At 40.5% G+C, this 288,358-nt stretch overlaps 4 protein-coding genes across 11 annotated transcripts; 2 read left to right on the top strand and 2 right to left on the bottom strand.

Annotated features, from left to right (window-relative positions):
• Positions 1–57,776: 57,776 nt before the first annotated feature.
• Positions 57,777–59,648, top strand: LOC308269777 (kelch repeat and BTB domain-containing protein 2; the record flags this gene model as incomplete). The annotated part of the gene is made up of 1 exon (XM_080705184.1): positions 57,777–59,648. One exon carries the CDS (start codon positions 57,777–57,779, stop codon positions 59,646–59,648), a length of 1,872 nt encoding a protein of 623 aa, XP_080561310.1.
• Positions 59,649–63,881: 4,233 nt separating this feature from the next.
• Positions 63,882–86,016, bottom strand: ZCRB1 (zinc finger CCHC-type and RNA binding motif containing 1; the record flags this gene model as incomplete). The annotated part of the gene is given in 8 exon segments (XM_080705113.1): positions 63,882–64,013; positions 65,703–65,778; positions 65,876–65,988; positions 77,138–77,245; positions 77,834–77,871; positions 77,874–77,944; positions 83,060–83,088; positions 85,933–86,016. Coding segments are annotated over 8 exon segments (651 nt in total).
• A 2,661-nt stretch (positions 86,017–88,677) lies between these two features.
• PPHLN1 (periphilin 1) lies at positions 88,678–219,647 on the top strand (the record flags this gene model as incomplete). 8 transcript variants are annotated; one of them, XM_080706291.1, is made up of 10 exons in its annotated part: positions 88,678–88,717; positions 101,625–101,716; positions 115,010–115,174; positions 118,612–118,673; positions 149,599–149,810; positions 158,591–158,647; positions 160,956–161,035; positions 165,150–165,269; positions 170,244–170,384; positions 219,453–219,647. In XM_080706291.1, 10 exons carry the CDS (start codon positions 88,678–88,680, stop codon positions 219,645–219,647), a joined length of 1,164 nt encoding a protein of 387 aa, XP_080562417.1. The 8 variants fall into 8 exon arrangements, with proteins under 8 accessions (XP_080562417.1, XP_080562418.1, XP_080562421.1 ...); XM_080706292.1 differs by lacking the exon at positions 158,591–158,647; XM_080706295.1 differs by lacking the exon at positions 115,010–115,174 and having other exon boundaries at positions 88,690–88,717.
• Positions 219,648–232,503: 12,856 nt separating this feature from the next.
• PRICKLE1 (prickle planar cell polarity protein 1) lies at positions 232,504–256,592 on the bottom strand (the record flags this gene model as incomplete). The annotated part of the gene is made up of 7 exons (XM_080705953.1): positions 232,504–233,363; positions 235,682–236,545; positions 237,549–237,735; positions 249,706–249,909; positions 251,129–251,266; positions 252,118–252,231; positions 256,461–256,592. The coding sequence occupies 7 exons, from the start codon at positions 256,590–256,592 to the stop codon at positions 232,504–232,506; spliced, it is 2,499 nt and encodes an 832-aa protein (XP_080562079.1).
• Positions 256,593–288,358: the final 31,766 nt, after the last annotated feature.

The following is a 288,358-nucleotide window of genomic DNA, read 5'->3' as shown; positions in this document are numbered from 1 at the left end:
AATTGTGGAGGCCCTCATAAGTAACTGTAATCCTCCTGTCTCAGCCTCCAAAGTATGAGGATTATAAGTGTGTACCACCACAACTGGCTTCAGCATGCTAATTTTACCTTCGTAAGGTTCAGACTTTCCATCCAATAAACCACCTTCTTTATTTAACTGTTGTTTAAATGGCATGAGGAACACTGAATTCAGGTGGCAACTAATTTCCCAATTCTATAGAATCAGTCAGGTCTGGTGGCATATGCTTATAATTCCAGTCCTGGGAAACTGAACCAAGAGGATCTCAGGTTCAAGGCCAGCCTCAGCAACTTAGCAAAACTTTATTCAAAAAAAATTTTTAGCCCAGTGTGGTGGCACATGCTTGAAATCCCCATGGTTGGGAGGCAGAGACAGGAGGATCATGCAGGTTCGAAGCCAGCCGCACTGGTTTAAAAGACTCTGTTTCCAAACAAAAATATAAAAATAGGTCTGGGAGTGTAACCCAGAGGTAGAAGGGCTTCCAGGAACCCCAGTACCACCAAAAAATTTTTAATTAATTAATTAATACAACCTTTGTTTTGGTCTCATGGAAGCATACCATCCCTGGAAATCAAGACTTCCAGTTATGTAGAGTTCAATGTTGTGAGGCTAAAAAGCAAAACCTCTGCAAATAGATATTAAGAGCTAGGCGTGCTGGTACACACTCATAATCCCAGCATTTGGGAGGATCACGGTTTGAGGACAGCCTCAGCTACTACTTGCAACTCAGTGAGACCCTGTTTCAAAATAAAGAATAAAAAATAGGGCTGAGGGTGTAGCTTGGGGGTAGAATTTTCCTGGGTTCCATCCCCAGTACCATAAAAAAAAAAAAGAACTTCCGGGAAGATGGTGACCGAGAAAAGCAGCGTTTACGAGTCCTGCTAACACTCGATATCTGTTGCCACAAAATCAGCACTTTTCATAGACAGAAAACACTATCAGCAGAGAGATAAAAAATGTAAACACAAGGGACAGAGAAAAAGAAGTCTAGAAGAACAACCAGGGACGAGAATAAAAACCAGCCCGGTTTGCTGCGGCAGAGCCACGCTGGCGCCACCATCCCTCACAGCACTAGGCTCCAGAGAAGAAAGGTAAATAAGGAGCTGAAGTGAACAGCTGCAAATCATTCAGATGTAATTCAGCAGTTCTTCCAGCGCAAATAACGTCTAAAACTCCCAGTGGACAAGATAATCACGCCTTCCAGGGACTGAGAATGGAGCTCAAAACCAGAAAAGAAATACGCCAGCCTCATGGCCGAGGGCATGGCAACGGCTCCATATTACCAGCAGCAAAAGCGAGTTCACCAGGCCTGGGAAAGGTCCTGATCCGCGCACACAATAACCATAAGCGAAATTGTGGCCCCCTACAGGAGAAATCCCAGCACTGCATGCCCAGGGACTTGCACAGCTTTGATAATCTTCTGGGTCTGAAATTTTACAGACCAACCCAGTGAAGAAGTAGTGGTAACAGAGATACCACACCCTAGTTGCAGCTCCCTGTGGGAAAACGCCCAGCCCGGCAGCCCCACGGTCTCGTGCAGCCTCGATTAACTCCCTGGGTCTGAGACTTTATGATACAACCCAGTATAGGAGTAGTGTTGGCTGAGAGTACCACAAACTCCAGATTCAGAGCACCCTAAGTGAAGTCGTGGTGACTGGGGGAAGAACCCAGAGAAGGCACAAACTTGTGAAATCATGGGAAAGAGGAACAACAATAGAGCAATAAATTCCCACAACCCCATAATATCAGAACCTGATAACACAGAAATTCAGAGATTTCCAAAAGACCAAATCAGGAATATAATTGGAGAAATCATACAGGACTTTTTAAAAGAATTTAGAGAAAGCCTAAAAGAAGTAATGGATGCAATCATTGAAGTAAAGGCATCAATTCAAACTATAAACAATCAATTAGACCACATGGAGAATTGAATCTCGCTCCTAGAAGATGATCACTCCAAAATCGAATGCATAATTTATAATTTAGAAAAAAATCAGACAGCAGGAATCTGACATTGAAGAAACATGGGCCCATTTTAAGAGAGCTAACCTAAGAATAATTGGAATAGAGGAGGGAAAAGAAGGTGAAACCAAAGGGATCAATAATATCTTCAAAGAAATAATAGCAGAAAATTTTCCAAACATAGAGCAAGAGGTCAATACACACGTCCAGGAAACTTATAGAACTCCCTTTAGACAGGATCAGAGAAAAGGTTTCCCATGCCACATAATTGTCAAAATGACCAATGTAGAAGCCAAGCAGAGACTCTTAAAGGCAAACAAAAACAAAAGGCCAAGTGACATTCAGAGGCAAACCAATTAGAATCACTTCAGACTTCCCAAACCAAATCATGAGAGCCAGAAGGGCTTGAAGTAACATATTCCAAACTCTGAAAGAAAACAACTATCAGCCAATAATTTCCTACCTAGCAAAACTATCTATCAAATTAGATGGGGAAATAAGACAAACAGAAACTCAAGAAATTTATGTCTTCAAAACCAGTGCTAGAGAAAATACCCAAAGAGATTAACTACAAAGAAGAAATAGGTAATGCACACCTGAACCAGAGAAATAAGATTTTCCATCAAGCAGACAACTAAGCAAAAAATAAACAGTATTTAAAACAGAAATAAAATCTTAACATGTTAGGAATTAAAAGTTATCTCTCAATAATCACACTGAATGTAAATGGCCTCAATTTCCCAATAAGAAGACATAAAATGGCAAAATGGATTAAAAACCAGAATCCATCCATCTGCTGCTTACAAGAAACATACTTTACAATAAAGATAGTAACAAATTCAAGGTAAAGGGCTGGAGCAAGGTAATTCATGTTAAGTAGCTATCCTAACAAATGTGAAGTAGTATTTCACTATAGTTTTTATTTGTATTTCCTTAATAATTAGTTATATTATGATAATGATGAGTGATATTCATATGTTTATTGGTCATATAAAAATCTTTGGAGATTCATTACCTATTTTAGTCTTTTACCTATTTCTAAATTATATTGTTTGCTTTTATTGTTGCTAATTTTTAGGATTTCTATTTGGAATATTAATATACTTTCAGATATAGCATTTGGAAATATTTTATCCGATTCTATCAGTAACTTTTAATTCTGTTTGCATTGTCTTTGGATGTACTTTTTTTTATTTTTTATGAAGTTTGTTCATTTATTCTTTTGTTGCCTGTGCCTTTGGAATCATATCTAAGAAATCACTGTCAATTTCAATGTTGTGAAGTTTTATGACACAGGTTTTCTTCTAAAAGTTTATAGTCTTAAGATTTACATTTAGGTCTTTTATCTATTTTGAGTTAATATTTGTATATGGTGTTAGGTAAGGGTACAATTTTATGCCTTTTCATGTAATTGTTATTTTTCAAAAATAGAGAAAAGATTATTATTTCCTTCACCAAATATTCTTGGAAACCTTGTCAAAAATAATTTGACCATATATGGGAGAATTTAATTCTAGGCTTTTTATTTTACTCTACTGGTTTATATGCCTTATAGCAGTACTACACTGTTTCGATTATTGTTAGTTTATAAGGTTTGAAATCAGAAATTGTACATCTTCTAGCTGTGTTCTTTTTTGAGATTGTTTTGGGTGTTTAGAGTTCATATTTTATGTTAGGATAGATTTTTTCTGAAAATAAATAATAAGTAAATGTATAAAAAATAAAGTAAAATAAAAAAAGTTGGAATTGAACACCCCCCAAAAAATTAATGTAATCACTTTGGAAACAGTATAGAAGATCCTCAGAAGAAGGAAAACAAACTTACCATATGACCCAGCAATACCACCTCTGGGTATCTACCAAAAAAAGTGAAAACCAAAATACCAAACTAATGCATGAACAACCATGTTCATAGATGCACAATTCACCATTGCCAAACTGTGGACGCAGCCAAGATGTCCTTCAACTGATGAGTGGATTACAAAACTCTGGGATGTGTACACAGTGGAATTTGCCCAGCCATAAAGGAGAACAAAATTATGGCATTTGCAGTGAAATGTCACAAAAAATAAGAAATCAGATGCTTTCCCTAATGTGTGAAACTAGGGAGAAATGGTAACAAGAGGAACTCTAGATGAAGAAGAGATCCTATAGAGGAGCAATTAAAGTGACCTATCTGAAGGGATGGGAGGGGGGAGGAGGGAAATTCTTTAAAGCAAATGATGTACTTAACATATCAAAGTTAGCTGGGCGTGGTGGCACAAGCTTGTAATCCCCTGCGCTTGGGAGGCGGAGACAGGAGGATCACTCAGGGTTCGAAGCCAGCCACCTGGCTTAAAAGACCCTGTTTCCAAATAAAAAGTATAAAAATAGGTCTGAGAGTGTAGCCCGGAGGTAGAAGGGTTTCCAGGAACCCCAGTACCACACACACACACACACAAAAAAAAAAAAAAAAAAAAAAAATCAAAGTTAACCAGGAAACCAAGCATGGGAAGGAGGGAAGGAAAGGGTAGGGGTTAGGGATTGGGTGGCTGATTGGGTAATGTGTGCATGTATATCTCTAGGGTTTTTTTTTTTATCCTATTAAGAAGTATGACTACAATGCACCAATAAAAATTATTTTAAAAAATAGAAGAGTTACTCCTTTTTCCAACTCTTGGTTTCTGAATTTATTTTGGCTATGAAAAAGATATCCTATATATTGGCTTCATGTTCATAATATACACTGCTTCTTGTAAGACAGCATCACATGTTTTCATGATGTCTCCAACTCAACTGGCTTCAGGAAGCTATTCCACTGTGTTGCTAGGCCAGGTGCTTCTGAGAGATGGAGAATATGGCATGACTGGTGAATTTCATGGGCAGGAGCCCATTGCTACACTTCTTTTGATGTGAAATGAGTTAATCAGAAGCAATGTTGTACAGAATACAATGAAAATGAATAAGGCATGTTGTGAGTCCATGAATAGTGTGCCAGTAGAAACATAAGTAGGGAAAGCAAATCCATATCCAGAATATGTGTCCATTGTACTGAAAAGATCTCTATCCCCTTCCATAATGGAAGTATTCCAATGTCATTGTTCCTCCAAGGAAGGTGCCAAATAGAAGACCCAGTGTTGTGTATGCTATTGGGCTGTTAAGCACTTGCAATAGCAATGTCACAAGGCTACAAGGTCAGCTTTGATGAGAAGGTCATATTGCTGAGCCCATGCAGAGCCTCTATTCCTGAACAACATGACCACTCAGTACGTGGTCCATTGAGAAAGAAATAAGGTATCTGGGGAAAATGACTAACATTAGAAGAGTCAGCCAACCTGGTGGCACATGTCCACAATCCCAGCACTTGGGAGGCTAAGACAGGAGAATCACAGGTTCAAGGTCAGCCTCAGCAACTTAGCTAGACTTAGCAACTTAGTGAGATCCTGTTTCAAATAATAATAAAATAGGGCTGGCAGAGTAGCTCAGAGGTAGAATGCCCTTGGGTTCAATCTTGAGTACCGCTCCCCCAAAAGAGTCACTGAATTGTTGAAAGTTCCCTCTTCAGATGATGCTCTTTGGTGAATAGTTGCTCAGAATACATGCATGTTCTGTTGCTCATTCTGAAAGCCCCACGCACATACCACTTCCTTGCATCTTTTGGTATTAATTTTCTAATCTTGTCCTTTCTGAGTTCCTGACAATATAGCTCAAATATTAACAACTACCCTTGAGTCAATGCAGATCCATATTTCTTAGCATGTTTCAATCCAGACAAAATTGGAAATCAAATTTTAAGTTACCCGGGCATGGTGGCATATGCTTGTAATTCCAGTACTGGGGAGGCTGAGACAGAAGCATCCGGGTTCTCTGGCAGCCTCAGCTACTTAGTGAGGCCCTCTGCAACTTAGTGAGACCCGGTTTTAAAATAAAGAATAAAAAATAGGGCAGGGAGTGTAGCTCAGAGGTAGAATGCCTTTGGGTTCAATCCTCAGCACTACACACACACACACACACACACACACACACACACACACACACACACAAATTACTCTAAGTAATGTCCTTAGGAGAATTTCCCTCTGCTACTACCCTCAGAGCCACCTCTGACTGGGACTATAATAATGTAGCCCATTTACCTCTGGTTGCTGCCAGCAGAGCCTGTAGAACTATTTGTACACCGGGCCTCGGATTTCCCCTCCTCAATCAGTCAGTCATGAAGCTCCTTATTAAGACAATAGATGTAGGTTGAGGGAGAGGAAGAGTCCTTGTTAATGAACTTTTCATGCAATTATTTGTCTTCCATTTTTATTATATTTTATTATATTTTATATCTCTTCTTTTCTTTTTAGGGTACCGGGGATTTAACTCAAGGGCATTATACCTCTGAACTATACCCCCAGCTCTTTTTATTTTTTATTTTGAAACAGAGGCTCACTAGTTGATGAGGGCCTCCTCAAAACTGTGATCCTTCTACTTCAGCCTTCCAAGTGTGCATGACCAGGGATTACAAGTGTGCATCACCAGGCCCAGCTCTGAATTTAACTTGTTTGTTCCTGCCTGCCTTTCTTCCTTTCTTTTCTTTCCTTTTCTTTTCTTTTTTTCTTGATACCAGGGATCAAAGCCAGGGTGTTGCACATACAAAACAAGCATTTTACTACTGAGCTATATCTCAGCCCTCAGATCTGCATTTTAGCTGGGCCGCGGTGGCATTCACTTATAATCTCAGTACTTGGGAAGCTGAGATAGGAGGAGCACAGATTGGAGGTCAGCCTAAGCAACTTACAAAAGGCCTTTAGCAACTTAGTGAGATCCTGTTTCAAAATAAAAATAATAAAATAGGGCTGAGGATGTATCCCAGAGATAGAATGCACCTCCATTACTGCCAAAAACCAAAAAGTCTGCATTTTTATTTTTTTTCACACTACTGAGGATTAAACTCAGGAGCATTCTATCTCTGAGCTACATCCCCATCCCTATTTTATTTTTTTATTTTGAAACAGGGTCAGACTAAGTTGCAGATGGCCTCATAAGTTGCTGAGACTGGCCACGAACCTGTGATCCTCCTGTCTCAGCCTTCCAGGTACTGGGGTTACAAATGTGTGCCACCACGCCTGGCTAAAAAAATTGCTTCTTTAGATGTTAAAGAAGTCTGAGGAAAACAACTCTGTGGATAGCCCACAATCAAGTAACTCAATGGTGTTGCAGTTCCTATCTTTTTAAAACACAGCATTTTAATAAACTATACTTATAAAGATTTCATTCCTAGTCATATACTGATTTTATAAGCTCTCAGTTAAAAATAATACTGTAACTATACTTAGGACCCCAAGTAAGGTCAAATATATTTTAAACATTCTTAAAGAAACATCTTTGACCCAGATATGTCTACAGTAACATATCTGAAAAATTTGTAAGTACCTAAAATTTCTCTGCTAATAAATAGCACAAACACAGCTGCAATAGCAAATTTCTCAGTAGGGAAAATATTTCTGAGACATAATCTTGGAAAGTGATATTTAAGTAGAAATTTCAATCTGTTGTCATAAGTATCTTCATAAGAAAATGATGAACTAATAATCAGTTTTTTTTGTTTTTGTTTTTGTTTTGAGGTACTGGGGATTGAACCCAGAAACATTCTTCTTCTGTGAAAGGACAAAGTTTGACCACACCAGAGACCACCTTGTAGCCAAGAGATTTATTGGAGGAGCTGGTATGAAAGGAAGAAAGAGAGACAGACAGACAGACAGATAGACAGAGGGGGAGAGAGAGAAAGAAGAATCCAGGAGAGAGAGAGAGCACGTGCTGGGATCAGTGTTAAGTAGGGGGTTGGAGTTACGGATTGGGGGCTAATAGCCTAGGAGAAGTGCCCTTTGAACTAATTGGCTAGAGTCCTATGGGAGGGGGTCGTGTGGCCAGGTAATTGGCTCGGGGTCAGTGGGGAATAGACCTTTCACTGATTGGCCAAGGGCACCAGGAGGGGGCAGGTCTCCCAGGTAAGTGACCAGCTGCAGCCAGAGGTGGGGGGGGTAAGCTTAATTGGTCAGACCAGGGCCTTTCAGGAAACTTAGCTTATGGGGGGGGTTCTGAAGTAAGAACATTCATCTAACACTCTGAGCTACACCCAAAGCCCTATTTTTTTATTTTTTATACAAAAACAGCTGCAACTTTTTTCTTTTTGCAATTACATAGTATTAAGTTAGCAGAACAACAATTATTTTGCATAAGCTGCATCAGAGACAACTGAAGATGAAAAAACTACCATCCCCATAGATAAATAATTTGTGCTGTGTGCCAACAAGAACCTGCTTTAAATTTCTATGCCAGCTGGACGTGGTGGCACACACTTGTAATCCCCACGCTTGGGAGGCAGAGATAGGAGGATCGCACTGGTTTGGAGCCAGCCTCGCTGGCTTAAGAGACCCTGTTTCAAAATTTAAAAAATATATAAAATAGGTCTGGGAGTGTAGCCCGGAGGTAGAAGGGCTTCCAGGAACCCCAGTACCACACACACACAAAAAAAATTCCATGCCAATTTAGAACCCCTACACTGTACCAGGCAAGGTTAGTGACCACTGAAAATAACACCAGGACAGGGCTATCTAAAGACACATTCAGTAGTGTGTTAAGTATACAAAAAAAGATGCTGTGTGGTTTAAAAACAAACCCTACACAGCCATACATTTAAATTTTTTCTTTAAAAGAAGTGAGTTGTGTATGGGGGTTAAATGCTTTATAGACAAGAAAAAAAAAATAAAAAGCCGGGCTAGAACCAACTTATTCACCATCATCATCTTCATCTTCCTTGCTTTCCTCCTTCTCCTTTTTCTTGCTCTTCTCGGCCTTAACAGCTCCCTGTTTTGCTGCATCAGGTTTTCCTTTAACTCGGTCGGCAGTATTCTCCTGTCAGCCTAGCAGCTTTCTTCCCATAAGGCTGCTTGTCATCTGCAACAGTATTATCCACATCTCTCCCAGTTTCTTTGCATCATCACCAATGGACAGGCCAGGGTGTTCTTTGACTTTGCGGCGATACTATGAGCAGAACAAGAAGAAGGCTGAGTGAGTCCACTTGGATGCGTTGGGATCTTGCAACTTTTTTTGTCTTCCTTTAAGAGGGATGTAGATTTTCACTTTTCTTTTACAACGGGCCTTGTCTGCCTTTGCCATATCTTCAGATTTTCTTTTCTCTTTAGCAGACACATTTTCCACCTCTCTGAACATTTAGAAAACTCTGAGAAGCCAACAAAGCATCTGGATGCTTCCTGTGCTCCTCCTGGCAAGTCTGCACAAAGAACGCATCTGAAGACGTCCTGCTTCTCAGTGTCTTCGCAGCTCCTCAGCCCCTGTTAAGTTGCTCTCCTCAGTGAGGCAGAGTCGCCCAGGACCCATCCAGCTCTCACTTGGCCCTGCTCTGCCTCAGTGGAGCTCAGTGTACAGCAGTGGTTGTGAGAGCAGGAGCCAGTAGACAGTTTTTTTATCTCAGTGCTACCATTTACATTAAATAAAATTGGACAAGTTACTTAACCTTTCTCTACCTCAGTTTCCTCACCTATAAAATGGAGATGATAATACTACTTGCCTCAGGTTGGGTGTGGTAGTGCATGCCTATTATCCTGGGAGTGTAGCTCAGAGGTAAAACACCTTTTGGTTTCAATCTCCAGAATAATAATAATAATAATAATAATAATAATAATAATAATTAATAATAATAATAATACTTGACTCAGAATTATTGTTTTGATGTGCATAAAATACTGTAGTTGGGAGCTGGGTGTGGTGTAACTCCAGTACTTGGGAGGCTGAACTAGGAGGAATGCAGATTCAAAATCAGCCTGGGCAATTTAGCAAGGCCCTCAGCAATTTAGTGAGAACCTGTTTCAAAAATAAAAAGACCATAGCCGGGTGTGGTGGTACATGCTTGTAATCCCAGCATTTGGGAGGCTGAGACCAGAGGATCACGGTTCATGGACAGCCTCAGTGACTTAGTGAGGCCCTCTGCAACTGAGTGAGACCCAGTTTCAAAATAAAGAATAAAAAATAGGGCAGGGTGTGTAGCTAGGAGGTTGAATGCCCCTGGGTTCCATCCCCAAACCCACAAAAAAAAGAACCCCCAAAAGCAAAACAAAACAAAATAAATAAAAAGACCCTGTTTCAAAATCAAGAATAAAAATCAGACTGGGTGTGTAGCTCTAAGGTAGAACACCCCTGAGTTCAATTCTCAGTACCGAAATAAATAAATAAATAAATAAGCATAAAAAACTTTTTCTCATTAAAAAATTGGGTCGAGCCGGGCGTGATGGCGCATGCTTGTAATCCCTGCGCTTGGGAGGCAGAGACAGGAGGATCGCGCAGGTTCGAAGCCAGCCGCGCGTGCTGGCTTAGGAGACCCTGTTTCCAAATAAAAATGTAAAGATAGGTCTGGGAGTGTAGCCCAGAAGTAGAAGGGCTTCCAGGAACCCCAGTACCACCAAAAAAAAAAAAAAAAAAATTGGGTCGTACCACGCATAATGGTGCATGCCTGCGATCCCAGTACTTGGGAATCCGAGACAGGATGATTGCAGGGATTGCAGGTTGAGAACAGCCTCAGCAATTTAGAAAGACACTCAGCAACCTAGTGAGAACATGCTTCAAGACAAAAAATTGTAAAAAGGGCTAGGTGTGTAGCTTGGTGGTAGAATGCCCCTGGGTTCAATATCCAATCACACACACACACACACATACACACACACAAAATGAGTTGTCTTCTCACCATTGAAGTTTTTGAAAATTAAGGTAAAATATACTTTATCTAACTTTTTGCCCATTTGTAAGTGTACAGTTCAATGGCATTAAATATATTTGCAATGCTGTATAGCCATCACCACTATCTGTGAGCACTGTGAGGTCTGGCTTTGAGTTCCGGCTGGAGGAGATAGAGAACAAAGAACTCCAGCAGTGGCAGGAAAAGTGGCCCTAACCATCCCCCTGCCCCAACCAATAAATCTACCTGTCTGGCCCCCTGTCAAGATCACCAATGGGGAAAAAACACAACTGTGTAACTATCCCTCCCTCCTACTGTCCCATAAAAAGCCTCTAGTCTGTAAGCCAGGGGCCCTGGACTCTCTTTCCTCATCAGGTGCCTCCTCCCAAATTTATCCCCAAATAAATCTGTTCTTGCTGTCGAGCTGTGCACTCCTTGTCCCGATATTTACCAACACTATCTGTACCCAACCTTTTTACCCTCTCGTCAATAACTCTGTAGCCATTAAATAATAACCATCCTCCCCAACCTTTGTAACCTTTGTATACTATTTTCTTTTCTTTCTTTTTTTTTTTTTTTTTTTTTTTTTGGTGGTACTGGGGTTCCTGGAAACCCTTCTACCTCTAGGCTATTTTTTTATTTGGAAACAGGGTCTCTTAAGCCAGCGAAGCTGGCTTTGAACCAGCGCGATCCTCCTTTCTCTGCCTCACAAACGCAGGGATTACAAGTGTGTGCCACCACGTCTGGCTGTATACTATTTTCTATATCCATTATTTTTTCTATTATAGGTACCTCATAGAAGTGGAATCATAAAATATTTGTCCTTCTATGTGTGGTTTATTTCACTGCACACAAAATTTTCTAAGTTCATCCATGTTGTAGCTCCTATCATAATTAAATTCCTTTTGAAGAAGGGAAGAGAGAATAGAAAAAGAAAAAAAAAGAGGAATAAATTTTAATTTTGATGAACCCAGTGGATGGGTTTTTCTTTAAGACTGTGGCTTTGATGTTATGTGTAAGAACTCTCTCAGCCCTGCTTGGTGGCACACACTTGTAATCCCTGGAACTCAGGAGGCTGAGGTAGGAGGATTCAAGGCCAGCCTGGGCGAATTAGAGAGATCCTGTCTCAAAATTTAAAAGATGGGGGCTGGGAGTGTAGTTCAATGATGTAGCACCTTGGGTTCAGACTGCAGAACACCCCTATGCACACACAGAATTGTCTAACTCAATGGCCTAAAGGCTTTTTGTATGTACTCTATAGTTTTCCATTTAAGTCTATGATTTTTTGTTTATTATTTATTTATTTCTGTGGTGCTGGAGATTGAACCCAGAGGTATTTACCTCCAAGCTACCCTACCAGCCTTATTTTATTTTTTATTTAGAAACAGGGTCTTGCTAAATAGCTAGGCTGGCCTTGAACCTGTGATCCTCCTGTCTTAGCCTCCCAGGTACTAGGATTACAGGCATACACCACTACACCTGGCTCTGTGATTCTTCTTCTTCTTCTTTTTTTTTTTTTAGGTCTGGGATGGAACCCAAGGGCATTCAACCTCTGAGCTATATCCCCTGCCCTATGTTTTATTCTTTATTTTTAAACAGGGTCTCACTAGGTTACAGAGGACCTCACTAAGTAGCTGAGTCTGTCCAAGAACTGTGATCCTCCAGTCTCAGCCTCCCGAATGTTGGTATTACAAGTGTGCGCCACCATGCCCGGCAAAGCCTGTGATTCTTAAGTCTATGATTCTTTTTTATATAAAGTTTCAGGTATGGATCAGGTTTATATTTTATGTGTAGATCCAACTGTAACTGCACAATTTGTTGAAAATATCAATCTTTCTCTATTAAATTGTTAACCTGGATACTTGGTGTTGGGAGGGAGGAAAGTGGGGAGGGAGGGAGGGCACCAAGTACTGTGTGAATATATGCCATTGTCAATATGACTTATATTATTATGTGAGACTATAATGCACCAATAAAATATATATATAATATATATATATATTATATATAATAAATTGTCAATTGTCAATTGGCAAACTGGGCATGGTAGCAAAAGTTTGTAATTTCAATTGGGAGGCTGAGACAGGAAGATCACAGGTTCGAAGCCAGCCTTAGCAACTTAGGCTCTCAGCAACTTAGGGAGACCCTGTTTACAAAAAAAAAAAAAAAAAAGACTGGGGGTGTAGCCCAGAGATAGTAGGCCCTTGGATTCCATCCCCAGTAACACACACATACACATACATACACATACACACACACACACACACACACACACACACACACACACACAAAATGGACCACATTTTGGAGGGGTTGTTGTTAGACTCTTATGTTCCATTGATCTGTGTGTCCATTTTTTTCAAAACCACACTGAATTGATTACTGTAGATTTATAGTAAACCTTGAGATCAGACAGTATTTCTTCCAACTTTCTCAAGATTGTTTCTGCTTTCCCAGTTCCTTTACCTTTACAAATGAACTCCAGAATCAGCTGAAGTACAAGAAATACTGCTGAGATTTTCATTGAGATTGAGGTGAACCTATAAATCAATTCTGTACGAACCTACATCTTAACATTTTTGTGTGTGTGGGGGGGGGGGCGGTAATGGGGATTGAACCCAGAGGCACTCTGCCTCTGAGCTACACCCCCAGCCCTATTTTGAAACAGTCTTACTAAGCTGAGGAGGACCTCACAATGTTGCCGAGGATGACTGTGAACCTGGGCTCTTCCTGTCACAGCCGCTCAAGTACTGGGACTCCAGGCATGCACTGCCATGCCCAGCTACATCTTGTCTGAATTTCTACAGCAAATCCTTCACTTCTAAATCAAGTACGATGTTGTCTAATCTTGGCAAACCTAATAAAGATACAGAAAATGAGTTCTCTCTGTCTCATTTGAGTTGTTTACAGACAATTTTATGTTGTAATAGACTACTTTCTGCTGCCATTTTAATGATATAAAGTTATGGTTACTTTTATTTATTGCTTTAGTTATATTATTATTATTATTATTATTATTGTTGTTGTTGTTGTTGTTGTTGTTAAATTGGTGGTATTTTTTTCTTTGATTTTTGACCTATTTAGATATGTATTTATTTATTGGTACTTAGGACTGAATTCAGGGGCACTTTACCCCTGAGCTACACCCCTAGCACTATTTAATTTTTTATTTTGAAACAGAGTCTCTCTTTGTTGATAAAGTCTCTCTACTTGCTGATGTTGTCCTTGAACCTGTGATCCTCCTATCTCAGCCTCCCAAGTATTGAGATTAAAAAGTGCACCACTACACCTGGCCATTATTTTTCTTTTGAAACAAAGTCTTGCTGTTTCAAAGATTGCTGGGAATTTCCCTAAATTGCTGGGGCTGGTATCCAACTCGTGATCCTCCTGTCTCAGCTTTCCAAGTATTGGGATTACAGGCATACACCACAATGCCTGGCTAGATATTTATTTATTTATTTATTTATTTGTTTATTTATTTATTTGTTTATTTATTTATTTGGTGGTACTGGGGTTCCTGGAAGCCCTTCTACCTCCGGGCTACACTCCCAGACCTATTTTATACTTTTTATTTGGAAACAGGGTCTCTTAAACCAGCGCGGCTGGCTTCAAACCTGTGCAATCCTCCTGTCTCCGCCTCCCAAGAGAGGGATTACAAGCGTGCACCACCACGCCTGGCTAGATATTTAGATCTCTACATGAACTTGATTGAGTCTTTCTCCCTCTCCTTCTCTCTCCCGCAACCCCTTTGTTTCTGAGGACTGAACTCAGGGCCTCATACATGCTAAGCACATATTCTTGTACTGAGCCACATCCCTAACCCCTACATTAGCTATAGCATTGGTGTAATTATTTATTGTGATAAAATAAACATAACTAAAATTTGTCACTTTAGGTTTTTTAAGGTATACAATTCAATGACACCGTTAAGTGTACATTCACATCATTGTGCTAACAGAAGCCACCATTCATCCTCAGAAACTTTTCCATATTCCTAAACTGAAACCCTATGCCCAGTGAACAATAATCCTCTACCAATAGTCAACTACCACTGCACTTCCTGTCTCTGAATTTGACTGTTGCAGGTACCTCATATAAATGGAATCACACAGTATATATGTCTTTTTCTTTTTCTTTTTCTTTCTTTTTTTTTTTTTTTGAGGTATTGGGGATGGAACACAGCGGCATTCTACCTACAAGCTACACTCCCAGCCCTATTTTTTTATTCTTTATTTTTAAACAGGGCCTCACTGAGTTGCAAAGGGCCTCACTTTGTAGTAGCTGAGGCTTTCTGCAAACCGCGATCCTCTGTTTCAGCCTCCCAAATGCTGGGATTACAAGCATGTGCCACCACGCCCCACCACAGTATGTGTCTTTTTGTGACCAGCTTATTTCACTTAACATGATGTCTTGAGGGCCATGTCTATGTTTCTTCCTCTTTAAGGCTGAATAACATTCTGTTATGTGTATATACTATTTTTAATCCATTTATCTGTCGATAAGCACTTAGGTTGCTTCTACCTTTTGGCTATTATGAATAATGCTTCTAAGAGCTGGGTGTTGTAAAACACACTGGGAATTCATTACTTGGGAGGCTGAGACAGAAGAATCGCAGGTTCAAAGCCAGCTTCAGCAGCTTAGTAAGTCTTTCAGCAACTTAGCAAGACCCTGTTTCCAGATTAAAAAATAAATAAAATAGGGCTGGGGATGTGGCTCAGAGATAGAATGACTCTGGGTTCAATTTGAAGAAGAAGAAGAAGAAGAAGAAGAAGAAGAAGAAGAAGAAGAAGAAGAAGAAGAAGAAGAAGAAGAGGGGGAGGGGGAGGGGGAAGGGGAAGGGGAAGAGGAAGAAGAAGAAGGAGGATTCTATGAACACAAGTTTATAAGTTCTTTCTGAGACCCTGCATTCTTTTGGGTGTATACCCAGAGTGGAATTGCTGGTTTTTACCCTAATTCATTATTTAACTTTTTGAGGAACTGTCATACCAATAAGCTATATAGGCTTAAAAGAATGATATAGCTATTTAATATTGCTTCTTACATGTTACTGACAGATTTACAAGAAAGAAATAAAAAATGAGTTTTAGATATTAATGGACAATATTGTAAGTGGAAGGGAGAGTCAGGAAGAATGTAGTGAGAGGAGGTTTGCTTCAAGGAGGAAATTCTGGACTTACTTGCTGCTAGAGATACAATGTGTTCACATTATTATTATTTGCATTCTAAAGTTGTAAAGTAGCTGGGCATGGTGACATACATCTGTAATCCCAGTACTTGGAAGACTGAGAAAGGAGGATTGCAGGTTCAAGGACAGCCTGATTAAGTAGTGAGACTCTTATTAGCCTAGTGAAACCTTGTTTCAAATAAAAAATAAAATAGAGCTGGGGGTATAGCTCAGAGGTAGAATGCTCCCGAGTTTAATCCCTAGAAGTCCCCCCCCCAAAAAAAAATAAGTTACCATGGGCTCATCTAGAATTAGTGATCCTCCTGTCTTAGCCTCCCAAGTACTAGGATTACGGGCATGAGCCACCATGCCTGGATATCAAAGGCATTAATTCATTTATTCATTCATTCACTTGTAGTACTGGGGATTGAGTCCTGAAGCATTCTACCTATAAGCATGGTATTGATTAATTGATTGATTGAGTTATTTATTTATATTTTAGTACTCGAAATGGAGTCCTGGGGCATTCTATCTATAAGCTAAACCCCCAACCCTATTTTTATTCTTTGAGACAGGATTTCACTGAGTTGCAAAGGGCCTCACTTAGTAGCTGAGGCTGTCTGTGAACCTGGATCCTCCTGTCTCAGCCTCCCAAATACTGGGATTACAAACATGTACCACCACACCTGGTGGCTACCTCTAAAATTTGACTCATCTCTGTCATCTTCATCGCCTTCATAATTGAACACCACAATATCTCTTCTGCCAATGTTTATACTCTATCTTGCCTTTCCAAATACTGCTATCAAGCCAGGTGTGTGGCACATGACTGTAATCCCAGTATTTGGAAGCTGAGACAGGAAGATTGCAGATTCAAGGCTAGATTCAGCAACTTAGGCAGCTCCTGTTTCAAAATAAAATAAAAAGGGTTGAGGGTATAACTTAGAGATAGAATGCCCCTGGGTTCAGCCCCCAATACTCCACCAAAACGAAAATACTGCTGTCAAATAAAAACAAACTAAAAACAAAAAAACAGAATAAGAACAAATAAGTAAATAAATACTGCTGTCAGCCGGGCGTGGTGGCGCACGCTTGTAATCCCCGCGCTTGGGAGGCAGAGACAGGAGGATCGCGCAGGTTCGAAGCCAGCCGCGCGCGCTGGCTTAGGAGACCCTGTTTCCAAATATAAAATGTAAAAAGAGGTCTGGGAGTGTAGCCCGGAGGTAGAAGGGCTTCCAGGAACCCCAGTACCACCAAATAAATAAATAAATAAATAAATAAATAAATAAATAAATACTGCTGTCATAGTCAGAAACAGTGATGCATACCTGTAACCCCAGTATATGGAAGGCAAGACAGGAAGACTGCAGGTTTGAGGGAAGTGCATGGTAACTCAGTGAGACCCTTCTCAAAAGAAAAAATTAACAGGGTAGGGTGTAGCATAGAGGTAGAATGTCCCTGGGTTCAATCCCTAGTTTCACTAAATAAATAACTAATTAAATAAAATACTGCTATTATATCGCTTTTTTGTGTTATGTGGGGGGATTGTATTGGGGTTTAAACTTAGGGGCATTCTACCTTCAAGCTATACTCCCAGGCTGGCTGGCTTTCTTTCTTTCTTTCTTTCTTTCTTTCTTTCTTTCTTTTGCTTTAAAACAGGGTCTCAATAGGTTGCTGAGGTTGGTCTTGAACCTATGATTCTCCTGTCTCAGCCTCGCAAGTACTAGGATTACAGGAGTGGGCCACCACACCGGGCTATATCACTACTTTTTAGGGTCAATCCTTCATATCTACAAGTTCTTAATCTTTGGGAAGAACTAACCACAAATAAAAAATATTCAGGAGAGATCCAGGCATGGTGGCGAAGGCTTGTAATCCTAGTACTTGGGAGGCTAAGACAGGAGGATTTCAGATTCAAGGACAGCTTCAGCAAATAGTGAGACTTTCATCAACCTAAAAAAAAACCATGTTCCACAATAAAAGTAATATGTATCTGAGGATGTAGTTCAGAGTTAGAATGCCCTGGGTTCAGTCTCTAATGCCACACACACAATTTTTTTTTTTCAGGATAGAGGCAGGTGTGGTGGCACACACCTGTAATCCCAGTACTTGGGAGGCTGAGAAAGGAGGATTGCAGGTTTGAGGCTCATCAACTTTTCAAGTCTCTCAGCAACCCAGAAAGACCCTTTTCCAAAACAAAAAGTAAAAAATTCTGGGAGTGTAGCTCAGAGGTAGAATGCTTCTGGGTTCAATTCTTAGTAACACATACACACACACACGGAAAAAAACATGCAGACTTTTTTCCTAAACAATGTAGTAAGACAACTATTTATTAGTATTTGTAATGTTGTAGATACTGTAAATTACATAGAGGTGATTTAAAGTATGCAGGAGAGAGCCGGGCGTGGTGGCACACACTTACAATCCCAGTACATGGGAGGCTAAGACAGGAAGATCAGAGGTTCACGGTCAGCCCCAGCAATTTAGTGAGACCCTGTTTCAAAATAAAGAATAAAAAGTAGGGCTAGAGATATAACTCAGAGGTAGAATGTCTGTGGGTTCAATCTCCAGTATTAAAAACAAAAACCTTTACCATATGTATAAAAGATATATATATGAAACAAATGAATTCATATTTCATATATATGAAACAAATGAATTCCTGTTTAGATTTGGTTAATATTTCCAAGATATTTCATTATATATTTCCAAATAATCCAAAATTTAAAAAAAAAATTTTTTTGAAAACCTGGTTCCAAGTTTTTTTTTTTTTTTTTTTTTTTTTTTTTTTTTTTTTTTTTTTTTTTTTTTGGTGGCGGTACTGGGGTTCCTGGAAACCCTCTACCTCCGGACCTATTTTATATTTTTATTTGGAAACAGGGTCTCTTCAGCCAGCTCAGCTGGCTTCAAACCTGCGCGATCCTCCTGTCTCTGCCTCCCAAGCTCAGGGATTACCATGCTCGGCAACATTACATTTTTAAAAGTGTTTCTCTCTTTGAATTGCCTGCTAGAAAGCTTAAGGCTAACTCTATAAATGAACTCCATTCCCTTCTTCATCTCATAATTGCATTCTTATTTCTCTTTTGCTTTATCTTTAATACTTTTTTTTTTTTTTTTGGTGGTACTGGGGTTCCTGGAAGCCCTTCTACCTCCGGGCTACACTCCCAGACCTATTTTATTTTTTGAAACAGGGTCTCCTAAGCCAGCGCGCGTGGCTAGCTTCGAACCTGTGCGATCCTCCAGTCTCTGCCTCCCAAGCGTGGGGATTACAAGCGTGCGCCACCACGCCCGGCTTTAATACTTTTTTTAACCATCACTCTGTAGTTAACATCTTTGTAAAACTTACCTTTTAGGACAACATGAGATAACAATAAACAGACAGTCTTTTCATTCTGTTGATAGCCTAAACAAAACCTATCACCTCTCTTTACTAGCAGAACACTCATTTTTCTTGAAACATCAGTGTGCCTCACATCAAATACTTTTGATTTTTTTGACCTCCAAGCTACACCCATGGCCCTATTTTTTATTCTTTATTTTGAAACAGGATCTTACTTAGTTGCGGAGGGCCTCACTACATAGCTGAGGCTGTCTGCGAACCGCGATCCTCTGGTTTCAACCTCCGGGAATGCTGGGATTACAAGCATGCGCCACCACGCCTGGGTATTTCTCAGGCTCCCTTTAAGACTGGGGCAGTTCACTGACATGATTCTTTCCAATAACATATAAATGGAAGTCTACCGTAGAGTTTCCAGGAAAGCTATTATTTTATAGACTCAAGTAGGTACACACTTTATCCATTTCACTTCTTTCTGTCTATAACTAGAACAGGATGCTTGGCATTAAAGAAGAAGTCTTGGAAGCTGGGCATGGTGGTGTACACCTGGTTTCAGGTCAGCTCCAGCATTTTAGAGAGACCCTGTTTCAAAATAGAAATGACCGGGGGTATAGCTCAGAGATAGAATGTTCTGGGCTCAATCCCCAGCATCAAAATTAATTAAATTAAATGGCCATTAGCTGATTTTTGTCCCAAGGGTTCCACACCCATCACTGAGGCCCTGCTTTGTGACAAAGGCCAATAGAGTCCCTTCTCAAAGCAGAAGTGTCTCTTTGGTTGACACTTTGTTTCATAGTTGTGAGAGAATGAACACTCTTCTCAATGGATTGTAATCAAAACACTGAGAGAAGGCAGCAGCTGGGCGGCAGCTGGTAGACAAGGAGAGGAGAGGCACCTTCAGTGGGTCAGGGCTGGTATCACAGCTGCATGAGGTTCTCAGAGCAGGATCCTGCTTGTTCCTGTGACACCATTCTCAGCATGTGGCTTTCATTGTACCAAGGTTACTTTTATTTATTTTTAAAATTTGAACCTGGGGACATTCTACCTTCAAGCTATACCCCAACTCTATTTTATTTTTTATTAGGAACTAAGTTTTGAACCCACAGTCCTCCTGTCTCAGCCTCCCAAGTACTGAGATCACAGGCGTGTGCCACTGAGCCTTGCTCCAATGTTCATTTTTAAGGTGGGGCAGGCTGGTAGGGCTTCTGTTAAAGGTAAAAAAGATGACGCCCCACCCCGAGAGCGGTCTGAATGAATGGGCTGAGAATCGGCAGAGGAGCAGTGACCAGGAGTAACATGAATCATCATCACAGCCCAAGCAGCTGGATAAACACAGCCCAAGAACAGAGACAAATGCCCAATTGCCTTAACACCTGCAAGCCCAGAGTGATCGCACCTCATAACAGTATCAGCTGGGGAAGAACTTTGTTTCTTATCCTTTTCTCTCTCCTTATGCTGCAGCCCTAGAGGGGCCAAGAGCTAAGAGTACCAAGATAAGGGAGGAGAAATAGAGAAAAGCAGCTAGTGACAGCTGCTTCCAGGTGTGGGGAGGCCTGCCTATGTAGGTTCTAACTGCAGGAAAGGAGAGCAGCTCATTCAAAATCAGTTTTTTGTTTTGTTTTGTTTTGTTTTGTACTGGGGCTGGAACCCAGGGGCATTCTACCTCCGAGTGACACCCCCCAGCCCTATTTTTTCCCCTTTATTTTGAAACAGTTACATTGACCCTGCAACTCACTGAGTTGTGGAGGGCCTCACTAAGTATCTGAAGCTGTCTGTGAACCGTGATCCTCCTGTCTCAGCCTCCCAAATGCTGGGATTACAAGCATGTGCCACCATGCCCGGCTCAAAATCAGTTTTATATTATGATTCTTACAAACTTTGGTCACAGTAATTTCCATATTCAGACTGTTTAATGACTTTAAGCAAACTGAGAACTAACTTCCCTCCTTTCTTTCCTTCTTTCTCTTCCTTCCTTCCTTCCTTCCTTCCATCTTCTCCTTCCTTTCTGTACTGGGGATTAAACCAGGGGTCTTCTACTTCCAATCTATACCCCCAGCCCTGGCCCTTTTCTGTTGGTTCTAGGGATTGAACCTAGGGGCATTCTTCCTCTGAGCTACACCCCTAGCCCTATTTTATTTGAAAACGGTGTACCTCTAAGTTGCTGAGAGCCTCACTAAATTGCTGAGAATGGCTTTGAACCTGCAATCCTCCTGTCTCCGCTTCCTAAGTCTTACAGGGATATACCATCACACCTAGCTACACCACCCTTATTTGCTGTTTATTTAGTGGTAGTGGGAATTGGCCAGGGACATTCTACATCTGAGCTACACTCCCAGCCTTATTTTATTTTTTATTTTGAAACCAGGTCTCATTAAATTGCAGAAGGTCTTATTAATTTGCTGAGATTAGCCACAAACCTGTTATCCTCCTGTCTCAGTCTCCCATTATTATTTAATTTTTGAAACAGGGTCTTCCTAGGTTGCTCAGGGGTCTCACTAAATTGCTGAAGCTGGCCTCAAACCTGTAATCCTCCTCTTTCAGCCTCCCAACTACTAGGATTATGGACATGTGTCACCATGCCTTGGATAAGAGTTGTCTGTTTTCTAAAAGAGACCTAGATTCATGGGACCAGACCTAGTGGCATATTCATGTAGTTCCAAATACTTGGGAGGCTGGGAGAGGCTGAGGCAGGAGGATTGCAAGTTCAAGACCAACTTGGGGAATTCAGTGAGACCTTGTCTCAAAATGAAAAATAAAAAGGGCCAGGTGTGGTGGCCCAAGTTTGTAATCCCAGCATTTGGGAGGCCGAGACAGAGGGATTACGGTTCGAGGCAGCCTCAGCTACTAAGTGAGGCCCTTTGCAACAGTGAGACTGTGTTTCAAAATAAAGAATAATAGCTGGGCGTGGTGGCACATGCTTGTAATCCCAGCATTTGGGAGGCTGAGACAAGAGGATTGTGGTTCGCGGACAGCCTCAGCTACTTAGTGAGACCCTGTTTCAAAACGAAAAATAAAAAATTGGGCAGGGAGTGTAGCTCGGAGGTCAAATGCCTCTGGGTTCCATCCCCAGACCTGCAAAAAAAAAAAAAATAGGGTTGGCGTGTAGCTCAGAGGTAGAAGGCCACTGGGTTCCATCCTCATTACCACAAAAATAAATTTAAAAAATTTTTTTTTTTTGGTGCTGGGGATGAAACCCAGGGGTCTTCTACCTCTGGCTACACTCCCAGACCTTTTTAAAAATGTTTTATTTGGAAATAGGGTCTCACTAAGTAGCTGAGGTTGGCTTCAAATCTGCAGGATCCTCCTGTCTCAGACTCCCACGTACTGGGATTACAAGCATGAGCCACCACACCCGGCTTAAAATTAAAAATTTTAAAAAGGGTTAGAGCCAGGCGTGGTGGCTCACGCTTGTAATCCCCACGCTTGGCAGGCGGAGACAGGAGGATCGCGCAGGTTCGAAGCCAGCCCCGCTGGTTTCAGAGACCCTGTTTCCAAATAAAAAAAATATATAAAAATAGGTCTGGGAGTGTAGCCTAGAGGTAGAAGGGTTTCCAGGAACCCCAGTACCACCAAAAAATAAAAGTTAAAAAATTAAAAAACAAAAGATAAATAAAAAAGGGTTAGAGATGTAGCTCAGTCCTAGAGAACTTCTAGTCTCTATCCCCAGTTCTGTGAAGAAAAAAAAATCCTGGGGGCCTTCTGGAATTTTCAAGGGGGCAGCAAGCTATATTCCTCACTTAATAAAAAGGTAGTGGTCAACTGCGTAAAGTTAATTCATTAATTACCACCCTTGGGTTGGGCTAATTAAATGATATGGTTATATTTTTTACATCTGTTCCATTATTTCTAGGGATTTAAAATAGATGCAGCTGGGCATGGTGGCATACACTTGTAATTCCAGTACTTAGTGGGTGAAATAGGAGGATCCAGGTCCTTGGGCAGCCTCTGCTACTTAATGAGGCCTTCTGCAATTTACTGAAACCCTGTTCCAAAATAAAGAATGAAGCTAGGCGTGGTGGTGCATGCTTGTAATCCCTGCGCTTGGGAGGCTGAGATAGGAGGATCGCACAGGTTCGAAGCCAGCCTCAGCTACTTAGGCTCTCAGCAACTTAGTGAGACCCTGTTTCCAAATAAAAAAAAATATAAAATAGGTCTGGGAGTATAGCCCAAAGGTAGAAGGCCTCTGAGTTCCACCCCCAGTACCATAAAAATAAATAAATAAATAAAAAAATCGGGGTTAGGGGTGTAGCTCGGAGGTAGAATGCCCCTGGGTTCAATCCTCAGCAGAACAAAAACAAATAAATAAATAAATAAAATAGATGCTGAGTGGGGTGGCACACACCTATAATCTCAGTACTTTGGAGGCTGAGACAGGAGGATCTCAGGTTCAAGGTTAGCCTCAGGAACTTTATAAGGCTCTTTGAAACTTAGTGAAACCCTGTTTCAAAATGAAATAGGGTTGGAGGTGTAGCTCAGAGGTAGAATACCTTTGGATTCAATCCCCAGTAACACACACACACACACACACACACACACACATACATATACACACGAAATTAATAAAAAATAATTTGAACATAGTGACACATACTTGTAATCCCAACACTTGGGAGGCTAAGACCGCAGATTCAAGGTCAGCCTCAGAAATTTAGCAAGGCCCTCTGTAACTTAGTGAGATCCTTTTTCAAAATAAAATAGGAGCCAGGTGTGGCACATGCTTGTAATCCCAGCATTTGGGAGGGTGAGACAGGAGGATCACAGTTCATGCACAGGTACTACTTAGTGAGGCCTTTTGCAACTCAGTGAGACCCTGTTTCAAAATAAAGAATAAAAAATAAGGCTGGGGGTGTAGCTTGGAGGTAGAATGCCCCTGGTTTCCATCCCCAGTGCTGCAAAATAAATAAATAAATAAATAAATAAATAAATAAATAGGGCTGGAAGTTTAGTTCAGAGGTAGAATCCCTCTTGGTGTGACCTAATACCACAGAAAATTAATAAATAAAAATTTAAAAAATAATAAATGGCTAGAAGTATAGCTTGGGGGTAGAATGCACTTGGGTTCAATCCCTAGTACCAAATAAAAAAAGAAAGAAAATGGATGGAGATGCTGGAGTGTTTACATAATCCAATCTTTTAGTCTCTGGGATTATATATTCTTTTATTCTGGTTTCTGAAACAACTTTCTATTTCTCCAATATTCTTACTCTTTTCTATTTTCACTTCTAGGCACCAGCTCATTCTACTCTTGTTTCTCCCCGCTTCAACTGCTTTCCATACAAAACATGTGCGTGTGTAACTTCAGAAAACTGTGACATCTCCAGAGCTCAACCTGTGCTGCAGTTTGTCCCTGCATTACTTCTGCCAGCTACCTTTTCTCCTTTATTTATTTATTTATTTGTTTGTTTGTTTATTTATTTATTTGGTGGTACTGGGGTTCCTGGAAGCCCTTCTACCTCCGGGCTACACTCCCAGACCTATTTTTACATTTTTATTTGGAAACAGGGTCTCCTAAGCCAGCGCGCACGGCTGGCTTCGAACCTGCACGATCCTCCTGTCTCCACCTCCCAAGCGCGGGGATTACAAGCGTGCGCCACCACGCCCGGCTCTTTTTCTGCTTTTTTAAAGTTTAAATTAAAAATTTTTTTGGTGGTATTGAAGGTCCAAACCAGGGGCATTCTACCTCTGAGCTATACTCCCAACTCAATTTTATCTTTTATTTATTTTGAAACAAGTCTCACTAAGTTGCAGAGGGCCTCACTAAGTAGCTGAAGCTGGCTGTGAACCTGCGATCCTCTTGCCTCAGTCTCCCAAGTACTGGAGTTAGTTACAAATTTATGTCACCACAGCCAGCCCCTTTTCTGGTTTTATACTCAGGCTACTGAACAGTGCTGAAGAAAACCACTCACATTCACTGCTAGCGAATTCCTACTCTCCAAAGTAAGCTGGGCTTCTAGTGCTTCCTCACAAAATATTTAGATACGTTCTCTGGTCCTTTCCCTCTTTCATTGAGTTTAGTAGCTACTGTAATTCTTTGTAACACATTTCAAGCTCCATACTCTGAACACATTCATATTTCATACAAAATACTAGATAATTTTTTGTGGTAAGGTACTCTCCTCAGTTCTATCTACAAATTTATTAATATCTCCATCCCTATCCCTTATTTCTTCTAGTGTCAGATTATCTATCTCCTGGTTGAATCTACTTTTTTGTTTTTGGTACTGAAGATTAAACCCAGGGGCATTCTACCTCCTACATACACCCTCAGCCCATTTTATTTTAATTAATTAATTAATTTATTTATTTTGTGTGTGTGATACTTCAGTGGAACCCAGGGGCTTTTCAACCTCTGTGATATACTCCAGACCTATTTTATACTTTATTTGGAAACAGGGCCTCACTAAGTTGCTGAGAGCCTCACTAAGTAGCTGAGGCTGGCTTCGAATTTGTACAATCCTCCTGTCTCAGCCTCCCAAACACTGGGATTACAAGTGTGTGCCACCATGCCTGCCTATTTTAATTATTTTGAAACAGGATCTCACTAAGTTGCAGAAGGTCTCACTAAATTGCTGAGGCTGGCCTCAAACCTGCAATCTGCCTGTCTCAGCTATCCTAGTTTTGGGATTACAGGTGTGTGCCACCATGCCCATCTGGCTAAATATTCTGTTTGCCTGTGCCTATAAATTACCAGGTCTTCTAGTAAAAAGGAAAGTCTTAGGTGGGAACTGAAATTGTGTGTGTGTGTGTGTATATATATATATATATATTTTTTTTTTTTTTTTTCAGTATTGGGGATGGAACCCGGGGACATTCTACCTCCAAGCTACACCCCCAGATTTGTTTTTTATTATTTATTTTGAAACCGGATATCACTGAGTTGCAAAGGGCCTCACTAAGTAGCTGAGGCTGTCTGGAAACTGTGATCTGCCAGTCTCAGTCTCCCAAATGCTGAGATTACAGGCATGTGCCACCACACCCAGCTATGAAAATGTGTATTTTTAGCATATGTTGCTGCTGGTCCACAGAACACAATTGGAATGGAAAGTCTGTTTATTAGCATCCTCTTATCTCTTTTCACTCTCTCAATTATCATTTATTCTAGCTTTCTTTTCTTTTCTTTTTTTTATTTTCAGTACTGGGGATTGAACTCAGGGGCAGTCTACCTCCAAGTTACACCTCCAGCCCTATATTTTATTCTTTATTTGAAACAGGGTCTCACAGAGTTGCAAAGGGCCTCACTAAGTAGCAGAGGCTGTCCGCGAACCACAATCCTCCTGTCTCTACCTTCCAACCTTCTAGCTTTATTTTCAAAGTCTCTTTACTTCTAAAATTATTTAAAAGGATACCCGATGATAAGACAGTGCAGGTCAGGACCAAGAATGCCCTAAATCACCTGTGAGGTCCTGAATTACTCCTCTCCTCTCCTCTCCTCTCCTCTCCTCTCCTCTCCTCTCCTCTCCTCTCCTCTCCTCTCCTCTCCTCTCCTCTCCTCTCCTCTCCTCTTCTCTTCTCTTCTCTTCTCTTCTCTTCTCCTCTTCCCTTCCCTTTCTCTCTCTCTCTCTCTCTCTCTCTCTCTCTCTCTCTCTCTCTCTCTCTCCCACATTCTCCCTTGAAGATGTATTTTCTACTTTCCTAAATAAACTTCTGTCCATGTGATAAGGTAGAAGAAATAAATTTTAGGTAGAGAGGAGATACATTGGGAAAGAAAGGAAAATACGGTTTTAAAATCTGAAATCTTCAGATTCAGATTAATACCAGAGCTTGGTTATTCTTTAAAAAGCCAGACCCAGGCTGGGCGTGGTGGCGCACACTTGTAATCCCTGCACTTGGGAGGCTGAGACAGGAGGATCGCACAGGTTCAAAGCCAGCCTCAACTGCTTAGTAAGGCTCTCAGCAACTTAGTGAGACCCTGTTTCCAAATAAAATATAAAATAGGTCTGGGAGGATAGCCCAGAGGTAGAAAGCCTCTGGGTTCCACCCCCAGTACCACCACCACACACACACACACACACACACACACACAGCCAGACCCATACATTTAAATCATAATGGGCTGGCTCAGGAAATTTCTGAGTTTCATTCATCTCGAAAAAGTTACACCGTTTGTTAAAGAGCCCTGCACACTGCTTCATGTCTCTGCTTCCTGGAATTCTTACCTAAAAGGAATTCCCACCTTTTGTTGCCCTAAAGCTTCAAAGAAAGATTCCGCCATCCCAAGTGCTCCTGGCCACCTTTTCTAATGGGCCCTATTAAAAAAAAGGCTAGATCTGGGGTAGCAGGAAGTAGCTTGTGGACTCTGAGCAGGGCTTAGCCTCTCTCTCTGCAGCTGCCCTCATGCTCTGGAGAGGGCCTGAGTTTTCCCCCAGCATGTGTCTTTGCTTTACTTGAATTAAACCTCTGCCTTTGTCTCTAACTGGCTTGTGTTGAAATTTTCACCATGGAAGCCACGAAGCCACAGAAATCATTGTGCTGACCCATGACACATGTCTCTCTCTCTTAAAAAAAAAAAAAATCAAATCAAATCAAAAGAAAAAGACGAGCCAGGCATGGTGGCACATGCTTATAATCCCCACATTCGGGAGGCTGAGACAGGAGAATCATGGTTCATGGACAGCCTCAGCTACTTAGTGAAGCCCTCTGCAACTCAGTGAGACCCTGTTTCAAATTAAATAGGGTGGGGGTGAAGGTCAGAGGTAGACTGCCCCTGGGTTCAAGCTCCAATACCCAAATAAACAAGTATCCAGGCATGCCTTAGCTAGGTATTCTGGCTCAGAGTGTCTCGCAAGATCACAATCAAAATGTCACCTGAAGCCTTTTTCAAAATTAAAAAAGTAAAAAGATCTGATGCATAGCTCTGAGGTTGAATGTCCTGGGAGGGTTCAATGCTAGTTAAAAAAAAAAAAAAAAAGAGTGATGTGGGCCTTTTTCTAGGTCAGAGTTCACAACACGGCAGCTGGCTTCATCAGAATGAGCCTAGGGGGCAAGCAAGATGGAATTGAGTCTTTTTGTAACCCAATCTTGGAAGTTCATTTTTTTCTTCTGTATTCTATTTATTAGAAGCAAGCCCCTAAATCTGGCCCACAATCAGTGGGAGGGTCCTGCACAGAAGCATGAATCCCAGGTGTCAGAGACCACTGGGATCAGCAGATGTCTTCCACACCTTCACAGCCTAGGCTCTTCAAAGAATCTGCACTTGCTTGCTCCATTCTATCAACTTTCCTTCACTTTTCAAAATTCTAGGTGTTGGCTTTCCCTTTTAGCACACACTGAAGTGGTCCTAATAGTCCAGCCCCAAAATCAGCTCTCAGTATCACCTTACCTACCTGTCATTCCCGTTCCTTGGGCCACACCTTTTTCAATATTCTTTTCCTGGCTCCTCTTTTTTATTTTTTTGTGGAACTGGGGAAGGAACCCGGGATCATTTTACCTGAGCTATACGCTGTTCCTATTAAAACAAACAAACAAACAAACAAACAAGGTCTCACTAGGTTGCTGAGAGTCTGGCTACATTGCTAGAACTGGCAAGATCCTCCTGTTTCAGCCTCCCAAGTACTGGGATTACAGGCATGCAACACCATGTCTGGCTTACACAATTTAAACAGAGATTGTTGCTTAAATTCCTGTATTTCAGCTTCTTCTTACTTTATAGACGACATTCCCATCTTTACCCATAGTTTCCATTATCACAGATTCATAATAATCCTCAAGGATCTTCTTTGGAACTCTAACACTTAAATCTCACTCCTGGCTGTCCCCTAAACATATAAAAATTGAACTAATCCTTTTTCCAAATATGTTTTTCTTCTTGTTATTCATATCATAGTTAACAATATTATGTTTGACCCAATTGCCCATGTGGGAAATCAGGATTCAACTTAGAATCATGTCTCTGTGTCACCTTCCATATCAAGTGAGACCCTAGGTCATTGTGTCATTGCTTCCATCCCTTAACGTGTGTGTGTGTGTGTGTGTGTGTGTGTGTGTGTGTGTGTTACTGAGGATGGGACCCAGAAGATTCTACTGTTTCAGGAGGCTCGGTCCCTGGAGAAGAAGAAACAGAGGCTGGAAGTAGGATAGCAGGTCTCTTTATTTACCAGTGAAGTCTCAGTGAACAAATTCTTCATCATACAGATTATATAGCCACAGTGAGACAGGGTTTGATTGGATCAATAAGAGGCAGGGGTACTGATGTGGGGACTTAGGCCAGGTTTCATTTCTGCTTCCTGAGCTAGGTTTCCTGTCTTAGCCTCCACGTGGCTGAGACTGGATGGTGCTTTTTTTGTTGGACTTACCTGCCTTATCTTGTGTTCTTAGCTGCCAGAAGAGGCCCTGCTTCATTCACTTCAAAGAGGTACCTGAGAAGAAAGATTTATTCTTCTATCTTGTCCCTAGGCCTTTAGTCAAGAATCATCTTCAAGGACATAGTTGGACTCCTACCTCATTCTCCCCTTTGAGACCTCTAGGTTGAGGTTTTATTTGGGGTCTCAGATTCTGAATTTTCTTCTTCAGTAATAATTAAATTTAGAGCTAAGCAGTTTTTGTTAATGGCTGTTCTCATTTGCTGTTGTTGATGACCTATAAGCACCAGCGCAGTGGATGTTTGGTTAGATATGATTTCTAGAACTGCCTGGAGCTTGACTGTAATGAATTGTGTTGATGGATTAGACATCTCTGAGCATGAATGACTCAGAGTCAGAATTATTATTAGAAGTACATGGCAGCTGGAGGGAAGACAGAGATCTGCTCTCTTTTGACCAGCATTTTTCTTTTATTGAGAATTTAACCAAAACATTTTAAAAGCCAGGTGTGGTGGCGTACCCTTGTAATCCTAGTACTTGTGAGGCTGAGACAGAAGGATTACGGGTTCATGGACAGCCTTAGCCACTTAATGGGGCCCTCTGCAACTTAGTGAGATCTTGTTCAAAGTAAAGAATAATAATAAAAAAAAAAGGGCTGTGGGTGTAGCTTGGAGATAGAATGCTCCTGGGTTTCATCTCTAATACCACAAAAAAGTTGTAAAAATTATTAAACACAAAAGCCAGCAAAGCAGTGAGGGTATGAGTCATGGCAAAACAGCAAGGCAGTCCTGGATGAGTCAGGGAAGGAAAGGGTAGACAGTTCTGGGAAGTAAGGAGGTGGCATCAGGGCCCATCTGCTTATCAGCCTCATTTGGTCCTTGGAAACTTGCTTGATGTAAACAAGTTTCCATTTGGTTGGGCAGTTTGTACCTGCCCAAGATGGACTGAGGTGACCTCAGAGCTGATGACTAAGAAGGCTTCCAACAGCTTATAATGGGGTTTAGCATATAAATAGGTGTCTAGTAGCGCCAGGCCCCATCCTAAGCCCAGGTAGCTGGGCCATAATATTGGATAATTTGCTGAGGTGGCCATTCATTGTTGTACCATTGCTGCTTTTATTCTATCTCAAACATGTAGTGATGCTAGTATGATGTTTTTGGGAGAAAATAATCAAATAAGGGGATGCCCCATAGATTCATCAGTGGTATTGGGGAGCAGGAAGAACCCTGAAACAATGGTGCCAAGAGAACAGGTGCTGGTTCAGTCAATAAGGAGGAAAGTATAAGCCATTTTCCCACAAAGCCAGAATCTCCCACCTGGTGCTCTCCATTGCAGGGTTGTATTCCAGGGCTGTCCCTGGAGAATGGCTCAGGCCAGGGGCAGTTCGTTCAGAGGCTGCTGAGGGATTGGTTAATATGATTATTGCAGACCCTCTGCAGAGCTGTTTGAGATTAGGATGTCAACACAAGAGCAGTCTCCAATTGGCTTTCCCTTCATGTTGTCTCAGAGCCTTGAGACACATTTTGTCCCCATTGCAGGCTATCATAATAGCCAGGCAAGTGGTTTCTGATGGGTAGTGGTGGTAGATATTTGGTAAGATTGGTGGGGCAAGATCTAGACTATGGCCACTGCTCACTCATCTGAGCCCCCAATCCCCACAGACCCAACAGTTGGTAAGATTAAGGGAATGACTCATATGCTCAACTAGACCTGCAAACAGATTTTTTTCCCCAGGAGCAGGTAATTATAAATCTCATTTTAAAAAGGTGAATAAGTTGGAGTTAGCTCCTTGGAATATGGGGTGGGATGTTGTACTGGGTAGCTGAGGTTTTAGAGCCCTTACCATCTTTACCATTGCCTTTCCTTGCTTTATGTCCTTAAGAACTTGAAAATTTACTCCCCTTACCCAATGAGAGTGAAACACAAATATTGTTTTCCTTGCGGATATATATGTCCATTTTTTTGAGCCCTTGGCCGTGTGTGTGTATGTGTGTGTGTGTGTGTGTGTGTGTGTGTGTGTGTGTGTGTTTTGTCCAGTAATAGTAGCGGCTTCTCTCTATACAAATGTTTTTGCTGAAATATGTTTGTGGGCCTGATTGATATGGGTATAGAAGGTAAAGATCGGAACTGTTCTGTCACCTCCTCAGAAGGATTGATAACAAAGGGGATTTTAAGAAACAAGAGGGTAGCTGTATGTGGTGGTGCACGCTTGTAATCCCAGTACTTGTGAGGTTGAGGGAGGGAAATTGCAGGTTTGTGGACAGCCTCAGCTATTTAGTGAGGCCCATCACAACTTTGTGAGAACCTGTTTCAAAATAGAGAATAAAAAATAGGGCTGGGGGCGTTTCTTGGAGGTAGAATGTTCCTGGGTTCCATCCTCAGTACTGAAAAAAAAAAAAAAAAAAAGGGTGATGAGAAGATCCCTCAAACTTTGGCTATGTGTATACCAGTCAGCTTTCTGGGTGTGACTGGAGCAGCACAGGGTGTCTTCCACAGGATTAGGCTGCAGAGGTTGTCAGGGTCTGTTGCATATTCCCATTGAGGTTCTGGGGTGGCACCCTTTTTTTGCAGTATCATTGATGGAAACAAGAGGTATTCTACCTCTGAGCAACATCCCCAGCCCTATTTTGTATTCTTTATTTTGAAAAAGGGCCTCACTAAGTAGCTGAGGCTGTCCTCAAGCCACGATCCTACTGTCTCTGTCTCCTAAATGCTGGGATTACAAGTGTGTGCCACCACACCTGGCTCTAGGGTGGCCCTTTTGAGGCAGCTGTGATCTGATCCATGTGGGGATGTCATGGGTCAGCATGATCACTTCTGTGGGTTCTTGACTTCCATGATGAAAAAAGTTTCAACACATACCAGTCAGAGATAAAGGCAAAAGTTTTAATTCAAGTAAAGTTACATGTTCAGAAGAATGTAGGCCATCTCAAAAGCATACGAGCGATGCAGAGAGAGAGGAGCAAGAGCTGCAAAGGCTGCTCCAGAGTTGCCCCCAAATGGCCCAGAGCTTCTCTGATCTATACTTTATTATAGGGCCCATTAGAGAGGAGGTGGCCAGGGGCACATGAGATGGTGGGCTTCTTCTTTGAAGCTTTAGGGTAACAAAAGGTGGGAATTCCTTTTACGTAAGAATCCCAGGGAACAGAGACATGAAACTGGGGTATAGGGGTCTTTAACAAAAGGTGTAACCTTTTCTGAAGATCTTCCTGGAGGTAAACAAAACTTTGACAAAAGGTAAAGCTCTATCAGGCTTAATCACTTCAGAAATTTCCTGAGCCAGTCCACTATGTTTTAAAAATATGGACTTGGCTCTTTTAAGAATAACCAAGCTCTGTTATTAATCTGAATTTGAAGATTTCAAATTTTAAAACTGTATTTTCCTTTCTTTCCCAACGTATCTCCTTTCTACCTAAATTTTATTTCTTCTATTCTACTTCAGGGGTAGTTAAAATAATAACAAAGGGTCCTTTCCACTTTGCCTTGTGGGGAGCTTGATTCCAGTCCTTAATTCAAACTAAGTCTTCAGGCTCAGAGGGATGGACTGGGGTAGTTAAACTAACTGGGGTTCTTTCTAACACCCATTTGTGCAGGTTGTGAGTGACCTTTCCCAGTGTCCTCATCAGCCTATGCACTTCTATTTCTCTTATTTCATGCAGCCTTCCTGGTAGCCCTTGGAGAATAGGAGGGGTCAAGCAAATATTGTATAGGGAGAATACCCTGTTCTCTTAGTGGTAGCACACCTAATCTTCAACAGGACTAAGTATAATGGTGTGAGATGGAGCCATGGGTTCTTGTTCTTAGCTAGTTTAGGGAAAAAAAAGCCAGAACTATACTGCTGTGAGCTTAAGCAATTTTTATTATTACAAAGGTAGAAAGAAACCCAGGCGTGGTGGTACACACTTGTAATCCCAGCATTCGGGAGGCTGAGACCAGAGGATCGCGGTTCGTGGTCAGCCTCAGCTACTTAGTGAGGCCCTCCACAACTTAGTGAGACTCCGTTTCAAATTAAAAAGAATAAAATATAGGGCAGGGAGTGTAGCTCGGAGGTTGAATCCCTGGGTTCCATCCCCAGATCCGCAAAAACAAAACAAAACAAAACAAAAAACAAAGGTAGAAAGAAGGAACAGAATAATAAAGCACCATATCAGATGGATGTAGTAGAGTGCTTTAAAAATAAGACACTTAAGTGTCTGAACATAGAACAGTTTTTATAGAGTCGTTATTTTTCATCTTGCTTGAGCAATAGTCTTTCTGTCTGCTCTTGACCCCACTAGATGTGGGCCTGCCCGTTATCTCTGGGTGCAAGCCTTTTGATATGATTATGAGGATTCACAATCTCCCATCCTGGTTAACCAAAAGCCTTTTTTATGCCCTGATGCAGGTGTGAGCCTGCCTATTATCTTCAGTGCAAGCCCAAGCCTTTGTTACAACCAAGATGTGTTACTTGGTTAACAAAGTCAGGGTCACATGGCATATGCCCTCTTTGAGGAAGGCCTTTACCATCCTCCTGTGTTCTTGGGTAGTTTTAGCCCACCTGCTAGGAGGTGCAGGAGGTATGCACCTCCTGCACAATACTTGGCTTAAACTTGTAAGGAATGGCTATGTGGTTATCAGGCAGTAGCATCCATTTCCTTGGGGTTTCAGTTGCCTTTTCTTTTCTTAGCCACTCTTGCTCTTGGGGTTCATAAGAGGGGATGTAGTCAGCTACCCAGGGCAGGAGTAGGGGTGATGGCAGGTGGCCAAGCATTATAAGGGGCTTCTGGGTGGCCCTTTTTGCTTCACTGTCATTCTTATAACTTTCTTTGCATCTTATAACTTTCTCCTCTTTGATACCCTCTACAATACATGACAGCCACCTTTTTTGGTTTCCAAAGAGCTCTGAACAGTTTAGGATTTCTTGAGGGTGTTTTAGGTAATTTTCTCTAGAATTCAGGAGTCCCTTTTCCTTGTAAAGAACTCTGTGGACATATAGTGTTTAAAAAGGCATACTTAGAGTCTATGTACATGGTAACCATTTGGTCTGCCTCTGTAACTCTAGTGTCCAGGTGAGGACAATGAACTCAGTATTTTGGGCAGATGTAGTGGCCAGGAGAGTCTCTGCCTCTAAGACTTTGTCCAAGATTACAACAGCATACCTGGCTTGCTGTTTTCCCTGTTGATTTATAAAACTGCTCCCAACCATGAATCTCTCTCTCTTCCAATCTCTCTCTCTTCCTCTCCGCCCACCTCTCCATATGGTACTGGGAGTTGAACCCAGGGACATTCTATCTCTGAGCTACACCCCCAGCCCTATTTTTTATTGTTTATTTTGAAACAGGGTCTCACTAAGTTGTAGAGGGCCTCACTAAGTAGCTGAAGCTGGCTATGAAACCTCAATCTTCCCGTCATCTAAGTGGTGGGTCTGGGTCATTTCTAAGTCAGGGTAGGGTTGATCTTTTAAGTCTAGCCTATCAAAGTAGCATATCTGTGCCATTACTTCCTCACAGTCATGAATCAACTGCTTATCACTAAGTGGCAACAGAGTGGCTGAATTTAGCATGTGTACCATCTTCAACCTTATTCGAGGATTTTCACTAAGTAACCCTGATAGGCAGGCATTGTTTAGCCAATGGTGCCCTCTAGAGTTTATGAGCAAGACTACAGAATGGAGACTCTTCCCTTGCAAACTTTGCTCCAGGGCTAACTTACAGGCTTCTTGGAAGAGAAGGGCTGTTGCTGCAAGGGCCCACAGGCACAGTGTTCATCTGGTAGCAGTGTAGTTCAGTTATTTTGAGAGATAAGCGACTGGTTGATGCCAAGACCCAATCTGCTGGACCAGAACCCTGATTGCTGCTTTCTGTTTTTCAGAGACACACAAGGGAAAGACTCTTCTAGATCTGGGAGGGGGGCAGGGCAATCAGCAGTTGCCTTTTGAGTTGCTGAAACACCTGTTGGTGCTCTTTTTCCTATATGAGAGGTCTTTATCTCCCCCCTTTGTAGATTAGTAGAGGGGTTTTGCTGTGACAGCAAGGTATGGAATTCAGATGTGATAGAACCCTACTTCTCCCAGTAGTTCTTGTAGGGCTTTCTGTTAGTGGGCACTGGGATACCTGGGACTGCCTCTTTTTGCCCTGCCTCAATCTTTCCCCTCTCTAGATGGTGAATCCCATATATTTCACTTTTTGTTGACAGACCTGGGGTTTCTTCTTAGAGACTTTACAACCATAGCACTCTAGGAGGTTGAGCAGCTGGCCTCTTCCTTTTTGCAGCCTTAAAGAGTCTCATGTTCAAGAAAAAGGTCATTAATATACTGGAAAAGAGTGCAACGCAAAGATTGGGAAGGAAAAGACTTGAAATCATTGGTCAGCGCTTCTCCAAAAATGATGGGGGAGTTTTTATTTTTTTAATTTTTTAATTTTTGGTGATACTGGGGGTGGAACCCAGAGTCTTTCTACCTCCGGGCTATACTCCCAGACCTATTTTTATATTTTATTTGGAAACAGGGTCTCACTATGTTGCTGAGAGTCTCACTAAGTAGCTGAGGCTGGCTTCAAACCTGTGCGATCCTCCTGTTTCAGCCTCCCAAGTACGGGGATTACAAGTGTGTGCCACTACGCCCAGCTAAGGTTTTTTTTTTTTTTTTTTTGGTGGTACTGGGGTTCCTGGAAGCCCTTCTACCTCTGGGCTATACTCCCAGACCTATTTTATATATTTTTGAAACAGGGTCTCTTACACCAGTGTGGCTGGCTTCGAACCTGCGTGATCCTCCTGTCTCCGCCTCCCAAGCGGGGGGGATTACAAGCATGCGCCACCACGCCTGGCTCCGGCTAAATTTTTAAATCCTTGGAGTAATCAGGTCCAACTGAACTGGTTATTGGTTCTAGTTTCTGGATCTTCCCACTCAAAAGCACATAGTTCTTGGCTCACAGAACTGATGTATGCTAAATAGGGCATTTTTCAGGTCCAGGCATGCGACCAGGTCGCAGTGACTGGGACCAAACTGAAGAGTGTGTAGGAGTTAGGTACAGTAGAATGTAGGGAGACAGTGGCCTGGTTGATAGGTCACAAGTTCTGGGTTCCTGGCTTTTTGACTGGCAAGAGAAAAATATTCCAATGGGACTGACATGGTGTGATGATACCTTGTTGTTGGAGTCTCTCTAAGTGGGGCTGGATTCCCTCCAGGGCCAGTGAGGGGAATGGGTATTGCTGTAACCACAGTGGTTGGATATCAGGGGAAAGTTCAATGACTACTAGTACCTGGAATCTGGCCATTACATGTGGTTTGTCCTCAGCCAGACTGAGGACCACTGGGCTGCTACCTCTAGGCTAATGGATCCTCCTTTCTCCCCTCAGTCTCCACTTTTCCTCTTGAAGCAAATCAACTGAGAGGTGGCACAAATAATTTCAATTTACCTTTCTCTGAGAAATGATAGTTGGTCTGAGTTTGCTGAGGATATGCTGACCCAATAGTAGTACCGGCCAGCCTGGTATATATAGAAATTGGTGAATGATTTCCCTTCCCCCTACGGTGCATCAGCAGTGGGCAAAAAAATGTTTGCTGGCAGCTTTTTCTGGTTGCTCCAATTATGTTGACATGTTGGTTGGTGAAATGAATATTGGATGGGTGACCACCAAGTATTCTGCCCCAGAGCCGACGAGAAACTGAGCTTTTGCCCCCCATGTCATTTGGAACATGGGCCCCCCAGGGCATCAGAGCCTGGTTCCTTTCAGGCATTGAACAAATTGGCCTTTCTGAATGCCAGGAGAGAAGATGGGGAGGAGCCTGATTGTCCCTCTTGGGGCCCCCTAACCTTTTTAAGGCCATTGATTTTTCTAGTGTCAAAGTTATTTATAGAATACACATTGGTTGTGTTGGAAAGAAGCTCTCTTTGAGTGGCCCTGGGCAACAGGACCAAAGGGGCCCCTATCCAGTTGGTTCTTGATTAGGCTTGCCATGGAGTGCTGAATTCCAGGGTGCTGTGATGAGGTCGCCTTTTCTTTGAATTTTCCAATCTGCTTCCCATTTCATTTCAGTGTCTCAGTTTACAGAGATCTTGTTTGCTATCGGAAGAAGTTGGGAAACATTTATTCCTGCAAATTTCTCCATTTTCTGTAGCTTGTAATGGGTGTCACTAGCACTCTGAATAATGAAGATAATGTTAACTTTTCACTGGTTTTTGGATGACTCAGGGGTCAAATGAAGTAAAAATGCAACAAGGCTCACATAGCTACACATAAAAACGTCGGGGCTCCTGTAGGGCTTTTGAAGAATCTCTCCAACCATGGCAATGTTTGTGGCCTTGGAGCTCCCCTTTGATGTCCCTAGAGGAAAGCCTCCCTGTATTCCTCCAGTTTAGTCATGTCTTCCAGATTATTTGGAACCTGGTGAGAGTCTCTTGAAAGGAGGCATTGTTGAGCATAGACTTGGGAGGTTAGGGCTTTTGCTGAGGCATTTTCTTCAGCCCAGGGTGCTGCTGATTGCAGAATATGACCACTTTGTTCAGTATTGAAAAGATTCAGAAGGAGCTGATGGAATTTCAGGCAGAAGGCTACTGAGGGAAGCAGCACAACTCAGTTGTGCTGACACTGAATCTCTATTGCTATGAAAGTAGCATCTTGACAAGAGAAAAAAAGCAGCAAAAAATTGAAAAAAGCAATGAAAACTTGAAAAGCAGCAAAAATAGAGTCAGAAGACAGAACAGAAGGGACAGCAAAGTCCCTTTGCACCTTTTTTGGGGAACAGTTGTGACTGTAGTGGGCCATGGCAGCACTATCTTGCCTAACTGTTGGCACAGCAGCCTCCAGAGACACCCCCCTGCAGCAAAAAGCCAATGACTCAATGCAAAATGAGAGGCTGCAGCTCATCAGAATTTTAAGTGGTCAACTCCTCACCCCACATTCCACAGAGATCCTACTGCCCTGACATCCAGCTAGAACCTGTGGCAGCAGTGGCTAAGGCCACCTTGTTTTCCAGAGATTCAGAGTGGTGCTCAACAACTCAAGTGAACCAGCCATCCTAGAGGAGACCGTCCAGCATGGTCACAGGAACTCTCAAGGCAAACAATAGAATTGTGGGGTCTGAGACTTTGTGGTTCACCCTGGTAAAGGTGGGGATGGAGTCTGCTGTCAGACACAGCAGAAGCACAGATTAGCAGACAGTCCCCAGGGCCAGTCAGGCAAAAAGGCTGATAGTCCTCAAGGCACTACACCTTAATAGGGCTTCTAGAGATTGCCACAGATCACCCCGTCATGATGACCAGGGAGAAATCAGACAAACCCAGTCCTCCCTGTGGAGAATGTGGCAGAAAAAATATAATTAAAATGGCTATTTCCCAAAAATGTTCTACAGATGTAATGCAATACCCATTAAACTACAAAGGTCATTTTCACAGATATAGAAAAATCAGTCCTTAAATTCATTTGGAACAACAAAAAAACTAGAATAGCCAAAGTAGTTATCAGCAACAAGAACCATGCAGGAAGCATCACAATAACCGACTTCAAACTATACTAAAAAGCCATAGTAGTAAAAACAGCATGGTATTGGCACAAAAACAGACACATAGACTAATGGAGCAGGATAGAAGACTCAGAAATAAATCCACACACTTACAGCCATTTGATTTTTGACAGGCCAGAAACACACATTGGAAAAAAGATAGCCTCTTCAATATATGGTGTTGACAAAACTGGTTAACCATATGCAGAAAAATGGAAATAAACCCCACTTTCTCACCCTGCACAAGAGTCAATTAAAGATGGATCAAAGACCTGGAAATTAAACCAGAGACCTTGCAGTTCCTTGAAGAGGGCATAGATCCAACACTTCAACACATAGGCATAGGTAAAATCTTTCTCAACAAGATCTGAAAGGCACAAGAAACTAAATGGTGGGGTTGCATAATACTGAAGAGCTTCTGGAAGAAAAGAAAACTATCAAGAACCTGAACAGAGGGACTTCCGGGAAGATGGCGACGGAGAAAAGCGGGACTTACGAGCCCCACTAACAACCAAGCTCTATTACCACAAAATCAGTGCCTTTCATAGCCAGAAAACACTATCAGCAGAGAAACAAAAAAATGTAAATACAAGGGACAGAGAAAAAGAGGGCTGGAAAAGCAAGACACCAGAAAGAAACCAGACTGCAGGGCTGCTGCCGGAGCTGCAGCGCAGAGCGGCAGGCGCCATCTTCTTTTGCAGCACCAGGCCCCAGGGAGGAGGGGGACCGAGAATGGAGCTCAGAGGAGATACGCCGGCCTCATGGCCGAGGACGCAGCAGCAGCGCCTTACTGCTGGTGGCAGCGGTGAATTCACCGGACGGCTCTAGACCAACACACTCAACAGCCCACCAGCTCCAGAGAGGAGCGGCAGACAGCAAGCCGAGGTGAGCCGCTGCGGAAAGGACAGGCGGAATACGGCAGATTTTTTGGTGCAGGAAGCATCTAAAACTCCCAGGGGCTGGGCTCAGCACACTCTGCAGGGACTCAGAGTGGAGTTTAAAACCAGAGAAGAAATATGCCAGCCTCAGGGCCGAGGGCATGATAGCGGCGCCATATTGCCACCGGTGGCAGCAGCAGCGAATTCACTGAGTCCACTACAACTCCATCAGCGCACTCAACAACAGTGAAACAAATTGCGGCCCCTAGAGAAGAAATCCCAGTACTGTACTCCTAGGGACTTGACCAAGTGGGGGAGTGGTGGTGGCAGAGATACCACACCATAGGAGAACGCCCAACCTGGTCGAACGCCCAACCTGGAGAACGCCCCCCATGGTCTAAAGCAGCCTCGACTGACTCCCTGGGTCTGAGACTCTGCGATACAACCTAGTAAAGGAGTAGTGGGGACTGAGATACCACAGACTCGAGATCCAGAGCACCTTAAGTGAAGTCATAGTGACCCAAGGGAAGAACCCAGAGAAGGCACAAACTTCCAGAATCATGGGAAAGAGGAATAACAATGGAGCAATGAATGCCCACAACCCCACAACATCAGAACCCGATAAAACAGAAATTCAGAGATTTCTAGAAGATCAAATCAGGAAAATAACTGTAGAAATAATAGAGGTGTTTCGAAAAGAATTCAGAGAGAGCCAAAAAGAGATAAAGTGTTCAATTAATGAAGTAAAGGCCTCAATTCAAAGTACAAACAACCGATTAGACCACATGGAGAATTGAATCTTGCTCTTAGAAGATGATCGATCCAAAAATGAATGCATAGTTTCTAATCTAGAAAAAAATATCCGACAGCAGGAATCTGACATCGAAGAAATATGGGCCCATTTTAAGAGAGCTAACCTAAGAATAATCAGAACAGAGGAGGGAAAAGAAAGTGAAACCAAAGGGATCAACAATCTCTTCAAGGAAGTAATAGCAGAAAATTTTCCAAAGATAGAGCAAGAGGTTGATACACAGGTCCAGGAAACTTATAGAACTCCCTTTAGACAGGACCAGAGAAGAGGATCCCCACGCCACATAATTGTCAAAATGACCAATGTGGAAGCCAAGCAGAGACTCTTAAAGGCAACAAAAACAAAGGGCCAAGTGACATTCAGAGGCAAACCAATTAGAATCACTCCAGACTTCCCAAACCAAGTCATGAGAGCCAGAAGGGCTTGGAGTAACATATTCCAAACTCTGAAAGAAAACAATTTCCAGCCAAAAATTTCCTACCCAGCAAAACTTTCTATCAAATTAGATGGGGAGATAAGCTTTCAGGACAAACAGAAACTGAAAGAATTTATGTCTTTAAAACCAGCGCTAGAGAAAATACTCAAAGAGATTAACTACAAAGAAGAATTAGGTAACACACACCAGAACCATAGAAACAAGATTTTCCATCCAACAGACAACTAAGATTGGTTATCTGTGGAGATTCATTATTTATGTTAGTCTTTTACCTATCTCTAAATTGTATTGTTTGCTTTTATTGCTAATTTTTAGGATTTCTAGTTGGAATATTAATATACCTTCAGATATAGCATTTGGAAATATTTTATCCCATTCTATCAGTAACTTTTAACTCTGTTTACATTGTCTTTGGATATACAATATTTTTTTTATTTTTTAGGGAGTTTGTTTACCCTTCTGTTGCTTGTGCCATTGAAATCATATCCAAGAAATCACTGCCAATTTCAATGTTGTGAGGTTTTATGACCCAGATTTTCTTCTAAAAGTTTATAGTCTTAATATTTATATTTAGGTCTTTTATCTATTTTGAGTTAATGTGTGTATATGGTGTTAGGCAAGGGTCCAATTTGATTCTTTTTCATGTAATTATTATTTTTCAACAATATTTAGTTAAAAGATTATTATTTCCTCCACCAAATGTTTGTGGAAACCTTGTCAAAAATATCTTGACAATATATGGAAGAATTTATCTCTATGCTTTTATTTAACTCCAATGGTTTATATATCTGCCTTTAAAACAGTACTACACTGTTTCAATTATTGTAGCTTTATACAGTTTGAAATCAGAAAATATACATCTTCTAGCTTTGTTCTTTTTCGAGATCATTTTGGGTATCTAGAGTCCATATTCCATATCAGGATAGATTTTTTCTGAAAAATAAATAAATAAATGTATGATAGTGTCACCTAAAAAAAAGAAAAAATATTCTCTGGTAAGAAAGAAAACAAAAAGAAATATTGAAATGTTATCTTTAAGTCATCAAAAGCTTGGTATCAGACAAATGAAACTGTTATGTGAGATTAGCATTGTTAATTTTGGATAAAATGCTATAATATTAGATGTCAACCACTAAGCCAAGTATGGAAAGGAGGAATAGGGAGGGAATGGGTGGGGATCGGGTAGGGGCTAATTGGGTGATGTGTGTATGTATGTCTACAAAAGTTATTTTTTAAAATCCCATTATGATGTATGAATACAGTGCACCAATAAAAAAAAATTAAAAAAAAAGAATCTCAACAGAGAGCCAACAGAATGGGAAGAAATTTTGCCAGCTACTTTTCCTTTAGAGGACCAATATCCAAAATATGCAGAGAACTCAAGAAACTCACTGTTAAGAAAACAAATAACCCATATAAAAAATGAGCAAGTGGACTAAATTGACACTTCACAAAAGAAGAAATGGCCAACAAATGTATGAAAAAAAATTCAACATCATTAGCAATCAGAGAGATGCAAATCAAAACTGCCCTGAGATTTCACCTAACCCCAATTAGAATGGCAATCATTAAAAATGCAAACAACAACAAATGCTGGTGAGGATGTGGAGAAGTGAGAACTTTATTACATTGCTGGTGAGATTGCAAACTAATGCAACCACTTTGGAAAACTGTATGCAGGATCCTCAGAAGAATGGGAATGAATTTACCATATGATCCAGCAATGCCACTTCTGAGTATCTACCCAAAAGAATGAAAACCACACTACCAGTCTAATGCATATGTATCTATGTTTATAGGTGAACAATCCACAATTGCCAAACTATGAAACCAGCCAAGATGCTCATCACCAGAAGAACAAAATTATGGGATATATACACAATGGAATTTTACTCAGCCATTAAGAACAAAATTATGTCATTTGCAGGGAATTAGAACTGGAGAATACTTATGTCAAGTGAGATTAAGCAGCCATAAAAAGTGAAACATTGGATATTCTCTCTAGTATGCAGAAGCTAAGAAGAAATTGGGACATGAGAGGGACTCCAGACAAAGAAGGAGAAATCTTAGATGAATAAAGAAGGTGACCTAACTGAGGGAGGTGGGAGGGGGAAGAGGGAAGCACCCTAATGCACATGATGTACATTCACAAACATATCAATCACTAAGCCAAACTTGAGAAGGAGGGAGGGGGGGAAATATAGGGTGGGAATTGGAGTAGGGATAAATGTGTGATATTTGCATGTATGCCTCTACCATTCTGTACTTCATAATGATATATGATTACAATATACCAATAAATAATTTTTTGAAAAAGAAGATCCTGAGGCATCTTTACTGACCTTTTGTCTAGAAGATCAGTCAAGCAGTGTGAGAGGGGTGAAGTCTCCCAGTATTATTGTTTTGGGATCTATGTGTGACCTAATATCACAATGACTTTGTTTTATGAAAATAGCTGCACCTATGTTTGGGGCATAAATGTGACTATTGTTATTTCCTCTTGCTGGACTTTCCCTTTTAACAGTAAAAATGACCTGCTTTATCTCTTCTGATAAGCTTGGGCTTGAAGTATAATTGTTTGATATCATAGTTGCTACTCTTGCTGACATGAATTACCTTGCTCCAGCCCTTTTCCTTTAGCTTGTTGCTATCTTTACTTGTAAGGTGTGTTTTTTTCAGGCAGCAGATAGATGGATTCTGGTTTTTAATCCATTTTGCCACCAAACTAATGCATGCGTATCTATGTTCATAGCCACACAATTCACAATTGCCAAACTATGGAACCAAACTAGTTGTCCATTAACAGATGAATGGATTACAAAATTATGGGATATGTACATAATGACATTTTATATTTATTTATTTATTTATTTATTTATTATTTATTATTATTTTTTGTGGGTCTGGAGATGGAACCCAGGAGCATTCAACCTCTAAGTGACAACCCCTGCCATATTTTTTATTCTTTATTTGAAACAAGGTCTCACTAAGTTGTGGAGGGCCTCACTAAGTAGCTGAGGCTGGCTGTGAAATGTGATCCTCTGGTCTCAGTCTCCTGAATACTGGGATTACAAGTGTGGGCCATCCTGCCTGCCCAACTTCACAATGGAATTTTACTCAGCCATAAAGAAGAACAAAATTACATCATTTAATGAGAAATAAATGAAACTGGAGAACATTATGCTAAGAGATTATTCAATTATAAAAAGAAATCGAATGATCTCCCTAATGTGCTGGAAGCTAGGGAGAAAAAGAGTCATAGGAAGAACTCTGGATTAAGGAGGAAAAACCATAGATGAACAAATAAGGAGGCCTAATTGGGAGTAATGGGAAGAGGGAAGAGAGAAACTCCCTAATGTACATGATGTACATTCACAAACATATCAAAGTCAATCACTAAGCCAAACATGAGAAGGAGGGAGGAGGGAATGTGTGTGTGTGGGAATTGGGGTAGGGCTAAATGAGTGATGTGTGCATGTATGCCTCTACCATCTTGTACTTTATTAAGATGTATGACTTCAGTGCACCAAAAAAAAATTAAAAAAAAAGAAATATTTTGGAAATCAGCTAGGTGTGGTGGTATATTCTTGTAATCCTAGTACTTGGGAGGCTGAGACTGGAGGATCGCAGGTTCAAGGACAGCCTCAGTAATTTAGTGAGGCTTTCAGCAACTCAGTGAGACTCTGATTTCAAATAAGAAATAAAATTGGTCTGGGGATGTGGCTCAGAGAAAGAATGCTTCTGGGTTCAGCTCCCAGTGCATAAAAAAAGGAAGAAAGGGAGAAAGGAGGGAAGGAAGGAAGGAAGGAAGGAAGGAAGGAAGGAAGGAAGGAAGGAAAAGGAAGGAAGGTAGATTTTAGAAGTCAGGTGTGATGGTATATGCTTGTAATGCAAGTACTTGGGAGGCTGAGACAGGAAGATTGCAGGTTTGAAGACAGCCTCAGCAACTTATTGAGGACCCTCAGCAGCTTAGTGGTACCTTGTTTCAAAATAAATAAAATAGGGCTGGTATAGCTCACCATGAACTATATCAGAGTATAGCACAGAGGTAGAATGTCCCTAGGTTCAATCCTCAGTGTCTATATATAAATAAATTGGAGTGCAGGGCACGGTGGCACATGCCTATAATCCCAACACATGGGAAGCTGAGATAGAAGGATCACAGCTTTGAGGCTAGCCTCAGAAATTTAGTGAGACCCTTAGCAACTTAGCAAGACCCTATTTCAAAATTTAAAAATGAAAAGGGCTGGGGGTATAGCTTGGATGTAGAGTGCCACAGGGTTCAACTCTGAATATTCCCCCAAATTTGGACTTACTATCCCACAGAAATGAATATGGAATGACAGCTCTATTAGTTGATAGAAAACAAGAAAGAAACATCTTAATATTTTCTGCAGAAGTAATTAAAACAGCATGCATGCCTCTAGGTTGGTGATTTCTCTAATTTTTGGATTTTTTTCTCAGCAAAAAGTTATAATTGTTGATACTAGCTCCAAAAAGACCTATACTTCTACAAGTTAACATTTTATATAAGCCAGGCATGGTGTTGTATGCCTGTAATCCCAGTACTTTGGAGACTGAGACAGGAGGATCACAGGTTCAAAGCCAGTCTCGGCAATTTAGTGAGGATTTTAAGCAACTTGGCGAGACCCTAATGCAAAATAAAAAGTAAATAGATCTTGGGGTGTGTCTTGGAGGTAGAATGCCTCTGGCTGGATTCAATCCCCAGTACCAGCTCCCAGAAACACACACACACACACACACACACACACACACACACACACACACACATAATTCTATATATTTAGTCTGCTTGTTTGTTTGTTTGTTTGTTTGTTTGTATACTAGGGATTGAACCCAGGGGCATTCTACCTCTGAGCTACATCTCCAGCCCCATTTTTTAAAAATTTGAAACAGGGTCTCGCAACGTTGATGAGAGTCTCACTAATGCTGAGACTGTCCTCGAATTTGTGATCCTCTTGTCTCGGCCGCCCAAACTACTGGAATTACAAGCGTGCACCACCAACCCGGGCATGGTGGTGCATGCTTGTAATCCCAGCATTTGGGAGGCTGAGATAGGAGGATTGCAGTTCAAGGACAGTCTCAGCTACTCAGTGAGATCCTTTGCAACTCAGTGAGAACAACAAATAGGAATGGGGATGTAGCTCAGAGGTAGAATGCCCTGGGTTCCATCCCAAGTACCACAAAAAAATAAAATAAAAAAAAGAGTGCATCCTGGCTTCAATTTGATTCTTTAATTCAAGTAGTATGGAGGAGGAGAGGGTGTATGCTGTTTAAATGCACATGTTTGTGTTTATTAGATGAGAACTAAGTGAAGGAATGCAAGAGCATCGTGTGTGTCCTTCTTTTTTTTTTTTGTGGGTCTGGGGATGGAACCCAGGGGCATTCAACCTCCGAGCTACACCCCCTGCCCTATTTTTTTATTATTTTTAATTTGAAACAGGGTCTCACTAAGTTGCAGAGGGCCTCATTAAGTAGCTGAGGTTGGGGTGTAGCTTGGAGGTAGAATACCTCTGGTTTCCATCCCCAGTACTGCAATAAATAAATAGATAAAACAAGCAAACAAATGGAGGCAAAGAGCTGGGCATGGTAGTGCACTCCTGTAATCCCAGAACTTGGGGGGCTGAGATAGGCTCAAGGTTGGTCTCAGCAAGTAGTGAGACTCTCATCAACCTTGTGAGATCTTGTTTCAAAATAAAATAAAATTGAGCTAGGGATGTAGCCCAGAGGTAGAATGCCCCTGGATTTAATCCCTAGTACCACAAATTATACACACACACACACACACACACACACACACACACACACACATTCTAGATAACATAGAACATAAAAAATTCAGATCAATATCTTTGTGAACAAAAATTTTAAATATTAAAGTCAGGCATGGTGATGCACACCAGAAATCCCAGTACTTGGGAAGCTGAGACCGGAGGATCGCAAGTTTGAGGACAGCCTTAGCAATGTAGTGAGACTCTCAACAACCTAGTGAGACCCTATTTCCAAACAAAAAATGAAAAGGGCTGGGGTATAGATTGGAAGTAGAATGCCCCTTGGTTCAATCCTCGGTTAATGTACATGCATGTATGTGCATACACATACATACACATACACACACACACACATGCCAAAAAATTATTATTTTTCAACTGTATAAGACAAATGTAGAATGTTTAAAGAACCTGTGTGAGTTCATCAACTAACACTGCAGGCATTAAACATTTAGGTCCCACTTTGGAATTCCTGACATTTATGATGGAGATGAAAATGAAGGTTTTAAAAGATTAATAACATTTATGAGGATTACAAGATAGTTCTTCACTTATACTGAAATTTTTTGCTTAAACTTTCACAATAAGCCAACTTAATCTTTAAACTATAATAATATCAGGGTATTAGCATCTGGCTTTCACTGAAGTTACTTGTAGTACCCTTAAGTTACTAAAAGAAAGGTAGGAAGAGCCAGGCATGGTGGCACATGCTTGAAATCCACGTACTTGGGAGCTAAGACAGAAGGATCACAGTTTAAAGCCAGCTTCAGCAATAAAGTGAGGCCCTCTGCAACTTAGTGAGACCCCATTTTCGAATAAAAAATAAAATAGGGCTAGGATATAACTCAGATGTAGAATGCCTCTGGGTTCAATCTCAGTCACACACACACACACACACACACACACACACACACACACACACACACACAGTAGAAAGGGGCTGGGATATGGCTTAGTGATATAGCTCTTTTTTCAGGTCTGGTGATGGAACGCAGGGGCATTCGATCTCTGAGATACACCCCCTGCCCTATTTTTTATTCTTTATTTGAAACATGGTCTCACAGAGTTGCCAAGGGCCTCACTAAGTAGCTGAGGCTGTCTACGAACTGCCATCCTCCGGTCTCAGGCTCCTGAATGCTGGGATTAGAAGCGTGCGCCACCACGCCCGGCTAGTGAAGGCCCTGGGTTTGATCCTTAGCATCATGAAAAAAAAAAAAAAAAAAAAAAGGAAAGAAAAGTAATAGCAAGACAAGTAAGATAAAGTGCAACCTAACTCAAGAATTTAAATAGGATGTGGTATTTGAACTGATTCTGCATTAACTTAAACAAAATCTAATATTGAGCCGGGCGTGGTGGCGCACGCTTGTAATCCCCGCGCTTGGGAGGCTGAGACAGGAGGATCGCACAGGTTCAAAGCCAGCCTCAACTACGTAGTGAGGCTCTCAGCAACTTAGTGAGACCCTGTTTCTAAGTAAAATATAAAATAGGTCTGGGAGTATAGCCCAGAGGTAGAAAGCCTCTGGGTTCCACCTCCAGTACCACACACACAAAAAAAATCTAATATTGTAGCTATGAAACACATTGGCAATTTGATTTCTCTGTTTTTTGTTTTCTTCATCTGTAAAATAAACATAATCTCTTTGGTTTTATTTCTTTTTCTTTATTCTTTTCCAATAATGGATGTTAAACCCACTCCCCCTTGCATGCTAGGCAAGCACTTTACCACAGAGCTGACACCCCCAGCTTCCTCTTTCAGTTCTTGTGAATATTAAGTTAGAAAATACATTTAGAAGGTGGGCATGGTGATGCATGCTTATAATCCCAGTATTTGAGAAGCTGAGATAGGAGGATCACATGTTCGAGGACAGCCTCAGCAAGTGCTGAAACTCTCATCAACCTAGCGAGATTCTGTTTCCAAATAAGAAATAAAATTGGTCTGGGGATGTAGCTTGAAAGTAGAATGATTGCCGGGCGTGGTGGCGCACGCTTGTAATCCCCGCGCTTGGGAGGCGGAGACAGGAGGATTGCGCAGGTTCGAAGCCAGCCGCGCGCGCTGGCTTAGGAGACCCTGTTTCCAAAATAGGTCTGGGAGTGTAGCCCGGAGGTAGAAGGGCTTCCAGGAACCCCAGTACCACCAAAAAAAAAAAAAAAAAAAAAAAAAAAAAAGAACCTAGGTTCAATCCCTAGTATCACTAAATAAATAAAATTTCTGAAAATACTCATGCACAATTAATTGAACATTCAGTAATGTACAAGCCCATCAAGCATAGAAAAACATATAAATTTAAGATGTTATACATAAGCTGGGCATGGTGGCGCATGCTTGTAATCTCAGCATTCGGGAGCCTGAGACCAGAGAATCGCAGTTCACAGACAACCTCAGCTACGTAGTGAGTTCCTCTGCAACTTAATGAGATCCTGTTTCAAAGTAAAGAATAAAAAATAGGACTGGGGGTGTAGCTCGGAGGTAGAATGTCCCTGGGTTCCATTCCCACTGCTGCAAAAATAAAGGATGTTATTATACATAATACATAAAGTAGTAATTACCATCATATATCTTATTGTTTTAAAATTTCCCCAAATATCAAGACTCCCCAGAAAGCCTTCTTCTCTGTTATTTTTACTTACTTATTTTTTTACTGGGGATTGAACTCAGGGGCATTCTACTTCAAGTTACACTACCACTTCCTTAAGAAAAAATGTTTTTCTATTTGGAAACAGCCTTGCAAAGTTGCTAAGAGCCTTGCTAAATTGCTAAGGCTGGCTTCAAACCTGCATTCCTCCCATCCTAGCCTTCCAAGTACTGGGATTACAGGCTTGTGCTACCACTTTTGGCTTGTTTTTTTGTTTTGAAGCAGAGTCTTAATAGGTTGCTGAAAGTCTCCTTTATTGATGAGACTGATCTCAAACCTGAAATCCTCCTGTCTCAGCATTCTAAGTACTGGGATTACAAGCATGTGCCACCATGCCTGGCTGCTGCAAATTATTTGTATGTTAAACCTCATTATAACATAGCTTGTTAGATTTGCATACATGTATCACATTAGTTTCTCTAAAAATCACATTTTGTTCTAAAACATCTCATTATTTATTTACTTTTTTATTTTTTACATTGGGGATTTCTTTGATTAAAATAAGGTTTTCAAGCCAGGCGTGGTAGTGTACCCTTGTAATCCCAGTACTTGTGAGGCTGAGACAGGAGGATCCTGCAGGTTTGAAGTTAGCCTCAGCTACTTAGTGAGGCTCTCAGCAACTTAGTGAGACCCTGTTTCCAAATAAAGTATAAAATAGGCCTGGGAGTGTATCCCAGAGGTAGAAGGCCTCTGATTTCCATCCCAATACCACACACACACACACACACACACGTAAAATACGGGTAATATAGTGTTGGGGTCTGCTCAAACGGCCTGACAGAACTTCCGAAGAATTAGCTACAAGTAGCGCCAAGCGCGCTGACGTCTGCACAACCGCTTGACAGAACTTCTGATGAATCAGCTACATGTAGCATCCAGCGCAGGTCTGCAGAACCACCTGAACTTCCGATGAATGAATCGGCAACTAGTAGCGCTGAGCAGATATGGAGGGCATAACTACTCTCCTTGCCCCCGCTAGCCCATTTTGGTAATCTTGAGCCTTATTGGCTTATATAATGCTTCCGTGCTCGTGAACTCCTCTTGCATTGGATATGATTGGCTACAAGTTATGTGCTTTACACATGCAAGGGTGACCTTTAGCTTGATAGGTTAGAATAGTTTCTGTTGGAAATCCCCCTTGCGGTTTTTTGCTTTAAATTGGGTTGCCTGTGAGAAACGAGATCCTGCTTGACACATCTCCCGGCTTCGTGTGGTTTTGTTTGGGGCCGTCGGCACTCAACCTTCCTACTAAGCCCCACAGCTGACGGGCTGGACCCGTCAATATGGGTAAAAAATGTTTTCTGAAAAACAAATACTATACTGTTAGGATAACACAAGTTAATACATACTGCTAGGCTTTCTACCTAATACCAGAATTTCTGTGTTTTTATGTCAGGTAAGACAAGTGATTTCTACCACACTATAGCAGCATTGCCATAATAACTTTTCATGATTTGCATAAATTATGAATCATTTATTATTAATTATATAGGACAATTTTATAAATTTTATTCTTAAAAAAAGCCATTTAGTCAGGTATGGTGGCAGTATTTGGGAGGCTGAGACAGAAGGATCACAAATTTGAGGTCAGTCTCAGCAACTTAATGAGACCCCGTTTCAAAATAAAATATTAAGCCAGCAGTGTTAGTGCATGCTTGTAATCTCAGTATGTGGGAGGCTGCAACAGGAGGATCACAGTTTCAAGGACAGCCTCAGCAAGTAGTGAGACTCTCACTAATCTAGTGAGACCCTGTTTCTATATAAAAATAAAAATGGGCTGGGGGTGTAGGTCTGAGATGAATGCCCCTGGACCCAAACCCCAGTACCACAAAACAACAACAACAAAATAAATAAATGAATAAATAAATAAACAAACAAATAAGTGGCAGCAAAAGGGATTAAAAAAAAACTTCCAAGACTCTCAGGACTTATAAGAAAAAAATGATATAGATAAGAGATGGCATAAGAAAAAAAAAAAAAAAGAGGAGAAGCCAGGCATGGTACTGCACTCCCAGCACTTGGGAGGCTAAGACATGAGGATTGCAGGTTCGAGGACAGCCTCAGAAAGTAGTGAGACTCTTATCAACCCAGCAAGATCCTCTTTCAAAATAAAAATAAAATAGGTCTGAGATGGCTCAGAGGTAGAACGTGTTTAAGTTCAATCCTCAGTACTATGAAGGAAAAAAAAAAAGAAGCAGCAAGCACCGAGCATAATCTAGCACTAATCCTAATCCATATCCAGGTATGACTTCAAATTCTAGAATTGTCTGCTGGGACTATGGTTATCTGAAGACTTAAATGGCTCCTATCACCAGGTGTGGTGGTGTGCACCTGTAACTTCAGGCTGAGACAGGAGGATCGCAGGTTCGAGGACAGCCTCAGCACGTAGTGAAACTCTAATCAGCCTACTGAGACCCTGTTTCAAAATAAAAATAATAAAGCCAGGCATGGTGGCACACGCTTCTAATCCCAGTGCTTGGGAGGCTGAGACAGGAGGATTGCACAGGTTCAAAGTCAGCCTCAGCTACTTAGTGAGGCTCTCAGCAATTTAGTGAGACCCTGTTTCCAAACAAAGTATAAAATAGGTTTGGGAGTATATCCAGAAGGTAGAAAAGCCCCTGGGTTCCACCCCCAGTACCACAAATAAAATAAATAAAATAAAATAAAATAAAATAAAAATAATATAGGGCCAGGGGTGTAATTTGGAGGTAGGGTGCCCCTGAATTCCATCCTCAACACACAACACACACACACACACACACACACACACACACACACACACAGGCTCCATATCCAAAATAAATTGTTTGCATGGCTACCCTTGGTGCTGGCTCTCTGCTGGGAGCTTAGCTAGAAAGCCTGACAAGTACCTGCCTGTTGTTGCTTTTTAGAGCATGATAGCTGGGCTCCCAAGGGAGCACATTCAGTGCTAGCATTCCCAGAGGAGGGTTTCAAAAAGCCCAGGTGGAAATCACAAACTTCTTGGTGATCTAGCCTTAAAAATCCCAGGACATAACTTCCAATGCATTCTACTGGTTAAGCAATTCACTCAAATAGAGAGGAAATGGACTTTAATCTCAATAGGAAGAATAACAAAGAATTTGCAGCTGTCCTTAATCTACCAAATATGAAAAGGTTCTAAAACTAAAATCATTATTACCAAAATTAAACACTCATTGCATGTCCTTAATCTACTGCAAATATGAAAAGGTTCTAAAACTAAAATCATTATTACCAAAATTAAACACTCATTGCATGAGTTTCACAAGATTTTTGATGAAGTCAAAGAAATTACTAGCAATATGGAAAATAGAACTGTAAGAGAATATCCAGAATATAAAATCCCAAAGACAAGCCAGGCATGGTGATGCATGCTTGTAATCCCAGTATTTAGGAGGCTGAGGTAAGAGAATCACAGGTTCCAGAACAGCCTCAGTAATTTCTTTCTTTTCTTCCTTTTTTTTCTTTCTTCCCTTTTCTTTTTTTTTCTTTTTCCTCTCTTTCTTTATTGGCACTGGCAATTGAACTCATGGGCATTCTACCTTTGAGCTACACCCCCAGTCCTATTTTATTTTCTTTTATCTTACTTTTTTGCAGTACTGGGAATGGGACCCAGGGGCATTCTACCTCCGAGCTAAGACCCCAGCCCTATTTTTTATTCTTTATTTTGAAACAGGGTCTCACTGAGTGGCAGAGGGCCTCACTAAGTAGTAGCTGAGGTTGTCTGCGAACCGTGATCCTGTCTCAGCCTCCTAAATTCTGGGATTACAAGCATGCACCACCACGCCTGGCCTATTTTATTTTTAATTTGAAAACAGGATGTCACTATGTTGATGAGAGCCTCACCACTTACTGATGCTGTCCTTGAACCTGTGATCCTCATGTTTCAGCCTCCCAAGTACTGGGATTACAAGGGTGTGCCACCATGCCTACCTACAGTGAGACTTTCATCAACCTAGCAAGATGTTGTTTCAAAATAAAAATAAAATCGGGCTGGGAGTGTAGCTCAGAGGTAAAATGCCCCTGGGTTTAATCCCTAGTGCTAAAATAACTAACTAACTAACTAACTAATCTCAAGGAGAAAAAGAGATACTTTAAAAATTACCCCTAGTCAAGGGAAGTGATATGTAGTCACAGATAGTCAGGAGCTAGCCAGACTTTAAAGGACTGTCTCAGCCAGGTGTCGTGGCACACGCTTGTAATCCCAGTACTTGGGAGGCTGAGGCAAGAAGATAGCAGGTTCAAAGCCAGCCTTAGAATCTTAGTGAGACTCTCAGCAACTTAGTGAGACCCTGTTTCCAAATAAAATATAAAATAGGTCTGGAGGTATAGCCTGGAGGTAGAAGGCCCCTGGGTTCAATTCCCAGTACCACAAAATAAATAAATAAATAAATAAATAAATAAATAAATAAAGGAAGGAAGGAAGGAAGGAAGGACTGTTTCCAGGGTCCTTTAGGGTAAATAAAGCAACAGGCTGCATTCACTTCTGGGAAGACCACTGTTTGCAACCACTGCACTGAGGATTGAACCTAGGGCTGTTCTATTTCTGAGCTACTCCCCCAGCCCTATTTTATTATCTTGAAATAGGGTCTCTCCAAGTTGCTGAGGCCAGCTGCTAACCTGTGAGTCCCCTGTTTTAGCCTCCCAAGTACTGGGATTATAGGTGTGTACCAGCATACCTAGCTTCCGAGAACTTTTGACTGTAGAAAATGGTGGATATCAGATATTTGTCATCTCAAGTAATGAGGACCCCAAAAATAAACAATTAAAAAAAAAGACGTTCCTGCCTCCAACCTCACATTGTTTCCAGTTTAGGCTACAAGCATATGCTGAGTGACTTTCGGATGCCCCAGGACACATATGCGTTCAGGGTTGACACTGGCCAAGTCATCATGTCCACCTGCACCAACCTGCAGAACAAGCAGCAAGTGATGGAGGCCCCATGCAAGCCCAAATGTGAATTCACATCTCAAAGAGACAGGGCTTTACCAAGTTTAACCTGGATGAATTTGAAGACAGAGTGGCTGAGGAACGGCTTATCTCCAAAGGCTGTGAGATGGAAATGCATCCACAATTGTGGCTCCCTGGATACCTGAGGAGCTCTGCACTGGTGGGGGCTTCCACTGTGCTGCCCTCCTTAATGACGCCCACCAACAAACCCTACTTCCTGTCCAAAATAAAAAGGGAGACCAGAGCCAGGGGTGGTGGCGCACGCTTGTAATCCCTGCGCTTGGGAGGCGGAGACAGGAGGATGGTGCAGTTTCGAAGCCAGCCATGCTGGCTTAGGAGACCCTGTTTCCAAATAAAATATAAGAAATAGGTCTGGGAGTGTAGTCCAGAGGTAGAAGGGTTTCATCCCCAGTACCACCAAAAAAAAAAAAAAAAAAAAAGAGACCAGAAAAAAGAAAAAAAAAAGATCTTTTTCTTTTCTTTTTCTGTATGTTGCTAAGAATCCAATCCAGACTTCACACATGCTAGGCAAGAACTTTACCACTGAGCCTTACATCCAGCCCTGAAATAATTTTTAATGAGTTTCTGAAAGAAATAACTGCCAACATAAAATTCTATGAGGGCTTGGTGGCACATGCCTGTAACCCTAGTACTTGGGAAGCTGAGCAGGAAGATTAAAGGTTTGTGGTCAGCTTCAGCAACTTAACAAAGCCCTCCACAACATAGTGAGACCCTGTTTCAAAATAAAAAGGGATGGGAGTGTAGCTCAGAGGTAGAATGCTCCTGGGTTCAATCCCTAGTATCTAAAAATTCTATGAGGTATAAATATATTCTTCAGGAATATTTCACATCAACAGAAGCTAAACCTGTCAGTGGCACACCCATATCAAAGAAAATACTAAAGGATATCCTCCAGGCAAAAAAACAAATGATCCTAAATAGTTCTCAGATACAAGAAATGGAAAGCAGAAAGGTAGTAAATGGCCAAGTGTGGTGGCACATGCCTGTAATCTCAGTACTTGAAAGACTGAGACAGGAAGATCAAGGGCTCAAAGCAACTTAACAAGACTCTCAGCAACTTAGACTCTGTTTACAAATAAAAAATTAATAGGACTGGAGTATAGCTCAGAGGCAGAATGTCCCTGTGTTTGATTTCCAACACCATGAAATTAATAAAGTAAAAACTAAAAAACAGCTGAGTGTGGTGGCACATACTTTTAATCTCAGTACTTGGAAGGCTAAAACAGGAGGATTGTAGGTTTGAAGCTAACCCCAGCAATTTAGTGAGGTTCTCAATGACTTAGTGAGACCCTATTTCCAAATAAAAAATAAAAGGCCCCTAAATTCCATCCCCAGTCCCACCAAAAAATAAAAAATAAAAATAAAAGAAGGCTGGGGTGTAGCTCAGACATAGAATGTCCTTGGGTTCAATCCCCTGTAGCGGGGGGGGGGACACTAAAATTATAAAATCATTGAAAAATAGGAGTAAATCTTCATGGTCTTGAATTAGGCCACTTTTTTTTTTTTAGATAGAACATCAACAGAACAAATGATAAAAGAAAATAATTGCTAATTGGGCTTCATTAAGAATACTTTTGTCCTTTAAAGGAAGGAGTAAGAAATTAAAAAGAGCCAGGTGTAGTGGTGCAAGCTTGTCAGTACTTGGGAGGCTGAGACTGGTTTGAAAACAGCCTCAGCTACTTAGTGAGGCTCTCAGCAACTTAGTGAGACCCTGTTTCCAAATCAAATATAACCTAGGTCTGGAGGTACGGGGCCTAGGGGTGAAAATATTTACAAGTTATATATCTGATAAGGAACTCATATCCAGAATATTTAAAGAGTTCTTACAACTCAAGAAGACAAATAAGGGGATAAAAACTTGAATAAGATAAATGAATTGGCTGAGGATGTAGTTCAGTGGTAGAGCTGCTTGCAAGATGTGTGGTGTATACATGCATGAAAAAAGGTTCAATGACACAAGTTATTAGGAAAATACAAATTAAAACCATAATGAAAGAAAACTTCCACTATAAAAATGTCTATGATAAAAAGACAGGGCTGGGGATGTAGCTTAGAGGCAGAGTGCTTTCTGAACATACTGGGTTCAGTCTCCAGTACTGAGGCAGGAGCCTGGTTGTGTCCTTGAAGTCGACACTTGACCAAAGTCTAGAGACTAACTGGGAGAATAAACCTCTTTCCCAGACCCCTTGGTCCCCTCCCAAGGTGGACAGAGCTGGGACTTTTTGGGTAGCTGTAACTGCCAAGATAAGTTACATAACTCACAGAGCAAGATTAAAAAAAAAAGAGAGAGAGAGAAACAATGCACAGGCTAGCTGCTTTCTTCTGCATCTTGCTTATGCTGGGTAAAAAATACCCCTCTTACTTGAGAGCTAAATTAAAAATTGTATAAAACACTGTGTAACCTATGCCTGGAGGTTCAGATCCAGAGCATTGCTCTCTGAGCCTCACAAATAAACAGACCTCCTGTATCCTGATCAAGCTTTTGAGTCTTGTTTTTTGGGGAATAAAGTCTCTTGCAATAGTTGTATTACTTTCTGAGATTGTCCTTGGACCCGATCCTCCTGACTCAGCTTCCTAAATACTAGGATTACGAGCCTGTGCCACTACTCTCAGCTCTTGGGATCTTCCTGCCTCCCTAACTGACACTGAGGCTTTTATTTATTTACTTCTAGTTAGGTAAAAAAAAAAATACTTCACTGGCTCTAAAATATTAGTAACTAATGCTAAAAATATTTTTACTCTATTGGCTATTTTAAAATTCTATTTATGGTCACTGGTTCATTTTCTATTAAGAGACTTTTTTCGGTATGTAAAAAATTCATTTATGGCCTGAGGTGGCACATGCCTGTAATCCCAGACTTTTGGAGGCTGAGACAGGAGGATTATAGGTTCGTGCCTCACCAATTTAGTGAGACCCTGTTTCAAAGTAAAAAATTAAGCGGGGGGCGGCGGCGGAGCGCGTTTTCCAGAGAATCGCTGAATATAGGATGTTACCACAAATTCTACCTCCTGTATCTTTTTCTTTTACTTATGAGCTGCACATTTGAAAATGTGAGCAGGATGCCTGCAGGCTGTTGAAAGCTCCGAAGAACCTAATTACACAGGATGACCTAGCAGTGGTCTTAAATCTGTCCCGAGAGATTCTGATTGTCAGTCTTTGCTCTGGATGCTGCAGATAACAGCAAGCCAACTTTCTCCTTTATTTCTGAAGTGTTCACTTGACCTTCATCAAGACTGATTTTTCTGATCTGTTCCTGGAGATATTGATGGAATACAGTCATGTCCAGTCAAGACGAGAAGCAGATTAATACTGAATATGCTGTGTCCTTGTTGGAACAGTTGAAACTGTTTTATGAACAGCAATTGTTTACTGACATAGTGTTAATTGTTGAGGGCACTGAATTCCCTTGTCATAAGATGGTTCTTGCAACATGTAGCTCTTATTTCAGGGCCATGTTCATGAGTGGACTCAGTGAGAGCAAGCAGACACATGTCCACCTGAGGAATGTGGATGCTGCCACCTTACAGCTAATAATAACTTACGCATACACGGGTAACTTGGCAATAAATGACAACACTGTGGAACAGCTGTATGAGACAGCTTGCTTCCTACAGGTAGAAGATGTGTTACAGCGTTGTCGAGAATACTTAATTAAAAAAATAAATGCAGAGAATTGTGTGCGATTGCTGAGTTTTGCTGATCTCTTCAGTTGTGAAGAATTAAAACAAAGTGCTAAGAGAATGGTGGAGCACAAGTTCACAGCTGTGTATCACCAGGAAGCCTTCATGCAGTTGTCACACGACCTACTGATAGACATTCTCAGTAGTGACAACTTAAATGTAGAAAAGGAAGAGACAGTTCGAGAAGCTGCGATGCTATGGCTAGAGCACAACACGGAGTCACGGTCCCAGTATTTGTCTTCAGTTCTTAGCCAGATCAGAATCGACGCACTTTCAGAAGTAACACAGAGGGCTTGGTTCCAAGGTCTGCCGCCCAATGATAAGTCTGTGGTGGTTCAAGGTCTTTACAAATCTATGCCCAAGTTTTTCAAACCAAGGCTTGGGATGACTAAGGAGGAGATGATGATTTTCATTGAAGCATCTTCAGAGAATCCATGTAGTCTTTACTCCTCTGTCTGTTACAGCCCTCAGGCAGAAAAAGTTTACAAGCTCTGCAGCCCGCCTGCTGATTTGCATAAGGTTGGGACAGTTGTAACTCCTGATAATGACATCTACATAGCAGGGGGGCAAGTTCCTCTGAAAAATACAAAAAACAATCACAGTAAAACAAGTAAACTTCAGACTGCCTTCAGAACTGTGAATTGCTTTTATTGGTTCGATGCTCAGCAAAATACCTGGTTTCCAAAGACTCCGATGCTTTTTGTCCGTGTCAAGCCATCTTTGGTTTGCTGTGAAGGCTACATCTATGCAATTGGAGGAGACAGTGTAGGTGGAGAACTTAATCGGAGGACCGTAGAAAGGTACGACACTGAGAAGGACGAGTGGACGATGGTCAGCCCTTTGCCTTGTGCTTGGCAGTGGAGTGCAGCAGTTGTGGTTCATGACTGCATCTATGTGATGACCCTGAACCTCATGTACTGTTACTTCCCAAGGTCTGACTCATGGGTAGAAATGGCCATGAGACAGACGAGCAGGTCCTTTGCATCAGCTGCAGCTTTTGGTGATAAAATTTTCTATATTGGAGGGTTGCATATTGCTACCAATTCTGGCTTAAGACTCCCCTCTGGCACTGTCGATGGGTCTTCAGTGACTGTGGAAATTTATGATGTGAATAAAAATGAGTGGAAAATGGCAGCCAACATCCCTGCTAAGAGGTACTCTGACCCCTGTGTCAGAGCTGTCGTGATCTCAAATTCTCTTTGTGTATTTATGCGAGAAACCCACTTGAATGAGCGAGCTAAATATGTTACCTACCAGTATGACCTGGAACTAGACCGGTGGTCTCTTCGGCAGCATATATCTGAACGTGTACTGTGGGATTTAGGGAGAGATTTTCGATGCACTGTCGGGAAACTTTATCCATCATGCCTTGAAGAATCTCCATGGAAACCACCAACTTACCTTTTTTCACCAGATGGGACAGAGGAGTTTGAACTGGATGGAGAGATGGTCGCACTACCACCTGTATAGTTGGGGAGTTTGGGGCGCGCACTCCTGATTCATGTGCTTTGTCATTTCCTTTGCTAAACAGGTTATGAAAGGACTAAGTATGAGTACATAAAATTATCTTTGATAAATTTTATTTTTATGCCCTACTTAATATTTGCATCAGTATAATATATATCAGTGAGTCCTACAGAAAGATATGCTTCCACGATATGAAATAGGTTATCCAATAATTGAGAAACTTATGTTTATCACAAGAGCGTTAACCATGTGTATGTACAGTGCAAGAAGTTCACTTATAAAAGTTCCCTGTTTCTTGTATGGTATATTGCAAATTGTGCTGAGTTTATTTTAGTATATGTATTTCACTCCCGTGCTTTTGTTCTGAAGTCCTGGAATAGCTTTTCCAATGTAATTAGTTGAACTGCACTTAACACTAATGTCCGTGTTGGTATAGAAATGTTCCCCAAATCCTATACTATAGCTGAAGATCTTCCATAACTTATGGTATCACACAGGGAAAGCCATGACTGCAGGCTCAGTCTAACTATACTCTTAGGTGCATGTATTCTCTTTCCACTAGCTTATACGTGTCTATCTAGAATACAAGTTGTCCATTCGGCTGCTCACGTGCCAGCTATGGACTTAAGTTGTTGGGTTTGCAGTATGAATTGCTGCCCTTCACTGTGCGGGTCTGTGTGGAGCTTTAATCAGTAAACGTCTCCACCTTCTGTATTACATTAACATTAGCTCGTGCGTATCACTACCTGCTGCTGATGTAGTTCTCCATGGTAAAGACTCAGTGGGTTAACCAGGTCATTACATCTTAACAACAAGCATTACTGTGGCGTGAGTGTGTACAGGGATCTGTTAGCTGTCAGGGTGTTTTCTTTTAACCTGATGGGTGTGTGTTGGGGGGTAGGATTAGGAAGGTGAACTGTTCAGGAATTTTCTGCACTAGCCGTGCAGAAGAGCAGATAAATAGCGCTGCTCTGGCATTAATCCCAGGAACCACTAGCAGTAGTGGGGCGCCGCCATTCTAACATGAGCACAGGTGCTTCATGACAGACATTACTAGCATGTTCAACTCCATAATGTTCTGGCACTGTATTTTGAATGACATTAATTTATTAAATAAATTGTATATATTCAAAAAAAAAAAATTAAGCGGGGTATGGTGGTGTGTGTGTTTTTAATCCCAGCATTTGGGAGGTTGAGGCAAGAGGATCTGGATTCGTGGACAGCCTCAGCTACTTAGTGAGGCCCTTCACAACCCAGTGAGACCCTGTTTCAAATTAAGAATAAAAAATAGGGCCGAAGGTATGGAGATAAAATACCCCTGGGTTCCATCCTCAGTACCTCCCAAAATAGGGCTGGGGTGTCATTCAGAGGTTGAATGCCCCTGGGTTCCATTCTCAGGACCACAAAACAACAAAAAACAAAAACAACAAAAAACAACAAACTCACTTACGGTGGAGAGTCGTGGCACAAGCTGCAATCCCAGTGCTTAGGAGGCCAAGACAGGAGAAGCACTATTTCATGCCAGCCTCAACTACTTAGGTCCTCCACAATTTAGTGAGACCCCATTAAAAAAAAAAAAAAAAAAAAAAAGCTGGGCATGGTGGCACATGCTTGTAATCCCAGTGTTTGCAAGGCTGAGACAGGAGGATTGCGGTTCAAGGACATCCTTGGATACATAGTGAGGCCCTCTGCAACTTAGTGAGACCCTGTTTCAAAAGAAAGAATAAAAAATAGGGTTGGGGATGTAGCTTAAAGGTAGAATGCCCCTGGGTTCCATCCCCAGTACCACACACACATAAAAATTAAAAAACAAACAAACAAACAAACAAAAAACAGAAGTCAGGTTGGGGGTGTAGTTCAGAGATAGAATGCCCATGTTCAATCCCCAGTACCACAAAACATAGAAACAAAACCAAAAACTGAAAGTTCATTTATATGTTTGTATTACAAACCTTTTCCCAATTTCTCTGCTTTCAAAAAAATTTTTTTGTGGGGTTGGGGGGGACAGTACTGGGTATTAAACTCAGGGCCATTCTAAGTTACACCCCACCTCTTTTTTATTTTTTGTGGTACTGGGGATGGAACCCAGGGGCCTTCTACCTCTGGGCTACATTCTCAGACCTATTTTATATTTTATTTGGAAGCAGGGTCTCTTAAGCCAGTGGAGGCTGGCTTCGAACCTGCGAAATCCTGTCTCAGCCTCCCAAACTCGGGGATTATAAGCGTGTGCCACCACACCTGGCAACTCTTTTTTATTTTGAAACAAGGTTCTGCTAAGTTGTTAAGGCTGACCTGGAACCAGCAATCCTGTTTCAAACTCCCAAGTATTGGAATTATAGGCGAGAACCAGCATGTCTGGCTTCAAACACCCCCAACCCTATACTTATTACTGGGGATTGAACCCAGAAGCATTCTACCTCTTAACTATACCCTCAGCCCTGTTTTATTCTTTATTTTGAAACAGGGACTAAATTGCTGAGACTGCCCACAAATCTGCAATCCTCTCTCAGCCTCCTAAGTACTGAGATTATAAGCCACTATGCCTGGCTTTATTATTTATTTTGCGGTACTGGGATGGGAACGGAACCTAGGGGCATTCTACCTCCGAGCTACACTCCCAGTCCTATTTTTTAATCTTTACAAAATTTTTTTGGAAACAGGGTCTTACTGAGTTGTGAAAGGTCTTGCTAAGTAGATGAGGCTGTCTGTGAACTGCGATCATCAGGTCTCTGCCTCCTGAATGCTGGGATTACAAGAGTGCGCCACCATGCCTGGCTTGGCTTTATTTTTTATTGTGAAACAGTCATGCTAAATCACTGCATGTTGGCCTCCAACCTGCAATCTTGCTGGCTCAGCCTCCAAAATACAGACATGTGCCACTATGCCCAGATGCATTCAATCCTTGGTCTAATTTTTTTGTTGAGTCTGAAAGACTCTATGCTGGTGGGGTGCTTAACACTTTCATTGTCTTTATAGTTTTCAAACTATAAATATTTTTATTGCTTTCAGTAATTAAAAAGTATTATGTGAGTGTTCTTACAAAGTATTTAAACAGTATAGAAAATATACAAACTAGAAAGTTAAAGGTTCCAGAATCGTATTTCCATTAACTTCAGAAGGTATGGGAAGATTTAGCCATAGATACAAAGAGATGTAATAAATATATGAAAATAATTTACATGGTCATAAAAACATTAAATATGGATTTTACCAAAGACTTCAACATTGCCATACTAAATAAAGATGAAGGAAGACAGAAGGGAGTCAACAGATTGAAAAATTCTCCCTTATCCTTTTATGACTTAAATGACAAATATTTTATTTGGCAGTATGTACAGATATATGAAAAGAAAGAGTAAAGAAGTTATATACTGTTGCATTTAGGGAACAGAATTTCAGTTTTACAGAGCTACTTTATATTTTATGGGTATTTGTAACTTACCCTGGTTAGGATAAAGCTAGAAGAAAATAAGATGATAAAGCACCCGTATTTAAAGACAGAATGCTCTTGAAAAGCTTATGAACATTACTGTTAACAATAAATCATTCAATTTCTCAGTCTTTATAGATTTTTTTGTTTTAAAGATTAATTTCAAAAGTTCTCATGTAAACCAATTATATATGAATAAAGCTTTTACAATGAAATTTTAGAATAAACCCTTTTAGTATCTGTCCCTTTTCCCACTGAATAACTCTAGCATTACTATGATAATATTAAATTTTCTTATTTTTATTCAAGTAGTTCTTTTCAAAATTATTACTAACAAATCTTAACTTTTTAGTACAGGTTGAAGATTCCTTATCCAAATGTTTTCAGATTTTGGAATACTTGCATAGGCAACTTGAGATGTTTTTGGGATGGGACCTAAGTCTAAACATGAGCTTCGGTTATATTTCATACATACCTTACTATACACTATTTTTAATGTTTTGCATGAAACAAAGTTTTATAATGTGGAATTGTCCACCTGAGGTATGATGTTAACACTCAAAATTTTGGATTTTAGAGCATTTTAGATTTTGGTTTTAGAGGTGCTCAACCTGTATTGTGTGCACAAGACAGAAACATGATACTTTAAAATCATTTAAAATTTCCCATTAACTATTTTATAATAAAAAACTATTTGATATTCAGTATTCTTATATTCAAATGCTAAAAGTAATCTTTAGTCCTCAAATGAACTTTATAATCCAAGAATTTTTTATTTTAAGGATATTTACATAATAAATACAATTTTAATCACTAAGTTCTTCCTCATCACTGAAATATGCACTTTTCTTTATCCTTGGACGTCTTGAATCATCTGATGTTGAGGGACCCCCCAAACTAGGTTTCCATTTGTTTTGTTCTTCTTCAATTTTGGCTTGCTGTGATGTGGTTCAGAAAACAGTAAAAACAAAAAAACAAAACAAAACAAAAAACAACAAAAACAAAACAAAAACAGTGTTTTATTTCATGCTATTTATGGTGCATTAATTCAAACATGGTAAAAACACAATACCAAAGCCATCCTCCCAGTCCATGCAGGTAATAAGATATCCCTCAGAATGTTGTCTCAATCACAAAATCAGGGCCAGGCATAGTGGTGCATGCTTGTAATCTCAGTACTTGGGAGGCTGAGACAGGAGGATCGCAGGTTTGTCGTTAGCCTTAGCTACTTATAAGGCCCTCTAGAATGACTATATTAAAATTGTTTTAAACCAGATGTGGTGGCACACTCTTGTAATCCCAGCATTTGGGAGGCTGAGACCTAAGGATCACGGTTGGCTGACAGCCTCAGGTACTTAATGAGGACCTCCATAACTTAGTGAGACCCTGTTTCAGAATAAAGAATAAAAAATAGGGCAGGGGTGTAGCTTGGAGGCTGAATGCCCCTGGGTTCCATCCCCAGACAAAGGAAAAAAAATTGTTTTAATGTTTTCCTTATAATCTAAGAAGCTGGGTGTGGTGGTACATGCTTGTAATCCCAGTATCTGGGAGACTGTCCATGGCAAGTGTTAGTTACTTAATGAGGCCCTCTACAACTTAGTGAGAATAAAAAATAGGGCTGGGTGTAGCTTGGAGGTAGAATGCCCCTGGGTAGTTCAATCCCTAGTATCACCAAAAAAAAAAAAAAAAAAAAAAAAAAAAAATTCTAGAAGGAACAAATACAAATGATAACTTGGTAACTTTTATTCCCATTTATTAGAAAAACAGTTTGTCCTTCAAATTTATGAGGTAAAGGAGAAAGAAGGAGGTTGCTATGAGGAGATGGTCAATAAAGGAAATAAGGACTATAAAACTTTTATCCAAGATCACTATAGCATAGTAGCTTTTAAAAGAATAATTAAAGCTGGGTGTGGTACATGCTTGTAACCCCAGTACTTGGGAGGCCGAGACAGGAGGATTGCAAGTCTGTAGCCAGCCTCAGCTCTCAGTGAGGTCCTTTGCAACTTAGTGAGACCCTGTTTCAAAATAAAGAATAAAAAACAGGGCTGGTGGTGTAGGTTGGAGATAGAATGCCCAGTATGCCCAGTATCACAAAGAAAAGAAAACAAGAATAATTTAGCTGGGTATGGGGGTGCATGCTTGTGATCCCAGTACTTGAGAGGATGAGACAGAAGGTTCACAGATTTGAGGACAGACTTGGCAAGTACTGAGACCTTGTTCCAAAAATAAAAATGGGGCTGCTGAGGCTGTAGCCTGGAAGTAGAATGCCCCAAGTTCAATCTCCAGTCACACACACACACACACACACACACACACACACACACAGAGAGAGAGAGAGAGAGAGAGAGAGAGAGAGAGGGGGGGGGGGAGGGAGAGAGAGAGAGAAAGAAAAGAATAATTTAGAGCTGGTGTAGTGGGACATGTTTGTAATCCCAGTACTTGGGAGACTGAGACTGGAAGACCACAGGTTTGAGGACAGCTTCAGCAAGTAGTGGATGTTCATCAACCTAGTGAGACCCTGTTTCAAAATAAAAATAAAATAGGGCTGGGGTATAGCTTGGCAGTAGAATGCCCTCAGTTCAATTCCTAGCACCACTAAAAAAATAAATAAATGAACAACTTAGTACCTGGAATGCTATGGCCTGACTGAGACTGTCAAGCGCAGGGTCTTCTCCTTCATCTTCACTTTCTTCTACTTCCTCACTAATTTATTAAAGAAAAAATATCAGCATGCAATCAACCAACAGAAAAAGACAAAAGTACTGCATTAAGACATTTTTTGAAGAGGAGATATACATACATTTCTTCTTCAGGTTCAGGAATTTTCTTTTTTTTCTTTTTTTCTTTCTTCTTTGGCGGCTCACGTTCTCCAAGCACGTTTTTAGGACAGGCGTAACTTAAATGCCCACTTTCCTTTTGTTTCATGTGAAAACAATAAAAGAAAAATGCTGAATTTGTTGTTACTACCAGAAAATTACCAGGTACATTAGGACTGAAAGGTTTTGGAATTTAAAAAAGAATATTCTATAGCCAGGCGTGGTGGCGCACGTTTGTAATCTCAGTATTTGGGAGGTTGAGACCGGAGGATCACAGTTTACGGATGGCCTCAGCTATTTAGTGAGGCCCTCTGCCACTTAGTGAGACCCTGTCCTAAAATAAAGAATAAAAAATAGGGCAGAGGGTGTAGCTCGGAGGTCGAATGCCCCTGGGTTCCATCCCTAGACCCGCAAAAAAAAAAAAAAAAAAAAAAAAAGAAAAACAAATATGTATTTTCTCATATTCTGGGAATATACAAAAGAAATTAAACTCATTAAACTCATTACTTTGAAAGGAAAAGTCTAAAGAGTCTGTGCTATTATAACTTCCAACTAGCTACTTTAATAATTAGGGAAAGCTGGGTGTGGTGGTACATGCCTGTAATTGCAGTTCTTGGGAAGCTGAGACAGAAGGATGGCAGAAGTTTGAGGCCAGCCTCATCAAGTAGTGAGACTCTCAACCTAATAAGACCCTGTTTCAAAATAAAAATAAAAAATATGGCTGGAGGTATAACTTGCAGGTAGAATGCCTCTGGGTTCAATCCTAATACTACCCCCCCCCAAAAAAAAACAACATACAGAAAGGAAGTATTTTTGCAGTTTAAGAATTAAATATTTTTCCCTCAAGCATTTTTTTTTTGGGGGGGGGCCAGGCATGGTAGCACGCTTGTAGTCCCAGTACTGGAGAGGCTGAGACAGGAGGATCGCAGGTTTGTGCTCAGTGCTCACACTGAGACCCTGTTTTAAAATAAAGGATAAGGCTGAGATGGAAGGCTTGCCGGTTCAAGGACTGCCTCAGGTAGTAGTGAGACTTTCATTAACTTACTGAGACCCTGTTTCAAAATAAAGATAAAAAAATATAGGGCTGGGGGTGTAGAATGTCCCTGAGGTCAATCCTGAGTACTGAAAAAAAAATTACTTTGCTTATTTAAATATTTATTTATTTATTGTGGTACTGGACTTTGAACCCAGAGACATTCTACCTTCAAGCTACACCTGCAGCCTGATTTTATTTCTTGGAAATAAAATTTGGAAACAGTGTTTTGCTAGATTCATGAGAGTTTCATTACTTGCTGAGGCTGTCCTCTAACTTGCATTTTTCTACCTCAGCCTTCTAAGTACTGAGATCACAAGCACTGGCCACCACACCTGGCTCCCTCAAACATTTTAAATCTAAAGTTTCAAGATACAAAACAGTTTAGCTGAATATTGTGGCACACCCCTTTAATCCCAGTATTTGGGAGGCTGAGATTGGAGGAACACAGGTTCAAAGGATAGTTTCAGCAATTTAGTGAGACCCTGTTTCAAAATAAAAAATTATATAGTGCTGGGATGTAGCTCAGAGGTAGAATGCCCTATATTCAATCTCTAGGAGGACACACACACACACACACACACACACACACACACACACTCTGCTTGGGAGGTTGAGAGAGGAGGATTGCAGGTTCAAGGATAGCCTCAGCAAGTAGAGAGACTCTCAGCCACTTAGGGAGAGCACTTCAAAAATAAAAATAAAAAATTGGACTGGGAGTATAGCTGGGAGGTAGTATGCCCCTGGGTTCCAACGCCAGTAACCCCCCCCCCTCCCACACACACTGGTCACCTACACTGGATGTAAAAAATTTAACTTATTTGATAAACTGGGGTAAGGCCTGGGGATATAGCTCAGCAGTAGAGTGTTTACCTATCATGCACAAGGTCCAGAGTTTGATCCCCAGCACTGCAAGGAGAAAAAGTAAAAAATTTTGTCTCCTTTACTTGTCTTATTAACTACTTTCATTTTACCCCTTTCATGCCTAAAGACTATACCTGCACCGTCCAATTCAAGTAGCCTCTAGTCACACGTGGCTACTAAGAATGTATGTGACTTGATATGCAATATAACAGCAAGATGCACATGCACACTGGATTTTTTTTTGGGGGGGTCTAGGGATGGAACCCAGGGGCATTTGACCTCTGAGCTACACCCCCTGCCCTATTTTTTATTCTTTATTTTGAAACAAGGTCTCACTAAGTTGCGGAGGGCTGCACTAAGTAGCTGAGGCTGTCCGCAAACCGCAATCTTCTGGTCTCAGCTTCCCGAAAGCTGGGATTACAAGTGTGCGCCACCACGCCTGGCTTCACATTGGATTTTTGAAGACATATAAAAAATGAATGTAAAAAAGTTTATTTTTTTGTGGTACTGGGGATGGAATGTGGGAGCATTCTACCTCTGAGCTATCTTCCCCAACCTTATTTTATTCTTTTATATTTTGAAACAGGGTCTGAGTTGCAGAGGGCCTCACTAAATTGCTGAGGCTGGCCTCAAATTTGTTATCATTCTGTCTTGGCTTCCCAAGTACTGGGATTACAAACCTGCACCACCACACCTGGCATGAAAATCTTAATTTTAAAAACTACTGAGCTGGGACCTAGGGCATAAGCTTGCAATCCCAGTTTTGGGGAGGTTGAGACAGGAGGATCACAGATTCGACATGGCCACATAGCAATTTAGTGAGAATATGTTACGAAAAAAAGTTTTTTAGGCTGAGTGTATTGCTCAGAGGTAGAACAACCCTAGGGTTCAATCCCCAGTACCACAAAACAAACAAACACACAAGCAAACAGTATGGGCCTGCAGATAGAGCTCAGTGGTCAAGTACTTGCCTAGCATGTGTGAGGCCCTGGGTTTAATATGCAACACTACAAGTAAATAAAATTACACACATGGCTTATATTTTAGTCCTATTTGACAGAGCTGGACTAGGCTATTACTACACTATTATTCAGAAGGAACTAGACCATTCAGTTGTATAGCACAAGAACTCTGAACTACAATCTGTACATTAGCTCACTAAAATATATTCAAGAGTATTATGTTAGCCAGGTGTAGTGGCTACTGGGGAGGCTAAGTCAGGAGAACTTCAGATGTGAGACAAGCCTTAGCAATTTAGTGAGAACTTGTTTCAAAATAAAATATAAAATGAGTACCCTTAGTGATATTTTTTATATTGGGTCGGAGAGAAATTTGGAGTTTCGCAAGTTTTTAGACATTGTTTGAGGCTAGCTTGCCTCTTTAAATTTATTTTCACAACACATTTATTAAAGTTCATGTTTACAGGCCTTAATTTGTGATTGTTAAAAATAAAATGGATGGCCGGGTGTGGTGGCGCACGCTTGTAATCCCTGCGCTTGGGAGGCGGGGACAGGAGGATCACACAGGTTCGGAGCCAGCCGCGCTGGCTTAAGAGACCCTGTTTCCAAATAAAAAATAATATAAAAATAGGTCTGGGAGTGTAGCCTGGAGATAGAAGGGCTTCCAGGAACCCCAGTACCGCCAAAAAAAAAAAAAAAAAAAAAGGATGTTAATTAGCTTCCAATGAAAACAGGATTAAAGCCTGTTTTCATTTGATTCCAATATTTCTTCCAAAGTGTTCTGTTGTAAACATACCAGCCCCCTTTGATAGCCTAAAGTTAGTTTGAGTGAGTTTAAAAAAAAAAAAAAAAAAAGTCAGTGGCCGGTTAGCTCAGTTAGTGGTGCTGATAAAATAAAATATAACATGAGGCCAGGGATGTAGTTCAGAGGTAGGTCATTGCTCTGGGTTCAATCCCTAGCACCATAGAAGAGTATTATGTTAGAATGCTATGTAGAAAAAGACTGAGCCAAGATTAGAATGATAGAAAAAATAATCATGTGCCTTAGCTACATTTTACAGAGCATCAAACAGACATGTGCTTTGTATCCTTGGAACATGGTTGAGTTCAACAAGTGTTGTTTACTATTAATGAACTGTTGAGAGAATGTGTTACGAGAAACATTTCCCAATCGTTTTGGGATAATATACTAACAAGTGTTAACATATTCTGTGTGTGTGTGTGTGTGTGTGTGTGTGTGTGTATGTGTTACTGGGAATGAAACCCAGGGGCATTTTACCTCCAAATTACACCCCTAGCCCTATTTTATTTTTATTTTGAAACAGGGTCCTGCTAAGTTAATGAGAATCCCACTATTTGCTGAGGCTGCCCTCAAACTTGTGATCCTCCTGTCTCAGCCTTCCAAGTACTGGGATTATAAACCTGTGCAACCATGCCAGGCTCAAATGTTAACATATTCCATACTATAAAAAAGTTTAATAGTGAAAAAACTTTGAGAAAGACCAGAATAAATAAAAGTAAACAGACTTTAGGGGGAGAAACTAAAGATATATAAAATATATAAAATATAACAAACCTATGGATCCCTAAACCAAGATGAACAGAGTAACAGATTTATCCAGGGATTCTGGATATGTTAATAGATATGTTTTTTTGTGTGTGTGGTACTAGGGATTGAACCCAGGAGCATTTTACTTCCAAGTTATACCTCCAGCTCTATATTTCATTTTTATTTTGAAACAGGGTCATGCTAGGTTGATGAGAGTCTCACTACTTATTGAGGCTGTCCTCCAATCCAGAGTCCTCCTGTCTCAGCTTCCCAAGCTGATTACAGGCATGCACCACCATGCCTGGTTAAATAATTTAATACTTATTATGAATATGATAAGTGAGGATGTATTTTAATCTGACCCTAACTACCTCTTCTTCTTTTTTTTTAAATCTTTTGTATTTATTTAAATATTTTTGTGGTACTGGGGATTGAAACTAGCGTATTCTACATCAGAAATACACCACCCCCCCAATCCTATTTTATTTTTTTCTCTCAATACTAGGGAATAATCCCAGGGGCATTTTACCTCTGAACTATACCCTCAGCCCTATTTTTTATTCTTTATTTTGAAACAGTCTCACTAAGTTGCAGAAGGCCTAAGTAGCTAAGACTGCCCAAAAAATAAAATCGTCCTGTCTCAGCCTCCCAAATACTGGGATTACAAGTGTGTGCCACCACTCCTAGCACCTATTTTTTATTCTTTATTTTGAAACAGGGCCTCATTAAGTATCTGAGGCTGGCCCTGAACCTGTAATCCTCCTGTCTCAGTCTCCCAAGAACTGGGATTACTAGTGTGTGCCACCAAGCCTGGCCTATTTATGTATTTTTTTGGTGGTAGGAATCAAACTCAGGACCTTATTCATGTTCTTTTGTGTGTGTGGTACTAGGGATTGAACCCAGGAGAATTCTACCTCTGAGTTACATTCCTAGCCCTATTTTATTCTTTATTTTGAAACAGGGTCTCACTAAATTGTGAAGGGCCTCACTAAATTGCTGAGGCTGGCTTTTAACCTGAGATCCTCCTGGCTCAGCCTCCCAAGTACTGGGATTAAAATTAAAAGGGGGTGTCACAATGCCCAGCATCTTTATTTATTTTTGTACTAGAGGTTGAACTCAAAGGCATTCTGCCTCTGAGTTATATCTCCAGGCCTATTTTATTAATTAAATTTGGAAACAGAGAACGCCGGGTGTGGTGGCACATGCTTGTATCCCAGCATTTGGGAGGCCGAGACAGGAGGATGATGGTTCGTGGACAGCCTCAGCTACTTAGTGAGGCCCTTTGCAACTCAGTGAGACCATGTTTCAAAATAAAGAATAAAAAATAGGGCTGGGCTGTAGCTTGGAGCTATAATGCCCCTGGGTTCCATCCCTAGTATTGCAAAGAGAGAGAGAGAGAAAAAAATTGAAAACAGAAGCCGGTGTGGTGATGCATGGAGGCTAAGACAGGAGGATTGCAGGTTTGAGGACAGCTTCAGCAAGTAGTGAGACTATCATCAACCTAGTGAGGCCCTGTTTCCAAACAAGAAATCAAATCAGAGCTGGGCATGGTGGCACACACTTGTAACCCCCAGCATTCGGGAGGCTGAGACTGGAGGATTGTGGTTCGCAAAAAGCCTAAGCTATTTAGCGAGGCACTTTGCAACTCAATGAGACCCTGTTTCAAAAACAAAAAGACTAAACAATAGGGCTGGGGGTGTAGCTCAGAGAATGCCTTTGGGTTTCATCCCCAGTTTAAAAAAAAAAAAAGTAATATGATAAAATTGGGCTGGGTGTATAGCCTGAAGGTGGAATGCCCTTGGGTTCAATCCCCAGTACCATGAAAAAAAAAAAAAAAAAAAAAAAATTGGAAATGGTCTAAGTTGCTGAGGCTGGCCCTGAACCTGTGGTCCTCCTGTCTCAGCAGCCTCCCAAGTACTGAGATCACAGGTGTGTGCCACCATGCCCAGCTACCTTATGCATGTTAAGCACTCTCTTTTAAATAAAACATAGGACTGGAACACAGCTTTGAAAACATTCACTTAAAAGGGTTTAGAATCAGGAATTGACAGAATTCGTACGTATATACGTCACTGCTTGCTCCCTCTTCCTATTCACCCACCCATCTGCATCTGTATCATTTTGGTAGAGAAGGGGAAAATGGAATTGCAGAAGGAAAAACCCCTGAGCCAGTATCTCCCATGTGAGTTAGTAATTAGGACAATGTCAGTAACCCTCTCAGCTCCCTGTTCATCCCTCCCTCCAGCCTGGGATTTGAACCCAGGGACAGTCTACCTTAAGCCACACCCCTAGTCCCTTAAAAATACCTTTTTTTTTTTTTTTAAACAAGGTCTTCCTAGGCTGCTGAAAGTAGCTAAGGCTGACCTTGCATCTGTAATCCTCCTGTCTCAGCCTCCAAAATATAAGATTACGGTATATGCTCTCATGCTCCGCAGACTCAGTTTCTTTCTTTCTTTCTTTCTTTCTTTCTTTCTTTCTTTCTTTCTTTCTTTCTTTCTTTCTTTCTTTCTTTTTTTTTTGGTGGTACTGGGGTTCCTGGAAACCCTTCTACCTCCGGGCTACACTCCCAGACCTATTTTTTAACTTTTTATGTGGAAACAGGGTCTCTTAAGCCAGCAAGGCTGGCTCCAAACCAGCGCGATCCTCCTGTCTCTGCTTCCCAAGCACGGGGATTATAAGCATTTGCCACCAGACCCAGCCTCAGTTTCTTAAGTATTGTATATAGTCATTTAAGAAACTGACAGCTATGATTCCCAGACTGAATTTCTCTTGGCACTACTGTGGGTCTTATACAAAATTGTTTTTGGGTATATCTCATCTAATCACCAAAATTACACAGTAGTAGACAGAAGTAGGTGACAGTAGTAGATTATAAGGAGTATCAGGTAAGAAAATAAAGGGATATTTCAGTTACAAAACAACAGTGCTAAAAGGAAAAAAAATTTAAAACAGAGGGTATGGTAGTGCTCTCTCTCTCTCTCTCTCTTTTTTTTCTTTATTTTGAAACAGGGTCTCACTGAGTTGCAAAGGGCCTCAGTAAGTAGCTGAGGCTGTCTGTGAAGCATGATGCTCCTGACTGACTCAGCCTTCCAAATGCTGGGATTACAAGCATGCATACTATGCCTGTTTTCTTTTTTTTTTTTTTTTTTGGTGGTACTAGAGATTGAACCTAGGGTTGGTCTACCTCTGAGCCATACCCCCTGCCATATTTTATTTATTTATTTTGGTGGTACTGGGGATGGAACCCTTCTACCTCTGGGCTATACTCCCAGACCTATTTTATATTTTATTTGGAAACAGGGTCTCTTAAACCAGCAAGGATGGCTTCGAACCTGTGCGATCCTCCTGTCTCTGCCTCCCAAAGAGTGGGGATTACAAGCGTGCGCCACCATGCCCGGCTTTTTATTTGGAAACAAGTTCTTCCTAGGTTGCTGAGGCTAGCCTCAAACCTGTGATTCTTTTGTCTCAGCCTCTAAAATATTGGGATTACAGGTGTGCGCTACTGTGCTGGCTAGGCTGGAGTATCTCTTGTGTCTGAGAGTTCAAGACCAGCCTGGGAAACATAGTGAAATTCTGTCTCAACAACAAAATTCAAAATATAGTAGCACATATAGGATGGGTCATATAATAATGTTGGTAGTGAACTTTTTATTATAAAAGCAGTTATAAAATTTTATAAAAACAGGTAATATCCCATTAATAAAATTTTATAAACATTTTTCATATTTTTGTTGGCCATTTTGTATTTCTTCCTTTGAGAAGTGCATGTTTAGTTCATTTGCCCATTTATTAATTGGGTTATTTATTTTTCTCTTGGTAAGTTTTTTTATTTTTTGGGGGGGAGGAGGGAAACTAGGGAATGAAACTGGGAACATTCTACCTCTGAGGTGCACTGCCAGTCCTTTTTATATTTTATTTTGAATCAAAGCTTTCCTAAGTTGCTGAGGCTGGCGTTAGACTTGCAATCCTCCTATCTCAGCCTCCCAAGTACTGGGATTAGAGGCACGTGCTGCCATGCTTGCCATTTCAGGTTCTTTATATATTCTGGATATCAATCCTGGGTCAGAAGAGTAGCTGGGAATGATTTTTTTTCCCATTAAGTAGGCTTTCTCTTTACAATTTTCTTTGTTATATAAAAGCCTTCTAATTTGATGCATTCCATTTATTAATTCTTGGTATTATTTCCTGTTTTTTAGGAAATAGGACACTAAGGAAGTTGTTACCTGTGTCTATATGTTGGAATGTTGACTCTTTTTCTTCCAGCATTTGCAAGGTTTCTGGTCTAATTACTGGGTCTCTGATCCATTTTGAGTTGATTTTTGTGAGAGATAAGGATCTAATTTCATTTTTCTACAGGTGGATATCTAGTTTTCCCAGCACCATCTGTAGGAAAGGCTGTCTTTGCCTAATGTGGTGGCATATACCTGTAATACCAGCATGGTACTGTCATAAAAACAGATGCATAGACTAAAGGAATAGAAGACTCAGAAAGCCAGGCGTGGTGGCACATGCATCTGTTTTTATGACAGTACCACACTGTTTTTATTACTATATCTCTGTAGTATAATTTGAAATCACATATTGTGATGCTTCCAGCATTGTTCTTATTGTTCTGAATTGTTCTTATTGTTCTGGCTATTCTGGGTCTTCCATTCTTTCACATAAATTTTAGAACTGTTTTTTTTCTACTTCTTTAAGAATGTCATTGATATTTTGATTGTAGTTATACTGCATTTGTAGATTGTTCTTGGTAATATGGCTATTTTAACAATATTAACTGTCTATGAACACGGGAGGTCTTTCATCTTCTAGTGTCTTCAATATGTTTCTTCAGTGTTCTAGTCTAGGATCGCACAGATTTGAAGCCAGCCTCAGTTATTTAGTGAGGCTCTCAGCAACTTGGTGAGACCCTGTTTCCAAATAAAATATAAAATAAGTCGGTAGAAAGCCCAAGTACCACCAAAAAAATAAAATAAAATAAAATAAATAAATAAATAAAATAAAATCATTTACAGGAAAATGGAAGGAACTTGAGAGCATTGTTAAGTAAAATAAGCCAGACTTACAAAGTCAAGGGCAATATGTTTTCTCTCATATGTGGAAGCTAGAAGAAAGGAAAGCCGGGCTTGGTGGTTCATGCTTGTAATCCCAGTACTTGAGAGGCTAGAAAAGGAGGATCACATGTTTGAAGCCAGCCTCAGCAATTTAGTGAGACCCTGTTTCCAAATAAAAAAGGTCTGGGGAGGTGTAGCTCAGAGGTAGAAAGAAAAAAGAAAGAGAGAGAGAGAGAGAGAGAGGCGGGGGGGGGGAGAGGGATAACTCTCATGCAAACAGAAAAAAGACCAGCAGAGTGGAGAAAGGGTACCAAAGGGAGGGAGGAACAGAGGGAAAAAAGGAGGTTCTAGAGAATGAAATTGATCAAATGAGCCAATTATGTTATATACATGTGCAAGTATGTCACAATGAATTCTACTACTTTGTATCATTATAATGCATTAACAAAAATTAATTAAAAATTTACAATTTCCTAAGTTCTTCCAAGATACTGAGATAAATAATTTAATGCTTTCTATAAACCAATTTCAAAGATTCAGAAACTGAAGAAAACATCACTCTATATTACCCAAACAAGATTATCCAAGGTTATCTTATTTTGTGTTACTGAGGATTGAACTCAAGGGTATTCTACCTCCAACCTATACCCATAATGCTTTTTGTGTGTGTGTGTGTGGTACTGGGGATGGAACCCAGGGGCACTGTACTTCCGAGCTACACCCCCAGCCCTATTTTTCAGTCTTTTTATTTTTGAAACAGGGTCTCACTGAGTTGTGAAGGGCCTCACTATGTAGTTGAGGCTGTCCATGAACCGTGATCCTCATCTCAGCCTCCCAAATGCTGGGATTACAAGCGTGTGTCACCATGCCCAGCTCCTATGATGCTTTTTATTTTTTGTTTTGAAACAGGGTTTCACTATGTTTCTGACAGTCACACTAAGTTGCAGAAGCTGTTCTTGAACCTGAGATCCTCTTGTCTCAGCCTAAGTACTGGAATTAGAAGTATATACCACCATACCTGGCTTACTTAGATGAGTCTACAGTTTCTAAGTAAAACAACTGTTTTTGGTAGTGGGGATAAAACCTAGGATATTCTATCTATGAGCTACACCCCCAGCCCTATTTTATTCTTTATTTTGTGGTACTGGGGATTGAATCCAGGGGCATTTTACTTATGAGCTATGCCCCACCCCTATTTTATTATTGTTTTGAAATAGGGTCTCACTACTTACTGGGGCTGTCCTTGAATCTGTGATTGCTCTGTCTTAGCCTCCCAAGTACTAGGATTACAAGTGTACATCTCCATATCTGGCCTTACTTTTACTTTGAAACAGGGTCTTGCTAAGTTGCTGAGGGCCTCCCTGTGTTGCCAACACTGGTCCTAAACCTGTGATCCTCCTGTCTCAGCCCCCCAAGTACTTGGATTACAGGCACTTTCCACCACACCCAGCTCTAAAACAAGTTTTAAAACCTGGTTTTAGCCACTCAGAAGTTTTGGTGAGCACCAATAAAAAAGGATTAAGTACTGCCGGGCGTGGTGGTGCACGCTTGAGATCCCCGCGCTTGGGAGGCGGAGATAAGAGGATCGCACAGGTTCGAAGCCAGCCGCGCTGGCTTAAGAGACCCTGTTTCCAAATACAAAGTATAAAATAGGTCTGGGAGTGTAGCCCGGAAGTAGAAGGGCTTCCAGGAACCCCGGTACCACCAAAAAAAAAAAAAAAAAAGGATTAAGTAGAAAGACTTAGAGTAAGCGGTGGAAGATTTCATGAAGTTTTAGGTGTACTCACCCCACATTCATAACACTTAGATTTGTCAAAGTAGTTTCGCCTTCGGATGAACTCAGCTGCTCTTCCATTGTCAATAGCAATGCTTGCCTTTATCACTCTACCAAATAACTACACCAGAGAAAAATGTAAATAAAGAAGGATGTATTCACTGAAACATGAATCTAGTAACTAGTTATTTGATCTCATTTCCTCAGATCTTCAATTCTATTTTATTTTTTGGTTTCTTTTATCAAATGCCCCACTTGCATGTAATAACGGCTCACCTGTCATAATTTTCTTAGATTTTGCCAATGTTTGGGAAACACAGTACAACTTTTGACATCTCTTTTCTTCAAAAGTTAAATACTGATATTCATAAGAGCTGGGCGTGGCGGCGCACGCTTGTAATCCCAGCACTTGGGAGGCTGACAGGAGGATCGCACAGGTTCGAAGCAGCCTCAGGTACTTAGTGAGGTTCTCAGCAACTTAGTGAGACCCTGTTTCCAAATAAAGTGTAAAATAGGTCTAAGAGGACAGCCCAGAGGTAGAAAAGCCCCTGGGTTCCACCCCCAGTAACACACACACACACACACACACACACACACACACACACATTGATATTCATTAGACTTGACCATCTTCTGTATCCCCACTTTTTGGCCTTAATGAACACATAGGCTTTTGGGTTAAAAACTTTAATGATAATGAATGGCTTACCTGTTTGTTGTTTATTGCTCTAGTGCAATTCTGTGCAGATCTTTATCCAAATATAAAATAAATGCAACTCCTTTACTCTTCCTTGTATCTTTGTCTTTCATTATAGTAACCCTTAAAGCATAAAGAAAGAGCCAGTTTACAATGAGGCAGTGAAGAATAAAACAGATACTATGTACATGGAAAACTTAAGCTATAAAAACAGGGTTAAATAAAAACAATTCACAAAGATAAATTAATGCATTTTAAAAACCAGTTGTCTCTTCAAAGTCATGGGCTATCAAGAAGAATCAAAAGGAGAAAGTGCTATTGACTTAATACAAGTGAGCACAGCTATGATTAGGTGTTAATCAGAAGTTGAAGGGTGAAATAAAAATGGACTTATTTTTTTTCTTTTTTTTTTTTTTTTGGTGGTACTGGGGTTCCTGGAAGCCCTTCTATCTCCGGGCTACACTCCCAGACCTATTTTTACATTTTTATTTGGAAACAGGGTCTCCTAAGCCAGCGCGCGCGGCTGGCTTCGAACCTGCGCGATCCTCCTGTCTCTGCCTCCCAAGCGCAGGGATTACAAGCGCGCGCCACCACGCCCGGTTTTTTTTTCTTTTTTTGTAGTACTGGAGTTTGAATCCAGGGGCATTCTACCTCTGAGCTCCACCCCCAACCTGATCTCTTATTCTTATTTTGAAATAGGGTCTCACCTAATTGCAGAGGGCTTCATAAGTTGAGGCTGGCCCCAATCCTGCCATCCTCCTATCTTAAGTCTCCCAAGTATTGGGATTACAGTGTGTGCCAGCGTGCCTGGCTAACAGTGGATTTTTTTTTTTTTTTTTTTTGCAGGGCTGGGGATGGAACCCAGGGGCATTCGATCTCCAAGCTACACCCTAGTCCTATTTTTTATTCTTTATTTTGAAACGGTCTCGCTAAGTTGCGGAGGGCCTCACTAAGTAGCTGAGGCTGTCCGCAAACCACAATCCTCTAGTCTCAGCCTCCTGAATGCTGGGATTATAAGTGTGTGTCACTACGCCTGGCTTAATAATGGATTCTTGAAGAGTAAGTTTCTTCTCTTTACAAACTCCCTCATCCTGCAGACAAGAACAAACAAAAAACAAACTAAAAATTGTAGCATTCTCTTCCAGACTTATTTTTCTAAAGGGTTTAGAATTGTAATTCTTAATATTCGTGTGTGTGTGTGTGTGTGTGTGTGTGTGTGTATGTGTGTGTGTTGTGTCACTGGGGATCGAATCCAGGGACGTTTTATCATCAAGCTATACCTCCATTTTGTTTTTATTTTGAAACAGGGTCTTGCTAGGTTGAGTCTCACTACTTGCTGAGGCTGTCCTTGAACCTGCAATCTTCCAGTCTCAGCCTCCCATGTACTGGGATTACAAGCATGTACCACCATGCCCAGCAGAATTTAAAAAAATTTTAGGCCAGGGATGGTGGCACACACTTGTAATTCCAGTACGTGGGAGGCTAAGACAGGAGGAATACAGGTCTGAGGCCAACCTCAGCAACTTAGACCCTGTTTCCAAACAAAAAATAAAAAAGGCTGGAGTATAGCTGAGGTCCAACACCCCTGGGTTCAATCCCTATTACTCCTTACAACGACAAAAAAACAACAACAAAAAAAAACCATCGCCCGATGTACTCTGGTGACAGAGACAGTTATGAGAGCTTAAAACTTGCTCTCTATCCTGTCCCATAAGCATCTCTAGTCCTAGAAGTCCTTGTGAACCAGGTGTCATTCAATATAGTTTAAGAACCATGTTCAATGTGGCTCTGTGAAGAAATGCCTGATTCCAAGGCAAGAGCAAGGTAGGTAGCAGATGAGTTTGGAACTTTTTCTTTTTTTTTGGTACTGGGGATTAAACCCAGGAGCATTCTACCTCAAAGCTACAACTGAGCCCTATCTTATTTTTATTTTCAAACTGTCTATCTAGGTTGATAAAAGTCTCACTACTTGCTATGGCTATCTCTGAACCTTCAATCCTCTTCTCTCGGCCTGCAAGTAACTGAGATTACAGGTATGTGCCACCATACCCAGCCTGGAACATCTTTTGCCATAAACTAAGGTAGTATTTAAAAATAAAAGAGAGAGGAAACAAAATGTTGGATCATGGCACAAGAATATAGAATCCAGCAGGAAGGAGCTCCCACCAGCCAAATCTAGGGCAATTTGAGTACCAAAATAATTAATGAATTATAAAACATAAAAAATTAGGAGTTAATTTTATATCATTAACAGAGAAGTGAGAAGAATTCTTGTTTACAGCAGACTGCCAAGGGTCAACTAGTGGATGTAGATGGAGTAATGAAGTTGGAAAATCACGATTTTACAGCAATCATGATACATATTGAATCAGACAAGAACCATCAATATGTTAAAACTTAGATAAATTTTTTTGTGTGTGTATGTGGTGCTGGGGATGGAATCCATTCTACCTTTGAGCTACATTCCCGGCCCTATTTTATTATTTTATTTGGAAACAGGGTTTCACTTCGTTGTGGAGGGACTCACTAAATTGCTGAGGCTGACCGTGAACCTGCAATCTTCCTGTTTTAGCCTCCCAAATACTGGGATTACAAATGTGACTACCATACCCAGCTTACATGATATTTTTATGTGGAGCAGGATATTTATATTGTTTAAGAGTGTTTTTCATGGAATGCTCATTAATTGCAAGGGGAAAAAAACCAATGGAGAAAACTAGACACCTTGTCTGGGTCAACAAAAAGTGTCACTTGTGAGGGACAGATGGACATTATATGCCTCCATGCATTACTCTATAAAGGTCACATCAGATGATGTTTACACAGTATACTAGCTGAGAAAATGACACAAATCTAATCATGAAGCAAACCAAAAAAAGGAAGAGAGAAAGAGATGGGGGTGGAAAAAGGAGAGCAGCTATCTTTTTTAAAAATGTTCTAAAGGAGGCTATCAGAGACAATACTAACTCTAGACTGGATTCCATACTAGAGACGGAAAAATGTTACCTAGGCCATTAGGTCAACTAACAAAACTAGAACATTGATAAAATTAGCAGTATAAATTTAAGCTGGGTGTAATGGCACATGCCCATAATCCCAGTACTTGGGAGGCAGAGATAGTAGGATCACAAGTTCAAAGCCAGCCTCAGCAACTTAAAAGACACCCTGTTTCCAAAAAAATAAAAAAATAAAATGAAATTGGGCTGGGAGTGTAGTTCAGAGGTACAATCCCCTGGGTTCAACCCCTGGCCCCACAAAACAAACAAACAAACAAACACAAACCCTGTGTGTACAAATTGACACACCAAAAGAGAATGCAAAAAAAAAAAAAAAAAAAAGCAAATGGGGAAAATGCTAACAATACTAAAACTGGATGATTTTTAAAACTTTTTTTCAGTACTGGGGATTGAACCCAGGGGCATCCTACCTACATGATACACGCTCAACTCTATTTTCCATTCTTTTTTTTTTTTTTTTTTTTTGTGGTACTGGGGATGGAACCTAGGGGCATTCTACCTCCAAGCTACATCTCCAGCCCTGTTTTTTATTCTTTTTTTTTGCGGTCTGGGGATGGAACCCAGGGGCATTTGACTTCTGAACTACACCCCCTGCCCTATTTTTTATTCTTTATTTTGAAACAGGGTCTCACCGAGTTGCAAAGGGCCTCACTAAGTAGCTGAGTTTGTCTGCGAACTGTGATCCTCCTGTCTCAGCCTCCCAAATACTGGGATTACAAGTGTGTGCCACCACGCCTTGTTTTATTCTTTATCTTGAAACAGGGTCTCACTAAGTTGTTGAAGGCCTCACTACGTAGCTGAGACTGGCTGTGAACTTGAGACCCATTGTCTCAGCCTCCCAAGTACTGGAGTGTGCCACCATGCCCGGTTATATATATATTTTTTCTTTATTATAAGGAGAAAGGCTTATTTTGGCTTACTGGATAAAGGGTACTTTGATGTTTCTTGTACTAGTTTTGCAGTTTTATAAACTTGAAATTATTTCCAAATAGTAAAAAGAGACAACGATCAAGACAAAGCTTAATAGTTTTCTAAAACCTGAATTTCAGAAAAATGCACAAGATGGCACACATGAATATATTGACATTTTATTTTACATTACATTTTACATAGTAGCATTAAAATTTTTTTTTAATGAACTTGGGGATTGAACCCAGGGGCGTTCTACTTCTGAGCTATACTCCCAGTCCATTATCTTTTTTGTTTTAGAATAGGGTCTTGCTAGGTTGCTGAGAGTATCACTATTTACTGAGACTGTTCTTGAACCTGTGATCCTCCCAAGTACGGGGATTACAAACATGTGCCACCATGTCGGCCGTCTGTCTGCCTGCCTCTCTCTCTCTCTCTCTCTCTCTCTCTCTCTCTCTCTCTCTCTCTCTCTCTCTCTTTCTCTCTCTCTCTCTTTATTCCTCTCTCTCTATTGAACCTAGGAGCATTGTACCTCTGAGCTATAACCCTAGCATTTTTTTTCTAGTTTATTTTGAGACACTGTCTTGCTAAATTGCCCAGGCTAACCAGGAACTTCCAATCTTCCTGCCTCAGCCTCCCAAGTCCCTAGGATGCACGATGGTGTCTGGATTTAATTTTTTTTTCTTTTTCTTTTTTTGCAGTAATGGGGATTTTACCCCTAGTAAAAAGGGGATATTACCCCTAGTAATACCTAGGGGTATTCTACCTCAAAGCTATACCCCTCCAGTCCAATTTTATTCTTTATTTTGAAACAAGGTCTCTCTAAGAAGGTGAGGCTGGCCCCAAACCTGTGATCTGCCTGTCTCAGCCTCCCAAGTACTGGGATTACAAATGTATGCCATCATGCCTGGCTTTTTTCCTTTTTATTTATTTATTTTTTGTGGTACTGGGGATTGAACTCAGGGGCATTCTACCTCTGAACTACCCTCCCCCAACTGTATTTTTAGTTTTGAAACTGTGTCCTGCTAGACAAGTATCCCTACTTGATGAGGCTGACCTCGAACCTGTGATCCTCCTGTCTCAGTATCCCAAGTATGATGATTAGTTTATGTGTCATCCTGCCTGGCTATTGAGGCCATTTATGATATAATATCAAGTTAAAAGAGAAAACAAAATTGCATGTATAGAATAGGACCTTAAAAACTGTCTATATGTTTATGTAAATAGAAAAACAATTGAATATATGTAAAAATTGTGAAATGAACTTTATAAAATTTTCTTTGTTATATAAAGTATCTTGTAATATACTTACTTCACAACTTTGCCATACTTGGAAAATATCTGAAATAAAAGATCACATAATAATTTATATTTTAAAATCATAAAACATTAACATTTTAGATATTATATACTGACCAAATTCTGTATTATAGTTTATGAAAAAATTAGTTATAATTTATGAAAAATTCTGTGTTATAGTTTATGTTAATTCTATAAAACAAACTCTACAAGAAATAGTTTCTAGGCAACTAGGGCAATATTCCTTGTGTGTATGTGTGTTACTGGGGATTAAATCCAGGGACAGTCTACCTTTGAGCTATATTCCCAGACTTATTTTATTCTGAAATGGGCTCCCACTAAGTTGCTGTAGGTCTTGCTAAATTGTGGAGGCTAGTCCTGTGATCCTCCTGTCTCAGCATCTCAAGTACTGGGATTATAGGAGTGTACCAACATTCTTAGCTACAATATTCTTTTGTTTCCTTTTTTTTTTTTTTTTTTTTTTTTTTTTTTTGCATTGGTGTTGCAACCCCAGGGCATTCTACCTTGGAACTACATCCTGGGCCCTTTTTCTTATTATGATTTTTTTTCCTTCCTTTTGGTGCTGGGGATAGAATCCATGAGCATTCTACCTCCAAGGTACACCCCCCAGTCCTATTTTATTTTTTATTTGAAAACAGGGTCTCACTAAGTTGCTGTGAGTCTCACTAAGTTGCTCAGGCTGCCTTTGAACCTGTGATGCTCTGTCTCAGCCGCCCAAGTACTGGGATTACAGGTGTGTGCCACCATGACTACCAGGTTAGGACAATATACGTTTTTGTTGTTCTGGGGATTAAACCCAGTGGGATTCTGCCTCTGAGGTACACCCCTAGGCCTATCTTATTTTTCAGGTACTGGGAAATGAACCCAGAAGTACTGGACTTCCCAGCTACACTCCAGCCTTATTTTTATCTTATTTTTTTGCGGGTCTGAGGATGGAACCCGGGGGCATTCGACCTCAGAGCTATACCCCCTGCCCTATTTTCTTTTATTTTGAAACCAGGTCTCACTGAGTTGCAGACGGCCTCACTAAATAGCTGAGGCTGTCCGCGAACTGTGATTCTCTGGTCTCAGCCTCCCAAATGCCGGGATTACAAGTGTGCGCCACCACACCCGGCTCAGCCTTATTTTTATTTTGAAACAGGGTCTTCCTAGGTTGATGAGAACCTCATTATTTGTTGAGGTTATCCTCAAATCTGTGATTCTCCTGTCTCAGCCTCCCAAATACTGGGATTACAAGCATGCACCACAACACCCAGCTATATTTTTTATTTTGAAACAGAGTCCCACCAAGTTGCAGATAGGCATGTGCCACCATATAGTTTTGGACACTATTCTTATTGTTATTGGAGTCACATTTATCCTTTCAGTTACTACATTTCTTTTTCTTCTTTTTTTTTTTTGGTACTTGTGATTGAACCATGGTGCATTTTATTTCTGAGCTATACTCCCACTCTATTTTATTTTTTATTTAGAATCAGGGTTTTACTAAGTTGCTGAGAGACTTACAAAGTTGCTAAGGGTGGCTTTGAAGCTGTGATTCTCCTGTCTCAGCTTGACAAGTATTGGGACCATATACACCAATATGTCCAGCCTTTTTATTTTTCATTTTGAAGCAGTATCTTGCTAAATTGCTGAGGCTGGTCTTGAATGTGCAAAGTACTAAGATTACAGGTGTATGCTACCATACTTGGCCTTAGTTCCTATATTTCTGACAATGAAATAGATACCCAGAAAAAGCAAAACAAAAACAAAGCAAAACAAACAAAAACCCACCACTGTAGCTGGGCAAGGTAGCACATGCCTGTAAGCTGCTTAGGAGACAGGAAGATAAAAAGTTCAAGGTCAACCTTAACAACTTAGCAAAACTTTTTTTTGGTATTGGGGACTGAACCCAGAGGTGATCTACCTTGGGGCACACCCCCCATGTCCCTACCCCCATTTTTGGTACTGTGGATTAAACACGAGGACATTTTACTTCTGAGCCACACCCCCTCAGCCCATTTTGTTTTTTATTTTGAAATAGAGTCTCATTAAATTGTTGAGGCTGGCCTAGAACCTGTGATCCTCCCATCTCAGCCTCTCAAGTATTGGGATTACAGGTATGTGGCACCACCTTGGAAGGGTTCTATAATTAGCTGTATAATCCAGTTGTATAATCCAATGTTGCAACACTGGATCAAGGGCCAGTAGGGTTTTCTGTATAGCCCTTTTTTTTTTTCAGTACTGGGGATGGAACCCAGGGGCATTCTACCTCCAAGCTAACCCCCAGCCCTATTTTTTATTCTTTATTTTGAAACAGGGTCTCACTGAGTTGCAAAGGGTCTCACAAAGTAGTAGCTGAGGCTGTCCTTGAACCGTGATCCTCCTGTTTCAGCCTCCTGAATGCTGGGATTACAAGCATGTGAGCCACCACTCCAGGCTTCTCTATAACACTTTTTTTTTTTTTTTTTTTTTGTGGTACTGGGGATGGAACCCAAGGGCACTCTATGTAGGAGCTACACCCCCCCAGCCCTATTTTTTTATTCTTTATTTTTAAACAGTGTCTCACTGAATTGCAAAGGGCCTCACTGAGTAGCTTGAGGCTGTCTTCAAACCTGGATCCTCCTGTCTCAGCCTCCCAAATGCTGGGATTACAAGCATGTGCCACCATGCCTGGCTTCTATAAAACACTTTCTAATGGCGTATTATTTCATTCAGAGTGAAAGCTAGAGTATTTACCATAATTGGTATACATCCTATATAGTGTCCCTAGAGTGGGATTACTTATGGTTACAAGAATTTTTCCTGGGAGAAATATTTGCTTAAGTTTCATCTGCATTTCAAATAGAGAATTCAGTAGATAAATGTATTAATATTAAAACTTACCCGGTATAAGTCATTGTTTGTCAGGGAGAAGGGCAAGTTGGATACATATACTGTGCTCTTACTTGGAGCTAAGCCACCACTCATTTCTAAAAAAAACAAACAAAATACAAAAAACAAAAAACCAACCAACCATAAGCAAAACCAAGTGTTGGCAACTAATGATCTAATTACATGCCTTTCTTACATTTTAAGAAGAGTAAGGAGTTTACTTGAGCTAACTAAGAAATTCCTTTTCTCCAGCTACCACTTAAGAGTTTTTATGGTCCTTCTTTCAAGTAGGTTCTTTAACCTTTCAGTGCTGGACTGTGTGTATATGAAGAGGGCTTTTTTTTTTTTTTTTTTTTAAAGATGAAGGCAGAAACCTTCAAATTACTTTTAACATCCCATTAAGCTAACAGCAAGAAATTGCTTTCAGATACATAGGATACCTTGCCCACCCACCTCAGAAAGAGACTAATAGCTCAGAGGAAACTTTTGCCACTGATTTTTGCTAATACTTTGGTATTTTCTTTGGTTGTATTAATGTTTTCTTTTTTTAAAAATTTGGTGGTACCATGGATTGAATCCAGGGCTTTTTACTTCTGAGCCATACCCTCAGCCCTTTTTATTTTTTAATTGTAAAATAGGGTCTGGCTATGTTGCTGAGGTTGGTCTTGAACCTGTAATCCTACTGTCTCAGTCTCCTAAGTACCGGGATTACAGGTGTGTACACCATGCCAACCTTGCTTAATATTTTCTTTGGAGTGATGTTAAAACGTTAGCCTCATATTTTGACAATGTAAAGTCCTTTCAAGTGCTTAATTTTGTGCATTATTGTCAAATTATGCAATGATGCATTTTATGAATGGTTTCAGAACCTTGAAGAGATATTGACCTGTGTATGTAAATACATGTATATATACATCAATAAATATTTACATATATAATATATAATTTTCACACCTTATTTTACAAACTCAGAAAATTATATCGGAATTAAGCCATATTAAATAAAAAATCGTGTGGTGCTAAGGTCTCACACAAGTTCAAATTTTGTATGTAAAATGCATGTGTAGCATTTGAGATAGGAGTACAAACTTTCTTGACTAGCAAAATATAGACTCTAAAGTATGCCAATTCCAATTCACTAAGTAATGGAACAACTGCTGGATGCGAGGTGTTTGGGGGGAATTATTAGAAAACTTCTGGAAGTGAACACCTAGAAGGCACTTTTCCAGTTTCTTATTTGAGTCTATTTACACGTTAGGTGTTCTGGTGAGAAACGCGAAGTCTGTTATCTTGGACTAGAAAAGGTAAAGTGAAGCCCGACGTGCTGCAATCCCAGGACTTGGGGGATTTAGAGTGGAGGGTTGCAGGTTCACAGCCGGCCTCTGCAACTTAGTGAGACCCTGTTTCAAAAAAATAATACACTGCTGGGGGTGAAGCTATTATAGGATGGGGTAGAACATCCCTGGGTTCTCTCCCGAGTCAGTACCACCAAAAAAGAATGAATAAATGAGTGAAAAGGTGGAGGAAAGGAAGGAAGGAAGGGTGGGTGGGTGGCTGACGGAGGGGCAAGTCCTCGGGCTGCGGGGTCGGGGGAAGGCCGCAGGCGAGGAGGCGTTTACCTTCGTGGGGAGGGCCCGGGAGCACGAGGAGTGCTGGCCCTCGCCTCTGCGGGGGCTCAACGCTGACTCTTCTTCGCCCCTCGCGGCGGCCTGGGCATCACCAGCCTCAGCGATCCAGCGCAGGGGCCAGGAAGGCGGCAGCCAAAGCGCCTCTGGCCCGCGGGAGGCCGGCCCCGCCGAGGGCCCGGGGCGGCGCGCTCGTGACGTCATCGCGGCGCCGGAAGTGCCTCCCGGGGTGGCGGCGGCGGCGGCGGCGGCGTTGTTCACGGGGCCTCCCGGCAGCCCAGCGGAGGTGAGCGCGTTTTACTTTTCTGAGGGGTGGATGGGACCGCGGGAGCTGGCTTCTACGCCCCCGGGGAGCGGGCGGACTTTTCCCGTGGGGAGCCCCGAGTCTTCTGCTGCTTTTGAGTCGTGCCACAGTTCCGTCCTTGCGTTGCGGGTGGAGAGACGCCGTGGATTTTGGAATAAAGGAAACTGTTGAGTCTTAGATTACAGGTTCGCTTCTCTGTAGCGCCTTACTTTTGAAAAGAGTACTACGCTACGTCACGCCAGTGACTCCATGTCGTTCTGTCAAGATGTCGGTGATTTTATCGAGTGCATTTGACATAACCAGTATAAGGCACTTTGGGAGACATTTTTAAAAAGTGTAAAACAGGCCTTTTTCTGGCGGCGGTCTCAGTTCAGTTGGAGAGACGAGGCCAACTTGGGGAGAGTTGGCTTCACAGAATAACTCATCTTGAGTTTGTTATGGACAAATATTGAACGTCTTGGCACCGTTATTCTTTCTCTAAATCTATATTGGGCACACACTGCTTTTCTCTAAGAGGTCGAAACAGGCCCCTCACTCGTACTAGAAAAATCAGAAAATAATGCAAGGTAGTTTATGTTTAACTTCTACCCACCAGCACACACAGACCAGGCCTCTAACTTCTCCCTGGGAGCCTGCGTGCCAGCAGCCTGGAACCCAGAGCCTGTCCTCGAGCCTGCACAATCCAGACTGAAGCCGATGCCTTCTAGAGACGGAAGTGCAATGCATCCAGGGCGCTGCTGAATTTTGGGAGGCCTGAATGCCTCGGCGTCCACCAAAGGACCGCTGGGACTATTTCTCTTGGCAAACTTGTGGCCATCCAAACCTATCATGCGTCACATTCCTGTTATCCTTGGTTACCGCCCAAGATGTAAGCCCCTTTGGTCTTCTATGCTATACCGTCATCCCATGCTGCTTTATGCTTCCTTTCCCTTAATGTAGACCATCACTGCTCTTCCTTTCGCATTTGACCCCGCAGCATCCCAGCTGTGCTCTCTGAAACATCTAGTCTCAGTTTAAACTCCTTTTACCTGTTCAGCCTCTTAACTGAAATTCTCCTTTATTGCACCTTAATTAATACCTGGTGTTTCCCACTAACTATTTCAGTTGAACCCTTTTTCTGACACCTACATTTAAGATTGGATGTGGCTGTAGCCATGTTGTACTGATTTGACTTCCTCAGAATAACATTTTCCTCTCCCCAAGGACTTTGGAAAGGCTCTTTTCATTTTCTGAGACCTTGATTTCCTTATCTCCTCCTACATTTTTCTGGATAACTCCTGTTCCTGCTGTCACTTTGAGAGTGTTTCCTAACTAATCATAGATATCCTTAGGTTTTTGCTCCTTCCCTCGTAACACTTATCAAATGCATCCTAATGGCTTGTTTCTTTATCTTTCCTGCTAAGCTAGGCCATGGGGGAGGGACTGTCTTGCTTGTCTTTGTAACTCCAGTGTCAAATACAGATGCTGGCGCATAATAGGTAGTCAGATAGTTCTTGAATAATTGTGGGTGCTGAAGTCAAGGCATTTAACCTTAAGGAATCTGAAAGGAACCTGGGCGATTTGCCTGTAATCCCAGTACTTGAGAGGTTGAGAGAGTAGGATCACAGGTTCGAGGCCAGCCCACAGTAACTTGGAAAACACATTTTATTTTTCATCAAGAGCTGGCTTCTACACAGTGGTCGAGTGTAGAAGGCCTAACCTGTTTGCATTCTTGATCAAGGAAAGCACGCAGAATATTCTTTATGGGCTGGATATGGTGATAATTCCCAGTACTTGGAGGCTGAGACATAGTTGTAGGTTCAAGGACAGCCTTAGCAATGTCACAAGCACATGTTCCAAAATAAAAAAGGGCAGTTGGTTGTGAGTCAGAGATAAAACACTCCTGGGCACTCCAGTCCTTCCCCCAACAAAATGCTAAAGCAATGCCTGTAATTCCAGTACTGGGAAGGCGGAAACAGAAGGATCACAGGTATGAGGCCAACATCAGCAATTTATCTAGACCTTGAGCAACTTAGCAAGACCTTGTTTCAAAAAAATGGGGGGTGGCTGGGGTATAGCAAGGAGGTAGGAGGTACCGGGGTTCCATCCCCAGTACTAAAAGATAAAATAAAGGTAGTTATTTGGTGTGGCCAGTACTGCTAAAACAAAACAAAACACACCCCCAAACACACAAAACAAAAACCGAACAATGCTGATCTAGTAGGGATTTTGCTTTCTTTTTACCACTTTAATTGGCATCAGTGCTAATTCCTACTCCTGAGACTTTAACTCATTATTTAAAAATTTATCTTTAATTTAGTTGTATGGAAATTTCAAACAAATATGCAGTTTTTAGGTCAAGGTAACCCTTGAAAGTTCCTTAATATTTCAATTCAGGATGTCAGATATATTTACCTATCTTTAGAAGAGTTAATCTCATCCTAAGATGAGTTTAAGATTTGAAAAAGACCCAGGCATAATGGTATATACTTCTACTCCCAGTACTTGGGGGCCTGAGACAGGATTGCTGGTTCAAGACTAGCCACAGCAATTTAATCAGGCTGTCTGCACTTTAGACTATTGGAAAAAAAAAAAAAAAGAAAGAAAGAAAAAGCCTGATGTGTGGGGCATGCCTATAATTCCAGTTTTGGGGAGACTGAGACAAGAGGGTCATTGCAGGTTTGAGGACAGCCTCAGCAACATAGTGAGACGTTCAGCAACCTAGGGAGACCCTGTTTTTAAAACAAAGCCCCTAACTTCAATCTCCAGCAGCACAAAGAAAAGAAAAATATTAAATATACCCCAGGTCATTTATAGGAATTTTAGAAGATAGGGCCTTTGCGGTGTTATTTATTTTGCAGTACTGGAGATTGAACTTAGTGGCACTGTTAATCATTGAATTATTTCCCTGTTTTTTTCATTCGTTCATTTATTTATTTTTTGTGTGTGGTGCTGAGAATTGAATGCAGGGTATTCTATCTTTAAGTTACACCTCCAGTCTGATTTTTTAAATTTATTTTGAAACAGGGTCTCATTAAGTTGTGGAGGGCCTCAAAAATAGCTGAGGCTGGCTGTGAACCCTGATCCTCCTGTTTCAGCCTCCCAAGTACTGGGATTACAAGCGTGTGCTAACACACCTGGCTTTTTTTTTTGTTTTCATTTTTGTTTTACTATTTTACTATTTTACTTTTTTTTTTTTTTTTTTTTTTTAGTTTTGGGACAAGGTGTCACTAAGTTGCCTAGGCTGGCCTTGACTCTTCCATTTTTTCTGCTTCAGCATCTTAGTTGCTAGATAGATAAATATTTATTTATTTGAACCATTATAATTTTAAGATTGGGATTCATTGTTACATATTTGTACATGCACATAACATGATTTGGTCAATTTAATTCCTCAAAATAGGTGGTTTTCTCTTTCTTTTTTTCTTTTTTTCTTACTGTGGGTGGAACACAGGGGCATTCTAAGGGCTGTCTGTGAACCTTAATCCTCCTTTCTCAGCCTCCCAAATGCTGGGATTACTAGTGTGCACCACCATGCCCAGCTTATTTTTGGTTTTGAAACTTCTTGAGAGGTTACTAAGAGTTTTGTTACCTTGCTAAGTCTATCTTCAAACCTGTGATCCTCCTGTCGCAGCCTCCCAAATGCTGGGATTATAAGTGTGCACCACCACACCCAGCTTTTGTTTTCTTTTTTATTTTACTATTTATTTATTTACTGGATATTGAGTCCAGGTGCATTCTACCTCTTAGCTATATCCTCAACCCTTTTTATTTTGTATCTTGAGGCACAGAGTCTTGCTAAATTGAGGCCACCTCAAATCTTCAATCCTTCTGTTTCAGCCTCCAAAATATTGGGATTATAGACATGTACCATCATGCCTGGCAAGGTGGTGTTACTTTTAAAAACTTAAAAACTTTTTAGAAGCTGAGTGTGGTGGTACACATTGTAATCTCAGTACTTGGGGGGCTGAAGCAGGATCTCAGGTTCAAGGTCTTGGGAATTTAAGTGAGACTGTTTAAAAAAAAAAAGATTGTATATCTCAGAAATAGAACCCCTTTATCCCCAGTACTACCCACCCACTCCTCCCCAATAAAGCTTTTTAAATAATTCTGATATGATGCAACCAGGGTTTAAAAAATGTCACTGCTTTTGATGCTAGAAGTAAAAGATTTTGTTGGTGCCTTTTGCTCAAAAGTGAGGTAGAATTAGTGTCTTGAGAAGGGTTGTCAAGAATCATAATCCAATAGTGCTAACAAATTTTCTAAATAATTAAAAGTTACAAACTCCTAGTGTTTAGGTTCTCTAGAATGGCTCATGTGGTGGTTGTATGACCTATTTGGCCAATAAGAAGCTCTTTACTAAAGGAGCAACAGAGGTGCACAGTCACTGCCTTTGCAGTGGTTTGGGAGGGTGGAAAGAAAGAAAAGTAAATAGGATATGCTGTTGTATAGTACTGCTGTAGTTGTCTAGTATTGCCGTAGTAGGGTTCTTTGAGGAGCACAAAGATTAACTAAATTCTTTCTGGAGAATGTAAGAAAAGGTGACATTTGATTTGAAAAAAAAATTTTTTTTTCCTATGGTATTAGGATTGAACCTAGAGGTATTCTACCTCTAAGCTACATCCCCAGTCTTTTTTATTATTTTATTTGTTTTTAGTACTGGAGATTGAACCTAGGGGCAGTCTACCTTCCAGCTACAATCTCAGACAGTTTTTACTGTTTATTTTGAAAAAAGTCTCTAAGGTCACTAAGTTGCTGAGGGCTTCACTAAGTAGTTGAGTTTGGCTGCAGATCTGCCATCCTTCTGTCTCAGCCTCCCATGTACTGGGAAACAGGGTCTCATTAGGTTGCTGAGAAACTTCCTCCATTGCTGAGGCTATCCTTGAACCTGTAATCCTTCTGTCTCATCTTTCCAAGTACTGACATTACTACTCCTTGCTGAGTTAATTTTGAAAGAGTAGAAGCATAAAGGCAGATCACTACTGTACACAGTAGGGAAGGTGTGTTGAGTAACAGTGGCATCCTTTCAGAACAAGTACAAAAAGCAGCAGGGATAAGAAAAGTATAGATATATGAGCTTTATTCAGGTAATAGGCATAGCTGGATTTAGTAAGTATTTAGATGTGAAAAGTTTTGAGTTTTATATGACGTGGCTTTCTGATTTTGGCCTGGTGGTATCATTGACAAAAATAGAAGATAAGAGTTGACGTGTATTTCTTTATTTTTTTATTTTTCTGGTGGTACTGGGGTTCCTGGAAGCCCTTCTACCTCCGGCTACACTCCCAAGGGCTACACTCCCAGACCAATTTTTATACTTTTTTTTTTTTAATGTGGAAACAGGGTCTCTTAAGCCAGCGCGGCTGGCTTCGAACCTGTGCGGTACTTCTGTCTCTGCCTCCCAAGCGCGGGGATTACAAGCATGCGCCACCATGCCCGGCGAGTTGACGGTTATTTCTGAAAAGTGTTTAAAACTGTTTTGGCATGCTGAATTTAAAAAGTTTTTAATCTTGTGGCACTGTTGATGGAACCCAGGGGCATTCTACCTCTGAGCTATACCCCCAGCCCTTAGTATTTTTTATTTGGAAACAGGGTCTCACTAAGTTGTGGAGGGACTCACAAGTTGCTGAGGCTGGCCAGGAACCTGTGATCCTCCTATCTCAGCCTCAGTACTGGGATTACAAGTGTGTGCCATCATGCCCTGCTTGGGGCATCCTCTTGAAAGGAGTTAGAATAGAGGTGGAGATGTGGAATCATTTATTTAGAGGGACTGTTTTCTTAGCATTAATAAATTCACTCTGAATACTGAGTATATAGTTTGTGCAATTGTACAAGGGGCTTAGTCAAAAAACAACAGATTCCCTTGTTCATATATTACATATTTCTAATAGTGAGGGATCAATATGCATTCAAGGTAAATTATATAGTATCTTGGATAATTAATGCTGTGAAAAAGGAGGATTAGGGAATCTGGTTGTTATGTGACGTTAAGATTTAAGAAGGTGAGCCGGGCATGGTGGCACATGCTTATACTCCCAGTCTTTAGGAGGTTGAGTAAGGAGGATCATAATTCTTGGACAACTTCAGCTACTTAGGCCTTTTGCAACTCAGTGAGACCCTGTTTCAAAATAAAGAATAAAAAATCAGGCTGGGGTATAGCTCAGAGGTAGCATCGCCTGGGTTTCATCCCATTTACCCTAGTACTGGGGAAAAAAAGGTGATAAGTCAACTATGCTGATATATGGTGATTCTGTTAGGGGACTTGCAAGTGCAGATGCCCACTCTTCATCAAGTATGAGGTTAAATTTGACTTTTATATTCACTTTGATTGGCTGTCAAAATAGTTAAATGAAAGTAAAAAGCCAAGGGAATGGGTTTGGGGAAGGAGGAAAATTATATTGAGTATATTTGTTTATTGTTTGTGGTAATGGGGATTGAACTTGGGGGGAGGTCTACCTCTGAGATACACCCCCAGGCCATTTTTTTTTTTTTTTTTTTTTTTGGTGGTACTGGGGTTCCTGGAAACCCTTCCACCTCCGGGCTACACTCCCAGACCTATTTTTATTCTTTTTTTATTTGGAAACAGGGTCTCTTAAGCTAGTGTGGCTGGCTTCTAACCTGAATGATCCTCCTGTCTCCGCCTCCCAAGCTTGGGGATTACAAGCATGTGCCACCATGCCCAGCACCCCCAGGCCTATTTTATTGTTTATTTTGAAATAAGGTTTCACTAAGTTGCAGAGGGCTTAAATTGCTGAGACTGGCCTGGAGCCTGCGATCTTCCTGTCTCAGCCTCCCAAGTACTGAGAGTATAGATGTGCACTACCACACGTGGCTGTGGAGTATTATTTAATAACAGAAGATGACTAGAACAAAATGCAGGGTTATTTCATATCTTAAGCTGTTTACCAGCTTAGATAACATGGAAAAAAAAAAAAGTATCACCTGGACTTTGAATTCAAAGCATGAGTGGTTTGACATAAGAATATTACTTGTGACTTCATTTTCTCAATTTCCTGGCCATTTTTACTTAAAATGCCAGTCCTTCCTTCCTTAAATCCTGTGTTGAAGTTACAGTAATAATAGATGGGGTTAGGTTGGTGAAATGCTCTAAGAAAAGCTTATTTGCCTCTTGGAATGAAAACCCGTGTGTGTGTGTGTGTGTGTGTGTGTGTGTGTGTGTACGCCCGCACGCCCATGTATATATTTTTGTGGTACTGGGCATGGAACCCAGAGGCATTCTACCTCTGAGCTATACCCCAGCCCTATTTTTAATTCTTTATTTTGAAACAGGATTTCACTGAGTTGTAAAGGGCCTCACTAAGTTAGCTGAGGCTATCCATGAACCACGATCTTCCTGTCTCAGCCTCTCAAATGCTTAGATTACAAATGTGCGCCATCACGCTGGTTCCATGGTGATATATTGAACAGATCTTTCTTTTTTTCTTTCCTTATTTATTTATTTGCGGGTCTGGGGATGGAAGCCAGGGGCATTCGACCTCTCAGCTACACCCCCTGCCCTGTTTTTTATTCTTTATTTTTTTGAAACAGGGTCTCACTGAGTTGCAGAGGGCCCCACTAAGTAGCTGAGGCTGTCCGTGAACCAGGATCCTTTGGTCTCAAGCCTCCTGAATGCTGGGATTACAAGCATGCACCACCATGCTGGCCAGACCTTCTTTATTGATAATGGCATAAGAGTGGGATTTTTATAATTTGTAACCAGTTATTAGCACACTTGTAAATGAAGCTTGCATTCTCTACCTTGAATTCTAATTCTATTCTCTGCCTAATTGTGATGTAGTGGGTCTTTTCATTTTTCTGTTCTATTCTTCAGTTTGTATAACCTGTTGGATCAAAATGTTAATAGGCTCTTGAGACCCCACTAATGTGTGGAGAATTAGTGATGATGTGGTAAATAGCATGATCACTTGTTAGAGGTCAGACAGTTTTGTGTAAATTATATTAATGAGTTCTGGGATGGATGAATTGGTTTCTTTTCTTTTCTTTTCTTTTCTTTTTTTTTTTCTTTCTTTTTGGTGGTACTGTGGATAGAACCCAGAGGCATTCTACCTCTGAGCTACATCCCAGTCCTATTTTTTATTCTTTATTTTGAAACAGGGTCTCATCATTAGGTTTTGGAGGGCCTCACTAAGTATCTGAGGTTGGCTGTGAATCTGTCTCAGCCTCCTGTCTCAGAGGTACTGGAGTTACAGGCGTATGCCATCACACTCAATGGATGAATAGCTTTATTAAATCTGGATAATGTTATAAACAACATACTGTTAATCAGGTTGTTGTACTTAACAGTACTTTTAAAATCTTTTGAGTTGGGTGTGGTGGTGCTAGTATTGAGGAGGTGGCGATAGGAAGGTCACAGAGTCCAGGCCAACCTCAGCAACTTAGTGAGACCCTGTTTCAAAGTGGAAAATAGAAAGGGGAGGGGTACTTGGGAAACTGAGACAGGAGGATTATAGGTTTGGTGTCAGCCTCAGTAATCTAGAGAGGCCTTCCAGGGATTAGACCCTGTTTCAAAAATTAAATAAAAATACAACTGGGGTATATTTCAGAGACAGAAAAAAATCCCCAGTACCCTCTAAAAAGAACTTTAGAAAGAAGGCTTCATTTAAAGTTAAGGCGATATGAGCATATTCTTTCCCCTTATTCCTCTATAGTACTTCTGTTATCATACTTTCCTTTGATGCTTGTTTCCTTTTCTGTTAACCTTCATTCAAGATCCAGCTTGAAGCCCATCTTCTGTACACCAATGTTCCTTTCTTTTGTACCTAATCAAAACTGTCATCTATTTTGTTTTATTAACAGTACAAAATTGCTTATAGGGTCTTATTTATATTCCTGCTTCCATAATTTTAAATTTCTAAGGATGAGAGAAATCCAGTACTTCATCATTGGGCCTCCCCAGGGTTGTTTGATTTTTTATTTATTTATTTATTTTTTTGTGTGTGTGGTATTGAGGATTAAACCCAGGGGCATTCTACCTCTGACCTATACCCACAGCCCCATTTTATTTTTTTATTTTGAAACAGTCTCTCTAGGTTGCCAAAGTTGTTCTCAAATCTGTGATACTCTTGTATCAGCCACCAAAGTACTCAATTACAGTGTAAACCACTATGCCTGGCTTCCTGTTTCATTTTTATTTTGAAACAGGGTCTTACTAAATTGCTGAGGGCCTTACTAAATTGCTGAAGCTGGCCTCCAACCTGTGATTCTTCTGTCTTAGATCCCAAGCACTGGGATTACAGGTGTGTGCCACTGCACCTGGCTTTAACTGAGTTTTAAAAATGCAATTGAGCTGGGTGTGGTGGTGCATGCTTGTAATCCCAGCATTTGGGAGGCTGAGACAGGAGGATCGCAGTTCTTGGACACCCTCAGACACTTAGTGAGGCCCTTTGCAACTCAGTGAGACCCTGTTTGAAAATAAAGAATAAAAAGTAGGGCTGAGGGTTTAGCTCAAAGGTAAAATACCCCTGGGTTCCATCCTCAGTACTGCCTCCCCCCAAAAAAAAGTATATATGCAATTGAGTATCTGGGTGTGGTGGCGCACTCTTATAATTCCAGCATTTGGGAGGCTGAGACAAGATTGCTGTTCAAGAACAGGCTCAGCTATTTAATGAGGCCCTCTGCAACTCAGCGAGACCCTGTTTCAAAATAAAGAATAGAAAGTAGGGCTGGAGGTATAGCTCGGAGGTTGAGTGGCATTAAGTACATTCACATTGATGCAACCATCTCTAGTATTTACTTCCAGAACATATTTCATCTTCCCAAAATGAGAAACTCCATACTTGGTAAACAGTAATTCCCCATCTGATGAATTTGCTGGGATTGTACACAGGGAAATTCTGCCTCCAAGCTACACCCCTGGACCTTTTTATTTTTAAACATGGTCTCACTAAGTTGCTGAGCCTGGATTTTAGGCCCTAGATATATTTATTTCCTCTCTCTCTCTCTCTCTCTCTCTCTCTCTCTCTCTCTCTCTGGTACTGGGAATTGAACTCGAACATTCTATCTCTGAGCTACACTCTCAGCTCTATTTTATTTTTTTAAATTTTGAAACAGGGTCAGCCAGGTGTGGTGCACACTTGTAATCCCAGTACTTGGGAGGCTGAGACAGGAGGATCGCAAGTTTGAGTACAGTCTTGGGAAGTAGTGAGACTCTCATCAACCTAGCAAGACCCTGTTTCAAAATAAAAATAAAATAAAAGTTGGAGGTGAAGCTTGGAGGTAGAATGCCCTTGGGTTCAAGCCCCAGGATCTCCCCCTGCCACACACACACACAAAAGGAAGAAACTTACTAATTGTAGAGGGCCTCACTAAATTTCTGAGGCTGGCTGCAAACCTGTGGTCCACTTAGTTCAAGGACTGGGATTACATACTTGCGCACACACACACCCCTGCTTTACTTTGAAACTGGACCTGGCAAAGTTATTGAGGCTGGCCTTGAATCTTCAGTCTTCCTGGTCTCAGCTGCCCAAGTATTGAAATTTGGGGCATGCCCCACCATGCCTAGCTTTTTTTTTTTTTTTTTTTTTTGTATTGGGGCTTGAACCCAGGTTCATTCTATCGCCAAGCTATACCCTCAGCCTTATTATTATTATTATTATTATTATTATTATTATTATTATTATAGTACTGGGGATGGAACTCAGGGCATTCTACCTCTGAGCTACACCCCCAGCCCTATTTTTTATTTTGAAACAGTCTCATTGAGTTGCAAAAAGGCCTCACTAAGTAGCCGAGGCTGTCTGAGAACCACGATCGTCCTGTCTCAGCCTCCTGAATGCTGGGATTACAAGCGTCTGGTGTGCCACCACTCCCAGCTCTAGCCTTACTTTTTAATTTATATTTTAAAACATGGTCTCCCTAGGTTGATGACAGTCTCACTACTTGCTGAGGCTGTCCTGACCCGGCCATTCTCCTGTTTTAGCCTCCCAACTACTGGGATTACAAGTGTGTGCCACCACCCCTGGCTTTTTTTTTTTTAACTTTCTGTGCTATTTTCTTTTACCTTTTATGAATTACAGATTGATTCTTTAAGTAATTAAAATATTTGGGGGTTTTGCCGGGTGTGGTGGCGCACGCTTGTAATCCCCACGCTTGGGAGGCAGAGACAGGAGGATCACGCAGGTTTGAAGCCAGCCACACGTGCTGGTTTAGGAGACCCTGTTTCCAAATAAAAATATAAAATAGGTCTGGGAGTGTAGCCCGGAGGTAGAAGGGCTTCCAGGAACCCCAGTACCACCAAAAAAAAAAAAAAAAAAAAAAAAAAAATTGGGGGTTTTGCAACAATAATCTTATTTTCTAAACTGCCAGGTAGAAACTTGTAACTTGATCATCGGGAATACCCTACGAACATGGTCTTGCTTCTGCAGTCTGGTAGTGAATCACAGAGGAACACCTGTGCAGCATCCAGGAACCTCTGCTTGTCCTCTATCCTGAGAATTTCGCACAAAGTGACAGAGCTGCAGACTGTGTCAGATTTAGTCCTGCCCTTCACCCAGGCCTCTTAACTCCTGGGCTCTCTCTAGTGGTACTTTTGCCTCAGGCCCGTGTGTAGCTGGGAATACAGGTGCAACCACTGTTCTCAGCTTAGTTTTTTGTTGTTTTTGTTTTTTAAGGAAAGAATAGATTTACAACAGTTTTCATGATGGGTCTCATATATCCTGTTTTTTGTTTTTCATTTTACTGTGACTTGCTCAAATGTCTCTTACAGTTTTAAGGGAAATTAATTAAAATGTTCTCCATCAAATTTCTCCATAATGAATTTAGCCGTTTTATGATTTAATGTTTGTTGCCATGACTTTTGGTTTACTTTTAAACTTGAGACCATTTTCTGCCAAATACAAAGCTAGGGATTTCTTTTGCAACAGGGTCTCCCTAAATTGCTGAGGGCCTGGCTGAATTGCTGAGGCTGGCTTCAAACTTGTGATCTTCCTCGCTCAGCTTTCAAGGTACTGGGATTTCAAGTTTGCACTGTCAAGCCTGGCCTTTTTTTTTTTTTCCTTTTCCCCCCCTTTTTTTCTTTGTTTAACTACATGAGATATTTTAAAGCCAGTGAATTTATTATTATAGCCAAAATCTTAAGCAGCTAGTCCATCTCAGAGATATGGATAAGAGAGAGATGTCTTGCCCAGCTCTCAACGGCAGGGCTGAAAATATTTGTCTTTTTTCTTTTCTTTATTGTGCTAAGGATTGAACCCAAGGGCATCTAACTCTAGAGCTACCCCCCCCAGACCTATTTTTTTTTTTTTTTTTAAATCTTGAAACAGGGTTTCACTAAGCTATGGGGCTGCTTTGGACCTGTGATTCTCCTGTCTCATACTGGGATTATATGCACATGTTACCGTGCCTTGCTTTAGTTCTAGTCTTTTACAGAAAAGTTTGCCAGCCACACTAATCTACTGTTCTCTTTCTTTCTTTCTTTCTTCTTTCTTTCTTTCCTTCCTTCTTTCTTTTTTGTTGGTACTGGGGATTGAACCCAGGGGCATTCTTTAAACTACACTTCCAGCCCTATTTTATTTTTTTATTTTGAAACAAGGTCTTCCAAAGTTGCAGAGGGCCTCACTAAGTAGCTGAGGCTGGCCATGAACCTGCAGTCCTCCTGTCTCAGTCTCCCAAGTACTGGGATTACAAACATGGGCCACCAGGCCCAGCTGACTGTATTTTCTTATCATATAGGTCCCCTGTTTTGCCATACCTGCTCTCATTTTCTCCTGTTCGCTTCATTTACTTTGTCTTTCCCTCTTCTCAGTTTCTATTTTCATCTTCTAGTAGCTATGTACCTTTGGACTCTAATGTGTCACGTTCATCCTCTACTCAGGCTGTGTCATGTCTTACAATAGGAAGTATTTCTTACTTGTATGAGAAGAATAGTTTCCTCTCTCTTTCTCAAAAAAAGAGAACCCCCCCAAACACAAAAACTTCAAAAGCAAAACAAAAAACCTGTACATAAAAAAACCTGACAGAACTTGTATTTTAATTTCAAGTTGACAAGAGTGTTTTTGCCTTAAAGCATTCAAAATAAAATCAAGAAATCAAGAGTGTCTTGTATCAGGAGTGTGGGTGGGTTTTTTTTTTTTTTATGGTACTGGGGATTGAAGCCAGGGGCATTCTATCTCTCACATCTCCAGCCCAATTTTTAAAAAAATTTAATTAATTAATTTTGTGGTTCTGGGGATTGAATCCAGGGGCATTCTACCTTCAAGCTCACCCCCAGCCCTATTTTTTATTTTATTTTATTTTTTATTTATTTATTTTTTTGGTGGTACTGGGGGTGGAACCCAGAGGCTTTCTACCTCTGGGCTATACTCCCAGACCTATTTTATATTTTATTTGGAAACAGGGTCTCACTAAGTTGCTGAGACTGGCTTCGTACCTGTGCAATCCTCCTGTCTCAGCCTCCCAAGCGCGGGTATTACAAGTGTGCACCACCACGCCCGGCTTATTCTTTATCTTTGAAACAGGGTCTCACTAAGTTGCAGAGGACCTCACTAAGTAGCTGAGGCTGGCCCCAAACCTGCGATCCTCTTGACTCAGTGTCCTAAGTACTGGGATTACAAGTGTGTGCTACCACACTTGGCTTATATTTTTCCTTTTAATGAGAATTTCAAAATTATTTGCAAGAAACATTTGCTTTAGTTACCTTTTTTCTTTTGGCCACTTAACATTGTTTTCCCTTAAAATACCTGGTAAATATTGGTGTTTGGAAGTAGTCATTTAGTTCTTCCTTAACTTCTGTATTACTTCCTCATAACATAAAAACTGTAGTCTTTTCCTTTTTTGTTTAGTTGCTGAAAGAAGAGATGAAATGTGGTCTGAGGGACGTTATGACTATGAAAGACTTCCCAGAGAACGAATACCTCCTCGGAGTCACCCCAGTGTAAGTTATTCCTCCACATGGGATAATTGAGCATCTAGGTTAATCTGATATACCAATGCTTGGCCTGTTAACATCTCCAGGTGTCAGAAATTTACTGGTCTAGTTAGAAAAGGGAATATTTTATGTAAGTAGAATAACCTGTGTTTTACATCGTTTCAATGTCTAGAACAGTTTATATTGAATTTAATTTGTGAAGAGAATGAGTTTTATGAAGGTCAGACCATCTATTAGCAAGTATTTGAGCACCTGCTTTTATTGGCTACCACTTAGTTGTCTCTATACTTAAAAATGTTTGCAAATTGAATATATGAAAATCTGGTTGGCTTTCATTTCAGAGGATATCAACTTCAGTATTGTGTTAATGGTAATGTCTCTTGTGAGGACTCCTGTGTCAGGCAGCCTCACTAGTGAGTAAGAAGTCTGGGGAATGGGAGGCCAGGCTGTCTGCTTCTGAGGCTCTGTACTGCTTTCTCTGTTGCTCTGGGGGTGGGGAGTGAGCCTTTCCCCAAGGAGCTTGGTGTTTTGCTCACTGTTCCTGGCGCTGTATCTAGTACATAACAAGAACTCAGTGTTTATTAAATGAGTGTATATAATCTCTCCCCAGAATCTTCTGTGGGGACCTAAAGTGAGTTTGGGGAAGATCAAGAAGCTTTTATATTATTTGTGGTACTGGGGGTAGAACCTGGAACTCAGGGTCCTTTTACCAGACTGTTCCCCCAGTCTTATTTTATTTTCTATTTGCAAATCTTTAATCTTCCTGTCTTAGCCTCCCAGCTACTGGGATTACAAGTGTGCACCACCATGCCTGGCTACTCAAGAAGCTTTTAACTTGAACTTCCCCTTAGTCTAATTATTTTTATTATTTTTGTATTACTGAAGATAGAACCCAGGGATATTCTATCTCCATGCTACACCCTAGCCTTGTTTTATTATTCTATTTTGATACAGAGTCTCACTAAATTGCAGAGGACCTCAGTTGCTGAAGCTTGCCACAAACCTGTTATCCTTCTGTCCCAGCCTCTCAAGCACTGGAATTAAAGGCATGGGCCACCACACCTGGCTCCCTAGTTAGATTCTAAGCATCAGGGAACTGAGGTTGTGATGGTGATATGTAGACATATTATAGATTCATTATATACCATAAAAATGTTTATATATTAGCTGCTTTATACTTACAGGAGATTGTTTAATCCTGCAGTGCACTTGAATGGATATTGTCAACTTCAGGGTTATTACTGGCCTAGATTACAGCTTTTATGTTGGGATTGCTATAAAGTGATTTAGGGTAGAAAAAAATGAAGATATTTTTGGCCTGTTAATAACATCTTCAGGTGTCAGAAATTTATTGGTCTAGGCTCAGAAAGTTAGAAAAGGGAATATTTTATGTATGTAGAATAAGCAGGATATTGCATTTATTTAGGATTTCAAGATGAGTGATGGACCCAGAGAGATAAGGATTCTGAAGTGTCTTATTTCAGGGTGGGCGGGTATAATTATTACCATATCATTCCCCCGCCCCCAGGGTAATACATAGGTGTTTCTGATAAAAAAGAAACCAAGCCAGGCATGCTGGTACACACCTGTAATTCTAGTATTTGAGAGGCTGAGACAGGAGGATCGCAGGTTTAGGGACAACCTCAGCAAATAGTGAGACCCTGTTCCTAAATGAAAATAAAATAGACTGGGGATGTAACTCAGAGATAGAATGACCCCGGGCTTGGCATGGAGGCACAGGTTTGTAATCCCAGTACTTGGGAGACTGAGACAGGAGGATCACAGACTGGAGTCTAATCTCAGTTACTTATTGCGGCTCTGCACAATTTGGTGAGATTCTATTTCAAAATAATAAAAATAGGGCTGAGGTTGTAGCTCAGAGATAGAATACCCCATGGTTCAATTCCCAGTACCACGCACACATACACACACAAAATAAATAAAGTCAAGTCAGTGTTTTTAGTTTTTTGTGGTACTGGGGATTGAACCCAGGGGCATTGTACCTCCGAGCTACATTCTCAGCCCTCTTTTTCATTCTTTAATTTGAAATAGAGTCTAAGTTATGGAGGGCCTCACTAAATAGCTGAGAACCTGAATCCTCCTGTCTCAGCCTCCTAAGTACTGGGATTATAAGCATGCTTACCATACCCAGCTTAGTTTTTGAAAACTTGATACACAGTTATTTTATGGTTTACCTGGATAAATAACCAAATGGCATAGTTATATGTATAAGAAACACAAATATGGGAAATTGGGTCTTTTTTATTAAATTTTAGCACTCCTGTTCCCTGCCAAGGCATATTTTACTAGTTATTTTAAATATAGCATTTCAAGAGATTTTTCTGTGTGGGTATGCCTCTAATTGGGCACTCATCTGCAGGAACATATGCTTTTTTACCTGAGGAGCTCAATTCAGGAGTGGGAAAGCAGAATATTGCATTGATTTAGGATTTCAAGATGAGTGGTGGGTGCCGGGCATGGTGGTGCACACTTGTAATCCCCGCGCTTGGGAGGCGGATACAGGAGGATCGCGCAGGTTTGAAGCCAGCAGCACTGGCTTAAGAGACCCTGTTTCGAAATAAAAGAAAAGTATAAAATAGGTCTGGGAGTATAGCCCGGAGGTAGAAGGGCTTCCAGGAACAGTACCACCCCATCCAAAAAAAAGATGAGTGATGGACCCAGAGAGATAAGGATTCTAAAGTGTCTGACACAAAAATGATGGAGCCAGTATACTGTGATGAGGGCTGATTAAGAACAGGAGTAAGGCTGTGAGAACAAAAGTGGGTTGAAAGAAGTGAGGGGTTGAGGGACAAGAAAGGCTCAGTGAGTTTGAAGGCCATAGTGTGGCAAAAAGATAGGCAGTTGGTATTTTACAGCATGGAGTTTCCAAGCTAGAAAATTTCTAGGTGAAGTTCAGTGTGTTCATGGGAATGAGGGTTGGTAGAAAGTATCCAAGTTGAGGTCAAGAAAACAGGCTAGATTTGGCTTTGTGATCAACTTATAGAGGCATTCGTTTTTAGCTATACATAAAAATCACCTGTAGCCGCAGTCAGGCCTGTCTCCCTCCCTCCCTCCCTCCTCCAGAGCCTAGTAGCATTCTACCACTAAACATCATTCTCAGCTCCTTAGCTTTTTAGTACTATTGTAAAGGACCCCATTGTAGATATTAAATCATCTCTGGGTGGGATCTGGACATCAGTACTGTTTAAAAGTTTAAGAGGCGATTCTTACATGCAGAGTTAAATGCACATATAGATGAAATTGAAGTCATTAATGAAGTCATCAGCAGTTGAGGCAGGGATGACAGGAGATCAGCTGTGCATGGCAGTGTACACTTATAGTCCCAGTACTTGGAAGGCCTAGACAGAAGGATTGTAGGCTGGTGGACAGCCTCAGCAACTTAGGCCCTCACCAATGTAGTGAGACACTGTTTCAAATAAAAAATAAAATATGGTTGGGGGTGGAGTTTGGAGGTAGAATGCCCCTGGGTTTAATTTGCAGTGATGTGATGACAGGTGATAGAAATCCTTAATGAATGACCATATTGTAGTAGTCTAAAACATTTTTACTTGATATTATTTGTGTATGTAAATGTGAAACAGGCTTCTACCCTTGAAAAAGAATTTCAACAGCAGTAAGCAGGTAGGGGCATAATGTTTATACCACATAGGCCATTATATAATCAGACTTAAGTGCAGTCTCAGCAACACACACACCCACATACACATCATGTTGATGTGTTCATAAGTAACCTATTCACAAGCACTTCAAACTAGTAAAAACCTAAATGTCTAACAGTGCAGTAGATAAATTAATTGTTCTGATTTTACAGCATGGGAATAAATGGACTATTGCCAGATACAACAATACAGATGAGCCTCACAAACATAATATTGAAGGAAAGAAGGCAGACACAAGAGTATATCTTATGTATTTCTTTGTATATGATGTTCCAAAGCAGGCTGAAGTAGTTAGGAAATCCTTGCTTTAAGGCAGAGGAGGTAGTGACTGGGAGATAGCACTGGAAGGGTTTTGCTGTGTTCTTTGTCTTGGTCTGGGTAGTAATTTCTCAGTATGCTTACCTTGTGAAAATTTGTACAGCAGCACATAATAAGTATTATTATTATTATTATTTTTGGTGGTACTGGGGTTCCTGGAAACCCTTCTATCTCCGGGCTACACTCCCAGACCTATTTTATACTTTTTATTTGGAAACAGGGTCTCTTAAGCCAGCATGGCTGGCTTCGAACCTGCGCGATCCTCCTGTCTTTGCCTCCCAACTGCGGGGATTACAAGCGTGCGCCACCACGCCTGGCACATAATAAATATTATTTAGTCATTTACTTATTTAGTCAACTTTTTGAGGGGACTAATGGTTAATGGGGATTAACCATTAGTTAATGGCATTCTACCTCCAAGCTACACCTCCTAATCTTTTAAAATTCTTTGGCTTACATTTAATTTGAGTTTTGGAAATTTTATACTAATTGTACAATTGGCAAATGTATGAATCATTTTAGCAACTCATGGTATTCTTTTAAATTCCTGTATATAAATATGAATGTCATGTTACCCTTTTTGTGTGTGTATGGTACTGGGGACTAAATCCAGGGGCATTCTACCTCAGAGCTCCATCTGCAGCCCTTTTTATTTAATATATTTATTTATGTATTTATTTATTTATTAATTTGTGGATCTGGGGATGGAACCCAGGAGCATCCGACCTCTGAGCTACAGCCCTGCCCTACTTTTTATTCTTTATTTTGAAACCGGGTCTCACTGAGTTGTAGAGGGCCTCACGAAGTATCTGAGGCTGTCCGTGAACCGCGATCCTCAGGTCTCAGTCTCCGGAACGCTGGGATTACAAGCGTGCGCCACCACGCCCAGCTCCTTTTTATTTTTTGATTTTGAAACAGAGTCTCATTAGGTTGCTGCGAATCTCATTGTATTGCTGAGGCTGTCCTTGAGCCTGTGATCCTCTGTCTCAGATTCCCAAGTACTGGGATTACAGGCATATGCCACCACCATGCCCGGCCTGCTATGTTACTTTTTAATTTTTTTTAAATTTTGTAATAGCGTCTCAAAAAGTTATAGAAGGTTTCGCTAATTAGCTGAGTCTGGCTTCAAACCTGTAGTCTTCCTGTCTCAGCCTTGAAACTACTGGGATTACAGTCCTATACCACCATATCTGGGTCTTCCAGCCCTTTTTACTTTGATTTTTGAAAGAGTCTTCCTAAGTTGCTGAGGCTGGCCTGGAACCTGCAGTCCTCCTATTGTAACATCCCAAATTCTGCAGTTATAACCCTGCACCATTGTGCTTGGTTTTAAGATTTTTTTTTTTTTTCCTTATTGGCTTATTCAGAAACGAGAGAGGAATTTTAAGAGGGTATAGGTTTGACAATTAGGATCAGAACATTGTAATTAATATAATTGGAGCTGAAGGCAGTTTACTTGTCTTATTTTTCTGTTCCTTTAACCAGTACATTGTTTTACATTAGAATACTAAATAAAAGACCTTTCTCTCTCTCTCTCTCTCTCTCCTTTCTTTCTTTCTTTCTTTCTTTCTTTCTTTCTTTCTTTCTTTCTTTCTTTCTTTCTTTCGTGGCACTAGGGCTTGAACCTAGGGGCATTCTGCCTCTGAGCTAAGCCTCTGCTATACCCCTAAAACTTTTTATTTTGGAAACTGGTTCTCAATTGCTCAGGCTGGCTTTGAATCCTCCTGTTTTAGCCTCCCAAGTACTGAATTACAGCCTTGTGCCACCATGTAGTTTAAATTTTTCTAGTTCTAACAGCAGTGTTGAGGTAACTACAGTAGTAAACACCAGTAGTTATTCTTGGGGTAGTGGTATAGGCTTGTAATCCCAGTCTTGGGAGGCTGAGACAGGAGAGACCAGGTTCCAGGATAGCCTCAGAAACTTTGCCAGACCCTGTTTGAAAGTAAAAACTAAAAAGGATTAGGGGTGTAGCTCAGAGATAGAATGAATGCCCCTGGGTTCAATCCACAGCACCACCAAACAAACAAGTAAGTAAGTAAGTGAGTAAATAAATACTAATAGCTATGTCAAAAGCAACAACATTTTAATTTTCTATCACATTCATTATTTAATTACATATATATATTTTCTTGGTGGTACTGAAAATTGAACCCACAGGCACTGTACCTTAGAGCTATACCCCTAGTCATTTTTGCTTTTGTTTTTAGTATTGGAAATTGAACTCATGATCATTCTATCTACAAGCTACACTTCTAGCTTTTTTATTTTATATTTTGGATAGTCTAGCTAATTACTATATGCTAGACTTCAACCTGGGATCCTCCTGTAAAAGCTCAGCACATAATTAGGTTGTATAATCAAGGAGTTATTCTTATTTTCTGAAATGCTTGAGACCAGAAGTATTTTAGCTTTCTTTTTTCAAATTTTGGTATATTTGCATATACTTAATATCTTGGAGATGGGAACCAAGTCTGTACTTGCAATTCATTTTTTTCATACTTATGTATATAACCTGCAAATGATTTTCTTTAATGTTTTTAATTTAATTCTGACAGAGACCTATCACATCTTATTTCTGAAACACTTTTATTCAAACTCTTCACATGAAATTTTAATTCTTTTTCTTCTTATTCTCCACATTTTATTTTATTTATTTTTGCAGTAATGGGGATGGAACCAGGGGCATCCTACCTTTGAGCTACACCCCCAGCTCAATTTTTTATCTTTTATTTTGAAACAGGGCCTCACTATGTAGCTGAGGCTGTCCGTGAACCTGGATCTTCCAGTCTCAGCTTCCCAAATGCTGGGATTACAAGTGTGTACCAACAAGCCTAGCTCCCCACTTTTTTTGGGGGGGGGTACTGGGCATTTACCTGCCCAGAGACATTCTACCTCTCAGCCATAGGCTCAGATTTTAAATTTTATTTTTTTTGTGATACTGTTCTCTGGGCTATACCCCCAGTCTGTTTTATTTATTTATTTATTTATTTATTTATTTATTTATTTATTTTTTGAAACAGGGCCTTGTTGCTAAGTTGCTGAGGCCATCCTTGAACCTGCAGTCTTCCTGTCTCATTCGTTTATAGCCCCCTTTTTTTTTTTTTTTTTTTGGTCAGTGTTGGGACTGATCTCAGGAACTTGCCCATTCTAGGCAAGCACTTTACCACTTAGTTACATCCCCAGTCCCACATTACCCCCATTTAAAATTTTTCTTTTCTCTCTCTCTCTCTCTCTCTCTCTCTCTCTCTCTCTCTCTCTCTCTCTCTCTCTTTTGGCACTAGGGATTGAACCCAGTGACATTCTACCCCCAAGGTACACTTCCAGCCCTTTTTATATTTTTTATTTTGAAACAAGGTCTCCCTATATTGTTGAGGCTGATCTTGAACCTGCAATCCTCTTATCTCAACCTCCTGAGTACTGAGATTACAGAATATATTTTATTTATTTATTTGTGCCAGCATATCTGGTTTTTTTGTTTGTTTTTGTTTTTGTTTTTGTTTTTGTTTTGTTTTGTTTTTGGAGACAGGATCTTATTTAATAAGTTACCCAGGTTCCTGTTTCAGCCTGCTGAGTAGCTAGGATTAGAGACATATGTCATCAGTACTGGCAAGCGTGTGTGTGTGTGTGTGTGTGTGTGTGTGTGTGTGTGTGTGTGTTACAAGAAATGGAACCCAGGGATGTTCTATCTCTGAGCTCTACCCCCAGCCCTATTTAATTTGTGTGTGTGTGGTACTGGGGGTGGAACCCAGGGGCTTTCTACCGCTGGGCTATACCCCCAGACCTATTTTATACTTTATTTGGAAACAGGATCTCACTAAGTTGCTGAGAGCCTCACTCAGTAACTGAGGCTGGCTTTGAACCTGTGCAGTCCTCCTGTCTCAGCCTCCTAAGTGCTGGGATTACAAGTGTGCACTGCCACGCCTGGCTTATTTTTTATTTTGAGACAGGGTCTTTCCTTAGTTGTTGAGGGCCTCACTAAGTTTCCAAGGCTGTACTTGAACCTTCCATCCTTCTATCTCAGCCTCCCAAGTGCCCCCAAACTCAGCTGGAAAATTTTTTGAAAGCTCCATATTTGCTTTGATTTAATTGTGAATGTTAGCTTTTTAGAGAAAAGTATTACATATTTGTACATACATTTTATGTAAATAATATATCTTAAATTTTCTGTGCGTGTATGTTATTGGTGTCTTGTTGGTAAAATATATAAAAAAAAATAGGTCTGGGAGTGTAGCTCGGAGGTTGAATGCCCCTGGGTTCCATCCCCAGACCCACAAAAAAATAAAAAAATTAAAAATAAATGTAAACTATTGATATAAATTTTTTCATTAGAATTGAGAAATTTTTTATTCACTGGCAATATTGAATGGTATATAGTAATTTAATAACAATTCAGTAGTTGTGATTAATGCTAAAAAGTACTTTTTGTGTGTGTAGTACTGGGGATGGAACCCAGGGGCCACGCCTAGAATTATTATTTTTTTTAGTATATATATTTTTTGGAAACAGGGTCTCACTTATGTTGCTGAGAGCCTCACTAAGTAGCTGAGGCTGGCTTCGCATGTGTGCAATCCTCCTGTCTCAGCTTCCCAAGTACTGGAATTGCAAGCGTGTGCCACCACGATTGGCTTAAAAAGTAATTTAAGGAAACACTTTGAAGATTTAGTGTTTTTTTTTTTATAGACTTGCAAATGTAATAATCAAGATAGCAGACTTTTCAGCATCTATTTTATGTCAGGCACAGTGATAACTAACCACTGTGGATTCTATTTTTCATTTAGTCCTCACAGCAACTCCAGGAGGTAGGTTCTAGTACTAATCCCATTTTAAAGATGAGAAGCTGAGGTTTAGGATGGTTGAATAACCAGCCCTGAATGTTAGTCTTCATTGGAGGGTTTTTTTTTATCATTTAATTCAGCTGGTCATGGTAGCTACACACCTGTAATACTAGTACTTGGGAGACTGAGATAGGAGGATTGGAGGTTCAAGGCCAGCCTCAGTTACTTAGTAATACCTGTTTGAAAAAATAGAAAAGGCTAAGGATGTAGCTTGTAGGTTGAATGCCCCTGGGTTCAATCCCCAAAACCAAAAAAAAATAAAAAAATAAAAAATTACTGTTGCTTAATTCATATTGATCATAGCCATACATCATGTTTTTTTTTTTCAGATTTCTTTAACATAAGTTTCATTTAATGTTGATAGATATACCATGAATATTCTAAGGTTACAAATATATGTTTTGTAGCTTTTTGCTTATTGTAATAATCTTTTTTTTTAGTTATTTTACATCAGCTACTACATAAAATAGGTATTCTTTCTATCCAATTCTCAAAGTCTCACAAAGACTTCCGGTAAGATGGCGACCGAGAAAAGCGGGGCTTAAGAGTCCCGCTAACAACCAATCTCCATTACCACAAAAAGAGCGCCTTTCATAGCCAGAAAACACCATCACCAGAAAAACAAAAAAACCATCAGGCTCCAGAGAGAAAGCGGACTGAGAACAGAGCTCAGGGCCACAGAGGAGACACACGCGCCCGAGGACGCGGCAGCAGCGCCATACTGCCGGCGGCAGCGGCGAACTCAGCGGACGGCTACAGCAAGCCGAGGTGAGCCGATGCGGAACAGCCAGGCGGGATCTTTCGGCGCAGACAGCATTTAAAGCTCCCAGTGGCTGAGCTCAGCACACGCTGCAGGGATTCAGAGTGGAAATCAAAACCAGAGAAGAAAAAATACGCCAGCCTCATGGCCGAGGGCGTGGCAGAGGCGCCATATTGCCACCGGCGGCGGCAGCAGCAGTGAATTCACCGAGTCCAGTACAGCTACATCTACGTACTCAAGAACAGTGAGTCAAATTGCGGGCCACAGAGGAGAAATCCCAGTATTGTGCCTCCTGGGACTTGACCCAGTGAGGGAGTGGTGGTGGCAGAGATACCACACCATAGGAGAACGTGCAACCTGGCACCCCCCATAGTTTAAAGCAGCCTCTATCGACTCCCTGGGTTGGAGACTCTGTGATACAACCCAGTAAAGGAGTAGTAGGGTCTGAGATAATACAGACTCGAGATCCAGAGCACATTAAGTGAAGCCATAGTGACCCAAGGGAAGAACCCAGAGAAGGCACAAACCTCCGAAATCATGGGAAAGAGGAATAACACTGAAGTAATGAATGTGCACAACCCCACAACATCAGAACCTGATAAAACAGAAAATCAGAGATTTCTAGAAGATCAAATCAGGAAAATAACTGTAGAAATAATAGAGGCGCTTCGAAAAGAACTCAGAGAGAGCCAAAAAGAGATAAAGGATGCAATTAATGAAGTAAAGGCCTCAATTCAAAGCACAAACAACCGATTAGACCACATGGAGAACAGAATCTCGCTCTTAGAAGATGAGCAATCCAAAAATGAATGCATAGTTTCTAATCTAGAAAAAGATATCCAACAGCAGGAATCTGACATTGAAGAAATATGGGCCCATCTTAAGAATAATTGGAATAGAGGAGGGAAAAGAAAGTGATACCAAAGGGATCAACAATCTCTTCAAGGAAGTAATAGCAGAAAATTTTCCAAATATAGAGCAAGAGGTTGATACACAGATCCAGGAAACTTATAGAACTCCCTTTAGACAGGATCCGAGAAGAGGATCCCCACGCCATATAATTGTCAAAATGACCAATGTGGAAGCCAAGCAGAGAATCTTAAAGGCAACAAAAACAAAGGGCCAATTGACATTCAGAGGCAAACCAATTAAAATCACTCCAGAATTCCCAAACCAAGTCATGAGAGCCAGAAGGGCTTGGAGTAACATATTCCAAACTCTGAAAGAAAACAACTTTCAGCCAAAAATTTCCTATCCAGCAAAACTTTCTATCAAATTAGATAGAGAAATAAGAAGCTTCCATGACAAACAGAAACTGAAGGAATTTATGTCTTCAAAACCAGCGCTAGAGAAAATACTCAAAGAGATTAACTACAAAGAAGAAATAGGTAACACTCACCAGAACCAGAGAAACAAGAGTTTCCATCCAACAGACAACTAAGATTGGTTATCTGTGGAGATTCATTATTTATGTTAGTCTTTTACCTATCTCTAAATTGTATTGTTTGCCTTTATTGTTGTTAATTTTTAGGATTTCTAGTTGGAATATTAATATACCTTCAGATATAGCATTTGGAAATATTTTATCCAATTCTATTAGTAACTTTTAACTCTGTTTACATTGTCTTTGGATATACAATATTTTCTTTTATTTTTTAGGGAGTTTGTATATTCTTCTGTTGCCTGTGCCATTGAAATCATATCCAAGAAATCACTGCCAATTTCAATGTTGTGAGGGTTTATGACCCAGATTTTCTCCTAAAAGTTTATAGTCTTAAGATTTATATTTAGGTCTTTTATGTGTGTGATTAGGTAAGGGTCCAATTTTATTCTTTTCCATGTAATTATTATTTTTCAACAATATTTAGTTAAAAGATTATTATTTCCACCACCAAATCTTCGTGGAAACCTTGTCAAAAATAACTTGACAATATAGGGAAGAAGTTAGCTCTAGGCTTGTATTTAACTCCAATGGTCTATATATCTGCCTTTAGAACAGTACTACACTGTTTCAATTATTGTAGCTTTATATGGTTTGAAATCAGAAAATATACATCTTCTAGCTTTGTTTTTGCTTCGAGATTGTTTTGGGTATCTAGAGTCCATATTCCATATCAGGATAGATTTTTTTCTGAAAAATAAATATATGATAGTTTCACCTAAAAAAAAGAACAAAAATATTCTCTGGTAAGAAAGAAAGCAAAAAGAAATATTGAAATGTTATCTTTAAGTCATCAAAAGCTTGGTATCAGACAAATGAAACTGTTATGTGAGATTATCATTTTTAATTTTGGATAAATTGCTATAATACTAGATGTCAACCACTAAGCCAAGCATGGGAGGGAGGGATGGGGAGAGAATGGGGTGGGGATCGGGTGGGGGCTGACTGGGCGATGTGTGCATGTATGTCTACAAAAGTTTGTATCCCACTATGATGTATGAATACAGTGCACCAATAAAATAAAAAAAAAAAAAAGTCTCACAAAAATCCCTACTCAGTTGCTAAGAGGTTAGAATCTCAAGGCCAGCATCATGGGCACACTAGGTAATTCCAGGTGCTTGGGAAACTGAAAGAGGAGGTGCCCAAGTTGAAGCCTGGCTAAGGCAAGTCAGCAAGACCTGTTTCAAAATAAAAATATAAAGGACTGGGGATGTAGCTCAGTGGTACAGTGCAACTGGGTTCAATCCCTAGTGCTACTGAAAACAAAAACCTGAAAAAAAAAGAATATATTTTATTTATTTATTTTGGTACTGGGAATTGAATCGAGAGGCCTTGTACCTCCAAACTACATTCCTAGCCCCCACCCTTTGAAGAACTCGGGATTGAACCCAGGGGTATCTACCTCCAAGCTACGCCTCCAGCTCTATTTTTAAATTCTTTATTTTGAAACAGGGTCTTACTACGTTGCAGAGGGCTTCATGAAGTAACTGAGGTTGGCCATAGATCTATAATCATTCTGTCTCAACCTCCCATGTACTGGGGTTACTAGTGTGTGCTATTATGCCTGGCTTTATTTTTTATTTTGAAACCAGGACTTCCTAGGTTACTGAGGCTGGCTCAAACCTGCAATCCTTCTATCTAAGCTTCCCAAGGACTGGGATTGCAGGTGTGATTCACCACACCTGTCAAGAATACATTACTCTGGAAGCTAATTCAAATTTCATATTAGCTTTTGCTTCTGAATTTGTAAAGCCAAAGGCTCTCCTCTCTTCATTGCTGCTTGGAAAGTCACAAAAATGTTTCCTTTTGACTTTTTTTAAGTTCAGTATCATCTCTCTTTTTGCTGCTGCTTATGTGCCAAAAATCTCCTGTTTCGTCTAAATAGAATAGTTCGAACACAATAGGCAAAATATGCATGCTGTCATAGTTTTATTTCTAAATTACTTACAAAATTAGGGATAGAGCTATTATAACATTTTTGATGTCTGAAGTTTATTTTTTATTAAAATGATAATTTAGTTTTTCTTATGATCGTTTTTTTCCTCATTGCTGCATGTTATTTTGAATACTTGGATTTCTTCATTGAACAATTTTATTTCCTTTAATCCATGTAAAGACTTTATTATATTTATGTTATTTCATAAGTGCATTTTTTGTTTGTTTACATTTAGTTATTTAAGGATAAGAATTCCTTTGCTTTTAAAAAACCTTTCCAAAACCAAATAGAGAAACTAGTGATCTTTATATATTTCTTTTTGTCTGTTTTAGGATGGCTACCATAGAGTAGTTAATATTGTGCCAAAGAAACCACCACTGCTAGACAGACCTGGTGAAGGAAGCTACAATAGATATTACAGTCATGTTGATTACCGAGAATGTGACGAGGGCCGCAGTTTTTCTCATGATCGAAGGAGTGGTCCATCTCACAGAGGAGTATGTAAATTTCCCCCATGTACTAACTGTTATTTCTCATAATTTGAAAATTCATGTAATTAAAACTTATGTGACAGCTGTGAAAGCAGTTGAATAAACACTTCCTGCTGATACGGTTGAATTGCCTGCTGGAGCTGTCAAGTGGGAGTTAGTAGTCAAGAACCTTGGGGTGTTGGACAAGGTGGGTAAGCACTCTGAATAGCTCTAAATGCCATTAATTTCAACTAGCCTGCTTTTTTTTTTTTTTTTTAATCCCCTACTTTGGCAGTGAATTTTAGAGCCATATAAAGAAAACCTGTAGCCTGGGTACTTATTTAATAAATGATTAGTAGGTGGTTACCATCTCTTATTGGATATCTTGCTTTATTATTTTTATTTTGATGAAATGCTATGAGTGAGATGGGTTTAAATTTTAGTAGTGCTGCTTTTGTTATAGTTCTTATAGTCTGTTTGCTAACTCAGCTCTTAAAAACATTGTGTTATATGCACTTTTTAAATGTTAGCTGCAACTATTACTATTACTATTGTAACTTATTTTTCTTGGTGATCTAGAAGTATATATTTAAAGTTGGAGTAATATGTTATTAACTTGATTGAAGCTGTTCCTTGCTGGAATTTCTCTGTTCTAGTTTATACAACATTAATCTTCTAGACTATTCCTACAGTTTCTCTTTTTTCTCCTACTATATGCAGTATGATTATTAATAGTGCATATTCAAATACAAACTGTAATAAAATTTGACTTCACAGTGGCTATTGGATTAGTTACTGTATTTTATGCTTGAAGAAAAGGAGGTAAGGCAGTTGACTGGGAGTAGGTATATATGGGAGTTCAGTTTTCTTACTATTTCATGATAGTAACCTTTTTTTTTTTTTCTTTGCAATCCTGGGGATTGAACCCCAGAGCATTCTACCTCTGAGCTACACTCCCCAGCCCTATTTTTTATTCTTTATTTTGAAATAGGGTCTCCCTAAGCTGCAGAGGGCTAAGTAGCTGAGACTGATCCTTCTGTCTCAGACTCCCAAGTACTGGGATTATAGGCGTGTACCACCATGCCCAGCTATGATACTAATTTTTTTTGGGGGGGGGGTGGTACTGGGGTTCCTGGAAACCCTTCTACGTCTGGGCTTCATTCCCAGACCTATTTTTATACTTTTTTTTATTGGGAACCAGGGTCTCTAAAGCCAGTGCGGCTGGCTTCGAACCTCCACAATCCTCCTGTCTCCGCCTCCCAAGCGCGGGGATTACAAGTGTGTGCCACCACGCCCAGCTATGATAGTAATCTTTGATAATGTTGAAGTGGTAGTAAGATTGTTTAGTGTTTTCTTGTTTTTGTTCCTAAATCTTGGAGTATTATAGTTCCCTTACTTGTTCCTTACTAGAATTGATTTTTCATTTTGTTCAGTTTTAAGGGTCATGCTGTTCCTCTACTAAGAGGGGTAGGTGTTGAAAAGTAAACACTATGGATTATTTCTCCTCTAGAATAACTGATTTTGCTATCAGAGCCATTATCCAGTTAGTCTCAAGGAGAAACAATTTGGCAGGAGTGTAAGAATTTGTTGGCCCACCCACCAGGTGCTGTGTGCATGTGTGTCACTGTCACTGTGAACTGCATTATGATATGAGACTATAATGCACCAATAAAAGTATAAATGACAATTTGTTAGCCCAAGCTGGGTATGGAGGCATACGTCTCTAGTGCCAGTGACTTGAGAGTCTGAGATCATTGGAGCTTATAAAATTGAGTCCAGCCTGAGCAATGTAGCAAGACCATGTCAATGAAAGAAAGAAAGAAAGAGAAAGGAAGAAAAAGATTGTTAGCCCTTTTGTGAAGACATTTAATCTAGATGGAGAATTTGTATTCATTTGGCTAGTTTTTTTGTTTTTGTGAGTCTGGGAATGGAACCCAGGGCATTTGACATCTGAGCCACACCTCCTGCTCTATTTTTTATTCTTTATTTTAAAACAGGGTCTCACAAAGTTGCGGAGGGCCTCACTAAGTAGCTGAGGCTGTCGGCAAACTGTGATCCTTCAGTCTTAGCCTCCAGAATGCTGGGATTTCGAGCGTGAGCCATCATGCTCGGCTCATTGGGCGAGTTTTTGAAACCATGTGAATGTGATTTTTTTCTAAAATCTTTTAGTATGAGGGTGCTTCAACAATAGCTCTGGTTTATATTGTTCTTGAAAATCATGTTTGCCTATATGCTTTTGGGTTTCTTTCTCTTACTTTTTTTTTTTTTTTTTTTCAGTACTGGGGATGGAACCAGGGGCATTCTACCTCTGAACTACACCCCCAGCCCTATTTTGTATTCTTTATTTTGAAACAGGGTTTCACTGAGTTTCATAGGGCCTCACTAAGTAGTTGAGGCTGTCCTTGAACAGCGATTCTCCTGTTTCAGCCTCCCAAATGCTGGGATTAAAAGTGTGCACCACCACACCTGGCTTATAGTTTTTTCTTTAAATTTCCTTCAAATAAATAAGAAGCACACTTGTAATCCTGAGGATTCTTCTGACACTAATTATTAGATTTCACTTAACTACTTACTTGATCCAATATTTTACTATTGTGGTAGAGTTTTTGTTTAGTTTATATTTAATGTTGCAAAGGAAAATGACAGATATGTTTCATGTATGTAAGAATACAGTCAAATGTTAAAGAGGAAGATGAAAATATTTTAGTTGAATCCATTTTTCTGATTGTAATTTGCATTTTATATTGTTCTATGTATCATTTTAAAGTAATTAGGTGTGGGATACTATGTGGTTCCCTTTTATGTACCTTTGCAAATATATCTCAGAAGACAAATTATGCTTTATTTGATTAAGTTTACTGAAAGGTATTATGCTAGTAACTTATCAGTGGCAATTTCTTATTTTATTGTTATTGCTTGTGGCTTGTAATGAAAGATATGGTGAGCAATGAAAACTTGAACAGAAACAGAAAAAGTAGCAAGTTCAAGCCAGAGGTATCGCTCAGTGTTATTATCTTCAGCACAGCAAACAAAACAAAACATGAAGTCATTTCTTCACTGAGTTTGAACCTGAAAATTGATGTGAAAATTTGGGAAATTAAAGGTTGAGAAATATAGCATGACTAAATTTAGCCTTCATCTTCAAGTAGCTATTAACTGTTGTGATGTTGGTATGTTTCCTTGACAATAAGATTGCATGGATCTACCAACGAAATAATATATTTTTTTTTAAAAAAAGAGGTAAATAATATCACAGGTTCTGTCTACTTTTGTTGTTAGAATGGATGACTTGTGTTGTATCTTTATTTATTATGCCTTGAAAGCTTAGGGCAACTCAGAAAAGTGTTTTTGCCTTCATAGTATTTTGGCCTTAGTGACTAGTTTCCAGTAGTATTGTTAGGTATACCCTACTTGTCTAAAATAAAGTAACAAATGTCTAATTAGCTTTTTTTTTTATGTTACAGGATGAATCTGGCTATAGATGGACAAGAGATGATCATTCTGCAAACCGACAGCCTGAGTACAGGTAAAAAGACTAAAAAAAGAAAAGTACTTTGATACTTAATGAGATGTATGCTGTGGAACTTCTAGGCACAAAAATGAAATATTTTATTAAATATTTCAAAGATTTCAAAAGCAACAGGTATTCTGTTTTTTGTGTAACTATGTAATATAACTAAAAGCTAGTATTCTATATTGGCATTTTAGTTGATGATAAGGTTATATTAAAATGTGAATTATTAACATATTCTTGCAAATTATTTTTGATGTTTAGTATGGATTATGAGGTACGTATTTGCTTGATTAGAAAGCAAATTTTTTATTATTCTTTAGAATTATTCTTTTAAAAATACTTTAGTTGTCTGGGAATGGTAGCACATGCTTGAAATTCTAGTACTTGGGAGACTGACACAGAAGGATTGCAGGTTCAAGGCTAGCCTCAGCTATTTAGTAAGGTCCTCTACAGTTTAGTAAGACCTTGTTTCAAAATAAAGAATAAAAAGTAGGGTTGGGGGTGTAGCACAGAGGTAGAGTGTTATTGGATTCAATCGCCAGTACTCCCCCCCCCAAAAAAAAAGAAAAGAAAATACTTTAGTCCTTAAAGTGTGTGTGTGTGTGTGTGTGTGTGTGTGTGTGTGTGTCTGTCTGTCTCTCTCTTTCTCTCTCTCTCATGGTATTAGAGATTGAACTCAGGGACATTCTATTTGGAGCTATACCTCCAGCCTTAGTTACATCCCCAGCCCTATTTTTTCATTCTTTCATTTTTTTTCTTTCTTTTTTTTTTTTTTTTTTTTTTTTTTGGTTTTGTGGTACTGGGAATTGAACCCAGGGCACCTTACTTCCAAGCTACATTTTATTTTATTTATTTAGTTACTTATTTTGGTGGTACTGTGGTTCCTGGGAACCTTTCTACTTCCGTGCTACACTCCCCAGCACCTACCTTTTATATTTTTATTTGGAAACAGGGTCTCTTAAGCCAGCAAGGCTGCCTTCGAACTTGCGCAATCCTCCTGTCTCCGCCTCCCAAGGGTGGGGATTACAAGCGTGTACTACCATGCCTGACATATATATTTTATTTTTGAAACAGGGTCTCACTAGTTTGATAGTCTCTTTTTTTTTTTTTTTTTTTTTTGGCAGTACTTGGTATTGAACCAAGGGGCGTTCTACCTCTGAGCTATGTCCCCAGCTCTAATTTTTTTTTTATTCTTTATTTGGAAATGAGGAAATAAGGTCTGACTAAGTTGTGGAGGACCTCACTTAATAGCTGAGAGGCTGGCCACAAACCTGTGATCCTCCTGTCTCAGCCTCCCAGGTACAGGGATTACAGGTATGAACAACCATGCCGGGTTTCTCGTTATTTGCTGAAACTGTCCTCGAACCTGCAATCCTTCTGTCTCAGCCTCCCAACTTCTAGGATTACAAGTGTGTTTCACCATGCCTGGCTTTACTTTTTATTTTGATACAAGATCTTGCTAAGTTAAAGAGGGCCTCACTAAGTAGCTGAGGCTGGCTATGACCTTGAGATCCTCCTATCTCAACCTCCCAAGTGCTGGGATTGCTAGTATGCACCACCACTATGCTTGGCTTTATGTATATTTCATTTCATTTCACTTATTTATTTTTTGGTGGTACTAGGGATTGGACCCAGAGGCATTCTACCCTTGAGCTATACTCCCTGCCTGGCTTGATTTTTTTGTTTGGGAAACAGGGTCTTGCTATTAGAGTCTTACTACTTGCTGAGGCTGTCCTCGAACCTTGATTCTCCATTTGCCAGCACTCCCAGCTTTATTTTTCTTTTTTGCTTAGAGTCCTGCTATGTTGCTGCTGAGGCTGGCCTCAAACCTGTGATCTTCCAGTCTTAGCCTCCTGAGTACTGGGATTAGAGGTGTGTGCCTTTAACACCATGCCCAATGTTGTCGTCTTTTTTTGTTGTTGTTGTTCTTGTTTTTACTAGGGATTAAATTCAAAGGCATTCTACATCCCCCAGCCTTATTTTGAAACAGGGTCTTGCTAGGTTGCTGAGGTTCCCCTCATACCTACAGTCCTCCTGTCTCAACCTCCCACCAAGTACTGGTATTACAGGTATGTGCCTCCATGCCCAGCATATCTTCTATTTTTTTATAGTTTTTTTAAATTGGTGTATATTAATTATAAAGAGTAGTGAATTTCTTTGTAACATATTCATACATATATGTAATTTGGTCAGTATTATTTACCAATACTTCCCCATACCCACTCCTTTTCCTTCCCCAATGTTTTCCCTTCTACAAAGTGTCTTCTATTATAAAGTGATCTCTCAGTTGCTTTATTTGATCAATAAAGTTCTATTGGAAAAACATTTTGGAAGGGCTTCATTTATTGTTAGCTTAGATTTAGAGGGCATGTGACAGAATAATTAGGGCGGATAAAAACAGTGGACAGATTTAATCCTGTTGATGATTTGTTTTCATTTATTTGTCTCTCAATGACTTTATACTTGTATTAGAAGTTGTGAAAGGAGTAATTTGAAGTTCTTTTATGAACTGTCAGGGAACAGAACCCTTATCTCATAAAGAAAGGCAAGGTCTCAGCTGCCACAGTGCCATAGGTGCCAGAAGTAGACAATAATACTCAGTTGATCAGAACTGGGCAGCTTCTTACTCAGCAGCATAGCAGTCAGAGGGAGCATAAGTGTGGGATGGCTGTTCCCTACCCTAACATCACACAGGGTGAGTGAGAGGCAGAGACTCAGTGCTGTGTATACAGTGGAATGTTTTGAGGAATCTGGGGTAAGAGTGCCGTATCTTTAGTAGCAAGGAGGAAGCAGGCCAAGCCTTCTGTCGCCAGGAGGTAGCAGCCATTCACTAATCATGCTGTGGTCACCTTGACCTATTTGTTTCTGTAATCATGTACAGAAACTTCTCAGTGTCAGTGAGTAGTTGGTTCTGCCATTTGACATGTACAGCAAGTATGTAGGGACATTCAGATCTCATGGCAGAACCTCTCCCAAGAGAAGAAATAGAAGGAAGACATAATGAAAAATTGTTTTGATTAAAAATTCAGAGTAGTTATAAAAACTTAGAGCCAGCTGGGAATTGCAGAGGATTTTACTGGCCTTGTAAGTTGGCATTTGCTATATGGAATGATAGGCTTAGACATATTTGCTTTGAAACCAGAACAAAGCAGTAACACCTGGAAATAGCCCTATAGTGAAGACAAAAATACAAATGTAAGGTTATAATGAAAAAACAAAACTGTTTAAAGATAATATAATTATCTATGCAGAATCTATAGAATTATAGACCATTGGAACTGTTAGGAAATTAGCAAAGTTCAGTGTAATAAAATCAACTGTTAGTAACAAATTAGAAAATGTAATTTAAAAATATAACAGCATCAAGACTGGAATGCGTAAAAAGGCTCCTGAAAGTGTGTTAGATATGTAGAAAGGCAATTACATGTTATTTCCAAAAGATGTAAAGGAAAAACTGAACTGAATAAGAGGAGTAACATATGGCATCTTGATTAGGAATAGTATTATAAAAATGTAATTTCTGCTTAGGGTACAAATTCAGTATGGTTCCCATAAAAACAATCCAATCTTTTTCCATGGAAGCTGAAAGCTTATTCTATGATACAGTAAGGGCTGAATGGCAAGAATAGCCTTGGAGAGGTGTGGAGACTCAAGGTACCATGTATTCAGAATTGTGAAGCTGAAGCAATATAAAGTGTATTGTAATACTGAGCACAGTTCTAGTCAAACAAAATAATGAAACAGACTCTAGGAATAAACCTAGGTAGGGGTTTGGCAGTAGTGGCATTTCAAACTCAAGGGATGAGTGTTTAATGTGTGTAGGAAGAATAAATGTTTGAATAAATAGTTCTTGGACAAATATTTAAGAAAACATGCATATATGTATGATTGAGCTCAGAGGCCTTCTTTTCTGAGCTCCAGCACCAACCCTATTTTATTTTTTATTTGGAAATAGGATAGCTGAGGCTGGCCTGAATCTGTGATCCTCCTGTCTCAGCCTCCCAAGTACTGGGATTACAAGTGTGCACCACCATGTCTGGCTTTGTTTTTGTTTTGAAACAGGATTTTGCTAGTTCGCTGATAACTTGCTGAAGTTGTCCTTAAACCTGCAATCCTGTCTCAACCTTCCAAGCACTATACAAGATGTACTATCACACCTAGCTTTCCCCCTTATTTTTAGGTCTCTTTTTTTGTCAATTATAAATCTGGTTCCAGGCAGTCATCTATGTGTCTCTTTCACTCCTATATATCTTGTCAAGATATGAAGAGTTTGATTACTCATCATTCACACTAGTTCTCCGAGTTGTGTTTGCAGTGAGGGATCTTGAAGGATAAAGTAAGGTCTCCCTCTTTGTCAAAGAGTAGTCTTGCTTATCGATTGGTATAAAATGGTAGATTCTGAAGCCAGGTGTGATGGTGTAACTTGTAATCCCAGCATTTGGGAGTCTGAGACAGGAGGATCGGGATTCATGGACAGCCTCAGCTACTACTTAGTGAGGCCCTTTGCAATTCAGTGAGACTCTGTTTCAAGTAAAAAATAGGGCTGGAAGTATAGCTCGGAGGTAGAATGCCCCTGGTTTTTATTCTCAGTACACCCCCCCAAAATAAAAATAATAATAAAATAAATAAAATAAAATGGTAGATGCCCAGGTTCAGTATTCTTCAAAAGTGACCAAATTCTACTGCATGTTCCACATCTCTCTAGGCTTATCTCACATTGTCTCCATGGGACTTGAGACTAGGAGGAACTGATGCAAGAACACTAATTCTTATATTGTGTACTCTGCTATGAGTGACCTTGTATCTATGCTTTTCCTGTCCCAGTCTCCCAGGTACTGGGATTACAGGTGTGCAACACTTTTCCCTGGTCTGAGGGTTTTTTTCTATAGACATTTAAATTTTTGGTGAAGTTGTTCAGTACTTTCATACTGATTTTTTTTTATTTTTTATTTTTTGCGGTATTGGGGATGGAACCCAGGGGCATTCTACCTCCAAGCTATACCCCCAATCCTATTTTTTATTCTTTATTTTTAAACAGGACCTCACTGCATTGCAAGGGGCCTCACTAAGTAGTTGAGGCTGGATGCGAACCACAATCCTCCTGTCTCAGCCTCCCAAATGCTGGGATTACAAGCATGCGCCACTATACTTGGCTCATACTGATATTTTTTAAAAACAGAGATGTTTGAAAAAATTTATTATACTGTGTTTAATCTGAAGTGATATGCTTTCTGGTAGAATAATACTATAAGGCATCTTTGATTTAGTTCAGTGGTTTTCTGAGTATGTACTATATGTAAGGCACTGTGGTTATATCACTATCTTAATGTCGCGACCCTAAGGCTCTGACCAGCAGAGCCTAGGGAAGAAACACACAAACGCCGACTTGCTGATGAAGCTACTTCCTCTTTATTCCCCGCAGCAGTTTCCTTATATACCATACCAAGCCTGTTCCCAAAATATCCACCAATCCCATTCCGCCCATGTCCATCCCATGCTCCCTAGAAGGTACCTCATAGGCGAACTGGCCTAACCACGAGGCATTATGTTACAGTCCATGCATGAGGTGCGTGATACTGACAACAGCGCATGCGCCAGCCAAGACCAACAGCGCATGCGCCAGACAAGACCACCATCCTTGGCAGTCAGCCCGGGCACTATCTTGGGCTGATGTGCCACACCCTGGCTTCCCACATCTTACTAGCTAGTGAGTGAAATAAGTACACAAGTAAGCAAATGCTGAAGTTGTATAAAGTGTTGTGGGAAGACAAGCAAAAAAGCATTTAACCTGTACCAGCATTTTAGAAAAAGTTTACTCTAGATGCTGTACCTGGGGATGAAACTTGGAAAAATACCCCTGGGTATAATCCCTAATACCAAAAAGAAAGAGGAGGGAGGGGAGGGAGGGAAAGGAAAGGAAAGGAGGAAAAAAAACTTTAGCACTTAAAAATAGCACAGTAGAGCAGGGCAGAGCAGGGCGTGGTGATGACGCTTGTAATCCCAGCGATTGGGAGGCTGAGACAGAGGATCACACAGGTTCAAAGCCAGCCTCAGCTACTCAATGAGGCTCTCAGCAACTTAGTGAGAACCTGTTTCCAAATAAAATAAAAAATAGGTCTGGTAGTATAGCCTGGAAGTAGGAAGCCTCTGGGTTCCACCCCAGTAACACACACACACACACACACACACACACACACACAAATAAGAGTGTCACCAAATGGCTATTGTGCGTGTGTGTGTGTGTGTGTGTGTGTGTGTGTGTGTGTTTGCCCGCACATGTGCTGGGGATTGAACCCAGAGGCATTCTACCTCTGAACTACACCCCAACTCGATTTTATTTCTTATTTTGAAATGGGGTCTCACTAGGTTTCTGAGGGCCTCACTAAGTAGCTGGAGGCTGGCTTTGAACCCACGATCCTCCTGTCTCCGCGTCCCAAGTACTGGGATTATAAGCGCCACCATGCCTGGCCATTATATACTACTTTAAATTAATTTAATTCTAAGACTTACTATAAGATCTTATAACTACAAGGGGAATAATGTTGAAAACAATCTAATCTCTCTAAATCAATAATATGACTTTTTCTTTTAATACAAAATAAATACAGAGTAAATCCCAATAGTCTAAATTTCATCTGAAGAATTTTTTTTCTTTCTTTTTTTTTTTTTTGTATGTGTGTGGTACTGGGGGGTGGAGCCCAGGGGCTTTTCTACCTCTGGGCTATACTTCCAGACCTATTTTATAACAGAGTCTCACTAAGTTGCTGAGAGCCTCACTAAGTAGCTGAGGCTGGCTTTAAACCTGTGCAATCCTCCTGTCTCAGACTCCCAAGCACTGGGATTACAAGCATGTGCCATCACGCCCAGCCTGAAGAATGTTTTGTTTTCTTGTTTTCTTGTTTTTGGTGGTACTGGGGTTCCTGGAAGCCCTTCTACCTCCGGGCCATACTCCCAAACCTATTTTTTATTTTTGGAAACAGGGTCTCTTAAGCCAGCGCGGCTGGCTTCAAACCTGTGCGATCCTCCTGTCTCCGCCTCCCAAGCATGGGGATTACAAGCGTGCGCCACCACGCCCGGCTAAAGAATGTTTTAACATATAGACATGTCATTGTGTAAATACTGAACCAAGATGAAAATTAATGATACACTTCAAAAGTTCCTAATTGACCAGATTCAATTAATAATGAAAGGGCTAACTTCAGCTGGGCATGGTGGTACATACCTCTAGTCACAGCTATTTAGAAAACAGCTACTTAAGACATGATGTGTAGAGGTACTCAGGTGATGGAGTATAAGTTGGGGAAATGTGGGTTAAATTATAATTTAGAAGGCTGAGTTTCATTGTATTAGCAATGCAAGCTACTAAGAAATATTAACCTTTAGGGATAGAAGGGAGCTAAGGTAACTCAATCAGACTATTTTGTCTTCAGTGTACAGGATGACTTAAAAGATGGAACTGGAGATAAAACAAGGAATTATGAATATCTAAGTTGGAGATGGGTAACTGGGATAGAGAAAAGAGTTAAGTTTGCTAAATGCTCAGTAATCCCCAGCAATTTATGGTTATTGGATGTAAGAGTGAAGACAAAATAAATGTTTGGTTTTTTGGTTTTACTTACTGTGTATATAATAATACCATTATCTGAGGTTGAGAATAAAAGGAATGGTTTTAAAATTGGAATTGCCCAAGGAGAAGAGCAATATACCAAGGTCAGAATCCTGGAAAGTGTGGAAAATCAAACTTTTTTCATTTTATTTTATTTTTTAATTTTTTTACTTTTTTTGGTGGTACTGGGGTTCCTGGAAGCCCTTCTACCTCCGGACTACACTCCCAGGCCTATTTTATACGTTTTTATTCGGAAACAGGGTCTCTTAAGCCAGCATGGCTGGCTTCAAACCTGTGCGATCCGCCTGTCTCTGCCTCCCAAGCACGGGGATTACGAGCGTGCGCCATCATGCCCGGCCAATTTCTTTTTCAGTACAGCGGATGGAACCCAAGGACATTCTACTTCTGAGCTACAACCCTAGCCCTATCTATCTATCTATCTATCTATCTATCTATCTATCTATCGGTACTGAGAATGGAACCTAGGGTCATTCTACCTCTGAGCTACACCCACAGCCCTATATTTTATTCTTTATTTTGAAACAGGGTCTCACTGAGTTGTAGAGGGCCTCACTAACAGCTGAGGCTGTCTGCAAACTGTGATCCTCCTGTCTCAGCCTCCCAAATGCTGGGATTACAAGCATGAGCTACCATATCTAGCTTAAACTTTTAAAACAATATTGGGCTCACCAATGTCTAATGCAATCAAGCATGCAAGTTTAAAGGTCAAAAGAGTCATTAACTTTGGTTATGTAAGGATGAATACGATGGGGGTAGATTTGATGTAAGTGGGGATAACTTGTTAAAAATACTTGAAGTTGGGGGTGTGTGGGTGAGTGGTGGTGCACACCTGTAATCCTGGTACTTGGGAAGCTGAGACAGGAGGATGAGGGATAGATTGCCCCTGGGTTCAATCTTCCAGCACCATCAAAAGAACAAAAAAACCAAAAAAGTTGAGAAGGCTGAGTGTGGTAGCACATGGCTATATCCTAGCTACTCAGAGGTTGGGGCAGGATTACTAGGCAGAAGGAGTCCAGCCTGGGCAATTTAGCAAGGCATTGTCTCAAAAATTAAAAAATTAGGCAGGCAAGACGGTGGGGACTGAAAAGGACATGCATTCCTCGGAGAAACCCTGGACACCAGATTTTGGTTTAATATCTGATTGGGACAACTTAAGGAGACATTTTCAGCAGTGTCTTCCTATCTAGAATACAGGAGAGAGAGTGGATAATGGTGGAATTAGAAGCAAGATGACAAGGAGGCGCCTGCCATGCAAGAAAAGTGACTTTTGGAAGAACATCCCAGAAGAGAATAGAGAAAAGTCCACTTTAGCTGTGCATGCTGGGGACTCTTAGCAACATACCTTGAAAGAAAACTGATCCAGGCGTGATGGAGGGAGCCCAGCAGAGCTGGGTGGGAAACCCAGCCGCGTGTTCCGGGGAACTCAGTGCGCCCACCGCCGTGCTTCTCCGTGCTGCACTGGGGGCCATGGTGTGCTCGGAACAGCAGATCCTGCTCTACGCAGTGAGGCTGTGGCCTCTGCTCTTGGAGAGAAGATAAAATCCATTGCTGCTGAGTGCTCGATCTCACAACCTCTTCAAAACACACATACTATCTTCTCTTATTAAAAAATATTGGAGAGGGGCCAAGATGGCCATGGCGGCAGCCAGTATTCAGGAGATGCAGACAAATCCTATCTAATCCACCTTGAAGTTTTGGAAAAAAATCTCTGCAAAGAGGGACTGCTCCTGCCGCACATGCTTAAGAATTCTGGACATCATACCATGTAAGGAAGGTGCTCAGGGGAGAACCAGGAGGAAGGCGGCAGTGGCAGGGGCAGTGGAGGCCAGTATTTGGGAGACAGAGATCTCCAATCCAATACACCTTGAACTTTTTTTTTTTTTTTGTGGTACTGGGGTTCCTGGAAGCCCTTCTTCCTCCGGGCTACACTCCCAGACCTATTTTTACATTTTTTATTTGGAAACAGGGTCTCCTAAGCCAGAGCGTGTGGCTGGCTTCGAACCTGCGCCATCCTCCTGTCTCTGCCTCCCAAGCGCGGGGATTACAAGCGTGCGCCACCACGCCCGGCACCACCTTGAACTTTTGAAGAAAGTTCTTGCTCAGGAATCCTGGACAACTTGCTGTGTGGGAAAAGTGTTTGGGAGAAAACTGAGATGGTGGTAGCGGCGGCAGCTTCAGTGGCGGTGGCAGTTGCAGAGGTGGTGGTGGCGGAGGCCAGTATTTGGGAGAGGCAGAGATCTGATCCAATCTACCTTGATCTTTCGAAGAAATCTCCCCAAAGGTAGACTGCTACCGCTACGCATGCTCAGGAATTCTGTACAACATGCTTTGTGGGAATAGTGTTTGGGAGAGAACTGAGATGGTGGTGGCAGCAGTGGTGGCGGTGGCCAGCATTTGGGAGAGGCAGAGATCTGATTCAATCCACCTTGATCTTTTGAAGAAATCTCCCCAAAGTTAGGATGTTACCACTGCACATGCTTAGGAAATTGGGACAACATGCTGTGTGAATAAGGTGCTCTGAAGAGAACCAAGATGGCCGTGGTAGCGGCAGCAGTGGCCAGTATTTGGGAGAGGCAGAGGTCTAATCCAATCCACCTTAAAATTTTAAAGAAATGTTTCCAGAGGTAGACTGCTACTGCTGCACATGCTTGGGAATTCTGGAAGACATGCTGTGTGGGAAAGGTGTTCAGGAGAGAACTGAGATGGCGGTGGCGGCAGCGGCGGTGGTGGTGACCAGTATTTCGAGGGGCAGACAGATCCAGTCCAATCCACCTTGAACTTTTAAGGAAATCGCCCCAAAAGTAGACTGCTCCTGCCACACATTCTCGGGAATTCTGGACAACATGCTAAGTGTTAAAAGGGTTTGGGGTGTATCAGTGGGAGCCCTGCATAGAATCAGTCCTCATGGCCACCATACTCCTCTGCACAGCATGGGAGGCAAGGGTGCACAAGGAGCAGCAGAGCCTGCTCTCCGAAGTGAAGCTGTGGACCTCTGCTTTTGGAGGGGAGACAAAATTCATTGCTACTAGGTATCTGGGGTCCCAGCTTTTGCAAAAGAAATGTACTGCTTTCTCATATTAAAAAAAAAAAAAAGGAAGAACGCCGGGTGTGGTGGCACATGCTTGTAATCCTCGCACTTGGGAGGCAGAGACAGGAGGATTGCGCAGGTTCAAAGCCAGCCTCACCGGCTTAAGAGATCATTTCCAAATAAAAATATATTTAAAAAAATAGGTCTCTGGGAGTGTAGCCTGGAGGTAGAAGTGTTTCCAGGAACCCAGTACCACCAAAAAAGAAGAAAAAAGGAAGCATCTGTAGACGAAATGCTCACAGTGACAGAGAACAGAGCCCGCTGCACAGCAACGTCAGTGCTGGGGCTTCTGAGGCCAGGATAGGAGCCTGCCGGGTGGCTAGGCCAGTGCTGGGGCCTCCGAGGCCGGGATCAGAGCCTGCCACACGGTGAGGCTGGTGCTGGGGCCTTAGAGGTTGGGTTCGAGCCTGCCAAGAGGCAAGGCCAGTGCTGGGGCCAGCAAGGCTGGGTTGGAGCCTGCTATGAGGCAAGGCCAGTGCTGGAGCCTCTGAGGCCAGGATCGGAACCTGCCATGAAGGCAAGACCTGTGCTGGGGCCTTCGAGGCCGGGATCGAAGCCTGCCGAGGGGTGAGGCCGGTGCCGGGGCTAGCGAGGCTGGGATTGGAGCCTGCCCTGAGGGAAGGCTGGTGCTGGGGACTCCGAGGCAGGGATCGGAGCCTGCCATGTGGTGAGGCTGTTGCTGGAGCCAGCAAGGCCGGGATAGGAGCCTGCCTTAAGGCAAGGCTGGTGCTGGGGCCTCCGAGACTGGGATTGGAGCCTGCCATGCGGCAAGGCTGGTGCTGGGGTCAGTGAGGCCGGGATAGGAGCCTGCCATGCGGTGAGGCTGTTGCTGGAGCCTGCGAGGCCCGGGATAGGAGCCTGCCTTAAGGCAAGGCTGGTGCTGGGGCCTCCGAGGCTGGGATTGGAGCCTGTCATGAGGCGAGGCCGGGACCAGAGTCTGCTGGATGGCCAGGCCAGTGTCGGGGCCTTCAAGAGTGGAATCGGAACCAGCAATGTGGCATCCACAGAGAAATAGCACAGAAAATTAAAAATCAGATGCTTTCCCTAATATGTAAAAACTAGGAAGAAATTGGCGATAGGAGGAGGAAATCTAGTTGAAGAAGGGGCCCTATCGGGAGCAATTAAAGTGATCTGTCAGAGGGGATGGGACGGGGGAAGATGGAATCTCTTTAAAGCACATGATGTACTTAAATATATCAAAGTTAATCACTAAATTAAGCATGGGATTGAGGGAGGGGGAGGGAATGGGATAGGGTTTGGATAAAGGCTAATTGGATGATGTATGCTTGTATATCCTCACAAGTCTTGTATTCCATTGAGATGTTTGACTACAATGCACCAATAAAAATATATTTAAAAAATTAAAAAGTTGGAGATGTAGCTCAGTGGTAGAAAGTGTTTTGCGCAGGGCCATGGGTTCAGTCCCTAGCACTGGGTATGTTGTGTGTGTGTGTGTGTGTGTGTGTGTGTGTGTGTGTGTGTGTGTGAGAGAGAGAGAGACGGGAAGGATCTTAAGGAAAGGGGAGATTATTGTTACCTGGAGAAGATTTAGCAAGTAATGCTATATTATTTGAGTATTCAAAAGAAACAATAATTTCAGAAAACAGTCTTGTAATTTGTTTTTCCTTAAATACTAAAATATGAAAATATCTTCTGAAAGGTAAGGTTTTTTTTTTTACTTCTCCCAAAAATTCATGCATGTTAAGTGATAGAATTATATTTTTGTATCATATTTTTAGAGGAAAACAAGCACCTTTGTAAGAAATACTTTATGGTATGTAACATAAGTGATATACATAAATACAGGTATGTAGCTCATTCAAGTATTTTACTTTCAAGTTAAAAAATATTATTCACATTCTAGAAGTTTGTTTCCTACCCTTACTCACTTTCTTTTTCCTCTCCAAAAGTAATCATTATTCTGATCTAAAGCAGACTTAATAACAATGGGAAAACTTGTAGTTATGCATTAAATGTATTTTGTCAAAACATTCCCATTGTCCATTATAAATGTGTAGAGATAAGAAAAAAGAACACATATTAAACATTAGAAATATTGAGAAAGTTTTATGTCTTTGCAAAAAAAAAAAAAACTTACTAAAAGTAGGTTGAAGCTAGGTGTGGTGGCACAAGCCTTTAATCCTATCACTTAGGAGGCAGAGACCAGAGGATTGCAGTTTTAAGGACAGCCTCAGCAATTTAGTGAGGTCCTCTGTTTCAAAACAAAAAATAAAGAGGGCTGGGGTGTAACTCAGAGGTACACCACTGCTCAGTTCAATTCCCCGAAACACGTGCGCGCGCGCGCGCACACACACACACACACAAATACCAGTAGGTTGAACTCTGCTGTCTTTTTCTATATAGAAAATAGAGTGAGAATCTTTTCTGCATTGAATTGTCATACTGCATTCCAAGTTTGCGTCACTTTTCTACTTTTTTTTTTTTTTTTTTTGTGGTACTGGGGTTCCTGGAAGCCCTTCTACCTCTGGGCTACACTCCCAGACCTATTTTTACAGTTTTATTTGGAAACAGGGACTCCTAAGCCAGCGCGCGCTGCTGGCTTTGAACCTGCGCGATCCTCCTGTCTCTGCCTCCCAAGCGCCGGGATTACAAGTGTGCGCCACCACACCCGGCTTCACTTTTCTATATTTTATATTTTTGATTTTTGTTGTCATGAAATAGCTCATAAGATTCCTCTCCCTTTCCTCCTTCCTTCCCTCTCTATAACCCAGGAACATTCTACCTCTGAGCTATATCCCAGGTATATTTTATTCTTTTATTTTGAAACAGAGTCTTACTGAGTTGCTGAGGCTGGCCATGAAACTTTAATCCTACTATCTCAGCCTCCCAAATACTGAGATTGCAAGTGTGTTCGCCATGCCTGGCTTTGAATTTCTTTAATGTGGAAGGTTTTTTTGCAAGTGTCACTTCCTCTGGGGTATCTTCAGCCTTTTTGTCACAGTTACTTTTGTCATTTATGTCAAAAAGTTTTTCTTTATTAAGCTGCTCTTAACTGTACGTTAGCCTGCCTGCCCCTCCCTCTCTCCCTCGCCCCCCCCCATTTTTGGTGTTACTAGGTATTGAACTTAGTGGCATTCTACCTCTGAGCTACACCCCCAGCCCTATTTTTATTCTTTATTTTGAAACAAGGCCTCACTAAGTAGCTGAGGCTGTCCTCAAACTGCGATCCTTCCTATCTCAGCCTTCTAAGTACTGTGATTACAAGGGTACCTCACTGTGACCAGATCATTAGCATCTTTTGAAGAGCTGCATCATGGACCTTTCCAGGTCAGCTGTTAGTCTTCTATAAGCCACTTATATTTGGTTTGAATTAGACTTCTAACATTATCACTTTTTATTGGTGTGTGTGTGTGTGTGTGTGTGTGTGTGTGTGTGTGTGTGTATGTGTGTGTGTGTTTTACTGGGAATTAAACCCAGAGGCATCCTACCTCTGAGCTAGACCAATTTTATTTCTTAATTGGAAATAGGTCTCACTAGGTTGCTGAGAGTCTCACTGAATTGCCGAGGCTGTTCTTGAACCTGTAATGCTCCTCTCTCAGCCTCTCAAGTACTAGGATTACAAGCATGTGCCACCATGCCACTCCTGTTTATCACTTTTTGTTTCTCAGCTGGACTTTCATCTTTATTGGCCATTTCTCTTTTGATTATCCATTTTTATAAAATGTCAGGTGAATTTATCATGTGGATAGACAAGGAGTCAACGGAACTTGGAATTTTACTGTATGTGAACTTAGTAACAGAAGCTAATGAACAGTCACTAACAGACTGTGAAAGATCTTGTGTGAGTGGTTACTGATCATGATATGCATTTGCTATTCATGAAATGATTTGTGATCTGTAGAACTAGCAACAAAGCTTATACTTTATGCAGTTACTTAAGACTAATGTACTGTCATAAGTTCCATTTGAACCATGTTGTTGGAGTGGTTGTGTTATTAAATTAAATCTTATGTATTGGTCAGCTTTCTCTTTCTGTAACAAGATACCAGAGATAACTTAAAAATGGAAAAGGATGCCGGGAGTGGTGGCACACACTTGTAATCCCTGTGCTTGGGAGGCAGAGACAGGAGGATCGCGCAGGTTTGAAGCCAGCCTTGTTTTTTTAAGAGACCCTGTTTCCAAATAAAATATAAAAAATAGGTCTGGGAGTGTAGCCCAGAGGTGAAAGGGTTCCATCCCCAGTACCACCAAAAAAAAAAAAAAAGAAAGAAAGAAAGAAAGAAAACAGAAAAAGAAAGAAAAGGATTATTTGGGCTCATGATTTTGGATGTTTCATTTAATGATTGATTCCATTACTTTTGGGTCTGTGGTAAGGAAGTATGTTATAGCAGGGGCATATGATAGAGCAGAGCACTCCCTTTGTGACTATTAAACATAAGAGAAGCCGGGCGTGGTGGCGCACGCTTGTAATTCCCGCGCTTGGGAGGCAGAGACAGGAGGATCGCGCAGGTTTGAAGCCAGCCGCACGTGCGCTGGTTTAGGAGACCCTGTTTCCAAAAATGAAAATGTAAAAAATAGGTCTGGGAGTGTAGCCCGGAGGTAGAAGGGCTTCCAGGAACCCCAGTACCACCAAAAAAAAAAAAAAAAAAAAAAAACATAAGAGGAGAGGACCAGTGTTATGCAGTCACTTGAGGGCAGACCCCCACTAACCTGAAACCTCCACTAGGCCCTGCCTTTTAAAGATTTCCACCACCTTCTAGGGCCAAGCTGTGATCCAAGCATTTAACACGTGGGCCTTTCTAGGTGGTACTAATTGAATCCATAGCATGTGGTACTGGAATCTGTGTCAGTCAGAACTATGTAAAGTAGAGGCAACTTATAAATGAAATGTACATGATATACTTTTTTTGCGATATTAAGATTGACTTGAGGCATTCTACGTTTGAACTGTATATCCCAGCCCTATTTTTTATTATTTTGAAATAGGCTCTCACTAAGTTGTAGAGGGCCTTACTAATTGCTGACGTTGGCCATAAACCTGCGATCCTCCTGTCTTAGCCACCCAAGTACTAGGATTACAAGCATGTGTCACCACTCCTGGCTGTGATAAACTATTTGATCTAATTTTTTTTTAATCAAGAGAAAAATATATACAATTGATTTATTCTGTAAGGTTGAATACATCATGCTATATACAAGTTCATTACTGCATCAGTTCATGTACCCACAGGTTATATCCATTTGAATTGATCTAATTTCTTTTTTGTGTGTGTGATACTGGGGATTGAACTCAGGGTCATTCTACTTCCAAGATACACCCCCCAGCCCTATTTTTTATTGTTTATTTTGAAACAGGGTCTCATTAAGTGCAAAGGGCCTAAGTAGCTCAGATTGACCAGGAACCTGCGATCCTCCTTTTTTAGCCTCCCAAGTACTGGGATTATAAGTGTGCACCACCACACCCAACTTTGAATTGATCTAATTTCTTTTAAGCTCACAGTTGCGATAATCCTCAAAATTGTAACAGCAATTCCTTCATTTTCATTGTTATATTCATTACCATATAAGGGAATATGTAGTTCTAGTGTATGAGTTTTTGAAACATCTATTGTTTACTGTTTTTGGTGGCCTCTTTTGTACACATTTTTTTTTTTTTTATTATTTGGTACTGGGGATTGAACCCAAAGGCATTCTACTTTCAAGTTATACCCCCTAGCCCAATTTTTATTTCTTATTCTTGCTGTGTTATTAACAGTCTCACTATGTTTCTGGGGCTGACCTTGAAGCTGTGATCCTCCTGTCTCAGCCTCCCAAAACTGGTATTATAGGTTGAGCCACCATACCTGGCTCCAAGAAATTGTATTTTTTAATGTGAGATTATATTATAAAGAGATATTTTAGAAATAAATGGTTCCAAGAAAGTTCTAAGATATTTTTCTGTACACTTATGAAACCAAAAGATTAAATGTATGAGGGAAAATATATATCAGGCTTTCTGAATTTTGACACTATTGACTTTTGGTTCTTTATTGTGGGATGCAGTCCTGTGTGTTGTACCATGTTAAGCAGCATTGCTGACCTATTACACACTAGATACCAGTTGCTACCCCCAAGTTCTAACATTAAAAATGTCTTCAGGCATTGACTGGGAGCAAAATCTCCATAGTTTGGGAACCAGTAATATCAACTTGAATGATATTCCTTAATGGAATTATTTCCCACCCTTTGTTAGAAATAAGTTTCCATGTCATTGTAAGAAAAGATACATATTTGAAAGTGGCTCAGCAAGCTAAAAGGGATCCTGTTACTACTAGAAGAGTTATCTGATATTTTATTTCCTGCCCAGGGCTTCTATGCTGTGTTCCTACTGGTGGGGGTATAGTCTCACGGTCTTTATACCATTGGCTAAAGGGGGTTCTGGGAGAGGGGTTGGCACTCCCAATTTCTAGGAGATGCTATCTTTACAAAAAAATCCAAGTGCATGCAAGGTTACACAATGGCAGTTTTACAAAATGGAGCCTAAATTTAGCTATTCCTTTGATAGGAAAGATCTAATTATATTCTCAGACTTAGCATTTTTTCCTAATTTTTATACTTATTTTGAGTGTATTTTGTGTTCATAATTTGGACAAACAGAAATTTGGGGTTTAGAGCATCAGAATTTGAGAGTGGTAAATGATAGGTTTACTAGTCCCACGCATGCACTTAAGCATCAATGACCTGATACTGAACGTTGCTTTTCCTATCTAAAGGTATATAATTAGCTGCTTAATACTAGGGAGAATATTAGACGTCCAGATTTCTTCTTGGATTGCAAGGCTGTTGTTGGGGAGAGATGGAATAGGGAAGGGTGGCATTGAACAGTACAAGGTATCTTTTTTTTTATTCTGCATTATAGCCTCACATCATAATGTAGATCATGTTGACAATGATATATTCACACAGTACTTGGTGCCCCCTCATTTCCCTCCCCAGTACCAAGTGTCCAGACTGACAATGGTATGTTCACATGTATATACATAGTCAAAGGTAGCATTTCTGTGAATGAACCTCAGTCTTCTTCCTCCCCTGCCCTTCCTTCCTGGCTCCTTGAGTGAAGATTATCTTTTTAAAATCTAAATAAGTAACTTGAACCTTGGGGCAGTGGTACATGTATATAATCCAGTATTATAGAGGCCTGAGGTGGAGAACCACAGGTTTGAGGCCAGCCTGTGGTAACTTAGTGAGACCCTGTTTCAAAATAACAAAATAGGGCTGGAAGTATAGCTCAGAGATAAAATGCCCTGGGTTCAGTCCCCAGTACTACAAACAACATGTATGCATGTTGCACATGCATACAAAGAAAACTACATAAGTAGAGGAAATACGAAACTTGAATATTGATATATTAGGAAAAATACTTAACTATGTGTGTTAAATATTTTAATATTATAATATTAATAAAATATTAAACTATGTATGTTATTGTAGTCATAGTGGTTTTTTAAAAAAATTTTAATTTTGTATGTGTGCACTAGGCATTGAACCCTGGGGGATTCTACCTCTGGCTTAATTCTTGAGTTTGGGATCTTAAGTTGCTGAGCATGGCCTGGAACCTGCAATCCTCCTGTTTTAGCTTCTCAAGTACTGGGATTACAAGCATGTATCACCACATCTCACTTATAGTAATTTATCTTAATATTTACGAAATGCTTGACCTTTCTCTTAAAAATACAATTATCAGATAAAGGGAAAATAAATAAAAGAAAGGGGAAAATTTTTACCAAGTTGACTAGACATGAGCTTACTGATATAAGTAAACTAGTGCATTGTGTGTTTTAAAAACTCACAGAAGGCCAGGCATGTTGGCGCACTCTTGTAATACCCGCGGTTGGGAGGCGGAGACAGGAGGATCACTTGGGTTCGAAGCCAGCCTTGCTGGCTTAAGGGACTCCGTTTCTAAATAAAAATATAAAAAATAGGTGTCTGGGAGTGTAGCCCAGAGGTAGAAGGGTTTCCAGGAACCCCAGTAACACACACACACACACACACACAAAAAAAAAACAAAAAAAAAAAAAAAAAAAACCTCATAGAGCCAGGTGTATTGGCACATGCTTGTAATCTCAGTTTTTGGGAGGCTGAGACAGGAGAATTGCAAGTTTGTAGCCAGCCTCAGCTTAGTGAGGCCCTTTGCAACTTAGTTGAGACCCTGTTTCAAAATAAAGAATAAAAATATATGAATATAATGCACCAATTAAAAAATAATTAATAAAAAAATATAGGGCTGGGGGTGTAGCTCAGAGGTAGAATGCCCCTGGGTTCAATTCCCAGTACCGCAAAAGATATAGAAAATCATTATATTCTATCATCAATTATTGTGCAAAAGAATTAGAAGTAAAGCTAGGAAAGGGCTTTGCTTAGGTGTAAGAATATGATGTAAGATTGATAGTTTGCTCATCCTGTGACATATTAAGACTTGGTGTGTGTGTGTATGGGGTAGGTTACTGGGGGTGGAACCCAGGGGCTTTTCTACCTCCGGGCTATACTCCCAGACCTATTTTATACTTTACGTGGAAACAGGGTCTCACTAAGTTTGCTGAGAGCCTCACTAAGTAGCTGAGGCTGGCTTCGAACCTGTGCGATCCTCCTGTCTCAGCCTCCCAAGTGCTGGGATTACAAGCGTGCGCCACCACACCTGGCTAGACTTTAATATTTTTAATGCTGGGGATGTAGCTCTGTTAGAGCCCAGCCCTCCTGGGGAAGGGGCCACCAATCGATGAATAAGAGAACTAGGACTCAACTGGTTCATGAAAGTAACATATTCACTACTGGTACCTTATATAGTTTAAGTATCCTTTATCTAAAATGCTTGGGATCAGAAGTGTCTTAGATTTAAGATTTTTCTAACATCTTCATAGCCTTACTGATGAACATTCCTAATCTGGAAATCTAAAACTGGAAATGCTCTGAAATCCAAAACTATTTTTTTTTCGGTTGACATTTGAAATCTAATAACAAACTATATTCAGTAGTTAGGAGTTAAGTTTAAAAAAAAAAGGAATTTTTTTTATTCTATATCGTTTAATGAAATTAAATTTAGTCCAGAAAAGGTCAAATGCTTATAGAAACTAATATGTGGACATGGAGGGGATGGGTCGGGGAAGTTTCTTGTTTGGTGTTCTCTTTGTGTAGTTCTGGAGGTTGAAGTCAGTGTTGCTTACATCTTAAGGAAATGCTCTATCTACCACTTGCTACTTATCCAGCTTTATTTTTCTTTTGGAGACAGAGTCTAAGTTGCCAAGGCTAGATTCGAACTTGTGATCGTCCTGCCTCATCTCAGCCTCCTGAGTAGCTGGTATTACAGGCATGCACTAACATGCCTGCTACTCTACAATTATTCATTCATTCATTCATTCAATTTATTTATTTATTTGTTTATTTGTTTATTCATTCATTTATTGCAGTACTAGGAATGGAACTCTGGAGCATTCTACCTCTGACCTACACCCCTAACCCTATTTTTTATTCTTTATTTTGAAATAGGGTCTCAGTGAGTTGCAAAGGACCTCACTAAGTAGCTGAGGCTTTCCTCAAACCGCGGTCCTCCTGTCTTAGCCTTTCAAATGTTGGGATTACAAGTGTGCACCACTACTCCCGGCTTACCCTACAATTTTTTTTAATATAGTTGTGTTTTTATTTATTTTTTAGTGTTTTTTTCTTTTTTATGCTACAATTTTTTAATGTCACAATTTTTTCTGTTTCCTCTGTTTCCACTATACTGTTCTGTAGATTTATATTTGCCAAGATCCCATTCATCTTTCCTAGGAACATCTCTTTAAAATTTTCTGAAATCTTCTAACCAGGAATGTTTTCTCCTACAATCTGTAGAATATATTTTGTGAAAGAATATATATAGAATATATTTTGTATTATAGAATCAAGTCTCTGAGCTGGGGCATGGTGGCACACACCTGTAATCCTAGTACTTGAGAAGTTGAGACAGGAGGAACTCAGACTTGAGACCAGCCTCAGCAACTTAGGCTTTCCACAACTTAATAAGACCCTGTTTCAAAATAAAAAATAAAAAGGGCTGTGAGTATAGCTTGGTGGGAGAATGCTCCTGGGTTCAATTCTTAGTACCACAAAAGAAAAAAGAAATCAAGTCTCTGGTAGAAAAAAATAAATAGAACTAGACAAAACATTCTGTCATTAGGTTGGCTTTCTAAAATATACCTTTGCATTCTGTGAAATATACAAAGCTGTAGGTCACCTCTATTCTTTAGCAAATTGTGCTGAAATTTTATAGGAAGTAATTAATTGTTTAGATGCGGGGTAGCAGATTATAACCCCTGGGCTAAATCTCAATAACTTCTGTAAATTTCAGTTTTACTGACCCTGTGACTCACATGCCTGTTCTGGAATCTTCTAACCAGGAATGTTTTCTCCTATAATCTATAGAATATGTTTTGTGAAAGAATATATATAGAATATATTTTAAAAATCAAGTCTCTGAACTGGGCATGGTGGCACACACCTGTAATCCTAGTACTTGGGAGGGAGTAAGGGAAGATTGCAGGCTCCAGGGCAGTGCGAGGTAGCATAGTGAGACCCCATTTCCAAATAAAAATTTTAAAAAGGGCTGGGGGTGTAGTTACATTGTAGAGCTTCCCTGGTTTTAATTACCAGTGCCACCCACCCAACACCCTGATTTCTTTTATTTATTTACTTACTTAATTACTTACTTATTTATTACTGGAACACAGCCATTCCCACAAACAGTATGTAAATACATGGGAATGGCTGTGCTCCAGTAATAACAGAAATTCCCAGCAGTTTTCCACCATGTTGTTCTTCCATGCCTGACGCTGGTGGCAGGATTCTTTTTTGCAAAAAGTAAAATTCACCTTGCCAAGCTGATTTCAAATATGTCTTTTTTAAAATAACACCATAGAAGTTTACTTTTGATACTGTGAAGAAGTTATTGTCATTATCCTCACTTTATAGGCATAGGAAGGTTAAATCACTTGCTCAAGGTCATAAAATCTTTAAGGAATAAACAATATTCAAAGCCAGACAGAATGATAGTACTACTTCAACTATTTTAAAGGTAGTTCTTTAAATTATACCTAGGTGATTTAAAATAACATGAAATTTAAATGACTTTGATACCCTTAACTATATTGCTTTGGAAGTGTCTTTCAGGCTGAGTTAGGCCAGTTCACAGAGGGCCTTGACATGTCATACCCTTGTCCTTCCTCTAGAGGTAATGCTTCTGATACATCCTACATATAAGACCGATTTTTACTGTGAAATTTTGTGCTGTGTTAAGTCTGTAAAATCCAGTAAGCCTGGAATCATCAATATATTCTTCCTGCCAGCACTTGATGCCTTCACAGAGTTGTTAGTAATGATTGTGAACATAAATCAGACTTCTCTACTTCACTCAAACACTGTAGCCATGTTCTCCTGCTATGTGAACAGGATCCAGGGCCTACTGGATCTCTTCCCCTTCCACCTTCCCTTTTAATTTGCTCTAGCTACACTTGCCTTAAATATACATCTTATTTTTTCAAGAGTCTTTACAATTTCTGATCCTTTTGCCTGAAATATTCCTTATGAAGTTCCTTATTGGAGTCTGTCGTTTCTTTGGTCATCAGTCACCTCTTTGCCATCTTTCTGATTATTTTATTGGCAATGACCTCCTTCATGTTGATATTTCCTTATAGCACTGGTCACATTGAAATGGTTTATTTATTTTAAAATTTTTGTTGTATTGGGAATCAAACTCAGGGATATTGTACCTCTGAGCTACACCCTCAGACCTTTTTTATTTTTCTGTTTTGAAACAGGATCTCTGCTAGTTTGCTGAGTGTTGCTACATTGCTGAGGCTGTACTCAAACCTGTGATCCTCCCATCTCAGCCTTCCAAGTACTGGGATTGCAGGTGTATGCCACCATACCCAGCTGAAATGCTTTATTTGTATGTTCTTTTCCTTACTAATACACCTCAATAGGGAAAGACTTGGTCTTTTAGTATCTTCTAAAACTCCTATTCACAGTACTCAAAATAGAGTATATTTTCTGTCATTCTTTCTTATTCCTTTTCTTTTAAATTTTTTCCCTTTTTCTTATTTTTATTTTTTAATTTTATGTGGATCATATTGAAAATGCCATACATTCAGACTGTGCTTGGTGCTTTTTCCCCTCCTACTTCTCCTTCCCCCCTCCCAAGAATGAGTCCAGGTTAACCATGCTACATTCATACTTTTACACATATTTGGATGTAGCTCCTCTATTAATCAACCTCAGCCTTCTTTGGCTCCTACCCTTCCATTTCAGCTTTGCTGAGGTTTCCCCTCCATTATCTGGAGTCCCTCTGGTATTCCTAATACTCCCTAGTTTGGACATATTAGAGAAAACGTATGTCCTTTCCTTTTCTGTGCTTGGTTGATATTACTTAACATAATGTTCTCCAGGTCTTTCCATCTTCTTGTGAATGACATGATTTTGTTCTTCTTTACAGCTGAGTAGAATTCCATTGTGTGTATTTCCCATAATTTTGCAGTCCATTCATTTGTTGATGGAGACCTAGGCTGGTTCCATATTTTGGCTTATACGAATTTGTGCTGCTATGAACATGGGTATGCATATATTACTATACTTTTCTGATTTCAACCCCTTTGGAAAGATACCCAGGAGTGGTATAGCCAGATCATATGGTGGATCCATTCCCAGTTTTCTAAACAAATCTCCATATTGATCTTCATAGTAGATGAACTAGATTGCACTCCCACCAACAGTGTAAGAGTTTCTCTTTCCCCACATCCTCACCAGCATTTGTTGTTACTTGATTTCTTTATGTTTGCCATTCTGATTGGGTTAGATGGAATCTCAGCATGGTTTTGATTTGCATCTCCCTAATGGCTAATGATGTTGAACATTTTTTCATGTATCGGCCATTTGTGTCTCTTCTTTTGTGAATGTCTATTCAATTCAGTTGCCTGTTTCTTGATTAGGTTATTTGTTTTGCTTAGTGTAGAGTCTTTTGAGCTCTTTGTATATTCTGGATATTAGCCCTCTATCAGAGTGGTGGCTGGTAAAGATCTTCTCCCATTCCGTAGGCTTTCTCTTTAGGTTCTTGATGGTTTCCCTTGATGAGAAGAAACTTTTTACTTTGATGCCATCCCACTTGTTAATTATTGCTTTAATTTCCTGCTCTTTGGAGGTCTTGTTGAGAAAGTTACATATGTCGTAGTGTTAAGCCTATGCCCTTCTCTAGTAACTTTACAGTCTCTGGTCTAATTTCTAAGTCTTTGATCCATCTCGAGTTGATTCCTGTGCATGGTAAGAGGTAAGGATTTAGTTCCCTCTTTCTACAAATGGATAGCCAGTTCTCCCAGCACCATTTGTTGAAAAGGCTGTTTTTTCTTCAGCATATGAGTTTGACCCCTTTGTCAAAGATTGACTATAGGTGTATGGGTTTGTTTCTGTATCTTCTGTTCCACTGGTCTGTATGCCTGTTGTGCCAATACCTTGCTGTTTTTACTATTATTGCTCTAAATTATAATTTGAAGTCAGGGATAGTAATGCCTCCTGCATGGTTCTTATTGCTGAGAATTGCTTTGGCTATTCTGGGTCTTTTCTTTATCCATATGAAATTCATGACTGATTTTTCTAGGTTTATGAAGAATGTTGTTGGTATTTTGATGGGAATTGCATTGAATCTGAAGATCACTTTAGGCAAAAAGAATGACCATTTTGATGATATTTATTCTGCCTATCTATGAGCTAGGGAGATCTTTCCATCTTTCAAGGTCTTCTTCAATCTTTCTTTAATGTTTTATAGTTTTCTTTGTAGAGGTCTTTTATATCTTTGGTTAGGTTTATTCCTAGGTATTTTATTGGTTTTGAGGTTATAGTGAGTGGAATTGTTTTCTTTATTTCTTTCATTGTGGATTCATTATTGGCTTATAGAAAAGCAACTGATTTCTTTAGATTGATTTTGTATCCTGCAACTTTGCTGAATTGGTTAACCAGCTCTAGTAATCTTTTGGTTGAGTTTTTTGAGTCTTCTAGATAAAGGACCGTGTCATCTGCAAATAGGATAGTTTTAATTCCTCTCTTCCTATTTGAATTCCTTTATTTCCTTCTCTTATTGCTTTGGCAAGAATCTTGAGTACTATATTGAAAAGTAATGGTGATAGTGGGCATCCTTGTCTTTTTCCGGATTTTAGGAGAAATTCTTGCAGATTTTTCCTATGCAATACGATGTTGGCTTTGGGTTTATTGTATATTGCCTTAATAATGTTGAAATATGTTTCTTCTATTCCAATTTTCTGCAGTTTTTTTTAACATGAATGGGTGTTAGATTTTGTGAAATGATATTTTAGCATATATTGATATGATCATGTGGTTTTTGTTCTCAGTTCTATTTATGTGGTGAATAACCTGTATTGATTTGCATATGTTGAATCAGCCTTGCTTTTCTGGGATGAAACCAACTTGGTCGTGGTGTACAGTTGTCTTGATATGGTTTTTAATGCATATAGCTAGTATTTTGTTTAGAATTTTTGCATCTATGTTCATCAAGGATATTGGTCTATAATTTTCCTTACTTGAGATATCTTTATTTGGTTTGGGGATTAATTTGATAGTGGCCTCATAGAGGGAATTTGGGGAGAATTTCATCTCTTTTTCAGTTTCCCGGAACAAGATGTGAAGTATTGGGAGTAGTTCTTCACTGAAGGTTTTGTAGAATTCATCTGGGAACCTGTCAGGGCCTGGCCTTTTTCCTTTTCTATAAGTATAATCTGGTGTCCCAGGAATGAATCCCATTTTTTGCTTATCTCACTTGTCTCCTAATTTGTTTGATTCCTGCAATGATTTCTGGGCATATTTTCTGTTCTGTATAACTTACTCCATGCTACTTTCTAGTATGATCTTTAAAGTTTCATTTGTACTACCCTGTCTTCATCTTTGTACTCTGATAAATTTTCAGAACCTCCTTCCTTTTTTCTTGATGATTATAATTTCTGGCTCATAGTCAATCCCATTGGACTTTCTGTCCTGATTTGATAATACATTTAACAGCAGTTCTTTCTTGGTCATTTTAACTCCTGTCCTTAGCTATCTGTAGTCAGTCATGGCAAGGCCCTTAGAATCATCTCTGAGATGTGCTTTGCCTTTATCATGAGGTTTGAATTTCTGTTTTCTGACTTTTAGATAATTCACATATTCAAAGCTTCTTGTGGTTGATAAGATTCTATACCCCATTTCTTCTCAAAGTTGAATCTGCCGAAGAACCATCTGGACAGCTTCATTAAAGCCAGGGATCTAGAATTCAGGATCCTGGGTCTCACCCTCAGAAATTGGGTTGCAGTTGCTGAAGGTTGCTGCCCCGTAATTTACATTTCTCGTTTATGCTAGGAAATGCTAACAGAGCTAAGGGTGTGTGGGGGTGTGTGTGTTTTACTACATCCCCAGCCCTATTTTTTATTCCTTATTTTTGAAAAAGGATCTCACAAAGTTATGGAGGGCCTCACTAAGTTGCTGAGGCTGGCCACAAACCTATGATCCTCCTGTTTCAGCCTCCCAAGTAATGTATGGGGTTACAAGAGTACCCACCGACCCAGTGTGAGGATCTACATTTGGAGGAAGTTTTCTAATTTATATATTCCCCCAAAGAACTAATTCTAAAATTTTGCCTCAAGCCTCTATTCTCATTCTCAGTTTTTTATTTTTCAGACCTATCTAACAGGTATTATGACTGGTAGGTCTTAAATGCATAGGCCTCCAGCCTCTGCAATATCTGATGTCAACTACCCTTTAATGCCTATGTTTGCTTTTAAGGTCCATCCTCCTGTTCTGACTACTTCTGTCCTCCATACAATATGCTTTTATCCCATTTTGCTTGTTCTTGAAGCTTGGAGGACTTTTCCCTTCATATAAATATGTATTGTGCAATGTGGGAGCTTCTAGCTTCATGTGCCTGCCAATTACTTGAAATATGACCCATTCAAATAGGGTATTATGTAAGTATAAAATACCTACTGAGTTTCTAAGATTTAGAATGAAAAATTAAAGTAAAACATCTCACTAAATTTTTTATATTGATTACATGTTGGTAATATTTTGGATTATATTAAAATTCTTTATTTTACCAATTTAAATAAATGTAAGTATATCTGTGACTTGATTGTATTTCTGTTAAACAGAATTGATCTAACTTTTATATTCCCTTGACACAGCTCAGGTTTTCATGTACATTTTCCTTCTGAATTATAGCACCAGCTTTCTTGAACATTTACTGCTCACAAAACTTCAGTTAGATAGGAAGCATCTTCAGAGACAGGGTAATCTTTGATAGTGCCTCTGTGTGTATATATACGTACATATTTGAAAAATAAGTTGGCTAATATTACTACTTTATCAAAGAGGGTAACAGGAAAATTGCCTTATTGGAATGTTTTCATTTAAACTGATGGGGAGTAGGAAAGACTGATGTGATGGGGGGAGCAACATGACTATGAGCCATTAAAATCTGGTCCCCCCTAAGTCTAATTAGCCACCCCTGATCACTTTTGATGGTTTTGAACTGTGCCTTGATTTTACTGCCATCTTGTGTTGGGATTAAGAAACTACTTAAGCATTTCATCTGATGGAAAATGTGTAATCCTTTCTACACTATATATATAGGCCTGCTTTCCTCCATCTGCTCAGTAACTTATCAGAAAGAGCTTATTTAATTTCTGTGTTTTGGAGGGTTTGTTTTTCTTTTTGGTGGTACTGGGGATTGAACCCTTCTACCTTTGAACTACATTGCCAGCCCTTTTTTATTCTTATTGTTTTACTTTGAAACAGGGCCTCACTAAGTTGCTGAAACTAGCCTTGAACCTGTAATCCTCTTGTCTCAGCCTGCTATGTACTGGTATTATAAGCATGTAACATCATGCCTAGCTTCACTTAATTTCAGTATAGACATCCTTTATTCCCCTTTCTCTAATGTTCTTTCCTTGGCTTCTCATATAATGGACTCTATTTCTTTTTTCTTGTCTTTTTCATTTTGTTTTCTCATTTTTTTTTTTTTTTGATAGCCCATTTCTCTGTACATGCTAGTTTTTTAGCCCCTCATTCTGGGTCCTCTGTTCTTTTTGTCCTTTGTTGTCTTCTGTAGTCATGGGTTAGATACTGCTTGTTTACAGGGAGATTTATATTGGGAGACAAAAATCTCTTCTGAACCTGAAACCAGTCTGTCTCATTGTTTACCTAGATGTTTTATGAGCACCTCAAACTTAATATGCTACTATATAGATGTTGCTTTCTTGCCCTACCCTATTTCTCGGATCAAATTTTATCATTTCATTAATCGTACTAGAATTCTGGGAATCAGCTTGGCATCCCCTGGCTTTCATACTTATCAAGTCCAGAATTCATTCCGTCTCCCCACAAAGGTTTTTTCTTATGCATGTTAAATTTGTCACTCCATCTAAGCTACTATTCTTTCTTCCTTGGACTAAGTGGACTCCTTATTGGTCTCCCTTGATTGCATTCACATGTTTAATGTATATTTATTGTTGGTTTCTTTTCCTAGCCTGAGAATTCTTTGATGGTTGGGACCACCATGCATTTGGTTCCTCAGTGGGTCTCCAGCACCTGGTAGAGTTTCTAAAACCTATTGTTTGATATGTATATAGCCACTGGATAACCATTGATACTGGTATGACCCTTGTAGTTTCAATGACTAGATTTGAATATTTTAGAATTATTTGTGTGTTTTTGGTGGGCCGGTGTTTACTGGGGGATTGAACCCAGGAGCCTTCTACCTCCGAGCTAAACTCCCATCCCTATTTCTTAGTTGTTGTTTTTTTTTTTTTTCCCTTCACTTTGAAACAGAATCTCAGAACCTGGTATGGTGACCCATGCTTGTAATCCCAGTACTTGGGAGGCTGAGACAAGAGGATTTCAGGTTTGCAGCCAGCCTCAGCTACTTAGAGAGGATCTCTGCAACTTAGTAAGACCCAGTTTCAAAATAAAGAATAAAAAATATGGCTGGGAGTGTAGGTTGGAGATGGAATACCCCTGTGTTCAATCCCCAGTACAGGGGAAAAAAGAAAAAAAACTGGGCATGGTGGCACACCCTTGTAATCTCAGTATTTGGGAGGCTGAGGCAGGAGGATCGAGGTTCTCAGACAGCCTCAGCTACTTATTGAGGCCCTCCGCAATTTAGTGAGACCTAGGGCAGGGGGTGTAGCTGGAGGTCAAATGCCTCCCGGGTTCCATCCTCAGACCCGCAAAAAAAAAAAAAAAAAAAAAAAAAAGCAGCTATTATTCACCTAACCTTAAGACAACAACCTACTTGTTTAGTAGAGGCTGTTAGGGGTCCCTGGAAACCCTTCTACATCCAGGCTACACTCCCAGGCCTATTTTATACTTTTTTATTTTTGGAAACAGGGTCTCTTAAACCAGCACAGCTGGCTTTGAACCTGCGATCCTTCTGTTTCCACCTCACAAGCTCGGGGATTACAAGCATGTGCCACCACGCCCGGCTAGCTTTGACATTTTAAAGGAGTTTTCTTTTTTAATTTTTTGTGTTTTTTGTGGGTCTGGGGATGGAACCCAGGGGCATTTTACCTCTAAGCTACACCCCTGCCCTATTTTGTATTCTTTATTTTGAAACAGGGTTTCACTAAGTTGCAGAGGGCCTCACTAAGTAGCTAAGGCTGTCTGCAAACCTTAATCCTCTGGTCTGAGCCTTTCAAATGCTGGGATTACAAGTGCATGCCACCATGCCCAGCTAAAGGTGGTTTTTGCTTATAAAATTTTATACTAGTGCCAGGCATGGTGGCACATGCTTGTAATCCCATTGCTTGGGAGGCTGAGACAGGAGGATCGCACAGGTTCGAAGTCAACCTCAGCTACTTAGTGAGGCTTTCAGCAACTTAGTGAGACCCTGTTTCCAAATAAAATATAAAATAGGTTTGGGAGTATAGCCCGGAGGTAGAAAAGTCCCTGGGTTCCACCCCCAGTACCACACACACACACACACACACACACACACACACACACACAATTATACTAGTAAGGCTTTCTGCTTTGAGTTGATGATATTGCCCAATTAAGAAACTGAATTTATAAAAGTAAAGATGATTTGTATAAAGTTGGTGTTTGGGGATTTGAATCAATCTTTATACGAGTATTCAGCTCAGGGAATAAAGACTTAAGAGGCATATGCTGGGATTTCTTAACCTTGGTATTATTAACGTATCGTAGTAGATAGTTTTTTGGCATGTGTGCAGGTGTGTCCTGGGTATTGTAGGATTTGGGCAGCATTGTCAACCTCTGCCTACCAGTGAGCCTCCTATATAACAGCCAAAAATCTTATAGACATTGCCAGATTGTACTTAGGGTGGCAGCAAACCAGTGACATATAAAGCAGGTGTATTTGTTCTCTGAAAGACTTAATTCCCAAAGCATTAAGATTTCAGAGGGGCTTTTTATAGAATATTCGCTTAAGCTTTACTGGTTGAGCATCCATAATCTAAATCTGAAATGTTGCAAAATATAAAATACTCTGAATATCATATAGCACTCAAAAAGGCTCAGGTTTTGAAGTTTTTCGGATGAGGGATACTCAGCTTTGAAGGGAATACTAGACATGCTATGTCTTATTAGGGAAATATTTATTTATTTACTTGTTTATTTATTTGCGATACTGGGGATAGAACCCAGGGGCATTCTACCTCCGAGAGACACGCTCAACTCTATTTTTTTAGTCTTTCTAATTTTGAAACAGGGTCTCACTCAGTTGCGAAGGGCCTCGCTTAGTAGCTGAGGCTGTTCGTGAACTGTGATCCTCTGGTCTCAGCTTCCCAAATGCTGGATTACAAGCGTGCACCACCATGCCCTACTTCATTAGGGAAATCTTTGACATGGCTAGGTGTCTTTGAGAATATGGTAGTTATGTGGTACATTGTTATAGGCAAAAGAAGTAGAGGATATATGGCTCTGTTTTTCACACTGTAGAATTTGTGCTTGTTTAGAATAAAGTAACTTGTATTTAACCAATCTGGCTCTACTCAAAACTGAAAAAGTCCTGCATTCTAAGTCATATTTCACTGATAACAGTTTCATTTTGTTAACTGCCTTCAGCAGTTAAATGTTTGCAGAAAAAAAGGAACTAAGATTGCAACATACAGAGTAGCTTGTAATCAGCTTTTGCCATATGCATACATTTATATATGGAATCAAGGGTATAATTAACTTTTCTTATTTTTTCTTCAAAGGGACATGAGAGATGGCTTCAGAAGAAAAAGTTTCTACTCTTCTCATTATGCAAGAGACCGGTCTCCACATAAAAGGGATGCACCTTTTTTCAGAGAATCACCTGTAGGCCGAAAAGACTCTCCACACAGCAGATCAGGCTCCAGTGTTAGCAGCAGAAGCTACTCTCCAGAGCGAAGCAAAGCGTACTCTTTCCATCAGTCGCAACATAGAAGTATGTGTTTGTGAGGCTGTTATTTCTTTCAGAGCCTCCAAGCATGAGAGGGCCCTGGGTCAGATTGCTTCATAGGCATTGTAAGAGATTCTTTCTTTATAACTTTTTATTTTGAAAACACCTCAAATGTAAGCTGGGTGTGGTGGTACACACTTGTAATCCCAGTATTTGGGTAGGCTGAGACAGGAGGATCACAGATTTGCAGCTAGCCTTAGCTATATAGGCCCTCTGCAACTTAGTGATACCCTGTTTCAAACTGAAAAATAAGGCTGTGATTATAGCTTGAAAACAGAATGCCCCTGGGTACTACCCCCAGGACCACTAAGTAAATAAATAAATAAATAAATAAATAAATAAATAATTCAAACTTAGGAAACTAAAAAATAGTATAATGCCATATACATAGATTTTTTTTCCCAACTACTTGAAGTCAGTGTCTGTATAACATTTCTCCTTCAAGTCTTTCAATGTGTAAAAGAGATCTTTGTTAGTCTGAGAGTCATGCACGCCCATATTTTCTGATAGTTCATATGCCAGTCCAGTGTCTTTAAACTTGTACCATTAGATGATACCTTTTTAATGTGGTACTGGGGATCGAACCCAGGGGCATTCTACCTGTAAGCATGACACATGCTTGTAATCCTATTAGCTGAGAGGTTGAAATAGAAGGATCACGGGTTCACGGCCAGCCTCAGCAACTTAGTGAGGCTCTCTGCAACTTGGTGAATTTTAATTTGAAATAGGATCTCATGCCGAGTGTGGTGACACATGCAGCATTTGGGAGGCTACTTAGTGAGGCCCTCCATAACTCAGTGAGACCGTGTTTCAAAATAAAGGATAAAAAGCCTGGGGGTATAGCTTGGAGGTAGAATGCCCCTCCTGGGTTCCATTCCCAGTACTGCAAACAAAACAAAACAAAACAAAACAGGGTCTCACTAAGTTGCTGAGGCTGGCCATAAACCTATGATCCTCCTATCTCAGCCTCTCAAGTATTGGGATTCAGATGTGCACCAATGTGCCTGGTTAGATATAAACAAAGTGCCCCTTAGGCTCTACTTTCTCAAATATAATTGTTTATGAGTAATTAATGTATTTAAAAAATATATGTAGGACTGGCTAGATTTCATCTAATGTAGCTTATTATTCTTGATAAAGATTGTAAAATCTCATTTGGTGATCCTATATATTAGCACCTACTAAGAACACTTTGCTATAATCTGCAAATTAAGCATACCTGATGTTTTCTAGTAATCATTTTGTGAAGTGGCATGAAGTCACAGAAATCTTTTTTTTGGTGTGTGTGTGTGTGTGTGTGTGTGTATGTGTGTGTGTGTGTATGTGTATGTGTGTAAGTGGGGATTTAACCCAGGGGCATTCTCCCTTCAAGCTACACCCCCAGCCTATTTTTTATTTTTACCCTTAGCTGTATTTTATATTTTATTTGAAATCAGGGTCTCACTAAGTTGCAGAGGCACTCACTAAGTAGCTGAGGCTGGTCATGAACCTATAATCCTCCTGTCTCAGCCTCCCAAGTACTGGAATTAGAAGAGTATACCACCATACTTGGCTTCTCACAGAACTCCTAAGAGCATTCTGTTAACCTCAACCTTGGATTAGCAATGTTTTTTGTTCCTCAATTAGTTATAATCCCCCAGATGTACTATTATCTTGGCTCTGTTTTCACTTGAGGCTCTTGTAGAAGACCTTGTCTTCAGTGTGTGTGTGTGTGTGTGTATGTGTGTGTGTGTTTTGGGTTTTGGGGATGGAACCCAGGGAATTTCTACCTCTGAAGGTAGATACCTCATATCTAAATATCTAATAAAATCTAATATCTAATAAAATAGGGCTATACCCTCAGCCCTATTTTATTTTTTTATTTGGAAAATAGGTCTCACTAAGTTGCTGAGAGCCTCACTAAGTAGCTGAGGCTGGCTGTGAACCTACAATCCTCCTATCTCGGCCTCCGAAGTACTGGGATTATAAGCATGTTCCACCATGCCTGGCAGAACATATTTTTAAAAAGAATTAAATATAGATGATTAACAGTCTTCCTTTAAAATACCTGCTAATATCAAGAAAGTAAAAGCCCTAAATCTGAGCTGTAGAAAAACAGACAGGCCAACAAAAACAATAAACTTGAAATCTTCCATAGTAAAGACACTTTAAGAACTCAATCAAAATGTTGAACAGCTTCAATAGAAACATTAGAAATAAAATTTGAGTCTAGTGTACCTGGAAAATAAGAGTTCAATTTTTAATACTTTTTTGGGGGAATTGAATCCAAGGCGTTCTACTTTGAGCTACATCCTAACATTTTTCTCCCCGGTCCTGGGGATTGAACCCAGGAGCATTCTGCCTCCGAGGCACACCCCCAGACCAATTTTTATTTTCTATTTTGAAACAGGATCTCAGTAAGTTGCAGAGTGCCTCACAAAGTAGCTGAGGCTGGCTGTGAACCTCGATCCTCCTTGTCTCAGCCTCCCAAGTACTGAGATTATAAGCGTGTGCCACCAGGCTCAGCTCCATCCCATCCCTTTTTACTTTTTGTTTTGAAACAGGATCTTCCTAGGTTGTTGATAGTCTTGCTAAGTTGCTGAGGCTGGTCTAGAACCTGTGGTCCTCCTGTCTAAACCTCATAAGTACTGGGATTATAGGCATGTGTTGCCCTGCCTAGCTTAAACTTTATTTTAGTGAGAAAAGATACATGTCTTAAGAGTTGTTAGCTGTGAATAAATTTTGATGTAAACATGAATTTTTGAATTGTAACTGAAATTCGAATAGAATTTTAGATTTTAAGTCTGCCTTTAGATCAAAGAATCTTCTGTGTAGGTCTGCAGTGGTAATGGGAATATGGAAATAAGACTTTTTCATCACATCCTATGTACTAGGCAATAGAAAAGGGAAGATAAGGAGGATAAAACCATTTTCTTTGCTGTTATCATAGTGTTTCTCCATTGGAAAGCCCACTGTACTAGTGCTTTTTTATTTATTTTATTCTTTTTGTATTAGGGATTGCTCCCAGGGGCGTTCTATCTCGGAGCTACACCCCCAACCCCCCCCCCCCTTTTTTTAAATTTTGAAACAGGGTCTCACTAAATTGCTAAAGGCTTGCCTATGATTGATCTTCTTGTCTCAGTTTCCCAAGTACTGAGATTATAGGCATGTGTTACCACACTTGGCTCCATTTGTAATAAATAAAAATGTACTGAACCTACATGATTGGCCACACAAGACAGATCTAGGCTCTACCCTCTTGAGTTTATGATCTTGTGAGAAACACAAGCAAACAGGTAATGAAATAGAAATGAGCATTGTAGGTGTTTCTGAAGGAAGAGTGGAAATTGGTGGAAGGATGCCAATGGGGAAGGATTATTCAGATGAGCTATATTGTTTAAAGTCCTTAAAAAACAGTATTTTTCAGAAAACTCTTGGATAATTGATTGATCCATGATGTAAATTAACTATTGAATTTGATTCTACATTCTTAAGTTTAAGAATCTGTTCTTAATAATAAGATAGTTTGGCTGCGAGTTTCCTGGGCAAATTCTAGGAGTATATTTATAGTTTTCCTTGTGTTGGAATGATCAAGGTTATACAGTGAATGCCAGATCTGAAGGCATTTCATAGCATCCTTGTTTTGGGACTCACCACATTCTCTCAGTTGTAGGCATGTATATTGTGTTCAGAAGATAAGAGTGAACTTATATGGTTTTTGCTGATGTATCACTGGAGAGTGCTACTCAGCACTGCACTTCTAAGCATTTCTAGTCAACAGGTCTTTATTTCAACTTGTTACATACCTGACTTTCCAAGGCAAATCTTGGGGGAAGTGGAGATGGTGCAAAGCATTCTCCACCTACCTGCTGATATCTCTTTTCTTCTTATTTTGGGTGTCTTTAATGCAAGAACAGTTTTCTTATGCCCATTTTCTGTTTTGCATCTTGAATAAACGAGTAAATCTCTGGGGAATCATGTTCTTCCTCACCCAAAGCCTCAAATTTCCTTATCTTTGTCCATAATTCAGGAAAACAAATCATTTTTTAGTTTTCTGTGTAGCCACATCTTCATTTTTTCACATTATGATTTCTGTTTCAAAGCTTCAGCTGTTGACGGTGCTACTTGTGCCATGAAGTTTGTTTAAGTTAAAAATTATTATCAGGAGCTGGGTGTGGTGATACACACTTGTAATCTCAGCATTTGGGAGGCTGAGACAGGAGGATTGTGCAGGTCTGAAGCCAGCCTCAGCTACTTAGTGAGGCCCTTTGAAACTCAGTGAGACTCTGTTTCAAAATAAAGAATAAAAAGTAGGGTTGGGGGTATTGCTTGGGGGTAAAATGCCCCTGGGTTCCAGCCCCAATACCGCAAAGAAAAAAAAAAAGTATTATCAGGACATGGTGGTACTGCCTGTAATCCCAATACTAGGGAGGTTGAGACTGGAAGACCATAGATCATAGGTTCAAGGACAGCCTCAACCACATAGTGAGACTCTCAGCAAGATAGCAAGACCCTATTTCAAAACAAAAATTAAAGGTGGGAGTAGTTGGGAGTCTAGCTCAGCAGTAAAATGCCCCTGTGTTGAATCCAGGTTATCACACATAAACACACAAAAAGGATCTCTTTTGTCCTCAGTTGCCAGGCACTGTGCTGGTGATCAGTAGTCTGCAAGCATATCTTCGTTATCTTACTGACGACTTAAGGGTTTCTTCCTTGCACTATCCTTTGTCCTTTATGACTTACTAATGAACAGTTGCACTTGATAGAGTTGAAGGACTGGTGAAGTTTATCCTTGCTTTTAGCAGGAAAACACACCAGGAAGAAAGTATATTTTTGAAAGATCATATTAGATTTGCACTCAGCTATTTTGTTCAGTGGATCAACAAATCTTGTGAAACTTTTAGAACTTCCTGAAAGATTTTTGGAACATTAACCTGCTCTGTAGGTTTTGATTTCACTTTCATGAAGGATCTTTATATTTGGTATATGGAACCAGTAATCAACTTAAAATGGACCTATATTTGATAAATTCTATCATTAGTTGAAAATACATTCAGTGCACCTAACCTTCTGAACTTCATAGTTAGCTACTAGTACACTAAAATTTCGGTTGTTTACTTCTGTGATTGGCATGGATAACTGGTAGCTGTGGCTTCCTGCCCATGCTCAGCATCCAGAGAGAGAGAGAGAGTATTCTACAATAAATCAGTAGCTCCTGAAAAGATAAAAATTCAAAGTTCCGTTTCTATGGAATATCCATCCCTCCCTCCCTCCCTCCCTCCTCTCTTATACTGGGGGTTAAACCCAAAGGCATTCTACTCCAAGCTAGACCTCCAGCCCTGTTTTTTATTCTTTATTCTGAAACGGGGTCTCGCTAAGTTGTAGAGGGCTTTACTAAGAGGCTGGCTGCAAAACTTGTGATTCTCCTGTCTCAGCCTCCCAAATTGGGATTACAAGTGTGTGCCACCATGCCTGGCCCTCCCTTCCTCTCTTTCTTTCCATATTGGGGATTGAACCTAGGGCATTCTACTTCTGAGCTATACCCCCAGCCCCTTTTTTAATTTATTTTGAAACAGGGTCTGGCTAAGTCCTTGAACCTGTGATTCTCTTGTCTCAGCCTCCCAAGTACTGGGATTACTGGTGTGGGCCACTACCTGCCCTTATGTGAATTTTGCTTCCCATATTGGCACATTCAGAATGTTTCTTTTTTCTTTCTTTTTTTGTATGATTTACTTTCTTCACAGCAAAGGCGGTTTCATTTTGAGCCTTTTACCTTGCTCGTAAGCAGAAATTTAGTGCCTGTTACTAAGCCCGTGTGTGAGACAAATTTGTGAGGTAATGGCTAAACAGTGAGTGAAAAGGACAGACTTTAGGGGTAGTTATGTTTATAATTTTGATGGAGCCGGGTATAAAATATATCAGAACAAAATAAAAATTTTGGTTAGAAGGAACACTCACATTTTGGGAGCAATAGCCAATAGGGGGGAAAAAGTTAGGAAGATATATGGGGACTAGCATAGTTATACATAGTCACTGAAGGTTCAAAATGTTCCCATGAACTCCATGGGATTAGGCCCCAACCTGTGGCTCTGCCTGCCATAAAGCTCTAAGTGACTGGTCAAAGCAAACACAGTGTATTGGTAAACTGAATCTTTAAGGTTAAAAACAACCTCATTTGTTGCATCTGCTGATGTTGGTAGAGGGAATACTCTCTTAGTGGCTGATTTCAAGCTACCGATTTATAGTAACTAATTGAACACACAGTTAAGAGGAGGTGGATGCAGTTTACTCTACCAGCTACTATGTGTTGGACTGAGCCTCCAGTACATTTCTATAAAATATCTTCCTACCTCTCTCCCCCCATCTTTATATTCATTCATTCAGTGGTACTGGGGATTGAATCCAGAGGTATTCTACCTCCAAGCTACACCCCAGTCCTATTATTATTTTGAAACAGGATCTTATTAGGTTGCTGAGAGTTTCACTTCTTGCCGAGGCTGGTCTTGAACCTGTGATCCTCCTGCCTCAACCTCCCAAGTACTGGGATTACAGGTATGTACCACCCTGCCTGGAAAAATATCACTACTTTTAGATTTTGAGTTGAAAAATAATTCAAAACAGCTTACTAAAATAAACACCTAGTTAATAAGAACGCATTAAATTAAAGGATGAGGATGCCGGGCATGGTGGTGTACGATTGTAATCCCAGCATTTGGGAGACTGAGACCTGAGGATCACGGTTCGCGGACAGCCTCAGCTACTTAGGTCTTCTGTAACTCAGTGAGACCCGGTTTTAAAATAAATAATAAAAAATAGGGCAGGGAGTGTAGCTCGGAGGTAGAATGCCTCTGGGTTAGGAATTTTACGTGAAAGGGAAATAAAGATAAAAGAAATAAATTAGTAGCACATGAAATAAATGCCTGTCATAATGGTCTGCAACAGTTGTTGTAGGTGATCTAAGTGTTTGGTGAAAGCAAACAAAAGGAAAAGTAATAGTGTACTTCACATTAAAAATCAAACCAGAGCCGGGTGTGGTGTTACACACTTGTAATCCCAGTACTTGGGAGGCTGAGACAGGAGGATCTGGGCTCATGGCCAGCCTCAGCTACATAGTAAGGCCTTCTGCCACTTAGACCCTGTTTCAAAATAAAGAATAAAAAATTGGGCTGGGGATGTAGCTTGGAGGTAGAATGCTCCTGGGTTCAGTGCCCAGTACCACACAACTCAAAAAACCAAACCAGCTGCTCAGGATGAACAAAAGCTTTCCTGATGACCAGTGAGTAGTGAGAAATGTCACTCAGGATACAGCATCCTGAGTGACATTGTTACAAAACAGGATGCCAATATTTACATATTTCTTGAAACATATTTCAAGGTAAGTTGCTAACAATGCCAAACAATTCAGAAAAAGGAGGTTTTGTTGGTGTGTGCGCGCGCATATGTGTGTGTTCAGGAAAAAAGGTAAAATTGGCAATTGGAAATTTGTGATAGGGTGACTTAAGATAAATGTTAAAGAATTTGCCCTTATTAAAGAAATACGTGGGAACTCTGGCCAGTATATTTAGACTCTAGAATGCTGATTCCATCTATAGCATTAAAAGTTTGCAGGTAAGGAAGAGAAGAAAACATTTCAAAATTCTAAGTATGGGATAATTAGGGATTCAACAAAATAGTAGGTATGAATTTGATTATTAAGGAAATTCTATATATAAGAGAGCATAAAGAGAATCAGCAAGATCTAGGCTGAAATGACAAGATAATTGGCTATTTATTGAGAGCAAGTCAAAATGACTAAAAACTTTTCCAGTATTGTTCATGATTTCTAGAAATGATTCATCTTTCACTCTTGATGTGTGTGTGTGTGTGTGTGTGTGTGTGTGTGTGTGTGTGTGTTTCTTCACATTCTTTAAACTTCAGCTTTATGGACGTGACTTGAGTACATACTTGCAGTGATGAACAATAGTGCTCCTTATCTTACTTCTGTCCTTTCCCATACTATCCTTGACTGGTCTCATCTGAACACTTCTAGTTAGCTTCTGGCTTTTGTAAGGAAATTAAAATTTTTTCCTTCCACCCTCTGATGGTTTAATAATCGAGACTCTGAAATAAACTGAGAGCAGATCAACAGGAGAAAAGGCATAAAATTTATTACATGCATACACACAGGTGTCTCACAAATATAAGATGCAAAGAAGGGCCAGATGATCGAAATTTATATAGCATTAGGATAGAACATTGGCACTTCTTGTGGGGAGGTGTCAACAAACTGGGGACAAAGGGAGGAACACACTGGGAATGAAAAAAGTTTTGATGCCGTTAGATAAAGTCAAGAAATCTCTGAATTGCTCTCACATGTATAGGTGATAGCCTGTGAGTCTCTGGTTCTAGATCCATTTTCAGGCAGATTTAAGGGGGCCTCAGAAAAAGCCTCTTTGCATCCACTGTTTATGAATGTAGATAGATACACATTTCTTTTTACAAAAAGTCAGTTTTCAGAGCTGTTCGGTGTCATTTTGTTTCTTTAAATAGTCCTCTTAGTATGCTAGACGTGCACTTTGGATGTCTTGTTTGGTCATCCACACAGATTTTCTCCTGTTCTATTCTGATTCATCTTCAGAGGTGTTTGCTCAGGTAGCCCAGCTTGAAGGCAGGGTAGGAAAGAGTTAAGGCTCACCAGGATATGCTCAGAAGTTTACATTCTCATCGCTTCTCCTTCTGGGTTCTATTCTTGCTCCTCTGGGCACAGAGGTGCTGGTGTTAATTCCTCCCTGCCCACCTTTCCCTAGAACCTGTGCGTGTTGGTGTCTCCTACAAACGGCAGAATGAAGGAAATCCAGAAAGAGGTGAGTTTTGAGCTAGATTCTGATTTGGGATTTTGAAGGGTGGGAGACTTGAATTGACAGAGACTGTGGAAATGGGAAAAGTATGTAACTGCTCCACTGGTCTGTTATCACTAGAGTCGGGGAGCAGTATAGCAGTAGACCTAGGTAGCAAGACTTTGGAGGACACATGGTCTTGTCTTCTGAGGTATCTATTCCTGGTCAGGAATAGCTATCCATGTGAAGCTGAGATCTATAGGACAGATAGGACATTGGCAGGTTGGATCAAAGTATTTCTGTTTACCTTTTCTCTGCTCTTTGTGCTGCCATCTTTATCATCTTTTTCTTTGTCCTTTGCTTCTTGCCTGTCCCTCCCATTCATGTAAAAGATGTGAAGGAATATATGTGAAAATATGGTAACCGACCTGCCCTACCCTTTAGTGTTCCTTTGCTTCTGCATACTGAGATTGGTTGATATCTACTTAGCTGTTGAACATCTAAAATCAGGAAAGTTTCTAAGACTATACTTAGGGACCATACCTGGCATAGATGTGATACTGATATCCTCTTTGTAAAGGAGATGCTAAGGAAGAGAGTGATAACTGTCCCCCAACCCAGCGTCTAATTGATGCACGTTAGAATTAAGCTTGCAGTTATACCTTTATTATCATAATCTGTTGTGCTGATTGGTCTCCAACTTCATCTTCTTTTAAGGGATTGCTTATCTGAGCAATGGGAGGACATTGCATCCTAAGGGTAGAAAAATAATTTTTTTTACCTAATTTTAAATGCCTACTATTGTCTTTAAGGCCTTGAGCTAAGTAGGCCATTGGTATTTTAAAATGAATAGCTATGATACTGTTCCTTTAGGAGCTTTTGGTGTAATGAAATAGACTGGCATTATCATAATTCAATGTAGAACTTACCGTAGGCAATAAGTATACTATAAGGAATGACTGAAGGATCATGTATTTGGCTACTTGAGGATCTTTTGATAGTTTTTACCATGTTTGATTTTTAAGGATTATAGGAGCTTTTAACCTAAGATTATAGGTTGTATCTTTTTATAAACTGTTGGTGCTTCAAAATTTTAATACTCAGCCTAGAGCAGGAATTCTCAGCATTTGAGGCTCAATGATTCTTTGTTATGGTGGGACCCTCCCCATAACAGAATGATTATAGGAACATCCCTAACCTCTAATTAGCATGCGCTAGTGGCACTCTCACTGTGACATTCAAAAATATCTTCACATATTGCCCAGTGTCTGCGAATGGGAGGCACTAAATTGTTCATGATGAGAACCTCTGGTCTAGAGACATTGGAAAGAGGTGTTATTCGTCACTGTCCAGGGTGGTGGGAAGCCTTTGCATTTCTAGGCTCTTGCTTAACTGTGTTGGCTCTTGCAAGGAAGAACTTAAAGAAGACATGAGGCGTTTGCCTCGGGTTCATGGTGGTTTTGTCTGCTTTTGCTTTTGACTGCTTTCTTGGCTTTAACCCACTGTGCAGTTTGGATCAGCTTCTGTGTGATTTCAGGCTTGGTGCCATTTTCTTTTTTTTCCCCATGTCACTAATTTTTTTAAGTCATCAATTTAGAATAATTTAATGAGATGTGTTCTAGTAACAGTTCATTGTTACTAATTTTTAGGATTGTAAAACTTACCTTTTTTGGTGGTTCTTGAACCTGCTAAAGTAATATCATTTAAATGTATTTTCTGGCCTAAGTTTCTGTAAAAAATATTATACTTACTGCACTATGTGACTTTAAAATAACTAAATGTAAAGGTTAGTGACTTTATCTCATGGAGGTTTATATTATATCGCTTAACAGATATTTAGGAATTTATTCATGCCGGGTCCTGGATTAGTGCTTGGAATTACGCGCTTTTATTTAAAAAAAAATTTAGAAATAGCTGTAGAATTTCTTATGTACAGTTCCCTGTGAGCTACCCCTTAATTAGTTGGTTTTATTAGTATTTTCACAATATTTATAGTAGCTACCAGCATATTTATATTGTGTATTAAGAACTAGCACTTTGGACCACAGTGGAGGAAACATTCAAGATTTAAGAATTGTTTCCCCGTTTTCAAGAACTTGAGTGTGGTTCCATGTCTGAGAACTAACATCGGTGTGGCCTAGACTGTCATGTATAAAATGATTTCATTCTGCGTTACTTTAAAATTTTTGATGTTGCAGCCTGAGGTGGTTTTAGATAGCATAGTTAATAATGTAGCATTTCAGTAAAATAAGTATGTGATCCCTCATTAATTTAGTTACAATAATCACTTGAGAACAAACAAACTAAAACATTTCATCTTTTATTTTTTATATAGGTAAAGAGAGACCTGTCCAGTCTTTGAAAACGTCAAGAGATACTTCACCTTCAAGTTCTTCAACAGTTCCTTCATCAAAGGTGTGTTATTTTTCTAAAATCAGTTTAAAAAAGAACAACAAACTTGATGAGATATACTAGCTGGCCCAGATGCTCTTATTGTACCTGTGAGGCTGATTTACTACATTAAAAAAAATTGTATTTAAAAACTTGAAACCACATGTGTGTAATCTCAGTAGTTGAGGGGCTGAGACAGGAGGATTGCAGTTTTGAGGCTAGCCTTGGCATCTTAGCAAGACTCTTTTTGGTACTGGGATGGAACCCAAGGGCATTCTACTTCCGAGCTACACCCCCAGCCCTATTTTTTATTCTTTATTTTGAAACAGGGTCTCAGTGAGTTGCAGAGGGCCTCACTAAGTAGCTGAGGGTATCCACAAACCACAATCCTCCTGTCTCAGCCTCCAAAATGCTGTGAATTACATACAAGTGTACACCACTACTTCTGGCTCATAGACCCTTTTTTCAAAATAAAAAAATAAAATAGGACTGGGTGGTGGCTCAGAGGTAGAACACTCCTGGGTACAACGACCAGCACCAGTTTAAAAAATAAATAAATGAATAAATAAAACCAAATTTGAAAATAGCTACCAGAGTGAATGATCAGTTTTCTCATCGAATTTTTTCCAGAGGTTATACTGAAATTGGTACTTGCTGAAATGGGTACTTGTGCAGTTCTTGCTCATCTTTATTGTAATCAGGTGGAACAGATATTCAGATGAAGTATATTTATAGTTTTGGGTTTTATTTCAGTTGTCGGGGGTATAGCTAGAGCCTAACATTTATTTGTGACTATTAGATCCTGGGTACTATTAAGCATTTTTTCTTTTATTAATTATACAAACACAGTATGATATTGAAGCCTCAGAAATTAGGTAATTTTCTCAGAGGGAAAGCTACCATTTTCTATACCATCCTTTTCATTCCTAAATTCCCAGCATCTCAAACCATGTTGCAAAGACAGACCCCATGTTTTCAATCCTCAAAGTTTTAATTTGAGAAATTGCTGGTCTCTCACACCCTTCTCTTGCTTTACCTGTTGTTACTTATATTCTTTTCTTCACTTTTTTTTGTTTTTCTGATTTGTTTGACCTTTCAGCAAGAGTAGGTATCACCTGGCAGTCAATTCTGAATATTGAGGGGACAGCTGCTTCTCAGCCTCAGAGGGGAAAAAGTTTCTTTGTGACAACTTATTTATCTCTTTGAAACTTTCTCAAAAATCTGAGGGCTTTAGAGTTTTGGGTTACTTTTTGTTTTGTGGTTCTGTAATGATCCCAGGACCTTGCACATACTAGGCAAGTGGACTTTCACTAAGTTACATTCCCAACTCTAAAATGCCACATTTTATGTTTTATATTTTATATTTTATATTTTATTTAAGTTGTAGAGTGCCTCATAAAGTTGCTGAGGCTGTCTGCAAAACTGTGGTCGTCCTGCCCCAGCCTCCCAAGTACTGGGATTACAGGTGTGCTCCACTGCATTTGGCTAAATGAATGCCAAGTTTTACATTGCAAACATTGATCAGATTTTTTGGTTCTGTCTTAGCCAGATCGAGGATGCTTAACACACTTGAAAGACTGACTTATTCTTTTTGTCAGTTAATAAAGAATAGATATACCTGCCTAGTCAAGACGCTTTGAACATTTAAATAATTACATATGACATTATCAGTTTCCCCTGAAGACCTTTCTAAAATTAAGTTATAATATAGGACTTTGTGTCAGGCGTGGTGGCACACACTTGATTACATTTGGGAGGCTGAGACAGGAGGATTGCAGGTTCGTGAACTCAGCTACTTAGGCCCTTTGCAATTTAGTGAGACCCTGTTTCAAAAAATACACACACACACACACACACACACACACACACACACACACACACACGGCAAGGGCGTAGCTCAGGGGTAGAATGAATGCCCCTGTGTTGTTCTATACCCAGTAACAAAAAATAAAATTTTATACACACACACACACACACACACACACACACACACACACACAACTTTGTGCTATACATTAAAATGAGAAGCAACCATAATGAATTTTAGACTTTTTTTTTTTTTTTTTTTTTTGGTGGTACTAGGGGTGGAACCCAGGGGCTTTCTACCTCCGGGCTATACTGCCAGACCTATTTTATATTTTATTTGGAAACAGGGTCTCCACTAAGTTGCTGAGAGCCTCACTAAGCAGTTGAGGCTGGCTTCGAACTTGCATGATTCTCCTTTCTCAGCCTCCCAAGTGCAGGGATTACAAGCCTGCGCCACCACGCCCGGCGAATTTTAGACATTTTTAATCATTGTTTCATGTAGATGGTTGCGATTCTTTATACATACTATACTGTTTTAAAATGGAATCAGAATATCCAAGTTTTAGATCTATGGTTGTGTTTAGGGAAAGAGTAGCCCGCACTTGATCCTTTTCCCAGGACAATGTACTACTTGTGAAGAACTTTATTTCATAGATCTTCTGATTTGGTAGAGGATCTTTTCTTGTACACATGACTACTCTTACATAAGAATTAGGAATACTTTCTCCTCCCTGCTCCTGCCCTGGTACTGAGGATTGAACCAAGAGGCATTCTACCTCCAAGCTACACTTGCAGCTCTATTCTGTTCTTTATTTTGAAGCAGGGTCTCACTAAGTTGCAGAGGGCCTCACAAGTTGCTGAGATTAGCTGCGAACCTGTGATCATCCTGTCTCAGCCTCCCAAGTACTGGGATTACAAGCATGTGCCACCATGCCTGGTTTATAAGGATACTTTTCATAGTTTATTTTCTGCTGTTAGAAGTTATTTTCATGATAGTTTTTCAAATGTCCACACTTAATAATGTATAATTAGAATGATTAAGTTATAGGGTTTTACTTCATTGTTTGCTTAATAAAATCATATAAACATTTGTTTTTCTTGTTTATAAAAAGCCCCCTCCCCAAATTAAGTACACATTTTTGGGGGTTTTTATTTTTGTTTTTTACTGGAGATCGAATCCAGGGGCATTCTACCTCTGAGCTACACTCCCAGCCCTATTTTTAATATTTATTTTGAAACAGAGTCTCTCTAAGTTGATGAGAGCCTCACTATTTGCTTGTCCTCAAACCTGTGATCCTCTCTTCTCAGCCTCCCAAGTACTGGGATTAAAGACATGCACCACCAGGCCTGGCTTAAGTATAATTTTTTTTTAAATACTTTTTTATTTGGAAACAGGGTCTTTTAAGCCAGTGCGGCCGACTTTGAACCTGCGTGATCCTCCTGTCTCCGCCTCCCAAGCGTGGGAATTACAAGCGTGCACCACCACGTCCGGCTCAGTATAAATGAACTGACAGCAGGCAGTTTTACAGAAAACAGACCAAAAATTTATTAAGTCTAGAGGTATAGGAGCAACACATGAAGTCTGAGATCAGGGAAGGGTTAGGGGGTTAAAGTTTGTATGATATATTGAGGTACACAGAGGAGGAGAGGCGTAGAGGAGTGGTGACAGTCACAGAAATTCAAGAGAGGAACTGTGTGAGATAGAAAGCTACCTTATTATGTTGGTTGAGTTTTCCAGGTTGCAGCCCTCTGAAGACTACCTGTTATGATCTGCCTCTGGCCAGGTGTCAGGACCTCATTTGTCGCTTCCTGTGAAAAATCTGTCCTTGGCAGATATAGTATGTCAAAGAGAAAACCTGTTTATACTCTGCTTTCTTCACTCATGTAGATAGTTATAAGTTTCTTTTTATTAAAAGGATGGCTTTCAGAGCCATTCTTGCATCTCTACAAATGCTGGGATTATAAGTGTGCACCACCACGCCCTGCTATGTTGAGCTTTTTTTGGGGGGGGGTGTTACTGGGGTTCCTGGAAACCCTTCTACCTCCAGGTTACACTCCCAGACCTATCTTATACTTTTTTAAATTTGGAAACAGGGTCTCTTAAGCCAGCACGGTCCTCCTGTCTCCACCTTCCAAGCGTGGGGATTACAAGCATGCGCCACCACGCCCGGTGTGTTGAGTATTTTTTAAGGAGCAAAAAGAGTGTACTTGTTTTCCATATAAATTTGAGGGTTTATATTTTTTTAAGTGTAAGTAGGGTGTGCTTTTATATGTATTTGAGGTTTAAAAGCTCTTGAGAATTATAACAGAAATGTTCCTTTGTTTTTATTAGGCATTAGACAAACCCAGTAGGCTAACTGAAAAGGAACTTGCTGAGGCTGCAAGCAAGTGGGCTGCTGAAAAGCTGGAGAAGTCAGATGAAAGTAATTTGCCTGAAATTTCTGAGTTTGAGGTATGGTATAATTTTTCCTTTATATTTCACATCTGAAAGTTCTGTCTGGAGTTTAAGTTATGGAATATGGTGTATAAGACAATTGCATTATTTATATTCTTCTTGTGTTGGATTTTACTTTTAAAAGTATCTCAAATCATGCTAATGAATTCAGAACAAAATAATGAATTCAGTCATATATAATGAATTCAGAACAAAAATCTAATTCAACTTGGATTGTGAGCTGTATTTATATTGCACTTCATGTTTTATACACATGATTTAATAAATATACCAAGAATGAAATTAAGAATTGTTTAGTTTACTTGACTTTTGGTGAGTTTTGATTACCAGGAAAGAACATTCCTGGGCCTGTAGAAAACTGTCTGTGGAAATGTTCATATTAGAATATTTGAAAATGAAGTGAAAATTTTCTGTATAACTTGTAACTTCTCTAGAAGACATTTTATGGGTTAAATTAAGTTTTTATATTCACAATTGTATACTAAAATTATGACATAGTAGAGAATATGAAAATCTCTATACTGTGACAAATTATTTGTATTTGGAGAATTCTAGCATTTTGATGTAGTTTGGGATAACCTTTATGGAAAGTTTTTTGATAAAAGGATTAACCTTTGTAGTTTATATAATAAATTTACCTACATTACATTTTCATGTATTATGAAAAGATTCTTTCTAAAGTAACTAACTATACTGATCATAAACTGTACAAACCTTATTAGAACTTATGCAAATAGTGCCTTTTTTTAAACTGCTGATCTGTCATTTGGGTAGCAGTTGTTCTTAAATAGGTCAAGGTTTCCTAGTTATTGTAGTATTTATAGATATTTTTGCATATCCTTGTAAATGTATTAAAAGCATGAAGTTGTCCTTTTTTAAGCATTTTCCTAGAATTACTTAAAAGCATGAACAATGCAGTAATAACAATAGATATGTGTGCTTCAGAATTGTTATTTTGGAGTACGACTAATTTTTTGTTTGCTTAATACTTTATTTTGTCAATATATATATATATGTAGGTCTTATTAACATAAACAAGGGTTTTTTATATGTATGTGTGTGTGAATATATGCAGGATTCAGTGGAATCAATAGTATTTAATACAGTAAGACTCAAGACTTTAATTCTACTTACTATGTATTCTAAAAATTTATGTCATTTATATTTCATTAGTCTTATTAGAATTTTTTTTTATCTCATCTAGGGGTGTGTGTGTATCAAGTTTTTTTTGCCATGTTTCTTCTCTGGTGCCTCGAAAAATATATCTCAAAGTAATTGAACTAAAATTTCTTTCTTTCCTTCTTTCTTTCTTTCTTTCTTTCTTTCTTTCTTTCTTTCTTTCTTTCTTTCTTTTTCTTTCTTTTTTTTGTTGTGCTAAGGAATGGAACCCAGTGCATCCTGAGTCCTGAGTGCTAGGCAGGCACTTTATATATCCCCAGCCCTAAATTTAAATTCTTTTTTTTTTTTTTTGTGGGTTTGGGGGTGGAATCCAGGAGTATTTGAACTCCGAACTACACCCTCTGCCCTATTATTTTGAGACAGGGTCTCACTGAGTTGAGAAGGGCCTAAGTAGCTGAGGCTGTGCGCAAACTGAGATCCTCCTGTCTCAGCCTCCGAAATGCTGGGATTACAAACATGTGTGCCACCACACCAGGCCTAAATTTAAATTCTAATGAGCTCTTTGATGTCAGATTATCTTCTGCTGTTTGTTGTACGTTTTTGTTTGTTTGGTGTTTCTGGGGATTGAACTGAGGAACATCTACCACTGAGCAACATTTCAGGCCTTTTTAAAAATTTTTGAGACACGTCTTGCTTCAAGTTGCTGAGGCTAGCCTTGAATTTGCAGTCTTGCTTCTTTAGTTTCCTAAATAGCTGGGATTATAAGTGTGGGCCACCCTATGATGCCACTTTTTTTCTTTACTTAGTTTTTGTTTAACAAAAACTTGTATCAGCTCTTATGTACTGTGTGTGTGTGTGTGTGTGCGCGCGCGCGTGCTATAACTTTGTCAATGTTGTGTTGCTGTGCCAGAATACCTAAGACTAGTACAATTTGCAAAGAACAGACATTTTTTTTCTACATTACACGAGACTAGGAAGTGCAAGATCAAGGTGTTAGGAGGCTTACGAGTGCCTGTTCTTGGCTTCTGACATGATGCCTTGAATGTTGCCTCTATAGGAGGGGAAGAAGGCTGTTCCTCACATAGTGTAAGAGCAAAAAGGGGTGAGTTCATTCCTGAAAGCCTCCTAATCCCCTCCTAAGTTCTCACCTCTCAATACAGATAACAGTGACAATTAAATTTCAGTGTGAGCTATGGGGAGGAGCTATGGGGAGGACAAACATTCAAAGCATAGCAGGCTAGAATTATGATGAAACCTGAAATTCCTATTTTAGGTGTGTTGTATGTAAGCTTCAGTGATTTTTGTTTCTTTTTTTTTTCATTGACCTAATTAAACAGAATCTAGTCATAGAAGTAATTTTGATTTTGGGATAGAAAGAATATGGACGTTATAAATAATCTAACTTTCTTAAACTAACTGGTGTCTATCAGCAGGAACAGTTGCATCTTTGTCATTGTGCGCTTCCATATCCTATAGTCGAGCTTCACTTATATTCTGTGTGTCATCACCATTTCTTTTAGGCCACAAGGTTTCTTCCCAAGCAACACTATGTATAAGAGATAAGAAAGCTGAGCATGGTGTCACACACTTGTAATCCCAGCATTTGGGAGGCTGAAACAGAAGGAATAGGGTTTGCGGCCAGCCTCAGCTACTTAGGCCCTTTGCAACTCAGTGAGACCCTGTTTCAAAATAAAGAATAAAAAATAGGGCTGGGGGTATAGCTTGGAGGTAAAATACCCCTGGATTCTATCCCCAGTACCCAGTACCACACACAAAAAAAAAAAAAAAGAAAAGAAAAAAGAAAAGAAAAGAAAAAAAGAGAGAGAAAATTTGGGAGTTTGCTGGTTTACACAAAATTAAAATGAGTAATGACCTGATACAGAAACTTAAATCCATATTGGTACTAACTCCTTCATTGTCTTTCTCCCTTCCATCCTGGGAGTTGAACCCAGGACCATTCTATCTCTGAGCCATCTTCTTAGCCCATTTATTTATTTATTTATTTATTTATTTATTTATTTATTTATTTTTATTTGGTGGTACTGGGGGTGGAACCCAGGGGCCTTCTACCTCTGGGGTACACTCCCAGACCTCTTTTTTTGTAGTTTTTATTTGGAAACAGGGTCTCTTATGCCAGTGGAGACTGGCTTCGAACCTGTGCAATCCTCTTGTTTCAGCCCCCCAAGTGCGGGGATTCCAAACGTGCGCCACCACGCCGGGCTTCAGCCCTTTTATTTTGAAACTTAGTCTCACTAAGTTGCTGAGGCTGGCCTTAACTTCACTCTCCTGTTTTAGCCTCCCAAGTACTGGGATTACAGGCATGTGCCACCATGCCTGGCTAGAATTTGTTTCTTCTTTTCTTTTATCTATCCATCCATCTATCCTTCCTTCCCTCCCTTATTCCCTTCTTCCTTCCTTCCTTTCTTCCTCCCTCCCTCCCTCTCTTTTCTTTTCTTTCCTTTTCTTTTTTTTTTTCTTACTGGGGATTGAACTCAGAGGCATTCTACCTCTGAGCATGCTCTTAGCCCTATTTTTAATTTTTACTTTGAAACAGTATCTCACTAGGGTGTTGAGAATCTTACTGTTTGCCAAGGCTGTCCTCAAACTTGCAATGCTCCTAAGTACAAGTGTATACTACCATGCCCAGCTTTAGAATTTGTTTCTTAACCTCTTAAAGTACATAACTCAGGTTTGGTAAAACTTTTTTTTTTCCTGTTTTTTGTTGTTGTTGTTGTTGTTGTTTTTTAGTAGATAGTACTTGTTTGTGTGTTCCATACTATGCCTTAAGTAATTCTATGTAGTTTCTATTGAGAAAACTACTTTTCTACTCAGGAGACTGAGCCAAGAGGATTGCAAGTTCCTGGCTAGTTGTTAGCAACTTAGCAACACCCTGTCTTTAAATAAAATAAAGGCCTGGGAATTTAACTCATTGGTAGAGTGCCCCTGGGTTCAATCCCTAGTGGTAGCCTGGGAGGGAGGATAACTGAGTATGGGATTCTTATCTTTTGTTTTCCCCTTAGAGATAGTATTTTTCTCCTTAGAGATAGCGCACGCACACACACACACACACACACACACACACACACACACACACAAATGTGTACATTCTCATACTTGGAATTAAACCCAGGTGTTCTACTACTGAGTTATGCTCACATCTTTTCTTTTCCTTTTCTTTTTCTTTATTTTTTGAAATAGACTCTCATGCTCTGCACTGGCCTCAAACCTGCAATCCTCCTCTCTGAGTCTCCCAAGTACTGAGATTATAGACACGCACAACCACACCCTGCTCCTTCTGCATTTTGGGCACAGCTGATAGTATATTGATAGGGAATGATCTTCAGACTGTGGGATTATTTATCAGCATTGAACTGTTGCTCAAGAACAGAAGTAAACATTACTGTGTGGTAGAGTTGCTTTCATTTATGACAACAATAAGCCCTCGATCACAAGGTATAGTCCTTTCCTATGTCCCTTATGTGTGTACATTCTTCTTGCTTCCTGTCGAAGATTTTCTCCCTCAGGGTTTCATAAATAGATCATTTAAGAAATATTCATGGGACAAAACCTGTCTGTATCTTCTTAATGTTGCTTGAGATTATTTTGGAACAGAATTAGCCTGGAGGCTTTGTCTTACCTAAAATTAAGAAATAGCAGTCATTTCCTTCTTAATCTTTTTCACATGTGTTCACTATGCATAATTAAATTGAAAGTCTTCTTTCATTAAAATGGGTTAAATTTAGCACTTTCTCTTAATATAGCCTACCACATAGTTCCTTTACATGGCTATCTGTGATGCTCTGTATCTTTTAAGGAAATGTATCTTTTAAGATTAATAATTCTTTTTTAAAGGCAGGATCTTCAGTACCATTATTCATCGACCAGCAGGAAGACCCTGAGTCAAATGCAACAGATGGCACAGAATTATTTGAAGACAGTCAGCTAACCAGTCGCTCTAAAGCAATAGCATCAAAAACCAAAGAGATTGAACAGGTGAGATGCTCTCTTAAGGTATATACTCTTTGGTTCATATCACTTTGCACATGTAAATACTTACTGAATAAATATACTTTGTTTTTTTCTGCTTGTGACTGAAATTCCATTAAATTTTTTAAAATAGTTTTGAGTTGATTTCACAATTATTTTGACCAGTATGGTTCCCCAGCTTTGTTTGTTTTTAAATAAAGAACAACCTTTTGTGTGTGTGTGCATGTATGCATGCGTGTGCGTTACTGGGGATTGAGCCCAGGAACATTCTATCTCTTGAGTTACACCCTCAACATTATTTTTTTTTAATTTTGAACGGGGTCTCATTAAATTAGAGAGGGCCTACATAGCTGAGGCTGGCCACAAACCTGCGATCATCCTGTTTCAGCCTCCCAAGTACTGGGATTACAGATGTAGAACACCACGCCTAACTTTTTTATTTTTTATTTTTTTCTGCAGTACTGGGGATGGAGACCAGGGGCATTCTACCTCCAAGCTACACCCCCAGCCCTATTTTTTTATTTATTATTTTGAAACAGGATCTCATTGAGTTGCAAAGGGCCTCACTAAGTAGCTGAGGCTGGCTATGAACCTGGATCCTCCCGTCTTAACTTCCAAATGCTGTGATTACAAGCGTGTATTCTTTATTTTGAAACAGAGTCTCACTAAGTAGCTGAGGCTGACTGAACTTGTGATCCTCTAGTCTCAGCCTCCCAAAGCACTGAGATTACAGGATTGTGTCACCATGCCAGGCTTTTGTTTTCTTTTTTAAGAGAGCATTAAGTCTGGTTACTATAAAACAAATTAAAAACTGTTAATAGGAATGGAAAGGAAAAATGTTAAATATATCAAAATATTTTAAAATGTTATTTTTAAATATTGAGATTACAGATATTTATTTTTTATATTTTTAAGCATCTTTCAAAAATTGAAGAATAAGGACTAAATTGAATGTGATGTTATTCTGGAAAATTTGTCTTGGGTTTTTTTTGTGTTTGTTTATTGTGGTACTAGGGAATGAACCCAGGGGCTTTCTACCTCCAAAATACACTCCCAACCCTTCTTATTTTTAATTCTGGTCTCGATCAGTTTCTAAGAGTCTTAATTTATTACTGAGGCTGGTCTCAAACCTGCAATCATTCTGTCTTAGCCTCCCAAGTACTGGGATTATAGGTGTATACCACTACACTCAGCAAGACTTTTTCTAATAATGAATAATTGTCTGCCTCATATAGGGTGTTATTTTATGAGTGTTAAATGAAGTAAATAAAATGTGAAAAGGCTTTACAAAATGTAATATATTTTGTAGAGTTATTCCTTTTTAATGTTACTCTCTAGTACTCTGATTAAATGTCATTAAATTATGTAATTTAAGGATTGAAATTAGGAAAATTAAGCCTTTAAAAAATTTTTTTTATTGGTGCATTATATTCATACATCATATTGGGGTAAAAAAAACTTGTGTGTACATACATATACATATCACTGATTTAACCCCTACCCAATTCCCACCCCTCCATCCCCAATTCCATCCCGCCTTCCCTTGCTTGGCTTGGTGGTTGACTTTGATATGTTTAAGTACATTGTGTGTTTTAGAGATTTTCCTCTTCCCCACCTCCTTTCTCCTCCTTTAGGTTCTCTTGTTTGCTCCTCTATAGGATTTCCTTTTTCATCTGGAATTCCTCCTATGACCCATTTCTCCCTAGCTTTCATATATTAGGGAAAGCATCTTATTTATTATTTTTTGTGACTGACTAATCGTACTTAGCATAATATCCTCCAGTTCCATCCATTTCCTTGAAAATGATGTAATTGAGTTTTTTTAATGGCTGAGTAAAATTCCATTGTGTACATATGATCCATTCTTCATTCAGAAGTGTGGTGTTCAGTCTCCACATGTTTATGTTGTTTCTCTGGGTCTTCTTATACTTGATTTCTAGTTTCATTCCATTATGGTCTGAAATGACACAGGGAAGTATGTAACATTTTTTTAATTTTCTAGGGCTCATTTTGTGTCCCAAAATGTGATCTATTTTGGAGAAGGTTCTGTGAGCAGCTGAGAAAAATGTAAACTCCTCTGTAGTTGGGTGAAATATTCTATATGTGTCCAACAAGTCCATTTGGTTAATGGTGTTCTTTAGTTCTGAGGCATCTTTACGGACCCTTTGTCTGGAAGATCAGTCTAGTATTGTGAGAGGTGTGTGCTAAAGTCTCCCAGTATTATTGCATTGGGATTTATGTGTGACTTCATGTCACAAAGAGTTTGATTTATGAAAGTAGCTGCACCTGTGTTTGGGGCATAGATGTTGATTATTGTTATTTCCTCTTGCTGGGTAATTCCTTTTACCAGTAAAATATGACCTTGTTTGTCTCTTCTAATAAGTTTGGGTTTGAAGTCTAACTTGTCTGATATCATAGTTGCTACTCCTGCTTGTCTTCAAGTTCCATTAGCATGGATTACCTTGCTCCAGGCCTTTACCTTGAGTTTGTTCCTATCTTTACTTATAATGTGTGTTTCTTGTAAGCAGCAGATGGATGGATTCTGGTTTTTATTTTTTTATTTTTTTGGTGGTACTGGGGTTCCTGGAAGCCCTTCTACCTCCGGGATATACTCCCAGACCAATTTTTTAAATGTTTTTATTTGGAAACAGGGTCTCTTAAGCCAGCATGGCTGGCTTCGAACCTGCGCAATCCTCCTGTCTCTGCCTCCCAAGCACGGGGATTACAAGTGTGCGCCACCACGCCCGCCAAGGATTCTGGTTTTTAATCCATTTTGCCACTTTATGTCTTTTTTTGGGGGATTTGAAGCCATTTACATTCAGTGTAATTATAGAAAGATAATTTTTAATTCCTAACATTTCAAGATTTTATTTTTGTTTGAGATACTGTTTATTCTTCTTTGCTTAGTTGTCTGCTGGATGGGAAAATCTTGTTTCTTTGGTTCTGGCGTGTATTACCTATTTCTTCTTTGCAGTTAATCTCCTTGAGTATTTTCTCTAGTGCTGGTTTTGAAGACATAAATTCCTTCAGTTGCTGTTTGTCATGGAAGCTTCTTATTTCCCCATCTAATTTGATGGCTAGTTTTGCTGGGTAAAAAATTTTTGGCTGGAAGTTGTTTTCTTTCAGAGTTGGGAATATGTTACTCCATGCCCTTCTGGCTTTCATGACTTGGTTTGGGAAGTCTGGAATGATTCTAATTGGTTTGCCTCTGAATGTCACTTTGCCTTTTGCTTTTGTTGCCTTTAAGATTCTCTGCTTGGCTTCCACGTTAGTCATTTTGACAATTATGTGGCGTGGGCATCCTCTTCTCTTATCCTGTCTAAAGGGAGTTCTATAAGTTTCCTGGACATGTGTATCACCTGTTGCTCTATGTTTAGAAAATTTTCTGCTATTACTTCCTTGAAGAGATTATTGATCCCTTTGGTTTCACCTTCTTTTCCCTCCTCTGTTCGGATTATTCTTAGGTTAGCTCTCTTAAAATGGGCCCATATTTCTTCAATGTCAAATTCCTTCTGTCCAATTTGTTTTTCTAAATTAGAAACTATGCATTCATTTTTGGAGTAATCTTCTAGGAGCAAGATTCTATTCTCCATGTGGTTTAATAGATTGTTTATACTTTGAATTGAGGCCTTCATTAATTGCATCCTTTATCTCTTTTTGGCTCTCTCTGAATTCTTTTCGAAGGTCCTATATTATTTCTATAGTTATTTTCCTGATTTGATCTTCTAGAGCTCTCTAAATTTCTGTATTATCAGGTTCTGTTGTTGTGGGGTTGCGGGCATTCATTGCTCCATTTTTACTCCTCTTTCCCATGATTTCGGATGTTTGTGCTTTCTCTGGGTTTTTCCCTGGTTCACTATGACTTCACTTAAGGTGCTCTGGATTTCGAGTCTGTGGTATCTCAGTCACTACTACTCCTTTACTGGGTTGTGCTGCAAAGTCTCAGACCCAGGGAGTCAATCGAGGCTGCTTGAGACCATGCGAGTGCCAGGCTGGGCGTTCTTCCATGGGGAGCTGCGACTATGGTGTGATATCTCTGCCACCGCCACTTCCCCACTGGGTTGGACTGCAAAATCTCAGACCCAGAGAGACTATCAAAGCTGCGCAAGTCCCTGGGGGTGCAGTACTGGGATTTATCCTTTAGGGGCTGCAGTTTGACTCACGGTTGTTGAGTGCACTGATCTGTAGCTGTTGCAGACTCAGTGAATTCGCTGCTGCCGCCGCTGGCAATATGATACCACTGGCACGCCCATAGCCGTGAGGCAGGTGTATTTCTGCTCTGGTTTTAAGCTCCTCTCTGAGTCCCTGGAGGGCGTGCTTAGCCCGGCCCCTGGGAGCTTTAGACACTCCGTGCACCAAAAAAACTGCTGAATTACACCAGGCTGTTCCGCAGCTGCTCACCTCAGATCGCTGTCCACTCTTCCTCTCTGGAGCCTGGTGGGTTGTTGATTGCGCTGATATGGAGCCGTCCCATGAACTTGCTGCTGCCGCTGGCAATATGGCACTGCTGCTGTGTCCTCGGCTGTGAGGCCAGCGTATCTCCTCTCTGGTTTTGAGCTCCGTTCTGAGTCCCCCTCCTCTGGAGCCTGGTGCTGCGAGGGAAGATGGCACCAGCGTGGCTCCACACCATGGCTCCAGTCACGGCACTGCAGGCTGGTTTTTTTTTCCTGGTGTCTGGTTGTTCTTCTAGCCCTCTTTTTCTCTGTCCCTTGTACTTTCTGCTTTTATTTCTCTGCTGATGGTGTTTTCTGGCTATGAAAGGCACTGATTTTGTGCTAATCGAGATCAGTTGTTAGCGGGACTCGTAAACGCCGCTTTTCTTCATCGCCATCTTCCTGGAAGTCTCCAAATTAAGCCCTTTCTAAAGGTGTTTGCTTTCCACATCAATTAAAATTTACTTACTTTTTATGTGGTACTGGGGTGGAACCCAGTGGCTTCTCTACCTCTGGGCTTTACTCCCAGACCTATTTAATTTTATTTTATTTTAGTTTATTTAGAAACCGGGTCTCTCTAAATTCCTAAGAGCTTAAGTAGCTGAGGCTGGCTTCAAACATATGCAGTCCTCCTGTCTCAGCCTCCCAAATGTTGGGATTACAAGCGTGTGCCACCATGCCTGGCTAAAATTTACTTCCCTTAGTTGGGGAGGGGATAATCTCATTTAAATCCTAGATGTGATTGTGTGGCTACTTATGTTGATTCTGCACTAAAAGCAAAAGGTAAGAACCAGAAAAGGAAATTTGTCATGCTGTTCACTAGACTTTCAAAATGAAGGTGCTCAGCAGCATCACATGCTTAGAGAAATGTAAGAAAAAGAGTGAGAAAATCTTTAAGTTTGGTCATGTGGAAACCGTTGATGCTTTTAAAAGTATCAAGTACATGAGAACATAAATAAAAGCTTTTCTCACTGGATGTGTCTTCAACATACATATGAGTATCATTATCCTAGATGCAATGAATAATTCTTTTGTCTTTATATTCTTACTCTTTTTACTCTTTTCTCCTCCCCTACCCTCCCTACTTCTCTTTCTCTTCTCTCCTTCATTCCTTCCTTTCTTCCTTCCTTCTTTTCTTTCTTCCATTCTTCCTCTAAGCTACACTCCGAGCCCAATTTTATTTTGTATTTAGGAAACAGGGTCTCACTAAGTTGTAGAAGACCTCCATAAATTGCTGAGGACACTGCAAATCTGTGATCCTCCTCTCAGTTCTCAGTCTCCCAAGCACTGGGATTACAAGCATGCATCACCACACCCAGCTCTCACTCACTTCTTTTTACCTCTCTTTTTTTGAGATACTTGGGCTTAAACCTAGGAGCACGCCTCAGCCTTGAGTCACTGGAATTATAGGCATATGATACTGTGCCTGGCTAGCTTTTTATTTTTAAAGTTCCTTGACAATAGTTTTGTTTACTTCTCTGGTTTTACCATAATGGACACTCCAGGAATTGTTCTCCAGGACTTTGTTTTGCTTAGTGCTTTATCTCCATCACTTAGAACAGTGATCGGTGTGTAATAGACTCATAAATATTTGTTGGATGGATGATGGATGAAGTCATAAACCTGAATATATAAAAGGTAATTATTCTGATGTTACTAAAGAAGTAAGACAGTCATTAGTTATTAGAAGCTATAAAATAAAAGACTTAATGGAACTTTTGTTTTTGGTAGAACACTGGTTTTTCATATACTGGCAAGAAGTTAAGTCAAAAGCTCCTCAAATGTCATACAGTAAATGATATGCAGTTATTTTTATAAGTTTATATTTAAAACATAGTAAACTTTTTTTAAATGGAAAAGATCATTTTAAGCCTTTTTCTAATTTTTATTTGAGCTTTTACACATTTCATTTTTAGAAATTAAATACCAGTTGGGCATTATGGTGCACGCTTGAAATCCCAATACTTGGGAGGCTGAGACAGGTAGATTGCAGGTTAAGGGCCAGCCTCAGCTACTTAGTGAGGCTCTCTGTAACCTAATGAGGCCTGTTTTAAAATAAAGAATAAAAAAAATAGGAGTGGGGATGTACCTTGGTGGTAGAAGGCCCCTGGGTTTTGTGAAAGCTAGTTAGTATTTTTTCTATTTTTTCTATTCTTTATTTTGAAACTGGGTCTCACTGAGTTGCAAAGGACCTGACTTCACTAAGTAGCTTTAACTGTCCGCCAACTGTGATCCTCCGGTCTCAGCCTCCTGAATGCTGGGATTACAAGCGTGTGCCACCACGCCTGGCTATGATTTTTTTTTTTAAAGAAGCCTCTCAGGTTATAATCAGGTATGGCAGAGAACTACTGAAACATACTTGAAGTATCGTATTGCTAGAGATGAGTCATTTTGAATCATTACACTTGTACAAGAAAGTTGTTCAGTGCAGGTTAAATGCTTTTTCTTCATCATGTCCTCTCAGGATCTCCAGACTGTTTTCCAGATGTCCCAAGTTGGGCAACCTTTCTGTGGTATTGGGGATTGCAAGGGGCATTCTACCTTTGAGCCATACCCTCAGCCCTATTTAATTTTAGTGTTGAAATAAGGTCTTGCTAGGTTTCTGAGGTTGGCCTCGAATCTGGGATCCTCTTGTCTCAGCCTCCCACGTTCTGGGATTATAGATAGGTGACATCATGACCTGCTGGGCCATCTTTAACATTCAGTTTTGGGACTGTTTTACTAGGCTGCCTGGCTTCTGAGCTTGGGCTAATTACAGGGTTTCTCCTGTCATTATATACTTATTTCTAGACAGACTTAATCCACAAAATTATATGTGATTCATACTTTGGTTTAGGTATTTGGCATTAATCCCTTAACTGTGATAACCTGCAAGCTCTCACCACCTGCTACTTCTGAAATATTTGGCTTGCTATTTTGCCAGTGAGAAACCCTATGTTTACCATATTGTCATTTAAAATGAATTATACAAATTGAAATCTTATATTTTCACATACCCATCTTCCTTCTATTGGACCTCCAGAGATTAAACAGTGTTTACTTTGATTCTTTGAAACCCTTTAACATTTAATATTTGCAAAGTTCTTATATGTTAAGATTGTGCCTTGTAATAGCCTGTCTCCAGGAGCCTATGTGTTTTTTTGTTGTTGTTGTTTGTTTGTTTTTTGTTGTTTTGTTTTGTTTTGCGGGTCTGAGATTGGAACCCAGGGACATTCGACCTCCGAGCTACACCCCCTGCCCTATTTCTTATTCTTTATTTTGAAACTGGGTCTCACTGAGTTGCAGAGGGCCTCACTAAGTAGCTGAGGCTGTCCACGAACCGCGATCATCTGGTCTCAGCCTCCCAAATGCTGGGATTACAAGCGTGCGCCACCACGCCTGGCGAGCCTATGTTTTCTTGGTATTCTGAAGTCTTTGTCATTTTCAAGATCTAGACTAGATTCTTCTGTCTTCGAGTATCAGAGCTTCTTAAATTTTAATATGCTGATAAGCTAATTGTCGCTCTTCTTAAAATTTAGGTTCTGACTGGAATTTTAAATTTCACATTTCTGTGTAATGTATATTCTGTAGTCTGTGTGCCACATTTGTAATAACAAGGGACTAGAAGGATAGGACTCTTTTCTTAAATCTATTATTTTTAATGTACTGTAGGATTGCAAATTGTTGCCACCTTAGTTTTATGAGTTAGAGAAGTTATATACTGTGTGTGGTGTTTTTTTTTTTTTTTTTTTTTTTTTTTTTTTTGTACTGGGGTTGGATCCCAGGGATACTCTACCTCCGAGCCACACTCCCAGACCTATTTTATATTTTATTTAGAAACAAGGCCTCACTAAGTAGTTGAGAGCCTCACTAAGTAGCTGAGGCTGGTTTTAAACCTGTGTGATCCTCCTGTTTCAGCCTCCCAAGTACTGGGATTACAAGCGTGCACCACCATACCCGTTAATAAACTGTGTGTTTTTAAACTGAGGTACAGTTAACACAATAAAAAATATTTTAAATATTTAGTTAAATGAGTTTTGACAGTTGTATTACTATGTGAATATCTACAAAACAAATATATATAAACATCTTTTCACTTTATTTTATTTTATTTTACGGTAGTGGGGATGGAACCCAGGGGCATTCTGCCTCCGAGCTATATCATCCCTGTTTTTTATTCTTTATTATAAAATGGGGTCTCACTCAGTTGCAGAGGGCTAAATAGCTGTGGCTGTACATGAACTGAGATCCTTCACTCTCAGCCTCCTGAATGCTGGGATTACAAGCATGCGCCACCATGCATGGCTTTACTTGATTTTATTGACTAATAAAATACAATTAAGATCCAAAGTTATGTTTATATCTCACAAAGCATGTTTTGATTTGATGTTAAATATTCTCCAGCTCATTCAGTGAACTGCATTTTAGTTAATAACATACAAAAGCATAAAATTGAAAGACACAGGACATGATGCTGTGAGCTGTTTTATTCTCATTTGTTACTCTGTGCTGCCTAATTTTCTCTGGAGTATAGCTATTTTGACATGATACACGTATGTATGCTTATGCACACAGTTTATGTGTATTATACATACTTGTGTACACACTACATGCCCACATGTACCTTGATCCTGATGAACAAAGATAGGAGTTCGTGTATGGGTCCGTGTGTGTTCTCTGCACATTTTCTTTAAATACACATGATGGCTGGGCGTGGTGGTGCACGCTTATAATTCCCCACGCTTGGGAGGCTGAGACAGGAGGATCGCACAGATTCGAAGCCAGCCTCAGCTACTTAGGCTCTCAGCTACTTAGTGAGACCCTGTTTCCAAATAAAATACAAAAATAGGTCTGGGAGTATAGCCCAGAGGTAGAAAGCCCCTGGGTTCCACCCTCAGTATAAAACACACACACACAGACACACACACACACACACACACACACACACACACACCACGTGATGACTGTAAACATATGCATATAATCTCTTGCAAACCATATTTTTAAACATAGTTCCTCTGGTTACTTCATGCTTTAAAAAAAGGCATGCATATATTTTTCTAATAAGCAAAGCACAATATTTATTTATTTATTTATTTATTTGTTTATTTATTTTTGGTGGTACTGGGGTTCCTGGAAGCCCTTCTACCTCCGGACTACACTCCAGACCTATTTTATATTTTTGAAACAGGGTCTCTTATGCCAGCGTGGCTGGCTTCGAACCTGCGTGATCCTCCTGTCTCCGCCTCCCAAGCGCGGGGATTACAAGCATGCGCCACCACGCCCGGCTACAAAGCACAATATTTAGAATTAGCAGTTTGGGGGAGATTTTGGGTTAATGTGGGTATCATGCCTATGTGTTTTATAAAGCACTGTGCAGGTTTTAATTACTGCCCAAGAGCTTACTGGAGTACCTGTTTAGTAGATTCCCGAATTTCTGGACAGAGTCAGCATATTTTAAACCATCTATCATGGCAAGTCAGGTTTGAGAATAATTGGAGTACATAGATTTGCAGAAAAGCTTAATTTCTTACTTGAACTAAGCACTTGTCAACCTTTCCTTAAAATTATATTAGTAAATAAATATAATTTGTGAAACCTAAACAAATACAACTGTAGAGAAGTACTCTATAATCCTCCCTTTTCTTTTTCTTTTTCCTTTTCTTTTTTCTTCTTTTCCTTTTCTTTCCTTTTTTCTTTTCAGTGCTGCGGAGTTGAACCAGCTCAGAGGTAGAGTGCTAGGGGCATTCTGCCTCTGAGCTGTACCCCCAGCCCTATTTTTCCTTATTTTGAAACAGGTTCTCACCGAGTAGCTGAGGCTGGCTGCGAACCTGCAATCCTCCTGTCTCAGCCTCCAAAGAACTGAGACTATAAGGGTGTGCTACCATACCCATCCCCCTGTCCTTTTTTTGTTGTTGAGATGAGGATCTTGTTATTTTGCCCAGGCTGACTTCAAATTCCTGGCAGTCCTCCTCCCTCAACCTTTTAGTACCTAGGATGACACATGAATACCATCCCAGTGACAAACATGCACATAGTACTTGGTGGCTCTCTTCCCCCAGTTAAAATGTTTTTGACTCTTTGAGAACATATATAATGCTGTTTTATGAAAATATTTCTATTTCTGTCCACTGTAAAATGGTTGGTTATTTGCCTAATAATTTATAGTTAAAGAACATTTTATTTTGTATGTATATATGTATGTATGCATGTATTTATTTATTTATTTGTTTATTTATTTGCGGGACTGGGGATGGAACCCAGGGGCATTTGACCTCCAAACTATACCACCTGCCCTATTTTTTATTCTTTATTTTTTATTATTTTATTATTTATCCTTTTTTTTTTTTTTTTTTTTTTTGCATGTCTGGGGATGGAACCCAGGGGCATTCGACCTCCGAGCTACACCTCCTGCCCTATTATTTTATTCTTTATTTGAAACAGAGTCTCACTAAGTTGTGGAGGGCCTCACTAAGTAGCTGAGGCTGTCTGCGAACCGTGATCCTCTAGTCTCAGCCTCCCGAATGCTGGGATAACTAGCATGTGCCACCACGCCCATCTCAGCAAGAACATTTTTGATATCATCATTTTATTGTTCTTTGGGGGTTTTTTGGGTTTTTTGTTTGTTAGTTTCGGTACTGGGAATTGAACCTAGGGACATTGTACCTCTGAGCTATATCACCTACATTTACTTACCTATTAATATTATTGTTTGAAACAGGGTCTTCCTAAGTTGCTGAGGCTGGCCTTGAACTTGTGATCCTCCTGTCTCAGCCTCTCAGATATTGGCATTACTGTTGTGCACCACTATACCTGGTGTGCTGTTCTTAAATATGAAGAAATAAAGAGTGCTCAGGGACACTTGATAAAAAAAAAAGACTGTTTTGTTTTCTGTTAATTTCAAAAGGCTTAAACTGAACATATATTTTAGTAAAGATATTATCAGTTATAGATAATCGATTTGCTAGCCTTGTATGAAAAAATATTTGTGGGGTGTGTGTGTGTGTGTGTGTGTGTGTGTGTGTGTGTGTGTCTGTCTGTATGTCTGTCTGTCTATCTCACTGGGGATTGAACTCAGAGGCATTCTACCTCCAAGCTACACCTCCAACCCTGTTTTATTTTTATTTTGAACCGGTCAATTAAAAAGTAATTTTAGTTGGGTGTGGTGGCACACGCTTTTAATCCCCGCACTTGGGAGGCGGAGATAGGAGGATCACGCAGGTTTGAAGCCAGCCTCTCTGGCTTAAGAGACCCTGTTTCCAAATAAAATATAAAATAGATCTGGGAGTGTAGCCCAAAGGTAGAAGGGTTCCATCCCCAGTACCATCAAAAAAAAAAAAGTATTTTTATTGCCTATCTTGTCACTAGTTGATAGGTTGATAAGATTCTAAAATATGTCTAGGTTAATGTACTTAATATTTTGGTTTTTTTCAACTATATTTCTAGCCATTTTTGTCACCATAAGGAAGGACTGCCTAGCAGCTTTTCTTCAAAGGTTGAACTGAATAATATTAGGCCCCTTTTTGCTCTAAATCATACTTAGAATTAAAAGCCAAATATTGCATCTTCTTTTCATACTGGGCTTTGTTGCTATTGTGTTTTGTTTTGGTGTTGGAGATTGAACTCGGAGCTTTGCATATGCTAAGCAGGTGTTGTACTGCTGAGTTACATCCCCAGTCCTATGTTTACTGTATGTTATTAGTGTGGGGGGGGGCAGGGGTTCCTGGAAGCCCTTCTACCTCTGGGCTACACTCCCAGACTTATTTTTATTTTTGGAAACAGGATCTCTTAAGCCAGCACGGCTGGCTTTGAACCTGCGCAATCCTCCTTTCTCCATCTCCCAAGTGCAGGGATTACAAGTGTGCGCCACCACGCCCAGCCTGAGCATTTTTCTTACATAGTATGTTGTCCAGAATTCCTGAGCATTTGGGACAGGAGCAGTCTTTTTGGGGGGAGATTTCTCCAATAGTTCAAGGTGGGTTGGATTGGTTTTATCTACCTTTCCTGAATACTGGCCGCTGCTGTCACCGCCGTCTCTGCCATCTTGGTCCATCTACATATTTTAGTTAGGAAGTCATGGCTATAAATGTCTCTATTGTCCCAATCAAATATTAAACCAAAATCTGATGTCTGGGGTTTCTCATAGGAATTTCTGTTCTATTTGGTTGCTGCCAGCTATTGTTGCTGTGGCAGCGGTTGCTGCCATCTTCGAATCCCCATATTAAATCTTTTTAAAAGCCTTCATGTTTGTCACTGTTAGGTATCAATGAATCATTAGTGTTAGTTGAGTTAATGACAGGTACAGAATATAATCAGTGTTGTAGCTGTGGCCTTCTCTTCTTACTGTGTCTAGTTTCAACTGCTAACCATGGCCTGATTATTCCCGTTCTCTTCTGAGCTCTTGTTTTTTTTCTTCCAAGAAATGATAGGCTATTTTTGTTTAACTTTTAAGAGTCTAGAAGTAAAGATTAATCAAATATGCAGTAGTCATGAAAATGTTAGAATTGTGGACAAGGAAAAGAATCAGCTTTCAGCCTATGATGGATTGTTATGTAATTGTTTTCAAAATAGTGGCAGCTCTCTCTATTGTTGTGTGTTTATGATCTAAGCATTTCATGCTAACATTACATAATAGAAACATTCTGCTTTTTTTTTTTTTTAATCAGAGCAAGCAAGAAATGTTCTTAAAAATGCAGCTCTCATCATCTTGTTTAGACATCAGGCCTTCCCAAGTATATTTGACCATCCATTGTTGCCCACCATTTGTTCAGACTATGTGTATATGGTAAAATATGTTCATGTAAGAGTCACCACTGGAAAAAAAATCCATGTTTCTAAATAAATAGAAAATAACTTATCTTTACCAAATTTTAAAGTGTTTGCAAGTTAGAATTTTCTAAATTCTGATCATGCAATTACTATAGGAATTTGTTGCTGAAGTATAAGTATAAAGTTTTCATTTTAAGAGAATTGCACTGAAAGTTCTATAATATAATTTGTATCATTAAAAAAGTCAAGATTAAGTATCTCAACCTGTAAACTTAAGGGTAGTTATCTTATACCTTGTATAAGTCCATAAATAAGAAGCTTAATGAATGTTATTAGATTATTTTTACATAAAAAGTAAAATATACCAACCCTTACATAAAATTATACAAATACCACAAGGGATGAAGTCATCTTATATTTTATCCCTAGGATATTGTCACTGTAACAAAAAGCAATTTCAATAAAAGTATTCCCAGTGGAATTAGCTCAGGCATAAGCTTCAATTTCTTATCTCTCATCCTGATCCACTGATTTCCAGTGTTAGACAAAGATTTTCTCCATTGGTCTCAAATACTGTCCGTTGCTGTTCCATATTCAATATCCAATTCTGCTCTTTATAAGTCAACACTTTTATGAAGTCTCTGACATACTTTTATGTTAAGAACATTCAGAAACATGCCACAGTCAATAGTGTCTGCTTCCACTTAGTGTTTTCAACTCTAAGTCCTTTTCTTCATTTGCTAAATGGGTTAGAGATTCTCTTGCAAATCCACAACCTTTTGTGTGCAAAAGCCCTTCTCTATTGAACATCATGAACAGTTTTGGTAATATTAAATAATATTTTGCCTGTTTCTTTGCAACTTTGGGATATTGACTAATTTGAATTATTTTATAGAAATATTTTATAGCAAGTTTGCTAGAAAACAGATTTAGCTCTGAGATGTGGTTTTCTTTTTATTTTTCTTTCTTTCTTTTTTCTTTCTTTCTTTCTTTTTTTTTTGGTGGTTTTTGGAAACCCTTCTACCTCCGGGCTACACTCCCAGACCTATTTTATATTTTTATTTGGAAATAGGGTCTCTTAAGCCAGCAAGGCTGGCTTCGAACCAGCGCGATCCTCCTGTCTCCGCCTCCCAAGTGTGGGGATTACAAGTGTGCGTCACCACGCCTGGCTTGGTTTCTTATTAGTGTCAGGGTTTGGGTAGTTTGCTTCTTGTTCTTTTACATTTGCTTTTTTTATTTCTGTTTATTTCTCCACCCACTACCTATTCCTGATTTATTCCAAATGAAAAAATTACTATAAAATATTCTGCTTTCTTTGAGTGTGATTTTGCATTTAGTTTTCTCTTTTCTATGTTCTATGTTTTTTAGAAATATAGCACAAAATATTAATATTTCTCTTAAAATTCTTTGCTCTCAGCTGGGCGTGGTGGCTCATGCCAGCATTTGGGAGGCTGAGACAGGAGGATTGCGGTTTGCAGACAGCCTCAGCTGCTTAGTGGGGCCCTTTGCAACTCAGTGAGACCCTGTTCAAAATAAGGCTAGTGATGTAGCTTGGAGGTAGAATGCCCCTGGGTTCCATCACAGTACTGAAATAAATTCTTAGCTCTCCCTTCCCATAGGTTCTCATATTTTCTCCTATTTCTGTCATCCTTCAGTTTTAAGATGTAATCTCTTATAGTACCTGCTTTCTTCACTTAATTATTGTTTAATTCAGTTTTTATGCCTGAAAAAACAAACTTATCTGCCGTATACACACTGCACTAGTGTGCTAACTACAACATGTGAGTTCATTGTTATTCTCAGTTCATTTGTAGAAGATCTTTTAAAAGATGCACTCAAAAAAATGTGTTTTATTTAAAGGCAACTTGAAGTTAAACTTAGACATAAGTTGATTAGTGTTTGTTGGGAGCTAATTATGTTGCCATCTGTTTTGTTGTTGATTTTTTTCTTCCACTCTTCTTCCTTTTTGTTTATTCTGTTTCTTGATTTCTAGATTTTTTAAAAGAGAAAGCTGTTAGGGCTATTCATTAGTATTCCTGGAAATTGGTTTGGCCTTTCCTCAGCCACATATACTAAAATGCAGATCCTCCAATCCCTTGAATTGGGTGGGCCATTGCCAGCAATCAAAATGGCTATTACTGTACCCTACTGTTTTTTTTTTTTCTTTTTCTTTTTTGGTTGTTGTTTGTTTGTTTTCCTGTAAATGAGATATATTTAAGTCTTTTATTTTGTGCTTACAAAGCGATTGTTTATTAGCCTGGAATCTCAATTTAGAAAAATAAACCCTAAAATTAGGCCAAATAACTGATAAATAGAATAGAAAACAACTGTTCCTTTGGAAATCTTTTTATTATTTATTTACTTATTTATTTATTTATTTATTTATTTATTTATTTATTTATTTGCGGTACTGGGGATGGAACCCAGGGGCATTCTACCTCCGAGCCATACCCCAGCCCAATTCTTTTTATTCTTTATTTTGAAAGAGGGTCTCACTGAGTTGCAAAGAGCCTCACTAAGTAGCTGAGGCTGTCCGCAAACCGCGATCCTCCCGTCTCAGACTCCCGAATGCTGGGATTACTACAGGTGGGTGTCTATTTAGTTCAGTTGTCCATTTCTTGATTGGGTTATTTGTTTTGCTAGTGTAGAGTCTTTTGAGCTCTACAGTAACATATGCATACCTATGTTCATAGCAGCATAATTCGTAATACCCAAAATATGGAACCAGATCTAGGTCTCCATCAACAGATGAATGGATTGCAAAATTATGGGAAATATACACAGTGGAATTTTATTCAGCTACAAAGAAGAACAAAATCATGTCATTCACAAGAAGATGGAAAGATCTGGAGAGCATGTTAAGTGAAATCAGCCAAGCACAGAAAGAGAAGGGACATATGTTTTCTCTAATATGTTCAAAATAGGGAGCATTGGGGATACCAGAGGGATTCCAGATAATGGAGGGGAAATCTCAGCAAAGCTAGAATGGAAGGATAGGAGAAAAAGAAAGGCCGAGGTTGATTAATGGAGGAGCTACATCCAAATATGTGTAAAAGTATTAATATAGCATGGTTAACCTAGACACTTGTTGGGGGAGAGGGGACAGAGGGGCACCAAGCACAGTCTAAATGTATACCATTTTCAATATGTTCTACATATAAATAAAATTTAAAATAAAATTAAATAAAAAATAAATTGTAGTCTTTGCAAATGAAAGATAAAAGATAAAGCAAATAGAGAACTCAAATTTATTGGTTGGTGAAAATATGTTGCTACATTGTCACCTCCATTTACCTGTGATGGTAGTGACTATGTTGAGCTAGTAGACTTTGCTTTTATACACATGTCTCTAAAAAATTTAATTGCTTAAAGCCTTTAAAATATAATAGCAGTGTTATTTTTAAACAAGGATATTGTCTTTCATTGACTTTTTTTTTTGGGGGGGGTGATGGTACTGGGGATGGAACTCTTCTACCTCTGGGCTACACTTCCAGACCTATTTTATATTTTATTTGGAAACAGGGTCTCTTAAGCCAATGAGGCTGGCTTCAAACCTGTGCAATTTTCCCGTCTCCGCCTTCCAAGTGCGGGGATCACAAGTGTGCGCCACCATGCCCGGCTTTCATTGACTATTTTACCTGTGAAATTCCATTATTAGATTAATGGCAATTAAAAAAATTAAATTTCAGGCCGGGCGTGGTGGCGCATGCTTGTCATCCCCGCGCTTGGGAGGCAGAGACAGGAGGATCGCGGAGGTTCGAAGCCAGCCGCGCGCGCTGGCTTAGGAGACCCTGTTTCCAAATAAAAATGTAAAAATAGGTCTGGGAGTGTAGCCCGGAGGTAGAAGGGCTTCCAGGAACCCCAGTACCACCAAAAAAAAAAAAAAAAAATTAAATTTCATTTATGGTATAAGAATATAATTTATAGATTTTTATGATCCAGGTCAGCAAATGTAGTAGTACAATTTCTCCCTAGTTGGTAACTTTTTCTTCTGTGTCAGATCTTCGTAAACATTTTTCTGAATGTATTCTTATTCCATTGGTCTTTTACATGAACTGTGGTCTAATTTCTAACTTTATGATGACTAAGTACTATTTACTTTCATTTATTTCATTAGCTTCTATTGAGGTTTATATATCAATACATGCATACACATATAAGTACATACACATATAAACATTTCTTCTGAGGAGCCTCAATTATATTCCTTGTCTGGGAGCTCTTCACAGTTTTATACTGCTTTAATTCCTAATTATGGTTTTCCTAGATGTGCCTTAAAATTTTATTCTGTTATTAGCACCCTTCCTCGACACTGTTGGAGGAAAACTAAGTAGAGAAACCTGTCATTATTTCAACAATTATTATTCTACATGTCATTTTTTTTTGTATTTGTGGTATAAAAGTTAAAGATCAGACAGGTCCTAAGGATAAAGATTTTTGAATCTGGAGATTCTTTTTTGTGTGTGTGGTACTGGGCATGGAACCTGGCAGCATTCTACCTCTGAGCTACACCCCCCCCAGCCCAATTTTTTATTCTTTATTTTGAAACAGGGTCTCACTGAGTTGCAAAGGACCTCACTAAGTAGCTGAGGCTGTCCTCCACCGTGATTCTCCTGTCTCAGCCTCCCAAATGCTGGGATTACAAGCGTGTGCTGCCACCTGGCTTAAATCCGGAGATTCTTGAACAATACTTATTGTTATTCTAATATTTAATCATAAGCTATTTTAGTTATTTTTGCTACCTTTTTGACAGGATTGAATGTGATTTTCTTAGCAAGGTATTCTTCTTATATAAAAATACTTTTTCAGCTGAATGTGGTGGCACACTTCTGTAATCCCAGTACTTGGGAGGCTGAGATAGGAGAATCAGAGGTTCAAGGACAGTCTCAGTAAGTAGTGAGACTCTCAGCAACCTAGTGAGACCTCATTTCAAAATAAAAATAAAATAGGGCTGGGGTAGTGTAGCTCAGAGGAAAAATGCATCTAGGTTCAATCCCTGGTGCCACATACACACACAAAATATTCCACTTTATATTTCTTTTTACAGCACTTTTTTTTTGTTTTTGTTTGTTTGTTTGTTTTGTTTTTTCACAGTACTGGGGATGGAACCCAGGAGAATTCTATCCCCAAGCTAGCCCCTCCTGCTTTGGTCCTATTTTTTAGTCTTTATATTTTTTGCAACAGGGTCTCACTGAGTTGTGAGGGGCCTTGCCAAGTAGCTGAGGCAGTCGGCGAACTGCGCTCCTGTCCTGAATGCTGGGATTACAAGTGTGTACCACCATGCCCAGCTATAGTACGTTCTTGATTGTGATTGTGAGTCCTATGTAAAGCAAAAGAGTAAAAAATACTAAATTTACTTTTTAGCTGAAACTGGCATAAAGAGAACATAGTTTATTTGCAGCATGTTCAGTTTTCTAGATTGTGTTTTACTTAGAGTAAAAATATTTTTATTCACCAAGTTTATCAGTTGCATAGCTATTGTTTGCCAATAAAAGTTGCAGAAACAGAAGCAAAAATTTCTTTGCTTCTTGCCTGTAGCTCTAGTGTATGTTCATCTCTAATACTGTTTACCTTTTTAATATACCAACTGCCCTCAGTCTCATGTAGTTTGGTTCTATCATTAACTCAAACTAATGAAGATTAATACAAAAGTAAATCTTGAATAAACTTTCCCTTCAAGCAGTTAGAAGGTAGAGAAAGAAGCAAAGCCATCCTCACTCACTTGGAAAAATGCAGGCAGACTTTAATGGTTTTCACTGTCCACTAGATTGAAGGAATGTCTCATAAATTTACTATGTGACTTATATATATTGCAAAGACAGATATAAAAAATTATTCATTCTAATTATACCTACATGATAACTTGTAAAAGGAGCAAGGAAGAAATTATTTTTTATTTTAAATGTATCTCCTTTTAAGCGGGGTATGGTGATGCATGCTTGTAATCCCAGTACTTGGGAGGCTGAGATAAGAGGATCACAGTGAGACCCTGTTTCAAAATAAAGAATAAAATAGGACTGAGGGTGGTGTGTGTGTGTGTGTGTGTGTGTGTGTGTGTGTGTGTGTGTTTGTTACTAGAGATGGAACCCAGGGACACTACCTCCAAGCTACACACCCCCCAGCCCAATTTTTTATTTTTTATTTTGAAACAGGGTCTCACTGAGTTACAGAGGGCCTCACTAAGTAGTAGCTAAGGCTGTCCATGAATCCCGATCTTCCTCTCTCATCATCCCAAAGCGTGTGCCACCGTGTCTGGCTAAGGGTGTAGTTTGGAGGTAGAATGCCCCTGAGTTCCATCCCCAGTACCACAGAAAAATTACTTTTTATATGCAATTTTACTATAATGTGTTTAGGTATGGATTGCTTTTTAAATTTATTTAAGATAAGTTATGCTTCCTAGATCTGAATATTTACATATTTATCAATAGAGATGAGAAGTTATAAGATGTTATCTCTTTGAATCTTTGTGTGTGTGTGTGTGTGTGTGGGTTTGGAGATGGAACCCAGAGGCATTTGACCTCCGAGTTATACCCCCTGCCCTATTTTTTTTTTTTTTTTTTTTTTTTGGTGGTACTGGGGTTCCTGGAAGCCCTTCTACCTCCGGGCTACACCCCCAGACCTATTTTTTTTTTTAATATATACTTCTATTTGGAAACAGGGTCTCTTAAGCCTCCACGGCTGGCTTTGAACCTGCGCGATCCTCCTGTCTCCGCCTCCCAAGCATGGGGATCACAAGCGTGCGACACCACGCCCGGCCTTTATTCTTTATTTTGAAACAGGGTCTAAGTTGCGAAGGGTTTCACTAAGTAGCTGAGGCTGTCTGTGAACTGTGATCCTCTGGTCTCAGCCTCCCGAATGCTCGGATTACAAGTGTGCACCACCACGCCCAGCTTCTTTGAATCTTAACTATCCTCTCTTCTCTTAATTTTATGGCCTCAAGTAAACAGAGTCAGATTTTTTTCATCTGATGTTTTGTTATTCTTAAACATTTTTCTTTCATATTTTCTTTTTAAAAAATCTTAAGTTATAGATTATCTCCTTTAGGACTATCTCTAAGTCTTCACTTGTCTTATTTGCTTTTTAACCTACCCACTGAGTTCTTAATTTGTTATATTTTCCATTTCTAGAAATTTAGTTTGGTTCTCTTCAAATCTGTTTAGATTTTACTGCATATATATACATATACATATACATATACATATATATATGGGGAGTTACTTGGGAGTACACCAAGGGTTATTCTACTTGAGCTACACCCCCAGCCATATTTATTTTATAACTGATATTTAAATATCTGAAATATTAGGACTTTAACTTTTGTTTCTTTTGACTCTTAGGAATTGTAGCAGGTTCCCTCATGTGTTGGATGTTGGAATTGTTAGCTTATATTAAGAATAGGGGAACTTGTCTCCTCACCTCAGAATCCTGGCTAAGACCTATGGTTTTCTTTTATCGATGTTTTTTCTTTCTAATTCATATTTTCACAACCTAACTTGCACAGTGGCCTCAGATCCCACTCAGCCTCACAGGAGCTGGGTCATGCCTCTCACTTCTACCAGTCTGAGTTCTGGCTCTTTGGGACATCCATGGCTTAGTGTCAGCTTAGCACTCTGCTTTCTTACTTTCTCTTCATTGATGGTTGTGGACAATTCCTCTTATTTAAGAGTTTATCTATTATTTATTATTATTTATTTTTTATTAATTTTTATTGTAACATCGTAGTCATACATCTTAATGGAGTACAAGATGTTGGAGACATACATGCCCACATCATCCAGTTAGCCCTTACCCAATTTCTGCCCTATTCCCTCTCCCTCCCTCTTCATGTTTGGCAGTGATTGACTTTGATATGTTTGTTAATGTACACCATGAACATTAGAGAATTTTCCACCCCCCATACCCTCAGTTAGGTCACTTTATATCTCCTTCTTCCTCTAGAGTTCCTCCTATGGCCCATTTTCCCTTTTTCATATTAGGGGGAGCATCCCATTTCTTATTTTTTGTGACTGACTAATCTCACTTAGCATAATGTTCTCCAGTTCCATCTATTTCCCTGTAAATAACGTAATTGTGTTTTTCCCCTACGGCTGAGTAAAATTCCATTGTGTACATATCTCACAGTTTTGTAATCCATTCATCTTTTGATGGACATCTTGGCTGGTTCCATAGTTTGGTTATGGTGAATTGTGCAGCTATGAACATAGATACACATGCATTAGTTTGGTAGTTTGGTTTCCTTTTTTGGGGGTAGATACCCAGAAGTTGTATTGCTGGATCATATGGCAAGTTTGTTCCCATTCTTCTGAGGATCCTTTATACAGTTTCCCAAAGTGGTTGCACTAATTTGCAGTCCCACCAACAAAGTAGTAGAGTTCTTACTTCTCCACATCCTCACCAGCATTTGTTGTTGTTTGTGTTTTGAATGATTGCCATTCTATTTGGAATTAGGTGAAATCTCAGGGTAGTTTTGATTTGCATCTCTCTGATTGCATTTTTTCATGCATTTTTTGGCCATTAGAATTTTTTCTTTTATGAAGTGTCTATTTAGTTCACTTGCCCATTTTTTGATTGGGTTATTTGTTTTCTTAGTGCTGAGTTTCTTGAGTTCTCTGTATATTTCTAGATATTAATCCTCAATTGTAGGAGTCGGTGGCTAAAAATCTTCTCCCATTCTGTTGGCTCTCTGTTGAGTTTTTTTTTTGTGTGTGTGTGGTGGTACTGGGGATGGAACCCAGAGGCTTTCTACCTCCAGGCTATACTCCCAGAACTTTTTTATATTTCATTTGGAAATAGGGTCTCACTAAGTTGCTGAGAGCCTCACTAAGTAGCTGAGGCTGGCTTCAAACCTGTGCTATCCTCCTGTCTCAGCCTCCCAAGTATGGGGATTACAAGCATGTGCCACCATGCCCAACATGTGTTGAGGTTCTTGATAGTTTCCTTTGCTGTACAGAAACTCTTCAGTTTAATTCAATCCTACATATGATCTGCCTTTTAGTTTCTTGTGCCTTTGCGTCTTGTTGAGAAAGTTTTTACCTGTGCCTGTGTGTGGCAGTGTTGGGCCTATGCCCTTTTCAAGGAGCCTCAAGGTCTTTGGTCTAATTCCAAAGTCTTTGATCCATCTTAAATTAACTCTTGTGCAGGGTGAGAAAGTGGGATTTATTTCCATTTTTTTGCACATGGTTATCCAGTTTTGCCAACACCATTTGTTGAAAAGGCTATCTTTTTTTCAGTGTATGTTTTTGGCCCCTCTGTCAAAAATCAATTGGCTGTAAGTGTGTGGATTTGTTTCTGAGTCTTCTGTTCTGCTCCATTGGTCGATGTATCTGTTTTTGTGCCAGTACCATGCTGGGTTTTTTTTTTTGTTGTTGTTTGGTTGGGTTTATTTTTTTATTTATTTATTTTTTTGGTTGTACTGGGGTTCCTGGAAGCCCTTCTACCTCCGGGCTATACTCCCAGACCTATTTTTTTTATATCCATGCTGTTTTTATTACTATGGCTTTGTAGTATAGTTTATAATCACATACCGTGATTTTCCCTGCTTGGTTTTTGTTGCTGAGAACTACTTTGACTATTCTGGTTTTGTTATTGTTGTTATTCCAAATGAATTTAAGAACTGAGTTTTCTATATCTGTGAGGAATGACCTTGGTAATTTAATGGGTACTGCATTGAATCTATAAATCACTTTTGGAAGTATGGCCATTTTGATATTTATTCTGACTATCCATGAACATGGGAAATCTTTCCATCTTCTAAGGTCTTCTTTGATTTCTTTTTCAAATGTTTTATAATTTCCTTTGTGGAAGTCTTTACCTCCTTGGTTAAGTTTATTCGTAAGTATTTTATTTTTGTATGGGATATCCTGAGTGGAAGTGTTTTCTGGATTTCTTTCTCAGTCAATTTATGACTGCTATACAGAAAAGCTTCTGATTTTTAAAGATTGATTTTGTATCCAGGCACCATGCTGAATTTGTTGATCAGTTCTATAAGCCTTTTGGTTGAGTGTTTTGAGTATCATGTCATCTGCAAATAGTGAAAGTTTGAGTTCTTTTCCTATTTATACTACTTTGATTTCCTTTTCGTGTCTTATTACTCTGGCTACAATCTTATATTTTTCTTACTGAAAAGAGGTAGTGATAATGAACATCCTTGTCTTGTTCCTGTTTTCAGAGGGAATTCTGCCAGTTTTTTCCCATTTAACACTGGCTGTGGGCCTATTGTAGATTGCCTTTAGGATGTTAGCTATTTAAAAAAAAAAATGTTTTCTAGCTGGGCATGGTGTGCACGCTTGTAATCTCAGTACTTGGGAAGCTGAGACAAGAGGATTGCAGGTTTGTAGCCAGCCTCAGCTACTTAGTGAGGCCCTCTGCAGCTTAGTGAGGCCCTGTTTCAAAGTAAATGACAAAAAATAGGGCTGGAAATGTAGCTCCAAGGTAGCATGCCTCTGGGTTCCATCCCCAGTACCACTAAATAAATAAGAATGTTTCCAAGTTTTTTCGAGGCAGGAGAGTTTCTGGGGTAAATGTACTGTGTTATGTCTAAAAAGCTCAAGTAACTTGTTCAAATTTATATTAGAAATGGTGGAACATTGACTATTATTTATTGCTTTCTTTTTTTTTTTTTTCCTAGATTTTTTTTTAATTTTATTTTATTGGTGCACTGTATTCACACATCATAGTGGGATACAAACTTTTGTAGACATACATGCACACATCGCCCAGTCAGCCCCCACCCGATCCCCACCCCATTCTCTCCCCATCCCTCCCTCCCAGGCTTGGCCCAGTGGTCGACATCTAGCACTATAGCAATTTATCCAAAATTAAAAATGACAATCTCACATAACAGTCTCATTTGTCTGACACCAAGCGTTTGATGATCCAAAGATAGCATTTCAATATTTCTCCTTGCTTTCCCTCCTACTAGAGCATATTTCCTTCTGTTTTTTTAGGTGAAACTATCATATATTTACATATTCACCTTTCAGAAAAAAATCGATCCCAACATGAAATATGAATTCTAGACACCCAAAACGATCTTGAAAAAGAACAAAGCTAGCAGACATATACTTTCTGATTTCAAACCATATAAAGCTACAACAATTGAAACAGTGCAGTACTGTTCCAAAGGCAGATATATAGACCATTGGAGTTAAATACAAGCCTAGAGCTAAATTCTTCCCTATATTGTCAAGCCATTTTTGACAAGGTTTCCACGAACACTTGGTGGTGGAAATAATAATCCTCTAACCAAACATTGTTGAAAAATAACAATTACATGGAAAAGAATAAAATTGGACCCTTACCCAATCCCATATACAAGTATCAACTCAAAATAGATAAAAGACCTAAACACAAATCTCAAGACTATAAACCCCTAGGAGAAAATCTGGGTCATAAAACCTCACAACATTGAAATTGGCAGTGATTTCCTGGATATGATCTCAATGGCACAGGCAACAGAAGAATATACAAACTCCCTAAAAAATAAAAGAAAATATTGTATATCCAAAGACAATGCAAACAGAGCTAAAAGTCACCAATAGAACTGGACAAAATATTTCCAAATGCTATATCTGAAGGTATATTAATATTCCAACTAGAAATCCTAAAAATTAACAACAATAAAGGAAAACAATACAACTTAGAGATAGGTAAAAGACTAACATAAATAATGAATCTCCACAGATAACCAATCTTAGTTGTCTGTTGGATGGAAACTCTTGTTTCTCTGGTTCTGGTGAGTGTTACCTATTTCTTCTTTGTAGTTAATCTCTTTGAGTATTTTCTCTAGCGCTGGTTTTGAAGACATAAATTCCTTCAGTCTCTGTTTGTCATGGAAGCTTCTTATTTCTCCATCTAATTTGATAGAAAGTTTTGCTGGATAGGAAATTTTTGGCTGGAAGTTGTTTTCTTTCAGAGTTTGGAATATGTTACTCCAAGCCCTTCTGGCTCTCATGACTTGGTTTGGGAAGTCTGGAGTGATTCTAATTGGTTTGCCTCTGAATGTCACTTGGCCCTTTGTTTTTGTTGCCTTTAAGATTCTCTGCTTGGCTTCCACATTGGTCATTTTGACAATTATATGGCGTGGGGATCCTCTTCTCCGATCCTGTCTAAAGGGAGTTCTATAAGTTTCCTGGATCTGTGTATCAACCTCTTGCTCTAAATTTGGAAAATTTTCTGCTATTACTTCCTTGAAGAGATTGTTGATCCCTTTGGTATCACTTTCTTTTCCCTCCTCTATTCCAATTATTCTTAGGTTAGCTCTCTTAAGATGGGCCCATATTTCTTCAATGTCAGATTCCTGCTGTTGGATACTTTTTTCTAGATTAGAAACTATGCATTCATTTTTGGATTGCTCATCTTCTAAGAGCAAGATTCTGTTCCCCATGTGGTCTAATCGGTTGTTTGTGCTTTGAATTGAGGCCTTTACTTCATTAATTGCATCCTTTATCTCTTTTTGGCTCTCTCTGAGTTCTTTTCGAAGCACCTCTATTATTTCTACAGTTATTTTCCTGATTTGATCTTCTAGAAATCTCTTATTTTCTGTTTTATCAGGTTCTGATGTTGTGGGGTTGTGCACATTCATTACTCCAGTGTTATTCCTCTTTCCCATGATTTCGGAGGTTTGTGCCTTCTCTGGGTTCTTCCCTTGGGTCACTATGGCTTCACTTAAGGTGCTCTGGATCTCGAGTCTGTATTATCTCAGACCCCACTACTCCTTTACTGGGTTGTATCACAGAGTCTCCGACCCAGGGAGTCGATAGAGGCTGCTTTAAACTATGGGGGGTGCCAGGTTGCACGTTCTCCTATGGTGTGATATCTCTGCCACCACCACTCCCTCACTGGGTCAAGTCCCAGGAGGCCCAATACTGCGATTTCTCCTCTGTGGCCCGCAATTTGACTCACTGTTCTTGAGTACGCAGATGTAGCTGTACTGGACTCGGTGAATTCACTGCTGCTGCCGCCGCCGGTGGCAATATGGCGCCTCTGCCACGCCCTCGGCCATGAGGCTGGCGTATTTTTTCTTCTCTGGTTTTGATTTCCACTCTGAATCCCTGCAGCGTGTGCTGAGCTCAGCCACTGGGAGCTTTAAATCCTCTCTGCGCCGAAAGATCCCGCCTGGCTGTTCCACAGCGACTCACCTGGCTTGCTGTAGCCGTCCGTTGAGTTCGCCGCTGCCGCCGGCAGTATGGCGCTGCTGCCGCGTCCTCGGGCGCGTGTGTCTCCTCTGTGGCCCTGAGCTCTGTTCTCAGTCCGCTTTCTCTCTGGAGCCTGGTGTTTTTTTTTTTTTGTTTTTCTGGTGATGGTGTTTTCTGGGTATGAAAGGCGCTCTTTTTGTGGTAATGGAGATTGGTTGTTAGCGGGACTCTTAAGCCCCGCTTTTCTCGGTGGCCATCTTCCCGGAAGTCTCCTATTTATTGCTTTCTACTGTGTTTGTTGGTTTCAAAACTGAGGTTTGGAAAATCAGTTTTAGTATGACAACCAAAGAAGTCACATTTAGTTAAACACCTCAAATTCAGGTAGGATAATCATAGTTAGAAATGGGAAGTAAAAGATTTTAGGTTAGAAAGAACCTAACCCTGACCCTAATTCCAATGCCAACCCTAAGCATAAGCATGAAAACAGGGAATATAGGGAATAATTGACATTTGCAAATAGTTGCCGTACATGTAAGATATGGTAGGCGTACATGTAAGATATGATAGGACCATATCTTATATGTTTTTTTTTATTTCTCCTATAATCTTCATTTTCCCCATTCTTCTCTCTAGCATCAGCATTTATCAAAATGACTTCATGGAAGAGATTTTTGACAAAATTGTATTTATTGTGGTAGACTAGAAGGCATTTGGATAATGGGCTCAGATGCTTTCTATTTATTTAGTAGAAAGGCTTTGGAAGGAAGCATTCTGTCTCAACCTCAACAGGTATAGTGTGATTCAATTCTGGCACTAGCCACACAGCATTGGTTTATACTCCACAAGTTAAAGGTCCAGTTGCTCACTGGACTGACCTTGCTTCACATGCCAGCCGCACTCTGAGGGTGTCCAGTTCACCTGCACTTCTGCCACACGTTACAAAGCTAGGGCTCCCATTGCCCCTCAGGCCCCACAGTAGAAAGCAAAAAACTGAGAGCTCAGGAAAGCACCGTCCCCAAGATTATATTCTTACTGTAAAGGATACAGATCAGGACGGAAATACTTTACCCAACTGGAGTATATTGTAACTCACTTCTGTCAGTACCTTAAAATGCCACAAGTTAAAGGGCAAGGAGTGAATGAGAAACAGAGAGAGGCAGAGACTATGTGTTACTGAACACTGTTGGTAGAAAAAAGATAGTGGCTAGTAGGCCAGGATGATTATAGGATATGAGTTGGAGACAGATTTTTGAAAAATTTGCATGCCGGGGAACAAAGGTATTTGAATTTTCTTGATAGGCAAAATATCTTCTGGGTGAATTTTGAGCATGGTATTACAATCAGGATGTTTCTGGCAGATTAATTTGGCTATACAGGAATATTTTCTTACTTTTTGAAAGGTGAGGAATAAGAGCCTGAATGGCACTGTTGAAGTCAGAAATGCTGAACAGGCACACCAGACCATGGCAGAAGAAGGAATCTGTTTGTGAGCTCTTGTAAAAGGGTTAGGGTTTTATGAGGGAGACTGAAATTAAACAAAGAATAATTAGTGAAGCAAGAGGCACTATCAGTAGCACAGATACAGGAACTAACTTTGACAATTCAAAGAAGCCCTTCTCTGGGACTACGAATAAAGGAGAATAAAGTGGCAGCGTTTTTGAGGTGGAGAGAAGATACGTTGGAAAAGAGGCAATTTTGCTGAGAGTAAGGGGAAACCAAATAGGGAAAAGGGAGTCTTATCTGCAGTTGGAGTTTCTGAATTGAGTGTGGAAAGGGCTTAGAATACTCCATATGGTATATGTTGATATAAAATTCAACAAGAGAGATTAAGAAGTTCACAGTAGATCAAATAATTATAGTGTTGGACTTTGTCCAACTATTCACAGCATCCTGTAAGAGTAGAAAAGGCAAGCTCAATTGTTTAACCACAGCTAACCAAGAAAAAACATTTTTAATGTTACTAAATAATCAAAGGGTGCTCACAACAGAAATATTGAAGGGGATAGCTTTATTGGCAAAAAAGATTATGATAAAAACTTTATCGCTTTTTGGCCTTTAATTCAGTTGTATGGTGTAGGTTTGATCAGTTCTGGTGCCCAAGCTGTTGAACAACTAAATTTCACAGTTCAAATTTAAAGCAGTATGTGATAAAAATTAAACTTATGCCTATAACTCATATATTGATCATAATGCATTCAAAAAAGGGGAAGAGATGAGAAAATATCCTACTTTTAGAAGGTTTTTGGTGTGTGTGGTACTGGGGGTGGAACCCAGGGGCTTCTGTACCTCCGGGCTATACTCCCAGACCTATTTTATACTTTTATTTGGGAACAGGGTCTCACTGGGTTGCAAAGGGCCTCACTAAGTAGCTAAGGCTGGCCTCGAACCCAGATCCTCCTATCTCAGAGCCTCCCAAGTACTGGATTGCAAGCATGTACCGCCACGCCCAGCTAACAGTAGTATTTTAAAACTCAAGTCAAGCTGTGGCACACACTTGTAATTTCAGTACTTGGGGAGGCAGAGACAACAAGAGGATCTGGGTTCACGGCCAGCCTCAGCTACTCAGTGAGGTCCTCCACAATTTAGTGAGACCTTGTTTCAAAAATAAGGAATAAAAAATAGGGCTGGGGGTATAGTTTGGAGGTAAAATATCCTTGGGTTACATTCCCAGTACTGTAAAGAGAGAGGGGGGAGGGGGAGGAAGGGAGAGAGGGGGAGGGAGGGGGGGAGAGAGAGAGACAGAGAGACAGAGAGAGGGAGAGGGAGAGGGAGAGAGAAAGAAGGAGAAGGAAACTGTGCTGAGCTGGGCATGATGGTGCATGCCTGTAATCCCAGTTCTTGAGAGGCTGAAATAGGAAGGAGGAATGCAGATTTGAGGCCAGCCTCAGCAACTTAGTGAAATTCTGTTTAAAAGTAAAAAATAAAAAGAATGGTGATATAGCTCAGAGGTAGAATGCCCCTGAGTTCAGTTCCAAGTACCACAAAAAGAAAAAAAAAAAAAAAATGCTAGGCACTGGAGCATAAAGATAAATAAGATGTTCTTTAAGTAATTTACTATTTCATTTTTATGTATTTCTGTAAAGCTTTAGTGCATCTTCTTTAAATTATTATCGTACAATAAAATATTTACACAATCTCACTGTAGATTGGGAAGCTATGCAGTGTAGCAGTACAGTAGCTCCAAGACTAACCATTCAAAAATTCATTTGGTGCTTTTCAGATTCCTTTGAGGCATCAATATTGCAATAAAATAGTTCAGTAGTATGACATACAAATATATCCCCATTCATGAAATATTGATGAGATAATATAAACAATTATCTCAGTTGCAGTGACTGAAATGACATTTTTTTTTTTTTTTGGTAGTACTGGGAACCCTTTGGTAGTTCCTGGAAACCCTTCTACCTCCAGGCTGCACTCCCAGACACCTATTTTTTATATTTTTATTTGGAAACAGGGTCTCTTAAGCCAATGAGGCTGACTTCTAACCTGCGCGATCCTCCAGTCTCCGCTTCCCAAGCGCTGGGATTACAAGTGTGCGCCACCACGCCTGGCAAAATGACATCTCTTATTCTGAGATTTTAAAGCATTTTAGCCAGGTGTGGTGGTACATGATTTTAATCCCAGTACTTGGGAGACTAAGACAGGAGGATCGAGGTTCTTGGCCAGCCTCAGCTACTTAGTGAGGCCCTCTGCAACTTAGTGAGATCCTGCCTAAAAAAAAAAAAGACTAAAAAATAGGCTGGGGTTGTAGTTCAGAGGTAGAATGCTCCTGGGTTCCAATTCCAGTACCACACACACACACACAAAGCAGCATTTTATTTTCTTCCTGTTTTCCTTTGTGTGCTGTGCACCAGAAATAAATCCTCTACAATTCTCTTACCTCACAACTCTTTGGTGGAAGAAGAAAGTTGGTTTTTTTTTTTTTTTTTTTTGGTGGTACTGGGGTTCCTGGAAGCCCTTCTACCTCCGGGCTACACTCCCAGATCTATTTTATATTTTTATTTGGAAACAGGGTCTCAAGCCAGCGCGCGCGGCTGGCTTCGAATCTGCGCGATCCTCCTGTCTCTGCCTCTCAAGCACAGGATTTACAAGCGTGCGCCACCACGCCCGGCTAAAGTTGTTTGTTTTTTTTTTTTTTTTTAAGTTGGTTAATTGTGTGTGGGGTTTTTTTTATTTGTTTTGTTTTGTTTTGTTTTGTTTTTTTGCTGAATCTCTTCTCAGTTTTTCCGCAAGAAATAGTTATCTAGATATAGTTAATGATGCTTCCAAGGAATGATTTCACTAAGGCATGTGGACCAGTGGAAACACATTGGGAAACTGAAAGGCTAGTGGGCCAAAATTAAATCGGAACAATTTAACTATTAGATGCCTTCAGAGTACTTGTCATATTTAAAGATCCACCTTACCAGTACCACAAAAAACAAACAGATCAGTGCTCTAGAATACTTTGAAACTCAATTTTTTTATCCAAGTAGATGTTGGAGTGGTTTTGGTTTTGGTTTTTTCTCTTTCCCCTAACATGTAAACCTGTTAAATATAATGGTTTCCATACTTGAAATCCACCTGTGGCTTCTTTTTATACATAGAATAAAAATGCTTTTATACATAGAATAAAAATACCATCGCTCTAAAGACCTGCTGGCTCTCTCTCCTGCCTCGGCCTCCAAGTTTTTCATATTATGCTTGTGGTTCTTTGTGCAGTCATAGTGGCCTCCTTTCAACAAGACATGCTTTCCTTCCCTTGTGGGGCCTTTCGGGATGCTGACTTCTCTCTAGAATTTCCTCTCGCTGGTTTCTCACTTAAATATGACCTTTTCAAGTAAAGCATTGTCTTATCCCTCTGATCAATCTAAGCAATTTCTCCATCACCGAGTCTAATTGTTATAACCTTTATTATAATTATGCATATGTTTATATGTTTATGTTTCATAAGTTGCAGGGATCCTCACTAAGTAGCTGGGGCTGGCTGCAATCCTCCTGTCTCAGCCTCCCAAGTGTTGGGATTACAAGTGTGCACCACCACATCCGGCTTTTCATCATCTTTATCACTCCACCATACACCCCTTTCCAGCCCATTAGTATTTTAAATGCTTTATGAGTCTACCTTTCTGGTATTGGTGTCTAGGGATATTTTTAATAAGATTGAAGGATTTTTTTTCCAATTTTGAAGATTAAATTTTAAATTACCTTTAGGTTACTTAGTATGAATGAAAAATTACTTCTGAATTATTTTTGGCTTGAGTAAAATGAAAATGATAAGAAATTATGCCAATGGCTTTTTTGGGGCATTTTTTCCTTTTGTGGCATGCCTGTGGATATGAATGACTCATTTTCCAAGGTTCTAACAGTTGATTCTTATTGTGTAAAGTATTTGAAATTGAAGCTTTTACTATGTAATTCTGTCTGAATGCAGTGAACCTGATTTCCATTTGGATGGCCAGAGTGTGTTCACTTCGTGAAGAGAACGGTTGCTACTGCTGCTGTTTATTTAGGGCCGGGGGATGATATCTCTGAGCTACATCCCCAACCCTTTTTATATTTTGGTCTTAAAACAGGATCGCACTTGGTTTTTTCGAGTCCTGCTAAGTTGCTGAGGCCGGTCTTAAGTCTGCTGTGTTCCTATCTCAGCCACCCATGTAGAGGGATTGCAGGCATGTGCCACCACTCTGGGCTCTGCTGCTACTGCTTTGATAAGAAATATAGGGCATTAGAGTTAAACTCTGACTTTTAAAAGTATATTTGGGTTGTTCCAATTTAACATGGCTTCTTTTAATCTCTAAGACTGAAATAACTGCCATTTAGAAAAAAAAAAAAAAGAATACAGAACACAGCTGCTACCAGTTGAGCTATATGGAATAAATACTGGCTTACATCACTGGAGATGATTCAGTGTTTGAGGAAAATTTTAGCGCTTTCCTGTCACACCTACGCAGTGGAAGCAGAGACAGAACTGCATTTTTTTCTTTTGTTTTATATACAGTATGTTTACATTTAATTATTACTTCATCTCAGTAATAGGCAATTCTTATGACTTTTTAATAGTGACTTCTATACTTTTATTGGTGTGTAGTAATTATACGTCGTTGTGAGATTCAGAGTGGTGCTCTCATACACACAGGCTGCTTGGTGTGCTTCTCACTGCAGCCCAGCCTCCCTTCTCACCCTCCTGCACACATAGTAAGATTGGGAAGGAGACCTTCAAGGATGAACAGAACATTATTTGGACTGTTCCCTTCCTGGAGCCTCATTTTTCCTCTCACTGCCTCCTTCTCTCATTCCCCTTCCACTATATTACTTGTCTCACTCTGAAGTCCTTTTCCTCCCCTAATTTCTTTTATTATCATTATTTTTTATTGGAGCATTGTAGTCATACATCTTAATGAGGTAAAAGATGGTAGAGGCATGCATGCACATATCACTTTAGCCCTTCCCCAATCCTCCCATCTCCCCATCCCTTCCTCCCTCCCCTGATTAACTGCCCTTGACTTTCTGAGTGCCATCTTTAATGGTTCACTTTCTGGACTAGTTTGTTGTGTGTGTGCATGTGCGTATATGCGTGTGTGTTGGTTTTGTGTTTTTTTGGCAGAGAAAATATTAATATATTAGGTATTTTAAAAACTTGTATCTTTGCACAGTATTTTTAAAACTTTTCTCTTTAGGCATCTAGTTTTAATGGTGAAAACTATATGAATGGGCAGTAATATTTCTATTTTCTGATGGTGTGATTGTTTCAGAAAAAAAATTAGACCAAATCTTCTCTGGACTCTGGTCAGAAGATAGAATTCTTACAACAGGATAGAATGCTATTAATCTAAGGTTAAAGGAATGTAGTCTGTGTTTTCTATTGCAATCACTTAACATCTTTAGAAAAAAAAACATTTTGCTAAGCAAACTATCAATAAGACTGTTTTAAACTTAAGTGAGGTATATCATGTTCTTAATCCTAGATATTTGGAAGGCTGAAGCAGTGGGATCCTAAGGCAGAGGCTGTTCAGGGCAGCTTAGGAGAGACACTGTCTCAAAAATAAAATGAAAAGGGCTAGGAATGTATGAGGCTTTGGGTTTGATACCTAGTACTCCCTCTGCCCACTACCCAAATAATAGATTTTTTGTCTTATTTTGTGTATGAATAAAAGTTGTAATAAATTATTTGAAACTTTAGTCTTTTTTTGTGTGTGTGTGAGTCTGGGGATGGAACCCAGGGGCATTCTATCTCCAAGCTACACACCCTGCCCTATTTTTTATTCATTATTTTGAAATAGGGTCTCACTAAGTTGCAGAAAGCCTCACTAAGTAGCTGAGTCTGTCCTCAAACTGTGATCCTCCTTCCAGTCTCAGCCTCCCAAATGCTGGAAACTTCAGTCTTTTGAAATGACTTTATGAGGTAAACTTTCTTCCCTACTTGATTTCAGAACACTTATTACAACCTTTTCTTGTAATGCCAAATCTATTACAAGTATAATTATGATTTTGTGTTTTTTTTTTTTTTTAGGTACTGGTGATTGAATCCAGAGTCATGCATGTACTAGGCAATGTTCTACCATTGAGCCACATCCTCAGCCTTACTTATGATTTTAACTTGATCAAGGAAATATTTATTTAAAAGTCCATATTTATTCATTTATTCATTAATCCAAAAAAATTACATATGGGATCAACTGGATTGGATGGCCAAAATGTCTTATTAAATTTGAGCCAAAGCCCCAGAGTATTTGATTTGGGATTTTGAAATTGATCAGATAATTAGAGATTTATTATACTTCCAGTTTTATATTTAATATGAAGTAGTTACAAAGGAAGCAAAAAAAGTTGTCCTTAATTCAGTAGAAGAGGCAGGGAGGGAGTGGTTCATTGGTAGAGGACTGCCTAGCATGCACAAATTCCTGGATTTTATCCCTAGCACTGCAGCAAGGAAGTGGGAAGATAAATGGAAAGAAGTGTAAATTTCTTTAATATTTATTATAAAGTAGAAAAGTTGATGTAGGAAAAAGTTTGTGAAAGATCTCCAACAAACTTTTGAGGAAATTGAAGTAAAGAACCAATTAAGGGAATGCAGATGCTCTAGGAGATGAAATACTTTAAAGCCTGTGGTAGAGATGCTATTTTGGTAGGTGATGAGAAAATTTTATTAGCTAAGATTTCTAAATTAATTAATGAATTAACTTTGGTTATACTGGGGATTCATCCTAGGGCCATGTGTATGCTAGGCCAGTGCTCTGCTTCTGGACTACTCCCCCAGCCCAGGAGATAAGATGTTATTAAAGGATTTAACTGAGCCAGATCTTTGGAGCCAGAGCAACTATTTTCTGGTTTCCCCCTTAGGAAGATGGTGCCTTTAGTAGAAGAGCTTGGGATCAAAAGGCCAGAAACAAAACAGAGAAAAGGTTATTGTGTTAAAACAGTGCTATATTGTATAGGTCTACACTGTCCTAACCATAGTATTATCATAGTGAAATCACATATTAAGGATGTATAAGAGTCAGTATGATGCCTCTGAAAGCATATAAACAGCCCTTTTTAAAATACGTAGAATAATTTAGCCGTTAACTTTTATAGACGACTTAGTTTTTACTCAGGAATTAAGTCCTAGCTATAAATAATGGTTTCTGGACCCTTAAATGCAACACAACACTGAACTCTCCGAGAATGAAGCCACAATTTTAAGCTTATGCTTTTTATTGTCACAGGACACTAAAATATGTATGGGGAAAAGAATGGTTTAAACATTTTTCCAGGATGTGTTTATATGAAAGTTTTCTGCCCATGTTGTATCTACATGAGCACATGGTAATCTTGAACAAAGTAAGGTTAAAGGGGAAATAACAGTCTACTGTTTCCTTTGGCTCTTATAGGAAAGTGGTCAGCCTTTGACCCTTATTTTATCTGAACCAATAAAATGTTTAGTGACACTAATCCAAACAAAAGATTTTATTTCTGGTTTTTCCTATATGTGGCAAAAGTTCAAATCATCAGGATCTCTGTAGAATTTCACGGGCATAGTGTTAACATTTTTGTCCTCATTATTTCTGTAATAAATGGAAATTTTGAGTGGTATTCAGTAATAATACCTTATCTATAAGCAATACATAAATTTTCTTTGACTGGATTACTGTCTCATCCTTGGCTATAGGTAAATTCTGGCTTCAAAAAGGCTTTGTAGGGGTTCATATCTTCTTTCTTTCTTTCTTTCTTTCTTTCTTTCTTTTTTTTTTTTTTTTTTTGGTGGTACTGGGGTTCCTGGAAACCCTTCTACCTCCGGGCTATACTCCTAGACCTATTTTATACTTTTTATTTGAAAACAGGGTCTCTTAAGCCAGTGTGGCTTGCTTCTAACCTCCGTGATCCTCCATCTCTGCCTCCCAAGCGCGGGGATTACATTTTACTAGGATTACTTTTTATTTACTAGGATTACTCTTTTATTTACTAGGATTTGTAAATAAATTGATTAGGACTAATGCCTAGTGCGTCACACTAGATTCCTAAGCATACAATGGAGTTAGTCGTATCACTAGTTGATACTGCGATGACAGCATCACAGTTCTAGCACGACCCTACAGATAGAAGATAGAAGACACGTCTCTGGCTCTTGAAAGGAACTTTAGTATCACTTGAGAAGTCATCAGTAGTTGATATTTGTAATGCCAAGTGTACAAATCAACATTAATATGAAATCATGTACTAATTTATAAATTTTGCTCTAAAAATATAGATGACAAAATACCTACAGACATATCTTGAAAATATGTGCTTTCACTAATGTGTAATGGGATTTATGGACTTTCTTCACTGGATGTAATGCCTTCAGAGATTAAAGTGAATTATTTAAAGTATTAATTAATTTTGACTTTTTTTTTTTTGTGGGTCTGGAGATGGAACCCAGAGGCATTTGACCTCTGACCTGCACCCCCCTGCCCTATTTTTTATTTTTTATTTTGAAACAGGGTCTCACTAAGTTGGGAGGGCCTCACTAAGTAGCTGAAGCTGTCTGCAAACTGTGATCCTCAGGTCTCAGCCTCCCGAATGCTGGGATTAAAAGCGTGTGCCACCACGCCCGGCTTAACCTGCTTTTAACATGCCTGATATTACAGTTTATATATATATATATATATATATATATATATATATATATATATATATATATATTTTTTTTTTTTTTTGTGGTGGTGGTACTGGGGTTCCTGGAAGCCCTTCAACCTCTGGGCTACACTCCCAGACCTGTTTTATATTTTCATTTGGAAACAGGGTCTCCTAAACCAGCACGCACGGCTGGCTTCGAACCTGCGCGATCCTCCTGTCTCTGCCTCCCAAGCGCGAGGATTACAAGCGTGCGCCACCACGCCCAGCTTCAGTTTCTATTTTTAAAAAACTGGTATTTAGAGCTGGGCGTGGTGGCGCAAGCTTGTAATCCCTGCACTTGGGAGGCTGAGACAAGAGGATCGCACAGGTTTGAAGCCAGCCTCAGCTACTTAATGAGGCTTTCAGCAACTTAGTGAGACTCTGTTTCAAAATAAAATATAAAATAGGGCTGGGAGTATAGCCCGGAGGTGGAAAGCCTCTGGGTTCCACCCTCAGTACCACAAAAAAACAAAAAACTGGTATTTGTTAGTTATGAAGATTTTTTTTTCTTTTAGAAAAATAGCGATCTTAGCCGGGCGTGGTGGCGCACGCTTGTAATCCCCGTGCTTGGGAGGCGGAGACAGGAGGATCGCGCAGGTTCGAGGCCAGCCACGCTGGCGTAAGACCCTGTTTCAAAAAATAAAATAGGTCTGGGAGTGTAGCCTGGAGGTAGAAGGGCTTCCAGGAACCCCAGTACCACAAAAAAAAAAAAAAAAAAGAAAGCGATCTTAGAAGAATTCAGAATGGTAATGTATATTTATCTAATTGAAAAGTCCCTTTCGAGTATAGGTATGATTAAGGAGACTGAAAGCCAGGCGTGGTGGCTCATACTTGTAACACCCCCCCCACCCCCCCCCACCCCACCCCCACCCCCCCCCCCCGCGCGCTTGGGAGGCTGAGACACGAGGATCGCACAGGTTCGAAGCCAGCCTCAGCTACTTAGTGAGGCTCTCAGCAAATTAATGAGACCCTGTTTTCAAATAAAAGTATAAAATAGGTCTGGAAGTATAGCCCAGAGGTAGAAAGCCCCTGGGTTCCACCCAAGTACCACACACACACACAAAAAAAAAAGAATTCTCTTACATGTTTCAATATGATGAGCAGAAAGCAGATACATTTCTTTTTCCCCAAGTAGATGGAACAAGCATTTTCAGTGGAAACACTAAGAATTGCTAATTGTTTAATTTTTACCCCAGAAAATAATAGCCTATCTTTACCTGTGTTAAAGGCCTATGAAGTACTTTTGATTGATTTGCAATTAGATTGAGAAAAAATAGATTTATACCATCACCTTGATATTCTTGCTAGTGTCAGAGTGCTGCTTAAGGACAGATCCACTGCTTTATAGGTATACTTGCACAGGCCTGTGTTCTTCCAAATTGCCATCCAACCCAGAGGGCTGTCTAACATCTGTTTGAGTAGCACTCTGTCACAATAGGTATGCCAAGAAGGTTAAAGTAGTTAGAGAACCAGGCTGAAAATGTAGTTTTTTGGTAGATTAATTGCCTAACATGTGCAAGGCCCTGAATTCAATCTTCAATAACATTAAAAAGAAAAAGAAGTTACAGAACCCATCCAAAATACCTTTAGTAAATAAAGTGAAAGTAATAAAAGCTTACTGGGGGGTTTCTCGTGAAAGAAAGGGCAGAAACCAAATCTGAAACCTGAACCAGGCTGGGCGTGGTGGCATCTGCCTGTAATCCCAGCATTCGGGAGGCTGAGACAGGAGGATCGCAGGTTCATGGCCAGCCTCAACTACCTAGTGAGGCCCTTCACAACTTAGACCCTGTTTCAAAATAAAGAATAAAAAATAGGGCTGGGAGTGTTGATCTGAGTTAGAATGCCCCTGGGTTCAATCCTGAGCACGATGGATGGATGGATGGATGGATGGATGAAATCTGAACAAGGCAGGTGATTTTTCGATATCCTTTTTTTTTTCTTTTCTATTTTTCCTTCATCAACATCATAAACCTAATTTCATAAGCTAGTGAAATATATCTTTTTTTAACCAAAATTCTTTTATAAACAAGTAGTTTTCAGCTGGCATTATAATATAAAGCTTTGCAGGATCTTTCCTCTGGAGGTAGAGAAAAGAGCTGCTGAACAGAAACTTACTGGAGCTGAGATTCATGCTGACTCCTACTCTTCACTGTCACCTTCTGGTGCTGTGACCTTTTAACAACTCCCACTCCTATTGTTTGCACCAAAAAGAGCATACAGGTTGGAAGCCAGCCTCAGCTACTTAGTGAGGCTCTCAGCAACTTAGTGAGACCCTGTTTCCAAATAAAATATAAAAAATAGGTCTGGGAGTATAGCCCGGAGGTAGAAAGCCTCTGGGTTTCACCTCCAGTACCTTTAAAAAAAAAAAAAAAAGGCTCCTAGAGCCAGGTGTGGCGACACACACTTGTAATCCCAGCATTTGGGAGGCTGAGATAGGGGAATCACAATTCATAGACAGCCTCAGCATCTCAGTGAGACCCTGTTTCAAAATAAGGAATAAAAAATAGGGCTGGGAGTGCAGCTCAGAGGTAGAATGGCCCTTGGTCCCATCCCCAGTACCACCGGGGGGTGGGGGGGCTCCTGGATTCCAGTACTTGGGAGGCTGAGGCAGGATTGCAGGTTCACAGCCTCAGCTACTTAGTGAGGGACCTCCATAGCTTAGTGAGACCCTGATTCAAAATAAAGAATAATTTTTCCGGGCATGGTGGCGCACGCTTGTAATCCCCACGCTTGGGAAGCAGAGACAGGAGGATCACGCAGGTTCGAAGCCAGCCACACACACTGGCTTAGGAGACCCTGTTTCCAAATAAAAATGTAAAAATAGGTCTGGGAGTGTAGCCTGGAGGTAGAAGGGAATAATAATTTTTTAAAAATAGGACTGGGAATGTAGCCTGGAAGTAGCATGCCCCTGGGTTCACTCTCCAGTATCACAAAGAAAAAGGTCTCCTGGAATGGTTGCATCAGCAAGGTTTTTTTTTTTTTTTTAATTTTGAGCTGAAAATTCATAATATAAAAGTTAAAAAATTTATAAACTATACTACATACACAGTATTTAAATTAATGTCACAGGAAACAGAAAAATGCCTGCCTAGTATTGTGAGACCTTGGATTCAATCCCTGGTTGGGGGGGATAGCATGACAGTACACATAGGCTGAAACTGAAAATAAAATTTTGACAAATTTTGTAGTAGGAAAACTGACTTCCTCTAAAATCAACTTTGTGACATAGAATTTTCATTATGGAGGAAGCAGTATGGTAGAGTAAATGCACCTGGTTCACTAAGTCACCTACAAGCTGAGGAAGAACTCGCCTCCTCTGCCGGGTACATTGGAAATGTGTCCCATTTCAACCATAAAAACCTACCACAGTGTAGGTGGCTTACAGAACAATAGTCTTTATGGGGAAGGGGGCTAACCTGACCCATTTGTTTTCATAAATTTATCTTCTTTGCATCCCTGAGACTATATGAAAAAAATCCAAGTTTGAAATTTTACTAGGAGAATGGTTTTAAGCATTAAGCACAAAGTGCATCAAAATGATAGCCCGGAACCGGGCGTGATAGCGCACGCTCGTAATCCCGGCATTTGGGAAGCTGAGACAGGAGGATCGTGGTTCGTGGACAGCCTCAGCTACTTAGTGAGGTCCTTTGCAACTCAGTGAGACCGTGTTTCAATGTAAAGAATAAAAAATAGATAGGACTGGAGATGTAGCTTGGAGGTAAAATGCCCCTGCATGCCATCCCCAGTACTGCCCCCCAAAAAAAAAAAAAAAGATATCCCATGTATTGCCTCGTGGTATTTAGGAATCTTGATTCCATGACTTGCTTTCAGGGATCTTCCACACTGGTTTCTTTATACCGCTTCATGCAAGTTAATTTATCTTAACCAGGGATTTAAGTTCAGTTGTGGCTTTGTTTCTACTTTGGATTTAAATCTCTGAGTTTGTAGCAAGCAGCACAATAAGGGTTATTTGGGCTGTAAATGTTAGTTGTATTTCTTACAACTAACTCTATTTAATGTCTCTGTTTTGGTGTTTCTATAAAATAACCCCAGAGTGTTTGCTAGGATTCCTGATACATAAAATAATGTAAAGGTCTATATAAAAATTATGTTTATGACTTTTATACTTCTAATTTTCCATGATTTCTAAATGCCGTTCTGTTTAAGCAAAAGGCCTTTAGAATTGAAACACCACAACCTTTCCTAGTCACAGAAGCCTCACTAGGATTCCTCTCAATTCTTATAAAATCTTTATGTAGTTCAAATTGAGCCCTCCCTGAGAACTCAGCAGATTAGGCACAGGAACTGTGGAAACTTCTAGGTTCTGAGCCAGACTTGTACATTTGCAAGAGGCTAAAGCAACTTTAGTATTGAATTCTGCTCAGCTTCCTTAGGGAAAGGTGCACTGGAAAGCAAGAGGAATGTGAGCCTGCAAGTGGCTTAAGGCTTCTTGCTTAGTCTCTCCTGCTAATAAGTCTTTCCCTCGGTTTGAGTGGGCTGAGATAAGTTTTTCTTGTATTTAAACTTTAAGGAATCTGGTTTTAGTGTGAGTAAAATAGTCTGAAAACTGGAATTATTTTCTTTTTGTCTCTTTATTATATTGTGATTGAAAGAATAAGCTAAAAGGGGTAAAAAGAAAAATGTTTAACTGTTAATCTTTGGTTGAATTCTATAAATTTATAAGTTGATCTGTATTTATGAGAATTCAATAGAGGGCCTGATAACTAAGGCCCTTTAGCATTTACCCACTTTATCATTAATTTTACAGTTACTTTTTAATGTGTTCATAATGTGTCTCTTAAGAACCACCAGTTTTCTTTGTTGTAGCTGTGCCTTTAGGAGCCAATGAGGCTGCAGCTATAAGACCCCCGCTGAGGGGAAACCCTCAATCAACCTCGGGATAAGCAACGTCAAGTACCACGAGAGACTACGTCCTTGATGCAATGAGCAAAAGATAAAGGTTTATTAAGGAGCCAGTGCACTGGGGCTAACTCGTATAGGAGTTCGGCCCCGAGCCACTGAAACTGAGGGTATTTATAGGGAAAAGACCATTAGTTAGGGGGTTTTGGGCTAAATTGCATGCGTTTACAGAAAAAGTACATTCTGTAGTCAAGTGTTAGATAAAATACCAGGTGCAGTCAGTAAGCTCCCGGGTCAAGGTGCTCTGGCCCAGACAGTATAGATAAGATGGGGTGGGCTTATCGCATATCTTACATTCCTAAGCTGTAAGCTGCAGTAAAATATACTTTTTCTTTTTAACTATTAGCTGGCTGTTTTAACTATTAGCTAGCTGCTAGGGGCTTATGATTTTTTTTCTAAATGGAGCCTTTCACAGCTTTGAGGAAGATGTCTCAGAGATACCTATTTCTATTAATACAGCAACAGGAACCTGTGCGTGCGTGCGTGCATGTATGTGTGTGTGTGTGTCTGTCTGTCTGTCTGTCTGTCTATCTGTCTAGTGATTGAGGGTCATTCTACCTCCAAGCTACACCTCCACCTCCAGGCCACACTAAGTAGTTGAGGCTGGCTGCAACCCATACCTGACACAGCCTCCCAAATACTGGTATTACAAGCGTGTGCCATTACACCCAACTTAAAATAATTTTGATACCATTTTCATTTCTACAGACACAAAGGGTTTGATTGATACTGAATGTATCTTCAGTATTTAACATCATTTTTTTCTCACCTTTTCCCCAAATCTCATCAATATATTACAAATATTTCCTTGAATATCATGCTCCAGTGGAGTTTTCTTTTTCTTTTTCTTTTTCTTTTCTTTTCTTTTTTTTTTTTTATTTTTGACACTGGGGATGGAACCCAGGGGCATTCTACCTCTGAGCTACATCCCCAGCTCTATTTTTTATTCTTTATTTTGAAACAGGGTCTCACTGAGTTGTAAAGAGCCTAAGTAGCTGAGGCTGTCCATAAACTGAGATCCTCCTGTCTCAGCCTCCCAAATGCTGGGATTACAAGTGTGCGCCACTACACCTGCTAGTTTCTTTCTTTTTTAAACTCACATTTTTATATGTCTTTCATCAAAAGGTTGTAGAACGCCAGGCATGGTGGCGCACGCTTGTAATCCCTGTGCTTGGGAGGCAGAGACAGGAGGATCACGCAGGTTCAAAGCCAGCCATGCTGGCTTAAGAGACCCTGTTTCCAAATAAAAATATAAAATAGGTCTGGGAGTGTAGCCCGGAGGTAGAACGGTTTCCAGGAACCCCAGTACCACCACCATCAACCAAAAAAAAAAAAAAAAAAAGGTTGTAGAACATTTTACAGTTACTAATTATAGTTCAGAATGTTCCCTTCAAAGTGATAGTAAGCTTTAATATCTCACTTTAATGGCAAAATAGCTGCAAATATGTATTTAATTTACCATGTCAATATTTATCACTACATCTTTACCTTTGTTTTATTCTTTAGTCCTCTATGGAAACATTGCTAAGTAGATTTTCTATAATGCTAGAAATGTTTTATATTTGCCCTGTCAAATATGGCACCCATTATCACTTAAATCAGGTTGGAGAGATTGAGGTTCTACATTTTTAACTCAGTTCTATTTCATTAAGTTAAAATCTGAATTTAAGCAGTCACATATAAACGGTCACAGACTGTTGTATTGGATAATATAGTTCTATAATCCCCTCATCCTAAGAAAACACCTTTGTGATTAACCATTTGCCTCTCGATCTTTGAATCTGTTAATATATTTTGGTTATCAGTTCCTTGCAATGTCTCTTTTTTTTTTCTTTTCTTATTAGCTAAGACTTTTATTACAGTGTCAGTTGAATAAAAATGGTAAGCAGAGGTGCCTTGTACTAGTCCCTAAGATCGGGAGTAGTACAAACATTTACTTGTTCACCATAATATTAGCTATAAGGTTTTTTTGTAGGTAATATTTGTCAAGTTAATAAAGTTCCCCTGTATTCCTAGTTTATAGTTCTTATCATGAACGACACTGGATTTTGGTAAATGCTCTTTTTTTATATGTAATAATTTACTTTAAATAAATTATTGGTACATTATAGTTTTACATCATTATTTCATTCATAGTGACATACAAATGCTTTTTCTTTATTGATACATAATGTAATTTTCTTTAACCCCTTGATATATGATTATATACGTTAATTGATATTCAAATAATTCTTTTTATTAACTGGGTTTTGTTTACTATGTTTTGTTGAGGATTTTAAAATTTATGTTCATGAGAGATATAGGACTGTAATTATTTTTTCTTGTAATTGTCTGGCTTTGGTATTAGGGTAATGCTGGCCCTGTGAGTTTAAATCCCTCTCTATGTCTCTTTTTTAAAGAGGTGGTAGGAATTTGTCCTTATTTCTTCCATAAATTTTGGGTAGAATTTGCTTGTGAAAACTTGTGGGTCTGTTACTTTCTGGTTTTGGGGGGGGGGGGTTGTTGTTGTTTTTTGGTGGTGGTGCTATTGGGAATTAGACACCACAACCTCCCCCAAAAAAACCAAAAACTTTAGCTACATCTCCAGTTCTTTATTTTGAAACAAAGTCTTGCTAAGTTATTGTATGCTAGCCTTAAACCTTCAATCCTCTATCTCATCCTCTCAAGTACTGGAATTACATGTGTGTATCACCATGCCCAGCTGTTACCTTATGGTTTTTTATTATTGATTCAGTTTCTTGTATAGATTTAGACCTTATTCAGATTTTCTGTTTCTCCTGTTATGAGTTTTGACAGATTGTATCTTTCAAGAGAATGGTTCATTTCTTCTATCAAATAAGTGAACATAGAATTTATAACATTCCTTCATTAGCCTTGAGACCAGTTGTTAATTTTGTGTCTCCTTTTTTTTTCCTTAGAGGTTTGCTTGTTTGTTTGTTTATTTATTTATTGTAAATTTTATCTTCCCAAAGAATTAGCTTTAGGTTAACCAAATTAGTTTTGGTTCTCTCTGATTTCCTGCTTTTGATTTCATGTTTCTGCTGTAATTTTAATTTTTTTCTGCTTATTTTGGATTTCATTTGCTCTTTTTCTATTTCTTAGATTATTAATTCTATATCTTCTAAGATATACATTAATGCTATAAATTTTCCTTTACTGCTTTGTTGCACTCCAAATTTTGATTAAGTTAAAAATATTTTAAGATTTCTCCTGAGATGACTCTGACCAAGTTACTTGGAAGCATATGTTTAATCTCTAAGCATTTGGGGGTTTTCTAGGTAGCTTTCTGTTGTTGATTTCTAATAATTTTTATTTTTGTCTGAGAGCCTATATTATATATTTTGTTTTTAATTTGTTAAGGTGAGGTTTAAGGTCTATAATGTGGTCTAACTTGGTGGAAATTTCATGTGAGCATAAGAAGATATATGGGCCAAAATAGGTTTTACCAAATCAAAGTGCCTTCAGGGCTATGCTTCCCCTGGAGGCTCTACAGAGAATCTATTTGGTTTTTTGTTTTCCAGTTTCCAGAGGCCACCTACTTCCTTACTTTGTTGTTCCTTCCTCCATCTTTAAAGTTCATTATTCAACCTCTAGTCACATTGCCCCTCTTTTTCCAACCCTCTTGCACTTTGTGTGTGTGTGTGTGTGTGTGTGTGTGTGTGTGTGTGTGTGTGTGGTACTGGGGGTGGAACTCAGAGGCTTTCAAACCTCTGGGCTATACTCCCAGACCTATTTTTTTTAACAATTTTTTTATTGAACATAAGTAGTATACATTTACACTATATTTGGTGCCCTCTCCCCCCCCCGCCCCTGTTTTCTCTCCCCCCCCCACCAATGGTTGTCCAGGTTAACCATGTCTTATTCATAATTTTACACATGTTCAGGTGTAGACCCTCATTAATCAAGATCGGCCTTTCTCCTCTCCTATCTTTCCATTAAAACTTAGCTAGTATTTCCCCTCTAATATCTGGGGTCCTACTGGAATCCTTTGTGTTTTCTAGTTTGGGCATATTAGAGGAAACATGTGTATCTTCTCCTTCTGTGCTTGGCTGATCTCACTTAACATGATGCTCTCCAGGGCTTTCCATCTTATTGCAAATGATATAATTTTGTTCTTCTTTATGGCTGAATAGAATTCCATTGTGTGTATTTCCCACAGTTTTGCTATCCATTCATCTGTTGATGGTGATCTGGGTTGGTTCCATATTTTGGCTATTACAAATTGTGCTGCTATGAACATAGGTATGCATATGTTGCTGTATTTCTCTGAATTCAACCCCTTTGGAAAGATTCCGAGGAGTGGTATAGCTGGATCATATGGTGGATCTATTCCCAACTTTCTTAGGAATCTCCACACAGAAATCTCCCAGACCTATTTTATATTGTATTTGGACACAGGGTCTCACTAAGTTGCTGAGAGCCTCACTCAGTAGCTGAGGCTGGCTTTGAACCTATGCGATCCTCCTGTCAGCCTCCCAAGCACAGGGATTACAAGCGTGCGCCACCACACCCAGCCCTCTTGCACTTTTAACTACTCTTGTACTTTTATTGGACCAACCTAGACAGTACAAGATAGTCATCCTACCTCAAGACCCTTAAATCACATCTGTAGGGTCTTTTCTACCATGTAAAGGAATGTATTCATTCCTGCTCCCAAGCAGGATTAGGACGCATTGGGAACAGGATTAGGAAGCATTCTTTGGCCTTCCACAATAGTAGAGTCAGGATTCAAACTTAATAATCCTATTCTTGGAACTACTTTTCCATTCTTTCTGCCTCCTCTGCTATTTTACACATCAAAATGTTTCATTTCTGCTGTATTTTAATTATTTGTGTTTACCTCTCAGTAGAATGTCACTCTCCTGAAACAGGACGCGTAGCATTTGTATCAAGTGAGTTCAGATAAAGGAAATTATATGAAAAAAAGAGACATCAATAGAGGAAGTGGTAGTTGACCCTTTAGCCTGTGAGGCTAGTGACTGCGGTAATAGCATAACTCAACTCACCACCATTCCTCAAACTGCTCTTGTAGGGTTGTAATGCCTGTGTCAAAGATCTGAAACGAAAATCTCATCTTGCCTTAATTTTGGCTACTTTTTTATGGAAATGGAGATGAGAAGTAAAAATGACATATTTCAGATTTTTATTGTCATTACATAAAATTTTAAATAGAGCAAATTTGCCATTTTGTTTTACCAGTCATCTGAATGCACAATTAATTAATTTTAAAAAGCCGTGACAACTTATCATATTTATTTACTGCTAAAAGTACTTTGTAAGACTTGACTAACACTGGCTACTATAATATAGTAGTGTGTAAAACCGCATTTCAATAATGTTTTCACTATGTTAGCAAATTTAAGTTTCTCTGTAGTGTTTGTGAACCCCATTCATATTTAGCCTGTCTTCCATTTTGCTGAGGTCCAAGGACAACAGAAATAGCAACAACAACAAAAAATCTTCCTGTGTGGCCTTTAGATATCAAATCTGAAGATTCTTAATGCATTTCCAGCCAGGGACCATAAGCAAACAAACTTGCTACAGATAACTACACCCTTCCTGTTTGGGGATTGAGTTTACTGTGGAACAGATTTCGGAAATAGGTTTCTGACGGTTTCAAGTTGTATTTATAAATGTTGGAGGGTGAGGTCTTCCTTTAACAAAAACTAATTATTTCCTGTCCAGTGCCCAGCAAGAGCATTTTAAGCAGTTTCTTTGGAAAATTTCCTCTCTAGTAGAGAATTATGTTGCTTTCAACAGTTGTGATGTTCTTGTTAATCCGTGTGTAAAAATATATGTATTTTTAATGAGTAATTCAGAAAAAAATTTACAACTTTAAAAACAAAAATATTTGTCTTAATAGACTTAAATGCTTATGGTGTATTGTCACCAGAGTGACAGTCATTACCAGTTTAAATAAATATATGACAATTTTATTTTTTTTCATAAGCAAGTCTAGTGTATTTATGTTCTATAAATATGCCCACTGAAGAATTACAGTTTAGGTAAAAAGATTTACATTAAACAATTTGCAGGTTAATTTACAGTGTAACATTATTCTCATCTAGTACATCTGTTATAAAAAAAAATAAAAGAGCCTGTAAAATTTAGACCACCCACAGTCTGCTGAGGCCATGGTTGGTATTAGAATGTTGTTATTATGTGGGCTGACTGGATTGGTAAGGAATTTACCTCCACTAAGACTGAACCATCATGGTTTTGACTTTCTCCCGCAGGGACTGCATTGGCTTGATTTACATATTGTGTGTTTGTTAGACCAAGCAGATTGTATTCTATTGCCTTGACATCATGAGTAATATTATCTGAATAATATACTGTTTTCTAAGTCAGTTTATCAGAATACAAATATCATTTCTGGTCCATGTAAACCTTAGGATAAATTGGAATAAATGGCTGGTTTACATTGCTGAATTAAACTTAGTTACTAAAACTAAATTTCATTACTATTTAGAAAAATGTAGGGGTTGATAATTATTGCTGAGAAGGCAGCTAAGATTTTCTATATATTTTAGTCTCTGTCATTTTAGGAACTTATCCTTGGGACTTGTGAATTGTTTGAGAGCACAGAAATAAATTTCTTAAAATTTAGTAACCTAAAAATGAGAGTCAGAAATGAACATAGCTACTTTTAGGCAATTAGACAAATACTGCAGATGTTTTAAAACAGCACCATTCACTGCAACTAGCAGTAACCATTTGAAGAATAAAAGTTATCATAAGCCCAGCAGTGTCTTAATTCACTGATTCTAAGGTTTTTTTTTTTTTTCTTCTTCTTCTTCTTTATTTTGAAACAGTGTCTCACTGGGTTGCAAAGGGCCACACTAAGTAGCTGAGGTTGTCCACAAACTGCATCTGCCTGTCTCAGCCTCTGAAATGCTGGGATTACAAGCATGTGCTGCCATGGCTGGCTGATTCTAAGGTTTTTGAGAAAGCATAAAATTAATTTTTGGAGAATAGACAGTGTTGATTAGTATTACATTAGAAAAATAAGAGTTCATATTTGCCTTACTGGGGATTGAACCCTGGGCTTTGCACACACTAGGCATGCTCTTTACCACTGACCTCTATCCCCAGCTGTTTTTACTTTGAGGGACAGGGTCTCACTGTTACTGGCCTCAAACTTTTGATGCTCTTGTCTTAGCCTCCTGAAACTATAGGTGTTCCCCCATGTAGTTTATTTTGAGCTTAAGGTTGCTTTGGTGACTTTATAGGCTGCTTCTAACTTGAACCTTTTATTCAAGTAATACTTCAGCAGCCTTATAATTTGTCACATATTAAATAATTTCTAAGTTATCTGGTTATAGCTTAAAGAAACTAAGCTTAGAGGCTCAACCATTTTTATTCCACACAAAGGAACAAAGCCATTGATGTACCTTGCCTAGCCTTTTCTTCTTACCTCTTCTCATTTCTATTCAGATATGCTTTAAGTAGACTGCTTTATAAAACGACTGACAAATGCCATGCCAAACCTTTACATTCAGTGATGTGGTGTATCAGTGTTTTTTACTTCATTCATGTTGTCAGCAAATATCCAAGGTAGAAGTTTAAATGGCCTCTAGCCCTAAGTATCAGATGGGGTCAGCTGTATTATTGTGTCTTCCTTTCAGACTTGGACACCAGAATTCTGCCAACTTCATTATCTGCTTGACTAGTTAATTTTCACTCTCAGCTAACCAGAATTTGTTTCACCATTCTAGGTTTACAGACAGGACTGTGAAACGTTCGGGATGGTGGTGAAAATGCTGATTGAAAAAGATCCTTCATTAGAAAAGTCTATACAGTTTGCACTGAGGCAGAATTTACATGAAATCGGTGAGCGGTGTGTCGAAGAACTCAAGCATTTCATTGCAGAGTATGATACTTCTACTCAAGATTTTGGAGAGTCTTTTTAGAAGACTTAGTGCTCAGGCAAAAAAAAAAAAAATTCTAAATTTTTTTCCCCCTTGGATTATGCATATTCTTAATATATAGAACTTTTGTAATGAAGAAAAATACTTTATGGTAGTTGACCATATTCCCCGTAGCAAATAAATATCTAGAATAGTCTAAAGTATTTTCATTAGAATTGTTTTCCTACAGAGTCTCCTAATCCATACTCATGTCCCTCCCCCACAGTGATGGTCAGTGGATTTCTAGGCTTTGAAGAAGTGGCCCAGAGAGTAGCTCTCTGTACTTACTCGTATTCTGTAGTCTTCCACAGTTCATGATCATCTGTATGGTCATTTGAGTATAATTTACAGGTTAGAGGTCATTTCACTTAAACATTAGTAATCTTTTTGCATTTCATAGTGAATGATTCTATGTGAAAATATTAGAATTCTCAGTTTTGATTTTATCTACTTGCTGCTTGCTTTTCTTAGGCTTTGTAACTTTTAATGTATACTATCTTGAGTACTTTGGTATCTTAGAGAATATTTGCTTTGAGAATAATTCTCATTTAGTGATAAAATAGAGCACTTAAAATAGCTTAGAGACACTTTAGAATAAAATCCTTTATCTCCCAAGTAAATTAACTCAGAGTGTCTTTTCTGTTAAAATATTCTTGAGCCCGGTGTGGTGGCACACACTTATAATCTCAGTTCTTGGGAGGCTGAGACAGGAGGATCGCAGGTTCGAGGCCAGCCTTAGCTACTTAATGAGGCCCTCGCAACTTAGTGAGACCCTGTTTCCAAATAAAAAAATAGGGCTGGAGATATAACTCAGAGGTAGAATGCCCCTGGGTTTAAGCTCGAGTACCACAAAAATAAAATTAAAATATTCTTGAAACTATTTTCACCAATGCATAGTCTTAAACAATATCATACACAAGGTTGATAGAAGGAGCAATTGAAGATGGAAGAGGAGGGTTATTTAAAAAATAACAGGGTGTACAGAAGAACTGTTTGTTTTCTTTCTTTCTTTCTTTCTTTCTTTCTTTTTCTTTCTTTTTTTTGGCGGGTCTGGGGATGGAGCCCAGGGGCATTCAACCTCTGAGCCACACCCCCTGCCCTATTTCTATTTTTTTATTCTTTATTTTGAAACGGCCTCACTAAGTTGTGGAGGGCCTCACTAAGTAGCTGAGCTGCCTGCAAACTGCGATCCTCCAATCTCAGCCTCCTGAATTGAATGCTGGGATTGCAAGCGTGGGCCACCACGCCCAGCTGGGTTTTGTGTTTTTTTTTTAAATAGACCCACACTCCCTGTCTCAAAAAGGCCATTGAATTGATAACATGCTTATTCTTTTGTTAATTTAAAATCCAATGAGTTCTTTGTCCTGTCAACTATTAGAGGTTCTTGAAACAAAGCAGAATGGACAGGATGCTCTGCTCAACCGCCCCTCACCAGTATACTGTGTAAACAGTACTGCACCGAGTGACCAAGTATACTGTGTAAACAGTACTTCACCGAGTGAGCCATCCAAGTCACGGGTTAGCTGAAAGGTCTGACTGGGACCATTAGGGTGTCCCACTCGTTTCCTGGTCACTTCCGCAGCCTGACGTTGTTGAGCCAAAATACATAATTCTGTGACATTAGTGAGGAAGCCCTGAAAATTGTGTTTATTACCAGCCAATTTCATTATCCTGCTGTCCTCTTTCCATTTCCATTCTATTCTCACTTTAATTTTGGCATTATTTTTAGAGGCCTGTATTAGTACTATCTAAAGAGCTACCCCAAAGTGCATGACTATTATATTAAAAGTAGAACTAGCCATATAAATACTTTTAATGGATCATATAATGGGTGCCTCAAAATTTATAATTCTACAAATTTAAAAACTAATTGAGGGCAACATTTAGTTTTTTAAGTTTTCTAAGGGATACCACCTTGAATTTTTATTTTTGCCATTGAATTGTTATACTTAGCTCACCTTTATAAAATATAAGCCAAGTGTAATTCCACGTTATCTCTGACATTCTTCTTTAATGTGAATGGTGATTTGCTGCTCACCTTAGATTAAGAGTGCACTGATGTTGTTCCCGTCTCCAGTATCTTTCTTTCCTTAAATATTCTAGTCTCACAATTCACTTTTCTTAGTTACGATGTCACAAGTGAATGTAAAACCTGAGAAACTACCAGAGGCAAAGGAGGTGTTCACTTTATTGAAGTTCATTAAAAAGAAGCCTTACTAACATACATTTAAAAGTAGGTACAACAGAGAATCTCTTCCTCTTCCTTCAAATTACATTCAACATTTAAAGTTGTTTGTTGCTTGCCATCAGCATTATTTTTCTAGGCTTGTCAGTCTTCAATCTGTTGGGAGTTCTTTTTTTTATTAATGCCTTTTAATGTGTAATTATAGGATAGATAAATTCAGATGTGTACCAGAGTATGCATTTTGCAGAATGTTTTTGATTAAAGAGATTTGTTTGTAAATTATTGTTTTTGAGTCAACCCATTTGATGTAATAAAAGTTTCGTTGTCTTACCCTAAAGCCTTGATGATCAACCTGGGGAAAGCAGATATTGTAAAGTTTTTTTGTGAATTTCAAAATGCAAAATAAAGTGACCAAGTTTAAATAATTGGATTGTCTTTTCTCTTGTTTTACCAGGTTTAATGTGCTTTACTAAAATGTAAACTTTATGACTTTGCTGCAAAATAATTTCTTGCTGTTGAGTTCACCACTCAGGAGCAAGACAAAGGAAGTGTGAAAATTGAGAGACTAATAAGTTTGGTGATTTAAGGCTTTAGATATCTCAGAAGTCATTAAAATTAAGAAAGTTGCCTGACATAATTAATAATTTTACTTAATACTTAACATATAATAATTTTGCTGTTACGAATCTGAATTTTAAAGAAAGATAGGATTAAAATCCTGCATCTGTGTGGTGACTCGGGGAGGGCAGGAACCTTGTTGTGACCTTGATTTGTGATCTCACGTCTCAGCACAGCTTAGAATGTTGAAGGTGTTCATATTCGTCAACCTAAAGATGGCTTTACAAAAGAAATGCCATTTGGCTCCTGTGTGTTGGAAGAATAGGATTTATTCAGACCGTGACAGAGCTGTATCAAAAGGCCTGAAGTAGACTAGTACAAGAAAAGGTACAGACTTGTGTGACTGAAGGTGGTGAAGGAAACCAAAACATTTATCTTCAAAATAAAAAGGATTCTTGACCTTAAAACAACAAAAAGTCCATAGAACTCTCCCTCTACAACACATACACTTCCTTTCTATAGACTGATTAAAAATGATTCTTTGGAAGGCTTATCAGTTCAGGGATGGTCCTCTAGAGGAGACTTTCTCATCCCCAGTTTTTCCATCTCTAGAGGTTCATCTGCTCTTCTATTGTCACTTCTCTAAAATTTGTTCTTTATTAAAATACTACTTAAGGCAGATTTCGAAGCCACTGCTTGGAATTGCTTTTCTCCAGTATGATGTTCACTGTTCCTGTTAATAAACCCGTTCTTTTGTTAATCTGTCTTCTATTGGAGGGATCTGTCCCAACTACCAACTTAAGAGAGTTGAGGGAAGATTATATTTTCTCCCCTTTGATGGGAAAAGGTAGGTTGAGAGCAGAATGTGAAGGATGTTGAAGACTTACAGCTTTACCCTTCTCGGTTAAGGATGCATTTCGCAAGCCTTATTAATGTAGCACAATTGCCAAAATGTTGATTTCTCATAGACCTCAACTTCTTTCTAGCCCTGGGCTGTGTTCACAGATCGGAACTTCTTGGAACAAGAGGAAGCAGATGCCCTTGCCCTTGCCTCTGCTGCACTCTGCCAAAACACTGATTTTAGCATCACTCCAGAATTTGATCCTGAGCTGCAGTGTAGGCTCTGACAGTTTTGTGGCCACAATTTTGGAGGATAGTGATCTGACTTCTGAAGGATTATGATGGACGCATTCAGTGTTGTGGGGAGCCAGCCCTCCAGCTGGCCTTGTAGCTGTAGCCGCTCAGGCTGGTATACAGCGGTTCCTTGAGAATAATGGTCACATTCTGATCTCCAGAGAAATGTGAATAGTTTCATGTCCTTCCTGCCAGTTCTCTTGAACACTGATTCAGTTATCCAGTTAAGTAAACAAGAAAAAAAGACTAGCGACTAGGAGTGAACCATTAACGAAGGTAGTTACCAACATCTAGTCTCTCGTTTTTCCATGGCTGTAGCGGTGATACCAAATCACTTACCTGCCCAACGAGAACTGTGTTTGCTATGTCTTCCCTGTAGTTAGGGATGTGAACTAAGTTCTCTCCTGTGGAATTTGAGAGGAAGCACTGCTCAGACTGGAACCCTTCGTCAGTGGGTATGCTGCCTCCCTGCTCTTTTATCCCTTCCCAAGAGGGGTTAGTCACTATAGCAACACAACCTGTTATTGTTGGTTTGTTTGTTTGTTTGTTTGTTTGTTTGTTTGTTTGACAGAGCCAAAAGATGGAACCTGGATCACCATATGATGCCATGGAGAACTGAACTGTTATGTGAGAACAGAATAAATATCTTTTATTTTTTAAGCCAAACTATTATTTGGTTTCTTATAGCAGCTTGCTTTTTGCTCAGACTCACTGATCATTTTTGTCAAATGACATCTAGAAATCATCAGGACTAAGTTGGCCCTGAGAAAGCTGTCTTAATTTCCAATGTACTAATTGGTTGTGAGATCATGGAGACTAATAATGCCCAGGAGTTAAGAAGCATACATTGTTACAGCCTAGACATCATCTATATAGCAGCAAGCCCTGCCAGGTGTCTACCATGTTTTTGTTTCTGTGGTACTGGGGATTGAATCCAAGGATAACTCTATCACTGAGCAACACAACCCGCCCTGTCTTAATTTTTTTGTTTTATTCTTTATTTGAAACCGGGTCTGAGTTGCAAAGGACCTCACTAAGTAGCTGAGGCTGTTCATGAACTGCAATCCTCAGGTCTCAGCCTCCCAAATGCTAGGATTACAGGTGTGTACCACCCTGCCTGGCAAATTTTTTTATTTTTGAAATGGTCTTGCTAAGTTTCTGAGGTTGGCCTCAAACTTGAAATTCCCATCTCAGCCTTCCAAGTACTGGGATTATAGGTGTGTACCAATACACCTGGCTAGCATATTATTTTTTGAGCTCTGTTCTCTCAAGATTGATGTTGTTCTAATGCTAGATCATTACAAACACTGATTGAGGTCATTAAAGTTTTCTTCTCATTAACTTTTTTTTTTTTTTTTTTTTGCAGGTCTAGGGATAGAACCCAGGGATATTCTACCTCCAAGCTACACCCCCTGCCCTATTTTTTATTCTTTATTTTGAAACAAGATCTCATTAAGTTGCGGAGGGCCTCACTAAGTAGCTGAGGCCATCCACAAACCGTGATCCTCCGGTCTCGGCCTCCTAAATGCTGGGATTACAAGCGTGCACCACAATGCCTGGCTTCTTCTCATTAACTTTAAAAAAAAACACTTCTACTGCTTCTGTAGAGTAGACTTAATAATACCATATTGGATATTAGTTTAAAATATATTTCAGGTTTAATACACTAAATATATTTATGGTACTAGGGAATGAACTCAGGGTCATTCTGCCTTCAAGCTATATTGCCAACCTTTTTTATTATTTTTTTTTACTTTGAAAAAGGGTCTTGTTAAGTTCCTCAGGTTGGCCTCAACCCTCCGATCCTCCTGTCTCAGCCGCCTAAGTACTGACATTACAGGTATATGCCACCAAACCTATAAAATACTATTTATATGCTATTTAATATTATAAATGCTTCATAGAATTCTAAGAAGCATCCTATGTTTTCACTGTCTGAACAAGGTTACAACCACTATACTATACTGGTGTCCTGTGGCTCACAAAACACGTTCACTTGTAATTCTTTACAGATAAGGTTTGGGTTTGTTTTGTTTTCTCCTCAGTGCTGGGGAACAAATCGGGACCAATGAGAATTTTGCACTTTTACTGTCAGGAGAAGTTATGAACTGCCCAAGGCTGCTGTTAGCAAGTGGCCGGACCAGGGTTCTCCCTAGTGCTTTTCAGTGTAAGTTCTTTGCTCTGAGTAAGTAGAAAAAGTGTGGTCGTCATTTAGAGCTAGATTCCTATCTTATCTCTACTGCAGACTAGCTGTTTTGATATATATGCCGGTAAAATGTAATATAATTGTACTGGATTATGTACAAAACTAATAATTTTTTTGTTTTTGTGGTGCTGGAGATTGAACCCAGGGGCATTCAACCTCTGAGCTACATCCCCAGCCCGATTTTGAAACAGCATCTCACTGAGTTGTGGAGGGCCTCACTAAGTAGCTGAGGCTGGCCATGAACCTGTGATCCTCCTGTCTCAGCCTCCTAAATGCTGGGATTACAAGTGTGCACCACCATGCCCAGGTTTAATAACTTCCTAAAAAAAATTTTTTTTTATTCAGACCCTGGTTTGTCAGATTTTTCTGTTTTTTTTTTTTTTTCTTTTCTTTTTATCCTCACTACTAATGTTGATTCCTATGGCCTTTGCTTTGGAGCTACTTTGGAAAACAGCTTTGAGGTTCATGAGGGTTAGGTATTAGGGTCAGATGGCATGTAGGGTATAGCCCTTACAGACACAGCATAGCTCAGGACTCAAAATCTCTAGCTGGTCCACTAGGGTCTCATGGTAGAGTTTGAGATGCGCTAGTTCAGTGGAATGAATCTGGCAATTAAACTCTGACAAGCTGGGCGTGATGACTTATAATCCCATGAGCCAGGAGGATCACAGGTTCAAGGACAGCCTCAGCAACTTACCTTGGCCATGAGCAGTTTACTGAGACCCTTTTTCAAAATAAAAGTAAAATAGGGCAGGGGTATAGCACTAAATTTGAATGCCCCTGGGTTCAATGCAATCCCCAGGGCCACACATGCACACTCAAAACTCTTGTAGTAACTGAAATTAATTAAACATAATTAATACCTTTCCAGTCTTGCTTACATGTTCAGAGATTGCAAGTATTAATTAAAAAAAAAAAACTTTTTAAAGTTTCCAGATCCCTTTAAGCCGTGGTCCTAGTGGGAGGGATGAGGAGTGGGTGTCAACTTTTCAGAGATCCTGAGAAATATGTTGGTAAATGAAGAGTCAGAAAAGGGAAACCACTTCATACTGAATGAAAACCTCTTCGGTTGCCTGACCTAATACACTCAGTTCAGTCTCCACCAGATTCTGATGCCAGATGAAAGCCTTTGATGTGCCCCAGCGCTGTCATTTCATAGATGTGGAAGCCGTCAGAGCCATAATGCTCTTGAGCTAACAGGAGGTAGGTCTCCTGATTCGAATCTCAAGAATCCTGCAGTTCAGTGTCTGCGTCACTCTGCGAGATCAATTTTGAGATGAGTGGGTTTGGATTAGATTAGTAATTGTCTTTACCAAAGGGAGTTATGTGGTTCAATTATCAAAAATTGCTAAAATTGCTAGTATTAAGGCAACTAATTTCAGATTATTTGGGTTTTTTTTTGTTTTTTATTAGAGGTTGAACCCAGAGACCATCTGTCTCCAAGCTACATCCCATCCCTCTTTTATTTTGAAACAGGTCTCACTATATTGTAAATGGTCTCACTAAAATGAGTCTGGCCTCGAACTGTGATTCTCCTGTCTCAGCCTCCCAAGTACTTGAATGCAGGTGTGCACCACCATGCCTGACTAATTTCAGATTCTTAATGGTACTGTTTATATTGTCTGGAATCAGGTGAATGCTGAGAGTGGGTTGTGGTTTACTTTTAAAGTTGGCATTGCACCTTGGGTATATACAGCAATAGAAATGTAAAATTTTCCCTTATAAAAAGAATCTTGGTGGCTAAAATTGATCCCTGAAATAGCTATACTTGACCAGTTAGCTGGATCTTCAAACAGAATAAATTGGTTCTAATCATGTGACTAAGTCCATACATATACACAATATCCTACTTTTCTTTCACATTTACTTTTTCTGAGACCGTGTGTGTGTGTGTGTGTGTGTGTGTGTGTGTGTGTGTGTGTGTGTGTGTGTGTGTTGCTAGGGGTTGAACCCAGGGACAATTTACTCACTTCTGATATGAAGTATGGGACATAAAATGAAAGGGAACCGAGACTGCCAGATCTTCATGTGTGGACTCTTGGCTACTGCCATGGAAAGAACCAGTGTTCCAGACCATCTGCTTTTCCAAAAGAGGCCGGGGATCTGAATTTTTATGAAATTCCCCAGCTTTTAAATGTTATTAACAACTAATTAAAACATTTCTGAAACAGTGAAACAGAACAAGCCTGCCATCAGGTAGTCTCCAACACTTGGGTCATAAATTCAGGCATATGAAGTGGATTCCTCAATGATTAGAGCAATCTTGGGGGGAAAATAGTTACTATTCACATAAATGCAGGTGACCATTTTGGATACACAAAGAAGAAAAGATACTGGGTTTAAAAACAATTCAACTAGCCAGGCATGGTGGTGAATGCCTGAAATACTAGTATTTGGTAGGCTTAGACAAAAGAATCACAGGTTCAAGGTCAACCTCAGCAACTTAGTGAGCCCGTTTCCAAATAAAAGATAAAGCCAGGCGTGGTGGCACACACTTGTAATCCCAGTACTTGGAAAGCTGAGGCAGGAAGATTGTAAGTTTGAAGCCATCCTCAGCAGTTTAGTGAGGCTCTCAGCAACTTAGTGAGAACCTGTTTCTAAATAAAACATAAAAAATAGGTCAGGAGGTATAGCCTGGAGGCAGGCGGCCCCTAGGTTTCATCCCCAGGTAGAATGCTCTTGGGTTCAATTTCTAGCATGACTGAAGAAAGGAAAAATTCAACCAAGAGCCTCATTATCAATGCTAGTCACATCAGCATAAAAATCTCCTTTAATGAGAAAATCACTAGTTGCCTAGTTGTACTATCTAGCTACTCACTCTAATGATCTGAAACCATCTCCTGTACAAATAGGCTTTCTGTTAATTCTCCAGCACATGAAAAAGGCTTCTAGGAAAACTGAACCAGGGGAAATGAGCAGGAATAACTGAGTTTTGCCTCCCTGAGGTCACATTTTGCTATGGTCACAGAATTAACAAACTTCATTGGGAGAATAAAATCTAGGGGTGGCTTTTGAGATGGTTCTAGAAGATTGGCATGGTGGCACACACCTGTAATCCCAGTACTTGGGAGGCTGAGACCAGATGATTGTGGGTTTGAAGCCAGCCTCAGAAACTTAATGAGATCCGGTTTCCAAATACATAAAATAGGGCTGGGGGTCTAACTCAGAGAGAGAGATTGCCCCTGGGTTTAACCCTTAGTGCCACAAAAAGGAAAAAAAAAAAAAAGATTGCAGAAATGTAAAAGGAAAGGGGACATTGGGTATATGTGTAGACTTTCCACTTTAACTTCCGGTGCTTTTAACTTAGGAATCTGGAAGCTGAGTATAGAGAACAGCAAACGCATACACATACTGACTCGTTTTCTAATGAGAGGTGATAGGCGTTTCTGTTGACTGGTCAGCACCCCTTAAGCCTCTGCTATGATTAGAGGCAGTATTTTAACATTTGATGTTTACTTGGGCCAAACTCGGGGATCTAATAACTGACCAAGATTCTTTACACTCTTACTAATTTCCTCACACCTTTGAGAAACTACATGCTTTATTTTCTTTACAGAACTGCAAGGTAGTTGCTTCCCCTTCTCCCTTTGTATATAGTCTTCTGTTTTACTAATAGGGATTTAGAAGCATAAAGGATATATTATCATTTCAAATAAGTATTTGTTTGTCTAACCTTTGGCAATCTAGAGAACCCTTATATAATTAAATGAAAAACTGGCGAGGACTGATTGTTGCAATTTAGCAAAAACAGCTAATCTTTTGATACTTGTGTTTCTTCAGGTTACATATTATCTGCACCATATTGCAGCAGGCTTTTCTAAAAAAAAAAAAAAAAAAAAAAAAAAGGATTCTCAGATTGTGATAGGACAAGCACTCTCATACATTTTGCTAACATAAATCAGTTTCTTTTGGAGGAAAACTGGCAGTATCCATCAAAGTTGGTTTTTGTTGTTGTTGTGGTACTGGGGACCGAATTCCCCACAGGCATTCTACCTCCAAGCTACATCCCCAGCCCTATTTTGTATTTATTTTGAAACAAGATCTCAGTAAGTTGCACAGGGCCTCACAAGTTGCTGAGGCTGGCTGTGAACCTATGATCCTCCTGTCTCAGCTTCCCATCAACGTTGTATCCTTTGTCTTGGTAATTATTTTTATTCCCAATTTATGTGTACACATGTAGGAAGAAATTCAAGTCATTTATGAAGGGATTGGTTAAATAATGGTATATCCATAATTTGAATATTAAACAGCCATGTGAGAGTGTGGTGGCCTGTGTGCACTGTGTGGACTGTCTGCATAGGAAGTGAAAAGCCACAGAATGTATAGTTTACCCCCCTGCCCTTTTTTGCATTGGGAGTTGAATCCAGGGTTTGACAAATGTGTTTTACTACTGAGTACACCCCCAGCCCCAACCACCATTTTTAGAAGACATGCTTCTATAAATATACTTTGAATATCTGAAGGTACACATTAGAACTGGGTAACAGTGATTACTTCCAGGGATAAGAAGTAGAAAGCAGCTTATTTGTCTTTTGTCTTGTTTGGAATTTTTCACCATGTACATGCACTTCACTTTTATGACAATATTTTAAAATGTACTAAATTAGAGAAATGATAAAATTACTGAGTAAAGACCTCTCTGCCCATTGATACCTTTTTTTCTTTGTGGTACTAAGGGTTGAACCCAGAGGCATACTATCTTTGAGCTACACCCCCAGCCCTCTTATTTCTTATTTGGAAACAGGATCTTGCTAGTTTGATGCTAGTCTATTTGCTGAGGCTGTCCTTGAACCTAGAATCCTCTGTCTCAGCCTAAGTACTGGGATTACAGGCATGCACTACCACATCCAACTCCCATTGCACCTCCGAACTACACCCCGTCCTATTTTTTAGTCTTTATTTCTTGAAACAGTGTCTCACTGAGTTGTGAAGGGTCTCGCTAAGTCGCCGAGGCAGTCTGCAAACCGCAATCTCCGTCTCCACTTCCCGAATGCTGGGATTACAAGCGTGTGCCACACCCAGCCTGCCACTGTTGCTTTTCTGAAGGAAATATTTTCAGCCCAGATACAAAGCCTTGCCCTATTCAGGAATGGGCGTATGGAAGCCATCTGTCCATTGGTTTAACTATTGGATTCATGTGTGTCCTCCTCAAGACCTGACACCTTATCCATGTTCTGACAAATATGGAAAGATACACCTTTGTGTCTCTTGCCTCACACCTGTTAGTGGAGATGTGTGGGCCCACAGGAGCCAAATGCAGACTACATCAAACCTGAACAAAGGTGCAAAGTAGACATTTTCTGGATCTGTTTACAAAGATTTGCATTCAGAAAGGTAGTTTGTTATTAAGCGTTTATTAAATATCTTCCTAGAAGGCCCCAGATGCCACCAGGACCTTTAGTTAGATCTGAGACATATATGCAAGAATGGCACATAATCAAAATATCCACTCATTAGTTGAAATTCAACATGATTTTCTCTTGACACTCCTAGGAACTCGAAGTACTCAATGGCACAGCATCCTCTGGAGACTTTAAAGGAATATAACTAGAAGATCCAGTTATCAAAATTGCTTTCAGAGGCCAACAAATTAGCTGGAAGGGAAGAAAAAAAAATAGCCTTTCTCCAAATAAAAAATCTACAGAGACCTCTGCCACAGAAAGCTGATCCTTATAGTTTTTGGACTCTTCCTATGAAGTAATCATAACCTTGCCAAGAATGGGAAAGGTGCCCCACCCCCACCCCAAAAGAAAACACTCACCCAGACAGCATCTATGTGTTTTTACCTTATATTCCAGGGGTACGTGTGGGATTTTTGTTTTGTTTTTACATTTATACAGTTTACATTGCTTGACCCATAAATAACACTTGTAAGATTAATAGGGCCATAGTTTTTAAAGAGTATTTACATAGCCCCACCATGCATACAGAGCCTTTTTAATATTGAAAAATCAAAAAAATTAAACTTTCCATCACTAGGCAATATAAATTTGACTGTCTAAAACTTATAAACCCTGACTAAAATACAAGCAATCCATTTTATCCATAAATGCTATTTTCTGGTTTCCTAACAAATCTAGCACTGCAGTATAACAAACATCTTGCAATTCAGGGATATAAAAATATCAGCTTTAAAATCTGAACTGTACAGTATATACATTAATATTTGCACCATTAAATTAGGAATACACTTAAGTCTATGAAATACTACATTATAAATAGCATTTTTTTTCAATCTGTGCTGGAGCTAATACAACACAATGTTTACCTGGTTAATGAGGGCTGAAAGGGGACAAGTCGGCCTCACACAACAGGATGCACAGTGTTAGCCAGGTCACTATGACGACGTGCATGCCTCACAAGACAGACTGATCAGGACCTGAGCCAACCTGACTTACATCATGACAAACACTATTGCTTTACAAAGTACAGGAGTTCTCCATCTTGTAAAATGGACACCCCTGTCCAATGACCTCACCAAAGTTTAAGTATTCTCTTGTGGACTAGAGACCAAAGCAGCGATTTGAAACTGTAACGCACCTGCCACAGGTACAAGATGTCCTATGTCCTGTTTACCTGGCACCATCCAAGGAGGGTAAATTGGAGGAATCACACCTTTCAACTGTTAATCAGATACTGTAAACAGCAGTAGGGTTTTCATTTACATGGCAAAGAAAGCACTTTTAAACTATTTGAGCAATTTTCCTATGGGAGAAAAAAAAAATTCCAATGGTTAATGGCCAAGTTTTAAACAAATGATCTCTGTAGCTACTCATTTAAGAAATGATACAGTTTTTGCCCTTGTGTCCCTTTTTCTTCTTGGACTTAGTTGTCCTCTGACCAAACTGAGGGGTGGGGAGTGCGGACGTTGGACTAGAAAGGTCATCTGTGTAGTAGGCAAATCTCTGTGGCCGGGGTTGAGGGATCGGTTGTCCTAGAAAATATCCTTCTTCTTCTGAGTCAGAGGAGGAGGTTGAGGAGGAACACCAAGAATCATCATCCTCATCGTAGAGTCCCAGAAACCTGTTCATCCCTGGGGTCTGCAATGCATAATCGGATGTGGCATGGGCATACTGTCCATAGAGGTCAGCATTCTGAATGTATGCTTGGATCTCCCGGGCACTTTTATTTTGGATAAATTTCTCATAGTTATCGGGAGTGTAAAGCCGCAATCTGTCCTTGGGGGAGTATTTTCTTTCTGTGACAAGATTCAGGGCGTTGTCGGAGCGGGATTTCCTACTTCTCCTGCGGCGATGATGATGAGGCCTGGATCCCCTCTCTTCAAAATGGTAGACGCGCCTCCGAGTCCTTTCACTCATCGGAGGCTGCCTGATTTCAATGTTGTCATAGCTTCCATTGTCAATGACATCGTCCGAAAACTTGACCTGCTGTGGTCTAGACTGAGATTTGGATCTTCGGAGCACCGGCAGATGTACTGGTTTCTCTTCTGGCATGATTTTTTCTGGACACAGCTCCGAACTTAGACTTTTTAAGGACTCTGCACTTCTGTGCAGCATGGACGAGTTCAGAGTTCCCATATTGCTCATCTTCTCACACTCTTCTGCCTCCATCTCCTCAAAGTTTTGTAGAGAATACAGTGATGGCCTCGGCTTGCTTTCTCCATCCACTGAAGCCCCTAGAGAAGGAGCCAAGACAAGACATCATTCAAAAGTCCTAATATTCTGACAGCTATTAAAATCTATCAAAAGAAAACATTTCATAGAAAATTTCCAAATTCAGTATTTGATTAAAACCCACGAGTGAGGGGCTGGGTCTGTAGCTCAGTTGTAGAATGCTTGCCTAGCACACTTAAGGCCCTGGGTTCCATCCCCACCAGGGAAAACCAATGTGTATCATTTACAATTGAGATGTGTGGACTTCATTATCAAGACAAGGGAAATAGTGACTCTCTTATGAGCCCTGCTGTTTTGAGCCAAAGATTATCATATGGCATGAGCAGCAAAAGTTGAATAGCTCTTCATTGATTTATTTTATTGCGGGTCTGGGGATGGAACCCAGGGGCATTCGACCTCCGAGCTACACCCCCTGCCCTATATTTTATTCTTTATTTTGAAACAGGGTCTCATCAAGTTGCCGAGAGCATCACTAAGTAACTGAGGCTGCCCACAAATCGTGATCCTCCTGTCTCAGCCTCCCGAATGCTGGGATTACAAGAGTGCACCACCATGCCCGGCTCTTCATTGGTTTATTAACAAGCTATGGAAGCTTCTGTGCCTTGACCCATTAAAGCCAAACTGTCTTATTTGAATAGCTCCCAAATCAGCCATTCCCTTTGCTTCCATTTTGGGTGTCTTCCTCATCCTGGACACTGCTTGTTTACATATTGTTTGTGGTTGGTTTTTACAGTGGCAGACTTGAGTACTTACAGTAAAGTATATATGACCTAAAGACCAGAAGAGGTTTGTGCAGCCTGACCTAGACCTTTTCCTGGTGGTCTCTACCTTCAAAATAAGCCATTTCTAGATTGATCTTATTTTAAAACTTTGTTATAATAAAACCTAGACAAGTTAAATGCACAGGTCAGTCTTGGCAAATGGCAGCCACTACAGCCTTTCCTGACCATACTACAATAGACACCTTTACAGAGGACTGTGTGTCATTAATTGTATAAAAAATGCTGCACGAGGCAACCTATCTGTGTGCAAAGAATTATTGCAAATATGAAATTGATAAGCTGCTGGGCTCTTGGCCACATCTTGCCTTTATAACCTCTGCAACATTAAGCAGTTAGCCTCCTGGTAATTCAAGTTTCCTCCTATGTAAAATGTAATAATATCCACTCTGTACTGCTCAGGGTCATTTCAAGAATAAAATGTGGGTAACTGATATGAATGTGCTTTGAATACATTTAATACTTTATAATGAGAAGAAAATGTTCACATACTTTTGAGCTATTTCTTGCCACAGTGCAATTTGGGAAAATGTAAAAAAAAAGTGCACAGGCCAATTTTAATATTTAAAAGTTCATATAGTACAATCTAATAGTATAGAAATTTTCAGACACAATCCAGTTGTAGACTCTCTTACCCAAATAAATCAGTTTTAAGCTAGGAACAATACCTATTTCAAAAGACCTGCTGAAAGGTTTTTTGGTTTTTTTTTTTTTTTTTTTTGGTGGTACTGGGGTTCCTGGAAACCCTCTACTTCCAGGCTACACTCCCAGACCTATTTTATACTTTTAAAAAAAAATTTGGAAACAGGGTCTCTTAAGCCAGCATGGCTGGCTTCGAACCTGTGCAATCCTCCTGTCTCTGCCTCCCAAGCGCGGGGATTACAAGTGTGCACCACCACGCCCGGCGTTGCTGGGCACTCACCTATATAGATACACATTTGTTTTGCTATAGTGTTTAGGATGTAAATGTAACATGCTTCCTTCCCTTGGTTCAGAGGGTTTTTTTGTTTGTTTGTTTGTTTGTTTTTGCAGTAGTGGGATTAAATCCAGGGGCATTCTATCTCCAACCTACATCCAAGCCCAATTTTTTATTATTTATTTTGAAAAAGAGTCTCACTAAGTTGCAGAGGGCCTCACTAAGTAGTGGAGGCTGGCCACGAACCTGTGGTCCTCCTGTCTCAGCCTCTCAAGTACTGGGATTACAAGTATGGGCCACCACGCCTACCTTGGTCCAGAATCCCTACTAGTGCTGAACTGCGATTCTTTTGAACTTTTTAGAGGGTGTGTGTGTGTGTGTGTGTGTGTGTGTGTGTGTGTGTTGCTGGGGATTGCACTCAGAGGCATTCTACCCCTAGTCTGATTTTATTTTTTATTTAGAGAAAGCTCACTAGGTTGCTGAGAGCCTTGCCAAGTTGCTGGGGCTGGCTTTGAACTTGCAATCCTCCTGTCTCAAGCTTCCCATGAGATTTCAAGCATGTGCCACCACGCCTGGCTAGTGGCTGCTTTTTAAAATATCCCCACAAAATCCCTGGACTGGATACCTGTGATATTAGACAAAGCCAGAGAATCCATGGAGTCCCGAACACTTTGCTCTGGTTTCAGGTCTGACAGACACTCCAGGGAATCTTCATACCACTGTGTTTGGTCGTGATTGTAGCCTGAAGCACCATGCTCCAGGTCCAACTCCTGGAGCCTTCTACTGCTCGCAGGGCCTGGGTGGCTACCATAGGCAGAATCACCCAGTCCGTCCTGTGACTGGGCCCAGTACATATCAGACTGGTATTTTTTACTTGCAAGGCTCTGGTGATTTTGCTTCAACTCAGTCTTATTTTTAACCATGTTATCTGATATCCAATGCTCACTGGCTCTAATATCCATCTCGCTGGGCTGCTGCTGGAAGAGGCTTTTATCCCCAAACTTGAGAAGCAGCTGTGTCATATAATCTTCATGCTCGGCCCACTCTTCAGGGTCTTCTGGGCTTTCGTGCTCTACTCTGCCTTTCCAGAATTCTTCATTGGCAAAACTTGCTCCTTGCCTAGTGAGACTCAGATCATCCAGCTTCCGAGAGAGCGTGTCATCGGCATTGCCTGAGAGGCCAGGAAACTTGTAATTGAGGGCAGGGGACAAGAGGAGAGACTGCCTGCACTGATCTGCGGACCGGCTGCTTTTACCCATTCGGATGCTTCTTCTAGAGTCTCTCGATCGGGCTGACTGGAAGGCAGAGTCAGAAGAATCCGAGGCATGGATGTCTTCACCGAGGCTGCAGGACTTTGAGCAATAAATCTGACCTTGTTTGGGAAGGAAGGGGCATCCCAACAAAGAGGTCTTACACTGGGCACACGAAAAGCACGCTTCTGTGGCATGCCAGTGCTGCCCATCATAGGTCATCTGTGCGTGGTCAACACCTGTTTTGAGAGAGAAGAGGTTATGATGTAATGCTTAGAAGAAGGAAGAAATGGATGAAGACAAGCAGGAAGACTAGAGGAAACTCTCAGATGATGGCAATGTTCTGTATCTCAGTCTTGATAGGGGTATGGGTTCCACGTGCACAATCAATCCTCGATGTCGATTATGTTTTGTGAATTTGCTAACTCACTAAAACTTATCTGTAGCCCCCAAATTGATGCCTATAACATGCGTATGGTATCGGCCACATGCAGATTCCTAGCTGAGTTCAAAGGGATGCTCTAAGCTTGCTTGAGGCTCCCCGACTATAAACAAGTGTCCTACTAATAGTCTGTTTAGAGCCACATTCTACAGAAAAAAACACATGTATCAGTAAGCTAATTGTGAGTGATGGTCCTGTTGGCTGCATTATATAATCACTTGAAATGGCTTTAACCCAAAACTCACTTGCAACAAGGTTATGTATCGGCGGGTTAATGAAAATGTTTTATAGGTCAATGGTAGACCACCTGCCTAGCATATGTGAAGCCCTGGGTTTGATCTCAGCACCAGTGAAGGGAAATCTTGTGCCTAGAGGCTCAGAGAAACCTTCATCCTATATTTATTTGAAGAGCAGTGGCTCAATCTCCACAAACTCAGTGTTCACCACAGTGAATGAGAATTGACTATATATCCTTTTGTCAAAACTCACAAAACAAACATTTTGGGTCTGTATGTTTTGCTGCATATAAATTATATCTCTTTTTTGGGGAAGGGTGGTACTGAAGATTGAAACGGACATTCTACCTCCAAGCTATACCCCTAATCCTTCTGATTTGGGGTCTTGCTAAATTGTGTAGGCTAGCCTTGATCCTATGATCCTCCTGTCTCAGCTTCCCAAAGTATCGGAATTACGGGCCTGCATGAGATATACCTCAGTGTTTTTAAAAAGTAAATGAAGAAACGAGGCTGTGGGTGATCACAGGTGACTGGTAGCTAGGGCAAGTTGGGTTACGGACTTACCAATGTGTTCTCCACAAGTTTCACAGTACTCCGCGTACAGAGACTCAAAACAGCCGCAGCAGAAGGGGCGACCATCCTTCATGATGTACCTTTGTCCCCCCAGGACCGTTTCACACTCAAGGCAGCAGAAGTGCTTCATGTGCCAATGACGACCCTCTGCTTCTGTGCACTCATCAGCAAAAATGATCTTTAAAAATAAACATGAAATCACAGCAGTAAGAAAATCAGCGTGAATCAGAACCAAGTGTGTTTTCTGGGCCACTGACAGACACTGGCTGTTAAGTCAGATAGGGAACCTTGGGTCTTACAGCCACAAGCTAACAGCTAATTTGACTTAGCTGCACAACAAGAGCACAAACTGGGAGCACTGAAAAAGGGAAACTAAATAAATCCTCGCTTACTTTTTAATTTTTTAAAATTTTATTTATTTATTTATTTCTTTGTTTGTTTGTTTGTTTGTTTATTTTGCAGTAGTGGGGATGGAACCCAGGGGCATTCTACCTCTGAGTGATACTCCCAGCCCTATTTTTTTTTTTTTTTTTTTTTTGGTGGTACTGGGGGTGGAACCCAGGGGCATTCTACCTCTGAGTGATACTCCCAGCCCTATTATATATTTTATTTGGAAACAGGGTCTCACTAAGTTGCTGAGAGCCTCACTAAGTAGCTGAGGCTGGCTTCGAACCTGCGTGGTCCTCCTGTCTCAGCCTCCCAAGTGTGGGGATTACAAGCGTGCGCCACCACGCCTGGCTTATTCTTTAATTTGAAACAGGGTCTCGGAGTTACAAAGGGCCTCACAAGTAGCTGAAGCTGTCCTTGAACCTCAGTCCTCCTGCCTCAGCCTCCTAAATGCTGAGATTACAAGGGTGCGCCACCTCGCCTGGCTCCTCACTTACATTTGAGAAAACATTTCTACATTGGAGGTAATTCGTTTGGTCATATTTTTGTTCCATGATAATGCTTTGGTGGCATAATCTGGCAAAAAGCACATTAGCACTTAAATTTAGTGGTCTATGTGTGCTTTGCTAGAAAGAAAACTCATTGAAGTATAGAGTCAACATAGTCTTGGTCACACAGATGCTGGCATTGTGCCAACAGCACTCATGAAGTAGATAAAGCTTCGCTTGACTGGTGGCCACCTCTAAGGTCCTAAGACTAAGGATTTTTAAATTTTTGGTTTAAAAAAAATGTCCAAAGCTGAGTGTGGTCACACACGCTTGTAATCCCAGCATTTGGGAGGCTGAGACAGGAGGATCGCAGGTTTGTGGCCAGCCCCAGCTGCTTAGTGAGGTCCTCTGCAACTTAGTGAGACCCTGTTTCAAAGAATAAAAAATAGGGCTGAGGGTGTAGCTCAGAGGAAGAATGCCCCTGGGTTCCATCCCCAGTACCGCAAAAAGAAAAAAAGAAAAAAAAAAAAAAAAAGAATGTCCAGCCAGGCATGGTGACACATACCTGTAATCCAGGACTTTGAAGGCTGAGACAGGAAGTTCAAGGTTAGCAGGTTCAAGGACAGCCTCAGCAACTTAGATCCTGTTTACAAACAAAAACTGAAAAGGGCTGGGGACTTCCGGGAAGATGGCGACCGAGAAAAGCGGGGCTTAAGAGTCCCGCTAACAACCAATCTCCATTACCACAAAAAGAGCGCCTTTCATACCCAGAAAACACCATCACCAGAAAAACAAAAAAAAAAACCACCAGGCTCCAGAGAGAAAGCGGACTGAGAACAGAGCTCAGGGCCACAGAGGAGACACACGCGCCCGAGGACGCGGCAGCAGCGTCATACTGCCGGCGGCAGCGGCGAACTCATCGGACGGCTACAGCAAGCCAAGGTGAGCCGCTGCGGAACAGCCAGGCGGGATCTTTCGGCGCAGAGAGGATTTAAAGCTCCCAGTGGCTGAGCTCAGCACACGCTGCAGGGATTCAGAGTGGAAATCAAAACCAGAGAAGAAAAAATACGCCAGCCTCATGGCCGAGGGCGTGGCAGAGGCGCCATATTGCCACCGGCGGCGGCAGCAGCAGTGAATTCACCGAGTCCAGTACAGCTACATCTGCGTACTCAAGAACAGTGAGTCAAATTGCGGGCCACAGAGGAGAAATCGCAGTATTGGGCCTCCTGGGACTTGACCCAGTGAGGGAGTGGTGGTGGCAGAGATATCACAACATAGGAGAACGTGCAACCTGGCACCCCCCATAGTTTAAAGCAGCCTCTATCGACTCCCTGGGTCGGAGACTCTGTGATACAACCCAGTAAAGGAGTAGTGGGGTCTGAGATAATACAGACTCGAGATCCAGAGCACCTTAAGTGAAGCCATAGTGACCCAAGGGAAGAACCCAGAGAAGGCACAAACCTCCGAAATCATGGGAAAGAGGAATAACACTGGAGTAATGAATGTGCACAACCCCACAACATCAGAACCTGATAAAACAGAAAATCAGAGATTTCTAGAAGATCAAATCAGGAAAATAACTGTAGAAATAATAGAGGTGCTTCGAAAAGAACTCAGAGAGAGCCAAAAAGAGATAAAGGATGCAATTAATGAAGTAAAGGCCTCAATTCAAAGCACAAACAACCGATTAGACCACATGGAGAACAGAATGTCGCTCTTAGAAGATGAGCAATGTGACGGGCCCCGCCCATCAGCCAGTAAGTCCGAGAGCTAAGATGGCGCTGAGCGGAAATCTTCCCCAGAGCACTTAGGTGGTAAACAGCTTTCAGGAAGTGACGACAAGAGCATGAGATACACGGGAACACCGCATGCCATAGGGCAACAGCCAATGGACTGGCTGTTGCCATGAGTTGTGCACGTGAACAGTCTGCTGATTGGCTGTTGGGCTCTATATAAGGGGAAGATTTCTGGGAGGGAGAAGGAAAAGAAGAGAAGATTTACGGGAAGAAGATTTGCGGGAACTGTACAAGAACCTGGGGTAATAAAACTGCTTGAGGAAGATCGTGTAAGAGTCGTCACTGCGCGCGACAAGTGGTTGGCCCGTACGGGGACCTTCGCTTTGATCAGAACCTCGGCAGTCCAGGGCAGCCGGCTGGTAAGTACTCCTTGACTCCGGAAAGGGAGGAGGAGGCTCCGTTTACGGAGGGTTATTTTCCCCGATCAAAGGGGGCTCCATTAAGGAGGATATTTAGTAAATAAGGCTCGCGGATAAGCGAGGCTCGCGGAAAAGCGAGGAACAGCGCTGTATTTTCCCCGATCAAAGGGGGCTCCATTAAGGAGGATATTTTTTAGTGTAAGTAAGTTAGAGAATCGGGCTGGTCCTGATTCGACAAGATGGGAAATAGTCCATCTCACCCATTGCATAAAGCATTGAAAGCTTTGTTGAAAAGTAGAGGCCTAAAGCTTAGGGACAAGACAATACAAGATTTTCTCGAACAAATAGATAGGGTAGCGCCATGGTTTACAGTATCAGGGAATCTTTCTTTGGCAAGCTGGGATAAATTGGGAAGAGACGTAGAACGCGCCGAAGAACAAGGTATTGTCACAGGAGGGACTCGGCCGCTTTGTCGGCTGATTCGTGCCTGTTTGGAAGAAAGGCGCTTTAGAAAATTTGTGCAGGAGGGCCAGGCAGCTTTAGACGGTGTAAAAGAGGAACGTTCAGCTTCCTCTAAAGTGGCCAGTGAGGAGGATTCAGAGTCAGAGGGGGAGGATGAATCTGAGGAGGAATTAGAGGCCATTTGTAAACAAGTGAAAGCTTTTGAACTGATTAAAGAGGAAATTTCGCCTCCTCCGTATAACCCTTCTGCGCCCAGAGCAGGAGAAGGTGTCTCTTTTAGTAGTCAGATGTGGAGAGATGCGGGAATTTTTTTAGCAAATCAAGCTTTCCCAGTTTTCCAGCTGCAGGAGGGGGGAAATCGTTATCATGAGCCTTTGGACTTTAAAATAGTTAAGCATCTCGCAGAGTCAGTTCGCACATATGGGTCGTCAGCTGCTTTCACTATAGCAATAATAGAGAGTTTACATCGCTATGCCATGACCCCAGGAGACTGGCAAAATTTGGTTAGGGCCACCTTAAATCCTGGCCAATATTTGGATTGGAAAGCTTATTATATAGAATATGCCACTGAACAAGCTGCACGTAATCGAGCAGCAGGAAATTCAGCCTGGGATATAGACATGCTGATGGGCCAAGGACGATTTGCTAATCAACAGCTTGGGTATCCACAACAGGTGTATGAACAAATCAACAGACTCGCTACCCAGGCCTGGAAGGCCCTCCCTAACAAAGGAGAGGTATCTGGTAACCTTACAAAGATTACTCAAGGATTGACTGAACCCTTTTCAGACTTCGTTGCCCGTTTAGTAGAGGCTGCGGGAAGAATTTTTGGGGATTCTGACGCGGCCATGCCGCTCATTAAACAATTGGTCTATGAGCAATGCACTAAAGAATGCAGACAGGCCATCACTCCTTACAAACATAAAGGCCTAGAGGTGTGGATGAAGGTGTGCAGGGAACTCGGAGGACCCTTAACCAATTCAGGACTTGCTGCAGCCATTATACAGGCCTCCGGACAACAAAGTAAGAATAGTACCAAAAATGGCAATTGTTTTTCCTGTGGAGCGACAGGACACTTAAAACGAGATTGTCCTAAGTGTAGGGCGTCCCAATCTTATCCTTCTCCTCCTGAGTATTGTCGTCGATGTAGAAAAGGAAGGCATCCTACTTTTGAGTGCCGTTCGGTTAAAGATATCGATGGCAACCCCTTGCCCTATACTGGAAAGCAATCATCAAATACTCAGACAAAAAACGGGAGGGCGGGCCCTCGTTCCCAGGGCCCACAAAAATATGGGAACCCTCAGGTGTATGGGGCCATGGAGACACAGCCACCTCAGTGGCCCAATTTACAGCCTCCGGAACAGTCCGGCGAGCCACTCCAGGTTCGGCAGGATTGGACCTCTGTGCCACCTCCAGGCTGGTATTAACGCCACAAATGGGGGTTCAAATTATTGAAACAGATTTTCAAGGTCCTCTGCCACCTAATTCTGTTGGCTTACTTTTTGGAAGGTCTTCCTCTACCATGAAAGGACTTGTAGTCCATCCGGGGGTTATAGATGAGGATTATACCGGTATTATCAAAGTGATGGTTTCAGCGCCCCGGGGTATCGTTGCCATTTCCCCTGGGGATAGAGTGGCACAGTTACTTTTGCTTCCCAGTCTACATGGTATGTTTCCTTCAGCAGAGGGACGACGCGGTATTGGTGGGTTCGGTTCTTCAGGAAATGAGTTAATATCTCTTGCCTTTGATATGGGAACTCGTCCCTTGATAACCTTGGACGTGGAAGGCAAGCAAATCCTAGGACTTTTAGATACTGGGGCAGATAAAAGTGTCATCGCCTGTAAAGATTGGTCATCTTCATGGCCCACTCAAAAGGCTACCGGAGAACTTAGAGGTTTGGGTTATGCTAAAACCCCTGACCTCAGTGCTAGGGCTTTACATTGGAAAGATCAGGAGGGACATAAGGGGCAGTTTGAACCCTATGTGCTGGAGCTGCCAGTTTCCCTCTGGGGAAGAGATTTATTAGTGGACATGGGATATTCCTTACAAAATACATCTTATTTCCCCCAAGCCCATAATATTCTCCTTCGCCAGGGCTACCACCCTTCCTACGGGCTGGGAAAACACCTCCAGGGACGTAAAAGCCCAATTCCTACTAAAGAAAAGAGTGGTCGCGAGGAACTGGGTTTTGTGCAGTAGCCACTGAGGAGGCAATTCCCATTACCTGGAAGACGGGAGATCCAGTATGGGTTCCTCAGTGGCCTCTCTCCCGTGAAAAGCTTGAAGTAACAAGGAAATTAGTACAAGAGCAATTACAGTTAGGCCATATCCGGCCATCCACCTCTCCTTGGAATACCCCGATTTTTGTGATAAAGAAAAAATCTGGAAAATGGAGGTTATTACACGACCTCCGAGCCATAAATAGCCAAATGCAGATTATGGGGCCAGTCCAACGAGGGCTTCCACTCCTCTCTGCTATTCCGAAGGAGTGGCCACTTATCAGCATAGATATAAAAGATTGTTTTTTCTCCATCCCTTTAAATCCTGCGGATACTCCTCGTTTTGCTTTTACTGTTCCCTCTATTAATCAAGAGGAAATTGACAGTAGATATGAATGGGTGGTCCTCCCACAAGGAATGGCCAATAGCCCTACCCTCTGTCAATTATATGTAAATAGTGCTCTTGAGCCCGTAAAAACCAAATTTCCAGAAATTCGGTGTATTCATTACATGGATGACATTTTGTTAACCACAAAAAATCCCTCCATACTTGAGGAGGCTTATTGTCACCTTGTAAAGATTTTGGAAACTCATCAATTATTCATCGCCTCAGAAAAGGTACAAAGAGGAGAAAATATACACTTTCTTGGCAACATTGTTCTCCCCCATGCAGTCCTGCCTCAAAAATTAATCATCCGCACTGATCAATTAAAAACCCTCAATGATTTCCAAAAACTGTTGGGAGACATTAATTGGGTTCGACCCTTTTTACAAATTCCTAACCATGCCTTGAAACCTTTATATAATCTGCTCGTAGGCAATCCTCAATTAGATTCTCCTCGCGTCCTTACCGATGAGGCCCGCCATGCGTTACAATTAGTAGAACAAGCACTTACGAAAGCGTCTCTCCGTCGAGTGACCCCTGGACAGCCATTATGGGCTTGTATCCTGGCCACTGAAAAACAGCCTACTAGTGTTCTTTGGCAACAAGGACCCCTTCTTTGGATTCACCCCAAAGTCTCCCCTCAAAAGGTAGTTGAATATTATCCCACCAGTGTAGCAAGCCTTGCCCTTAAAGCCATTCAGCAGTGCATCCAACACTTTGGCAGAACGCCCGATAAGCTGGTGGTACCGTACACTGCTCTGCAAGTACAAACGCTGGTAGCCACTATTGATGATTGGGCTATACTTATGTGCTCTTTCAGTGGTGAAATAGACAATCATCTTCCCAAAGATCCATTGTTACATTTTGTTCTGGAACATCCTCTCATTTTCCCATTGGTCACTAAAAACAAACCTGTAGCTAATGCAATTAACATTTTTACTGATGGATCCAAAACTGGTGTGGGGGCCTACCTAATAGAGGGAAGCGATCCTGTTATCATCCAATATTCACATACCTCTCCACAACTGGTTGAATTAAATATTGTTTTAGAAATTTTTAAGAGAGTTTCTTCTCCTTTCAATTTATTATCAGATTCACAATATGTGGTTAATCTGGTTAGATCGCTTGAATGCGCGGGTCAACTCTCTTTACATACTCCTATTCATTCTATGGCTAGCCAAATCCAGATTTATATACATTTAAGAAAGACACCATTCTTTATCCAGCACGTTAGGGCACATACTGGATTACCTGGCCCTATTACATATGGAAATGATCTAGTAGATAAACTCACCAAGATACATATGATTTTTTCTCTTACTCAAATGCAACAGGCACAGGCATTTCACCGTCAATATCATGTAAATTCTAAAACATTACAACAGCGATTTAAAATCCCTCGACATCAGGCTCGGGAAATTGTAAAAACCTGTAATGCCTGTGCCCCTTTTTTACACCCCTCACATGTGGGCATTTGCCCACGAGGCTTGCTCCCTCTACATCTCTGGCAAATGGATGTAACTCACATATCTGAATTTGGAAAATTGAAATATATCCATGTTTCCATAGATACTGTCTCTGGAATTATTCATGCATCTGCTCATGCCGGGGAAAAGGCACATGACGTCGTCAATCATTGCCTTGAGGCCTGGGCAGCATGGAATATGCCTAAAGAAATAAAAACTGATAATGGCCCGGCTTATACTTCCCAAAAATTCACATCCTTTTGTTCACAGATGGGAATAACTCTAAAGCATGGCCTTCCGTACAACCCTCAGGGACAGGGTATTGTGGAACGCGCCCATCGTACTCTTAAAGAATGCTTGATAAAACAAAAAGAGGGAATTGGAACCAATATGAAACCGAAGCAGCGCCTATCCTTAGCCCTTTTTACTTTGAATTTTTTGCAATTAGATGTCAATGGCAAGACTGCTGCCGATCGTCATTTTGCCCCCTCGGGTACGAGCCAGGGTTTCGTGCGTTGGAAGGATGCCCTCACAGGGCAATGGAGGGGACCTGACCCAGTGCTCACATGGGCCAGAGGCTCTGTTTGTGTGTTTCCACAGAACGGCGCCGATCCTGTCTGGGTTCCAGAGCGGCTGACTCGTCTGGTGAAACAAAAGGATGATGAGCCATCGACTGATTCTTTTGGGGACCATGATACTGTGGAATTCCAAGGATAGGAAGTGATCCACAATGGGGGCTTTTGACTGCTTTTTCTTTTCTATTGCCTTTGAGTCATTCTGCTCAAGTTCTTCCCCGCTTAATCCTTTTACCTTTTCCCCTTAAAATTGGCACAGGAGCAAATTCTACTTTTGCAGGTTATAATTTTACTTATTAGAGCCTGACCATGGCCTTTCATTCTAACCTATTTGATCTGTGGCTTCTTTGTGGGATAAATGGCAGTTGCACGGATTTAGCTCCCCTTGTCATGATTAATGATAATGCGTTTATTGCCGCTAATCTTTCTTGCGAGCTTTCTGCATATCCTACAGATAACCGGTCATCGAAATTTGACAATTTGACAAGACGGTTGCGGTTGGAGATCATCAAAACCAATACTACTCAAGTTGACCCGGTGATGGCCCGCACCTTGATGTCCTGGATCCAACAAGCAGCTCGTCATTTAAAAGAGTGGGCTGGACTGGGTGCTCTTGGTCTTTGTCTGGTCTTACTGTGTATCTTATGTCTCTACTGTCTTAGAAAACTAATCCGTCAGCGCGCTACAGATCAAGTGCTCATAGCTCAGGCATTTGCAGCCATGGAGTTGGGACAATCCCCTCAAATATGGCTTGCGGCGATGGGAAAGTCTTAATGACAGGATGCCAGCTAGGACTGCACTCGGGACCCCGGGAGGGTGCATCCCGAGGAGGGCATGCTCAACTGCATACGGGTTGCCACTGATTCTTGTCCCGTCCCTGGCAAAAGGTGGTGGGCCTAGAAGCCCCTTCCAAACATACAGGGGTTGAGTCCTCTGTCCTCTCCTGTCTGAAAAAACAAAAAAGGGGGAACTGTGACGGGCCCCGCCCATCAGCCAGTAAGTCCGAGAGCTAAGATGGCGCTGAGCGGAAATCTTCCCCAGAGCACTTAGGTGGTAAACAGCTTTCAGGAAGTGACGACAAGAGCATGAGATACACGGGAACACCGCATGCCATAGGGCAACAGCCAATGGACTGGCTGTTGCCATGAGTTGTGCACGTGAACAGTCTGCTGATTGGCTGTTGGGCTCTATATAAGGGGAAGATTTCTGGGAGGGAGAAGGAAAAGAAGAGAAGATTTACGGGAAGAAGATTTGCGGGAACTGTACAAGAACCTGGGGTAATAAAACTGCTTGAGGAAGATCGTGTAAGAGTCGTCACTGCGCGCGACAGAGCAATCCAAAAATGAATGCATAGTTTCTAATCTAGAAAAAAATATCCAACAGCAGGAATCTGACATTGAAGAAATATGGGCCCATCTTAAGAGAGCTAACCTAAGAATAATTGGATTAGAGGAGGGAAAAGAAAGTGATACCAAAGGGATCAACAATCTCTTCAAGGAAGTAATAGCAGAAAATTTTCCAAATATAGAGCAAGAGGTTGATACACAGATCCAGGAAACTTATAGAACTCCCTTTAGACAGGATCGGAGAAGAGGATCCCCACGCCATATAATTGTCAAAATGACCAATGTGGAAGCCAAGCAGAGAATCTTAAAGGCAACAAAAACAAAGGGCCAACTGACATTCAGAGGCAAACCAATTAGAATCACTCCAGACTTCCCAAACCAAGTCAATGAGAGCCAGAAGGGCTTGGAGTAACATATTCCAAACTCTGAAAGAAAACAACTTCCAGCCAAAAATTTCCTATCCAGCAAAACTTTCTATCAAATTAGATGGAAAAATAAGAAGCTTCCATGACAAACAGAAACTGAAGGAATTTATGTCTTCAAAACCAGCGCTAGAGAAAATACTCAAAGAGATTAACTACAAAGAAGAAATAGGTAACACTCACCAGAACCAGAGAAACAAGAGCTTCCATCCAACAGACAACTAAGATTGGTTATCTGTGGAGATTCATTATTTATGTTAGTCTTTTACCTATCTCTAAGTTGTATTGTTTACCTTTATTGTTGTTAATTTTTAGGATTTCTAGTTGGAATATTAATATACCTTCAGATATAGCATTTGGAAATATTTTATCCAATTCTATTAGTAACTTTTAACTCTGTTTACATTGTCTTTGGATATACAATATTTTCTTTTATTTTTTAGGGAGTTTGTATATTCTTCTGTTGCCTGTGCCATTGAAATCATATCCAAGAAATCACTGCCAATTTCAATGTTGTGAGGTTTTATGACCCAGATTTTCTCCTAAAAGTTTATAGTCTTAAGATTTATATTTAGGTCTTTTATCTATTTTGAGTTAATACTTGTATATGGGATTAGGTAAAGGTCCAATTTTATTCTTTTCCATGTAATTATTATTTTTCAACAATATTTAGTTAAAAGATTATTATTTCCACCACCAAATGTTCGTGGAAACCTTGTCAAAAATAACTTGACAATATAGGGAAGAATTTAGCTCTAGGCTTGTATTTAACTCCAATGGTCTATATATCTGCCTTTAGAACAGTACTACACTGTTTCAATTATTGTAGCTTTATATGGTTTGAAATCAGAAAATATATATCTGCTAGCTTTGTTCTTTTTCAAGATCGTTTTGGGTATCTAGAATTCATATTCCATATTAGGATAGATTTTTTTCTGAAAAATAAATATATAAATATATGATAGTTTCACCTAAAAAAACAGAAAAAAATATGCTCTAGTAAGAAAGAAAGCAAAAAGAAATATTGAAATGCTATCTTTAAATCATCAAACGCTTGGTATCAGACAAATGAAACTGTTATGTGAGATTATCATTTTTAATTTTGGATAAATTGCTATAATACTAGATGTCAACCACTAAGCCAAGCATGGGAAGGAGGGATGGGGAGAGAATGGGGTGGGGATCGGGTGGGGGCTGACTGGGCGATGTGTGCATGTATGTCTACAAAAGTTTGTATCCCACTATGATGTATGAATACAGTGCACCAATAAAATAAAATTAAAAAAAAAAAAAGAAAAAGAAAAGGGCTGAGGATATAGCTCAGAGGTAGAATACTCCTTGGGTTTGATCCCCAGTACCACCCCCTCAAAAAAAATGATAAAGTTCAAATAGCACATAATTGAAAAAATAAATGCCTGAAGTTTACTTTCATGGAAAGTAATATAATGAGGTACCCTAGGTTAGCTCTTGGAATAGAACAAGGACATTAGTAGAAAAACTGGGGAAACCTATAGTTTTAGCTACTTGTATTAGACCAGTGTTAATTTCTTAGTATATATATGGTGATTATGTAAGATGCCAAACATCATGGGACTTTCTGTAAATTTAAAGTTACTTGATATATTTATGTATTTACTTTTGGTACTGGGGATAAAACCCAAGGCCATTCTACTTCCAAGCAACACCTCCAGCCCTGTTTACTTTTTATTTTGAAAGAGGATCTCACTAAGTTGCCGAGGCTGTCCTCAAATCTGCAGTCCTCCTGTCTTAGCCTCCTAAGTATTGGAATTATAGGCATGTTCCACTGTGCCAGGCTTAAAGTTACTTTAAAAGGCTTAAGAAATTTCCTTTTATACCCCCATCCCTTCTGACATGCCCCAGAGACAACCACTGTTAACCTAGTATGTGTCTTTCCATACCTTTTATGAGTATATGCAAATAGATACACTATATTTGGGTTCCTCCCCTCATATTTAACAAAAATAAGATAAGCTACTACTCTTCTGCAACTTGTTTTACTCCACATTTCAAAGGACGCCATACTTACAAAGGCCCAAAGACACCTGCCACCCTTCCTTTATTATGTACAAATTCCTTTGTATGAATGTACAGGGTTCTCCTGAAAACATGCACACAGAAGAAACACCAGGAGACGTGTATTTTGCCCAGCTGTGAACAGTGGAATATTGGCTGGCTATCAGCTTATTTTTTCCACCACTGGGGGCTGGATGAATTTTTTTACCTCGTCACATGCTGAGCACCGTGGTTTGAGCAGTTCTGCGTGGTGCCTGCCGCAGTGAATTTTTCCGTCCTGATAAAAATAGATGAGGTCGACCAGCAGCTCGTTGCACGTGAAGCAGACAAAGCAGGATGGGTGCCAGCACACGCCAGGGCCCGCGCGGGAGGCGAACACTGCGACTTCCCCTCCATTTATTTTCAACCCACACTGAAAACAAAAGATCAAAATGTAAAATGGTCCATTGTGTGTGGGGGTGGGTGTTACTGGGGATTGAACTTCGGAGCATTCTACCTCTGAGTTACAACTCCAGCCTTTTTTAATTTTTTATTTGAAACAAGATCTCACTAGGTTGCTTAGGTCTTGCTACGTTGCTGAGGGTGTCCTCAAACCTGCAATTTTCCTGTTTCCGCCTCCCGAGTACTGGGATCACAAGTGTGTGCCACCATGCTGGGCCTTTTAGTGAATTTGTTTTTCTTTTTGTGATGCTGGTGATAGAACCCAGGGGCCTTCTACCTTCGGGCTATACTCCCAGACCTATTTTATATTTTATTTGGAAACAGGGTGTCAAGCTAAGTTGCTTCGAACCTGCGAGATCCTCCTGTCTCCGCCTCCCAAGCACTGGGTACAAGCATGTGCCACCACTCCTGGCCTGGGCCCTCTTTTTTAATGGATTAAAAATCATTAAACTGTATTATCAGCTTTTCCTACTTTATAACAAATCCCAGGAAAGCTTTTATTTTTGTCTCCTCTTAGTGATTAAATGGCCCCCTACTTCTGGCTTACTTGTGATTCTCAACTGTACTGAACATGTCTCCTATAAACTACTATACTAGGCCATTTTTTTTTTTTTTTTTTGGTGGTACTGGGGTTCCTGGAAGCCCTTCTACCTCCGGGCTACACTCCCACACCTATTTTTTAACTTTATGTGGAAACAGGGTCTCTTAAACCAGCGAGGCTGGCTCCGAACCAGCGTGATCCTCCTGTCTCTACCTCCCAAGCGCGGGGATTACAAGCGTGCGCCACCACGCCCGGCTTACACTAGGCCATTTCTGAGTAATTTGATCTGATTCTTATTAATAGTGTTTTTCCTGGGCCAGCCTTCTACCAAATACATCTCCTACTCTGAGAATGACCAGAAGAGATTGTGAATGTCTTCCTTATGTCTGCATTTTTTAAATGGCAGGTGTCCCCTAGCGTCTCCCTCCACACCAGGATCCAGTGTGAGGTTCACCTGGTGCTTACATCTGGGCACACTGAGTCCTGCGCTCAGGCACAGCAGAGCAGCCAGCTGGCAATGTGCATTGCTATGAAATGGAAAGTTAGGTTCCTGGTTCTTGCTTGGGGGCCCTGGGGCCTGGACCGGGCATCACCTACCCGGCTCGTTCCATCCCCGCTCCCACCAGCCACTCCTCCAGGAGGGCGCTACCTGCTCGCACACGGCGTGCATCACTGCTCGGGACAGAAGTTTAATTGCTCCTCTTCCGAGTGCCTCTTTCTTCCGCTGAGCACTGAACACCTGCAGTTCTTTTTTCTCCTCTTCACTCAAAGACTGGCAGTACCGCACCTTTATGGAAAGGGAAATGGAACCCTGTGCTGGAGCACACCATCCTCCTCACCCACTCTTTATCTCCAGAGTTAAGAGTTTCAAGAAATCAAACAGCAAGGTTAGCTGCCCGACCTCATGAATCCTCAGTTTTAAAATGGCACCATATCTAAATCCTGTACCCTGTCTAGAAAAAGGGAAATGCAACCTGAAGAAATAGTCTTGTTTTACTCATTTTTATGTATGTATGTGAGTATTTATTTATTTGATTCTAGGAATTGAACCCAGGCACTCTCTGCCTCTGAGCTGGGCCTCAAGCCCTATTCTACTGTTTGAAACAGGGTCTCGCAAGTTGCCGAGCATCTCATCAAGTTGCTGAGGCTGCCTCAGACCTGCAGTCCTCCTCAGCCTCCCAGCTCCTGGGTTACAGGCATGTGCCACCATGCCCAGCTTGTTTTACTCACTTTTCAAATATGAAAAGTTTAAACCCTTATCATCAAGAGCCACTAAAGAATAAGACATTAACATTTCTTCAAAAAGTTCAACTTGTCAATTGCCACTTGCACTCCACATTCTACGGCACTCAATCCAATTCAGGACGAACTACTACAAACAAAAGGGCACAGAGACCTCCGGAATTGGGAGCTCCTGAGAACTGGTGGGCGGCTGCAAACACTATAAAACTAACTTGTGTCAAGTTTATTGCACCCATGCCCTTTCTCCCAACTCTGAAAGGAATGGAAAGCTCTATTCTCAGGCCGAATTGTAAATGAAGAAAGGCCTCACAGCAAGGAGCTGGGGCTTGTGAAAAGCATCTCCGTGCTTGTTGTGTATTTGCTTTTTTCTAATTAGCCTTCTTCCTCTTGCTTTACCTCATTATCATGGGGTGGCAACTGGTACAAAAGCTGTTTAATCCGATGTTTCTCTCCAGGGCTGTTAACGTAAGGAACCTTTTCCTCTGGCAGGCACGCAAAATAGAGCTGGATCTGCGGAAGTGACAGAGAATGGCATCAGCACAGAGCAGCCTCACTCTGGGAAGTCACCTTTCCCAAGGCACACGGGCAGGCCTCTTGGGGCTAATGAGAAGCCCAGCTGAGCCATCTCAGCAGAGCTGCAGACCTGTTAGATAACTAGCGTCCAGCTGCTAAACTGCTCTTCAGGAATGCAATTTGTAGTGACAATTGGGGGCATCATAAATTATGCACCATAAAATATGCGCATTTACTGTTCCTCTTCTTCGGCCAGTCTTCCAAGGGTCAGCCATGGGGTTTTCTGGGAGTCCAGGCGAGTCCTGCAGTGGCCACACAGGCTGTGCGGCCCCGTCCGCGATCCAGCCACCCCATGCACACACGTTCAACTTGCTCTCTAAATTTTACGTGTGACATAGACGAAACTGTCTTGTTAAATGCTGTTGAGTCTCCCTGCTCAGGTTCTCAAGCATCAGCTTTCTTAACACCCATGAGTGCTGTTTTCTAAATATCAAGAATCAGTTTCCCAAAGAAAGTGGCAAGGAGCCTTGCTGAGCTGTACTCAGTTCACTTTGAAAGGAGAACTTGATGTTTGTTTTTCTGTTGTCATTGAGGAACGTCTCTTGATGAGTCCTTCAAAGGACAATGCAATTCTGAGAAGGAATTAAAGTGATTCAAGGAAAAAAGATACATTAGGAAGTGGAGGCGCTCTACTTTAATACCACCGCCACACAAAACCTACCCATCCTGGAGTGTAACGGGTCCCGCTATTAAATAGTTTGCCCAAAATACTGCTTTCCCCTCGCTCTTGAGCTGGCACTCTGATTCCCTTGTGCTTTGGCTCTTTACAGTTACACTGTCAGAAAACCAGCCACAGATGTGCCACCTGAGCTAGGTGCTGGGTGAAGAAAGGGGGGACCCTCAAAGGAGCTCCCACCACACAGGAAACAGCCACGACTCAGGAGAAACCATACACCCAACTGTCATCTTTTATTTCAAATGATGCCTTTGTCATTTTAAAAATAGCTATCACCAGTGACTTCTAACAAGTTCATGATTATATGTCCAGAAAATAAAAATAGGCATATATAGCTCATATTTCTAAACAATACAAAGCACAAAATTAACTATTTTTTCTAATCCCCACTTGTGTGTGGGGGGTACTGGGAACTGAACCCCAAGTTGTTACCTCTGAGCTATTCCCCAGCTCTATTTTTTATTTTGAAACAAGATCTCACTAAATTGCTGAGGCTTGCCTCAAACCTGTGATCCTCCTGTCTCAGCCTCCTAAATACTAGGATTATAAGCATGTGCCACTGCACCTGGCTTGGTAATAGATATCTAAATATGCAAAGTTATCTAAAGCACAATGTCTAGCCTGTTCCACTTCAGCTCTGTAGCTGTATTCCAGAGCAAAAATATTACTGAGAACTAGCCTGGAAACTCTGCTACTATTACCTTTTCATTGTCTCCCTTAGTTTTTTTGTTTGTGTGTGTGTGTGTGTGTGTGTGTGTGTGTGTGTGTGTGTGTGTTTTCCCTGGGGATTGAACTCAGTGGCATTCTACTTCTAAGATACACCCTCAGTCCTATTATCTATGTATTTATTTATTCATTTATTTATTTATTTTGTGGTATGGGGGATGGAACCCAGAGGTATTCTACCTCCAAGCTACATCCCAGCCCAATTTTTAATTTTTAATTTAGAAACAGAGTCTGAGTTGCAAAGGGCCTCACTAAATAGCTGAGGCTGTCCACAAACCCAGATCCCCTTGTCTCAGCCTCCCAGATGCTGGGATTACAAGTGTGCACCACCACTCCCAGTCTATTTTATTTTTGAAACAGGGTCTCACTGGGTTAATGAGAGTCTCACTACTTGCTGAGCCTGCCCTTGAACATGTGATCCTCCTGTCAAAGCCTCCCAAGTTCTGGGAGTATAGGCAGGTGCCACCACACCTGTCTACTGAAGGTTTTTTTTTTTTTTTTTTTTTTGAGTGTGGAAAAAAAGCTATGTTTTTTATTTAAAAAATGTAACTATGTAATACAAAATCACAAAAAGTCATATCGTGCTACATAAGGTATTTTTTCTTCTTCTTCTTAGGAGGAAGGAATTATCTGGATGCGTTCCTCCATTCGTATACAGCCAAAGTGAAGGCAGGACATTTTACAGGTCTATCACATCTTCCTAACTGAAAATTCACCTTTGCCATTTTTCTTCCAGCCTTGGCCATATGGAAAGCAGTCTCTTGTGCTCTATAGGACTCCTCAGAAAGGACAAAGAACTGTGTACTACAGCGGCCTCTCAGCTCTGGGAGGTCAACAGGGTTCCATCACTGGACTCAAGCTGTGTTGTTTTCTTTTACCACTCTTTCAACTAAATAAAAACATGCATTCACAGGGTTAGCTGCTGTATAATCTATCTGGTCCTTCCTGAGAAGAACAAAAAAATTTAAGAAAGCAAATGCCCCCCAAGACTTCTGAAAAAGAAGTTAACAACAGCTTACTTCTCCAAGAGAAAAATTCCTCATTTGATCCAAAAATGTGGACCTATCCATGTAAAAATCTGTATCGGTGTAGACACTGTGATGGTTCACTCAGATATGAACTCAACTCCGACATCTCCTCTTTGGGCTTCTATATCACATCAAAGGTCTAAGTGCAAAGCAGGCCCTTTATTCCTGTGCAGTAATTCTTTGTCACAGGATGAGCCAAGATTTAGAGATCCGGGCGACTTTTTAACATTTCTTTCCTTTCAAATTATAATCAATATTTGGAACTGACTCCTGCAGTCTCAACTGTGCTTACAAAATAATCGTCAAATCTGGAAGACATTTTTTAAAAACCCTGAAGCCATCCATACTTGCCATTTATTAAGTCTTCCTGTTTGGAACAAAAGGGAAAGAACTCATAAATACCACAAATCAAGCACCTATCTCAAATTAAAAATCAGCCTTCAACTTGCAAAATAATTTCCTGCGGCAGAAGACCCACATGAGTTGCTTTTTCCTCCTTGGAGATGTCAGCAGGAGAACTGCATCCTAAGTGTTCTCTGTGCTGAACCTGAGAGGTGGGAAAAAAAGGAAAGCAGACTTTTCTCTTTCAAACCATGGAGGTAATGTGTAGAAAGATATACACATTTTAACAGGGAAAGTGGCTGGATACCAGATACAGATCTTTCCACTCTAGAAGACAACAAAGAAATATCTGCCAAGTTCTGAGTTCAGAATTTTGTTTTAATGACAGGCGTATTCATTCGAGTCACCCCTCCATGCTAGTCTGGTATGGAGCTGTACCTAACCTCTGTATTTCTATCTTTTAATAAACTTCTTTAAATCTTTTTTTTAAAAAAAAGAATATTGTTTTAATGACTATAAAAGCACCTACAGGTGAGGAAAATGTTCTTTCTGTGTGTTAAGGATCCTTGCACATTCCAGCAGATGAACTGGGCCTTCCTGGGGCGATCTGCCCCGGGCAGAGGGTCCAGATGGCCCAGAAGTGCCTCACTCCGCCACCTTCGCTCTTTATCCCATCCGCCCCACTGAAGTTTTTTTTTTTTTTTTTTTTTTTTTTGGTGGTACTGGGGTTCCTGGAAGCCCTTCTACCTCCGGGCTACACTCCGAGACCTATTTTTTATATTTTTATCTGGAAACAGGGTCTCTTAAGTCAGGCGGCTGGCTTCGAACCTGCGCAATCCTCCTGTCTCCGCCTCCCAAGCGCAGGGATTACAAGCGTGCGCCACCCCGCCCGGCAGCCCACTGAAGTTTTTAAAAAGGTGAATTCCTCTCTTGAGAGTGACTCATCAAAAAAATCACATAACAAATCCACATGCAAGCCTCTGGATATCACCTATCATGACAACAAAAGTTAAGATCACTGTGGGGTGACTGGATCCAGAGTACAAAGAGGTCAGAAACTTCCACTGAGAAACTTAGGATCTTGAGTAAACTTCAAAGCCATCCAGGCAGAAGTGAGGACTGAGCAGAGCAGTGCACTGCACAGCTGGGCATGGTAGTGCCCACGAGCCACAGCACTGGGGACGCAGAGTCAGGAGATTGCAAGTCCAAAGGCCAGCCTGAGAAACTTAGTGAGAGCCTGTCTCACACTAAAATAAAACAGGCTAGGGATAGCTCAGTGCTTGCCTAGCATGTTCAAGGTCCTGTGATCAATCTCTAGTCCTGAAAACAACAAGAACAACATTCTAAAGTCTTAAATCACTCTGAAAAAAAAAGCAAGACTGCTAGGTTCCTACCTGCTCCGGTCTGAGGCCTGGGGGTACCCAGGCATACTCCTCCAGCGCACAACCAGAATCGTCATCCGACGTGGAACTTCTCTGACACCCGAAGGCCAGCTTGCTCATCTTGGGCTCCATCTCCAAAGGCATAATAGTGGAGTTAAAACCTTGATCTCGATCTCTCACACGGAGGGCATCCAAAATTGGCTGCTGTGGACAGTAGAGGAAGAAACAAATTTGAAACCTAAACATGTTATGCTTGACCCCTAAGGGCTTTTGTTGAACACGTGTTTGAACACAGCTGGGCCCTGAGAAAGTAATCAAAGAACTCATGTCACCACCCTCCCATCCCCAGGGCCATGGAAACTTAAAATCTAGGGCCAACACAACTTGAAAAGAGTCCCCATATCAGCTCAGTGTTTCAAAAAATGCCACCAAAAGCTAGTTTATTTCCGGTTGTTTCTATAAAGGTGAGTCTCTACACATGAATTCATTTGTAAAGTACTCAAGAAAATTGCTTTGCTGATTTTCTAACTTGCTCAGAAATGAAATCCCCGTGAAGTCCTAGGGGTTGTAGAAAGAAGTGTTAGGAATTGGGCTACTTGCCTTGTTCCTTATTATATACCATGACAAGGGGCTGCAGAGACCCCATACAGCCCCCATATTTCCTAAGCAATTCTTTTCACTGAAGTAGTGCTGTCTACTGGGAGTGGGTCCCTGAGGCCAAACTACTTAGGTTCCAGACTTCTGATCATGACACTAAACTTGGTTTACACGCTGAATGGAATGGCACAGTTAAATAAATCCTTATCCATTAAATCCTCAAGCATTCAGTAAGGGCAAAAGTCAGGCACACATTCATCGATGAGTTTGTTCAAAACACAGTAACTGAATATTCATAGCACTAAGTTAAAATAAAGCCCAGTTTTATGACTATTAATGCTTCACTGCAGTATAAGCATTTACAGAAGGGCTATGCGGCACCTACTGTGTGTGAGACGCCATCAGTCGCTGCTGAGTCAAGGAGGACCCTAGATCATCTGAATGAAAAGCCACCTCAGGGCAATCAAGTGTCAAGACAACATTCTTTGCCCTGACACCCAGAAACACTGCTGTTGCCATGGATTGTTTTTGTTTTGTATCTGATTCTTAGAAGTCATCCTTCATGCAGGGCACTAGAAAAATAAAAGAACTTTCAGACCCAAATGGAACTTTTTATACCTGTATCCTCCCCCCAAAAATGATGTAAAGAAAAAAACCTCTAGTGCAACCCAACCATATTAGAGAATAGGGTCAGGGGTGTTAAGTGACTTGCCCAAGGTCACATAGCTAAAAGCCAGAGTCATATTTCCAAAAATTCTTTTGTCTTAATACAACTCTCATTTGCTTCAACATGTGGGAAAGGTAATGAAAACCTAAACAATCTCAGCCCGAGATGAAGTCATTTTTCAGCAGCTATCTCAATGCAACTCTAAATACTTAAATACTGCCTAATGAAATCAGATTATTAAGATGTATAGGTTTTTGGGGGGTTTTTTGCTTTTTGTTTTTGGTGTACTGGGGTTCCTGGAAGCCCTTCTACCTCTGGAATATACTCTGAGACCTATTTTATATCTTTTATTTGGAAACAGGGTCTCTTAAGCCAGCACGGCTGACTTCGAACCTGCGCGATCCTCCTGTCTCCACCTCCCAAGCACGGGGATTACAAGCGTGCGCCACCACGCCCGGCATGTATAGTTTTTTTATACATATGAGGACACTCAAAAACTTAAAATCCTAAGGCCGGGTGTGGTGGCACATGCTTGTAATCCCAACATTCGGGAGGCTGAGACCAGAGGATCGTGGTTCGCGGACAGCCTCAGCTACTTAGGGCCTTTGCAACTCAGTGAGAACCGGTTTCAAAATGAAGAATAAAAGATAGGGCAGGGGGTGTAGCTCGGAGGTCCAATGCCCCTGGGTTCCATCTCCAGACCCACACAAAAACAAAAAAAATTTAAATCCTGATAATTTGCAAATAGAAGGCTAAGCATAAGATCCCGTGGCTATATTTGCCAGCAGGAGGAACCATGCCATAGAGTAGATATTATTCCAACTCATGAATTCAACTACCATTCACCCTGAACCTTGTCTCCCACACTGCCGCCGGGAGGCTGTGACCTCACCAAGGCACCGCCTGGCACGGGCGCTAGTCACTCAGAACTCAACTTAGGAAAGGCTTTCTCAACACGTTCATTCAGACAGCTTCTCAATAAAATGCATGTGTTATACTCAGAAAACATCCTGGATCTCAGTCTTTCCCTTTTGTTTTGAAAACACAACCCCCATGTGTCAAAGGACAAGAACTAGAGATTAAGACTTTCGCTAGTAACTCCAAAGCTGTCACCAGGAGAATGATGTCTTCCATCCAAGTTAACTTGGATCCTGAATCCTGAATGAAATGTGAACACTTTTGTCCCTTTTCGAATCTTGCTGGAAAGGAAACGCTATATTATTCATTCTGCAGACTTAACAAAACACATAACTACTAAATAGAACCTAAAAATAAAATGTCTTTATATTACAAAACAAGAGAAAACACCACAGAGTATGGCAAATTATTGGTTTTCCAAGCAAGCACAAGATGCAGATCGCTGAAGCTCTGAATCGCTTCTACAGCTGTACCCCTTGATTAGCCTTTTGTAGAAAAGGTGAATTGCCATTCTAATCAAGGTAAAGCAACATCAGCTCTAAATCCACCAGCCTGCTCCCTCCGCAGTCACCTGGGCATGCTGGCCAGTTCTCAAACCTAACTGTGCGTTCACTCCAACCTGTCAACAAACTACGCTGAGGACTATCACTCACTAACTCGTAGAGAGCACACCTTGGGAAGTGACAAAATCAGGTGCACCCTGAGCATGGCTTTGGCTTTATCTGCAGCACTATGACAACTCTTACTTAATCCTGGTACATCAGCATTACCAGGACCCATCGCAAGCACCCAATGTAGGCAGCCTCAGAGCGGCCTGCTTCAGGTCGATTGTTCAGGTGTGTAAGCCAACAAGCAGCAGCCTTGAGCGCTCACCTTTCATTCATGATAAAGAGTTCCGTTGGAGGCGCCTGCTCTCCTGGTGGGGCTTTCTGGGGCACTAATGCAAGTCATAACCCCCGCGGCCCCACACGGCCTCCCAGCAGTGGGAGCCAGTGCCCTTCAGACACTCAGTGACACCCTAGAGAGCAGAAGTCCATCTACCACAGAAGGCGGAGGAAAGTGCAGTCAAAAAGAATTATGGAGCCGAGTATGGTACCTATAATCCCAGGACTTGGGAGACTGAGAGGAAGATCACAGGTTCAAGGCCAGCCTCAACAACTTAGTGAAACCCTGTTTCAAAAATATAAAGGGCTAGGGGTGTAGCTTGGAGGCAGAATGCCTCTGAGTTCAAACTCCAGCATCACAAAAAAGGATTTATAGAAATTTAGTGGCCTCTTGAGGTGTTGGTTCAAAGTTTATTAATTGAGGAAGATTTTCATCTTTTCACTATATCAGAGCATAATTACTTAAAATGACAAAACATTATATTGATTAGCAAGTTCTCAGAACTGACAAAACCAACCACTAAAACCAAGTTGTTTAGTAAGACCAGGTTGGTGATAAGAAACACTATATTACTACCAGCTTTACCTGACAATGTGGAAGCTTGAATTTGAATTATCTTTTTTTCTTTTTTTGGTAAAAGGGACTAGAGCCAGGAGCATTCTACCTCTGAGCTACACTGCCAGCCCTTTTATTTTGACTTTGAAATAGGGTCTTGTTAAGTTGCTGAGGTTGGCTTCAAACCTGTGATCCTTCTGTCTCACAAGGTACTGGGGTTACAGGTGTGTGTCACTGTGTCTGACTTCCTTATTTTTTTTAAAAATAAATTACATTGAGGTGGCACACACTTGTAATCCCACCATTTGGGAGGCTGAGACAGGAGGATCTGGATTCACGGACAGGCTCGGGAGGCCCTAGGGAGGCCCTTCGTAACTCAGTGAGACCCTGTTTCAAAATAAACAATTAAAAATCTTGCTGGGGGTGTAGCTCAGAGGTAGAATGTTCTGATTCCATCCCCAATACCATATAAATAAATAAACAAACAAATAAAAAACATGTATGTATGTATGTATGTATGTATTTGTTTTTGCGGGTCTGGGGATGAAACCCAGGGGCATTCAATCGAGCTACAACTCCTGCCCTATTTTCTATTATTTATTTTGAAACAGGGTCTCCCTAAGTTGCAGAGGGCCTAAGTAGCTGCGACTGGCCGTGGACCACGATCCTCTGGTCTCAGCCTCCTAAACGCTGAGATTACAAGCGTACGCCACCACACCCCACTATGTACCTTTTTTAAAGACTGCCAGCCAGGACTCCCAGTACTTGGGAGGATAAGACAGAAAGACTGCAGGTTTGCAGACAGCCTCAGCTACTTAGTAAGACCTTGTTTCAAAAATAAATAATATAAAATAGGGCTGGGGCATATCTCAGAGGTAGAATGCCCCTGGGGGGCTCAATCCCAGTACTGCAAAATAAATAAATAAATAAATAAATAAATAAATAAATAAATAAATACTGCCGGCACCCCCCGAGTTTATTCTTAGATATTATCACTGACTGGGTGATGGCAGTTGGATGCTCTGAGCATGGCTCTTGTGTTTTAAAATATCACAAGAAAAATGATAAATAAAAATATGATCTCACAAATATCACAAACACCCTAACTTAGGCAGTCACATTACCATGTGGTCTTTACTTTGACAATCGTAGAAGAGTACAGCCCTTACTCAGGCTCTAGCCATCACTGAGGGTCTCCTGATGACAGCCAAACAGGGTCGTCTTCGGTCGGCCACAGTACTATCTTTTAGGCCATGGGAGAATCAGAAAGGAAAGAAAAATTCCATTAACTTCACTTCCAAGTGTTGTCTTAGAAGGGCTGATTATGTGAACAGGAGGAGAAATCAGGTTAAGTTGTACTAGAAATAGAAGTATTCAAAGCTGAGGTTATGTTTATACTCTAAACCATTCATCATGCCTTTTTTTTTTAAGCAGAAGAAGGCGTTTATGAGAACTGTGCAAGAGTCACTCCAGGATGCCTTTCCTTTGCAGAACTACCCTGTGCACTCTGCTTTAGCTCATTTTTGATAATTTTCTATTTTGATATCATTTCAGATTTCAGGAAAGTAACAAGAATAGTAAAAGGAACTCCTATGTGTACCCTGTACCCAGAGTCATCCATCATGCACACTGCTCCATTTTCTTTTTTTTTTTTTTTTTTTTGGTGGTACTGGGGTTCCTGGAAGCCCTGCTACCTCTGGGCTACACTCCCAGACCTATTTTTACATTTTTATTTGGAAACAGGGTCTCCTAAGCCAGTGTGCGGCTGGTTTCGAACCTGCGCGATCCTCCTGTCTCTGCCTCCCAAGCGCGGGGATTACAAGCGTGCGCCACCACGCCCGGCCACTGCTCCATTTTCTCAATCGTCCTCCTCCCCTCTTCTCTCCCTCTCTCTCACACACACGCACACACACAATCACTCTTTGTGTGTATGTGTGGTACTAGGGATTGAACCCAGGAGCAGTCTACCTCCAAGGCTCACCCCCAGCCCTAATTTATTTTTTACTTTGAAACAGGGTCTCACTAAGTTGCTGAGGCTGGCTGTGACCCTGCGATCCTCCTGTCTCAGCCTCCCAAGTACAGGTATGCACTACCACGCAGGGCAACACCACTCTCTTTTGTGAGATCCATTTAAGGGCACTTTTTTTTTTTTTTTTTTACATTCTCTTATAGAAATCATAGTTAGCTTAAACACATCTTTCAAAAAACTTCTGTCGTTGGCTTTTTGGCAGTGCTGGAGACGGAACCCGGGCCTCACAGATGCTAGGCAAGTGCCCTACCACTGAGCTCCAGCCCCACCCTCCACCCCAAAGCATCTATTTAAAAACAATGACAGCAACAAAACTCTGTGCAGGGCCTGGAGGTGTGACTTAGTGTGTGTGATGCTCTGGGTTCAGCTCCCAGGACCAAAAACAAACAAAAGTGCAGCAACCCTACAAAACCTATGTGCAAAGCATGTTAAAATGCTGGAAAACAAACAGAATAAAAGGGCAAAATGGCTCAAACCATCAGTCTTCTGAGATTATTTTAAGGCAGGCTTACCATCGTGCTTAAGGAACCCTCTTAAATTAAATAAACTTAATCACACATGAATGATGATGAGGCGGGAGCCAATCCTGTGCCAGTTTTCAAATGAATCACCAGGAGTCTCCTCTCCAGAGTCTCCTCATAATTCTGAAAGTAATTCTCGGAACATAGGGGGGAAAAAAGGAGAACACTTTTCAGGGATGGGTTTGTTCCGGTTCCAAACAGAGACTGACCATTAGGGAAATATGCAGGGAAAGCAAAACCTTGACTGGCTAATAACATCATCAAGGATGGTGCGAGGTCGTGCTTGGAGAACAGGTGCTTGAACTGAATTCAAGCAGGTTGAATTCCTCGCAATGCCTTCTTGGAGAGCAAATGCCAACTGTAAGACTCAAATCCAGAAATGAATGACTAAGAAAAGGGCATGGGCATGGGGTGGGGAGACCAACACGCCCCAGGCTGGGTAGAGAGACGGAATACTTTTTTCTTAAGAAGACAAGAATTCTCGTGGGAGTGTTCCACAAATGCTATGCTACAGAAACTGAACAGTTTTGTTTCCCTCCTTCGTCCTTTCTCCTCTTCATTGAGAATATAGAGTTATTTCTTACCAACAAAAACAACCCAGACACAAACAGCTTGCAGATGCATGACTTCTCAATCATCACATAACTGTCAAGAGGACCTCTGACCCAAGAGGTGAGAGCAGTGCTCGGGACTGGAACTGGCTGCTCCCAGCATGCACAAAGGGTGGCCCTGAAGTCTGTTTCACCATTCACCACACATCTTGAGATCTGGTTCTTTAAAAATAGCAAATATTAAGTGAGCTCAGTGGTGCACATGCAGGTAGTTCCAATATTTGGGAAGCTGAGACAGGAGGCTGGGGTTCTAAGCCAGCCTCAGCAACTTAGAAAGGCCCTCGGCACCTTATCAAGACCTTGTTTCAAAATTTAAAAACGGCTGCGGTGTAGCCTGGAGGTATAATACCCCTAGGTTCAACCTCCAGTACCAAAAAAGAAAGAAAAAAACCAAAACTACTTTTTTTCTGATTTCTAACAATACAAAAGAGGTGCTTTGTTTTTTGTGGTACTGGGGACTGAATTTAGCAAAGTTCTACCTCCAAGCTACACCCCCACTCTATTTTATTTTTTACTTTGAATCAGAGTCTTATCAAAGTTGTGGAAGACCTCACTAAGTTGTTGAAGCTGGCCAAGAACCTGAGATCCTACTGTCTCAACCTCCCAAGTACTAGGATTACAGGGGTGCGCCACCACGTCTGGCTACAAAAGAGTTAAGCCAGAAAATAATTACGTAAATATAAAAAATTGAGAATTACTAAACTGCATACAACAGGCATTGTTACTTGTACTGACTAAACAGGTTTTCTTGAAGCTGACTAGCGACTTTTGAAATAGGAACATGTTACTAGCAAATGAAAATGCCTGTTGACGCCACTGTTGAGTCTTTCTGAGCCTCCTGAAGGACAAATAATTTTGCCAAGTTATTGGCCACTACTTCTGGAGGCAGCTTCTAACATAAAACCTCCGACACCACACACAGGGCGCGCACACAGCAGGCTCATAATGGTCTACAGAGAGTGGCGGGGTCTTTCCAGTAGTCTCGAGTTGACAACAGTTGTAAACACCTCCTGGCACACGCCTGGCTCTCAGGGGCACTTGTTTCCTGAATCAGAGTACGGCCTCATTCACCCAACGCAGAAACGGAGCGAGAGGGGCTCCTGTGAAATTTTCGTCCTAAAGTCATTCACTCCATTCATCCTCGCATTGAAAGATCACTATGGATGGGTTCTGGGAAATATCAAAAGGAAGGCAACTGACACTGATTCCATTAAAAGCAAGAACTTAAAAAATGTAGCCGGGCGTGGTGGTGCACGCTTGTAATCCCCGCGCTTGGGAGGCGGAGACAGGAGGATCGCGCAGGTTCGAAGCCAGCCGTGCTGGCGTAAGAGACCCTGTTTCAAAAATATAAAATAGGTCTGGGAGTGTAGCCCGGAGGAAGAAGGGCTTCCAGGAACCCCAGTACCACCAAAAAAAAAAAAAAAAAAAAATGTAGCCACTGAGATAAGAACGTTACCAAATTCTATTATACATGTCCTTGCTTTCTTTAATGGTGGTACGTGTATAAATCATGCGATTTAGTTTTGGTTGATTGCTTGTTTTTATTTTGAGCACAATAGAAAGACTTTGAAGATTCAGGAAACAGGAATTAGAATCCAGCCATCCCACTAGGTGTGGCCCGGGAGCCAAGTACCTCGCCTGGAATAGGAGGGTGCTTTAGGGCTATCTCATTATGGAGCGCTAGAGCTGGGTGTGTGGTGGTGCACACCTGTCATCCCAGTACTTGGGAGGCTGAGACAGAAGGGTCGCTGGTTTGAGGCCAGCCTCAACAAGTAGTGTATCTCTCATCAACCTAGCAAGACACTGTTTCAAAAATTTAAAATAAAATAGGACTGGGGTGTGGCTCAGAGGTAGAATGCCTGTGGGTTCAACTCCCAGTACCACAAATAAAAACAATATTAATGAGGAGGAGGAGTACTGTCCAGAATTACACAGCCCCTGATTTTATGACAACTGGCAAACTTTCTGTAGGATTTTTTGTCCCTGTTCTCAGATTTTGATTCTTGCTATTTCTGTATTTTTGGGGGGGTTAGGGAGTTTGCTGGGGATAGAACCCAGGGACATTCTACTAAATCTGAGATATACTCCCAAACCTTTTTTTTTTTTTTTTTTTTTTTAATGAAACGAAGATTCACTAAATTGCTGGGAGGCTCTCTAAATTGCTGAGGCGGGCCTCCAATCTGTGATCCTCCCATCTCAGCCTCCCAAGTGCTGGGATTAAAAGCATGCTCCGCTGTGCCCAGCTTACTTCTAACTTTTAAATATTTTTTCCCCTTTGGCCCACAACCAAGAGCCTCCAAAGTTTATATTTATTTATTTGAGAGAGAGAGAGAGAGAGAGAGAGAGAGAGAGTGTGTGTGTGTGTGTGTGTGTGTGTGTAGCACTGAGGATTGAACCCAGGGAGCATTCTACCTCTGAGCTATACCCCCAGCCTATTTTTTTTTTTTTTAAACAGGGTCAAAGTTGCAAAGCTTGTGATCCTCATATCAGCTTCCTGAGTACTGGGATTTTAAGCATGCACTTCCATGTCTAGCTTCTAAACCTTTTTTTAAATTCTTAGCTCCCAATACTCTGTAAATAAGGCAACTAATCTTTGCAAAAGTTTGTCAGAAAGTACGTCGAGTGAGCATACCATGGAGGAGGGCTCATTCATTTCTTCTAGAAATACAAGATGCTGGTGTAATGAGACAGCATTCGGTTTGAGAAAGTGTTATTCCCATCCCAAACAGCGTATTCGGGGAATTGTTGTATTTTCTAGTAGGCTGTAGGCTGCACCGAGGATGAAAAGGGTCGCTGCGGACAGTTCTGCTAGAAGATTCTTCTATAGAAACAATCGATGGCAATAGTGTCTGAATCTGATTTTCAAGAATTATACATGTTATGCGGGAGATTTGGGACTCAACACTACAGACAACGGGAAATGACAACAGGCACATATGTGGAAGATGCCTCAAGCTATTCCTGACCTTTAAGATCAGTACGAGCCAGGTGTGGTGGTGTACGACACCTATAATCATAGTACTCGGAAGCCTGAGGCAAAAGGAGCCCAGGTTTGAGACCAGCCTGAGCAATTTAGCAAGTGGTTCAGCAGAAACCTGTCTCAAAACAAAAAGGGCCTGGGGGTGTGTCTTGGAGGCACCCCTGGGTTCAATTCCCAGCACCATGAAAGAAAAAGGAGGAGGAGGTAATCATGGGGCTGGGCGTGGGGGTGCACACCTGCAATCCCAGCACTTAGGATGTTAAGGCAGGAGGATCACAGGTTTGAGATCAGCCTCAGCTACTTAGTGAGACACTATTTTTTTTTTTTTTGGGGGGTGGTACTGGAGGTAGAACCCAGAGGCTTTTCTACCTCCAGGCTATACTCCCAGGCCCATTTTATACTTTGTTTGGAAACAGGGTCTCACTAAGTTGCTGAGAGCCTCACTAAGTAGCTGAGTGCAACTACTTCGAACTTGTGCAATCCTCCTGTCTCAGCCTCCCAAGTGCTAGGATTACAAGCATGCGCTGCCACCACGCCTGGCTAATGAGACCCTATTTATTTATTTATTTATTTATTTATTTATTTAGAAAAGAGGCTGGGAAGCCGGGTGTGGTGGCACATGCTTGTAATTCCAGTATTTGGGAGCCTGAGACAGGGGATCACAGATTTGCCTCCAGCCTCAGCTATTCAGTGAGACCCTCCACAACTTAGTGAGACCCTGTTTCAAAATAAAGAATCAAAAATATGCTGAGGGTGTAATTCAGAGGTAGAATGCCCCTGGGTTCTATCTCCACTACCCAAAAAAGAGAGAAAGAGAGAAAGACAGAAAGAAAGAGGGAGGGATGGAGGGGGAGGGGCTGGATGCAGCACAGAAGTAGAATGCTACAGAAGGAAAGAGGGGAAGAAAGAGGATGAGGTGGGCATGATAGTGATGGTCACAAAAGCAAAGGAGCCTGGAGGGTCAAAGCCCACCATACCTAAGAAAGCCTAAACATTGTGGCTTGGAGAAGGAAAATTGAAGGAACTAAGGGGGAATCTGAGTCAAAGATATGGTTTTGAGTATTAGACTAAAAGACAATCTATATATAAATATATATGCATATACACATGTATATATACATACACATTACACACACACATACACACACACACACACACACACACACATATATATATATATATATATATATATATATATATATATAGAGAGAGAGAGAGAGAGAGAGAGAGAGGGAGGGAGGGAGGGAGGGAGATGGGGAGAGTATATGGCAGCTCAGAAGGAGCATGACAATTTGAGAAAGCTCAGGAGAAGTTTAGTTGCATATACATATTGAGGTTATATGTCAGTTCTAGTATGAGTCTTGTTATTCACTGTTTTCTTGGACCAAGTCACCAAATTGAATCAAAACCATGCAAATATAAAAGCAATAAATTTCAGGGTCTGCCACTGAATATGTGTAAGATCATATTCCTAACTACCAGCGTTCTTCTCAATGAAGGTTTCTGTGTAGAATCTCTATGAGAATAAGTATTTCTTATGCCCAGGAAACCCTTTGATCACCAAAATAAACAAAAACAAAAACAAAAAAACAGAAAAAACAAATCAGAAAGGTCACTGATTTGTGACGTCAGCTGGGTTGACATTCCCTAGGCACCCCTGCTGCTAACTGCCATTTCATGGAGCACAAACTGTTAGACAACTTCTTCATTAAGCTTCTTGTTAACAAGCATCTTCCAGCACAGATAATAAAGATCTCAGGCTCTCCATTAAAAAATGACTAATCCAGCACCGGGCATGGTGGCGCAAGGTAACCCCCGTGCTTGGGAGGCGGAGACAAGAAGATCGTGCAGGTTCGAAGCCAGTGGCACTGGCTTAAGAGACCCTGTTTCCAAAGGAAAAAAAAATATAAAGTATAAAATAGGTCTGGGAGTGTAGCCTGGAGGTAGAAAGGCTTCCAGGAACCCCAGTACCACCAAAAAAAAAAAAAAAAAAAAAAAAAAAAAGAAGAAGAAGAAGAAGACTAATTCATCCAGGTTAAATATGCAGGTGAATTAAATTTAACTACAAACTGCACAGAAACTGGTAACACTTTCTTTTCAATACACAAACCATGCAATCTACATGTATATACAAATTTCCTTATGATGTCCTTACATAAAATAAAGCCAGAGCCATCGAAACCATCGCAATCAAGATGTGACTTGCACAGTAAAGAGACACTACACTAAATTTCCTGAAAGTTTTCACACATTTAAAGAGCATCCAATGCCAATTGGCTACTGGAGACAAGTCACTGCCAAGAGTCCAACTTAATTTCCTTATACTGAAAAATAAAAGCACAATGAAGCTACCTATCAGAAGATACGGCGTAGGAAACATTCCTGACTAAAACTACTTCATACCACCAATTAGTAGCACTAGGTCACATGCCCCTTGGTGTTTTCTGTATTTTCCAGGTAAACCACCATCCAACTGGAACATTTTCCAACAGCTGAGTGAGCTTGTCATGTCCCACCCAGTTGCCAAAACCTATCCATTTTTCCGAGAGGAAATGTGGAACGCTTTCAAAACATTCTAATTTCATACACAAATACATTCCACGACAGTAAGACAGAACTACTTAACAAAAGGAAGAAACCTGATGACCAAGCGTGGTCCTCTGCCAGGGCACGGACTATTTGGCTGTAAACTGGTAGGTAGACAAGATCTCAGTGCAAGCGGGCACCGCGCAACTGAGCTCACGATTTTCCATAATAGGGAAGGCAGATATTTTTCTCAAAACCGTGTTTCCGTCAGTCTCTTACTGATTTTTTTTTTTTTAAATTCTATTTTCAGCGGCGGCCCAAGGAAACGGGAGCCAGACTTGACTCCAATGTACACACAGACTCGGGTTTCACCCCGTCACCTGTGGGCTCCTGAACAACGCTCCTCTTTGTGAAACTCACAGCGCTCATTGGAAACAAGTTTCCAGAGAAAACACTTCAATAAAGTGTTTGAGAAGTCACAAGCCTCGAGTTGTAAAAAACAAATTCCACACATCGCCGGGTTTATACCGACACAGATTAACTTGAAAACCGGGGCTGGAGGACAGCCAGAAGGAAAGGATGCCACCCCGCTCGGAAAACTGAGCCGGCCAAACCTTGCAGAGTGCGGGTCCTCGCCGCCCCACCTGGGCGCAGCAGGAGAGGACGCCCCGAGACCTACCCTCCCGAGCCCCAAGGCCTGCCCTGAGCCCCAAGAGCTGCCCTGTCCCCCAGACCTACCCACACGCCGAGACCTGCCCTGCGCCCCGAAACCTGCCACGAGCCCAGAGACCTGACCCGTGCCCCAAGACCTGCCCCTGAGCCTCGAGACCTGCCCCAGGCCGAAACCAGCCCTGCACCCCAAGACCTGCCCCTGCACCCCAAGACCTGCACCTGCGCCCGAGACCTGTCCCGCCCCAAAACCTGCCTTGAGCCCCGAGATAGGTCCTGCCTCGCGCGCCGCAGCTCCGACCTGGGGGCACCCTGGCCTCCCCGCCCACCCGCGCCCCTCCTGGCGCCGGCGGGGAGCCCCCAAGTCGGCCTGCGCCCCCAGGACGCAGCGCCACCTTCCAGCTCCCCTTACCCCAAAGAGGGCGCCGCCTGTGCCCAGGACGGCCCACGGCTCCCACCTGCAGGCAGCGGCCATGCCCCCCCCCCCAGGAAAAGCCGCCCCGCCCGCTTCCGGAGGAGACGGGGGGGGGGGGGGCGGGCAGGACCCCCCACCCCAGCCGGCCACCCCACCCCGTCCCCGCTCGGCACCCCAGCGCCCGAGGCTGCGGGCTCCAAGAGTAACCAGAGCCCGCAGGAAAAGAAAGGGAAAGAAAGTAACCATTCCGAGCCTCCCGCCGCACCGCTCTCGAGGAACTGTCACCCGCCGGCCGGCAGGTGTCCGCGCTCCAGCCCGCGGTCCCGAGGAGCCCCCGCCTCCGGGGCGCCCGCCCGGTCCGCTGGCTCACCCCGCTCCCTAGCTGGGAACCCTCCGCCCGGACTCCGCTCTCCGGAGGGGCCCCGCGGCTAGCGCCTGAGATTTCGTCTTATCAGCAAATAACAGCAAAAGGAAAGGGATCAGGTCACGTGGTGGACCTGCGCAAGTACGCTACTAAGTTTTTACAATAGACTGCGTGAAATCTTTAAACACGAGAGGCGGCTCCATACTGCACGGTTAATCTTGTGTCTGAGCTATTTATAGGTGCACTGAGACAGACAGGTCACGAGGAAGCAAAAACAGGACCCCCAAGCAAGCCCAGATATAGATCACAATCAGCAACACAGGTCTTAGGGTCTCGCTTTCACTTGCTTGCTCTCTTGAGAATTGGGGGAGGGGGCTAGAGATTGAATCTTGGGACATTATACACCCCCAGCCCTTTTTATTTTTGAAAGAGGGTCTCACTACGTTGGTGAGGCTAGCCTTGAACCTGTGATCCTCCTGTCTCAGCCTCCCAAATACTGAAATTTCCAGGTGTGCACCACCTTACCACCACTCTGGCTTCTTAGTATCTTCTAAAATACAAATTTAATTTCAGTTATAGTCTCTTTATCACCAGGTGATAGGACGCCAAGAGAAGAGGGGAGAAAAGCACAATATTTAAGCATTTCCCAAGTTTCTAATATGCTAATAAAGGCAATTTAAAACGGTCATCAGTTCCTCTAGTATTTATTTGTTTATTTGAGACACCTCTTCCTATATTACCCAGGCTGGCCGCTAATTTGTGATCTTCCTGCAGCTGCCCAGCTTTCTTCTTCTTCTCCTCTTCCTCCATTATCCTGTACCATCCAGATTCTTGGGAGTGATTTGCATCATATATATACAGTATACAACTGAACAATAGCCCATTGTAACCGTGATTTAAAAATACACCAAGTTGCCATAAATAGATCAGGCAAGTAAATAACTCTGTGGCCAAATTCTGCTATCTCTGCTGCAAAGCAAGGCAGCTGATTTTTTAAGTTACTTTTTTTTTAAGTGATAGAAACAAAAACACCATGGCTTTGCTTTAAACTAGTTTGGACGCACCTATTCAGACATGATTTGTAATTCAAATAAACTTTTTATCAGCCAAATAGATTCCAGTTTTCAAGATGATTCCCAAAAGTTCTAACAGAGTCCTGACTCTGGCCTTAGGATATGGGGCTTTGTGGAAAGACTTCAAAGGTTACTACCACTTTCCCCTGTGGATCTGTGAAATTAACCATGAATATTTGGGTCAGATTTCCTCTTTCCTACTTCATTCTGTTTGGGCTTCCTCAAGGAAGATATGAACAGATCAGTACCTGTAGGACAAATGTGTAATCAATTATTGATTTTAAAATGCCCTAAATAAACTAGCATATCATTTGGATCCAGGGAGTACGGGCAGGTGAGTGAGTCCAGGCCAGGCCCACCCTTTGGGGAGTAACTTTCACAGGAGACCTTCACATTAGATGGATGCACAAAATACCTCCACCTACAAGTCATAGTAACTTTTACCAGTATCAAATGTCGGGCACTGTGAATGTGTTTCCTCTAAGGCAGTAACTTGTAAATACTAGTGGGTATATTTTTAACAGGCCCTGTTAGCTGTCTTTGTGTTTTTACTGATGAATCAGTTCAACGACATTTAAAAGCTTCCTACTTGGGAGGCTGAGACAAGAAGAACTCAGGTACCATGGCCAGCCTCATCAACTTAGTGAAGCCCTGAGCATCTTAGTGAGACTCTACTTCATAAAAGAGGGCTAGGAATGTAGCTCAGAGGTATAATGCCCCTAAGTATATCCCAGTATCCCAGTACCACCAAACACACACACACACACACACACACACACACACACACACACACACACACACACATCTAGATCTGGACATCTGCATAGCACTGGGCACTGCCTGGCACTATATTTATTCATTGGGTTGTTGTTTTCTCCCTTGGAAGCTGGGGATGTCTGGGGGGTTTGCTACTGTATACGCTCAGCATCTGGCATCATGCCTGGTATATAGCAGACAAGTGCAATACAATGAGTTGAGTCAGTGGATGGCCTCAGGACCCCATGGGTAAGCCATACCCATACAAAGAATTCTGTTCTAATGCAGAGTCAGACCGAATTACAGTGGCCTAATAGAGGAGACTATGGAGAAAAACAGAAATATGCTAAGCACAGAGAAAGAAAAAGGTAATATTCTGTATGACAAATGCCAGCAGCTACATTGGGTCTGGCAGGAAGAGATAAAGGACACAATGTAAACTGCTGGTGCTAAGCCTCGGCTTTCCCATGGGTTGTACGGTGACCTGAGGTCCTTTATATACCTTGCCTCTGTATTTTCTTTCTTTCTTTTATTTTTTTGTGGGGGTCTGGGGATGGAACCCAGGGGCATTTGACCTCTGAGCTACAACCCCTGCCCAATTTTTTATTCTTTATTTTGAAACTGGGTCTCACTGAGTTGCAAAGGGCCTCACTAAGTAGCTGAGGCTTCTGCGAACCACGATCCTCTGGTCTCAGCCTCCCAAATGCTGGGATTACAAGCGTGCGCCACCACACCTGGCTTTTTGCCTCGGTATTTTCATTTGTAAAACAGACCTCCTTCTTAGTTTTAATGATAAGTGTTGCACTTGCTTTCAGATATTTGAAAAGATTGATACCGGTTACAGAAGCCAGAACTTAATGTTAGAGCACCCTCAAGGCCCTGGGTTCTACCCCCAGCACCCTCCCACAGACATTCACACACAAAGAGTGATAACCAAATCCCAGCCATGTGTGAAGGGTGTGTTTGATTGATTAAATGTCTTTTAGTTTCTTTTTAAATTTATTTTTATTTTATGCCTTTTTTGTGCATTGTAGTCATACATTTTGTGTGTGTGTGTGTGTGTGTGTGTGTGTGTGTGTGTGTGTGTGTTTGAGAGGGGGGGGGCTGGGAATTAAACCCAGTGGCACTATACCTCCGAGCTACACTCCCAGCCCTATTTTTTATTCTTTATTTTGAAACAGGGTCTCACTAAGTTGCAGAGGACCTAAGTAGCTGAGGCTGGCCATGAACCTGTAATCCTCCTGTCTCAGCCTCCCAAGTCTTGGGATTATAAGTGTGCACCATCATGCCTGGCTTGTAGTCATACATCTGAATGGAGTACATTAAGAGGCAAACATGCACACATAACTCATTTAGCCTTTCCTCAATTCCCATCCCATTCCCTTTCCCCTTCCTCCTCCTTATGTTTGGCTTAGTGATTGACTTTGATACATTTGTGAATATATCATGTACATTAGGGAATTTCCCTCTTAATTGAAAAGAGAGATCAAGCGTTCTAATATTTCAGGACATCTCACTCACCTGTGTTTGAGAGGCAGTTGGCAAATACAGTATCAAATATAGTATCAGTTTGGGTCTTTACAGAGAGCATCCTTTGTGATAGCATCTTGGTTGTTTTGACAACAGATAGGTAACTAACTGAATCCCCAAATCATACGACTGTAGAATTGATAACAATTCTTAGAAAGCCTAGAGACTGATATCCAGAAGAATCACTAATAATTCTTCATATTTGACTCCAAAGTTTTATCACTGCAAATTTATGCAACATTTCATACTTTCTGATCAACTGTGAACATTTTTGTTATACATCAGACTGGATAGTATACCCTTGTGAGTCAACAAACATTTACAAATTCTAGTTACCATTAACTGAGTCCCTAGGATCCCCAGGGAAAGGCCCCAAGGCAGACATCCCGCTCTTCCTAGAGTTAACAGGCTAATGGAGCTTTATAATAGGTTGCAGTCTCCCTAGGTCTCCAATTACTTTCTTTCCTCTTTGATTATATTAAGGGCAATGTGATTAGAGAGCACTGGTTCTTTTAACATTTTCTACACCCAATCCCCCTTTAAAGTTACTACTCCAAGCCTCCCAGCTATCTGTGCCCCCTCCCGTGTTGACTGAAGTAAGTACCCCCTTACCCTTAGAGTTAGGATACTAAATGCCTAACCTGTCAATTACAAGTCTGACACTGGGATAAATCACTTCTCTAAGGTGTTAGTTTTTTATGTTGTTGCCTGTCCATCTCTAAACAGGCTGGGATTTGGGTTAGATCCATGTTTAGAACTTTGGAGGAGGGAACACAACTCATTTTCAACCCAAATAGGACTTTCTCTCTAGGCACGGATGAAAATGACCTGTTTCCACTGAAGCCCCTGGCTGGCTGGCTTCCTCTTCCTACCCCACCCCACCCTCCTTCTTCCATCTCAAGCCACCTGCTCCCAGAAGTGCCACCAGTGCTAACAGTTTCTGAGCATAAAAACTCCAGTCATGTCACCAATTCCAGACGGGTGTTCACAGCTGTGGTGTCTTGTGGCTGGAGCCGCAGATTCAGGCCTATCCCCTGGACTCTTATTCAGAGCTAGTAAAGGCTCTCTCCTTATTCCCAGCTCTGCTCAAGTTCCCCTTCTCCTGCCATAGGATGTGTTTGTTACTTTTCATGGACAATTAAATTACTGTTCAAAGCTGGGCATGGTGGTGCAAGCTTGTAATCCCAGTACTTGAGATTGAGACAGGAGGATTACGGGTTCAAGGACAGCCTCAGCAAGTAGAGAGACTCTCATTAAACTATCAAGACCTTGTTTCAAAAATAAAAATAAAATAAGGCTGGGATGTAGCGGAGAAGTAGAATGCTCCTGAGTTCATCTCCAGTACCAAGGCGGGGCGGGGGGGGGGGGGAGGCACTAGTGTTCATCTTAATATAAGTTACCTTAGGTTCAAAACATAAGGTAAAAGAGCAAAGGAATTATTAAAAGTAACTAGGATCCAAAGACAGTTACTTATCTGCAACTATGTGTGCTTGAGACAGGAGAACAATCCTGGCCCCGGCGCAATCTAATTAGAGCTTGTGAAGGTCTCCACTACAAAATCACCTCCTTAAATCCTCACAGTTGCAGAAAGGGTCTTGGGATCTCAGATAAGATAATGAAATGTTTTGGAAAGCTTTGCTGACCTTTTACTTTGGGCCAGAGGCTCCTGGCTGCTTGAAATACTTCCTTTGCCGACACCTCTCTGGTTAGTTACAGCATGCAGTAACAGTGTTAAAAGCTGGGATTCCCCCACGGGAACCAACCATCTTGGCTGGTGGAGAATTTAAACAGCAAAAGAAAACATGATGAACAAAATCATTCTGAGCGTGCACTTCATGAAACAAAGCTGTAAACATTCTATAATTTTAAAAATTGAGATGGAGCACTATCTATCAGATGTTTGTATTCAACACTGCTGGACTGTGGACCCCACTTTCAACACCATTTTGATTTCTGCCTTAGGAATTAGTTTGATCATTCTTCTGCATAGATAATATCCCAGTTTTAAAAGCACATGCCTATTTCTTTCATGATGATAGGTAGGTCCTGAACTCTTTAAACCTGAAGTATATAAATATTGTACTTTGCCGGGTGTGGTGGCGCACGCTTGTAATCCCAGCATTCGGGGGGCTGAGACCGGAGGATCATGGTTTGCGGACAGCCTCAGCTACTTAATGAGGACCTCCACAACTCAGTGAGACCCAGTTTCAGAATAAAGAATAAAAAATAGGGCAGAGGGTGTAGCTCGGAGGTTGAATGCCTCTGGGTTCCATCCCCAGACCCACACACACACCAAAAAAACAAAAAACAAAACAAAAAATATATATATTGTACTTTATTTTGTGGTGCTGGGGATGGAACCCAGGGGCACCCTACTATTGAGTTACACCCCCAGCCCTATTTTTTTTTTATCTATTTACTTTTTGTAGCACTGGGGATGGAATCCAGGGGCATTCTATCTCTGAGCCAGACCCCCAGCCCTTTTTATATTTTTATTTTGAAACGGTTCTAAGTTGCTGGCCTGAACCTCCATTCCTCCTGTCTCTTCCTCCTAAATACTGGAATTACAAGCCTGCACCACCATGCCCAGTTTATAAATACTATATTTTAAAAGTGAGTGTCAATTGGCCATGGTGGCCCATGCTTGTAATCCCAGCATTTGGGAGGCTGAGAAAGGAGGATCCCATTTCTCAGCCAGCCTCAGCTACTTAGTGAGGGATTTGAAATTCAGTGAGACCCTGTTTCAAAATAAAAAACAAAATAGGGTTGGGGTGTGGGTTGGGAGTGTAGTTCGGATGCCCCTGGGTTCCATCCCCAGACCTGGAGAGAGAGAGAGAGAGAGAGAGAGAGAAGAGAGACAGACAGACAGACAGACAGACAGACACACACACACACACACACACACACGAACAAGCCAGGTCTGGTGGCCCATACTTGTAATCCCAGCATTTGGGAGGCTGAGACAGGAGGATCGCAGTTCGAGGACAGCTTCAGTTACTTAGTGAGGCCCTTTGCAACTCAGTGAGACCCTGCTTAAAAATAAAGAATAAAAACAATAGGGCTGGGTGTGCCCCTGGGTTCCACCCCCAGTATCATAGATAAATAAGTAAATAAATAAATACAGTGAGTGTCAACAGGAAAGTGAAGTTTGAGTTTAGAAACGTGGACCCTTCGGGTTACCTTGAATCTGTCTCCCAGGGACACAGAAACTATTGGCAGTTCACAGTTAGGGTAAGCTGCTAGTTGTCTTCAAGGAAACCATGGGGATGCTGAAACCATTAGGGACGTCAGGCCCCACCTGTCACCGCCCACCTCCCCACTCCCCCATACACTCTGGGTACCCACAACCTCAGTCCAGACGCACTGCCTCCTCTCTCCGAGACCCGCTGCTGAAGCCGGTTCCAGGTCCTTCCACTTGGTTTCTCGGTGCTGTTCTCTCTGGCTCCCTCTAATGAAAGCGTGTATATTATCATGCAACTGTTCTCTTCTTAAGCTTCTGGGACTCCCTCCTACCTCTGGAATAACGGGGTTCCTGGAAACCCTTCTACCTCCAGGCTACACTCCCAGACCTATTTTTATACTTTTTTATTTGGAAACAGGGTCTCTTAAACCAGCACGGCTGACTTCGAACCTGCGCGATCCTCCTGTCTCCGCCTCCCAAGTGCAGGGATTACAAGCGTGTGCCACCACGCCAGGCTTAACTTAGTGTCCTTATGATGGCAGGGGCAGCCTTTCACAGCCTGGGCCTGCCTGTCTTTGGGCACAGGCTCAGCCCCTCCCTCCGAGGCTCCAGCTCTTTGGGCCCTCAAGCTTTGACTGGTTCAACCTGATCAGGCTCTATTCCACTAATTACCCTGATCAACTACTTGTAATCCTTGAAAACAACTCAAACGCCGCCAGGCGTGGTGGCACACATTTGTAATCTCAGCATTTGGGAGGCTGAGACCTCAGATACTTAGTGAGGCCCTCTGGAACTTACTGAGACCCTGTTTCAAAATAAAGAATACAAAATAGGGCAGGGGGTGTGGCTCGGAGGTCTAATGCCCCTGGGTTCCATCCCCAGACACACACACACACAAGAAAACAACTCAAGCCCCTTTCCCACTGCCCCTTCCCCTTCCTTGATTTTCACTCTCTTGTTATTTCTTAGGTACGAGGGATTGGACGCAAGAATTCTTTATCACTGTTACATACATCCCAAGCATTTTTTATTATATTTTCAGACAAGGGTCTCACTAAGTTGCTGCATGCTGTCCTTGTGCTTTCTGTCCTCCTGCCTGAGCTTCGGAAGTAGCTGGGATCACAGGAGTCCACCATCACACTGGCTATAAATATGATTTGTCTGTGTGTGTGATGGGGGGGTTGAACCCAGGGGACGTTCTACCTTCAAACTACCCCTGGTGCCCTTCCCACTCTGTGTTGTTTTGAAGGAGGCTCCTGCTAGGTTGCTGAGGCTCTCACTACATTGCTGAGGTTGATCTCAAACTTGCAATCCTCCGGTCTCAGCCTCCCAAACTCTGGGATTGCAGGAGTATGCCATCATACCCGGTTCTATAAATATAATTTTAAATAATAGTTTCCTGTAATCGTCCATGCCCTAGAGACTATATTAATGCATTGGTATTTATATTCTCTAAATGATTTCGCTCTGCATGTTATAAGTTATTAGTTATAACAATCATAATTATCGGGGTTTGCAACTTACTATATTTTGGGTATCTTTCTATGGTCCAACTTTCTCAGTCCTCAATTAGAATATTTATCCTTAATTTCTTAACATTTGGTATCTTTTCAGTAGTGAAGTTTAAGAATGTTTGTAGGAAACCTCAGCTAAATAGTGAGTCCCTCTGCAACTCAGTGAGACCCAGTTTCAAAATAAAGAATGCAAAATAGGGCAGGGTTGTAGCTTTGAGGTCGAATGCCCCTGGGTTCCATCCCCAGACCCGTAAAAAAAAAAAAAAAAAAAAAAAAGATTCAATACGAACTCAAATTAATTGGCTAACTTAAACTCTCTTTACGCCAGTCTCTAAATTATATACTCTGCCCACCTCCAAACCTATCCCATATCCCTTGCCTCTATTCCTGTCTGTTCATGGCACTACGCTGGCAAAGAAAGAAGCCTGGTATCACAGACCCGCCTTCGGGGTATCCTGCTTCTTGCCTCTGCTCATTCGCTTACTTGCCAGACCTATGTATTTTTTAAAATTGTCTCTAGGGCTAGCTCAAGAGGTTGACGCAAGAGAATCCTAGAGCCCAGGAGTTCAAAGCCAGCCAGCTTGGATAATGCAGGAAGATTCCATTTAAAAAAAAAAAAAAGAAAGAAAGAAAGGAAAGAAAGGAAAGAAAAGAAAGAGAAGAATATATATAAGCCAGGCATGGTGGCACACTCTTGTAATCCCAGTACTTGGGAGGCTGAGGCTGAGACATTCAGGAGGATCGCAGGTTTGCAACCAGCCTCAGCTAACTTAGCAAGGCCCTCTGCAACTTAGTGAGACCCTTTTTCAAAATAAAGAATAAAAAATAGGGTTGGAGTATAGCTCAGAGGTAGGATGCTCCTAGTTTCAATCTCCAGTTAAACACACACACACACACACACACACACACACACACACACACACACAGATTTAAAAAGAAGAAAGTCTGCATTGACCCTAAATTCCTCCTCCCAAGATTGCCTGCCCCATCAGCCTGATCATTTCCTCCAAATCCTGTATTTATTCTCCTTCACTTGACACCACAAATCTACCTCATTTTATTACTTTACAAGCCCTTCTAACTTCTTCTAGCACCTCCATGGGATAAATTAAGGTCCTCTGCATGGAAGCACCTACTTTTCCAGCCTCTATTCCACCCCCCCCCACCCTAGTACTGGCATTTTAACCCAGGGTTAGTTTATCACTGAGCTATGCCCTAGGCCTTTTACATTTTATTTTTTATTTCAAGATAGGATCTCACTAAGCTGCACAGGCTGAGTTTGAGCTTGTGATCGTCCTGCCTCAGCTTCCCAAGTAGCTGGGATTATATGGATATATGCCGCCACACCTGTCCAGCTCCTACTGAACCCTTAGGTTCTATCTCCCCTCGTCATACCTCACTTTGGGCTCTAGAACTGGTAGCTTACAACCATATTGTGCTGTTTCGTGGCCCTTTGCCTAATCCTGCCATTTCTTCTACTTGAAGACATTTAGTTACTCAGGCTTATTAGCTTGGCTAACTCCTACTTCAAGACTTAATCAGGATGGGCCCAGGAAATGCTTCCTGAAGCTTTATGAGACAGGGACTCCTGTGCTGCGTCCCCCAGCTCCAGGCCTCTCCTAGCCCCAGTGTCACCATATTATTCTGGCCAGTCCCCCCACCAAAACTGTTTTTTTTTTTCTCTAATCTGAAATTTTATTAACTGGAGTGTATGGATTCTCTTCCTATGTGTGCATACCTGTGGGATAACCCATAGGCTCCACCTTCTCCAAGCATCTACACCAGTAGCGATAGACTAAAGCCACTGTTTTGGTTAATATTAATGGAAGAGATACATTTTTGAAAAATAGGCCTTCTGGTGTCTTAGTTTCTTCAGAGAGCACTTCCAAATATTCCCATTCTCCCTCTACAAATTGCATCCCAAAGAGTTCAGGATCCAGCTATTCTTGGTGTAAACAGTCATGTTGAATTGCTGGGTTAATGCAGACCACAGCAAACAGGCTCGCCCCTCTTGGTTTGCCAACACATCACTTGGGGTACATTCATCTTATCTCCATCTAAACTGGATGCTTCTTTTTTGGGGGTTACTTGCAATTGAACCCAAGGGAATTCACCCCCTAGCTCTTTTTATTTTTAGTGTCTGTCTATCTGTCTGTCTGTCTCTCTCATATATATATATATATATATATATATATATATATATATAGTGTGTGTGTGTGTGTGTGTGTGTGTGTGTGTGTGTGTGTGTGTGCTGAACCTGGGCCTCATCCATGCTGGCATTCATTCTACACTGAGCTATATACCCAGTCCTAACAACAAGGATTTTGAAAGAAAGGTAAGTCAGATGCTGTGGCGCTATTATCCAAGTACTTGGGAGGCTGAGACAGAAGGTTCGAGGCCGGCCTCAGCAACTTGGTGAGATTCTGTTTCAAAATTTAAAGGGCAGGCTCTGGGGGTATACCTTAGAGGTAGAACACCCCTTGGTTCACTCCTCAGTATGAAAGGAAGGAAGGAGAGAGAAAGAAAGAATAAACAAAGCAATGACTGACAACCTCACTGAGGGCCACTCAGTGGTACAATATTGACTTTTCTGGTCTTTAAAGTCAAAGATCTATACTATACAGCTCCAAGAAGCAAACCCCAACTTCCCCTCCATCATCAACTCAGAGATCCTCACACAAATAATGTCCTTTCTGAAGCAGTGATTTGTACCATTCTAATTTCTACAGAAACAAAATCATTTTATTGTCCCAATACAACAAAACTGGCCTGTATCTGAGATTTGGGTATAGACAGTTGCCTGTGAGTCATGACCAGTATCAGTGTGTACTAAGCTCTTATTCAAGTGAGGATATCACTCTTATATACATTCAGCAATCCAGCTCTCACCTCTTCAACTCAAAGGCTGATCACGGGACAAGGGGCAGACCATGAACACAGTTCAGCTTACAGTCTGTGTATAACCCATTCTATTGAATGTACCTTATATGACATCCCAAAGGTAAAAGACACTGAAGTATCGCAGCCATTAATAAAACTTGTCAGGCAAAATTGATTACAGGACCATAATATTAAAAAAATAAATAAAGTCCTTCAGTTCAGTTGCAACAAATGATAAGGGGAGGGAAGGAAACAGAACTAATATTCTGCCTGGCAGCCCTCTGGGCAATTTGACCCACATGCTCCCCAACGAAAATATATTGTAAATGAACTCAAATAATGGGTGACTATCACATGGGTGTGCAGACAATCTACTTCCTTCTAAGACCAAACATTTTTACTTAACACAAACTCTGGTTCCAGTTTAACAGCACTAACTACACTGTGGCCTACATAATAAATGAGATAATGTTTCCATGAATCAGCTATTGCTTACGTTTTTAACTTTTTATTTTTCTTTTCAATGGGGTCCAACAAGATTCTAAAAATCTCTCTTTACAGACTTAGGATTGAATCCAGGGGCAGTCTTCTTCATCGTCATCCTCCTCCTCCTTCTCTTTCTTTTAAAAATTGAACCCAGGGACATTCTACCTCTGAGCTAGACCCTCAGCCCTATTTTATTATTATTATTATTATTATTATTATTATTATTATTATTTATTATTATTATTGTACTGGGGTTCCTGGAAACCCTTCTACCTCTGGGCTATACTCCCAGACCTATTTTATATTTTATTTGGAAACAGAGTCTCTTAAGCCAGCAGGGCTGGCTTTGAACCAGCGCGATCCTCCTGTCTCCGCCTCCCAAGCACGGGCATTACAAGTGCGCGCCACCACGCCTGGCCTTTATTTTTCATTTTTAAACACAGTCTCATTAAGTTGTTGAGGTTCTTGCTAACTTGCTGGGGTTGGCCTTGAACTTACAATTCTTCTGCCTCAGCCTCCCAAGTACGAGGATTACAGGCATGTGCCACCACACCCAGTGATTCTAGGAATCTCTAAGATGTTTCTACTTTTGTGTATGTGTATGAGTGCATGTGCTGAGTACTGAACCCAAGGCCTCAGACATTCTAGGCAAGTGTTCTACCATCATGCTACACCTCCAGCTCTCTACCTTTTGGGAAAGTATGTATGGTGTGTGGGAACAATTTGATGAAGACTAAAAGTATTATTTAGGGAACAATTTTGACCTATCACATCTTCAGAATCTGGAGTCAGAAATTTTTTGAAAGAATCTGAAGGACATGGTCAACAACATCTTCAAATGGAGCTGCCACTTAAGAATTAGAAGAGGTCGCCAAGTTCCTACCTACATAAGCAGCATTTGGGGGGTCATCTCCTGGCCTTTCCAAGAACCTTGAAAGCAACTTTCCTTCACTTGCAACTGATTCCTAAGAGTGCCTTTCATAAAGTGTCTTTTATTTTTAAATGCAGTCAGGCAAATTAATATCTACTCCAGAAAAATGCTTGTTATTCAGTTTCTCATGCTTAATTAAGAGTGTTCTTTAGGAGAATAAATATGCTGATCACATATGTAAATATTTGAGATCCTGGAAAGCATAGGATAGGAACATCTAGGCATGAAGACGCTAGTGCTATATAACAACAAATTTGTTTATTTGTTTATTTGCTTATTTAATGTGGCACTGAAGACTGAACTCAGGGGCATTCCACCTTGAAGCTACACCCCCAGCCCTGTTTTTATTTTCTTATTTGGAAACAGGTTCTCTCTAGGTTCCTGAGGGCCTAAGTTGCTGAGGCTGGCTTTGAACCTGCAATTCTTCTGTTGCAGCTTCCCAAGTTGGTATGCACCATCATGCTCAGCTTGGTTTTTCTTTTTCTTTCTTCTTTTTTTTTTTTTTTTTTTTTTTGTACCAGGGATGGAACCCAGGGGCACTGTACTCCCAAGCTACAGCTACGTCCTCAGCCCTATTTTTTTTTCTTTTTCTTTTTCTTTCTTTTTCTTTTTTTGAACTGAGGATGGAATCCAAGGGCATTGTACCTCTTAGCTACACCCCCCAGCCCTATTTTTTACTCTTTTTATTTTTGAAATAGGATCTCACTTAGTTGTGAAGGGCCTCACTAGTGGCTGAAGCTGTCCGCGAACTGCAATTCTCTGGTCTCAGCCTCCCGAATGCTGGGATTAAAAGCATGCACCACCATCCACCATGCCCAGCTCAAATATATTTAATATATAATGCAATTATAGGGGGAAATTTTGAGATGACCACTATTATGTGACTTGGACTGCAAACTTTCTGTGCATGTTGAGAAAAGCATGTGCTGTTACCATCAACACTGCTAGGACCAGTTAGGAGAAAGCAGGCTGAGGACCCTGCCATGATAACCCTAGAGGCCTACCAACGCTGTGGCAGATACGACCCTCCTTGAGTAAATTCTTGGTGGTAGTTTTTGTTTGGAGTAGGAAAGAACCAACAGTTTATATAAAGAATGACCTGGGAAGAAATGGATATTTACTGTTTTCTCTTTCTGTCCTTAAAGGATGGCTTTATCCAACCTTAATATCATACATGGGGAACGGGCCGGGGGAAGCTCAGCAAGTGCCGTGTGCATATGTGCCACGATCACTCTGATCTACATTATGACGTGAGGCTACAATGCATAGATAAAATATATGAAAATAAAAATAAAAGACGGCTTTATGGTTTAGATAGTTCTTAAAGGAGGAAATACAGGGTCTACTTAACCAGAGTACTTATTAGATATGACTTTAAAAATCATTTCCTTCTCCCTGTATTTCCAACTACCAAGGACCAACATTTTACACTGGAATGTATTTTTAGGGAAGATGGGGAGAAAGAGCCAAGTCTCAGATGTCTCTTTTCTCTATTTCTTTCCTTCCCTATAAGGTTTTTCTTTATGAAGCTTTCAGTGTTGGGTTTCTATAATCTCCTAATGCAAAACAGGCTAAGAAGAGCAATGAATATAACAAACCATATGTTGCTTTTCTTTTCTTTCTTTCAAGGAGAAAAAATCCATTTTATAAGAAGAGTATGCAAATTTACAATTATACTGAAATTAAAGATGTTTTAAAGGTTTCTCAAACCCAGTCTAGGCCATCTTGTAATATTTTAAAATATAAATGGAAACATATGATTATAATAAACTCTGATTCTAGTTAAAAGCAAGTAGAAGATGTTAAATCCATGAATAATCGTGTACTAAATTAATTTTGACTTACGGAACAATCTGAATTTTCACCTGGGCCAAAGATAAGAGACATAATAAGAAATCAACTTTAAGCAGTCTATATCTGGACTCCTACAGACATGGATAAATTATTCAAAAAATTTATGGCTCAATTCAGCTGTCAAATAGAAGAGTCTCTGACAACCCTTACACCTGTTACTTATCTAGTGAAGTCCTGGGCTGCGTTATCCCCACCTGGGATGGGCATGTCCAGACTGCTCGTACTTATTGTACACAAGGGGGAGATTCTTTGGAGTGCTGGGTAGTAAAGAAATTAAGACACACTAAAATCCCTGGAATTTCCCCAAAATAGACTCTCACGTACAGATCTTAACTAAAGTCACCAGACAGAACCACCTCAGGAGATGCTCGACCTCATCTCAGCAACCTTGTGAGGCCCTTGTCTGCTTCTTAGCTTTGAGGTTTGACTCCAACCTGACTTAAAAGGGGTGTCCTTCATGGACCAATGAGTGTGTGTGTGTGTGTGTGTGTGTGTGTGTGTGTGTGTGTGTGTTGTGGGCAGGTGGCCAGTAATTCAGTAAAGGTGGAATTGTTTTGTCCCGCCTAAGTAATTATTTTTCTTTCTTATTTATTTTGTGGTACTGGGGATCGAACCCAGGGTATGCTACTTCATCTACACCCCAAGCCCTATTTTATTTTTTATTTTGAATGGGGTCTCACTAAGTTGTTGAGGCTGGCCTCCAACCTGCAACCCTATCTCAGCCTCCCAAGTGCCGGAATTACAGGTGTGCATCACCACACTCAGCTGTACAGATATTTCAACAAGGTCTATTAAGTGGATTAAAAAATTCTCCTTGTAGCTAGGTACAATGGCATGCACTTATAGTCCCAAGTACACAGCAGGAAGCTGAGGCAGGAGGACTGCTTGAGCCCAAGAGTTTGACATCAGCTGGGCAATACAGGGAGGCCTCCCCAAGTATCCATTTGTAGAATGAGGCAAAAGTACTTGCTACTATATATTTAGATATCACGGCTGGGAATTAGATTGTTTTTATTAATGGCACTTAAGCAGAGATTGATGCTAAGATGACTGTCCATTTAAAAAAATCACTTGGAAAGAAGTCTCAGCCAGGCATGGCGGCACACACCAATAGTCCAGTACTTGGGAGGCTGAGAGGGGAGGATCACAGGTTGGAGGTCAGTGTGATAACCTCCTGAGGCCATTTCAAGATAAAAAAATAAAAAGGGCTGAGGGCATTCAGAGGTAGAATGTTTGGGTTCCATCACTAGTACCACACACATAAAAAAACACACATACCTGCCGGGCGTGGTGGCACACGCTTGTAATTCCCCGTGCTCAGGAGGCTGAGACAGGAGGATCACGCAGGTTCAAAGCCAGCCTCAGCTGGCTTAAGAGACCCTGTTTCTAAATAAAAAAAAATAGGTCTGGGAGTGTAGCCCGGAGGTAGAAGGGCTTCCAGGAACCCCAGTACCACCAATAAATAAATAAATAAATAAATAAATAAATAAATAATAAATTTTAAAAACACACATACAGAGAGAAGTCTCGACCATATCCCTGTAGATTTTGATTCAGTAAGTTCAACTTAGGATCCATAAATTCCATTTCATACGGTCTCCTCAGGCAATTGCAACTTGTTACCTATGGAGTTTGGAAACCACAGGTCTCCAGACACTATGTGTTAGTTATCAGCTCTTCTAACAGTTGTACGTTTGTGGAATAAGAGCAAAGAGCCATTTCAGTTTTCATTCTGTAGTTGCTACTGCGTAATTCTACTGGGACCTAGAGAGGTCTTCGATGTTGTCGTACTGTTGATGAGTGAGCCCAGGACTCCTTCATGAGGAATTCTCCAAGGAAAACTGACTTACAATGTCGCTCTCAAGTGCAAGTTCACATTTCTTTAAATACTACAGCTGAACCTGTTCTTTTGGTGTGGTTCGTGAAACTGATTTTAATCCATACGACCTTTGAAACTATGACTACTCAAAAATACTGTAGGAGTTAGAAGATAAATCATGAAATGGAGAAATTTAGAAATCAAAGCCATTTCCTCATCTAATATCCAAACCCATCATTTGAGGACATGCAATGCTTCATTTTAATTATGCATAATTTCTGTAATTTCAATACACTTCTTACGCAGAGGCCCCATTTCCATGAGGCTTTTAAGAGAAGAGCTGCCCCCTTGGATGTAAATTAACTGCTATCCTGCTGGGCAAGGCTGTTGAAACCTGAAGGCTGCTGGGCAGCTGCTGTCTCCTGACTTTTGAATGTTCATTAGTATCTCAACACATTAACACCCAGCAGGCAGGTCACGTGGCATTTGGGAGACAGGGAATCTTTGCTAAAAATACTAAGCACATTAGATTGTATAGACAAAGCAGAAAAACAATAAGACACATGACCCTTACAGACAAAAGCTGAGAAGGGTTTGGAGACCTTTTAAATTAAACGTCAGCTCATTCACTGGGATAGTACTGTCTTGGCAGAGGCCACAAGGGGTGTTCCCTAGTCCACAGCTTGCTGTTTGCCCCCAAAGTGACCACTGACAAATGATCCAATCTGTTTACAATTACAGCTTTTGTTCTTCTCTATTATTATAGTCTTTCCCCCTTTATTTCTTGGACCAGTTCTGAAGCTTTCTCTTGCTCAGTCTTCTTTCTGATTTGTTTTAGTGCATGTAATAGCTTTTTGAGAACTATTATCTTATTACTGTAAAGAAGATTCCTTCTGGAAGAAGTAACCTCAAATCCCCATCACACCATCAGTGAAGACTGGACTGCACTGAGCGGGCTGCATCGCCTAAGTAATGTTGACTGACATTCACAAAGCCGGAGCATCTGTGTTGATTTAACGCTGAGAAATAGAAGATGACTACAGCCTGTCATGTGACTGACTAGACATAAGTTTATCACCGTCTTCAATCATAGAATTGACAGTATTAATTTTTCCTTATTAGCCAGAGGACAAGGTAAATACATATCCAAAGTACACAGTTGGATAAGCTTACCAGTCCCAATTCCTATGTGATTTTTATTAAAGGCAGTGAAGTGAATCTCATTTGAATTAATCCATCAGTTTGTCACTTGGGGGTTTTTCAAAAGTTAGCTGTTTAAACAAATGATGGTGAAAATATATTTTAATGGCAACAGAGACACTGCTTTTACATTTTTAGGAACTCATGAAAAGATAATCCTCCTTTTATAATGGTTACAGTGAAAAATAAAAAGGAGAACACAGCTCTGAGAAGGAGGGAGGGAATAGGAAAAGGGGAGGAGATGGAATGCCGGCCTTAGACTAAGTATTTTTATAAAGGATCCTCCGTGTTCACATATTGCTTAAGGGCATGGTCGACTTTATTATATGGCAAAAATCTTAGCACAACATACTTTCCTATTAGAATATCCTGAACCATTACCTTGAACTTTTTTGGCTTAAAATTCAAGTGTGCCTGAACATTATGTGTAATGTAATTCCCACAAATGAGCTACTGTTTAGGGGGAAAAAAGGGCAAGTGGTAATAAATCTGTTAATCCTGATGCACTGCTCAGGATAACCTTTATTGGTCTGGACTCAACAGTTTTATACCTGGGTCTCTAACATATACAGAATTAGAAATGTGAAATTCAGCCGGGCGTGGTGGCGCACGCTTGTAATCCCGCGCTTGGGAGGCAGAAACAGGAGGATCGCGCAGGTTCAAAGCCAGCCGCGTGCGCTGGCTTAGGAGACCCTGTTTCCAAATAAAAATGTAAAAATAGGTCTGGGAGTGTAGCCCGGAGGTAGAAGGGCTTCCAGGAACCCCAGTACCACAAAAAAAAAAAAAAGAAAAAAAAGAAATGTGAAATTCATGGATAAAGGATTGTTTCAGAAACAGCTTTCTTCTTTAGAGGTTAAAAATATGGAAAAATTTATTTTAGGTGCCACTACTAGGAAACATCTCAAAATTGTCTGGCTTCAAACCCAGATGGACAGAGCGATATCAGAAG

The sequence above is a fragment of the Muscardinus avellanarius genome (assembly GCF_963383645.1).
Source record: "Muscardinus avellanarius genome assembly, chromosome: 11".
Classification (NCBI taxonomy): Eukaryota; Metazoa; Chordata; class Mammalia; order Rodentia; family Gliridae; genus Muscardinus; species Muscardinus avellanarius.
Note: the sequence above shows the minus strand (reverse complement) of the source record. Positions and strands in the feature narration are given on the sequence as shown.